Source organism: Sus scrofa, chromosome 9, assembly GCF_000003025.6.
Source record: "Sus scrofa isolate TJ Tabasco breed Duroc chromosome 9, Sscrofa11.1, whole genome shotgun sequence".
Lineage (NCBI taxonomy): Eukaryota > Metazoa > Chordata > Mammalia > Artiodactyla > Suidae > Sus > Sus scrofa.
The window spans coordinates 60,590,101-60,840,400 of NC_010451.4; the positions used below are offsets into that span (position 1 = coordinate 60,590,101).

At 45.1% G+C, this 250,300-nt stretch overlaps 5 protein-coding genes across 13 annotated transcripts; 3 read left to right on the forward strand and 2 right to left on the reverse strand.

Annotated features, from left to right (window-relative positions):
• Positions 39,145-148,879, forward strand: JAM3 (junctional adhesion molecule 3). Of its 2 annotated transcripts, none has more exons than XM_021063173.1 (9): positions 39,145-39,267; positions 112,154-112,219; positions 112,690-112,803; positions 116,071-116,223; positions 116,645-116,847; positions 117,597-117,696; positions 118,708-118,837; positions 118,925-118,979; positions 147,920-148,879. In XM_021063173.1, the coding sequence occupies exons 1-9, from the start codon at positions 39,219-39,221 to the stop codon at positions 147,923-147,925; spliced, it is 876 nt and encodes a 291-aa protein (XP_020918832.1). In that variant the 5' UTR covers positions 39,145-39,218; the 3' UTR covers positions 147,926-148,879. The 2 variants fall into 2 exon arrangements, with proteins under 2 accessions (XP_020918832.1, XP_003130135.2); XM_003130087.4 differs by lacking the exon at positions 147,920-148,879 and adding an exon at positions 119,316-121,684.
• Positions 122,316-195,807, reverse strand: NCAPD3 (non-SMC condensin II complex subunit D3). Of its 3 annotated transcripts, XM_021063172.1 has the most exons (35): positions 195,198-195,336; positions 192,281-192,435; positions 187,281-187,376; positions 186,705-186,867; positions 181,283-181,467; positions 180,543-180,710; positions 180,375-180,436; positions 179,830-179,917; positions 178,030-178,163; positions 176,729-176,801; positions 175,914-176,039; positions 175,519-175,780; positions 174,811-174,867; positions 174,493-174,582; positions 166,552-166,625; positions 165,824-165,958; positions 164,639-164,859; positions 152,202-152,393; positions 151,833-151,930; positions 151,627-151,742; positions 148,306-148,413; positions 146,264-146,378; positions 146,065-146,175; positions 144,618-144,856; positions 143,907-143,986; positions 138,062-138,199; positions 137,854-137,987; positions 137,486-137,685; positions 129,347-129,457; positions 127,703-127,825; positions 126,990-127,147; positions 126,720-126,865; positions 125,835-125,912; positions 123,035-123,242; positions 122,321-122,955 (listed from the first exon to the last, which is right to left on the reverse strand). In XM_021063172.1, the coding sequence occupies exons 4-35, from the start codon at positions 186,817-186,819 to the stop codon at positions 122,850-122,852; spliced, it is 4,251 nt and encodes a 1,416-aa protein (XP_020918831.1). In that variant the 5' UTR covers positions 186,820-186,867; positions 187,281-187,376; positions 192,281-192,435; positions 195,198-195,336; the 3' UTR covers positions 122,321-122,849. The 3 variants fall into 3 exon arrangements, with proteins under 3 accessions (XP_020918830.1, XP_020918831.1, XP_020918829.1); XM_021063171.1 differs by lacking the exon at positions 187,281-187,376 and having other exon boundaries at positions 122,316-122,955; positions 175,528-175,780; positions 195,198-195,807; XM_021063170.1 differs by lacking the exon at positions 187,281-187,376 and having other exon boundaries at positions 195,198-195,339.
• Positions 196,092-212,407, forward strand: VPS26B (vacuolar protein sorting 26 homolog B (S. pombe)). The gene is made up of 6 exons (NM_001137634.1): positions 196,092-196,330; positions 203,619-203,775; positions 205,646-205,810; positions 207,904-208,079; positions 209,822-209,964; positions 210,320-212,407. Exons 1-6 carry the CDS (start codon positions 196,108-196,110, stop codon positions 210,464-210,466), a joined length of 1,011 nt encoding a protein of 336 aa, NP_001131106.1. The 5' UTR covers positions 196,092-196,107; the 3' UTR covers positions 210,467-212,407.
• THYN1 (thymocyte nuclear protein 1) lies at positions 212,825-217,304 on the reverse strand. 2 transcript variants are annotated; one of them, XM_021063175.1, is made up of 7 exons: positions 217,016-217,304; positions 215,409-215,593; positions 214,733-214,801; positions 214,305-214,397; positions 213,681-213,776; positions 213,305-213,455; positions 212,825-213,026 (listed from the first exon to the last, which is right to left on the reverse strand). In XM_021063175.1, the coding sequence occupies exons 1-7, from the start codon at positions 217,056-217,058 to the stop codon at positions 212,980-212,982; spliced, it is 684 nt and encodes a 227-aa protein (XP_020918834.1). In that variant the 5' UTR covers positions 217,059-217,304; the 3' UTR covers positions 212,825-212,979. The 2 variants fall into 2 exon arrangements, with proteins under 2 accessions (XP_020918834.1, XP_020918833.1); XM_021063174.1 differs by having other exon boundaries at positions 216,941-217,261.
• Positions 217,305-238,279, forward strand: ACAD8 (acyl-CoA dehydrogenase family member 8). Of its 5 annotated transcripts, none has more exons than XM_021102135.1 (12): positions 217,361-217,531; positions 218,287-218,415; positions 219,459-219,559; positions 219,983-220,152; positions 220,739-220,848; positions 221,228-221,304; positions 221,612-221,749; positions 225,527-225,662; positions 225,746-225,843; positions 233,921-234,073; positions 234,605-234,707; positions 237,553-238,279. In XM_021102135.1, exons 3-12 carry the CDS (start codon positions 219,527-219,529, stop codon positions 237,603-237,605), a joined length of 1,071 nt encoding a protein of 356 aa, XP_020957794.1. In that variant the 5' UTR covers positions 217,361-217,531; positions 218,287-218,415; positions 219,459-219,526; the 3' UTR covers positions 237,606-238,279.

A 250,300-nucleotide genomic window follows, 5' to 3' on the forward strand; every position in this document is an offset into this window, starting at 1 on the left:
CAGAATGATCAGGTGGTCACGGGATGGGGTCAGGGCAGGAGGGAGCCCATGGACAGCGGGATGAAGACAGCATCTCAGTATGAGCCCTGGCATAGCCCGCCACCCCTGCCCCCGTGGGCGCCCTCAGCTGCCATCCTCACAAGGGCTCTGGGGCACCCAGGTGCTCTGTCTCTGGGAGAAAACTGCAGGCTCTGGAGGTGAAAGAAGTGACATCCCCAGATCTGTCCATTGCACCTCTTGTCAACTACCCCATCTCTGCTTCTGGCAGCCATACAGAATCTCATCCTCATTCTTCTTACCAGTTGAGAAAACATACTTCTCCTTTGGAATGAAGCAAAGTTGAAGAAAGAGTTTCTGCTGTGGTGCAGTGGGTTAAGAATCCAACTGCAGCAGCTCGGGTCACTGTGGAGCCACCTGTTCAAACCCCAGCCCGACAGAGTGGGTTAAAGAATCTGGCAATGTCACAGGTGTGGTATAGGTCGCAGCAGTGGATCAGATTCAGTCCTTGGCCAGGGAACTTCTATATGCCGTGGGTGCAGCCATTAAAAAAAATAAAATAAAAGCTGAAAAAGAGTTAGACCATCTCTCAAGGCATGTGTTTGGCATTGCCCCCAGGCTGAGATGGAGCATCAGGTGAACCTCCGGAGTCCAGCCCCAGCCGCCTGCTGCAGGCTGCTCAACTGCCTTAGAGAGACCACGTGAAAATGGTGTCTTGACTACTCTACACTCAGCCCTTTTGAATGCTCAAATTTTTCAGATTCCTAGTTTCTAAGACTCTGAACACGAAACAGAAGTGGCTTCATCTAGATCTCCTCAGAAACCAACTAGGCACTTTCAAGATACATGTACCTTTGGTACCTTCCTCAAAAGTGGCTGCCAGTAGTAAGACAGCCAATTTCATTCAACATTTATTTTATTGTATTTTTTGTGATTTGTATTTTCGTGTCTCTTGTCGTACTGTTCCATTGTAACCGCAACGCATAATGTAAACTTGGCCCATCACTCAGGTTTCCTTACTTCTCTTTGGAATGAAGGAGAGACACTGAAGACAAGTTACAACTTTCTCTCTCTCTCTCTCCCTTTTTTTTTGGTCTTTTTTAGGGCCGCACCCGTGGCACATGGAGGTTCCCAGGCTAGGGGTCTAATTGGAGCTGTTGCCACCGGCTTACACCAGAGCCACAGCAACATGGGATCTGAGCCGCATCTGCAACCAACACCACAGCTCACAGCAAAGCCGGATCCCCAACCCACTGAGCAAGGCCCGGGATTGAACCCACAACCTCATAATTCCTAGTCAGATTCATTAACCACTGAGCCACGACAGTTACCACTTCCTCTTTAGCGTACTGATCAGCGCCTCCCCCAGGCCCCACATCTGGTCCCCATACTTCCTGTAAACAGGAATGCTCTTCTCTTCCTACAGATGAGGAAACAAACCTAGGGGGGCTGGGAGACCTGCGAGGAGCTACTGAGGCCAAGCTGAGTTCACATCTGGTTCTCCTTAGCTGTACTGCTGGCCAGCCTTGTGCCACAGGGCCGTCCCCCAATTTCCCACTTCTTCTAGCACGGGCACCTCCTGCTCTGACTATCCAGGGCCCCAGACAATGTCCACCCTGGGCTCTGCCCCTACTTCTCAGAAAAGACTCCAACCTCCTCACTTTACTATTAGAAAATTAAAGAAAATATCTTACTGTACAGCACAGGGAACTATATCCAATCTCCTGGGATAGACCGTGATGGAAGGTAGCATAAGAAAGGGGATGTGTATACATGTGTGACTGGGTCACTGCTATAGAGCAGAAAGTGGTGCAACATTGTACATCAACCATACTTTAATAAAATAAATAAATATATTTCAAAAATCTTTGATTCAGGCTCAGAAGCTCATACTAAAATAAATAAATAAATATATTTAAAAATCTTTGATTCAGTCTCAGCAGCTCAGCAGCTGAAGAAACACTGCTTTTTTAAGTGCCTCTGAATCACTCACCTTTTCAAGCAGCCTGCGAGCAGGCAGGTGAGGCAGGGAACAGAGCAGCCATGAGGCAGCTCCCGCTTGAGTCAGTGATGACTCCCAGGGCTGCTCCTCCACAGATTAATCACCTCCTGTGACGGTTCCTGATGGGGCTGCGAGTCACTTGCTGTGTCACCTTCTCTGCCTGACCCTCGCCTCCCCTGCTGTCCGGCTGCCGCCTGTTTGTCAAGATGCTGGTGCTGGCTGCACTTGCCAGCACCCCAGAAAGGAAGCCCAGCAGACAAGTGACTCAAGATTAAGGAACCCCCTCCTCCCCCCCACCATCTGCTCTCAGCTCCATGTGCCTTTGGAGCAAGAAGAGGGGACGTGAAATTGCTCCCCCCGGAGCCCAAGGATGACTGAGCCCTCCGCTGGCAATGGAATGGTACCCTGTTGTGTTTCTCCTCAGGAGTGCCTTGTAGAACTGTCAGGATGTGGTGCAACCTGCTGGCCCAGAGGGTGTTCCAGGGCCCAACAGCTCCCCTTACCTCCCTCTTTAGCTCCCCTTGGACACCTGCCAACTAAGCCTAGGAGGCTGGGCCCCGTGGCCTTCCTGCTGCCTCCGCAGAATTCCCAAGCTTCCTTGATTTGGCTGCTGACCCAGGCACAAGGACCAGAGGCACCATGCCACCTGCCTGTCGCAGGGGACCCCCAGGCTCCCCACCCCAAGCTGCCAGCCAGGTGTGGGTATGGGCACATCACTGGAGTGATGCTCAGTCTACAGAACCTCCCGAGGCTACTTCATTTGACATGCATGGAGCCGAAAGTGACTATTACCCACCATCCTCAAGAAAATAGGCTGTACCAGAATCCCTTCTTATCAGAGACAGGGAGTCCCAGCTCCTTAAGCCCTGCATCTCCCCCAGCCCCGGTGCCATGGCACCAAGCGTGGAGCAGTGGCCCTGCACGTCATGGCCTGTCCTTGGCATGACAACAGTGGAGCACCCCGAAAACTTTCTGGGGTTCCTGAGCACCAGAACTGGCATGGCATGGCTGGATCTGATTCTGACTCTGACTCTGCCTTGTTTGGTGACCAGGGATATTCCCAGCACTTTTCAGATACCCAGCTGCCTTGCTAGCTCCCATCAGTATCCTTGGGCAGGACTTGTCAGGATCTTCATGTGTGGCTGGGAGAGCAGCCGCCAGGCACAGAGCTCTCAGGCTTGGATCAAGCCAGCACCCCGGTCCACAGCCCAAACTAATCCTCCACTTGGCTGCCCCTCGCTTCTCCGATGCCCACAGCATCCACTTGGCAGATGGCTTACTTTTTTGTTGTTTCAATATTCTCATCTCTAAATGGCAGTGGTGGGACTTCCTCTTAGTTGGTGAGGGTTGACAGGATGCTGTGTACAGGGTGTATAAGATATGGAGCTTGGGGCTGGGCACAGCAAGCACAGCTGGTTTGCACAGCTGACCTCAGGGCAGAGCTGCAAGGTGGTGGAGAGCAAGAGGGACAGAACACTTTGAATGGTTAGGAGGAAGACCCCAGCTCCTATTCCCAGAGTCCCTCATGGAAGATGGTAGGTCCCAGGACCCTGTGGGCCCCAGCCTGCTGCACTCATCCCTCCCTCTGTACGAACCTCCCAGGCCTGCTGATCAACCAGTCCCTGAGGTAATTCTGATTCTGAAAGCAAAAGGCTCTATAACTATGGATCTTATCTCCTGGGGACCTTAGTCTTGGAGAGTCAGATAAAAACCCTAAACTTTCTCTAGAAAAATCCGTACACACCAAAGTATACAAATGTATTCTTAGAAGTCCAAGAGTGATCATCTGACCCCAAGTTCACCAGCTGCTTTTCCATATAATCAGGAGGGACCCTCTGAGCATCAAGGCGATGCTTGCCCAGCCTCTTGCTTCCCAGCCTCCCCTCCACAGCTTCCCTGGACACTGTCCCCTCCCCCACGACTGCAGAAGCTGCAGTGGTGGTTGCGATGGCGATAGTGATGGCAGTTGCTAAGGAGCCAGGAGGCCGGGTAGGGGAAGGAGAGTGGGCAGCAGCCCAGCAGGGCAGTCCCCCATGCAGGTCTGAGTGCCTCCGGCCCTGGAAACGGTGTTCCCAGCTGGCTGCCATGGCAACAGCAGGCTTGGGAAACTATTCATCACAGTCTGAACAGATTTCCCCGGCTCTGCTTGCGCTTTCTTCTCCCTAAGTGGCTAATTGTGGTGTGAAAGGGTCTGGTGGGAGTGGGTCAGGGGCACAAGAGGGCAAAGGCTGGTCACTTGCCCTGCAAGGCAGGCTCCCTGGGAGGCTGAGCAGCCGGTGATGGGCCTGAGCCAGCTCCCAAGCAGAGGCCCAGCCCCGGAACACAGAGTGCTCTTCCCTCCTGCAGGGGTCTTGGCCTCCTCCTGCTAGAGAGCACTGGCTCCTTGCCCAAGAAGTCATCCTAGGAGGGAGCACTCCAGGTGAGCCAGCAGCCAGATGAGATTGGTCACTTCTGGCAGGGCCGTTCAGAAGATGCAGGTACTGTGGCAGGTCAGGCTGATGGAAGGGGTCAAAAGAATGGGACTTGATGGCACTAGGTCTGATTTGTTTATTTTATTTTGCCTTTTGTCTTTTTTAGGGCCGCACCCACGGCATATGGAGGTCCCCAGGCTAGGGGTCTAATCAGAGCTACATCTGCTGGCCTACACCACAGCCACTGCAGTGCCCAATCCAAGCCGCGTCTTCGACCTACACCACAGCTCACGGCAACGCCCGGATTGTTAACCCACTGAGTGAGGCCATGGATCAAACCCGCGACCTCATGGTTCCTAGTCAGATTCATTTCCACTGCGCCACGACGGGAACTCCACTAAGTCTGATTTAAATGAGGCTAAGGGACAGATGAGGTCAGAGGTTAGTGAAGCACAGGGTCAAGACCACTGGTTCACTGATCTGGTGGTAAGGCTACATGACATTCATCGAGTGGTGATTAAACAGTGTGCCTCTCAAAACACCATCTTCAAAGCACCCTTCTGAGCAAGCCACCCCCCACTTTTACAGACAAGGGAGCTGAGGTTTAGAGAGGTCAAACCACTTGCCTATGTTGTGCAGTCAAAAAGTAGGAAAGCTGGGATTTGTGTCGGCCTCTGTCTGCCTACAAATCGGTCCTCCTGCAGGATGTCCCTGCAGGAGGCAAAGGGACCAAGGCCACAAGGGCGTGACATTTTCTCATCTCCAGACAAGAGCCAGCCCCTCAAAGCCAGGTCTGGGGTTCAGGACCCTCATAGCCAAAGTGTCCCCACCACTGTGCACTGGCGACCTGTGGCTTTAGACAAGCAGTTCCATTTCTCTTGAACCCCAGGATCTACTGTGCTGATCTATTTGCATCATTGTCTTTATTTATTTATTTTAATTTTATATTATGATTGATATACAGTGTTCTGTCAATTTCTATAGTACAGCAAAGTGACCCAATCATACATATATATACATTCTTTTTTTCACCTTATCTTCCATCATATTCCATCGCAGGTGATTAGATATATAGTTTCCTGTGCTATACAACAGGATCTCCTTGTCATTGTCTCTTTTTTTTTTTTTTGTCTTTTTTATTTTTATTTTTATTTTTTTGTCTTTTTGCCGTTTCTTGGGCCACTCCCGCAGCATATGGAGGTTCCCAGGCTAGGGGTCTAATCAGAGCTGTAGCTGCCAGCCTACGCCAGAGCCACAGCAACGCAGGATCCGAGCCACGTCTGCAACCTACACCACAGCTCACGGCAACACCGGATCATTAACCCACTGAGCGAGAGCAGGGATCAAACCTGCAACCTCATGGTTCCTAGTCGGATTCGTTAAGCACTGCACCACGACGGGAACTCCCTATCATTGTCTTTAAAACACATGTAGGATAGTGGAGGGTGCTGGTCTGTGACCAGAGTTCCAGTGCCTGGCCGTAACCCTGGGAAGCCTTGTAAGAAGAGGACCTCAAATAGAGTCACTGGGCCCTCCTCTGCCAAAACAACCGGGAGCCCCTCAAGAATGTCACCTGGTCTCTGCTCTCAGGAGCTTGGAGGGCAAAGCAAGGTGGCTGGGCCGGCTGGGGTCATGGGAGGAAGGGAACTACTGTGTTCCAGGGATTCCAGTACTTACTATTTAATCTTCACAATAACCCTCTAAGGTTGACAGTATCGCCACATTATGGAGAGAGAATGGGAGCTCATAGAGGTTAATCATTTGACCCAGAGTGACAGGACTTCAGCCCAAGTTTAACTGGCTCCAAGTCTGGTTTCTCTTTTATCCTACTGACCTTTCGTAGGCATTGGCTGCTCCTCCAAAAAGGCTGGGAGCCCACATAGGCTTCTTCCTTGGAGACCATCACCACTTGGCAGACAGCAGACAGGCATCCTTCATCCTCCAGCTATTTTTATTTCTTGTCCCATTCTGCTTACCCTCCTGGCTCCATCCGAGCAGGAGACCAGGGATCACAGCCCATAAGCAGGGACCAGAGCAAGGCTCTTGCCCCACCCCCTCCTCAGACCAGAGCAGCAGACTGGGGTCCTTACCAAGCCTGAGGCAGAGAAGGTGGTCGGGGAAGCCTGGAGCCCAGCCCTCACCTCAGGCTGGTCCTGATAAACATGGTGCCCACCCAAACTTTCCTGCCTACCTCTGCTCCTTGGGAAGCCCTCACATCTGCAGGCTGGGCCAGGACCACGGGGCCTGCACTCCGTTCCATCTGGGGTGGAAGCAGATCAAGCTCAGCCTGTTTCTGGTGTCTCATTCCCTTTGGGGCAGTTTGCAGCCCTAGGAAGAGCTCAAGACTGGGGGTCAGAAGACGTTTGTGCTGTTCCCACTTCAGCCATCAAGAAGCTGGGTGATCTCGAGTGTCTGGGCCTCAGCTTCCTCTCTTAGGGTTGCTAGTCCAGCTACCCACCTGTAACATTCTGCGTTGCTCTCTGATCTCTGCAGCTCCTGGAATCTACTCCTCATCCCTACCTCCCACCCCCACCGGGGAGGCAGGGGCCCCTGCCCTACCCAGACCTGCTTAAACACAAAGCCTTGCAGGGCTGTTGGTGTGATGGTGTCATGATTGCTTTTGAGGCAGGAAGTCGATTTAAATTGTGCCCTAACCAGCACGAAAGCCGGGACGCTCCGGCCTTCCACACAATGGCTTATGTAAAAGAGCGCACCTCTTCTTCCCTTTTATTTTCCTCTCTCTTTGTTCCTGCTCTTTTGCCATCACTCAGTCAAGTAATAACGCATTAAGTGGATACTTCCGCGAGGCTTGGTGCTGATGTGTAATCCAAGACGACAGAACTGCCCAGGAGGAACGTGCAGTTCCCCAAGATACAGCGCAGACGGGAGGAGAACAAAGGATGCCTCAGAGCCTTTTCTGTCTCCCTTACCCACGGTGGCTGCTAATCCCACAGTGAGATCCTGTTTCTGTGCCTGCCTCCTCCCTTCTCATCCAGGCGGGAAAGTAGGCTGCTTTGCGATATCCCTCCGCTCTCCTGCCGGGGCCTCACGTCAGCTCGTGAATGTGTTGACCTAGTTCGTATACGTCTGTCTGCAACCCAAGGCGAGAACTGTGACACGCTGGCCCGCAGGTGACGGGACGCAGATGGAGGTTGTGACGGCAGTGATGCCCCATCCGTGTTCCCTCGCCGCGCCCTCGCCAGGCAGGGGTTGCACATGCGCTTGGTAAACACTAGCTTCCCTAAAGCTGTGTATAACTTACCCAGAGCTGGCACGCCCTCATTTCATCTCCACACCGCGGTGAGACAGGAGTGTTAATGCTCCATCTACAGACAAGATCTGAGCTCAGAGACCTAGGAGTAACCCAAACTCACAGCTGGACCCACCAGGCAGAGCCGCACTTGCTGAGAGTTCTTACAGCACCCGGTGCTCCCATAGGAACTTCCACGGGGAGTCGGAGGAGTGGCTACCTTACCCCGCCTGGGCTCACTGCCCTCCAAAAACTCACGTCACCTGCAGCATCAGGGCAGGTGGCCGGGAGACTCCATGCTCCAGCTCTAGCACCGTCTCCTTATCCTGCAGGAGAGCCAGGCTCTGGATGCAGGGCATCAGCAAAGGAGGGGGCTGATGAAAGGGTGCCCCTCCCCACACGAGGACCACACCGATGGACTCTCTTTGGTGAGAAAGAGTGTTTGAAATATGAGTGGGTTTGTTAGATTTAGGGGGTTTTGGTTTGTTTGTTTTTCTTTTCTGGATAGAAATTTAAAAAGAAAATTAAGAAATTAAGACATTGGCCCAGGAGTCCCATGCAAAACTGAGGAAGTACCTGGGTGTGGAAGAAAAGCCTTGCCAGGGAGACAGATCCTGGCGTCTCGGGGCACCACCGTGCTTAGGGAGCAATGGAGGCTGGCTGCAAGGTCAGGAGAGGGGTATCAGGAAGTCCTGGAGGAGAGGAGGTCTGTCCACTCCACAGCTGCCCAAGGGCCCCACCATGGGTCTCAGAGGTGAGTCCAAGCACCTGCCTGCACTGTGGGTGGGGGTGGAACTCCCACGGGGTGGGGGATGGGGCAGCTCATGAAGGAGGGCAGTGTAGATTGCAGTCAGGAGCTGTCAGGGAGAAATGTAACCCACCAGCCATCCACCCCACGAGGACTTGCTCCAGCCGCCTTGAGGAGACACTGGCTCCTTTGCCACTGAGAGAAGAGGTGGTCAGAGAGGTGAAGGAGCCAGAAAGATGGAAGAGAAACGGGCAGAGGATGGCCAGACCCTGAGGATGGGGTCAAGACAGGCAGGTGCCCTCAAGGTGGGCAGAGAAAAGAGACAAAACTGAGGGAGCGTGTGCCCTCTCACCTCCTGCACTGGTGGGCTGCCCTGGTCTGCCTCTCCTTCCTCCCCTCCCTGTGGGGCCCGCTCAGTGTCTTCCCCCTCCTCTCTTAACTGCCACTTCCCACATCTTTCCGGATCTTTCTGTTCATTCACCTGCCACAGTCCAGGGCTGAAGTCCCAAGCCTGGCTGATTCCAGCTGTTCCTCAGGCACTGGTGGTGATGGGGGAGTGACTCCCACAGAGTCGTAAGGGGATAATAGGGCGGATGTAAAAGGGTCATGAATGACGAAGGGATCAGACATTGGGAGCCTGCGTTTATTTCTAAGACTGAACTCCTCAAGTCCCTCCTAGCGGAGGCTTGGCCCAATGTCTCCTGACCTGGTCGTCCTGGCTGGTACTTACCTCACAGCGCTGGTCCCCAGTGGGAAGAGGAGGCACAGAGAAGTGCTTGGGTGGAAGAGTGGGCGGCTTTACCAACACTCTCCTGGCAGTTGATCCAGACTGAGATCGGAGACAAGGATGTAGAATTAGAGGGTAAGAAGTTTTATTCGCTATTCCTGAAGCAGGTCTAGGCTGCAAGCATGGAGAATAATCTAGGTGGATTTTTCAAGGAGCCACTGAATATGTATGAGAGAGGATCTGAACACGGGGAAGGAAGCAGGATGGATAAAGACAGAGGGGAGGAAGGCCTGGGACTGCAGCACGAATGTGGCTGGGCAGAGTAGGGGAGAAAGGAGGCTCAGGAGGAAGGAAAGGAGAAGGGAATAGAGGCCGAGAGCTGGGCCAGGAGCTGGCAGAGCGGCCAGATGGAGCGGCAGAGACAGAGTGCAGGGCCAGAGGAATGGCAGGCGGCGAGCCTGGCAGCCAAGCCCCGCGGCTTCCGAGGGAAGCAGATGCTTCCAGGGAGCAGCAGCCGGTGGCCCAGCAAGTGGAGGGTCCTTGTTGACTCAGGCCCAGTGCAGCCTCCTTGTCTTTGCAGCGTCAGCAGCCTTAGCCTGGAGGGCGACCCAGGTGCAGGGAGGCAGGTGAGGGGCCACCCTGCCCTGTGGGGCTGTCTTTCCTCTTCTCCGTCCCCAACCAGGCTCGGCCAGCCCCTCATGAGGCCCGGGAAGCCAGAAGCTGCCACTTCTTACACGAGAGGAAGCAGGCTGTGCTGGAGGGGTGAGTGTGAGCTGCAGCAGAGTTTGCAGGTGTGTGCATGGGTGTGCAAGGTGGCAGAGGCCCGGGGTGAGGGGATGGAGCCTAGTCTGATGGGCTGGGGTGGGACTGATCTGCCTGCCTGCCGAGGGGAGCCATCCAGTCTCCTCTCAATACCACCAATTTCCCTTCTGCCCAAACCACCACACTGCCACGGTCCTGCTCAGCAGGAAGGAGCCAGTGTGCCCCCAGGGTTCTGGGTCAGAAGAGCCTTGCCCCTCCACCCCTGCTCCGCCCTGGGCTCCTTCCCTTCTGCTGCTTCTCATGGGTCACTTTCCCACTGCTTCTGCTGGGGACAGAGAGTAGTAACTAATGCCCCCACCCTAAGAAAGCCCTGTGGAGGACAGTGGCTCAGAAGGACCTGGGAGACGGGGTGTCCACCAGACTCAACCCTCATCCAGGTCCAAGGCCCTGCCTATGCTGCCCTCCACTACCCACCTCAACCTCCCTCCCCAAGGGCATCCTGAGCACTGCTGTGACCCAGACATCCCTTGCTGCCCCTTCACCCAAGGTCAAGTGCTCCCACAGCAGTCCCAGAATGGACAAGAGCCAGGTCCTGGGAGGCAAGTGGTGGAGGGAAGACAGTGGTGGCGGGGGGGTGGAGTGGATGCGCCCGAGGGAAAGACAGGTACCAGGGAGCCAGATGGGCCAGGCGGGAACAGAAGTTAAGTGGGAAGAGACGGATAAACAGCAGACACCAAGCAACCAGCCAAGCATATGCTCCACAAGCAGGCGACACGCGCACTCAGTAGGTTGGGGGACGTGGACCCGCGGCAGGGGGACGGTGGGTTTGCTGCAGCTGACTGCTGCCTGGCCGGAGCTGGGGATCCACTTCCTCTGCGTGGAGCTTCAGAACCGCAGGGCAGCCAGGGGCAGGCTGGGGGAGGAGCTCCTGGGCCAGCTGCCCCAGGCTTGGTCTCTGGTGGAAGAACTGAATCCCAGACTTGGACGTCTGAATAGCCAGGTGCTGGCTCTGGGACCCCAAAGCAGAGACCTGCAGAGCTGAGTGGGATTCAGGAGATGTGAAGCAAGCCGGGAAGTCCTGGAGCCCCTGGGTGCCAGCTTCCTACTACTGAAGCCAAAGCCGGTCCAGGCTGGAGCCCTCAGGCGGGTGATGTCATCCCTTTGAGCTCCTGGAGGGAAGGGGTGGAGCCAGGCTGAGGCTATACTGACTCCACAGGCTCCACCCCCAGACCAGCTCAGCTTGAGACCGGTTTCCCAGCTCCAACCAGGCGCTTGCAGAAACTGCAGAGCAGCAGGAGGGGGAAGGGAGGAAGGTCATGCAGATTCATCCCTGCAGAAAGCTTACCTGGGGCCCTCGTCCACCACGTCCACTCCACCTCGGAGAGCCCTGAGCTTCCAAGGCCCTGGCCAGCTGGCAGGCACCCGTTTCCTGGTATCCCAGCCTCAGCCTCCCTCTCCCCACAGCAGGTCCAGAAATGTTCATCTGCTCTGCAAAGTACCAGGTGTCCCAGTGGAATTTCTTCTCTAAATAGCGTTACCTCAGGCTTGTTAGTGCTGAGCTAAAGGAATAAAGGCTCTGAGCCGAATCTGAGACTGTTCTAAGCCCCAAAGCCAGACAGCCCTCTTGCAAAACGGCCCCATCACCTCTCACATGCTCCCTCTGGACAAAAGCCAGCTCAGTGCCAGCTGCTGGCCTCCTTCCATAGTTGGCATTGGCCCCAGCATCCTGCGTGCCTGCCTCCAGGGCTGCCCCAGCCTGTACCAGCCACTGTGGCTTGGAGCACTGAGGACTCCGGGCTGGGCAAAAATCTGGCCTTCCCATGCTCATTTTGGATGCCAAGGTGCTATTGGGGGGTGGCCCCAAGGTAACTGAGCTGAGTGGCACTGCTGCAAGAATAGCCCCAGCCTGGTCTGGGAACTCGCCACACCACAAGGACTCTTGTTCTGGACTCAGCTGCTTGGCATGGCCCCAGGGCCCAGAAGCAGAGAGCCCCGTGGGCCCACGTGCCCAGGCAGATGCTGGGCTCAATGCCAGGCCCTCCTGACCCTTCCTAAGCCCTTGGCTGCGTAGCCAGGATGTATTTGGGAGAAGCAGGAGCGAGGATGAGGGTGAAACAAGCAAGAAGGAGAGGAGTACAATTTTTTTTTGTTGTTGTTGTTGTTGTCTTTTTGCTATTTCTTGGGCCGCTCCTGCGGCATATGGAGGTTCCCCGGCTAGGGGTCGGATCGGAGCTGTAGCTGCCAGCCTGCGCCAGAGCCACAGCAACGCAGGATCCGAGCCGCGTCTGCAACCTATACCACAGCTCACGGCAGCGCCGGAACCTTGACCCACTGAGCAAGGGCAGGGATCGAACCCGCAACCTCATGGTTCCTAGTCGGATTTGTTAACCACTGCGCCACGACGGGAACTCCCGGAGTACAATTTTTGCTTTGGTTCACTGAGCCCTGGACCAGGACCCTGGCAAGACCAGCTCCAGGATCCATTCACACCAGGAGAATGCTGCCCTACCATTGCAGTTCGTCGACTGGACATCATACATGAAAACAAACGCCCTGATAGCCCACAGTATCATGCATGTTACACTTCTGAACCTGCTTTCTTCCATATCAGGTTTGAATCCTGTAGTATTGCCATGATGGAGATAAAGTGGATGGTATTTTAATCCCCTTTATGGAGGAGAAAGCGAGGCCAGACTAGAGCATCTCTTTATCAATAGCCTCACAAGGCGTGTTATGTGTTATGCAGAGATAAATTGCAGAGATAAATGAGCAACTTGTTCTGAGCCACTGAGCAGAGCCAGGTCCCGGCTGCCTTCCCTACAGCCTCCTGTACTCAGCCCCGAGGGAAGAGGTGTGTCCACACAGGGATGCTGCTTGAGGAAGGGCAGGGCAGAGGGGCACGGGGCAGTTTGACAGGTGGATGGTCACCACATGGGCTGGGATGGAGGGGCTCAGGGTGTGTGACGCTCACTGCACCATGTATTCTCAAGGTGAGCTGGGAAAGGCAAGGCATACTTACGTATGTACCGTGTGCCCGCGCACTATAGCAAACCCGGGCTGGAAGAGGCGCCCAGAAGAGAAGGTTGTCTTCTTGCGGATGTGTGATTAGGGTCTGCGTGTGATGGTAAGATGGCAGGTTCTTGCATGTGTCTGTGGGTGTGGCCTGTGTGCCAGGTGTGCACGCATGAACCTGTATGTGGGCACTGGTGAGCAAGTGTGTCAAGGAAACTAGCACACCTGGGCCAGGCACCTTCTGGCTCTCTGGGCTAAGATGCTGAGTCAGGCTCCTCTGTTCATCTCCCCTAGGCCCTCGGGGGGGGGTCCTCCTTCCCAGACAAAAAAGTGAGCAAGCAGCAGCTCCACTCACCCCATGCCCCTGCAGAGGACCAGTCAGTTAGAGCTGGTGACATTTAAATTCTGGCCAGGAGTGCTGAGGAGGCCTGGGAAGAGGGAGGAAAAGGTGGCATGGATTCCCAAGGAGGGACTGGAGTTTGCAGATCTTGTCACTCAGCATCTGGAGGGTCCAGGCCCTCAGTGGGACCAGAGCCCCCAATTTGCGTTGCAGCCATGCTGGGCCAGAAGCATGACTCCAGGAACTGCCCCCTTCCATGTCTGGGGCAGACCAGAGTCGCAGTTCATGGGCCCTAGAGCAGGCGGGCTGCACTTTCCACCTCCCTCCCCTCTCATCAGGTGCCCCAGGCTGGGCATAGGGTCTCCTCCTGCAGGGCACCTGGCTCCCAGGAAGCCATCCACATCACCATGGAGAAGACCGCTCCCCCTCCATCTCCAGGTGTTTGGGCTGCTGATTTGTGAGGCTGTAACCTGTCAGAGCAGGTGAGCTCAGCCTCAGCCTCAGGCCCAGAGCTGGGGTCAGGTCAAATCCTAAGCCCAGCATCAGGTGTGGGAGTATGTGGCCAGGAGCACAGCTAGAGTCTCCTGTCCAGGACTCAGGTCCCAGCATTCCCCCGCCACCCCACGGGCAGAGGCTCTTCCTCCCACCCCACCCCCACCCCCCATCCTCCATCCCCAGGGGAGGACACACCTGTATGGACCATGCATCTGTGCTAGAAGGATCCTCAGCTCATTTCAGTGTCCTGCCCCCTGCCTTCATTCCACAAAGCTGAGATCCCAAAGAAGGGGGGGCTCTGGCCAAGGTCACATCAAAATTATAAGGAGTTAGGATTTTTGCAAAGGGCTTATTTCTGTAGTTCGGTAGAACTTAGGAATACATCAGAAGGCTACACAGTCTGGGCCCAGTGGCCCGCTTCCCCTAACCCACACTGGCAGAAGAGTGTGATTAAAATTCAGCTGCATACCTCTCCCTGTGATGGATCCATCAGCGCAGGCCCAGCAGCTGCCTCCTGCTCTTCAAACAGGGCCTCTAAGCACAAGGTCCTTGTGTCAGCTTCCTGGGCTTGTAAGCCCCTCAAATCGTAAGCAAGCTTTTGAGTGTCTGTGCTCTGGACGTTTTTCTGGAGAGAAGTTCACAGCTTTAATCGATTTACAAAGAGACGCATGACGTGAAAGGTTGAGAATCGTTGCCTGAAAGCATCAGGGATCCAGACTCCAGAGAAATCAGATCTACGCAACCAGTTGCTAAGCGCCTTTGCAGCGTTTGCAGATATGAAACTGCTGGGCTACTGTTCCCTGGGTTTATGAGTGTATATTTTTCAATTTGAAAGAGCTTCTAAGCTCTAGAATGAATAAGTTCCTCTAGGGTAAGTTTCTGGCCCACTTGCTCACTTTCTAAGGGATCCTCAGAGCCTGGGTCAGGGCCTGGGCAGATGAAAATGTGATTAATGTATTGATCTAGACCGTAATTTTCTTCTGTGCCCACTGCCACCTGGTCTGTAAGGATGACGAGAATTACGGTAACATAGAAGCCATGACATGAGAATGGCGAGAATTATTTTATAATTCAATGCTGATTTTTCAGGATCCTTTTCAGCTCCTGTGAAAGACTGATCACCTTGGGGAGATCAAGGCAGTTCACCCAAACCTCAGATCGAGATCATGTGACATGTTTTTGCATGGGACCCTTTGGGGAACTGGCACCTGCAGACAGAAAGGGGGAACTGTGCCCACCTTGTCAGTTCCTGGACCTCAGGAGTCTGAGTTCTCAGCTATAAAGAGAGAAGGGGCGTTCCCATCGTGGCTCAGTGGTTAATGAATCCAACTAGGAACCATGAAGTTGTGGGTTCGATCTTTGGCCTCGCTCAGTGGGTTAAGGATCCGGCGTTGCCATGAGCTGTGGTGTAGGTCACAGACACGGCTAGGATCTGGCATTGCTGTAGCTGTGGTAAAGGCCGGAAGCTACAGCTCTGATTCAACCCCTAGCCTGGGAACCTCCATATGCCACAGGTAAAGCCCTAAAAATACAAAAAGACAAATAAATAAATAAATAAGAATTCTGAATCCTCAGGACACAGGCTGCAACCCCCCCAGGCCTCCTCTGCCCAGGGTCTGACCCTCCTTCCTTACCCCACTTTGCAGCCTCTGCAGCTTAGCTGCTAAGCCCCCTGGGAATTAAGACGCCGGGGTGGGGGAGGGTTAGGATGGGAGGGCAGCTTATGGGGTGCCTTCCAAGGAGGGGAGACAAGGAGCTGGGGTCCCAGGACCCCCCCACCCCGACTGGCCTTCCTCCCCTTCCTCAGGCTGGCCCCTGGGCTGGGCCTACCTTTGGAGAGCCAGGCTTTGTGCAGTGGCTGTACAGCAGCTGCTTCTGTCTGAGGCTAAAAATAGCCTCTTCTCTGCCCATGTCCAGCTCAGGCCAAGCCAGAGCCAAAGGGGACTCGTGGCAGGAGGGGACAGGAGTGGGCAAGACTTGAGTATGGGTGAACGGGCGCAGCCCAGGGGAGGAAGGAGACCTCCTGGGGAGACAGGAGACTTGGGTCCTGTGTGTTGGCTCTGATGCCCCAGAAACTCCCCCTAGAAAGGGATAGGGTTTCTGAGGGGAATAAAGGCATGGAAAGCCACAGCAAGCTGACTTGGTCTGGCATTTACGAGGAATTTTCCAGGTGCCTGCTTTCACTCTTTGAAGCACCACAAACATAAAAGGACCCCATGATGTAGACGGTGATATTATTATTCCCTTTGGCCGTTGAAACAAAGGCCCAGTGACATGAATTCACCAAACCCACAGAGCCCAAAAGTGGGGGCCACAGCTCAAATGCAGAGCCCGCCCCAAGCATGGTGAGGCCCCAGCCGAGTAGGGCACAAAGGGCTGGGGAGGTGGGCACGGTGGCCCTAGCACTACCCCTAAGGGGCTTATCGTAGTCCTGGACACAGGACATGTCCTGAGGCCCATGCTCAGAGCCACCTCCTCAGACTTACTTCAAATTTTAGGTAAATCCTGTCTGGTTGCCCTGTTCATGCTGGCATGTGCCACACCCCCGTTTCCTGGAAAGGCACAGCTAACTCTTGGGGAGAAGCGGCTCCAGAGGCTTAGAGGACAAGGCAGTCATGCTCCTGGGACAAGCGGGAGGGGCCGCTCAGGACCCAGGTTCTTTATGTGCTTGGAATGAAGCAGACTTGGGTTTCACAGATGGAGGTGGAAATGAAGAGATGCAGAGAAGAGAGAGAGTCTGCCAAGGGGAGGGGACGGGGAGAAAAAGAATGATGGAGCAGGGTCCAGTCCTGGCTACTCCCTACCCCAGAGGAGCCTGGAGGAGCTCCAGAGGGCTGGGCTGGTCCTGCTGAGCTAAAGACCGAGGAATCCCTCTTGTCAGCAGGAGGATGGGGCGGGGGAGGGGTCCGTGGTGGCCCAGGAGCGCAGGAAGCTAGTAAACACGCCCAGTCCTGTCTCCACTACGGATGCTTCTGTCGGCCCTGCCTTTTGAAGGCTGTGCAAGCCTGTGCTCCGGCAGAGCTTCTAATGCAATTAACAGAACATACTCATACATCTTGCCTGGCGTCCGGGCTGTCTGACTGCTCCAGCCCTGGAGCCTCTTGAGGAAGCAAGTGTGATCACCCCTTCCTGCCAGGGCCCCATTGCAAGGAGGGCAGGAAGAACAGGGCAGTCAGAAGATGCTGAGTGGGGAGGGGACATGGGGGGCAGCGCTTTGTCTGTGAGGTTCCCCAGAGGCCCAGAGAATAGCCGCCGCCCCCCACCCCCATTGAAGGGTATTTTACATCTGAGGACAGAGTGTGAGACGGGGTCTGCACAAGGGTTCAGGCATAACTTGGAGGCATGACCGTGTGCTTATGTTTTGTAGTGTGTGTGTGTGTGTGTGTGCACACGTGTGCATGTGGGGGGTGTGCACTCAGTCTGAAGAACTGGTGACTCACTGAAAAAGGGAGCTTTCTGATCCAAAGAGCTTATTTTCAGCTATTTTTATCTCTTCTTGTATCTTGGCCCTTTCCCCCCCTTGTCTTTTTCAGAAGTGGAGGAATTTGTGGGCAGTGAAATCTTTGTGTCTGTGTGAGGCGAAGCCTGGGCTGAGAAGGGAACCCCTGGGGGTGCAGAGTCAGTACACACCCCACTCTGGTGCATGCATGTGCAAGAGAAACGGCAAGTACACATGAGCCACAAAAACCCCTAACCGCCACCCTCCACACACACACACTTGCAGAGCTCTGCTGGGGCTGGTGCATAGCCCTGCACTTTCACATTGACCTCTGCCCACAGCCCAGGCTATACCACCTCACACCCACCCAGGTGGGCATACTCACATGTGTCACAGGGACAGTCCTGGGCCCCTGTCTTGGGGAGTGGCCCCAGCCCCTGCACATTCTCTCTTCTCAAGCCCAACCATCCTCACCGAACCCATGGACATCTTATCAGGAAGGCCTTTCTCTGCTCTGTCTGTCAATAGAGAACAGGGATTGGGCTTCTCCTGTGACTCACCCAGACCATCCCACCCACCTACCCACCACCTTTGGCCCTGAGAGCCCCCTCCCCAATCCAGCAGTGTCTGGGCTTGTGGGTCTGGCCACTGCTTAGAGCATCCGGCAGGGGCTGAAAGCTATTTGCCTGCAAGCCCCATTGCATTGGCCCAAAGCAGGAGCTGAGGGGGGAGGTGCTCTCTGACTGCTCTGCCTTGGGACCTATCTCTGCAAAGTATGGCTTCCCATGAAGGTCTTCCAGAATGTCCTTCTCTCTCTCCGCTCCACAGGGAGCAGGGCAGGGGCAGATGGCACTGTTTAGGGACCTAGAATGCCTGCATGTCCCTTGGCCCAGCATCTACAATGGCATGACCATATGTGTGCACCTGTCCTGGTGTCACAGTGCAGACCGTCACAGCCCAGTCAATTGGTGACACCAAGATGTGTCCGAGTCTGCACCACACTGGACAAGGGAGGGGAACTACTCGTTTACTCAGAGAAGAGGGCAGAGGGTCAGCCTGGGTCTGAGTGGTGGGCAGGGACATCAGTCCATGAAGGTGTGGGGTCTGGGAGGGCAGACGGTGCTAGGGGTGACGCTGTGTGGGTGACAGGGAGAAGCAGGCGGCACAGGGGGAGAAGGCGGACCCTGCCAGCAGGTGACCCAGGTTCAAATCCTGCTTTGTCTCTGGTTCTGCAGCCCAGCCTCGAGGAGAAGGGGTTGTGAATCATCTTCCTCTCACCCCACAAGGAAAGCAAAATCTTTGGCTTTCTTGAAAGATCTGAATAGCTTCCAAGTGGGTGCCTTCTAAGCACCCACTTCTATAAAATGGAGAGCAAACAGGGCCACCCCACAGGGATGTTCTGAAGATTAATGCGGGGAAGAGGGAAGCACTCACTTAGCCATATTACTGGCCTGGTCTGTGGGCGAGGACAGTGGTTCTGAATTGATTGTGCCCCAGAGGGCATAATTCAGTGTCTGGGCCCCTTTTTGGGTGGTAAAACCTGGGGCAGTGGGTGATAGAAACCAGGGGTTCTGCTGACATCCTGCAGAGTCAGGACACCCCTGCAATCGAGAGGCCAGTAGCTCAGAGGCTGGGGACCCGGGCAGGGCGCTTGCCTTCCTCCTGAAGACAGTGAGATGATGGCGAGTGGAGGCAGCAAATTGTGACATGACTGCACGTTAGGGGCCCTGCAGACCTGCAGATAAGCTAGGTGCCTCCAGAGGGGCATCAGCAGAACTGGCTGGGGAGGGAGGACTGGGCCGGGTCTGGGGGACGCTGAGGCCTCTGGCTTGTGGGAGTGGTGGGGAAAGACTGTTTAGCTTCCAAGAGCTTGAGCTGAGCTGAAAGCTCCTTCAGCAGCCTGAACATCAGCCATGTCCCCTCCATGCTCCGGCTCCCATTCTTCCTCCAGGACACAGGACCCCCCACAAGAAACACTTCCCCACATCCTTGGGGCCCTGGGAAGGGGGCATTTGATTTCTTCCTCTTCTCCCTCCAGCCCCTTGCATGGATGGAGACAGAGGCCCCTCAGCAGACCAGCTGCAGATGGAAAAGAAAGGCTCTGGGCCCTGATGCCCAGCACCCCAGCACCCTCTGCAGCTTTCCGGGGACTGGCGCTCCGTATCTGCTAGGGACAGAGGGGAGGACGTGGAGCACAGGCAGAGCCTCCTTTAGCCCCAGCTCCCCTGCCCCTTCGCACAGGCTCTGAAGACAAGTTATAGGACACGGGAGAAACCCCAGGCAGCCATCAGCAAGTGGGCGGGTGGAGTCCTGACCTGACACCAGAACAGTTGAAGATGCCACCCCTCCCTCACAGTGACTGCACACCTCCTCGGGAGATCAGAAAGGCACTGAAAGACAGAGGCCCGGTGTGGTACAAGGTGCTCTGGGGAAGGATCAGACTGTTCCTTGGGGCCTAAAGCAGGCTCCTCAGGCTCACAGACTGCTGACTGCCCAGGCTGCTTCTGCCTGCCTGGACCACTGTGTTGAGAAGGATTCTGAAGCAGAGGACTGTGGTTAATTCGTGATGCCTATGGGGAGGGCCAAAGGATGTGACAACATACAGCTACTTCTCTACCTTCCTGCTTAAAAGCAGTGGACAGGGATCATTGGTAAGGGCTCTTCCAGTTTGCAAATTCTCTAACTCTGTGATTTTTGCTGTTAAATTTCGAGGCACTGGCTGGAAGCAAAGTAAGTCAGAGAAGGAAGAGCTGTGTGTGGGTTAGAACCCTCAGGGAAGGCTTTGGGAAGGAGGCGGCACTCCGTGAGGCCTGGCAGGGGGAGTGTTTGCCGCACAGGAGGTGGGAGGACATTTATGGGCAAAAAAATGGGGCTGAGCATGGGCTGTTCCTGGTTCAGGGAGGAGGAGGCCAGCGTCGCTGGAACACGCTGTCTCCGTCTGGGACAAATAAGATGAGACATGTGAGGTCGGTGGTGTGTAAAAAACAGAGCTGACACTTGTTGAGAGCTTGCTCTGTGGTAAGCCACAGAACCAGATGACTCCCCACACGTTGTCTCGTGGGGTCCTCCCGACACGTCCTGGGTGAGCCCCGTCATGGGCCGCCTCTCAAGAAGTGGATGCATGTCACAGATGGGGCAGGCGCGGGATTCAGAAGAGCCGGCTGTTTGGCCAGGCTCAGGGTTGTAATGGGCAGGGGAGGGAGGACCTCTGATCTGCTGCATCTCTCCTCCTTGGGGCAGTGGAGAATCTCTGAGATCCAAAAGGAGGGCAGGGGCAGCTGCATCCCAGGGGCAAGACCTGCCCTTGGAGATGGACCACACCGAAAGATTCTGGCCAGGGGCATACAGCGTGGACACAGCCCACCGTGAGCGCGGAAGGCTGTGGCCTGAGCTCCTAGGTGCTTTGTCCAAGCCCTACATAACCTGTTGGATTAGGTCCCCAAATTGCAGATAAGGCAGGAGGGCCTGAAATTCCAGAAATTGGGGGCTCGCCCAGCTCCACGGCAGCCTGAAATAAGGGCTCACTTCAGAAATCCTGACTCAGCTCTGCCTCCGCCCAGGCCCAGGGCTGTAGCCCTGGGCCCTGCCCACTGTCCCTGTCTGGCCCCTGCTGGTGCGCAAGGGAACTTCTGTCCCCTCTCCCTCTTCTCCTCCTCCTTGTTCCTGCCTTCCCTCCCGGGTCTCCCCAGCTTTTGTTCATAAGGACCCCGAAAGTTCTTTGTACATATCGTGCCTCCAGGCACCCAGGCAGAGGGGAGGCTGATGTTTTCTACTGAGGCACATGTCCCCAGTCACACCTGGACCGTGCAGGCATGTCCTCCATCCTTTCTCTGCCCCCTCCCAGCTCTTTCTCAGCTGGTCCCACTCACTTCAGGGCCCCTCGAGTTCCTTCTTTCTGGCTCCTCCACCTGGCTTCAGGGTGGCCTCTGGCTCCCATAAAACTGCCTTGCAGAGTTCCCATCATGGTGCAGCGGAAACGAATCTGACTAGGAACCATGAGGTTGGGGGTTCGATCCCTGGCCTCACTCAGTGGGTTAAGGATCCGGCATTGCTGTGGGCTGTGGTGTAGGTCACAGATGCAGCTAGGATCTGACGTTGCTGTGGTTCTGGCGTAGGCCGGCAGCAACAGCTCCAATTAGACCTCTAGCCTGGGAACCTCCATATGCCGCGGGTTTGGCCCTAAAAGGACAAAAGAAAAAAAGAAAAAGAAAGAAAAGAAAAAAGAAAGACAAGAAACTGCCTCACCTTGAGGCCAGGAGGTGGCGGGGGCAGGGAGGCAGAGGGGTCATGAAGGGCTGGGGGCTCCCACAAACCACCACATACTCTGACCCACCAGCTAGCTACACTGTGCCCTTCTGCCAAGCTCTCACTCTTTCCTACAATAAGCTCATTGACTAAAAGCCTGATTTTATAACTCACTTTCCAGAACTGTGTCCCTTCCAAGCCACTGGGCCAGAGTGGCCGTCCTCACCATCAGGAAATTCATCCTCATATTCCAGCTTATTGTTACTCCCTCTTGTTCTGGAGACCGGTGGGCCAGATGCTGCAATGGTGTCACCCCAGCAAACACACTTTCTTACTTTCCCATCTTTTCCGAAGCTTCCAGCCACAGTCCCTTCAACCTGAGGCACAAGAAAGAGTACATTCCTTCCAGCAAGTAGCAAAGGACAGCAAAGCCGGGCTTTTCCAGGAGCCTCCGGATGCCTTGCAGAAGCCTATGGAAGGCCCCACAACTCCATGGGCCCTGAGCATTGTTTTCTCTCAGGGCCTGTGTCTCTTATCCCTCAGCCAAGCCAGTCACCAGCTCCCAGCCCTCCCTCCCCCTCCTCCCCCCTCTGTTTGCACAACCACTTGAAGCCTTATCTGGGGCTCTCTGACAGGACTGTGTTGTGACAGGCAAACTGACTCTGGTGTCAGAGACAGGAAACCCAAAGCTGCATCTCCCTCTGCCTGGACAGTTGGAGAGTGAAGCCAGAGGAGACCAGAGACAGGGCAGCCCTGCTAACAGCGGGGGGTCAGGGAGTCGCCCTGCCGTCACCTGCCACAGGGGCTGGGGCAGATGTGGGGAGTCCGAGGGCACTATGGGGGCCCTTTCTTTCTCATCCCTGCCTCCCCCTGCTGCCTGATGCTGGATTAACAGGAAGGAAAGAAAAGTATCTCCATTGGGCTCATGAACATGACCTAAACCCTTTTTCAGGGGGAATAGATGCCAAAGTGCTACTTCCTCAGGGGACACTGTCACCTGGCTGGGCAGGTAGGAGGGGCTGGAGCAGTCAGGTCCTGCTGGGAGGGCAGCCATTCTGACCCATCAGGCCCTGTTGTCTGTAGAGCGGAGGCCCATTACATAAGCTCCAGCTGACTTGGTAGAAGCATGACTAAGAAAACTTTCCAAAGACAGTTGGTGGCCCTCCACCCCCTCGGAGTGGTGAGAACGACCCCCACAGAGAGGGGGGCAGAGACTAGGGCTCCTCGCTCCAGGACTTGACTCATCGCACACACAAACACTCCCCAACACTCTTTCCCAAAACGGTTCCCCTCCCACCCGTCCACCCTCCTACCCGGGCTGGTGACAAAAAGAACACCCCAGAGATCTTGCCAAGTTCTGGGCCAGGCTGAGCCCAAGGAACACGAAATTCCCCACAGAGTGGGAGGCCAGATCCCCACCAAAGCAAACAATATCCATTCAAAGGACAGCTACCTTCGGACCCCACCAATGTCACTGTGTTGTTTCTCACATAGCCAGTGCTACTCACCCTCAAAAAAAAAAAAGCTCATGGTTCTGTAATCAAATATTAATTAATTCGCTTGTAAAGATGTCTTAAAGATCAAACTTAACCCTAACTGCCTGGGTTAAGGTCTTGCCTTGGCCAGTCTGAAATATCCGGAATTCCTCTAGCTGGTCCCTTTTCTCTTCTTCACCCCTCCCAGAGCACTAACCCTGGTTTTCAGGGTTAACCCTTTCTGTTCTGTGCCCCATCCTCATGTGTGTGTCTGCCACTGTGAGCTCTTAACCTACTGAAATGGTCCACAGACACCTCGCCCTGCAACCCAAACAGCAAACCTGGACTTAAAGTCCGTGTCTGGAATTAGGGCTGAGTCGGTGGGTAAGGACTGTGATGGCAAGAGTGGCCACGAGGTGGTGCCCTGAGGCTGGCAGCTGGTCGCCGACACCTGCAGCTCCAGGCGGGCTGGACGACATCCCGAGAGGGCTGCAGTGGGCTTGGCAGCAGGGTCAGAGCGTGAGGAAGACCAGACCAGCGCTGCTCTCTGCTCTTCTCATCTCCTTTGTCAGCCATGGGACCGGGCGGTGGGATCCTGTTCTTCGAACCTCCTCAGGTGAGAACTCAGGTGGGAGGGCTCTTGGCGGGGTTGGAGGGGGGAGCCTGGAGGTGTGGGTGTGTCTCCTTGGGGTTTGCCCATGGGGGAGGGCAGGGTCAAGGGTGATTTTTTCCCTTAGTCTAACAAGCTTCTTGGAAACAAAGCCGGTTCTTGGAGGGAAGCCAAACCCTGGATGTTTGCTGCTGCCGCAGAATCAGACATTTTAGGGGGTTATCATGAGAGAGTTTGGATGCTTCTAAGAAGTGTCCTCTCTGATTTTCATCCAGAACCCAACCTTCACAAAGTCCACACAATCAAACACTTCTCCCACCTCCATTTCTGTAGTTAAATATGCATTTCCACAAATGTCATTTTCCAGACCCCCCCCCCCACACACACACATACAGCTTTCTGCAAAACACACTCAGACCTACACCTGCACACACAGGTCCATCCTCATTCTAGCCCCGCATTCCCCCCAACATGTCACCTCCCCACGCTTCCTCACACTGGCTAAGCATGCAGTCCATGTACATTTATCTCACAGGCATTTCTCCACGTGGAAGGGTAGACACATGCCTGTGTGCTCACCTGTGCACATACGCACAGGTGCACATCCCGAGAGGGCAGACACAGCGTGATGCAGAGGCAACAACAACCCCACACAGGGTGAGGCCTGAGCACCGTTTAACCTTGGCTGGGACCTAGTTTCCACGCTGGCTCTGAACTCCCCTGGGGGGAGGTAGACTTGGAGGAGGAGAACCTGGGACAGTCTGTCCTCAGCTCTGAGGAGAGAGAGATTCAGGCTTGGAATCAGTGTGAGGTCAGGGAGTGTGAGAAGACACGCCCGTCTCCAGGAGCCAGGAAGGGCTGCCTTTTGAGCTTGGCCTTCGCAGGTCAGCCAAGGGACAGGGTGCTTGCTGCAAGAACAGACGTTATAAGTGGGGGGTGCTGCGTGTGTTTAAAAATGGGAGACCTGCAGGAGGAGGGAAGGACCTAATTGCAGAGGTGAAAGGAGCAGTAGAGGACGGTGTGGACCAAGGAGCCTGATGAGGGTGGAAGCTCAGGAGATAGGGCGGGGCAAGCCTGGAGGGGAGGAAAGCTGAGAGGAGCCAGCTAAGGCTGTGGGAATGCGGGGCGGAGCCTACACCAACCGGACGGCGGCTCAGCCATTACTTACAAGCTCAAGCTCCCCTCAATCCTGATTAACGGGAATTAAGTGGCATATGGCTAATCCTCCGCACGCCGTTGGTGCTCCCAGCCCTGCAGAGGGACCGGTGTCCCTCCCGGCGCCCCTCCCCCGCCCCCACTCCCTCTCCACCGCCGGCAGCCGAGCGTCCACACCGATGGGACCGTCTCGCCAGGAGGTGGCCGCTGGACAGAATACTCATCGTTTGCACGTCTGCCTTTAGTTTTTCCTTCTTCCCATTGCATTCGTGTCTGTCCTTTCATGTAGATCATCACAGAGCACCTGTGAGGGACCGGAGACCCTGCGAGTCGCACAAAAGTATTAGGAAAACGAATGCAGAGAATTGGGAAGGTTTAACTCAGGACTGACCTCTCAGCGGCCCACTCTGGGGGTCTTCGCTCTCAGCCCAGCCCGACCCTGGAAGAGGGTAGCTTATTTGCTTCTGGAGGAAGGAAAAGAGGAGGGTGGAGTGGCGGGGGGAAGGAAGAATATAAAAGAACTGGAGAGAGGGGAACTTCCCAGGCAGACAGCCAAGGCAGAGCCAGGATTCCATTAGCCCAGATCCCAGCGCTTTGTGACTGGGGACCCCTGGCCGGACCTGAGATGAGATGATGAGGAATTGTGTGAGGAAATTGCCCTGAGAGGGTGGGGAGCTCGTCATGGAAAAGAGAGAAAGGGAGCATTTTAGGCAAGGTCCCAGCCCAATCCTTAGGGATGCCTGGAGGTAAGGCAAAGGAGCCAGGCTTCGTTCACCTCCCCACCCTGGGACACTGACTTCTGGGGCACTGGGGTGGAGGATAGAGAGTTTTGGGGGCCTCAGGAAGAGTCCTTCAAAGAGGGGTGGCCAGCCACCTGAGGGAGGGGACAGAAGCTTGGAGGACAGAGCCAGCACCCTCTGCTACTCACAGAAATCTCACTAGTTTAAGACCCTCCCCGCTCTCATAAAAGGTCATTAATTCAGATTTATGGAATGTTTCTTCCCTTTAGACGTTCACAGTCCAGAAGAAAGACAGTTACATGAGATACTATGATAGATGCTCTTTCAGAGATGCCTCCAAGAAACTTTGGACACAGAGTAAGGGGTTAATTCTCCCTTAGGTGTGTTGAGGGTGTAAGATGGGGCTAGCTCCCCTGTTAGAGAGCCTTCCCTGGTCCCCATCTCCTGGGAACACCATCCAAATGGCTTAGCCTGGCATCCAAGCCTTTGCCAGATACCCCTTCACCTGCTCTACTGATTTGGAAGTGGTATGCTTCACTTCTTTGCCTTTAAGGGATACCTCTAAATATTAAACTCTATGCTCTAATTTTGAAAGTCTAAACTTTTACTGTCCTCTCCATGCTCTAAACTTCTAACAACCCTAGTTTTTTCTGCTTTGTTTGTTTGGGGTGTTTGTTTGTTTGCTTGTTTGTTTTTTGGCTGCATTGGACAAGTGGAAGTTCCCGGGCCAGGGATGGCACCTGCACCGTGCCACAGCAGTGACCTAAGCCGCTGCAGTGACAATGCCAGATCCTTAACCCACTGCACCACAAGAAAACTCCCCAACTCTAGTTTTTGATGTTATTAGTGTCTAGTATTTTATCTTTTTTAAAAAAAGAAAAAAACTCACCAGATAGGTTATTACTATTATTATCCTCAAATTTTAGAGCCATTGCTTACTTATAGATGCCCATCTGCTCACCAGAGTTTTTGCTTATCTTTGCTTCTTTCATCCCATTGCTTCTTCTTTTTCTTTCTTTCTTTTTTTTTTTTTTTTTTTTTTTTGCCACACCTGCAGCATGCAGAATGTCCCAGACCAGGGATCAAACCCCAGCTACAGTAGTGACAACACTGGATCTTTAACTGCTAGGCCATTAGGGGACAACCCATTCCTTCTTTCTGAATAGTTTTTGTTGCAGAAATTCGGCCTCTGGGATTCCCGTCGTGGCGCAGTGGTTAACGAATCCGACTAGGAATCATGAGGTTTCGGGTTCCATCCCTGGCCTTGCTCAGTGGGTTAAGGATCTGGTGTTGCTGTGAGCTGTGGTGTAGGTCACAGACGCGGCTCGAATCCCACATTCCTGTGGCTCTGGCGTAGGCCGGTGGTTACAGCTGCAATTAGACTCCTAGACTGGGAACCTCCATATGCCACAGTAAGCGGCCCTGGAAAAGGCAAAAAGACCAAAAAAAAAAAAAAAAAGAAAAAGAAAAAGAAAAAGAAAAGAAAAAGAAATGCAGCCTCTGTCCACCGGTGCCAAATAGAAATGCAGAGACAGAGTTTTGGGCAAAGAAGAAAAAAAGTTTTATTGCTTTGCCAGGCAGGCTAATGTGCCCTCCTTTGAAAGAGAATAGGAGCTGATTTTATAGTTCTGGTAGTGGAAAATAGGGCCACAGATAAGGATCAGGGTAGATGCAAGTTTGCATTCTTTTTCAAAGCTGGTGTTTAGCGGCCCCCCAGACCTGTTCTGGTAGTCTTCCTTTTTTCTGGAATGAAAAATGCTTCATCAAGTGGTTAATGTCTTCCACTTGTTGGGGGTTTTAGTTCTGCAGAAGGACTCAGAGATATGCTTCGAGGAGGAACCAGGACCCTGCTCCCAGGCTCTTGACTGCTCTTCTCAGGTCTCTGCATCCCCTCCCTTCTCTGATTAGTACCTGTTTGCACTGCCCCTTGGAATTCTGGGAAGGTCATGGAGCCCGAAGGAGGCCTATTTTCTACAAACAAGAAATGGGGGACACAGAAGGCTTTTTTGCCTAGGAGTCCCACAGGACCCTGCTTGGTTTCATTTTTTTTCCTTTTCTTGTTCTGCTTTCCCTTTAAAGCACCCTTGAGTATTTCTTTCGACACATGAACAGCCAATCTCCTCCCTCATACTTTCTTTCTTTTTTTTTTTTTTTTTTTTTTTTTTTTGTCTTTTTAGGGCCACACCCACGGCATATGGAGGTTCCAAGGCTAGGGGTCGAATTGAAGCTGTAGATGCTGGCCTACACCACAGCCACAGCAACACCATATCCCAGCCACATCTGCAACCTACACCACATCTCAAGGCAACATTGGATCCTTAACCCACTGAGCAACGATGAGAACTCCTCCTCCCTCACACTTTTTGCGCTTACTCTTTTTTTTTTTTTTCTCTTTAGGGCCATACCCATGGCACATGGAAGTTCCCAGACTAGGGGTCAAATTGAAGCTGCAGCTGCTGGCCTATGCCACAGCCACAGCAACATGAGATCCCCAGCCCACTGAGTGAGGCCAGGGATCAAACCTGCATCTTCATGGATACTAGTCGGATTTGTTTCTGCTGTGCCACAACGGGAACTCCTTGCCCTTACTCTTGAGTCCTACTTTAGGGGGATAGGATCCTGGGTGCCTTCTTATCTCCCTCAGCTCTTTGGAGAAATTATTTCCCTTTGTTCCAGCCTCTACAATTACTGCTGTTGCTCCCTGTTACATAGCTTATCTTTTCAATGTAACTCACCTTAGGATTTTTCTTCTAGTTTTGGGTTCTGACACTTCATCATTATGTCTAGGAATGGCCCATATGGCAGGAGGGACTAAACGTAAGAAGCCCTTTCTTTCCTTCTTTCTTTCTTCCTTTCTTTCTTTCTTTCTTTCTTTCTTTCTTTCTTTCTTTCTTTCTTTCTTTCCTTCCTTCCTTCCTTCCTTCCTTCCTTCCTTCCTTCCTTCTTTCCTTCTTGCTTTTTAGGGCCACACCCGAGGCATATGTAGGTTCCCAGGCTACGGGTCATTCGGAGCTATAGCACTGGCCTACGTTACAGCCACAGCGACTCGGGATCTGAGTCGCATTTGAGACCTACACCACAGCTCACGGCAATGCTGGATCATTAACCCACTGAGCAAGGACAGGGATCGAACCTGCATCCTCGTGGACCCTAGTTGGGTTCCTTAGCTGCTGAACCACAAAGGGAACTCCCTCTGTGTACTTTGTAAGGCAACTTATTTTGTTGTCTCCTTTGGATTATTCTATTATCTCAAGATTTGGGGTGCTGATCATGTGTTGCCTCTGCATGAGGCAGGCTGTCTGTTTCCTCCTGGGGCTTGTGGATTATGATTAGCATCTTTATGGGCTTTTTGATCTGTGGGGCCTTTTAGCTCTTAAGACATATCAGGAAGAGTTATGAGTTTGCTAGTTGTCCCCACTGTGATTACAAGTTTTACATTAATTTGGGGGCTTGGGGGCTTCCACACCTGAGAGATGGTGTGAAGTCAACCCCACACCTGGAAATTTGAGTATCTCATAGGAAACTGTTGTTTTTTCTTACCCAGAATCTAGGACAGAAAATGATGGATGGAGAATTTTCCTAGCCCTCTTACCCTGAGGGAGCAGGGATGTCACTTCAAAGTCCTGCTTCAGATGGATCGTGAGACCTGTGCCTTTTCCTGCACAGGCCTCAGTTTATCACTGAGGGGGTGGTAAACTGCTCCCCCAGGTCTGGGGCACCCTCCCTTTCTTGTTTGCATTGCCATGGCTCCAGCTTGCAAACTTACTATTTTGGCTTTAAATCCCTTTCCTGTTTCTGTCACTTGGGGATTTCTTTCTTTATTTCAAGCTCAATATGCATTTTAATTGTTCTGTTATATTTTATTCAGAATCTCCCTGTGTGATGCAGCAGAGCAGTGGGTATCTGCATTTGCTCATTCTATGAGTTACTAGATGCCTAAGGCATAATTATTTTTCCTCCTATCTCTCCCACTGGACTGTGGGCTTCTCGAACAAGGAAACTGTGCCTGCGTTATTCTGGTTCTTTGCTCAGTACCAGCCACAAACAAAACATGTAAGCTTTGCTGGATGGATATTTCAAGGTCGGAAGGTGATTATCAGAGGCTATACAGTTATTTCTACATCTCCAGGAAGAAGATTGCCTCTGGGAAGTCATGGGAAGCAGAAGATATTCTTTTATTCTGAAAAAATCTTTACAGGAGATTCCGTAGCCTATGCCATTATGACACCTATGTTTTCTCAACATTCTAACTTGTTTATCAAGCAAGCTCTGTGTGGCACGCCCTTAGGAGACATGACACAGGCCGGCACTGAGCCCGTGGTCCCCCAGCTGGAGGATGTGCCGTGGAAAGCGTGGCCATCACATGATGCATTTGCCATGATTTCATTCATGGAGAGGACTGTGTTTGTTTGGAAGACAATGTTTACTAGGCTACTTGGAAGAGCAGCTGAGGCTACAGGGAACTTGAGAGGAAGACGCTGCTGAGGCCACCAGCAAGGGTAGCGGTGGAGGCTGAAGGAGGGTGAAAGCCACGTGCTTGTTCCAGCGTTTCCCCGGGATGCCGCAGCACTCCTGAACCTGAATCTAGTAAAGATAGGAATGAAACAATGAAAAATCTGTAATCACAGTGTGATATGTAACTAAACTTTTCCAGAAAATATCTAAAGTTAAAAAAAAAAAAAAGGCAAATGGAGTTCCCGTCATGGCGCGGTGGAAACGAATCTGACTAGGAACCATGAGTTTGCAGGTTCGATCCCTGGCCTTGCTCAGTGGGTTAAGGATTTGGCATTGCCGTGAGCTATGGTGTAGGTCGCAGGTGAAGCTCAATCTGGTGTTGCTATTACTGTGGCGTAGGCTGGCAGCAGCAGCTCCAATTCAACCCCTAGCCTGGGAACCTCCATATGCTGCGGGTGCAGCCCTAAAAAAAAAAAAAAAAGCAAAGATACTGATGTTTTAGGTGGCACGATAAATAAATTTCATTGAATGAATGCTAAACCCAAACCTCCACCACCCCTGCTGCGCCTACAGCATATGGAAGTGCCAGGGCCAGGGATCAAACCTGCACCACAGTAGTGGCCCGAGTAGCTTCAGTGACAATGCTGGATCCTTAGCATGTTGCACCACAAGAGAACTCCTAGAAGACACTTTATTTTCCAAGCAGGCATGAAGCATTTCAAACAGTGAACCCTTACCATAGTTGTAAAGTCATCTCAACACATAGGAAGCACTGATTTCACATGGACCTGCTCTCTGGCCAAGTGCAATAAAACTGAAGGTTGTAATAGTTTCCCAGCCCTAGCCCCAGATAAGGAGAAATTAACAAAGCAGACTTCTAAATGGTGAATGTTGGAATGGAAATCGTAAGGGAAGTGAGAAATGCCTGAAACAAGGTGACAATGAAGACAATATATGCTACAGTTTGTGGGGTGCTGGGGATGCAGTCATTAGAAATGAAGTGCAATCTAAAGGCGTGTAGGAGAAAAGGGAGGTTGCAGGCAGTGTTAAATTCTACAAGTCTGAAAAGCACAGTGTGGCTGAGCGTGTGATAGAGGCCACACAGCGCCCCTCGGAGGGCAGAGGGGGCCCTAGCTGGGCCCTGGCATCAGGAAATTCCACTCTTCTTGGGGGCTGTGGTTTGAGTTCTCCATCTGCTGCAGGATGAGGGTGGCCATCCCAATTGGATCAAGTCTCTGCTGGGCTCTTGAGCATCTCAAGGCTTTGCCTTCACCCCAGAGACCCAAACACCCGCTCCTCCTACCCTTAAGTTTTATGGGAGTAAAACTCTATGAGATTAAAGAGAAAACCTCAGAAATTATCCAGGGTCTTTATCCACTAGCTTTAGAGGCAGGGGATTGAATAATCCCTGGAAAAAAGAGTCTGTGATATAATCCTCAGCAGCAGCAGAGTTCTGGGACATGGAATCAATTTGCAGTATTTCCAGTCCTGAAGCAGGACATCCAGAATGTCTGCGTCGGCAGCCACAAAACTCTCCTTCTTCTATTGCAGCAAAGGAATGAGCAGTTCGAGTAGTCAGCTATGACAAGCGCCTGGGCTGGAGCCCTCAGACAGAATCTTCCCCTGCCCCAAATGCTGAAGTAGGGCTGACGGGCTCCCTGCAGCAGCAGAGGAGGCCCTGGTCTCTGGTGCCTCTAGGAAGTAAACACTCCGGAGTACAATTTGTGTGAAGAGAAAATTACCTCTAATTGGAAGTTGGGATAAAAATACCTCTAGCCTGTAAACACAGCAGTGGGAGCATACCAGAGGCACAGGGACCTGGATGCCCTGAGTCTTCTCACCCTCACAGATGCTCCAGGCCTGGCTCCATGACAGCTCAGATGGTGAGAGTATCCCCAGCCTCCAGCCTCAGAGCAGATTAGGAAAAGTTTCTCACTTGTCCCCAGGCCAGTGGAAATATTCTTGAGGACTAGAGGGAAAACGAAAGAGCTGTTCTGTTTTGCCTTGCAAGCAGGTGTCTTAGCTGCCCTGGACCCCTCTTTGCTGTGCCTGCGGGGGGCATTTGGCCAAGCCCTGCTTCTCCAGTTCCTCTGAGAAGGCACTGAGGCAGATACCCTGATGGATGGGGAGCTAGGACTCACAATTCTTGGGGCCCTCAGCCTGGGAGAAGCAATTCCTGAGTCAGGCTTCTGTCATGGACATGTCAAGCTATGACTGTGCCATGGCTGCCTGTGTGCTGGGGAGTAAAGAGGCTTTGCTGATGCTGACCCCTGGCAGAGGGGAGGGGGTCTTTCATATATGGCATGCATGATATCTTTACTTAACACATATACACACAGTAACACACTCTAGCACATGACACCCAACCTCCTTTGGGTAAAACATAAAAGGCCTATTAAACAGCTTCGTACAGAGGTTTCTCTCTAGGAAGCCACTTTAAGCCAAAACTTTGGTGTTAATGTGACCTTTTTTCAAGTGAACCACTACAGAAGAGAGAAACATGCAAATTCAATCAACTGCAGAACTTCGCTTCTTCTTTTTTGTTTTTTTAATTCTTTTTTTAGGGCCGCACCTGAGGAATATAGAGGTTCCCAGGTTAGGGGTCGAATTGGAGCTGTAACTGCTGGCCTACACCACAGCTCACGGCAATGCCAGACCATTAACCCACTGAGCGAGGCCAGGGATCAAACCCAAGTCCTTGTGGATACTAGTTGGGTTTGTTAACCCCTGAGTCATGACAGGAACTTCAGAACTTTGCTCCTTAATACGGCATAAGCAGGACATCTACTTGTTACCCCTCAAAACTGGGTCTGCTTCTTGGTGGGTGTCCAGCCAGAAGACACAACGAAGCCAAAGATTGGGAAAAGGAAAGATTTATTACTTCTAGCAAGTTAAGGGTCTTTTCTAAAGCAGTGTCTCCCTCAAAAAGCAAAATTGGGGAAGTTTTCAGCTCAATATGCATGCATATTCATGAGGGGGCTTGAGCAGAGAACTCAGCATAGAATTGGGGCAAAGGTGGAGAGAGACCAAGCTTTAGTTGCTGGAAGTCAGGATGGTCAATATTATCTCTTCATCCTCCACCTGGGTGGAGGCCTTAGTTCCCACAGAACTCAGAGACTGTATCAGATTGTTATGAATTTCCCTTGAGGAGGAACTAGGACTGCGTTTTACTGCTGAGCTGTTGTTTTTTGACTGCTTTTTATTTGTTCCCGCATTCCCTCACTTCCCTTAAGAGCATTGATTACTGGAACCTGTTCAGGGGCAAGCATTGTGGCCAAGCTTAGATCACAGAATGGCTTAGACCAGAAAGCCTTCTCTTATGTCTAGAAAGCCATGCCTGGCTCTTCTTCTCCAGGGACCCCCTACCCTATCTGCTTACATTGTGAGAGAGGATGTCTGCTACTTGGCAGATAAAATAACATTGCCTGCTATTCTGGTAAATGATGAACATTGCCCACCAGTAAGCCACTGTAGCTTACCCAACAGGGAACCCTGAGAGGCATTCAGGAGGGAGAAAAATAGGGTACTGGCCCCAGGTAGTTATTGTACAGCATATCAAAGGGGTAATTTCAATGAGGCCAGATTCTTGCATCTTCCCACACATGGAAAAGCACTAAAATCATTAATTTGAGATGTATACTTTTTGTGATTTGCAGTCATCTTTTGATGTTTGACTATGTGTTATTTTTTCGGCAAAAACTCCTTTACATCCTGGCTTCCCCTTACCTCTGTGGTACAGCCCCTCAGAGCTACAGAGAGACCATCTCCTGGGCTATAGTCCTCAGTAAGGTCCCCGAACAAAATGTAACTTTTATTTTATTTATTTATTTATTTTTGCTTTTTAGGGCTGCACAAGGAGCATATGGAGGTTCCCAGGCTAAGGTTGAATCAGAGCTACAGCTGCCGGTCTACACTATAGCCACAGCAATGCCAGAACCAAGCCGCATCTGTGACCTACACTACAGCTCACGGCAATGCTGGATTCTTAACCCACTGAGTTAGGCCAGGGATCAAACCCACAACCTCATGGTTCCTAGTTCTGCTGCGCCACAATAGGAACTCCCATAGCTTGCAACTTTTAGATTGTGCATTTTTTTCCTTGTCTACATATTATTTCCTTATATTTGAGGGAGGTGTCCTCTTATTCAGATAAAATTAAGGTAAGATTTTGTAGAGAAAGAAAAGACGATAGTTGAGATAAAATGTTAGAGCACAGAGTTGGAAACATTGCAAAGAAGGTGAGGCTTGAAGAGAGGGGACATGGAGCCAGAGAATTTTGAATCAGCCCTTGCGGGGATGCTCTAATGGAAGGCTCTGGGCTCAGAGACTTTCCTGCTGGGAGGCTGACTTCGGATAATTGTTCTGGTGTATAAGGCACAGCAAAGGAACAGAAGCACAGTCCTGTTACTTTTTCAGAATTTAGTCACATAAGAGAATAAACACCCTTTGAGGTAAAACTGCCTCTCTGCTTTTAATTCCCTCTCACTCATCTGCAGGCTGGAGTTTCTTTATCAAGACCCTCTAGGAATATTGTACCACTTTGCCCAATCTGAACCAAAATGGTGGAAAGGGAAGGGGCACAGGCAACGAACAGGTATTGAGCACAAATGTGCTCCAAATCTTTATTTCACATGATCTTCCAAATGACCGACTGAGGTGGGGTATTATTATCCCCATTTTTACAGATAAGGAAGCCAAAGCTTAGAAAAGGTATGCAACTTTCCCAAGTTTATAGAAACCAAGAATGTGAATCATTGTCCATCAGACTTTGGAGCCCACATTTCCCCCCTTGTACCTGCTGCTTCCAGCACCTCTCCAGTCTGTTTAGAGGTGAGTTTGTTTTTATTTTATTTTATTTTATTTTTTTTGTCTTTTTGTCTTTTTTTGTTGTTGTTGCTATTTCTTGGGCCGCTCCCGCGGCATATGGAGGTTCCCAGGCTAGGGGTCTAATCGGAGCTGCAGCCACCGGCCTACGCCAGAGCCACAGCAACGCGGGATCCGAGCCGTGTCTGCAACCTACACCACAGCTCAGGCAACGCCAGATCGTTAACCCACTGAGCAAGGGCAGGGACCGAACCCGCAACCTCATGGTTCCTAGTCAGATTCGTTAACCACTGCGCCACGACAGGAACTCCCGTGAGTTTGTTTTTAAAACCAAGTTCTTGTGCTCAATGCACCATGAGTCCAAACAAACCAAAACATCGAAGTTTGGAACAGAGAAGTTTATTGCAGGGCCAGCCAAGGAGAATAGGTGGCTTGTGTTCAAAACCTCCAAACTTCCCAATGGTTTGGGGGGAAAAGTTTGTAAAGGGAAAATTTGGGATGAGGGCTGCAGGGTGTTTGACTTTCTTCCATTTGGTTGGTGGTGATGTAGCAGGGTGATGTCTAGGAATCTTGGGCTCAGCCAGAAATTACCTTCTTCCACCTTAATCTTTGGGGCCTTAGTTCCTGCCAAAGAACACAAAGATATATTGTTATATACATCCTTTATGGAGAAACCAGGACTCTGCCCTATCACTGTACTATTGTTTCTTGACTGCTCCTCCTTTGTTTCTGCATTCTCTCCCTTCCCTAATTAGTAATTGTTTGAATCTGCCCTTTGGAACTCAGGGAAGGTCTAGGAGGCTGAAGCCTTTTTCCTGCTGTGGACAAAGAATGTCGCCTGCCATATCAGTAAACAAAGGATGTTTTGGCCATCAAGCCACCAGCCACTGCAGCCACCCCCAACTGTGCACCCTGAGGGGATTCAGGAAAAATAGGAGAAAAACAGGATACCGGCCCAGATAGTTAAAGTATATATCCAAGGAATGATTTCAGTTAAGCCCTGGCTCTTTCCTCTTCCCATAGGTAGAAAAGCACTCAATGCATTAATTTTAGATGTTTGTTTTTGTTTTAACAGTAAACTCTTGATGTTTCAACTAGACTACTTGTTTTGGTTGCAAAATCTCCTATATATCCTGGCTCCTCCCTTACCTCCTCTGAGTGTTCGAGAGGCTGCCCCCAGGGCTTAGGTCAAATAAAAGTATGCCAAACAAAACATAATTTTCAACATAATTGGGGGGGGTACAGAGTGGCCTTTGTGTCTGGGAGGGCCCCAAGGAATACCCCACTCCCTGTTTGCGACTTGATTTGCACTTTGTGTTGTATTGAAAAGTATTGCAAATACTTCTACTCAAGTTTAGCACAAACATATTTAGTTCTCTGCACTCTTTTAAGACATGTATCTCTCCCTAATAAGCCACACATTGGAAATAAGCCTGGTCAGTTGGCTAATGTAGTGACAGAAGCACAGACTCCACAGACACTCATGGAATGCTTCCAGAGCCCTGACTCCTATCTGCCTAGGGCCAGAAGTCTCCAGAGAAGAGTGAAATCCTAAGGAGGAGCAGGTGACTTGACAGTCAAGTGCATCCTACTAGGTCACTAGTTAGGCTTCATTCCAGGATCCTGTCTCAGCCACTGGTCATGACATGTAGACTGCATCTGTGGAGGAAAAAAAATCAATGTTTTACAATGAAGCACCTGCATTCACTCTAGCAGGAAACTCCGCTCCGTATAAAATATTCACAAAGACTTTCTCTGTAAACTTGTTCTAAGTTTCAAATTATTCCCTAGCAGAGAGGACCATTTAACAGACAGGACCATTTCACAATGCAAACACAGGAATCCAGCAGGAGAAAAGAGGCACTGGTTCTAAAAACTGCTCTGTTCGCAATCAGACGCCACCTCACATTTCCCAGGTCACCAAACTGGCAAATATCCCTGAACATATAATCAGGAGCTAAAATGGATGGCAGAATGAAGAGCAGAGGAAAAAAGTCAGCCTAAGTAGAATCTTACTCTTTTAAATTTCTCTATTGTGTTTAATGGAGGGACAGAGATTACCACTACAAAATAATTTTTACATATTTTGCTTGTGCCTTTGTTACATCGTGAAACTGGACAGAAAGAAGTTTAGGATAGGAAAGACAATGGCATCAAAATAGGTGATTGAGTTATTTTAAAATTTTTATTACATGAAATTTGGGTGAATTAATTAATTCATACTTGGCAAAGGTGGGAGCAGTTATAAAGACTCATAAAGGGGTTCCTGTTGTGGCTCAGCAGGTTAAAAACCGGATATAGTGTCTCTGAGGACATGGATTTGATCCCTGGCCTCATTCAGTGGGTTAAGGGTCTAGCTTTACCACAAGCTATGGTGTAGTTTGCAGGTGTGGCTTGGATCCAGCATTGCTGTGCTGTGGCTTAGGTTGGCAGCTACAGCTCCTATTTGACCCCTGGCCCAGGAACTTCCATATGCCACCAATGTGGCTGTAAAAAAAAAAAAAAAAAAAAAAAGACTTATAAAGATAATATAGAGATGGCAGTTGAAGTATATCCTTAACAACAACTTCAATCTATTTTATGTTTCTTGGCATTCATAATTAAGGACATGTACAAATTACTTATATGTACATATATACACACTGTTCCACTTTGCAAAAACTAAAAATACTAAAAAAAACTGGGGTGACTGTATGAAAAATGAAATCCTTAAGTTAAACATCAAAAAAATATTGGTTGGAGTTCCCTTCGTGGTACAGTGGAAACGAATCTGACTAGGAACCATGATGTTTCAGGTTCAATCCCTGGCCTTGCTCAGTAGGTTAATGATTCGGCCTTGCCATGAGTTGTGGTGTAGACTGCAGATGCGGCTTGGATCTGGCATTGCTGTGGCTATGGTGTAGGCTGGCAGCTGTAGCTCTGATTAGACCCCTAGCCTGGGAACTGCCATATGCTGCGGGTGTGGCCCTAAAAAGCCAAAAAAAAAAAAAAAATCAGTTGTTGGAAACTCTGTCACTTTTACTAATAATATACTCAGAATTCTCTTTTGACTCTGTTTGTCCTGGAGCATTAGGGATATCCTTTCTATATCAGATGTAAAATGAGCTATTTCAGGAATTTCCCACAGTACTAAATGATACTCAAGACCTCCTGCATCCTTAGGTCCAATTTCCTAAATTTCCCTATATTTACTTGTTATTTTAAAATTTATTTATTAATTTTTTCTTTTTTTCTAGCCCCACACCTATAGCATATGGAAGTTAGCAGGCAAGGGATTGAATCAGAGCTGCAGTTGATGGCCTACACCATGGCCACAGCAATGTGGGATCCGAGCCTCTTCTGTGACCTACACCACAGCTCATAGAAACACCTGATCTTTAACCCACTGAACGAGGCCAGGGGTCAAACCTGCATCCTCATGGATACTAGTCGGGCTTGTACCCGCTAAGCCACAATGGCAAATTTCGAATTTTCAGTACATTTAATCCTTCTCTTCACTTTGTGTGTCTGTCCTCACAAGATTCTGCTCCATTTTTCTTCCTTAACCTTACCATTTCCCGATATTCAGAAATCAGAGAAAAGAATCAGCCTGCTTTTCTGCAGAATAAACTATTGGGTAAGCCATCATGCTTTTGATCTAGATCTGAAACTATAGACTATGTTTATTTTAGAAATACCTGGCTTTTATATAATATATAATGCATGCATTGCTTATGTCTTATGTAGATTTTGGCACATTTCCTTCTCATCACATTTAGAATTGGGATCCAAGAAGAGAAGGCAATAGTGCCTCCAAGATAACAGGGCTGAACCCTTATCTGTAAAATTAGGAGCACTTCGGAATTCCCATTGTGCCCCAGTGGTAACAAACTCAACTAGTATCCATGAAGACTTGGGTTTGATCCCTAACCTGCTCAGTGGATTAAGGATCCAGTGTTGCCACAAGCTGTGGTGTAGGTCGCAGACGTGGCTGTGGCTAGCAGTTGCAGTTCCGATTCGACCCCTAGCCTGGGAACTTTCATATGTCATGGGCGCGGCCCTAAAACAAACAAACCCCCAAGGTAGAATTACTTCATTTCCCAATTTATTTATTTATTTTTTTGCCGAGTCCGCAGCACGTGGAAGTTCCCGGGCCAGGAAACGAACCCAAGTCACAGCAGCAACCAGTGCAGTTACAGTGACAAGGTGGAATCCTTAATCCACTGAGTCACACGAGAACTCCTTTATTTCCCAAATTTTAATGGAGTGTTCCTTCCCGGACCTGTAGTGACAGATTCATTTTATACATGTGGAAATTCAACACGCCCTCTCTTGAATACGCTGCTTCACCTTCTTCTACCAAATTCTTTGAAAGAGTCCCCAAGAGCAGGGTCCATAGCATCCTTGCCTCCATAGCAACCACTCTCGGGCTTCTTGCGCACCATGGCGACCGCTCGCCGCCACGGTCGCTATGGTGACCGGGGCGGGCGCTGGGCAGCAGGCAGAGCGCATGCGCGAGTAGCGGGCCCGCGGCCCCTCAGCTGCGCTCGAAATGGCGCTGAGGCAGTGGCCCGCGCTGGTCCTGCTGCTGCTTCTACTGGGTGAGTCCGCGGGCCTCCGCCGGGCGAGGCCGGAGGCTCCTGGGCGGGTAAAGCGGGCTCGGGGGTGCGGGGCTCCGGGGGTCGAGGGTGCAGGGAGGGAGTTCTAGGGGTGTGGGAGGCCGGCCAGGTCGGGGGTCAGGGATGCGGGGGTTCCGGGGTCCCGGCGGGGGAACGGGGTCCCAGGGGTCCGGGTCCCGGGTCGGAGGTTCGGGTCTGGGGTCGAGGTAGGCGGTGCGGGCCGGGAAAGCGGTCCAGAGGTGCGGGGGTCGGGGTTCAGAGCGTCTTGAGGTGCGGGGTCCGGCCCGGGTCCTGTGGCCCCGCAGTTGGTACTCCGTCCCTCTGTGAACAAAGCCGTCCAGTCCCGCGTCCCTGGTCCCCGCCGCTCTTTGTCCCGCCTGTTCTTCAGCCAGCCTTGGAGTGGCACGGGGGTGCCGGGACAGGACATCGGTCTGGCCCTGGGAAGTAGGAGGGCAGGACCACACGCTGGTGATGGTGGGCGCGCGCTGGGCGCTCGAAACTGTTCCCACGTAGTCCTCCCCACAGCATGTGAGTGGGTCTTACCGACTCGCTTCCAGATATAGCACTGACCCCGAAGTCTGTCCCTGCTCCAAGGCTGCCCCCAGGAGCAGGGGACACTCCGACCCTTAGCCACAGCACCCTTAGCATCCTGGGGCATCCTGGGGCATCCCAGTTCTCTGGTCATTTCGTTGTCTGGTGTAGTTGCCACCCTCATCCCATGTTTTCCAGAGTATACACAGTAAAGCCCCAAGTAATTGTTTGGGGGTGGGGTGGGCACACTAAGCAAACAAAGGACCCTGTGTTGGAGGCTCAGTGTTGGGCAGGGGTTGAGTTTGGGATACACACCGGGTGGCCTGAACTGTGAGGATCCTGGCAGAAGCCAGGCAGCAGGGCTCTGATGAGAGCTAAGTTTGGGGAATAGATGTTGTCCATATACTTTGCCTGAAAGTGGTTTCAAAAACGTGTGGTTGGGTGAGATGAATGATCAAAGGCTAGCCAGGGGACAAGGGTGTCAGGAATGTCCCCTCCCAGCTTTGTTGGTCACACTGACACTGTCCTATTCAGGGACTGGAACAACTCGCTATTGTTGGAAAGGTCTGTTCACATGAAAGTTTGCAGTTTTTATTGCAGAAGCATTTGGCAGTTGAGTTAAGGAATTTCACTTGGTGGTTTGTTAGTAAAACTAGCAGATGCTAAGGCCTTCACATCCCCTTCTTACTTTGGTCTTGCAGAGGGGCTACTTTTGCGGCTTTCTTGATGTTAAGGACTGAAATTTACCTGCAGAGCATAGAAGGAGTGATCAACATTTGAAAAATAGCACTAATGACAAAGAACAGAAGTAGTAGGATGTATTAAGATACTCAGAAGGGAAGCAGCTATCACTTTTAGGGAGCTCTTTTCTGTTATTTTGTTTATGCTCCAAATATGCAGTGATACCTTGAAAACCATTCTTCCACAGGGCATCACAGTTGTCTCTTTTATTTTTATGGTTACTCATTTCAGCTGCTGTTATTTTTGAGTGTTCTCATTTTTTAAAAAATTTGGTTCCTGATACAACATGAACATTCTTTATTAGTTACCCTTTGCCAGGCTCTGTTATAAAAATTTAATATGTTTTCATTTAGTTTTGATAACTCTAAAAGATTGTTACTGTCATTTTGCAGACAAAAAAACAGAAGTACGGGGAGATTCAGTAACTTGCTCAGGGCGAGATGCCATGTGTTTCAGATGTGGAAATCTTCAACCATTTGTGTTAATCTATTTCTTTGGTTACTTGTATTATTCTACTTAACAGTGGAGTTCTTGCTATGGATCATTTAAATCAAATAATTATTATTATGGTTGTTTATAAAATATTCTCTTGTTGTTTGGTGACAGGGGCAATTCCTCTTTACAAATGTTATGCCACATGTCTTTTTTGAATGATTATGTGGTAATTACTGTTGGATTTCCAACTCTTTTGATGTCTTAGAAGTGCTTCATTTAGAGTTACAGTTTGTATTCTTGGGATAAGACAATTTGTGTATGAACGGTTAGCAAAATCTGAAAACTGTAATTTCGAAGAATTTTTGAAAAAATTCTAAATTTTCCATTTGCATTTGTTTGAACTTCTGAAACATTTTAAAATGACCTATTCTTTGATGTTGTTTTAAGTCTTGAATTAATTATAGCTGACAGATACAATCATCAGACATCTGTATGTTCAGAAAAACAAGGACCACCTGCCCTAAAGCATGCACTGCTTTGGGTCAGCTGTTCATTCCTGAAGGGCTTGTTGATGGCATTTGTTCCTGAGTGCTTCAGGCTATGGAGACTGAATGGGCAGCTATTAGAGATACTTAAACATAAGTAATTGCAGTGTTACATCCAGCCTAAGTGAATGCACACCCAAGCCCTAAACTCTTTGAAACATGCTCTTAAGGCAGCCTAGCAGAGTAGGCTTAAATCAGTTCTTTTGAAAGAAACCAGGTTTGTATTAAGCCCACTTTCTGAGATGGCCACCATATAATGTGACTGAAGAGGCTGTGGATTTAGTCCAACCTAACCAGCAGCTGTTTGAGATGTGATATTAGCAAATTCCTTCTCCATGAATTCTTTGCATTTTTTCACAAGCACAAGTGGAGTAAAACAAAAGAAAATGTGTGTGAATGAAGTTAGGATGTATGGAGTCTGCTGAATGATACCCTAGTTGTGAAGCTGGATTCTCTTGAAGATGCGTTTATAATTAGGTGGTGAATGTGATGCTGTTAGGGCTGAATGCAGGTTTCAGATCTTCTTGTCTCTGCCCTCTGAAAGCTAACAGTATATGCAAATAGCTGCAGTGAGTATAAAGCCTTCCTGAAAGTTTTGGTAAGCACATTCTTTTACACCTAGTTTAGCAAGGACAGTACACACTCTGGTCCTCTATATGGAGAGCTAAAGCTGTAATTTACTGTCTCTTTCCCACTTGTTATGACACACAGAAAGCTTTCTGAGAATCAGCCTTGTTTCTGATGTCCAGGAATGATGCAGTATTCTGTGCTGGTGTGTTTTCTTTGTTTTTAAGTAGTATCTACTATGTTATATATTATCTTTCCCTTGAGTAGTTATTATGTACAACTGATGTTTCAAAGCTGGTTGTGTAGAAACATCAAACTTTTTAATAGATGAGGACTATACCAACTTTTTTCTTATGCCATCTTTCATTTTCAGAGTATCCGAAGGCTTCTGTGGCTCAGCCTTCTTTCTGCAAACTGTTGTCCAAATCAAGTTCTGCTATGTTCATGCTGTCTGCTTTGCCCACCTAATTTCAGCTGTCAGTGATCCTTCCTACCCCTAAACAGCATAGCTTTTAAAAGTCTGTAGTTCTGTTCTGGAAAACAACCATTTATTGTCTGTAAGATGTCCTTTATGCTAGGGGTGCAGAAATGAAAAAGGCATCCCAGGCCCTAGAAGAGCCAGGATGACGGCATGCTGAGTTATGTTGTGCTCTAGTTGTTGAGTGTAAAATGCATTTTATCTCCTCACTGTTATTAAAGTTCACTGGGAACAGGCTGAATTTATTTTCTTTTGTATCTTTCCAGCTATGACTGTAGTTAGTGTCATCTTTGTCACTTGAAAGTCAGTTTATGTTTCTTAAACACTTCCTACATGTCCGAGCATTTTTTGTGTATCTTAGTTCCAGTGACCCTAGGAACTTTTGGAAATTCTTGGGTTTTACTACAGTTTTTGTGGAAGCAAGAGCATGGTGTTTCTTGTTTTGGTTTATTTTAAACATCTTCTTTCTATCATCTACTCTGTGTGATTATAGAAGGTTAAGAAGAAAAAAAAACTTGGGAGTATGCTTATGAAGTAATTTAAGTGACAGAAGCTGCAGGTATGACCAGTATATCCCATATGATTCCAATTACACAGAATATCTCATCCTTGGAGAAAAAACCTGGAGGACAATGAACCACAGTGTTGATAGGTACTGTTTTTGAGTAGTATGTCTTATGGCTGTTTTCTACTTTTCTCTTTTTTTCTGGCTGATTCTTTTGTCTTTTATCCAAGTTCTCTTTAATAAGTATTTTTTTATGTAATGAAAGAAATTGCATTTTGGGGAGCTTCCAGTATGTAAAATAGTATAATTTAAAATTTGACACTTCTAAGGATTTTCTTTTAAAATGGGAAAACTTAGTTCGCAGTAATAGCATGTGATTGTGGCTTTTTCTAGCTCCCGAATTAATGTCAGCTGCAGGGCCAGCCTTGACGTGCAGTTTGATGGTGCATTCTTTGTGACTCATTTGAGAGATTGGCTGTCAGTGGCTCTAGGGTGGGGGAGCCAGCTGTGGCATCTCAGCAAGGGCTTAGCTGGAAAACTGAAAGAGAGCTGATGAGAAGACCTGCCTCTCCCCCTTTTTGAACAAACAGACAGAATCATTTGGTAGCTGCTTTGCTTTGGTCTGCCCATTCTGCGTCAGCCCGTGTTTACTGGACCCCGCCTGTGTGCCAGCCAGCAGCTCCTGGGGGACCTGTTTTCTTTGTCTTGGGTGATAGGAATATCAGGTTGAATTGACTTCCTTGGGAAACAGACCCTGAAAGATGTTTCCTGAAGCCAGCTGTCAGCTGAAGTTCCCTTATCACTTCTTCCTGCCCACCACGACTTCCTCATTGGACATCTCTCTCTGAGGAAAATGTTTGACGTCTGTAGAATGAAGTACAGCTGTCTGGAGGGTTACAGAGAATGCAGCACATCCTAAGACAACTGCCTTTTCTTCTTTCTTTTTTTCTTTCTCTCTCTCTCTTTCTTATTTGGTGCCATGTTTTTCCTCTAAAGTATCTCTTCTACAGTGCTGGATCTTACTTAGCCAATCTATATCTATTTGGCAGTCTCTGTTTTCATGGCAGTAGAGCTTTCCACGGGCAAAACAGGGAAATCAAGATAAGTGCTTCCCTAGACCAGAAGGAATGCACAGTTTAGATAGTTAACAGAGCAGCAGCACTTTGGGTAAATGCTTCATGTGTTTAGAAGTGAGAGCACTTACTCTGGGCTGGCCTGGTAGAGGAAGCTTTCACAAAGAAACCGGACTTCGGGGATAATTTGATTGACAGAGTGTGGATTTGGAGGAATGGAGGTGTCTGGGGCCTGTAAAGGGGAGGAAATATCCTGAGCAAAGGCAGAGTTGGGAATGCATATGTTGTATTTGGGGACCAATGAATTGGCATAATGATAATTAGTAACAGCTGCCCTTTATTGATAAGCTGTGCCAGGCACTGTGCTGATAGCTTACCTTATGGGGCCCATCTCAGCAGTTGGCTCCTATTTCAGTCTCATTTTGCAGGTTAGTGACCTCGTCCTAGGTCACAGCTGGTAAATTGAGGGACCAGAGAGTCCATGGTAGAGAAACTCCATTGTTAGATTGTAAAATGCTTTCAATGTCAGGTTAAAACATTTGGACCTCGTTGTAAGTTCTAGAAATTCATGTGGCAGTTTTAAGCAAGAAGTGATCTGATCAAGTGATTTTATTTTGTTTTATTTATTTTTTTGCTCTTTTAGGGCTACACCTGCGGCATATGGAGGTTCCCACGCTAGGGGTTGAATTGGAGCTACAGCTGCTGGTCTGCAGCACAGACACAACTCAGAATCTGAGCCACGTCTGTGACCTACACCACAGCTCATGGCAACGCCGGATCTCCGACCCACTAAGTGAGGCCAGGGATTGGACCCACATCCTCATGGAATACTAGTTGGATTTGTTTCCCCTGAACAAGATGGAAACTCCTCCGGTGATTTTAGATATGTTGATTCATTATATTCAAGAAGGGTGTAGAGGGAAGGTCGGTTAGGAAGTTACCAGAATAACTCAAGGTCACTTCCTCTGGGGTAGGTCTCCTGATGTGGAATTCATTTTTGTTTATATCTGAAAATGTATTTATTTTAGTCTTGTTCTTGAAATATAGATTTACTGGCTACATGATTTTAAGTTGATGGTTATTTTGACTTAGAGCCTGGGCTCCATGACACAGATGCTTTCTGGTTTCCATCATCCTGCTGTGAAACCTGCAGGCCTGTCCTCAGCCTGTCTTCTCCAGCTATTTTAAAGATCTCTTTTTTTCTATGGCATTCTGAAGTGTTGTTGGCTTGTCTAGAGTACATTGGTTTTTAATTATTTTACTTGTTAATTTGTTATACCTTGTGTATCTGTGAGTTTATATCTTCTGGAGATTCTCAGGTATTGTCAGTTACTTCTGGAGTGCTAATTAGATCTACTCAGTCTCTTCTTTTCCAAGGCTGTTAACCTTTCTGTCATGATTTCCTTCTTCCTTTGTGCTGTTCTGTGTTATTTATTTAGTTTTGTTTTACAGCTGTTTCTTTTGCCACCCATGTCTAATCTGTTGTTTAACCAATGTGTGCAGTTGGCCACGTTCTCAGCTTGCAGAAGTTCTAGGGATCGAACCCGTGCCACAGTAGTGACAACTCTGGATCCTTAATTGCTAGGCCACCAGGGAACTTTGATTTTTTTTTTTTAAACCCGTTATATTCATTTCCTTTGGCGGGGGGGGGGGGGGGGCCAGGAAACATACCCACGACATATGGAGGTTCCCAGGCTAGGGGTAGAATCAGAGCTGTAGCTGCCAGCCTACACCACAGACACAGCAACGCCAGATCTGAGCCATGTCTGTGACCTGCACCACAGCTCACAGCAATGCGGGATGCTTAACCCACAGAACGAGACCAGGAATCGAATCTGTGTCCTCATGGATACTAGTCAGATTTGTTTCCTCTGAGCCACGACAGAAACTCCCTGTATTCATTTCTAAAAATATACTTGGTTCTTTTTATAATCTGGTTTCTTTTACTTGCTCATTTTTCACTTTTTAATTTTTTTAACCTTTCATACACAGCTGTTTTTTTTAATGGTCACACCTTCATCATATGGAATTTCCTGGGTCAGGGATGGAATTGAGCCATAGCTACAGCAACAGCAGATCCTTTAACTCACTGCGCCAGGCCAGGGATCGAATTTGTGCCTCCCTAGTGACCCAAGCCACTGCAGTCGTATTCTTGACCCACTATGCCACAGCTGGAACCCTGTGGCTTCTTTTCTTTACTGGTAAACTGGTGTCTTGGTGAGCGCCATCTGTGCAGACCAGGGCTGGACCTGGGGATGCTTTGTGGGAGAGTGTGTTTCCCCATCCCCATCTGGGATGGCTTCAGGGTCTCTGGCATTGTTTGAAAATCTCAGGCTCAGCTCTGTCTTCCTGCTGGCCCAAGAGTGCAGTTTCCATAATGACCCTCAGGGTCATACCCCATCCACCTATTAATTTCTGGGTCCTTCACTTGCTGCATTAAAGATCACCTACTTCCTGTGAGCCCAGAGGTTTGTGTAGGATCTCGTTGAAATGCAGAGGCCTTTCAGCGTATCTAACCCACCACCCTGCTAGAAACAGGAACCTCAGCTTTAACCGAGCCTCCTTTAGAATAAATCAAGAGTCAGGTACCTTCCTTTAAAACTTTATATTATGAAGGCAATGCTTTTGTTTTCATTTTTCAAATAGTAAATGAAGTTAAAATATTGGCTATGTTTTTTAGAGCACAAATACCCCCATGGAGGTTCTGCTAGGCTTGGGGAGGGGTTGAATGATTCCTGCTAAGCATCACTGCTTTAAGGATGCGGCTCTGTTACCATACAGACATGTCCAGTTGTACAGCTGTAACCTCTGTCCTTGGCGCAACCATCTATCATTCGAGATATAGCAACTTTAATTTGGAGAATTACCATTGCCACACATTAGACAGGCGCTGGGATGGCAGCCCTCACTCTGTGCGTAACAGGTCAGGGGAGGACATTCAGGGCAAAATGGAAAGGTGGCCTTGAACTTTCCAGCTGAGATTCAGATTCCTACAGGGTGAGGTGCATGGTGCAGGCACCAGCCACCCAGAGGCTCCTGCTCCCTGCCTCTCAGATACTTTTCAGGGTGAAGGAGGGAGTGCCCGTGGGTGTCAGGAATTTCCCAGCTTTGCATGTGATTCATTTGGGGACCTTGGGGAAATAATACTGGGTTTGATCCAAGTCACTTGAAAGTGATTTAAGCAGCAGCCCTCTTCCGCACCCACCAACACAATCCACATTTCTTCCCCTGTTAGATAACTGACTGTATGAGTTCAGATCCAAAGAAGCGGTTTTATGGGAATATGAGATAATTTTTAACTGATGAGTCGAATTAGTTTATTTGTTAATTAAAAGAGCATTTGAAGGTTCTGAAAACTTAGTTTACTTAGTTTTCTTCCTTAAAGTTTGGAAATGTTTTAGAGCTAGGTGAACTTGATTTGAAACCCTCTTGCATTCGAAGAGATTGAGAAAGTTCATTTTTTCCAACTTCAGGTTTTTGTTTTGGTTTTTTAATCTTCTGTGATCTTACTTACTAGATCTAGTGTTTTAAGAGTTCCTGTGTTTATTTATCATGAAGAAAAAAAACAGACCACTATTTGGTTGAGCTGATAATCTGTTATCGTTTGCTATCTAGCATCAGAGATGAAGTTTTCACTCTGACCATGTTTGGTCTAGCTTTTAGGTCCACTGGTGGTAAAGAACCTTAGCCATGAATCTCCAGAGCAGCAGTTCATTGAGAACAAATGTGTGTCTTTAACTGACCAGGTACTGTTTCTTCATTGGTGGAGTAGTTTATGTCATGGATACCACGTGGGAGATGATGGAAGTTATGAGCCCTTTTCTCCAGGTAGTACTTTCATCTACATATGTGGAAATTTTTTTTTTTTTTTTTTTTTTGTCTTTTTGCTATTTCTTGGGCCGCTCCTGAGGCATATGGAAGTTCCCAGGCTAGGGGTTGAATCGGAGCCGTAGCCACCGGCCTACGCCAGAGCCACAGCAACGCGGGATCCGAGCCACATCTGCAACCCACACCACAGCTCAGGCAACGCCGGATCATTAACCCACTGAGCAAGGGCAGGGACCGAACCCTCAACCTCATGGTTCCTAGTCGGATCCGTTAACCACTGCGCCACGACGGGAACTCCCATATGTGGAAAATTTATGTACTGTTTTGAGGGTTTCAGGTTTTAACCCTACCCTGGTTACAACCGGCAGAAGATCATTTATGACCTCAGGTGGCAAGGCCTGCTCTGGGGCCCAGGGTCCCTGTGGGTCACATCCCTAAAATGAATGTCTTCTGAAATAGATGCTTGCTGCAGGTGGAGTTCAGGACTGGTATACAACAGTGCTTTTTTTTGTTTGTTTTTTTGTCCTTTTAGGGCCGCACCCCTGGCATATGGAGGTTCCCAGGCTAGGGATCTAATCGGAGCTGTTGCTGCCGGCTTATGCCAGAGCCACAGCAACGCCAGATTGAAGCCGCGTCTGTGACCTACAACACAGCTCACGGCAACACCGGATTCCTAACCCTCTGAGCGAGGCCAGGGATCAAACCCTCAACCTCATGGTTCCTAGTTGGATTTGCTTCCGCTGCGCCATGATGGAAACTCCAACAGTGCTTTTTTAATTATTCTGTTATTTTTCCTTTCCATTAATTCCATACTAGCTTGACTTTTCTGTTTGACTGTATTACAGAATATGACTGTTAGTATCAAACATCTGGTCGTAATCTCTGTACATTTCCGGTTTAGCTCACTCTCTGGGTAGGTCAGAGGGAAGACTTTGATTTAAATGGAAAGCAGAGTATGCGTGTGGCTTTAGAGATGCGTAATTCTGTGATTTCACAGTGTTTCGTCATGTTAGTACAGCCCCAGGAGGTGTGCAGAGTGAAGCCGCACATGAACAGTCAACACCTGCTGGAGCTTCCTTCCCAGCTGCCGTGTCCCTGTCCCGCTGGGGTCTGTCTGTCTGTCTCTCTCTAACCTAGGCAACAGCAGGGAGAGAAAAGCCCTAGTGACTTGTGACCTTGGATGAGGGATTTGGCCCTCAGAAGAAGCCTAAGCCTGACAAATACCTCCCTGGCATGACACTGTGCAGACACAAAAGTGCCCTCAGGCAGTCCCGAGACTCCTTTCTTAGGAGTCTGTTTCGGGAGGAGTGTTTTTGTGTTTTGTTCTCTCTTCAACTCACAGATTTTGCTTTCTGTGCTGTTCTCGTCAAGTACATTTTCTCCGTGTGGCGTAAATAAAATCTGTTCAAACTTTGGTGCTTCTGTGTGAGCAGCATCTTTTAGCTCACATTTTTGAAGCTGCTTCTTATGAAACGATGAAGAAAACCCTTCAACTGGCGTTTAGAAGCCTCTGCTCTCTTGTGCGGGGGTGGCGAGTGCTTTGGTTGGAAAGTCCTGGGTTGCAAGGGAATGCTGCCCTGCCTTCGAGGGGAGGTCACTGGGTTTGGGCTTTATATGGCACCTTGGTGTCCATAGAGGAGTGGGCTCTAGGGAAACAACTCTTTCCTTTTCTCTTATAAGATTATGGGTATGAGGCAGTTCCTGTTGTGACGCAGCAGAGACTAATCCATGAGGATGCTGGTTTGATCCCTCACCTCACTTAGTGGGTTGGAGATCTGGCATTGCCATGAGCTGCAGTATAATTTGCAGGTGTGGCTTGGATCCCACGTGGCTGTGGCTGTGTGTAGGCCAGCAGCTATAACTCCAGTTCGACCCCTAGGCTGAGAACTTCATATGCCACAAGTGCGGCCCTAAAAACCAAAAAAAAAAAAAAAAAAAAAAAAAAAAAAGAGATTATGGCTATGTAATTACTTGCAATAGAACATGATAGAAGATAATATGAAAAAGAGAATATATATATATGTATGACTGGGTCACTTTGCTGTACAGCATAAATTGACAGAACATTGTAAACTATAATAAAAAAATTAAAAAAAAATAACAAAACCAAACCCCTCAAGATTATGGCTATGTGATAAAGTGGAGATTAATCTGCAGAGTGTATCCATTTCAATTTTATTGAGGAATCACATGACTTGGAGCATGGAGTTCTCGCTATGGTTTAAGAATCTGACTGCCTTGGCTTGAGTCACTGTGGAGGCTTGGGTTTGATCCCCAGCCCCTTGAAGTGGATTAAGGATCCAGCATTGCTGCAGCTGCAGCTTGGATTCAGTGCCTGGCCGGGGAACTTCCATATGCCATGGATGTGGCCATAAAAAAGGAAAAAGATTTGGAGAATGGTCCCTGGCTCTGTAGAAGTGCTTCATCACTGTCTCCTCAATATCCTTGTTTATTGCAGGTTCTGTTTTATTACCATGGTCCTTCCACCCCACCCCCTACCCCCTGCCCCGGGCAGCACACCCTCTTCCTGTTCAGTCCTGCTCCATCCCCAGTACCCAGCTCAATGCCTTCTCTGTAAAGCCTTTTTTAGGTCTCTGGCCTGAAGTGATCTCTTCCTTTCTGAATTCCTGTTTATCAGGAAGAACATAAGCTAGATTGGGCTTTTAGTCTCACCTCCATGAGAAGACTTGTCCAAGTCAATTTCCTTATCTGTAAAGGAGCAGTAAGACATATAACATTGTAAGATTTTTTTGCAAGCCAGTGACCGTATATAATGCGCCTATCAAAGTGGCTAAATAAGTGGTAACAAAATTAACACTAATTAATATAGTAAAATTAAAATTAATCGCATAGTTACATAACTACCTAGTAGAGGGCCTGGCAGAATAATAAGCTTTTAGTATTAGGTTTTAGAGATTTACTATCATTACTAACTGTTGCTGCTGCTAATACTCCTATTACTACTTCGCTACAGTTCATTTGATCTTTAATTATTCAGAGGCAGATTGCAAGCACACATTACCAAGCCGAGGAGTTTGCACTCCTCGGACCCCTCCAAGGCCTGGGGACTTCCTCTCAGTGAAGTGTCCTCAGATTTGCAGACTTTAGAGGCCTTAGCTGTAATCAAGTAAGACCCCCTTCTTCACTCTGCCTTCCCCTCTGTTGCTTTCCTTATGTGGCCTTGTGCCCGCCCAGCATAGGGAGTGGAGTGTCTGTTCCTCTCTGGGTTTGGGAAAGGGGCGGGGCTTCACCAGCCGTGGTAAATGGGGGCTGACATGTATTTCTGTTCAAGCATATTACAACCTGGACAGGTGAGAAACCATGGCCTAACTTATATATTTCTTAATTGTTCTTTTAAAATAATTTCAAGACCTGGCTTCCACTTTGATCTCTGATACTTTCAAGTTTTATGGCTGAAATCCTCTCCTAATATGTCTGAGTCCTCTTCTCTCAGTCTATGGAGAGGAGATAATGCTTGACAGGATTCTTAGCTGGATCAGGTAAGACTGTGTGAAAAGGGTCCTATAAATTGTAAGATGCTCTGCAGATGTAAACATCATCGTTCTTTGCTTTATTCCCTCCAGGTTCTAGAGTTTCCTTAGTCCTCTGGTTCTTGAGGTTACAGTCCTAATTTTGAGCAACTTTTTCATACTAAAGCTTCCCTGATGGTTTATTTCGATGTGATAGCAAGGTTTTTTTTTTTTTGGTCTTTTTGCCTTTTCTAGAGCTGCTCCTGTGGCATATGGAGATTCCCAGGCTAGGGGTCCAATAGAAGCCGTAGCCACCGGCTTACACCAGAGCCACAGCAACATGGGATCCAAGCCACGTCTGCAACCTACACCACAGCTCACGGCAATGCTGGATCCTTAACCCACTGAGCAAGGCCAGGGACCGAACCCGAAACCTCATGGTTCCTAGTTGGATTTGTTAACCACTGTGCCATGAAGGGAACTACATGATAGCAAGTTTTTAAATTTATTTTTTCTGTGTAGGAAAGACATTTCATCTAAACTACAGATTGTTGTCCTGAATTTTTCTTAAGAAAACACAAAAATCTAGTTTTAAGTTTCAAGAGTAAAGAAGAAAAAATTCCCTGACATTCTTGGATTTAAAAAGTGGTTCAGTGATATTTGTAGAAAAGATTGGACCTCTTCTCTTATGCCTGGGGGAAGTTTTTCATGCTTGAACTAGCAAACTTTGAATAATAAAAAGTTTCAGTGGAAATTCCAGCATATCTTTAAGGAGCTGCCAATATAAATCAGTGTTGTTGACATTAAAAATAAGCACCTTAGGAGTTCCTGTTGTGGCGCAGTGGTTAACGAATCCGACTAGGAACCATGAGGTTGAGGGTTCGGTCCCTGCCCTTGCTCAGTGGGTTAACGATCTGGCGTTGCCGTGAGCTGTGGTGTAGGTTGCAGACGCGGCTCGGATCCCGTGTTGCTGTGGCTCTGGCGTAGGCTGGTGGCTACAGCTCCGATTTGACCCCTAGCCTGGGAACCTCCATATGCCGCGGGAGCGGCCCAAAGAAATAGCAAAAAAAAAAAAAAAAAAAAAAAAGCATCTTATTAGATAAATAGCTGTTAAGAATGGATGAGTTCAGGTCGGGAAAATGAGTAATTTTGAGTAATTAGGCCATATGAGTAATTAGACCTCTCTGTCCTCTGGAGTCTCAGTCTTGCTTTTCCCCAACACTGAGCATAGGGAAGTGACAGTGACGGTGGGAGCCTTCAGATGGGGTCAGAGAATGAAGGAAAGCCCCCTAGAACTCGGCAAGTCCCATGTGTCTGTTTAAGCCCAAGGAGTATGTAGTTTTCAAACTACATACCACAAACCATACGTAGGGCATTAAATTCTGGCCTCCCAGCTCTCATGGGTTGCATTCATGGCTGATGCAGTGCGTCCTCAGAGCTTGGAGAGTGAGGAAGTGTTGATTCCTATTGGAACGTTAGAGGCACGTACTGGAGAGCCAAGTCCTGGGGTCCGCCTGGCTCCAGACGTAGCCTGGTAAATACTCAGAAAACTTTCCTCTTCTTGCAAAGGTTGTTGGTGCTGGAGTTCTGCAGAGGGAGGAACTGTCTGACTCCTTGGTACTTGGCTGGTACTGAGCTCTGGATTTATCCTGATTGATACTTGGTCTTTTTGTCCTTTTTTCAGTTTTATACCCAAAGAAGGTGTATTTACCCCTCTCACCTCAACAGATGTGCAGGTTATAGAATTTTAGAGCTGAAAGGTACTGTAAGACAGGGTTCTTGGATCTTGGTGCCATTGACATTTTGGGTGGGTTAATCCTTTGTTAATGGGGGGGGCTCTCCTGTGCATTGGGGGGTGACAACCAGGGTTGACTTCAGACTGTTCTGATGTCCTGGGTGGAGAGTGGTGACCCTCTGCTGTGAGAGATTATTCAAGAAGGGGCAGCTGAAGCTGAGAGAAATTCAGTAACCAGCTTCGGGCCATGTAACTGCCGAGAGGTGGAGTGGAGCTGAACCCCCTTTATTAATACACTCCCAACCCAGTCCCCAGTTCCCTGTTCCCCCTTAAATTCAGAATTTCAGTTCATGTCAAAAGCAGTGGCATGTGTTAAAAATTCTGACACCAATGGAGTTCCTTTCATGGCTCAGTGGTTTACGAACCTGACTAGTATCCATGAAGACACGAGTTCCATCCCAGGCCTTGCTCAGTGTGTTAAGGATCCAGCATTGCTATGAGCTGTGGTGTAGGTTGAAGATGCGCTTGGATCCTACGTTGCTGTGGTTATGGCATAGGCTGGCAGATACAGCTTCTATTAGACCCCTAGCCTGGGAATCTCCATATGCCGTGGGTGTAGCCCTAAAAAGCCAAAAAAAAAAAAAAAATCCTGACACCAAGACAGAAATTAACAAAACCTCTACATTTACCAATGTGTGTTGTCCACCTGCAACTGCCCCACTACCCCAAAGCTCTCACCTGACCCCAAGGTGTCAGGTAAGGATGGTTTGGAAGGCTCAGCCTGCATTCTGAATCCGACAGGGCAGGGCAGGTCGGCTCTGACATGTGGGACTTTGAGAACCAGGGCTTCTGCAGTGAAAGGCTCAGGTGCAGCCCTGGGATCTGGCTTCCATGTGTCAAGTAAACTAGACTTAGGCTGAGCCTTCTTGTTTTTCCCATCCTTATTCCTTTATATGCCTCCCAGTGTTGCAGTTTTCACTAAAGGAAACTGAATGCAAGGCAGCATGGAGTGCATTTGTGTGGTTGTGGAGTCTGTACCCCATGTTTCAGTTTGTTATTACATCCTGGGTTTTCAAGAGAGACATTCTGGCTTGGTGACGTGAAGGGGGAAATAAGACAGGAAAACCAGGTAAGAAAGAGTAAATTGGGAAAATCAGTTGTCGGAACAGAAGCTCAGTGTCAGGTCAAAGATGGTGGAACCATGGTAACCAGGCAAAGCCGTGAATAAGTGCCCCAGGGGCTGTGCTGGGCACCCCTGCATTGCACGTGGCCTTGTCACCACTCTTTTCTCTGGCAGCTGGGTAACAAACCATCTATCTTTTGAAAACTCCGTAGGACCGCAGTGTTGAAAACCTCAAATACTGAGCTTTGAAGTTGCGTTTTTATCTTTTAAAATCTTTGAATTTAGGTACAACTGGGTTGTTATGTAATAAGATTCTGAATATGTATAAATTCACAATACGAAAGAGTTTGTTGTCCCAGACTCAGGGATTTGCAGACCAAGACACCAGAATAAGAGCTGGTAGATTGTTGTGTAATTATCTGCCACAATTATGGATGTTTGTTTTTTACTTATTATTTTTTGAATTATAGTTGATTTACAGTGTTGTGCCAATTTCTGCTGTATAGCAAAGTGACTCAGTTATACATATATACACTGTCTTTTTTTTATATTATTTTCCATCATGATCTCCCTAGGTGATTGGATATAGTCCCCTGTACTATATAATAGGACCTCACTGCTCATCCATTCTAAATGTAATAGTTTGCATCTGCCAGCTCCAAACTCCCCAACCATCCCACTTCCTCTCCCCTCTACCTTGGCAACCACAAGTCTGTTCTCCATGTCTGTGAGTCTGTTCTGTATATAGGTTCACGTGTGCCATATTTTAGATTCCATGTATAAGTGATATCAAATGGTGTCTTTCTCTTTCTGACTTCACATAGTATGAGAATCTCTAGTTGCATTCATGTTTCTGCAGATGGCATTATTGCATTCTTTTTAATGGCAGAGTAGTATTCCAGGAGTATAACTGCCACAGTTATGTTTATCTGCTGTTTCCATTCCTTCCTATGTATATTAAGCTCAGGCATTGATGAGCCAAGATTACAGGTTTCATTCCTTTCACTGGGCACCTGTGTTCTTAGTGGCATTTCCCACTAGAAATGTGGTGACCTAACAGCCAGACACTGGGTTGGCCCAGCCCTGGAAGGCAGTCGAGTTACAGCTTTGGTGGTAGAGTTGTGGGCAAAGAGGAGTTGTCACCTAGGATTAGAGCAGACTGAGTCTGGGTCCTGCAGATAAATTCCTGCAGTGACAAGGGATGCGTGAGGCAAGGGAAGAAGGAGGCCACTCTGGTTCTGCTAGTAGGGACGGGAGTTTCTTTTATTGTGAGAAGAATTTATGGACAGTGTAAATTTGGTCCATTTAGAAAGGACGTGTGAGAAAAATAATTATTCATAATCCTATCAGGATCCTGTTGTGACAGCTTGACACTTTTTTATATTTATTTCCAGTCATTTTTCTTTATGTCTTTAAAGATAATTTGGTTCATGCTCTGAGTGTCATTTTGTATTCTGCTTTTTCCATCCCTTTGCTTACAATTCTTTTTTGGGGTTCCTGCTGTTCTTAGCTTTGTGCCCCCAAGTCTTGACCTTCCTCTGGTTCTCTCCATTGTGGCCTCTGATCACCCTGGTCCTGCTTGCTGGGCTCGCAGCCACCTCTTCATAGCATCCCTCTTTGATGTCCTGTCCTCAGGGAAGCTCCCCACATTCTTCAGATCAGTACTTCTGCAGACCTGTGCCTTTCTGTCTGGCCTTTCTTGTGGGTGTAGAGGAGGGTATTGTTTGCGTACGTGCTGTAGGGCCTGAGAGGAGGGGTGGTCCCTGAACAGGGGCATGGTGGGAGCTCACTGACCTTTGGTGGTGAGTGGCTGAGCCAGAGGCAAGCAGTATCCTTTGCAAGGCACAGCTGAAAAGTACTTGCTTGGTGCTGAGTGTCTCAGAGTCTATAGTGGCTGCTTTCCTCTTGGAGCTGGTGAGTATGTTAAAGTTCCTAACTGTGCTTCTGGAGGCACTGCTATTCTTGACTGAGGCACCTGAGTTCAAGTTCAGCCTTGCCAGGCCCTGGGCGGCCAGTGACGGTGGTGGTGTCACCAGAGGCTTCTTGCTGTTTTGGAACTAGGAGAATGGAGTCAGGACTACCCCTGGTCAGGCACCCACAGTGATGAAACTTATGCCTCAGAGCCCTCAGGTAGCCTCTTGAGGGGAAGGCGGGCAGTGTCCACTTCCTGCCACAGCAGCAGGACTAAGTGGCCCTCGACAGGTTAGGCTGCCATCCCCACTCACAGAAATCACGATCACCAGGCTCTTCACTGGTGCCCCCTCAGCAGAGTCCTGAGATGGTGGAAGTGGGAGAAGATTTTAAGTGGGGAAGCCCTGAATGCAGAAGGTGGGGAGGAGGAAATGGGGGTGGCGGGGCTGCCCAGGTGCCCCCTGGCCCTGCTGGAGACCAGTAGCCCTTGAAGGCTCAGCTCAGGCTTGAGAGGCTGGGGGGCAGCGGATCGTAAGGTCAGGACCTCCCAGAAGCTCAGCTGGCATGTGCGCCCAGGCATGAGGTGGTCATGTGGGGACACCTGGAGTTTGATCTCCAGCCCTGACCTTCTAGCCCCTGCTGCCCAGTCCCTCCTCAGCTTGTGGTCAACTGAGGCCTTGTTTCCTGTGTGATTATTTAGTTCAATCTGCCCAATTTGATGTTAGCATGGAGTTTTTTTTTTTTTTTTTAATTTTTCAAATGATTTTTATTTTTTCCATTATAGTTGGTTTACAGTGTTCTGTCAACTTTCTACTATACTGCAAAGTGACCCAGTCACACATACATTCTCACATTATCCTCCATCATGCTCCATCGTAAGTGACTAGATATAGTTCCTAGTGCTATACAGCAGGATCTCATTGAGCACAGAACTTTTTTAGATAGTCATTTTGTGCCAGTGGGAAAAACAGGAGTTTCTGTGTTCCTATGTGCAAAGGGCTATTTAGAAGATGTCCCAAACAGATATATTTTCTCATTTATTTGGGGACTATTTTGTTACGAAACTGAACTTTTGCAAGTGAAAAGACAAGGTTGGTTTTTTTTTTTTTTTGACAGTGTAAATTGTTATACTTTATTTGAACACAAATACTGCATTCTCAAGTTCTCATCCAGTGAAACTATATGTGATTTATAATTTTTGGCTTACTTTGCAAGAGCTCTCAATCTACAACATTTATGAATTAATGCTTCTGGTATATACTAAAATAGAATTGTTGTATAACATTATTTGACATAGTTATTTCAATTTCATGCAATAGCTATTGTATTTGTGCTTATTACTTGATACTTCCTTTCTTACTTAAACCTGTAAGTAATCATAAAAAAATTTATGCACAACATTGTAAGTCAACTATACTCCAATCAAATTTTTAAAAAATATTTATATAGAGGCTGCACTATTCTCTGATTTATTAAAAAATATGGCAGTGTCATGAATTTATTTTTGCTAGTGATTTTCAAGGCTGAAACAGTAAATACGTCTATGATCTTATCTTTTAAAAGAATTTCATTGAAGTTAGTTGATTTACAATGCGGTGATAATTTCTGCTGTACAACAAAGTGATTCAGTTATACATGCATACGCATTTATTCTCTTTCAGATTCTTTTCCCATGTAGATTATCACAGAATATTGGGTAGAGTTCCCTGTGCTATATAGCAGGTCCCCGTTGGCCAGTTCTTCCATGTACCACAGTGTGCATATGCCAGTCCTAAACTCCCACTCTATCCTCACCCCTGCCACCTGTCCCCTTTCGTAACTATAAATTTGTTTTCAGAGTCCATGAGTCTGTTTCCATTCTGCAAATAAGTTCATCTTTATCTTTTTTTTTTTAGATTCCTCATATAAGTGATATCATACCATGTTTGTCTTTCACTATCTTCACTTAGTATGTTAATCTCTAGGTCCATTCATGTTGCTCCAGATGGCATCATTTCATTCTATTTTATGGCTGAGCAGTGTTATGATTTTTTTTTTTGTCTTTTTGCCTTTTCTTGAGCTGCTCCTGTGGCATATGGAGGTTCTGAGGCTAGGGGTCGAATTGGAGCTGTAGCCACCAGCCTACACCAGAGCCACAGCAACTTGGGATCCAAGCCTCCTCTTCGATCCGTACCACAGCTCACGGCAATGCCAGATCTTTAACCCACTGAGCAAGGCCAGGGATTGAACTCTCAACCTCATGGTTCCTAGTCGGATTCATTAACCACTGCGCCATGACGGGAACTCCTGCGCAGTATTCTGTTGTATCACATCTTTATCCATTCATCTGTCGATGGACATTTAGGCTGCTTCCATGTCTTGGCTATTGTAAACAGTGCTGCAGTGAACATAGGGGTACATGTTTCTTTTTTAACTGTAGTTTCGTCTGGGTATATGCCCAGGAGAGGAATTGCTGGATCATGTGGTAGTTCTATATTTCGTTTTCTGAGGAACCTGTATACTGTTTTCCATAGTGGTAGCACCAATGTGCATTCCCACCAACAGTGTGAGAGGGTTCCCTTTTCTCTGTACCCTCTCCAGCATTTATTGTCTGTAGACTTTTTTTCCCTTCTTTTCTTTTTAGGGCTGCACCTGTGGCGTATGGAGGTTCAGGCTAGGGGTCCAGTCGGAGCTGTAGCCACTGGCCTACGCCAGAGTCACAGCAACATGGGATCCAAGCCGTGTCTGTGACCTACACCACAGTTCATGACAATGCTGGATCCTTAACCCACTGAGCGAGGCCAGGGATTGAACCCGTGTCCTCATGGTTCCTACTCAGATTCATTAACAACTGAGCCACGATGGGAACTCCAACTTTCTTTTCTCCATTGTGTATTTCACCTCCTTTTCATAGATTAGTTGACTATAGGTGCATGGGTTTATTCCTGGGCTTTCTGTCCTGTTCCATTGATCTGTATTTCTGTTTTTGTGCCAGTACCATACTGTTTTGATGATGTAGCTTTGTAGTATTGTCTGAACTCAGGGAGCCTGGTTCCTCCAGTTCCATTTTTCTTTCCCAGGATTGCTTTGGCTATTCAGGGTCTTTTGTTTTCCATACAAATTTAAAAGTTTTTAAATTCTGGTTCTGTGAAAAATGTCTGGTTATTTGATAGGGATTGCATTGAATCTGTAGATTGCCTTGGGTAGTATAGTTATTTCGACAATTGATTCTTCCAATCCAAGAGCATGGTATATCTTTACATTTGTTTTTGTCATCTTTGATTTCTTTCATCAGCATCTTATAGTTTTCAGAGTATAGGTCTTTTTCTCTTTAGGTAGTTCATTCCTGGATATTTTATTCTTTTTGATATGATGGTAAATTGTTTCCCTAATTTTTCTTTCTGATCTTTCATTGTTAGTATATAGAAATGCAGCCAATTTCTATGTATTAATTTTGTATCCTGCAACTTTACCCAATTCATCAATGAGCTCTAACAGTTTTCTGGTAGCATCTTTAGGATTTTGTATGTATAGTATCATGTCATCTCCAAACAGTGATAGTTTTACTTCTTCCTTGCCAATTTGGATTCATTTTATTTCCTTTTCTTCTCTGCTTGCTGTGACTAGGACTTCCAAAACTATGTTGAATAGAAGTGGAAAGAGCAGACATCCTTTTCTTGTTCCTGATCTTAGCAGGAATTCTTTCAGCTTTTCACCTTTGAGAATGATGTTAGCTGTGGGTTTGTCATATATGGCTTTTAATATATTGAGGTAGTTTTCCTCTATGCCCACTTTCTGGAAGGTTTTATCAGAAATGGGTGTTGGATTTTGTCAAAGGCTTTTTCTGAATATATTGAGATGATCATATGGTTTTTATTCTTCAGTTTGTTAATGTGTACTGCACTGATTGATTTGCAGATATTGAAAAATCTTTGCATCCCTGGGATAAATCCCACTTGATCATGGTGTATGATCCTTTTAATGTATTGTTGGATTTGGCTTCTAAGTATTTTGTTGAGGATTTTTGCATCTATATTTGTCAGTGATATTGGCCTGTCATTTTCTTTTTCAGTTGTATATTTGTCTGTTTTTGGTATCAGGGTGATGGTGGAATGAGTTCGGGAGTGTTCGTTCCTCTGCACTTTTTTGGAATAGTTTCAGAAGGATGGGTATTAGCTCTTCTCTAAAGGTTGATAGAATTCACCTATTAAGCCATCTGGTCCTGGACTTTGTTGGAAGTTTTTTTTTTTTTTTTTTTTTTTTCCTTTTTAAGGCCACACTCACTGCATATGAAAATTCCTAGGTTAAGGGTCGAATTGGAGCCTATGCCACAGCAATGACAGATCTGAGTTCAATCTTGTGACCTATTGGCAACAGTGGATCCTTGACCCAACTGAGCAAGGTCAGGGATCAAACCTGCGCCTGGGGTCTTAACCTGCTGAGCCACAGCAGGAACTCCAGTTGGAAGTTTTTAGATCACAGTTTCAATTTCAGTACTTGCGGTTGGTCCATTCATCTTTTCTATTTCTTCTGGTTCAGTCTTGGAAGATTGTACCTTTCTAAGAATTTGTCCATTTTGTCTAGGTTGTGCATTTTATTGGCATACAGTTGCTTGTACTAGTCTCTTATGAGTCTTTGTATTTCTGTGATGTCTGTTGTAACTTTTTCATTTCTAATTTTATTGATTTGAGCCCTCTCCCTTTTTTCTTGATGGGTCTGGCTAAGGGTTTATCCATTTTGTTGCTTTTCAGAGAACCAGCTTTTAGTTTCATTGATCTTTTCAATTGTTTTCTTTGTTTCTATTTCATTTATTTATGCTCTGCCTTTATTTATTTTTTTCTTCTATTCACTTTGCTTTTTTTTGTTCTTTCTCTAGTTGCTTTAAATGTAAGGTTAGATTGATTGTTTGAGATTTTTCTTGTTTCCTGAGATAGGCTTATATTGCTATAAACTTCCCTCTTAGAACTGCTTAGAACCTATGGCATCCTAGAGGGCTTTGGATCTTTGTCTTCGTTGTCATTTGTCTGTAGGTATTTTCATTTCCTCTTTGATTTCTTCAGTGATGCGTTGGTTGTTTAGTAGCATATTGTTTACTCCTTGTGCGTTTGTGTTTTTTGCAGTTTTTTCTTGTCATTCATTTCTAGTCTTATCGAGTTGTGGTTGGAAAAGGTGCTTGATACGATCTCAATTTTCTTAAAGTTACTGAGGCTTCATTTGTTCCCCAAAATGTAATCTGTCCTAGAAGATCTTCCTTGTGTGCTTGAGAAGAATGTGTATTCTGCTGCTTTCAAACAGAATATTCTGTAAATAACTACTAAGTCTAATGTATCATTTAAAACCTATGTTTTCTTGTTAATTTTCTGTCTGGGTGATCTGTCCATTGCTGTAAATGGGGTGTTAAAGTCCTCTGCTATTATTGTGTTATTGTTGATTTCTCCTTTTTTGGCTTCTAGCAGTTGCCTTATATAATGAGGTGCTCATATGTTGGGTGCATATATATCTTCTGTGCATCAGGTACCATCTGGGCACTTTGTATGTGCTTTCTTATTTAATATGTACAGTCTTAAGAGGGAAGTATTGTAATTACCCTCCTTAAGTAGATGAGAAAACAGGTTGAATAAGACCCAAGTCTAGATACCTGGTAAGGTAGGGCAGACAGAATTCAAACTCAGGCATTCTAAAGTGTGAGTTCTTCACTGCTTTACTGTCCTACTTCCTTGTTAAATTCTTATTTAGTTTTAAAATAAATATTTATCACTCAAAAGAGTGAGTGAACCAAGCCTACAGTTAATTTTCTGAAGCCACACAGAGATTCTTATCTTGGGATTAGCTGTGCCCAGTATAAGCGGTGGATGCCTGGTGCTGGGCTTGGCACTGCTCATGATTTAAAGAGATGCTGTCTGCTGTACACACCCAGTGCAGGGTCACTGTGCCATACCATGAGTATTTCTTCTCTTTGTGTAGCCTTCTTCAAACAAAACAGCCAAGAGCAATTTAACAGTGACACTTAGGACAGTGACATGGTTTAATGGTAATGACAAGCTATGTGATGTTATGGTTTGTCATTTGAGCCCAATTTAAAATGTGGATTTCCATCCCAGTTCTCTGCGAATAGGGGCACTGATCCTTAACCTACTGCACCCCAAGAGAACTCTAATCCTGCCTACATAGCTCAATTTAAATTGCTTTCCCAGATGAGGAAGCTGAGGCTCAGTGGTACCCAAAGTAGATGGTAAGTGAGGGAGCTGGCCAGTCCGAATACCAAACATACTGTCAATTGCTACTTTTTGCCGCCTGTCAGTGAAACATTTCTTTCTCAAAAATCATTCAACAAACATTTATGACCCTCTAAGATATGCCAGTTACTGGGCTGGGCCCTGGGATTCGGAAGTGACCAAGATTCAGGCACTTGGGTTGTGTCTCTGATGCACTTGACTGGTATGCTTTCCTGGCAGCCTATCTGGTGATTTAATCAGAGCAGCAGCCTTTGCACTCCCACCCCATACACAGAGGGCAGCATATTAAGCTCCTCCAAGGCTGGACTGTCGCCTAAGGCCTCATATGTGACAGGATTTCTGTCCTCTGCTTTCCCCTTTCTAGTGGGAAGCCGTCATCCCCCTCTTATACTTCATGTGTCAGGCTAGGTGGAACAGCATACCTCTGAGCCACAGTCCCCCCTCTCCCCACTCCTCCTCTGGCCCCCAAGTCCTCCTCTTTGTGGCGTGGGAGTGGGGACTGTGAGAGCCCAGTGCCTGCAAGGGACCAGTGCTTGGCACGTAGATACACTCCTGGGGACCTTGGGGGTGTGCGTGTGTGTGCATGGGAGTGTGACAGCATGCAGCTGGTGTCTCTGTATGAACATGTGTGATTTCAGTCATGCACACATGCGTGTACACACACATGCACAGCATTCTTGTTTAGATTATTACAGTTGTGGTTTGAGTTGGAACCTGCACTTCATTTCTGATCCTGACTACACAGCTCTTTTTTTTTTTTTTTTTTTTTTTTTTTGGCAGCACCCACAACATATGGAAGTTCCTAGGCCAGGGAATGCACCTGTGCCACACCAATGACCCAAGCTGCTACAGTGACAACACCAGATCCTTAACCTATTGCACCCCAAGAGAACTCTAATCCTGCCTACACAGCTCAATTTAAATTGCTTTCCTATAATAAATGTTGTCACATGAAGTGGGTACTTTCCACATCGAGCTCTTTTTCTGTTTTTAGAGATTTCCGTCCTCTTGGTTCTGAAACCGTGTTCATGTGATGAGGAGATGGGGGTGGGAGGAAAGGCTGGACCCGGATCCCTGAGTTGTTCGGGTGGAGAAGCGTGCTGGGTCTGCCTTACGAAGGTAGAAAATGTGATGTGTGGGTATCCTATTAACTTATGGATCTATAGAAGCGAAAAATGAAATCCTTCTCCATTGAGACGTGTTATCTAAAAAGAACAGAGACTCCTGCTTTATTTATCTGGAATGAGAACAACATACTTTTTCCCCAAGCTCCAGTTTGCTTTTTTTTTTTTTTCATTTCATTTTCCATTTATTTATTTATTAAAATTGTATTGGACTATAGTTGATTTACAATGTTGTATTAGTTTCAGTTGTACAGCAAAGTGATTCAGTTATACATACATATGTATCCTTTCTCAGATTCTTTTCTATTATAGGTTAGTACAAAATATTGAGTATAGTTCCCTGTGCTATACAGGAGCTCCTTGTTGATTCTCTATTTTATATACAGTTTGCTTTTAACGTGATTTTTTATCACTTTTGCACTTTCCCATTCTCTGCCTTATTCCTTGACACATTGTAGGGTTTCATTTCAAAGTTCAAAATAGGACCAGAAGCTTAATTTTGGGATGTCTAGGGAAGATTCTTACATGGCATGTGAAAACTTAAGAGGAGCTCCTTCCTTTTTGAAAGGAAAACTTTACTCACTGATGATATCATGCAGAAGGACAGAAATGGAATTGCTTGAATTTTCTCCCCTCCCCCCTCCTCCCCTCTCCTTCTCTTTGTTACCTTTCTGGCTACTCTGTGGCATATGTAAATTCCCAGGCAGGAATCAGAGCCAAGCTGCAGCAACACTGGATCCTTTAATCCTTTAACCTACTGTGCTGGGCCGGAGGTCAAACCTGCATCCCAGAACTGCAGAGGTGAAACTGATCCCACTGAACCACACAGCGGGAACTCCTGAAATTACTTGAATTTTCATGATGTCTCTCTGTAGCTGAGTTCAATGATGGAGTGTGGACTGGGGACAGGCGTGCAGCACAGGCATAGGAAAGGTGTAGTGAGGACAGAGCAGCATCTCCAAGGAAACTTGTAAGTCCTATGTCCTTATGCCCCAGACTTCTCAGGAAGGAAGAGGTTCAGGCTCCTTTGTACCTGTGGCCCGTCTTGGGAGTGAGGGATCCCAGCTTAGAGCTGCTGTATCCTTACTCTGCAAATCACCATGTCACAGGGCCATACCTGTTTTTCAATTTGGGACATTTTAGAAAATAAAGGTATAGTTGACATACAATAAGTGTAAGTATTTAGTGTAGTTTGACAAGTTTGGCCTATACATGAGCTCCTGGAACTTCCAGCACAGGTAGGATTTTGGTCGCATCTGCCACCACTGAGCTTCCCAGTGCCCCTCCCTCCCTGCCCTCCTCCCCCATCCCACCCATCCAGTGGTAGCCCCTGACCACCACTTACTATTTCTGTCACTGCAGGCTGGTTTGGATTTCACAGAACTCTGTGCTTCATCTGGCCTCTCTCAGCATAATTATCCTGAGTCTCATCCATATTGCAACAGCATCAACAATTCACTTCTTTTGATTGGTGAATAGTGGCATTCCATTATATGGAAATAACCACCCTTTGTTTATCTCTTTGCTGTTTATGGGTGTTTTTGTTGTTTCCAGTTTTTAGCTTTTAAATATAAAGTTGCTGTGAATATTTGTGTGCAAGTATTTGCATAAACATCATTCTCCTTGGTAAATATCTGGAAATAGAAAGGCTGAATCAAATGATAGGTACATGTTTAAAGTTTTAAGGAACTGCCCAACTTATTTCCAAAGTAATTGTGCCATTTCACATTCCCACCTGCAGTGGATGAGAAATTGAGTTGTTCCCAGGCTAGGGGTCTAATCGGAGCTGTAGCCACCGGCCTACGCCAGAGCCACAGCAACGCGGGATCTGAGCCGCATCTGCAACCTACACCACAGCTCACAGCAACGCCAGATCGTTAACCCACTGAGCGAGGGCAGGGATTGAACCTGCAACCTCATGGTTCCTAGTCGGATTTGTTAACCACTGCGCCACGACGGGAACTCCAGAAATTGAGTTTTTCACATCCTTGTGAACACTTGACCTAGCCAGTGTTTTTAATTTTAACCATTCTAACAGGCGTGTAGTGTGTCTCATTACTTTTACTTACATTTCACTAATGGCTAATGATGGTGAGCATCTTTTCTTGTGTTTGCCTTTCCATAATGCCTCTGTCTCAGTTACTCTGCTCTGTTGCTTTAGAGTGAAAGCAGCCATAGGTAGTAAGTAGCTGAATGGGTGAAGCTGTGTTCTGGTGAAACTTTATCTACCTAAACAAACAGCAGCAAGGAAAATTCAGGGAGCAGAATGTCTAAGGCCTTTGGATGGAGTTTGCTGACTCCTGACACCGGTGATCCTGTCTGCAAATGAAGACAGATTTACTTCTTTTCCAACCTGGATACATTTTAAAATTCGTTTTCTGCCTCATTGACTGGTTAAACCCTCCAGTACAATGATTGGAAATGGTGAGAGTATACATCCTTGACGTGTTCCATTCCTGTTCCTAGAGGAAAAGCATTCAGTCTTTTCTTTTTTTTTTTTTTTTGCATTCAGTCTTTTATCATGAATTATAATCAATCTTAGCTGTACATTTGTTCCAGATAGAGTTTACCAAGATTAAGAAATTCCTTCTATTCCTGGGAGTGCTCATCGTGGTGCAGGGGAAATGAATCTGATTAGGAGCCATGATGTTGAGGGTTCGATCCCTGGCCTCACTCAGTGGGTTAAAGATACGGCGTTGCCGTGAGCTGTGGTGTAGGTCGAAGATGTGGCTCAGATCTGGCGTTGCTGTGGCCATGGTCCATGGTGTAGGCTGGCAGCTATAGTTCCAATTAGACCCCTAGCCTGAGAACCTCCATATGCCATGGGTGTGGCCCTAAAAACAACAAAAAAAGATTCCCTCTATTCCTAAATTTTGAATTAATTGAAGCAGCTTTTGGTTTATTGATTCTTTTTTTCTTTTTCCTTTTTTTAAGGACCGCATCCAAGGCACATGGAAGTTCCCAGGCTAGGGGTCTAATTGGAGCTATGGCTGCCGGCCTATACCACAGCCATAGCAAAGCAGGATCCAAGCTGTGTCTGCGACCTACAGCACAGCGCACAGCAATGCTGAATCACAGACCCATGTTTCGAGGCCAGGGATCAAACCCGCAACCTCATGGTTACTAGTCCGATTAGTTTCTCCTGTGCCACAACGGGAACTCTGATTCTTTTTTTCTATCTCGGAAAGTTATTTTCTTTTTTTTCTCTTTTAAAAAATTTTCTTGTAGTTGATTTACAATGTTGTATTAATTTCTACTGTAAAGGGATTCAGTTATAGATATTATATTTTCTTTCGTTTTCATATTCTTTTCCATTATGATTTATCACATGATATTAAATATAGTTTTCTGTGCTGTGCATAGGGCCTTATTTTTATCCATTCTATATATAATGGTTTGCATCTGCTAATCCCAAACTGTCAGCCCATCCTGCCACCATCCCATCCCCATCAGTCACAAGTCTGTTCTCTATATTTGTGAGTCTGTTATTTTGTATATAGATTCACTTGTGTCATGTTTTAGATTCCACATATGAGTGATATATGGTATTTGTCTTTCTCTTTCTGACTTACTTTGCTTAGTATGATAATCTATGGGTTCATCCATGCTGCTGCAAATGGCTTTATTTCATCCTTTTTAGTTATATGTATGTATATACCACATCTTCTTTATCCATTCTTCTGTCGATGGACATTTAGGTTGTTTCCATGTCTTGGCTATTGTGAATAGTGCTGCTATGAACATGGGGTGCAGGTATCTTTTAAAATTAAAGTTTTGTCTGGGTATATGCCCAGGAGTGGAATTGCTGGATTGTATGACAACTCTATTTTCAGTTTTTTGAGAAACTTCTATACTGTTTTCTATAGTGGCCATACCAATTTACATTTTCACCAGCAATGTAAGAGGGTTCCCTTTTCTCCATACCCTCTCCAGCATTTATTGTTGGTAGACTTTTTAATGATGGCCATTTTGACTGGCGTGAGTTGGTACCTCATTGTAGTTTTAATTTTCTTTTTTTTTTGCTTTTTTTTTGTCTTTTTCTAGGGCCGCACCCAAGACATATGGAGTTTCCCAGGCTAGGGGTCCAACTGGAGCTGTAGCCGCCGGCCTATACCAGAGCCACAGTAACTCGGGATCCGAGGCGAATCTGTGACCTACATACACCACAGCTCACGGCAACGCCGGATCCTTAACCCACTAAGCAAGGTCAGGGATCGAGCCCGCAACCTTATGGTTCCTAGTCAGATTAGTTAACCTCTGAACCAAGATGGGAACTCCCTTAATTTTCATTTCTCTAGTAATTGGTAATGATGAGCATCTTTAATTTTTTTTTCTTTTTTTTTAGGGTCGCATCTGTGGCATATGGAAGTTCCCAGGCTAGGGGTTGAATCAGAGCTGTAGTTGCTGACCTACACCACAGCCACAGCAATGCCAGATACGAGCTGTGTCTGCAGCCTATACCACAGCTCATGGCAATGCTGGATCCTTGACCCACTGATCGAGACCAGGGATTGAACCCGCATTCTCATGAATACTAATCCGGTTCTTAACCAGCTGAGCCACAATGGGAATGCCAGCGAACATCTTTTCATATGCCTATTGGCCATCTTGTATGTCGTCTTTGGAGAAATGTCTGTTTAGTTCTTCTGCCTGTTTTTTGATTGGGTTATTTGTTTTTCTGTTATTGAATTGTATGAGCTGTTTGTATATTTTGGAAATTAAGCCCTTGTCAGTCACATCCTTTGCAAATATTTTCTCCATTTCTGTTGTCTTTTCATTTTGTCTGTGGTTTCCTTTGCTGTGCAAAAGCGTATAAGCTTGATTAGGTCCCATTTGCTTATTTTTGCCTTTATTTTTATTACTTTGGGAGACTGACCTAAGAAAACATTTGTTGTCTTCTAGAAATTTTATGGTATCTTGTCTTATATTTAAGTTTCTAAGCCATTTTATATGTGTGAATGTTATGAGGATATGCTCTAACTTCATTGATTTAAATGCAGCTGCAAAATTTCCAACACCACTTGCTGAAGAGACAGTCTTTTCCCACTGTATATTCCTGCCTCATTTGTTGCAGATTAATTATCCATAGGTGTGTGGGTAGAAGTTCTGTTCTTTTCCAAAAATTTTTATCAGGAATGGGTGTTACATTTTGTCAAATTATTTTTGGATTTATTGAGAATGTTCATATAGTTTTTCCTTTTTTAGTTTGGTAGTATGAATTATATTAATTGGTTTTCCTATATTTAGCCAAACTTCTATGTTCATGAAATATATTGGTCTGTATTTTCTTTTCTTGTAATGGCTTTGTCTGGTTTTAATATTGCAGTAATGCTGGCCTCATAGAATAAATAAGCTGGGAAATATTTTCTTCTGTTTACATTTCTGTAGGAGTTTATTCAGAATTAGTATTATTTTTCCTTAAAGTGTTTAATAGAATTCATGAGAGAAGCTATATGGGCCTAGAGTTTTTGTTTGTTTTTACTTTTTTGTGGGGAGGTTTTTAACCTATAAATTCTTTTATATTACAAATAGATATAAAGGTATTAATTTCTTTAAGACAGAGTAAAGAAAAGTAAAAGTATGCAAAGTAAAACCGAGTGAAAATTACTTATTTCTTCTTGAGTGAGCTTTGGTGATTTGTTTCGTTCAAGGAATTTATTTTCTCTGAGTCTTCAGATTTATAAACATAAACTTGTTCATAATAGTCTTTTAATATCTGTGCAGTTGTAGTGATGTCACTACTCTCATTTCTGGTGTTACTTTGCGTCTTCTCTGTTTTTCCTGATCAGTCTAGTTATAAGTTTATTAATTTTGTTGATCTTTCCAAAGAACCAGCAATGGGGTTTTATTTGATGTCTCTCTCTTTCTTTTCTTTTCTTTTCTTTTTTTTTTTTTTTTTAGGGACACACCCATGGCATACAGAGGTTCCCAGGCTGGGGGTCACATTGGAGCTGTAGCTGCTGGCCTGTGCCATGGTCACAGCAATGCCAGATCCAAGCCATGTCTGCAACCTACACTACAGCTCACGGCAATGCTAGATCCTTAACCCACTGAGCAAGGCCAGGTATAGAACTTGTGTCCTCATAGATAACTAGTCAAATACATTTCCACTGAGCCACAACGGGATCTCTGATTTTTCTCTGTTCTTTTGTTTTCTGTCTCATGATTACTGCTTTGATGTTTATTATATCTTTTATTCTGTTTACATTGGATGCAATTTGTTCCTCTCTTACTTCTGTCATAATGTAGAAGCTGAGGTAATTGATTTGAGACCTTTCTTTTTTCCTAATATAGGCCTTTAGTGCTATAAATTTCACTTTACTGATTCAGTGGACTGCCACAAATCTAATGTCATGTTTTCATTTTCATTCAGTTCAAAATCCTTTCTAATTTCCCTTTTGATTTCTTCTTTGGTCTGTGTGCTGTTAAAAAGTATATTATTTAGTTTCCAAATATTAGGGATTTTTCAGATACTTTTCTGCAATTGCTTTCTAGTTTAATTTCATCGTGGTTAGAGAAAAGACTTTGTATGACTTTAATCTTTTACAATTTATTGTGATTTATCTTCTTCAATATGGTCTACTGTGGTAAATGTTACATGTGCACTTGAGAAGAATGTGTATTTTACTGTCTTCTGGAGAAATGTTCTATAAATGTCAACAAAGTAAAGTTGACAGTGCTTTTAAAAATAAAAATATTCTATGTCCTTACTGATTTTCTGTCTGCTAGTTCTGTTAATTATTGAGAGAAGTATATTGAAATCTTCCCAACAATAACTGAACTTATGCATCATACATTTTGTAGCTTGTTATTAGGGGCATAATTTTTTAAGATTATTATGTCCTATTAATAAGTCGAAGAATAAAAATCATATGATAATCTCAATAGATGCAGAAAAAGCTTTTGACAAAGTTCAGCATCCATTTATGATAAAAACTTTCATCTCAGGGGGTATAGAGGGAACATACTCCAATATAATAAAGGCCATATTTGACAAGCCCATAACTAACATCATACTCATTGGTGAAAAACCAAAAGCATTTTTCTAAGATCAGAAAGAAGACAAGGGGAGTTCCCGTCGTGGCACAGTGGTTAACGAATCCGACTAGGAAGCATGAGGTTGCGGGTTTGGTCCCTGCCCTTGCTCAGTGGGTTAATGATCTGGCGTTGCCGTGAGCTGTGGTGTAGGTTGCAGACGCGGCTCGGATCCCGTGTTGCTGTGGCTCTGGCGTAGGCCAGTGGCTGCGGCTCCGATTCGACCCCTAGCCTGGGAACCTCCATATGCCGCAGGAGCGGCCCAAAGAAATAGCAAGAAAAGACAAAAAAAAAAAAAAAAAAAGACAAGGATGCCCACTCTTGCCACTTTTATTCAACATGGTATTGGAAGTCCTAGTCATGGCAATCAGACAAGAAAAAGAAATAAAAGGAATCCCAATGGGCAAGGAAGAAGTAAAACTGTCACTGTTTGCAGATGACATATACTATTCATAGAAAATCCTCAAGACACCACCAAAAAACTGCTAGAGCTCATCAATGAAATTAGTAAAGTTGCAGAATACAAAATTAATATACATATGAGAGCCTGCTATATAGTCTGGGGAACTGTATCCAGTCACATGTGATGGAACATGATGGAGGATAGTGTGAGAAAAAGAATGTATATGTATATGCATGTGTGTGTGTATGACTGGGTCACTGCTGTATAGCAGAAATTGATAGAACATTGTAAATCAACTACAATAGAAAAAATTAATATACATAGATCTGTTGCATTTCTATATATTAGCAGTAAGTTATCAGAAAGAGGAATAATTTCATTTACAATTACATCAAAAAAGAATAAAATACCTAGGAAAAAATCCAAGGAGGTAAAAGACCTGTGCTCAGAAAACAAAAAATATGAGATGGGATTAAGATGGTGGACTAGAAGGACTAGAGCTCAACTCTCCTAAAAACAACAGAATCTGCAACTAAATGCTGAGCAGTCTTCAACCAAATGGACCTTCAAAAAGATATCCTACTCCAGAAGACAGAGAGGAGGCCACCTCAAGAGGTAGGAGGGGCAATTATGCTGTATAAGCAACTCCATACCTCCTGGGTGGGAAGCCCCACAGACTGGAAACTAACTGGTTCACAGAGACTCGCCTACAGGAGGGAGAGTTCGGAGCCCCACATCAAACTCCCACGTGTGGGGATCTGGCACTGGGAAAAAGAGCCCCCAGAGAATCTGGCATTGAAGGCCAGTGGGGCTTGTGCACAGGAGCTCCATGGGACTGGGGGAAATGGAGACCCTATTCTTAAAAGGCACACACAGACTTTCAGGTGCACTGGGTCCCAGGGCAAAGCAGTCTCCATAGGAAACTGGGTCAAACCTGACTACAGTTCTTGGAGGACCTCCTGGGGAAACAGGAGTGAATGTGGCTTATTGTGAGGGAAGGACATTGGGGGCAGAGCTCTGGGGAATGTTCAGCAGTGTGCCTTCTCTGGAGGTGGCCATTTTGGGACTATCTGGCCCCACCCACCAGCACTGAGAAGCCCCAGGCCAAACAACAATCCAGGTGGGATCACAGTCACACCCCCTCAATAAACAGGCTGCCTGAAGACCCCCCCAGGCCCACAACCACCTCTAATCCCATCCAGAGACAAACCTCCACCCACCAGAGGGATAGGAATAAGCTCCACCTACCAGTGGGTAGGCATCAGTCCCTCCCATCAGGAAGCCTACACCAAGCCCCCATACCAACTTTAGCCACAAGGGGGGCAGACACCAGAAGTAAGAGAGGCTACAACTCTATTATCTATACAAAGGTCACCACACCAAAAACCTATAAAATGAAAAGACAGAGAACTATAACTCAGATGAGGGGGAAAGGAAAAACCCCAGAAAAACAGCTAAGTGATCAAGAGATTCTCAGCCTCCCGGAAAAAGACTTTAGACTGTTGATGCGGAAGATGATGTAAGACATTGGAAATAAACTGGAGGCAAAGATGGATAACTTACAGGAAACACGAGCAAAGATATACAAGATAGGAAACTTAAACAAGAATAGATGCAAAATACAATAACTGAAATAAAAAATTCACTAGAGGCAGCTAACAGCAGAATACAGGAGGGAGAAGAATGAATAAGCGAGGTGGAGGATGGATTAGTGGAAATTATGGATGCAGAACAGAAAAGAGAAAAAAGATTGAAAACAAATGAAGAGAGTCTCAGAGAACTCTGGGACAACGTGAGACGCACCAACATCTGTATTATAAGGGTGCCGGAAGGAGAAAGAGAAGGGGACAGAAAAAATATTCCAAGAGATAATAGCGGAAAATTTCCTTTACATGGGAAAGGAACCATTCACTCAAATCTAGGAAGCACAGCGAGTACCACAGAAAATAAACCCAAGGAGGAACACCCTGAGACACATATTAATCAAACTGACCAAAATTAAAGATGAAGAGAAAATATTGAAAGCAGCCAGGGAAAAGAAACAAATAATATACAAGGCAACCCCAATACAGTTATCGGCAGATTTTTCAGCAGAAACCCTGCAGGCCAGAAGGGAGTGGCATGACATACTTAATGTGATGAAAGGAAGGAACCTCCAACCAAGATTACTTTACCCAGCAAGGCTCTCATTCAGATTTGAAGGAGAAATCAAAACCTTCATAGATAAGCAAAAGCTGAAAGAATTCAGCAATGCTGAACCAGCTTTACAACAAATACCAAAGGACCTACTCTAGGCAGAATAGAAAAGGCTGCAACAGGAAACAAAAATATCACAAATGATAAGGCTCACCAGTAAAGGTATATATACAGTAAAGATACGAAAGCATCCACACAGAATTATGCCACCAAAATTATAAATCATGAGAAGAGGTGGTTACAAATGCAGGACACTGGAGATGCACTTGCAATTAAGAAACCTATAGCTTAAAACAATCTCATATATATATGTATATAGCTTAAAATCTCATATATATATATATAGCTTAAAACACATATATATAGCAATTTTATATATATATATAAAATAGAATCTTATATCAAAACTTCAGAATACCTGCGAAGTAGGTATTATATATATATAGCTTAAAATCTCATATATATGTATATATAGCTTAAAACAATCTCATATATATATAGAAATTTTATATATGTATATATAAAATAGAATCTTATATCAAAACTTCAGAATACCTGAGAACCAAAGTCTACAATTGATACACCAAGAAGAAAAATCAACTCAAATACAACACTAAAGATAATCATCAAATGACAAGAGGAGAGAACAAGAAAAAAGAGAAACAAAAACAATTCCAAAGCAATTAATAAAATAGCAGTAAGAACATGCATATCAATAATTACCTTAAATGTTAATGGACTAAATGCCCCAACCAAAAGACATAGACTGGCTGAATGGATACAAAAATAAGATCCATATTTATGCTGTCTTCAAGAGACCCACTTCACTTCTAGAGACACATACAAATTGAACGTGAGAGGATGGAAGTAAATATTCCATGCTGGAGTAGCAATACCCATAACAGACAAACAGGAATCAAAAGAAAAGCTGGAGTAGCATTACTCATAACAGACAAAATAGACTTTAAAATGAAGAATATTTTAAGGGACAAGGAAGGTCACTACTTAATGATCAGAGGATCAATCCAAGAAGAAGATATAGCAATTTTAAATATCTATGCACTCAACATGGGTTCACTATAATATATAAGGCAACTGCTAACAACTTTAAAAGGACAAATTGACAATACCACAATCATAGTGGGGGACGATAACATCCCACTTACAGCAATGGACAGATCATCCAGACAGGAAATCAATAAGGAAACACAGGCCCTGAATGATGCATTAGGCCAGATGGACCTAATAGATATTTATAGGACATTCCATCCAAAAGCAACAGAATACACATTTTTCTCAAGTGCACATGGAACATTCTCTAAGATTGACCATATCTTGGGCTACAAATCCAACCTCAGTACTTTAAGAAAGTTGAAATCATATCAAGCATCTTTTCTGACCACAACACTATACAACTGGACATCAAGAACAAGAAAAAAACTGCAAAAAACACAAACATGCGGAGACTAAACAACATGCTACTAAACAACCAAGGGATCACTGAAGAAATCAAAGAGGAAATTAAAAAATACCTAGCAGCAAATGACAACAAAGATACAACACTCCAAAACCTATGGGATGCAGCAAAAGCTGTTCTAAGAGGAAAGTTTCTAGCAATACAAGCCCACCTCAGGAAACAAGAAAAAGCCCAAATAAACAAGCTAACATTACATCTAAAGCAGCTTGAGAGAGAAGAACAGACAAGACCTAAAGTTAGTAGAAGGAAAGAAATCATAAAGATCAGAGCAGAAATCAATGAAATAGAAACAAAGAAAACCATAGAAAAGATCAATGAAACGAAAAGCTGGTTCCTTGAAAATATCGACAAAATTGATAAACCCTTAGCCAGACAGACTTATCAAGCAAAAAAGAGAGAGGACTCAAATCAATAAAATTAGAAATGAAAAAGGAGAAGTAACAACGGATATCACGGAAATACAAAGGATCATAACAGACGACTATATGCAGCTATACACCAATAAAACGGAAAACCTAGAAGAAATGGACAAATTCTTAGAAAAGTACAATCTTCCAAGACTAAACCAAGATGAAATAGAAAAGATGAATGGACCCATCACAAGAACGGAAATTGAAACTGTGATTAAAAAACTTCCAACAAACAAAAGTCCAGGACCAGATGGCTACACAGGCGAATTCTATCAAACATTTAGAAAAGAGCTAACACCTCTCCTTCTGAAACTCTTCCAAAAAATTGCAGAGGAAGGGATACCCCCAACCTCATTCTATGAGGCCACCATCACCCTGATACCAAAACCAGACAAAGATAACACACAAAAAGAAAATGACAGGCCAGTTTCACTGATGAACATAGACACTAAAATCCTCAACAAAATACTAGCAAACCACATCCAACACTACATTACAAGGATTCTACATCATGATCAGGTGGGATATATGCCAGGGATGCAAGGGTTCTTCAATATCCGCAAATCCATCTGTGTGATACACCATATTAACAAACCAAAGAATCAAAACCATATGATCCTCTCAGTAGACACAGAAAAAGCCTTTGACAAAATCCAACACCCATTTCTTATAAAAAACCCTTCAGAAAGTGGGCATAGAGGGAACCTCCCTCAACATGATAAAGGCCATATATGACAAACCCTCAGTGAACGTCATTCTCAATGGTGAAAAGCTGAAAGAATTCCCGCTGAGGTCAGGAACAAGACGAGGATGTCCGCTCTCGCCACTACTGTTCAGCATAGTTCTGGAAGTCCTAGCCACAGCAATCAGAGAAGTCAAAGAGATATAATGAATCCAAATTGGAAAGGAAGAAGTAAAACTATTGCTATTTGCAGATGACATGATAGTATACCTAGAGAATCCTAAAGACTCTACCAGAAAACTGTTAGAGCTTATCCACGAATTTGGCAAAGTTGCAGGATACAAGATTAATACACAGAAATTGATGGCATTTCTATATACTAACAATGAAAAAGAAGAAAAGGAAATTAGGGATGCCATGCCATTTACGATTGCATCCAAAAGAATAAAATACCTAGGAGTAAACCTACCTAAAGAGACAAAAGACCTGTACTCTGAAAACTACAAGCCACTGATGAAAGAAACCAAAGATGACACAAGTAGATGGAAAGACATCCCATGCTCGTGGATTGGAAGAGTTAGTATTATCAAAATGACTATACTACTCAAGGCAATCTACAGATTCAATGCAATCCCTATCAAATTACCAAGGACATTTTTCACAGAACTCAAAAAAAATATTTTAAAGTTTGTTTGGAAGCACAACAGACCCAGAACAGCCAAAGACATCCTGAAAAAGAAAAATGGAGCTGGAGGCATCAGGCTCCCGAACTTCAGACTATACTACAAGCAGCAGTCGTCAAAACTGTATGGTACTGGCACAAAGACAGAAATACAGATCAGTGGAAGAGGATAGAAAGCCCAGAATTAAATCCACGCACCTACAGCCAACTAATCTATGACAAAGGAGGTAAGAATATACAATGGAGAAAAGACGGTCTGTTCAATAAGCAGTGCTGGGAAAACTGGGCAGCCACATGCAAAAGAATGAAATTAGAACCCTCCCTAACACCATACACAAAAATAAACTAAAATGGATTAAAGACCTAGTTATAAGACCAGACACTATAAAACTCTTAGAGGAAAACATAGGCCAAACACTCTCTGACATAAAGGACAGCAACATCTTCTCAGATCCACCTCCTGGAGTAATCACAATAAAAACAAAAATAAACAAATGGGACCTAATGAAACTTCAAAGTTTCTGCACAGCAAAGGAAACCCTAAAGAACACAAAAAGACAACCCACAGAATGGGAGAAAATCTTTGCAAGTGAATCAACTGAGGAGGGATTCATGTCCAAAATTTATAAACACCTTCTGCAGCTCCATACCAAAAAATCAATCAGCCCCATCCAAAAATGGGCAGAAGATCTAAACAGACAGTCCTCCAAAGAAGACATATGGATGGCCAAAAAACACATGAAAAGATGTTCAGCATCACTCATGATTAGAGAAATGCAAATCAAAACCACGATGAGGTACCACCTTACACTAGCCAGAATGGCCATCATCCAAAATTCTACAAACAAGAAGTGCTGGAGAAGGTGTGAAGGAAAAAGAACCCTGCTACACTGTTGGTGGGATTGTAAATTGGTGCAACCACTGTGGAAAGCAGTCTGGAGATTCCTCAGAAAACTAAACATAGAACTACCATTTGATCCAGCAATCCCAGTCCTGGGCGTCGATCCAGAGAAAACCACGACTCGCAAAGACACATGTACTCTGATGTTCACTGCAGCACTCTTTTCAATAGCCAAGACATGGAAACATCCTAAACGTCCATTGACAGAGGAGTGGCTCAAGAAAAGGTGGTACACATACACAATGGAATATTACTTAGACATTAAAAGTAACAAAATACCACTATTTTTAGCAACATGGATGGACCTAGAAATTATCATACTGAGTGAAGTCAGTCAGACAATGAGACACCAACATCAAATTCTTTCACTGACATGTAGAATCTGAAAAAAGGACAGAATGAACTTACAGACTTACAGACTCTGAAAACTTATGTTTTCCCATGGAGACAGTTTTTGGGGTGGGGGCATGTGCTGTGGTTGTGGGATGGAAATCCTATAAAATTGGATTGTGATGATCATTGCACAACTATAAATGTAATAAATTCGTTGAGTAATAAAGAAGATGAAGTAAGGAAAAAAAGCCATAGGAATTCACCAAAACATATTTGTACATACCTTTAAATGTTTCTAGTGCCAGTATCTTAGAAAGCAGCTGATGTTATATTCCAGAAAAATCAGCTTTGTTTCACATAGAAAGTTTCAAAATAGGGATAGCAGACATGAAAACTATATAAAGTTTACACTTGTAGAACCTGTTTGAATTGAAAATACAAGTTTGGAATCCATATTATCTACTAATGTAATTATATCGTTTATAATTCTGGAAAAAAATCATCATATCACAAATGACATCTCTTTTAAAAATGGTTTATATATGTGTGTTCAAATGTGTGTCTCTGAAGTTTTATTACATAATTGTCATAGAAAAAATTTTTTAAAAAATGACACTGATTAAAGAAATTAAAGATGACACAAACAGATGGAAAGATGGTCATGGATTGAAAGAATTAATATTGTTAAAATGACCATATTACCAAAGCAGTCTACAGATTTATTGCAGTCTCTATTAAGATACCAGAGGCATTTTTCATAGAACTAGACGAGTAATCTTAAAATTTGTATGGAAACACAAAGGATCCTGAAGAGCCAAAACAGTCTTGAGAAAGAACAAAACTGGAGATATTTGGGTCCCTGATTTCCAACTATACTACAAAGCTACAGTAATCAAGACCATGCGGTACTGGCACAAAAGTGAAATATTTATTCCATCCTGGCTCCCTGGACATCTTGGATGATATAGATTTTAAAATTTTTCATAGAGTAAACTTCACTCTGTGCTGTACAGTTCTGAAGGGTTTGGCGAATACTTGGTCATGGATTTACCACCTCAGTACCACACCCTAATGTCTATCAGGCAGCCTCTTTGTAGTCAACTTTCCCCCTTACCTCTTTTTTAAAAAAGTTATTGGAGTTCCCATTGTGGCCCAGTGGAAACAAATCTGACTGGTATTAATGAGGATGCAAGTTCAATCCCTGGCCTTGCTCAGTGGGTCAGGGATCCAGCATTGCCATGAGCTGTGCTGTAGGTCGCAGACACAGCTTGAGTCACACTTTGTTATGGTGTCAGCCAGCAGCTTTAGCTCTGATTCGACGCCTAGCCTGGAAACTTCCATGTAGTGCAGGTGTGACCCTAAAAAGCAAAAAATAAAAAATAAAGTCATTTCTTCAGCATGGCATTTGACATGAACTATTGTGCAGGTCAGTTAGGGCTGGCCTTGTTGTTTTGTTAGGTTGAAATCGGCAGCAGAGAAGCAAAGAAGACCATCCATCCCTTTGCTTGCTCTTTGTCCCACAGTGATAAAGTGTCTTTGATATGGCTTCCCAGAGAGGAATTTCCTCTGCAAATGGGAATCTCTGATTTTTCCCGTGCCTGGTGGAGTAGGTGACGACCAGTTATAAAAATCAGAGGTCTCTTGTCAGTGGTAGCTGACCGAAGTTGCCACTGGTGTTGGAGCAGTCTCTTGTGCTGGTTGACAACCTGGCTGATTGCTGGTCTGGCGTCCAGTTTCTCCTGTATCTCCTTTTTACACTTTGGCACTTTTCTCCCTTTTCCTGTGTTCACTTATATGTGTGTTTATTCAGTAAACTTCATGTATTAAGTCCTGACTGCCTATGTCACTAGACTCTAGACTTCACTCTCATGTTGTCTGGTTTCTTTCTGGCTTGTTATAATTAGCTTTAAAATAAAATTATTTTTGAATTCTTTTTTTTTTTTTTTTTAAGGGCCGCACCCATGGCATATGGAGATTCCCAGGCTAGGGGTTGAATTGAAGCTGCAGCTGCTGGCCTATGCCACAGCAATGCTGGATCTGAGCCACGTCTGTGACCTACACCACATCTCACGGCAATGCCGGATCCTTAATCCACTGAGCAAGGCCGGGGATCAAACCCACGGTCCTCATGGATGCTAGTCGGATTCGTTAACTGCTGAGCCACGACAGGAATTCGTAAAATTATTTAATTTTTTAGCATTAGTTGTATTTATTGAGTACATATACACACCCACATATATGTTTTAGTCTGAATTTAAAATATAAGTGCATTGAATAATTTACTCTTTATGAGATAAGAAAGAACATTAAATTGCTTTAAAATGATTTGTTTAGTCTGTTTATGACTCAATGGCTGTTGATAGAAAAAGGTTTTCCAATCTCCATGTTAGAGAAGAAATATAATCTGTTCTTCCAGGTGAAGAAATATATCTGTTCTTCCAGCACCAAACCCAATGTGGATGTCTGAGGACTCCTCCACATCCCACCACCCAGCACCTCAGTCCCCATTGGAATATTTCATAGCATTTTCAGCATACTGACCCTAAAGCCCACTTGTAGCTGGAATTTTTCCCTCCTGTTGGTGGATCCATGGAATAAAAGATGAACAGATACAACACTCAGGAGCCCCTGCCTCCATGGATTTCCTGTGTGTGACTGGTCACTGTTTCAGTACAGGGAACAGTTCGTGGGTAGTAGAGGGCCCTGCAGCAGTTCTGTCCCCTGCACAGATGCGTTCAGAGCCACTGAGCATCCTGAGGACCAAGGATGGTGCTGTCCCTGCAGATGTGGTGCCTGACTGGGTGCATTTTGCCCCTCCTCCGCCTGCCCCCCCTCCTTTTCTGCACCCCCTTCCTCTGCCTGCCCCCCTCTGATCTGCTGACCTCCCTCCTCTGCTGCCCCCTTCTCCTCTGCTGCCCCCATTCTACCCTTCTGTGCCTCTCCCCAACCACTGCTTTGCTCTGCACTTTGATGCTGAAAGGCATGTAGGACCCAGCCTTTCCCTTCTCTCCCATCTTCTCCCTCAGCTTCCTTTAGCACCACAGGGGCTCCTCCTGAGATAACTCTGGGCCTTCTCCTAGACGGTGTGAACCCTCTGCCCAAGACAGAAGGGGTGGGAGGTTCCACCAGAGCATTGGCCCTTCAGACCCTCTGCTAGGTGCCAGCATGATGGAGTTTCATCTGCTGTGACCTGGCCTGGTTTGGTGGACTTGTGGTCAGAAATCCTCGATACTTTGGGTTGGAGGTAGAATTAAGTAGAAACAACAAGACAGTGAACTCATGTCACTGGCGTCTCAGCTGATGTCTTGCTGCTCAGCTGAGCCCTGGAACAGGATGTGAAGTTGCTGGGACTGTTTAGCATTTCACTGTGTGTTCTCCATGGGGCACGTGTGCAGTTTCTTCTAAGCTTTGGATTTTAAATGAGACATGCTGTTGCCAGGTCAAGGTTCTCTAGAGAAACACAACAAATAGGATGTGTGTGTGAATAAAATAGAATGAAATAGAATTTATTTGCTTTATGTTTATAGGGTCTTATACATATAGAGAGATTTATTATAAAAAACTGGCTTGTGTCATTATGGAGGCTGGTGAATTAAAAATCTGCATGGTGGGCTGGCAGCCTGGAGACCCAGGAGGGCTGAGGGTGCTGTCTCTGGAGAAATTTCCTCCTGCCTTTGGAGGCCAGTCTTCTTGATTTATTCATGCCTTTCAAGTGATTGGATGAGCACCCCCCATATTTTGGAGGGCAGTGCGCTTAAAGTCCACAATTTAATGTTAATCGCCTACAAAAACACAAACACAGCCTCCAAGCTGACACTTGAACCATCCCAGCCAGATTTATTTGGAATTCTGTGAGATTTCATTGGGTCTCTTTATACTTTTTTTTTTTTTTTTTTGTCTTTTTTGCCATTTCTTGGGCTGTTCCCACGGCACATAGAGGTTCCCAGGCTAGGGGTCGAATCGGAGCTGTAGCCGCCGGCCTACGCCAGAGCCACAGCAACGCTGGATCTGAGCTGCGTCTGCAACCTCCACCACAGCTCCCGGCAACGCTGAATCCTTAACCCACTGAGCAATGCCAGGGATCGAACCCGCAACCTCATGGTTCCTAGTCGGATCCATTAACCACTGAGCCACGACGGGAACTCCCTCTGTGTAGTTTAGTTTTAAGGGTCTCTTTGGATAGCCATTTAGTTTAGCCAGAGTAACAATGGGCCAGCTTTAACCAGAGCTTCAGCTGCCTGTGTTCTCGTCAGAGCCCGTACTTGATGAGTTTCCTGTGGACTCTTTGCTGTGTGTCTGGAAAATATCACTGACATAGTTTTTCTCCTTGCCCTTAAATTTCTTTAAAAATTGGTTAAGGAACCAGAACATTGTTGAAAAGATGCTGTAATGGGATATTTTCTTCTCTAAGCAAGTACACAGCAGTGGTCTTGAAGAATCCGTGTGCAGTCTTCTCACTCGAAAGCCTGTGCTATGTTTTTATATTTAGCTGGAGCCCCAGGGGACCGGCAAGGCCCGGCCACTCTGTCCTGGTCAGGGCCGGAGGCGCTCTGCTCGGAATGTCAGAGGCTAAATATAACTCTTTAGAGCCATACCCACGCATGCTAGCTCTGAGCGAGCCCCACAATCTGACTTCGAGTGAAAACATTTTCTAAAAGAGCTGCTTTCCTCTCCACTTACAGTAATAAATATAAACCCAAATCAGTTTAATTTTCTGTTGAGAGCTGTCTGCAGTTAAATGATCGGAGCTGTCCTTAAAGGCAGACCCCTACGGAGCCAGCAGGCCTGTTGCGCTGTTCAGATTGGTCTTGTTCCCATAGGAGGAAAAGACAGGGAGTTTCTGCTTTGTGCCTTCATTCTGCCTCAATATGGGTTGAACGGTCAGCGTTGGAATTCTGTTTTTCCTTCGTTCTCACTCTGCATCAGGACATGAGCAGCAGTCTCTTGGGCTCCCAGGAGAGCTGACCAGAACCAGGCAGCCTTTGCCAAATCAGGGACCGTGTGGGCTAGGCCTGCCTCACCTCAACAGCTGCTGTGGTGTAAATGTACCCTTTATTATAATATTTATGATGATGTTCCTTTGCTTGAGGATCTCGAATTACTTTGTAGTCAGTTATTCTTGAGAATAGTAAGGGGACCAGGTGCCATTCTGACGCCCAGCAGCAGGGCTGGGTCTTGGGGAACCGTTCTGGATTTGGGACGGTCTGACATCATGAAGGGCTCAGTAGGGGGGCCAAGCGGAGCTGCATATAAGAATCTTGTGAGAGAGTTCCTGTCATGGCGCAGCGGAATCAAATCCAACTAGGAACCATGAGGTTGCGGGTTCAATCCCAGGCCTTGCCCCCTGGGTTAAGGATCCGGTGTTTCTGTGAGCTGTGGTGTAGGTCACAGATGCAGCTCAGATCTGGCATTGCTGTGGTGTGGGCCGGCAGTCACAGCTCCAATTTGACCTCTAGCCTGGCAACCTCCATATGCCTTGGGTGCGGCCCTAAAAAGACAAAAAAAAAAAAAAAAAAGAGAATCTTGTGAGAAGCTCAAAGAGACACAGACCAAGTCTTTCCAATCCACTGAATTAGAATTTGGGCATGGAGATGGGTTGAGATGTGGCCTTTCTTGGGCTCCCGAGGTTATCACCGCACAGCTTGCCTGGTGTCAAAACCCTAGGCCCCTGGCAGGATTTCTGAAGGGTCTCCTCAAACCCAAGTAGGAGATAGTACTTGTCGCTCACAGTTGCTGAAATTGTTCCAGATGAATATCACACCTGTTAGGGAGGGACAGAAGCCCGTGGGACCCAGCGAGGCCTCCGTTCCTGCCTCCTGTACCTCTGCCCACTCCTCCATGCCCCCTAGCTCAGCTCCTCAGCTTCCTGGAGGGAAGAGGTGCCCATTGGAGGTGCCATCTGCATGCATTCCCGAGGCCTTTCCAAGGCCGCTTCCCCTGTGAACCGGGCTGAGAAAAGGTTTTAGGGGCACAGTGGGGTACGAGTTGGGCTTCTGGGTCCGACTCATGCTTCCTCTGGCTTTAGCTCCTTTTTGTAGCACTTGACACTGTCTCTCTTAGTTCTGAACATGTTTCTTCTTAGGAGAGAGTTTAGGGATGAGAGCAGGGGAGTAGGAACTGGGAGTCAGAATTCCTGACCTCTGGTTTTCATTTTGTGCTCAGAGAGTGTAATCAGCAGGAAAGGTAATCAGCGGGGAATGCAGGTGGCTGCCCCACCACCTCGACGGGGCGCTGGGAGGCTTGCTGTGGGATCAGAAGGTGGTGCGAGCTGAGGCACAGGGTGAAACCCCAGCAGTGCCTGGGCTTTTACACTCCCTCCTGCTGGGCTCACTCTTGGGAAGGGAAGAAGTGGTGTCTGCCTGGTTCTTTTCTCTGCCTTAGATCATTCTGCTGGCTGGGCATCAGTCCTGTTCAGAGAAAAAAAACCCAGCGGTTGAGTTCTCCTTTTAAGCATGGCAGTGGTCGGGCCACAAGCAGAGCCGACCAGCCTTTGGGCTTGCCAGAGTGATTCCTGTGAGCATCCAGGCCTCCCTCGGAGCACCACTGATGGGTGAAATTTGTACCCCACTGGGCATCCCTCCCCAGCACACCCCGGTCTTCTCAGGAAGAGCACCCATTTCCCTTGCAGACCACTGTCCAGAGGAATATGGTCCTTATCATTCTGGAGCATAGTTGCTTAACTGGATGATACTGGAACTTAGAAAGTGACCCTGGGTCCCCTGGCCCCTACTCTGGTCTGCTGTGCTGGGTGCCCCAAGCAAAGGGGTAAAGGCTGATGTCACAGGTGATGCCTCTTGCAGATGAATGCCTCAGGGTGCTCTGGCCCTGCAGGTCCCTTTCCATGCATGACTCTGTCATCTGAGTGCAGGAAGAGACCGAGACCCTCCTGCCCTGGAGGGTCCTGTCCCTACACTTCAGGGCAGCCCCTCCAGGCAGAGCTCCCTCCTTCAGGCCCTTTCTTCATGTTCAGCCTCTGCACAAGCACATGGGGAAGGGGCACTGCTGGGTTGTTCTGAGGACATGTGGTAGAGATGTTCAGGAAGTCTGTGACAGAGCTGAGAGACAGTTCCTCTTGGTCAGGTCTTCCTACAGAGGAAACTTGTGCCAGACACCACTGTTTACAGCATGGGCATATGTTTGGAAGTAAATCTGTCTCCTGTGTCCCTCTTTTGAATCTTGGTGTTCTTTCTTCCTCCCCAAGTACACTGTTGGGCCTCAAGGAGAAGAGTGGGTCATTCCAACTTCTTGCTAGTAATGGGTATGGTTGGCATCACTACATTGGTGGTAACCCCTGGCCCTGATGCATTGTGGAATAGCCTCACTTTTGGACCATCTTAGTGTCATTTTCCATTTGGGAAATAAGTGGCCAGATTGTAGAGGGAGAATGCTCAGAGTTTCCTTGTGGAGCAGCAGGTTAAGGATCTGGTGTTGTCATTGCTGTGGCACACGTTCATTCCCTGGCCTGGGAACTTCTACGTGTTGCAAGTGTCACCAAAAAGTAAAAAAAAAGGAATCTCAAACTTTTTCTCTCATCTCCTGCCACATATCTTGTCACTCGTGCACCACATATAAAACCAACTATGTTAAATTAATTTCTTTCATGGAAAAGAAGTAGCCGTAGACAATAGAGTGAAATACTTGGAGTCCGAGGACACAGCTTGAGGACGAGCATCATCCTTCACTGTGGAATGGGAATCACCACTTGCCCTTGCTATTGTGAAGGGAGACCCAAGGAAGGAGCTGGAATCATCTTCACCTCCATCTCCACCCTTGGACTGTGTCATCTCAGATGGACTTGGTTCAAGAACAAGAAACAATGCCTTCGTAATAAGCCATTTCAAAGCTTGATGCCTCTGGAAATATGAATTACTTTAACATTTGTCAAACAAGTGGGCCCAGTAGAGAAGAGTGACCACTGCTGCTCCTGGAAAAACATTTAGAAGGACACAGAGGAAAACATCAAGATGAGACCTGTGAGGCTGGCCTTCCCACAGCACATGGGCCCTCAGCTCCTCATCTGGCCCTCTCTGCCCTGCCGTCTGGATGGCAGGGTTGGTAGGTTGGGCATGAGGTACCTCTAGGCAGTAAGCATATTGATTCTCACAGCAAGTCACATAGTGGTATTTTTTGCGATAAAATTAAAATCAGACCTTTTGGAAAAGGGAAGGTAGGGCAGGGGAAGAGAGGGAAAGAAAGGGAAAAAAAGATTTACCTCCTGAGTTTTAGCCTTGGCTTAGCACTGAGCTGGTATATTTTTGTAAGTATTATCAGCTTGAGAACACACCAGCTTGAGGTCAGATTTTCCCCTTAATACACTTGGAAATACCATTCTGTGTGGCTTTATAAATCCTTTGTCATCTCTGCCCACTTGTAGACCTGGCCCTCCCAAGGGTGGACCCTAGGTCTACATCTTCAGAATTGATCTGTCCCCTAGCTGGGATTAAACACTATCAAACCAGAAGACCAACAGCTTTTGCCAGCTATGAATTCAAGCATATTTTGATGCTCAGAAATTTAGAATTTCTGGATTTGGCTTAAAGTTGGGAATCATCACTTTGATGTTTTCATTTTTTTCTTTTCCTACTGCCTTTTGTCCTCTCCTTTTCAGTTCCTCTTGCTCCCCTTTTTCCCTTTTCTTTTTCCTGCCTACTTCTCCCTCTCTTAGATGTCTTTAGATTCTCATCTGTATTATTCTAGTCATGGTATTTGGGGTTAGTATATATATATATATTTTGCCTCAGGACTAAAGCCATTAAATTTGAAACTTACTTTTCCTTGGGCCACTAGAAGGACATTGTTCCCTATAAAGCAAATATAATAATAGCAATGATAATAAATGACCCCTTTTCTGAATGTTTATTTATCCTCAGTTACTGGTGGAAGAAGTGTAAACAGTTTCTAATAATATTTTACAGTTGGAAAAAATGAGGGGTACAAAATCACACTGAAAGTCAATAGGCGTATTTAAAATAGGGTGTAGATTTCGTGATAGTAGTTCATAACTTTAGCATATGGAAGCACTTTGAAAATGAAGTTACAAACACAAGACTGAAGGATTACGTCTGTCCTGAATTGGATCACCTAGTTCTTCTGGGTTGAAAACACATTTGTCAGTCCCACCTGAAGCAATGAATTCCTGATGAGTCGTGGAAACCAAATATGCCAATTTCCCAATTTACAGTGAGAGCTGCAGTGTCAGAAGTGACACCAAAGGAGCAAAGACAGTGAGTTGGACAGTCCTGGGCTTGGATGCTGGCTCTCTGGCCAGCTGTGTCCTGCTCTGAAGGCCTCTCTCTCCTATCATGTTGAATTGAAATCATGTGTCTCTTCACCACTTACAGTCAATAGCATTTTCAAAAACTTGTGCATCTCTGGTAGGATGGTTGAGAATTGGAGGTAGAAGGATGAATAAGAATGGTTAAAATAAAAAATAGAAAGAGGGAGTTCCCATTGTGGCTTCGTGGTTAATGAACCTGACTGGTATCTGTGAAGATGCAGGTTCAATCCCTGGCCTCACTCAACGGGTTAAGGATCTGGTATTGCTGTGAGCTGTGGTGTAGGTTGCAGACACAGCTTGGATCCTGCGTTGCTGTGGCTGTGGTGTAGGCTGGCAGGTGTAGCTTTGATTTGAACCCTAGCCTGGGAACTTCCCTATGCTGCGGATGCGGCCCTAAAAAAGCAAAAAAAAAACAAAAAACAAAAAACAAAACAAAAAAGTTGGAAGCTAATGGAATACGTGGAAAGGAAATCAGGAAAACATTATATGAATAACAAAGTATCAACAAAGAGAAATTATAAAAAGTCATCAAAAATTCTGGAGCTGAAAAGTATGGTAACTGAAATGAAAAATTTATTGGAGGGGCTAGACAGCTTATTTGAGCAGGCAAAAAAAAAAAAAAGAATCAGTTAACTAGAGGATAGAAAAATTGAAATTATCAAGTCTGGAAGCAGAAATGAAAAAGAGTGGAGAAATGTAAACAGAGGCTGTATCAGTTTTCCAACAATATCACATACTAAGTGCCTTAACAGAAATTTATTTTCTCACAGTTTTGGTGGTAGGTGTTCAAGATCAAGATATTGGCAGAGCTTCTCCTTGGCTTGCAGATAGCCACTTTTTTTGCTGAGTCTTCACATGGTCTTTCCTCTGCACATACATCATTCTATGTGTCCTAATCTCCTGTTTTTATAAGAACATTAATCAGATTGGATTAGGACCCTTAACCAGCCTAATTTTAACCTATTTCTTCTATAAAGGACCCTATCTCCTCATGTAGTCACCCCTGAGATCCTGGGGGTGAGGGCTTCAACATATGAATTTGAGTGGCAAGGGGACACAATTAAGTCTATAACAGAGCCTAAGGGAATTGTGGGACACTGTCAGCTGACCAAGATATGTTTTATGGGAGTCCCAGGAGGAACATAGGGAAAGAGAGAGAGAGAGGCAGAAAGATTATTTGAGGAAATAATGGCTGAAAACTCCCCCAATTTGATGTATGGCATGAAATCTACAAATACAAGAAGCTGGGTGAACTTTAAGTAGGATTAAACCCAAGGGAACTCACCCTGAGACACATTATAACCAAACTGTCAAAAGCCAAAGACAGAGGGTCTTGAAAACAGCAAGAGAGAAGTGACTCATTACACACAAGGGATCCTCAGCAAGATCTTAGGCTGACTTCTCATCAGAAATGTGGATGCCAGAAGACAGTGGGATGGTATATTTAATGTGTTGAAAGGAAAAAAAAAACAATGTAAACAGAAATTTTTATATTTGCCAACACTGACTTTCAAAAATGAGGGAAAATTAAGACATTTCCAGAAAAAAGCTGAGGGAGTTCATGACCACTAGACCTGCTCCCCAAAAACGTTAAATGGAATCCTTCAAGTTGAAATAAAACAACACTAGACAGAAACTCAAAGCTGTATGAAGATCTAAAGATGTCCAGTAGAGGTAATTAATGGACAAATATAAAAGCAAGTCTTTTATAATTTTGGTTTGTAACTATACTTTTTTTTTTTTTTTTCCTTTTTACGGCTGCATCTGGGACATATGGAAGTTCCTGGGCTAGGGAATTGGAATTGAATTGGAGCTGCAGCTGCTGGCCTTCAGCCTCAGCCGCAGCCACACCAGATCTGAGGGGCTTCTGTTCCCTTTGCTGCAGCTTGTGGCCACACTGGATCCTTAACCCACTGAGCAAGGCCAGGGATTGAACCCGCATCCTCACGGACACTATGTCTTGTTCTTAACCTGATGAGCCACAGTAGGAACTCCTGTAACTGTACTTTATTTTTGTAGAATTTAAAAGACAAATCTGTTATTGATAAAGGCACACAATGTGTAAACGTGTAATTTGGGACTTCAGTGACATAAAAGGGTAGGACGGTAGAGTTTCTGTATACAGTTGAAGTTGGTATCAGTTCACATCCGTTATGGTTTTAGGGTTTATAATAATAATCATGATAACCATAAAGATATCTATAGAGTATACACTAAAGGAAATGAGAAGGGAATTGAAATGTGTCACTACAAAAAAATCAACAAAATACAAAAAAGGAAGTAATGGAGCAAATGGGGACAAAAAGAACAATATGTAGAGAAAACAAGTAGCAAATTAGCAGAAGTAAGTCCTTTATCAGTTAAGTAAATGGATTAAAATCTTCAGTCAAAAGGCAAAGATTGGCAGAATGGATAAAATAATATCCAACTACATGCAATATATAAGACACTCTGGATCTAAACACAAATAGGTTGGGAAAGTAAAAGGGTGGAAAAAGGTATCCTATGCAAATAATAAGCAAAAGAGAGCTGAAATGGCTGGTCGTTATATCAGACGAAATAGACTTTAAGTCAAAAATTGTTATAAGATACTTAAAAGAGACACATGCACCCGCATGTTCATTGCAGCCCTATTCACAATAGCCAGGACATGGAAACAATCCAAATGTCCATCGACAGATGATTGGATTCGGAAGATGTGGTATATATACACAATGGAATACTACTCAGCCATAAAAAAGGATGACATAATGCCATTTGCAGCAACATGGATGGAACTAGAGAATCTCATACTGAGTGAAATGAGCCAGAAAGACAAAGACAAATACCATATGATATCACTTATAACTGGAATCTAATATCCAGCACAAATGAACATCTCCTCAGAAAAGAAAATCATGGACTTGGAGAAGAGACTTGTGGTTGCCTGATGGGAGGGGGAGGGAGTGGGAGGGATCGGGAGCTTGGGCTTATCAGACACAACCTAGAATAGATTTATAAGGAGATCCTGCTGAATAGCATTGAGAACTATGTCTAGATACTCATGTCGCAACAGAAGAAAGGGTGGGGGAAAAAACTGTAACTGCAATGTATACATCTAAGGATGACCTGACCCCCTTGCTGTACAGTGGGAAAATAATAAAAAAAAAAATTGTTATAAGAGACAAGGTGACACTATATATTGATTCACTAAGAAGATACAACAGTTATGAACATATGCATAAAATATCTCAGCCCCATAATATCTGAAGCAAACATTGACAGGATTGAAGGGAAAATTATAGTTTTTACAATAATAATCAGAGATTCTAGTTCCCTACTTTCAGTAATGGGTAGACGAGGTAAAAGGTCCGTAAGGAAATACAGGATTTGAACCACAGTATGGACCAGTTGCACCTAACATGTGCAGAACACTATACCCAAGAGCTGAATACACATTTTCCACAAGGAAATATGAAACATTCTCTAGGATAGATAGTACGTTAGGCCAAAACACAAGTCTTAATTTTCAAAAAAGTTTAAAGCATGTAAATTATCTTTTTTTTTTTTTTTTTTTTTTGTCTTTTTGCTATTTCTTGGGCTGCTCGCGCGGCATATGGAGGTTCCCAGGCTAGGGGTCAAATCGGAGCTGTAGCCACTGGCCTACGCCAGAGCCACAGCAACGTGGGATCCGAGCCACGTCTGCAACCTACACCACAGCTCACGGCAACGCCGGATCGTTAACCCACTGAGCAAGGGTAGGGACCGAACATGCAACCTCATGGTTCCTAGTCAGATTCGTTAACCACTGCGCCACAATGGGAACTCCTAAATTATCTTTTGTAATCACAGTGGAATGAAACTGAAAATAAATAACTACAAAACTTACAAATATGTGGAAAACAAAATACTCTTAACCAATGGGTCAAAGAAGTTACAAAGGAAATTAGAAAATACCTTAAGAAAATGAAAATGAAAACAAAACATACCAAAACCTATAGGATTCAGCAGTAGCACTGCTAGGAATTAAAACACTTAGATTTGAAAAAAGAAAGATCTCAAATCAATAACAATCTTTTTTTAAGTTTTATTGAAGTATATTTGATTTACAGGGTTATGACAGTTTCTGGGGTATAGCAAAGTGATTCAGTCATACATATACACATATCCATTCTCTTTCAGATTCTTTTCCTACATAGAATATCACAGAATATTGGGCAGAGTTTCCTGTGCTATGTAGCAGGTCTCTATTGGCCAGTCATTCCATATACCACAGTGTGCACATGCTGATTCCAAACCCCCAGTCCACCCTCCCAAAAATACCTGTCCCCTTTGGTATCCATAAGTTCCTGTTCAAAGTCTGTGAATCTGTTACTGTTCTGCAAGTAAGTTCATTTGTATCCTTTTTAAAGATTCCACATATAAGTGATATCCTATGATGTTTGTCTTTCACTGTCTGACTAACTTCACATAGTATAATAGTTTTTAGGTCCATCCATGTTGCTGCACATCATACTGTTTCATTCTTTTTTATGGCTGAGTAATATTCCATTGTTTATATGTATCACATCTTTATCAATTCCTCTGTTGATGGACATTTAGGTTGCTTTCATGTCTTGGCTATTGTAAATCGTGCTGCAATGAACATTGGGTGCATGTATCTTTTCAAATTATGGTTTCTCCAGATATATGTCCAGGAGTGGGATTGCTGGATCCTATGATAGTTCTACTTTTAGTTTTTTGAGCAACCTCCATAATGGTTCCATAGTAGTTCTATCAATTTACGTTCTCACCATCAATATGAGAGGGTTCCCTTTTCTCCACACCCTCTCTAGCATTTATTGTTTGTAAACTTTTTGATGATGGCCAAATCAGTAACAATCTTACACCTTATGGAAATGAGTAAATAAGAACAAACTAACCCCAAAACTAGCAGAAGAAAGGAGCTAATAAAAATTAGAGCAGAGGTTAATAAAAAAAAAAAGAGTAGAAAAACAGAAGTCAATGAAAACAAATGTTGCTTCTTTGAAAAGAGTAACAAAATTGACAAACTTTTAATTAAATTGACTATGGAAAAAAGATTTGAATTACTAAAAGCATCAAAGAAAGTGGGGCTGTAAGTACTGGTTTTATAGAAGTAAATAGGATCATAAGAGAATGCTGTGAATAAGTTTATATCAGCAAGTGGGATAACCTAGATGAAGTGGCAAATTCCTAGAAACATAAAATCTAGCAAAATGCAATTATTATGAAGTGGAAAATCTGAATAGACCTACAGTAATTAGAAACAGAAAAGCTTAGATCAGATGGCTTGTCTGATGGATTCTACCAAAAAAAATTTTTTTTTTTTTGCCTTTTTGCCTTTTCTAGGGCCACTTCCTGTGGCATATGGAGGTTCCCAGGCTAGGGGTCAGAGCTGTAGCCGCCAGCCTATGTCAGAGCCACAGCAATGTGGGATCTGAGCCGTGTCTGCAGCCTACACCACAGCTCATGGCAATGTCGGATCCTTAACCCACTGAGCAAGGCCAGGGATCGAACCCACAACCTCATGGTTCCTAGTCGGATTTGTTAACCACTGCCAAATAAACGGGAACTCCTACCAAATATTTTTTTCTTTGCTATTTAGGGCCGTACTTGCTGCACATGGAGATTACTAGGCTAGGGGTCAAATCAGAGCTACAGCTGCTGGCCTATACCACAGCTACAGCAATGCAGGATCCAAGCCATGTCTTCAACCTATACCACAGTTCATGGCAATGCCAGATCCTTATCCCACTGAGCAAGGGCAGGGATAGAACCTGAAATCTCAGGATTATTAGTTACTAGTTACTAGTTACTAGATTTGTCTGCACTGTGCCACAATGGGAATTCTGGCTTCTACCAAATATTTAAAGAATTAATACCAGTCCTCAAACTCTTCCCCAAACCTGAAGACAAGGGAATACTGACTAACTCATTCTGTAATGCCAGCATTACCCTGATACTAAGACCAGATAAAGAACTACAAGAAAGCCATACACTAGGTTCCCTTGTGGCTCAGCAGGTTAAAGTTCTGGTGTTGTCACTGCTGTGGCTCTGGTTGTAGCTGTGGTTCAGGTTTGCTTCCTGGCTTGGGAACTTCTGTATGTCATAGGCATGGGCAAAAAAACAAAATAAACAAAAAACAACTATAGACCAATAGTCCTTGATATTGAGGCAATAATCTTCTAAAACATACTAGCAAACAGAATCCCACACCACACTAAAAGGATTATACACCATAAATGAGTGGGATTTTTTCTCAGAATGCAAGAGTGGTTTAACATGTGAAAATTAAGGTAATATGATAATAACCACAATAGACTAAAGGAAAAGAACTACACCATTATCTCAATTGATGCAGAAAGGGTTTGACAAATTCAACACATTTTCGTAATAAAAACACTCAGTAAACTCGGAGTAGATGAGATCTTCCTCAACATAAAGATATATAAAAACCTCACACTGTCGTAATTAATGGTGAAAGACTGAAAAGTTTTTTTCCCCTAAAATCATGAACAAGAGAAGGATACCTCAGCTCACCAATTTTTTTTTTTTTTTATGGCCACACCTACAGCATATGGAGGTTCCCAGGCTAGAGGTCAAATTGGAGCTACAGTCTCTGGCCTATGCCACAACCACAGTGACACAGGATCTGAGCCATGTCTGTGACTTACACCATGGCAACACTGAATCCTTAACCCACTGAGCAAGGCCAGGGATCAAACCTGCAACCTCATGGTAACTAGTTGGATTTGTTTCCACTGTGCCACAATGGGAACTCCCACTTTTATTCTGTATAATATGGGAATTTCTAGCCAGAGCTGTTAGGCAGCAAAAAGAAATAAGAGGATCCCAATGGGAAAGGATGTAGAAGACCTTAAGCTTACAACAGAAATAAAACAAAAAATCTTGTTAGAGTTAATAACAGGAAAACAGAAAACAAGACCAACATACAAATATCAGTTGCATTTCTACACACTAACAAAGAGCAATTGGAAAAGGAAATTAAGAAAATAATTCCATTTACAATAATCTCAAAATGAATAAAATAGGAGTAAATTTAAAGAGGTAAAATAATTAGTACAGCAAAAATTACAAAACACTGCTGAGAGAAAGTAAAGATGCAAATAAATGGAAGATATCCTGTGTTTATGGATTAGAAAACTTAATGTTAACACTACTAAAAGCCACCTCAGATTTAACACATTTCTCTATCAAAATGCCAATGGTGGTTTTTTCAAAAATAGAAAAATCCTATCCTAAAATTTTATATGGAATCTCAAGGGACCCTGAATAGCTTAAGTCATCTTGAAAAAAAAGAAAAAAAAAAAAAAAAGAACAAAGTTGGAGGACTCATACTTGCTGATTGCAGAACTTACTATGAAGCTACAGTAATCAAAACTGTGGAAGGGAGTTCCCTTTGTGGCTCAGTGTTTAACGAACCCGACTAGGATCCATGAGGACACGGGTTTGATCCCTGGCCTCAGTCAGTGTGTTACAGAACTGGTGTTACCATGAGCTGTGTAATAGGTCACAGACATGGCTCGGATCTGGCATTGCTATGGCTGTGGTGTAGGCCAGCAGCTATAGCTTCAATCTGACCCCTAGCCTGGGAACTTCCATATGGCATGGGTGTGGCCCTAAAAAGCAAAAAAAAAAAAAAAAAAAAAAAAAAAAAAAAAACCAAAAAAACCCAAAACCCCCCCAAAACCTGGGAGTTCCCATTGTGGCTCAGTGGGTTAAGGACCCTCATTCTCTATGGGGATGAGGGTTTGATCCCCAGCTTCACTCAGTGGTTTAAGGATCTGGCATTGCCATGTGCTTAGGGTACATTTTAGATGTGTCTCAGATCCAGTGTTGTTGTGGCTGTGGTGTAGGTCTCAGTTGTGGCTCTCATTTGACCCTCAGCTGGGGAACTGCCAAATGCCACAGGTACAGCCCTAAAAAGAAAAAAAAAAAAAAAACAGAAAAACAAACAAAAGCCAGTGTTGTACTGGCTTGAAGACATATGTATGGATTAATAGAGCAGCACAGAGAGCCCTAAAATAAATTCTTGGTCAAATAACTTTTGACAATAGTGCCAAGGCCATTCAATGGAGAAAGCACAGTTTTTCAACAAATGGTGCTAGAAAAAGTGGATATACACATTCTAAATAATTTAAGTTGGATCCTTGCCTTATAAAAAATTTAAATGGATAAAAGATCTAGACATACGGCCTAAAACTATAAAATTCTTAGAAGAAAACAGAGTGGAAGATCTTTATGGTGTGGATTTGGCAATGATTTCTTGGATGTGACACCAAAAACACAGGCAACAAAAGAGCAGATAGATACATTGGACTTCATCAATATTAAACACTTTTGCATATCAAAGGATATTATCAAAAGGGTGAAAATACAACTTAGTTTGGGAGGGGTATTTTCAAAGCACATATATAACAAGGGATTGACATCCAGTATATATAAAGAATTCCTACAACTCAACAACAGCAATAAAAAACCCACTTTTGAAAAAAAAAAAAAAGGCCTAGAGAGAGACGAGATTAAGATGGCGGAATAGAAGGACTGGAGCTCAACTTCTCTCCTAAAAACAAAAGACTCAACTAAAGACTGAGCACACTTCACCAAAATGGACCAGAAGCCTTAAAAAAGATAACCTACTCCAGAAGAAAAAGAGGAGGCCTCATCAAGAGGTAGGAGGGGTGATTTCACGATATAAACAACCCCATACCTCCTGGGTGGGAAGCTCCACAGACTGGAAACTAACTGGTTCACAGAGACTCACCTACAGGAGTGAGAGTTCTGAGCCACACATCAAACTCTCACGTGTGGGGATCTAGCACAGAGAGAAAGAGCCCCAGAGCATCTGGCATTGAAAGCCAGTAGGGCTTGTGTGCAAGAGCTCCATGGGACTGGGGGAAACAGAGATGCCATTCTTAAAAGGTGCACACAGACTTTCACGTGCACTGAGTCCCAGGGCAAAGCAAAGTCTCCAAGGGAATCTGGGACAAACCTGACTACAGTTCTTGGAGGAGCTCTTAGGAAAACAGGGGTGAATGTGGCTTGTTGTGAGGTAAGGACGTTGAAAGCAAAGCTCTTGGGAATATTCAGCAGCAATGCCTTTCTTTGGAGGTGGCCATTTTGGGAAAATCTGGTCCCACCCGTCAGCCAGCCCCTGAGAAGCCCCAGGGCAAACAACAACCCAGGTGGGATCACAGCCCCACCCCTCAGTAAATAGGCTACCTAAAGACCCCTCAGGCACACAGCTGCCTCTGATCCCATCCAGAGACAAAGCTCCACCCACCAGAGGGATAGGAACCAACTCCACCTACCAGTGGGTAGGCATCAGTCCCTCCCATCAGGAAGCGTACAGCAAGCCGCCCATACTGACTTCAGCCACAGGGGGGCAGACATCAGAAGTAAGAGAGGCTACAACTCTATTATCTATACAAAGGCCACCACACCAGAAACCTATAAAAATGAAAAGACAGAGTACTATAACTCAGATGAGGGAGAAAGAAAAAACCCCAGAAAAACAGCTAAGCCATGAGGAGGTTCTCAGCTTCCAGGAAAAAGACTTTAGACTGTTGATGCTGAAGACGATGCAAGACATTTGAAATAAACTGGAGGCAAAGATGGATAACTTACAGGAAACACTGAGTAAAGAGATACAAGATAGGAAACTTAAACAAGAAGAGATGCAAAATACAATAACTGAAATAAAAAATTTGCTAGAAGCAGCTAACAGCAGAATGCAGGTGGCAGAAGAATGAATAAGCGAGGTGGAGGACAGATTAGTGGAAATTACAGATGCAGAACAGAAAAGAGAAAAAAGATTGAAAACAAATGAAGAGAATCTCAGAGAACTCTGGGACAATGTTAAACACACCAACATCCGTATTATAGGGGTGCCAGAAGGAGAAGAGAGAGAGGAGACAGAAAAAAATATTCCAAGAGATAATAGCCGAAAACTTCCCTAACATGGGGAAGGAATCACTCACTCAAATCCAGGAAGCCCAACGAGTACCATACGAAATAAACCCAAGGAGGAACACCCCGAGACACATACTAATCAAACTGACCAAAATTAAAAACAAAGAGAAAATGTTGAAAGCAGCTAGGGAAAAGAAACAAATAACATACACAGGAACCCCGATAAGGCTATTGGCAGATTTTTCAACAGAAACTCTGCAGGCCAGAAGGGAGTGGCATGACATACTCAATGTGATGAAAGGAAAAAACATCCAACCAAGATTACTCTACCCAGCAAGGCTCTCATTCAGATTTGGAGAAAGCAAAACCTTCACAGATAACCAAAGCTGAGAGAATTCAGCAACACTAAACCAGCCTTATAACAAATACTAAAGGAACTTCTATAGGCAGAAAAGAACAAGAGAAGAAGGAAAGAAAAAAGAGCAGCAAAAACAAATCCAAATTAATTAATAAAATGGCAGTAAGAACATACATATCAATAATTACCTTAAATGTGAATGGACTAAACACCCCAACCAAAAGACATAGACTGGCTGAACGGATACAAAAACAAGACCCATATATATGCTGTCTTCAAGGGACCCACTTCACTTCTAGGGACACACACAAATTGAAAGTGAGAGGATGGAGGAAAATATTCCACGCAAACAGGGATCAAAAGAAAGCTGGAGTAGCAATACTCATATCAGACAAAATAGACTTTAAAATGAAGAATATTTTCAGGGACAAAGAAGGACATTACATAATGATCAAAGGATCAATCCAAGAAGATGTTATAACAATTTTAAATATCTACGCACCCAACACAGGTTCACCACAATATATAAGGCAACTGCTAACAACCTTAAAAGGAGAAATTGACAATAACACAATCATAGTGGGGGACGATAACACCCCACTTACAGCAATGGACAGATCAACCAGACAGAAAATCAATAAGGAAACACAGGCCCTGAATGAAGCATTAAACCAGATGGACTTAATAGATAATTATAGGACATTCCATCCAAAAGCGACAGAATAAACATGCTTCTTAAGTGCACATGGAACATTCTCTAAGATTGACCATATCTTGGGCTACAAATCCAACCTCAGTAACTTTAAGAAAATTGAAGTCATATCAAGCATCTTTTCCGACCACAATGCTATATGACTGGAAACCAACAGCAAGAAAAAAACTGCAAAAAACACAAACAGGTGGAGACTAAACAACATGCTACTAAACAACCAATGGGTCACTGAAGAAATCAAAGATGAAATTAAAAAATACCTAGCAGCAAATGACAACGAAGATACAACACTCCAAAACCTATGGGATGCAGCAAAAGCCGTTCTAAGAGGAAAGTTTCTAGCAATACAAGCCCACCTCAGGAAACAAACAAACAAAAAAAAGCCCAAATAAACAAGCTAACATTACATCTAAAGCAGCTTGAGAGAGAAGAACAGACAAGACCTAAAGTTAGTAGAAGGAAAGAAATCATAAAGATCAGAGCAGAAATCAATGAAATAGAAACAAAGAAAACCATAGAAAAGATCAATGAAACGAAAAGCTGGTTCCTTGAAAAGATCAACAAAATTGATAAACCCCTAGCCAGACTTATCAAGCAAAAAATAGAGAGGACTCAAATCAATAAAATTAGAAATGAAAAAGGAGAAGTAACAACAGACACCACAGAAATACAAAGGATCATAACAGACGACTACATGCAACTATATGCCAATAAAAAGAAACAACCTAGAAGAAATGGACAAATTCTTAGAAAAGTACAATCTTCCAAGACTAAACCAAGATGAAATAGAAAAGATGAATGGACCCATCACAAGAACGGAAATTGAAACTGTGATTAAAAAACTTCCAACAAACAGGAGTTCCCGTCGTGGCGCAGTGGTTAACGAATCCGACTAGGAACCATGAGGTTGCGGGTTCGATCCCTGCCCTTGCTCAGTGGGTTAACGATCCGGTGTTGCCGTGAGCTGTGGTGTAGGTTGCAGACGCGGCTCGGATCCTGCGTTGCTGTGGCTCTGGCGTAGGCCGGTGGCTACAGCTCCGATTCAACCCCTAGCCTGGGAACCTCCATATGCCGCGGGAGCGGCCCAAGAAATAACAACAACAACAAAAGACAAAAGACAAAAAAAAAAAAAACTTCCAACAAACAAAAGTCCAGGACCAGATGGCTACACAGGCAAATTCTATCAAACATTTAGAAAAGAGCTAACACCTCTCCTTCTGAAACTCTTCCAAAAAATTGCAGAGGAAGGGATACCCCCAACCTCATTCTATGAGGCCACCATCACCCTGATACCAAAACCAGACAAAGATAACACACAAAAAGAAAATGACAGGCCAGTTTCACTGATGAACATAGACACTAAAATCCTCAACAAAATACTAGCAAACCACATCCAACACTACATTACAAGGATTCTACATCATGATCAGGTGGGATATATGCCAGGGATGCAAGGGTTCTTCAATATCCGCAAATCCATCTGTGTGATACACCATATTAACAAACCAAAGAATCAAAACCATATGATCCTCTCAGTAGACACAGAAAAAGCCTTTGACAAAATCCAACACCCATTTCTTATAAAAAACCCTTCAGAAAGTGGGCATAGAGGGAACCTCCCTCAACATGATAAAGGCCATATATGACAAACCCTCAGTGAACGTCATTCTCAATGGTGAAAAGCTGAAAGAATTCCCGCTGAGGTCAGGAACAAGACGAGGATGTCCGCTCTCGCCACTACTGTTCAGCATAGTTCTGGAAGTCCTAGCCACAGCAATCAGAGAAGTCAAAGAGATATAATGAATCCAAATTGGAAAGGAAGAAGTAAAACTATTGCTATTTGCAGATGACATGATAGTATACCTAGAGAATCCTAAAGACTCTACCAGAAAACTGTTAGAGCTTATCCACGAATTTGGCAAAGTTGCAGGATACAAGATTAATACACAGAAATTGATGGCATTTCTATATACTAACAATGAAAAAGAAGAAAAGGAAATTAGGGATGCCATGCCATTTACGATTGCATCCAAAAGAATAAAATACCTAGGAGTAAACCTACCTAAAGAGACAAAAGACCTGTACTCTGAAAACTACAAGCCACTGATGAAAGAAACCAAAGATGACACAAGTAGATGGAAAGACATCCCATGCTCGTGGATTGGAAGAGTTAGTATTATCAAAATGACTATACTACTCAAGGCAATCTACAGATTCAATGCAATCCCTATCAAATTACCAAGGACATTTTTCACAGAACTTGAGCAAAATATTTTAAAGTTTGTTTGGAAGCACAACAGACCCAGAATAGCCAAAGACATCCTGAAAAAGAAAAATGGAGCTGGAGGCATCAGGCTCCCGAACTTCAGACTATATTACAAAGCAACAGTCATCAAAACTGTATGGTACTGGCACAAAGACAGAAATACAGATCAGTGGAAGAGGATAGAAAGCCCAGAATTAAATCCACGCACCTACAGCCAACTAATCTATGACAAAGGAGGTAAGAATATACAATGGAGAAAAGACGGTCTGTTCAATAAGCAGTGCTGGGAAAACTGGACAGCCACATGCAAAAGAATGAAATTAGAACCCTCCCTAACACCATACACAAAAATAAACTAAAATGGATTAAAGACGCAGATATAAGACCAGACACTATAAAACTCTTAGAGGAAAACATAGGCCAAACACTCTCTGATATAAATGACAGCAACATCTTCTCAGATCCACCTCCTGGAGTAATCACAATAAAAACAAAAATAAACAAATGGGACCTAATGAAACTTCAAAGTTTCTGCACAGCAAAGGAAACCCTAAAGAACACAAAAAGACAACCCACAGAATGGGGGAAAATCTTTGCAAATGAATCGACTGACAAGGGATTGATCTCCAAAATTTATAAACACCTTCTGCAGCTCCATAGCAAAAAATCAAACAGCCCCATCCAAAAATGGGCAGAACATCTAAACAGACAGTTCTCCAAAGAGGACATATAGATGGCCAAAAAACACATGAAAAGATGTTCAGCATCACTCATGATTAGAGAAATGCAAATCAAAACCACGATGAGGTACCACCTTACACTAGCCAGAATGGCCATCATCCAAATTTCTACAAACAAGAAGTGCTGGAGAGGGTGTGGAGAAAAAGGAACCCTGCTACACTGTTGGTGGGATTGTAAATTGGTGCAACCACTGTGGAAAGCAGTCTGGAGATTCCTCAGAAAACTAAACATAGAACTACCATTTGATCCAGCAGTCCCACTTCTGGGCATCTATCCAGAGAAAACCACGACTCGCAAAGACACATGTACTCTGATGTTCATTGCAGCACTCTTTTCAATAGCCAAGACATGGAAACAACCTAAATGTCCGTCGACAGAGGAGTGGCTCAAGAAAAGGTGGTACATACACAATGGAATATTACTCAGCCATCAAAAGAACGAAATACCAGCATTTTTAGCAACATGGATGGACCTAGAAACTATCATGCTAAGTGAAGTCAGCCATACAATGAGACACCAACATCAAATTCTTTCACTGACATGTGGAATCTGAAAAAAGGACAGAACAACTTCTTTGCAGAACAGATGCTGATTCACAGACATTGAAAAACCTATGGTCGCAGGAGGAGACAGTTTGGGGGGTGGGGGGATATGCTTGGGCTGTGGGATGGAAATCGTGTGAAATCAGATTGTTATGATCATTATACATCTACAGATGTGATAAATTCATTTGAGTAATAAAAAAATGAAAAAAAACCACTTTTTAAAAAAGGCAGAGGATCGAATAAACATTTCTCCAAAGAAGATATACAAATGATTAGTAAACACATGAAAAGATGTGCATTACTAGCCTTTCAGGAAATGCAAATCAAAACCCTAATGACACACCCATTAGGATGGCTATTATTTTTTTTAAGGAAAAGTACAAATGTTGAGGATGTGGAAAAATTAGAACCCTTATGCATTGTTATTGGGATCATAAAATAGTGCAGCCACTGAGGAAAAGTTTGGGGGTTCCTCAGAAGGTTACACATAGAATTGCCATTTGATCCTAAGTATATATACCAAAGGGTTGAATGTAGGGTCTCAAACATATATTTGTACACCCTCTTCACAGCAGCATTATTCACAGTGGCCAAAAGGTAGTAACTACCCAATGTCTGTCAACAGATGATGGATAAACACGACATGGCATATAGTCGGCCCTCTGTGTCTACAGGTTCCATATCCATGGATTTAACCAAACCCAGGTCCAAAATTCCATAAAGTTCCAAAAGGCACAACCTGAGTTTGCCTCGTTCTGGCAAGTATTTACAAAGCATTTATATTGTATTGGGTATTATAAATAACCTCGAGATGACTTAAAACAAGTGAGAGCAGAGTTCTCTTGGGGCATGGCAGTTAAGGATCTGGCGTTATCACTGCAGTGGCTTGAGTTGCTGCTGTGATGCAGGTTTGATCCCTGGCCCAGGAACTCCCATATGCCATGGGCATGGCCAAAAAATAAATAAATAAAGTATGGATATGTGTAGGTTATATGGAAATACTATGTCACTTTCCATGAGGGACTTAAGCCTGCATGGGATTTGGTATTGAGGGGTGTCCTGGCACTGATCCCCTGAAGATACCGACAGACAGTTGTATAGGTACATTGGAATATCATTCAGCCCTAGGAAGGAATGGAATGCTGCCCCATGTTACACGGATATACCTTGGAAATACCACACTGCATGCAATAAGCCGGACAGTAAATGATAAATGCTGTATGATTCCACTTTTGTGAGGTCCCCAGAGTAGGCGCATCTTTCGGCAATGGCATCGAGGTGCTCAGGGGCGGGGTTGCAAGAGGGGAGCTGTTGTCTACTGGGGGCAGAATTTCTATTTGGATGACAAGCTGTGGAGATGGCTAGTGGTGCTGGCTGCACACGCTGTGGAGGCACTCAGTGCCCTGAGCTATACCCATAAAAGTGGCTAAGTGGTATACTTTGTGTGTTTTTTACCAGAATAAAAAGTATTTTTAAGTAGGGATTATGGTGAAAATGTGGGAAAAGTGGAAAACACAGTGAGGCTACGGGGGTGGGGGGCCCCGTGTCTCACATTCAGTTGTCAATCTCTGAGATAAAAGTGCCACCCTTTTGTCACCGACTCTGATTTTCTGTGTTCGTGAACCTTCACTTGGGTAGAAAGAGCAGACTACCCACTGCTGCTGATTTTTAGCCCAAAAGAAAAGCGTCAAACATTATTGTTCAGTGAAAGCACTGTAGAATTATTCCTCAACACATTTCTGTTCTCCCTGTGTATTTTGATCACAGATGCAGTTACACAGTTGATTGTTATAACTGCGTATTCACTGAAGGAATTCAGGAGACTTTACATAACTTTTTTAATGTAAGCTTAAATAGTTGTTAAGCATAAATTTCTGGTATATTGTAAATATCAGCTCTTTGAAACTGTTACTTCACCTTTTATTTTTGGCTGTGCCCTTGGCATGTGGAAATTCCTGAGCTGGGATCTAACCTGAGCCACTACAGTGACAACGGCAGATCGTTAACTGGCTGTACCACAAGAGAATGCCTTACTTCATTCACTTTTTTTGTGCACCCAGTAGCTTCCAAATGTCATACTGATTTCACTGTCATCATTTTAGAAATAGACATGTTCTACAATTTCATGTCGAAACAATTATAGATTCGCAAGACATTGCAAAGTTAGCACAGCATGGTCCAGTGTACTCTGCTATGTATAAAAACATTTGGAAAGAAAACTTTCCTGTGATGAATTTCTGGTCCAGCCCAACTCTAGAAAACGGTTTGTTAGTTTCTTAAAAAAAATTAACCGTGCCATAACATAACAGGAGGGTTTGTGCTCTTGGGTGCTTGTCCCAGAGAAAAGGAAACTTATGTTCGTGCAAAAGATTGCACACAAATGTCACGGCAGTTTTATGCATCACAGCCCCAAACTGGAAACAACCCAGACGCCTTTCCGTGGGTGAGTGGTTAAACAGAGTATGGTGCATCCACGCTGTGGAGTGCTGTTCAGCTGGAGAAAGACACAAACTGTTGTTGGATTGATTAAAAGTCTTTATTCTTTCATTCTTTTTTGCAGCAACATGGATGGACCTAGAGATTATTATACTAAGTGAAGTAAGTCAGAGAAAGACAAACATCATATGAGATCGCTAATATGTGGACTCTAATAAAAATGGTGTAAAAGAATGTGCAAAAAAGAAATGAACTCAAATACTTAGAAACCAAATTTATAGTTGCCAAAGGGGTGACGTGGGAGGGGGCATAAATTAGGGGGTTGTGGTTGACATATACACACTACTTAAAATGTATAGGTAACAAGGCCCTACTGAATAGCACAGGGTAATCTTAATACTATACAATAACCTAAATGGGGAAATAATCTAAAGAGGAATGGACATATGTATATGTATAACTGATTTACTTTGCCACACACCTGAAACAACTTGGTAAGTCAACTAGACTACAGTGAAGTTTATATATAAAAAAGGCTCTATTCTGAATGAAAAAGCCTCAAAAGGCCACCTACTGTGCATTTCCATTTATATAGCATTCTCCAGATGACAGAATTATAGCAATGGGGAACAGATTAGTGGCTGCCCAGGCTGGGGGATGATGAGGGGCTGCATGGGGGGGGCTTTGGTTATAGAAGAGGTCTGTGTCTTGATTGCAGTGGTGATTACATATGAATCTTCACATATGATAAGTAACATCAAACTATACACATGTCAGTTTTTGGTTTTGATACTGTGTTATAATTACGTAGGAGCATTGAGGGAGCTGGGTGAAAGTACACTGATCACATTAAATGAATACATGCTGAAGCATAAAATACTTGGAACTTATACACCTGCTGCCAGAGGGGAGTCTTATGTTTGGCTCAGAGGTTTTGAATAGAAACAGACAACTATACATATCTTGGATTTCTTCCAAGTCCGATATTTGTTTATTTGTCTGTCTGTTGAGGCATTTGGAGGTTCCCAGGCTAGGTGTCAAATCCGAGCTGTAGTTGCCCTTACACCACAGCCACAGCAACATGGGCTCCGAGCCTCTAGTCTGTGACCTACACCACAGCTTATAGCACTGCCAGATCCTTAACCCACTGAGTGAGCCCGGGGATCGAACATGCATCCTCATGGATACTAGTAGGATTCCTTGCTGCTGAGCCACAATGGGAGCTCCCAAGTCCGAGATTTAATAACATATTCCAGGATGAATAAGAGCTCTGAGAACGAACTGAATTCAACCAAATGACTTTTTTGGAAAACTCAGGGAGACCCAATCTAGAATATAAAAAATAGATTTACTCGGCAAACACTTTTGGAGTACCTGCTAAATACCATTCCATGCTAGAACTGAAGGTATAAAGGCAAGTACTTATGATACCTGTTTCTTTGTACTGGAATGTAAGCTCCAAGAGGGTGTATGTAGATTTTTTTTTATTCATGTGTGTTTTATTCATGTACTAATGTTTAGGCCAGTATCTGGCTTATAATAACCACTAAATTGGGAGTTCTTTTGTGGCACAGTAGGCTAAGGATCTGCATTGCCACAAACTTCCACATGCCATGGGCGTGGTCCAAAAAAAAAAAAAAAAGCAGTAAATAAAAAGTTGCTAATGACTGCATTGTCCCAAAGAGCTTGGAGTCTGATAGGCAAGCGGAGGTGGGTATGAAATTAAAGAGGAACAATGACATGTGCTATAAAGGTTTTTCCCTTTTTCTCCTTCATAAAACCCTTTGCTCAGTCTTAAATCACCTCCATGTATTTTGATAGCACCGCAGGCTGGTGTGTTTCAGGAGCTCAGCCCCCAGCACTGGGTAGTATCCAGATGGTCCCTGTGATAACCTCAGGTGTTGGGTTCGAGGTTTTCCATCCTCACAACCCTGTTCTGTCACACAGGTATTTTAAAGTGGGACCCTGGGCTGTTGGGGTGGGTGAGGTAAGGCATGTAACTGTTTCTGATAATGTGAGAAAAAGAATGTATATGTGTGTGTGTGTGTGTGTGTGTGTGTGTGTGTGTGTGAGAGAGAGAGAGAGAGAGACTGGGTCATTTTGCTGTACAGTAGAAAATTGACAGAACACTAAACCAACTGTAAAAAATAAAAATCATTTAAAAAATTATTTAGGAGCAGCAGGACATGCTGAGGGGCCTCGGCCGATCTAGGGACCCGCAGTCGTGAAACATCACTTCACGAGCCCTGCACTTGCCTGTGTGGGCCTGTCTCCTAGGACTGGCACAAGCAGTGGCCGTGGCACCTACCTCAGGTGGCAAGGCAGGAGAGTCAGGCCAGGCCTCTGTGGGGCATGGGGTGCACTTACCTCCCCCCCATAGCATAAGGGGAGAAAAGAGGTGATCCTTTCTGTCATCTGGGGCTGGGTTATGTTAGCTCCTTTTAGGTTGTAAGAAACAAGTTGGCTTAGTTTACCAGAGAGGCTTGCTGTGAGGAGCTAGCCCCTGTGAAAATCTGACCTTTGCAGATGGCAGACTAACCTTAGTGTCCCCGCCTTGTCCTCTGGCTCCCCTGTCGCCAGCTCTGCATCTCAGCACTTAGATGAGTCTGCTGATCTCCTCAGGCCCTACTTCAGCTCTTTCTCCTGTCTGTAAACTCGGGTTTATTTTTATTTCAGTCACCTTAATACTTCTCAAGAGAAAGGCTCAGATTGGATTGTCCTATCATCACCTTGCTGGGTGAAGCTGTCATGACTTACCTCTGAGGCCCCTTTAGATGGCCTTGGGGTAAGAAGCTGATCTCTGGACACGGTCATTTGTGAACCACAGGTTCAGGGGCTCCTCCGCTTAATTAGAGTAATTGCATGGAAGAAGTGTCTATGGTTATTTTCATAGAGGAAACTTTGTGGCCTTGGTAGACACCCAGAGCGTCTCACTCCATTAATGCATCCTGGGATCAGTGGAAAGCACTGCACCTGCCTGGGTGTGTTTCTCCAAAAGACTAGTGCGTGGCTGCAGAACAAAACCAGGTGGGTGCCACTTACTCTTGGTCTGCGACCTTTTGTGGAAGTGACTGTTTTAGAAACTAAGGATAACTCAGGTATATTGTACTTCTGATTTTCATCTCTTACATTGGATTCTTTAAGGCTTCTGAAATAATTAATGAAGTCTTACTAAATAAGACAGAAAGGGTCAAAATATATACTTGGAATATGTGCATGTAGCTAAACCATTAAATAAGATTTAAAAACAAAAGAATGGGTTGTTGTGACCTGTAGCTCAGAGTATAGTCTTCACGTTCTCTTACCCGCTCTAGTAAGCTAAGATCCAGAGACCTTAATAAGGCTTAATGTAGGAGGGCCTTCACTGGGGATGGTTGATTTTAGAGGTCAAGTAGCTGAAGAATGACAGTGTGGTCATTGTACATATATGTGGTCAATGTACCTGCTTGATCTTCTCGCTGAGGAAATTGACTAAGACATTTTGAGACCATGAGAACTGATTTCTAATGTTTAAACACCTGGAGATTCAGGTGCTAGTTTTGAAAGGGATGGCCATGCAAATAGCATATCTTGATTTCCATTAATAGTGTCATTCAGCTCAGCATCATGAAAATCACCATGTTGTTCTTTTTCTTATTTTACCAAAGACTGATGAAAAGCGTTTAGTGGTTGGGAATCTCAGGTTAGATAAATGGCTAATATATCGAGGTGGTCTCTTTAGCTGGTGGGTAACTGTAGCCAGGGTGTCAGTGCCATCCTGTGGAGGAAGGTACCAGGCACCAAGGAAGAATGACAGGAGGTCTTCTGTGGATCTGGGAGATGATGAAAAGATTAACGGTGATTTCTAAGGAAGAGATAATTCTTTTTTTTTTTTTTTTGTCTTTTCACCTTTTCCAGGGCTGCTCCCACGGCATATGGAGGTTCCCAGGCTAGGGGTCTAACCAGACCAAAGCCACAGCAATGTGGGATCCCAGCCGCGTCTGTGACCTACACCACAGCTCACGGCAACGCTGGATCATTAACTCACTGAGCAAGGCTGGGGATTGAACCCGCAACCTCATGGTTCCTAGTCGGATTCGTTAACCACTGAGCCACGACGGGAACTCCAGGAAGAGATAATACTTAAAAAACTAAATTGAAGTACCATTGATTCATAACATTATATAGTTTCATGTATACAAAGTTTGTCTACTTCTGTATACACCACAGAAACTTACCACCAAAAGTTTAGTTTCTATCTGTAACCACACAGTTGACTCCCTTCGCCCATCCCCTCACTCTCTGATAACCATTACTCTCTTCTCTACATGTTATAGTTTGGTTTGGCTTGTTCATTTATTATGTCATTTTGTTTTTTATATTTCACATATAAGTGAAATTATATGGTGTTTATCTTTCTCCATCTAACATTTCACTTAGCATAATATCCTCAAAGTCCATCCATGTTGTTGCAAATGATAAGATTTCATCTTTTTTATGGCTAAATATTCCATTCCACACACACACACAAACCTGCTCCCCATCTCTATCCATTTTTCCATTGATGGGCAATTAGGTTGCTTCCATATATTGGCTACTATAAATAATATTGTAATGAACATAGGGGCACACATATCTATAATAATTAGTGTTTTTGTTTTCTTCAGATAAATCCCCACTACTGGAATATCTCAATCATGTTGTAGTTCTAGTCTTAATTTTTTGAGATCTCCATACTATGTTCCACAGTGGCCGCACTGATTTACATTCTCATCCACAGGAAACAAGGGTTCCCTTTTCTCCACATCTTGCCAACACTTGTTATTTATTTATTTTTTTGCTAATAGCCATTCTGACAGATATGATGTAGTTTTGATTTGCGTATCCCTAAAAATTAGTGATGTTGAACATCTTTTCACATCTGTTGGCCATCTGTATGACTTCTTTGGAAAAATGTTCAGCTCCTTTGCTCATTTTTTAATTGGGTTAATTTATCGTGTTGCTGAGTTGTTTATGTTCTTTATGTATTTTGAGTATCAATGCCTTATCAAATATATGACTTGCAGATATCTTCTATTTGGTAGGTGATATTTCCATTTTGTTAATTGGTTTCTTTGCTGTGCAGAAGCTTTTTAGTTTGACGTGGTCCCATTGTTTATTTCTGCTTTTGTTTCCCTTGCTGAGGAGACATATATAGAAAGATATTGCTAAGATTGATGTCAAAGGCATACCACCTATGTTTTAGAGTTTTATGGTTTCTGGGCTTACATTTAAGTCTTTAATCCATTTGGGGTTGATTTCTGGGTATGATGTAAGATAGTCGTCTAGTTAAATTTTTTTTTTCTTTTGCCTGTGGCTGTCCACTTTTCCCACACCATTAATTGAAGAGATGTTATTTGTTCCTTTGTTATAATTGTTCATATATGTGTGGGTTTTTTCCTGGACTTTTGATTCTGTTCCATTGATCTATGTATCTGTTTTTTTTTTTTGTTTTTTTTTTTTGCTAGTATCATGCTGTTTGGAGTACTACAGCTTTATAATATAGTTTAAAAACAGGGAGTGTGATATCTCTAGGTTTTTTTCTTTTTTCTTAGGATTGTTTGGCTAGTTGGAATCTTTTGTGGTCCCATATAAATTTTAGAATTTTTTTTCTATTTCTGTGAAAAATGCCCTTGGGATGTTGATAGGGATTACCCTAAATCTGTAGGTTGCTTCATGTAATATGAATATTTTAACAATGTTAATTCTTTTAGTCCATGAATACAGAATATCTTTCCACTTTTTGTGTCTTCTTCACTTTCTTTCAACCATGTCTTAGAGTGTTCCCATTGTTGCCCAGTGAACATGAACCTGCCGAATATCCATGAGGAGGCAGGTTCAGTCCCTGGCATCGCTTAGTGGGTTAAGGATCCAGCAAGCTGTGGCGTAGGTCAAGGATGTGGCTTGGATCTGCATTGCTGTGGCTGTGGTGTAGGCTGGCAGGTGTAGCTCCTATTTGACCCCGAGCCTTGGAACTTCCATAAGCCTCACTTTCAGCCCTAAAAAGCAAAAACAAAACAAAAACAAAAATCAACGTCTTATGGTTCTCAGTGTATAGTTCTTTTACCTCCTTGGTTAAATTTATTCTTAGGTATTTTATTCTTTTTGTTCCTATTGTAAATGGGATTGTTTTCTCTTTTTATGGCTGCACCCACAATACATGAAAGTTCTCAGGCCAGGGGTCGAACCTGTACCACAGCAGTAACCTGAGCTGCTGCAGTGATAATACTGGATCCTTAACCCACTGTGCCACAGGGAACTCCTGGGATTGTTTTCTTAATTTCTGTTTCTGCTAGCTCATCATTAACGTTTGGAAATACAACAGATTTCTAGATGTTGATTTTGTAAATTGCATCTTTACTGAATTCATTTGTTACTTCTAATAGTTTTTTGGTGGAGTCTTTAGGATTTTCTTTTTTCCTTTTTTTTTTTTTTTTATTGCCGAACCTGAATATTTGGCAGGATTCACCAGTGAAGCTGTCTGGTCCTGGACTTTTGCTTAGGGGGAGGTTTTATTACTGTTTCAGTCTCCTTACTAGTGATCAGTCTATTTATATTTTCTTTTTTCTTTTTAATTTTATATTAAAGTATAGTTGATTCACAGTGTTCCTTCAATTTCTGCTATGTAGCAAAGTGACCCAGTTATACATACATATATATACACATTCTTTTTTTCATACTGTCTTCCATCATGTTCTAACTTAAGAGATTGGACATAATTCCCTGTGCTGTACTGTAGGACCCCATTACTTAGCCATTTTATGTAGTAGTTTGCATCTATCAACCCCAAACTCCCGTCCATCCCACTCCCTCTTCCTGCCGCCCCCCCCGCCCCGGCAAACACAAGTCTACTCTCCATGTCCGTGATCTGTTTCTGTTTTGCAGATAGGATCATTTGTGCCATATTTTAGATTTTATGTATAAGTGATACCACATGGTAGATGTCTTTCTCTTTTCGACTTACTTAGTATGAGGCTGTCTAGTTGCATCCATCTTGCTGAAAATGGCATTATTTTGTCCTCTTTTATGGCTGAGTAGTATTCCATTGCATGTATGTACCATATCTTCTTAATCTATTCATCCAATGGGCATTTGGGTCATTTCTATATCTTGGCTATTGTGAATAGTGCTGCAATGAATATAGGGGTGCATGTATCTTTTTCAGTGAAAGTTTTGTCTGCATATATGCCTAGGAGTGGAATTGCTGGATCATATGGTAGTTCTATATGTAGTTTTTTGAAGTGTCTCGGTATTGTTCTCCATAGTGGTTGTACCAGTTTACATTCCTACCAACAGTGAAGGGGGGTTCCTTTTTCTTCATATCCTCTCCAGCATTTGTTATTGACTTGTTAATGATGGTCATTCTAACTGGCATGAGGTGGTAACTCATTGTAGTTTTGATTTGGATTTTTCTAATAATTAGTGACGTTGAACATTTTTTCATGTGCCTGCTGGTCATCCGTATGTCTCTGGAGAAATGTCTATTCAGGTCTTCTGTCCATTCTTTAATTGGGTTGTTTGTTTTTTTGCTGTTGAGTTGTATAAGCTGTTTATATATTTTGGAGATTAGGCCCTTGTCAGTTGCATCATTTGCAAAGATTTTCTCCCATTCTGTGGGTTGTCTTTTCATTTTTTTAATGGTTTCCTTTGCTGTGTAAAAGCTTTTGAATTTAATTAGGTCCCATTGGTTTATTTTTGTCTTTGTTGTCATTATTTTATGAGAAGGATCAAACAAAATATTCCTGAGATTTATGTCAAAGAGTAGATTTTCTTTATGATTCAGTCTTAGAAAGTTGTATGATTCTAAGAATTTGTCCATTTCCTCTAGGTGTTCCAGTTTTTTGGTGTATAGCTGTTTGTAATATCCTCTTACAATCCTTTGTAATGAAGTACATTCTTAGAGGAAGAGTTTTGAAAACTCTAGGAGGTTTGTTCTGGGACTAAGAAGAAAAGTGCACTCTGAGAATTCTTCTCTTCCTTGGAGTTCCTTCCAGTGAGGTTCAGACTGAGGGAAGCAATCACCCTGCTGTGTCTAAGCGACTTTGTTTGAAATGTGATATTTTTCTATCCTCTGTGATTAGTGATTGTAGCCTCTGTGAAGGGAAAATCTGACTTTGGTTGTGGGTTCTCTGCTATATTAGAGTTGTATCGTCTCTGATTTTACTTTTCTTTTTTCCTTCAGGCTGCTTGACAGGGGCCGTGAATCTCAAATCCAGCAACCGAAACCCAGTGGTACAGGAATTTGAAAGTAAGTACTAGGGAGGCATTCAGCGAATGGGCACTACTTGGTAGACTTGCAGCCAGTGAGGGACAGAGGCCCACGGATGTTTCATGTCCAAAAGCTGGAGGTGGGGGTGGGGTTTCTTAGCGGACACGGTGCCAGGATAGCACTGCTTCAGTAGCCTCTGGGGAGCTCTGCAGGCTTCCTGTTGGCTAAACTCTGATTCCTGGCCTAGCTTTGCATTTACACAACCAACAACATTCTTATATACAAGAATATATATCAGGGGAAGCATGTACTCTCTTTAGTAAAAGTCTCTGCTAATCATCTTAATTGTTTTTCTGGCTAAAATTAAAGTCTCTTGGAGCCTGGAGCTAGCTAGATTTTTAAACTGCAGGACAGACCTAAATAGATGTAGCTTGCAGGGTCTGAGTATACAAGTTAACCTAACATTGCTCCACAAACACTAAGAGTTCTTTTTTTCCTCTTCTCATTAGGTGTGGAACTCTCTTGTATCATTACGGATTCACAGACAAATGACCCCAGGATTGAATGGAAGAAAATTCAAGATGAACAAACCTCATATGTGTTTTTTGACAACAAAATTCAGGGTATGATCCTGTGGTCCTTTCCTTTGTACAGAAGGCCCAGGCATGCATTTGTGGCCAAGACTTTGCTCTGACTGGACCTGTGTGTGTGGCCAGGATTGGTTTTCTGTCTTGTTTTACTTATGGAAAATTCAAGCTTGCAGTAGTGAGAATGGTGAAGGGAGCCTCCCTGAACGTGTCACCTGGTTCAGTAAATATCACTTTGTCAGTTAGAGTTTTAGCCCACATGCAGCCATCATTTTGAGGTATCAGAGGAAGGTTTTCCTATGCCACTTCCCCATCATGACCCACAACATTATAAGCTAAATGACTTATAATGAACCCTACGGAGCAGCAGGAGGAAAGCAGTGTCCACTGTGCTCCTCCTAGGAAGGCAGTCAGCTGGATGTCAGCACCCTCGCATGACAGGGGCAGCTCAGTGGTCAGGGGATGCTTCCCCAGGAGTGCCATCCAGGCGGAGGTGTCAAGGGAGGTGAGCTGGTCAGGCGGGGGCTGCAGGCAGGGGCTGGGCCAGGAGCACATGCAGAAGAGTGGAAGCAAAGTGAGCTTCTAGGAGGAACCGCAGGCTCAGCTGTGAGCCAGGCGAGGGCAGGAACTGAGGCCCCAGGCGCTTGAAAGCTCTCCCCAGGACACCGAGGTGGTTGCTCTGCAGGGCAGGGCCCAGTTCGGGATTCTTCTGCAGAGGCCAGGAGTGAGGCCAGGGTCATGTGGAGAGAGCTGAGAGGAGCTGAGATGGGGTGGGGCGGTTACTCCCAGGGAGCAGTGTGTGTGAGGGGGTCAGCACAGCTTCAGAGGTGATGGGGCAGAAGGCCACCACAGGCCCTCTGAGAACTGACTGGAGGTTTCAGGGAAGGGAGGGAGGCTTTGTGGAAACAACCGAAGCCCCTGACCTTTCTGCCTCAGCTCCCCCACATCATCAGGGGTCATGGGCTCTTAGAAATAGCTTTGTTTTCCCACAGTGTCCTCCCCGCCTCTCATTTTTTGTAGAGATGGAATTGTTACTCTCTGGCAGCCTCATTGGGCGATTCCTGATGAGCCCTGACCGGGTGGGAATGTGTTTCTGGGAATTAAACACCTTCCTCTTGGAGGGGAAAGGGGAGGGGTCCGTACCATACAAATTAGAGGCCTGGACAAAAGCTTGAAGCTCATGGTCTCCTGCTTTATGCGGATTTGTCTTGACTGTTTCCTCATATGGTGGACATTCTGACCCCGATGACGACCAGATGACAGCCTTCCCCGTAGAAAGCACCTTTGGAAATGTTCGTCCTCTTATCACGAGCCTTTTGCTGTGGTTATTACGTTCTGGTAAATCTTTCCTATACTTGTCACCAGTTGGCAGGTTTAGTAATAATTCAGTCCTCATTTTTGTGTCAATTTTTTTTCGAATTCCTTCCCTATTTGTCACTGCCTGGGATCTTAATCCTTTGAAAAGAGTTACTATGTCTTTTAAGTGTTTTAATTGAGATACAGTAATTCATATTCTGTTTTGAAGTGTGTACTGGGTTAATACATTCAGCAAAGATAATGTGACCACAATGTCAAATTCCAGCACTTCTTCCCCTCCACAAAGAGACCCTGTGTCCACCCCGTTTCTCTGTCTGGCGGCCCCCGAGCTACTTTGTCTCTGGATTTGTCTGTTCCGGATGCTTCCTATAAATGGAATCACACAGGATTTGGTCCTGGCTTCTTTCACTCAGCATATTGTTTTCAAGGTTCATCTGTGCTGTAGCAAGTGTCTGTTCTCTGTTCTTTTTTCTATCAGTGAATCATATTGTTGTAGATATGCCACATTTTATTTTATTTTATTATTTTGTTGTTGTTGTTGTTATTGTTGTTGTTGCTATTTCTTGGGCCGCTCCCCGCGGCATATGGAGGTTCCCAGGCTAGGGGTTGAATCGGAGCTGTAGCCACCGGCCTACGCCAGAGCCACAGCAACGCGGGATCCGAGCCACGTCTGCAACCTACACCACAGCTCACGGCAACGCCGGATCGTTAACCCACTGAGCAAGGGCAGGGACCGAACCCGCAACCTCATGGTTCCTAGTCGGATTCGTTAACCACTGCACCACGACGGGAACTCCAATATGCCACATTTTAAATCCATTTCATCCACTGCTGTATATTTGAGTTGTTTCCACTTTCTGATTGTTACCATGATATTCATAAACATTGTACCAGTTTTTGTGTGAATGCAATTTTGCACTACTTGGGAATAATGGCCAGGAGTACAATTGCTGGGTTGTTTGATGTCACATGGATAATTTTTTAAAGAAACCACCAAACTGTTTCCCACCATGGTGCACAGTTTTATGTTCCCTCAGCAGTGTTTTCTCACGTCCCCCAAACACCTGGGTGATCCATCATTTTGATTCCAGCCATCCTAGGGGCTGTGAAGCGGTAGCTTATTATGGTTTCAATTGGCATTTCCCTGGCAACTAATGATGTTGAGCATCTTATGCTTATTGTGTATTTGCCTATCTTTCTGGAGAAATGTCTATTCAAATCCTTAGTCCATTTTTAATTAGGTTGTCTATTTATTGAGTGGCAAATTCTTTATATACTAGTATATTAGTCCTTCATCAGATATATGATTTGTAAATACTTTCTCCCATTCAGCGGACCATCTTCTCACTTGCTTGTGTTCTTTGAAGTACAAAAGTTTTCATTTTTGTTTTGAATCCACCTGCAGCATGTGGAAGTTCCTGGGCTAGGGTTCGAACCCAAGCTGCAGTGACAACCCTGGATCTCTGATCTGAGCCACATAGGAACTCCTAAAAGTTTTAAATTTGTTATGAAAGTCTATCGAAGGCCAATATAACTTTGTGTTTGGGAGGAAGGGGAGATTTGTTTTGGTGTCATGTCTAAGAAATCACTAAGCCAAGGTCGTGCTTATTTACATCTATGGATTTTCCTAAGGGCTTCACACTTTCAGCTCTTGCAGTAAGGTTTTTGTTGTACATGGTGTGAAGTAGGGGCCCAGCATCATTCTCTTGCACCACTTGTGGGATGCTGGTTGTCTTTTAATGTTGTTTGCTTGACTTTTTTCTCTTTTAATGGTGAATCCTTGCTGGGAATGATGAAAAGGAGATGAGGCCCTAACAACAGAGATGCAAGTACCGAGTCCTGTTACAGTTCAGGGGCTCCCTTGATGCTCAGCATCTACACAGGAACAGACAGGGACACCAGATGGTGGCCCCAGGACCCACCTCCTTCAAGTGGCAAAGGTTTATTTGAAGAGTGCCTTAGTGCCCTTCGTCTTCTCCTCTACAGGAGACCTGACTGGCCGTGCAGAACTACTGGGTAAAACCTCTCTGAAGATCTGGAATGTGACCCGGACAGACTCAGCCCTTTACCGCTGTGAGGTGGTTGCTCGAAACGACCGCAAGGAGATTGACGAGATTGTCATCGAGTTAACTGTGCAAGGTGGGGGCACAGGGGGTCCAGAAGGTCCCGGCCCTCAGCTCAGCCTTCGCTTCATACCTGAGAAAGACCAACTTCTTTTTCTTCTGGAGCCTCATTCCTGAGAGTGTCACACGACTTAGGGCGAGAGGGAGGGCTGTGGAGGGTGGAAGCTGCCTGAGGTGGGTGGAAGGTGAGGAGGGAAGTGGAGCTTCTGCCTCTTTCCTCCATCAGTTGGAGGAGGTGGAGGCGGAGGCATCAGAGACGCTGGGGGGCGGGGGCGGAGTGGTTGCATGTGGCAGTGACCACAAGGGGGCGCGGCGAGCTGGGGGAGCAGGCCTGCCTGGGGATGGGCGTGCTGGACCTTCGCTGGCTTTCTGGGTTTTGGACATTTACTGCGGGACATGTTTGTGATTTTTAACCCCCGTCTGTGCTTCTTCTGCAGTGAAGCCGGTGCCTCCGGCATGCAGGGTGCCGCGGGCTGTGCCGGTGGGCAAGGCCGCCACGCTGTCCTGCCAGGAGGGCGAGGGCTACCCACGGCCGCACTACAGCTGGTACCGCAATGATGTGCCGCTGCCCACGGATTCCAGAGCCAACCCCAGATTCCGAAATTCCTCTTTCCTCTTAAACCCTGAAACAGGCACTCTGGTAAGATCTCTTCGAAGATGTGAGGATGCAGACGTCTCTGCCCTGGCAAGAGCTGTTATCAGGAGACAATAAGCTTTATAAGGCAGAGCTACAAAACCCTCCTTTCTAAACAGAAAAGTTCTAAGGGGGCACAGGCAAGAAGGGGGAGCTGGAGGGCAACAGTGACTGAGGACCAATGTTAGCTGGGTGGCTGGTGCTGTTGTCAGGGACAGAGTCAAGAGACAGGTGGGGACTTGCTGGCTGGCTGCACAATCGTGGTATCATGGAGACAACTTAAAAAGTCCTTCCAGGGAAGTTCCTGTTGTGGCTCAGTGGTAATGAGCCTGATGAGTATCCATGAGGTTGCGGGTTCAATCCCTGGCTTTGCTCAGTGGGTTAAGAATCTGGCATTGCCGTGAGCTGTGGTGTAGGTCGCTTGGATCCTGTGTGGCTGTGGTGTAGGCTGGCAGCTACAGCTCCAATATGACCCTCAGACTTGGGGGAACCTCCATATGGTATTGGTGCAGCCCTAAAAAGACAAAAGACAAAAAAAGTCCTTCCAGGCCACACTGAGATGTTTGAGGACAACCCTGCAGTGGAGAGGAAGAGGGCAGCGGCCTCGGGTGTGCCCACCTGTTCTGTGGGTTGCGGTCTGGGGCAGGGAGCCCCTTTCCTGCCAATCTACCCCAGAGCAAGGCTTGCTGTTTGCAGCGACACTCCCCTGCAGCCCCACGCCAGGTCCTTGCTCAGTTCTCCCGATCCCTGAACAGGTGTTCAACGCTGTCCACAAGGAGGACTCAGGCCAGTACTACTGCATCGCCTCCAACGATGCGGGCTCGGCCCGCTGCGAGGAGCAGGACATGGAAGTGTGTGAGTGTCTCTGCTGAGATTTCCCTACAGGGACAGTTAGGTTTGCAGTAGCCCTTCAGCCCAGACCCCTTGCATGGTTACATGGGTTCCAAGCGAGTCCACCAGGCCCAGTGGGCGGAGCTGGAGGATGGACAAGTGGGTCCTCGCCTCAGAACAGACCTTCCAGAGGGAACATGGTTAATCATGTAACTACTTAAGTTTCATCAACTCCATTTCTTTTGGTAATTGATAGCATTATTCAAACTAAAAGTTGTGTGAGGCCTCCAGAAATGTATCCAGTTTAGCCATTTCGCAGCTGAAACCCAGGCAGGCCTTGGTGCCAATAATCTTACCCTGTCCTGGTGATTCTTCCTCTAGGCTGTTGGTTCTAAAGGGGAGGCTGAGGGCAGGACGGGGGCAGATCCCAGGGTCCACCATCGGCTTTGCCCCAGACCTCCTGACTCTCTCAGGGTGAGCTTGAGAACCAACGTCATGATCAAAATTTCAAGTGAATCTCTAAATACAAATGCACTGACACTGGAGAACATGGTACCAGACAGGGCGTACTCCAAAGCTTCTGAGTTAGATGGCTTTTGTTGACATACCTCCTGCGTAGTTTCTACTGCATCTTTATTTGTGTGAAGGGTGAGCCCAGAGCCAGGGTCACCTGAGGGACAGCTGGTGGCTGTGAAACTGTGTTCCCACCTCATATTCCTTATATTTGTGCTTTGAAGTACCGCTTGACATCACACAGTTCACAGCAAAGGGAAGCCCTTAGAAATGTAGGAAGTTTTTTCTTCCTTAGGACTCTGTCTCCTGGTTCTGTCTTTGTGGTGTAACCATTTCCTCCAGTAATGATGTTCCAGGACGTGTTCAGAAGATTGGCACGCCCTGCAGGCCATGTCCTGCGGCTTAGCAGCTTTGGTGCAGCGAGTGGCTACAGCAGCCCATAGGCAGAGGAGCTTGGGTCACGGGAGAGGAAGGCGAGAGAGGCCAGTGGGTCAGTGTTTTCTCACCCTCCCCCTTCTCCAGATGATCTGAACATCAGCGGGATCATTGGGGGGGTCCTGGTTGTCCTGACCGTGCTGGCCCTGATCACAGCGGGCATCTGCTGTGCGTACAGACGTGGGTACTTCATCAACAATAAGCAGAACGGTGAAAGGTGAGCCCATCCTGGTGAAAGCAGCACAGTTCCAGCTGGCATTTCTGTGCTCCATGGGTACTCACTCATTCTCTCTCTCCTGTTCAGCTACAAGAACCCAGGGAAGCCGGATGGAGTGAACTATATTAGGACGGATGAGGAGGTAAGGAGCAGGGTCAGGTCAGACCTCACCAAGGATACCTAGAAACCACCGTGTCCCCTGAAGGGAAGATGACATTCCCCCAGAGAAGCAAGTGGCTCCATTGGAAAAGGTTTCTGAGCTCTGTCTGGAGCACGAGCTCCCCAGCCCTTCCCTCCGGGATGGGCATGTGGGCATTGAGTCCTTGGGCCTTGGCAGGCACTCCCTTCTAAGAGCCATGACTCTGTCTGAGCTGCTGCCACAAGCGTGCCCTGGGGAAGTGGAATTGGCTCCATTGCCACAGCCTGCTAGGCCCTGTGTGCTTGTGGGCTCCCCTCTAACCTGGCCTTGGCCTTGCAGGGCGACTTCAGACACAAATCCTCCTTCGTGATCTAGACAGCGGCGGGGCCAGGCACACATGCGGACATCTCCCTGGGGACCCTGCCAGGAGCAGCCCCCATGAGGGGGCGCTGGACATGTGCACAAAAGCTGTTTTGGCCAAAGTTGACTGCTACTCCTTTCGTACTTTTTAACAAGCCACATGAATAAAAAGAGTTTTCCTTGGGATGGGCACAGTCACCACGAGTCGAAGAACAGACCAGGTTCCTGAGGCCAACCCCACTGGCATCTGGGTGCCTTCGGGCGGGCACCATGGGCCCTGAGGAGCTGGTGATTTGCCTCTGGCTGTGGTTGGCGGTGAGCCCCATGGCTGGGGCACCACCAGCATCAGTAGCTGAGGGCTTGCAGAGGAGGTCAGAGCTTGAACCTCAGTTGCAATGACTTGGCTTCACCATGACCCCTAGGCCGCTTCCTCCTAAGGCTTTGCCATCACTGTCAAGGTGTCCATCTCGGGGAAATCTTCTTGGGTCAGCATTTTGTAACAGCAGCCCACATCAGGAAGGTAAATCACTTCTTAGCTGCAGGACCCTGCTCACCCAAGGAGGGTCCCAGTATTGAAGGAAAACCTTCATCTTAGGCTAAGTCTGAAATGGTACTGATATAATGTTCTGCTTTTCTATGGGTGTTTATTTTATAAAATTTACATTCTAAATTTTTGCTAAAGATGTATTTTGGTTATTGAAAAGAAAAATTTCTATTTAAACTGTAAATACTAGTTGTCATACGATGTGAAATAACCTATTTTTTTTTTTAAAGTTCCACTTAAGGCAGGAGCCCATGATGCTCCTGTTCAGTTGGAAACACCCTGATTAAGAGTATTTGAATCCAAGAACCTCCTCAAGGGGGCCTATTGGAGCACTTCTTTGCCCACAAGGTTTGGCATTTTGACACAAGAGAACTCATGTCTTCCACACAGCAGACCATGGTTGCTTAGGAGAAACCTTTACAAAGATTCCGATTGAGTATGCCGAGGTCTGTTTGCCTCTCTCCAGAAGAGAGGAGGAGCTCGAGGTTAGCTTGGAGCTGCCACTCCCTTAGGTTGCTCAGACTACCTCTGCCTAAACCCTCAGACACGTGTGTCCAGACGGTGTCAGCTGGTGCCCAGGCTCAGGCCGCTTGTCCTGCTCTGAGTAGTGCTGGCTCCCGATTCCCCAGGCCCTCCCAGCCCATCCATCTGTCACTGACGCCCAATGGTGATCAGCCCTGAGTGTGCAGGGGCTGGAAGGGGGTGTCCTCCATGTGCACCCCAGCCCAGCTTCCCTGGGACAGAGCCTTGTGGCTGCAGCTAGATGGTCATGAAACAGAGCAGCCCCACTGTCTGGCTTTTACATCAATGTACTTACCTGTGCCGTTCAGGAGAGTGTGCAGGGCCAAAGGCAGTTCTGAAGTCAACCTGTCACCTACCTTTATGTTTTTAAAGACCATGAACCCCGCTGCCCTCTTTGCCACGGAGGCAGCATAGGTCCTGTCTCACGAGATGTTCTGTGGTGAAGAACGGCAAGAAGGGCAGCTGGCAATAGCCCAAGGGTGGGCAGAGTGTGCCCAAGTCAGAGGCCGTTTCCACAGTGTGACAAAGGTTCTCCTCTGTCCAGAGGCCTTTGTTCCTTGAGAGTAAACATTCTTAGCCTCAGACAGGCTGCAGCATTAACTCCCCACATGAAGCCCTTGGGAGCAAAGAGCTGCTCAAGATGCCTCTGCCTTCACTGTGTCACAGGATGGTTTTTATGTAGAACAGTCATCTTGGGACTAAACTTTCAGTGTCTTAATTTTTATACTTTTGAGTTTTTTAAATTGAATACTTGAGACTTACGTTGACCTTTGAGTTGTGTGAACTTTACCATGGAGTATTCTGCAGAAGCAGGCAGCCCTCCATAATGCCGGGGTGCCCACCTTCTTCTGTATTTGTCTTGAAAGCGTAGACATGAGACTGTCCCTTCATCCTCAGCTCCCCTTGGTGGAGGGGGTAGTGCCCTTCTGTTCGTGGGGACGACTCTAGCTGCCATATTGATTGTCATAGCGATGGGGTGGTCTGACCTCCCTTCTTGTACCCTAAAACGTCCACCCTGGTGCCACGTGACCTGGCTCTGACAGTAGAGAGAAGCCAACATGGGGTCTTGGAGGTCTCTGCCTGTCACTGTAAAAACGCAGACAGAAAAGGAGCATCGTGTGATCTTAGGATGTAAATGTCACTGGAGACCAGAGGCCACATGAGCTGCTGCACTCTTTGTGTGGCTGCGGTCAGACACAGTGCCACAGACTTGTGCTACTAACACACCTGTAAGTTGGGATTTGTTAAACCTCATTCATAAAAGCTTCTAAAAAAAAAAAAATCACCTTGGCCTTTTGATTTCTGTCTGTCTCGTGTCATGTCAGGCACAGCCCCAGGTTTGAAGAGCTGCACGGAGGTGAGGGTGTTCGCTGAGGGGCAGCCCTGGGACTTTCATGCACATGTATCAGCTCACACACGGGCAGCCAGGGGTCACCTGACTTTCCACCCTCGCATCCATCGCATCATGTACAGAGGACACGCAGACAGCAACCCTGTGCTCTTGCCTCTGTAGAACTGGGATTAAAACATGAACCATCTTGAAGTCCCTGGTAGCCCAGCAGTTAAGGATCTGGCTTTGTCGCTGCAGAAGCTTAGGTCGCTGCTCTGGTGCAGGTTCGATCCCTGGCCTGCAAACTTCTGCGTGCCACGTGCGTGGCCAGAAAACCCCCATGAACCAACTGGCATTCTTTCTGGCCATTTCTGGACAAAAACAAGTGTTTTAAGGTTACCTGATGGTACTGACAGAGGAACCTAGGGCCGCTCCTCCAAGGGAACTGACCAGACAAAAGTCAGCACTGCCACTGCTCTGGTAAGAACGGTTCTTTTTTAAGCAGGAACTATTATATATTCTGTGCAGAGACAATGTCTGCTGGGAGGAGGCAGGCAAAGGCAAGGGCCAGAGGAACTGAACCTTAAAGACAGATAGAAGATTTGGCTTTATTCTTAAGGACTTCATGTCACTTAAATGACTACTGATTTATAAATATGAATACAAAAAATATTACAATCAAGATTTTGACATCAGATATGGGCAACTATGTACACAGGAAACTGAAACCAGATAAGAGAAGCTTGATTATATGAAAGAGCTACAGTATTAAGTTTTGTTCCCTAAGGAGTAGGATCTAGTTTATACCAATGGACCCAATTTTTTTTTTTTTTTTTTTTTTTTGCTGCAACTGTAGCACGTGTAAGCTCTCAGGCCAGGGGTTGAACCCGCGTCACAGCAGGGCCCTGTGAGCCATGTAGAGCTTGTGGACTTCTTTCAATGGAGTAGTTATACTATTAAATGGATAAGGCATTTCTCTAGTATTTTACAATTTTTAACCAGATATTTCATACAATTGAAAAGGTTGGCGAGCTATACAGGTGAACAGCTGGCAGCTGAGAACACATGTGAGCTCTGGTGCTCATAGTGGACGCATCCTGGGTGAGGGACGTGGTGGTCAGTTGGCCGTTTTCAGTGGGGCCTTGCGGCGTGACCTCCTGGGGGCTGCACTGTCCCTGCCTCTGGCGGGAGACGTCACGTTCCACTGCGCAGGCTGTGGGGGCCTGGGGGGAGTGGAAGCGGTCACCCTGGGGTAGGATGGTTAACAAGAACACATCTAGGCAGGGGCTTGGGTGAACTTACGTCATATCGGGCAGTGACAAACACAGGACGTCCCGCTGACCCTGAGCTTCCATGTCCTCTGACAGAGTCTCACATGCACCCAGGCTTCCCAGCTCACAAACACGGCTTGTGGGTCTGTTGGGAAGGGACTTGCCTTTGACTGGAAAGGGTGTCTGGGGTGAGCCTACACAGCTGAGCCCTGTTCCAAATGTGACATTCTGGATGGTCCCTGGATAGAGGGGAGATGACAAGGTTAACAGAGGCCTTCCAGGAAGAAAGGCTGAGCAAGGTCAGGTGTGGGGTTCTGCTGTGGGTCTGCCAGACAGGCCTAAGTCCCCCTGCTGACACCCCCATCCCACCCCCCAGCACTGGCGCTCACAGCCTTCGGCTTCTCACCTGTCACTTGTAGTGCCTGAGGCCTCACCTGCAGCTCATGCCTCCCTCTTGAGCCCCCCTTTCCCTCCCGCGCTCTCCCCATTCTCCCCTCACAGGCCACATCCCCTTCCCACCTGGATGCTCAGCTCAGACTCAAGCTCTGCTGCTACTAGTTGTGTGAGCTACTCTGAAAATCTCGAAGTTTCTTCACCTCTCAAGGGGAAACACACGTACCTCCCTTGGGGAGCTGCCAGGTTTAAATGAGATCATTCATACTATGCCCTTCACACAGTACTTGGTATGAGATAAATGCTGGAGAAACTGAGCCATGACTGTCATTTACTAGCTGGGGTCCCCCCATCACCTAAGGCAAGTGTGTGTCAAGATCTGCTTGTGCTTCTGTGCTCAGAGAGCCTGTCACCCCTCCACCTGGGCTGTACCTGATAGTGGGCTGCTGGTGCTCCTGCACAAGCAGCTGTCACCACACCTGCCAAGACAGCACAGGCTCTATATGTCCCCCAACACTGAGGGCAGGATCTGAGGAGAAACTCCTGGCTGTGCCAGGGTCCACTGGGATCTATAGGTGCTTCTGTGCTGCCACGGGCCTGAGAGCTGCTTGTGCTCCCTTAATAGGCAGTGGCAGAGGGCGTGTCTCCACTGCTGCCATTCATCCCAGGGTTCCCCACTCCTCTCTGGTAGGTCAGAGCCCCCTCCCAACACAGCCTGGCACAGCTCTCAGGCCCCGTGCCTGCTGAGGCTTAGAATCAAGGTAGCAGCGCCTTTGCTGCCCCCTTACAGCCTCAGAGAGATGCTACCTACACCCTGATTTTCCAGTTAAAATCTAGCTCTGAAAAGTCCTCATGTCCACTGGGCAGAACCACTGCATTCAAGCCGAGTGCAGCTGAGAGGTCCACAGAATCTGTTTATAAACCTGAGAGGACAGGATGGGCATTCTTTAGGTAGTAGCCCTCCTTTCTCCAAGAATTATCAGGAGATAGGAGACCTTCAGGCATTTCTTCATGGTCAGAATGAGGGGTGATCCCTAGGAATTTTATATTCAAGAGCCTCGAGAAGTATGTTGACCTGGGGACTCCCATTGTTCCAGTGCAGATCTGAGTGGTAGCAGCAGCAGGCTGCACATGCTGCCAGGATGGGTCAGGGACTCAGGCACAACAAGAAAACAGGAGAAGCCCCCTCTCCGTTCCTGCAGCACCTGGCACCTAACTGCCAGAACAGGAGCACAGGGGCCCCAGGCACAGAGCACACCCCACACTCCTGTTTCAAAGACAGGGATGTTTCATGTATATGACATCACCCTGTTCAACATACAGGAACCCAAAACTACCTCTGCTCTTGATGACAAAAACTCATAATTCAGGACACAAATCGTGTGTGTGTAGGGGTAGAAGTCCTGTTCGTCCGTTGGTCTCCTTTAAAAGGACAACTCGGATGAAATCATCTGTGTATTCTAAGAGCTCACAGGTAATAGAACCACCAGTAAGGAGCGAGAACATGGCAGGTACCCAATAGGTGGGCTGACAGAGCATGACTGCATCTTGGGGAACAGCTCACCTGCTCCTCCTGTTAACACCTGTGAACAGTACTGTGGGGGCCTTGGGGCTGCATCAGGAACCCCAGGTCTGCCACCCACCTGACCCCCTAACTCACCATCACAGGCACAGCCACTGAAGCCCAGGCCCCTGATAAGGTGAAGAGCAGACTGTTACAGACTAAGCAGGATGGGCAGTGAAGGACTGGGCAGTGTGGCGCCAGGGACACCTCATCTAGTCTGAGCATGAAGGGATGATGGCCGGGGGAGGGGCTCCAGCATGAGGACGTGTGGAGAGCAGGGCCACTGCACCCTTGGGAGGACAGCTGGTTGTGGGGTGCAGAGCCAGGAGGCAGGTGGAGGGAGACAGGCTGAGGCCCACAGGACATGCTAGGCAGGGCTGCACACACTATAGACACTCGACAGTCAGAACTTCTCCATATTGGAATAACTGTCTCAAAATAAGTTTTAAGATGTTTTTAGAAAAAATAGAAGGAAAGAACAGGACATTAGAAAAACCTCCTGAAATGAGAGAGAAGACACAGGCTCTCTGCAGGGGGGGGGCAGTGGACCCCTGAACCCATTCAGCAGGCCTGCAATAACAGCCCCATGAGGTGGGAATGGGGTCAACTGAACAACCTGAGGTGTCGGCTGGAGACCTTACCCAGGTCTAAACCTGGCACACAGGATTATGGGAATTTAACCAAGTCACCAGGTATAAAAGCACCTGAAGAGGCCAGCAGTCAGCTGACCACTCAGGAGCATTCAGTCTGACCTGACACCCTGCAACCCCTGCCCCACCCTGTGGAAGTGTTCTCATTAACAGAAGGAGCTTTGCTGTGACCCCTACATACTCAGTAGAGTTGGGAGACCGGCTAGTCCCCACCAACTACTTACGCTCAGGAGTGCTGATCCCCCGTTTAGTTAGTAGGTCAATAGCTCCACTGGACTCCCTCTCCAAGTCCTGCGAGGATGCTAGGATGAAACGAGAGAGTTAACTCCAAAACCTCAGACAGCACCAAAGACAAAACATCTCAATGAGGGGAAAAAAAAATCTTGTAAGATGCACAATAAACTTAAGGTCCCCAATAAAGTGTTCTCCTCATTAGGTAACTCAAGAAAGATACAACTAAATGATAAACATAAGAAACAATGGTCTTTCTTGATTCAAACAAATGGAAATTAACATTTCTGGTCTACTCAGCCAAGAAAACAGAATATCATGAAACCAGTGTTTCTAAGTAGGAAATGGGCTCTCATGAGTCTTGGCCAGAGTGTCCCGTGAAGGGAACTGGAGAGGACAGTTTGATGCCATCAAACGTTCAAAAAAATATTCATGAGAATTAATCATAAAGATCACACATACACAGACGATATGTTCAGGGATGTTATGATTTGTTTCAAAAAACTGAAAAACACCTATACCTCCCAGAATGGGCTGGTGATCAACATGTGATTGGCTGCAAAGGCACTGGGGAAAGCAGATGAAAAGCCTTCCCTGTGTCACTGCAAGCGTGAAATTATGCGCAGGGAAGATTACAAAGCTAGACAATCATGACCACAACTGTATGAATGAAACTACACACACACACATCCCTCACCACTGCAACAGGTTTCCATACCACCCCAGTTTCTAAATCTTCCATCATAAATAGGATCATTTTATTCCCTATGACCCCAAGTCGCCAAGGTCTCTTGTTTAAAGACAATAAAACAGAAACCCTTTGTTGGGGAATGAGAAGAGGGCCCTGGAACTACGCGAGCCACCCCTTATGGACTCACCACCCTCGCTGGGCTCGCCCAGGCTCTTGGGACACACAGTGAAGGGTGGCAGCCCCAAGCTGCGGCTGCGGTGCTGGCTATTCGATTCCACGGCCTTCTTGACGGAATTTAGGATGGCGATGGTGCTTGGTGACATGGACCTGTGGCTGCAGACACCAGTGACAGATGAAGGTGAGACATGCTCTTATCTCCCTTCAGCCTGATCCATGCCAACACGTGGACAACGCTTAGGAGGTGCCTCTGGGGATGTGAAGACCCACCGCTGCATACCTGGCTTTGGGCATCAGCCTCTTCAGTGGCCTGGTGTCCAGGGAAAGAGGTGCAGGTGCATGGGCAGTGCGGGGCCTGGATGTGGACGGCTGGCTAGCCACATTAGCCATGGTGCTTTCTAGGCTGGTGGGAGCTGGTATTTTTTCTGAACTTGAAATCTGTTGCAGATGAGAAATAAAGACCACTTTATCTTCCTTTTCCAAGTTGGGGAAAAAAAGGAATCTTCACACCCTCTGAGCAGGTCCAGAGGACTCCATCTCAAAACCATGTCAGAGCTGGGACAGCTTGTGTCAGCCTCCCGTGGAGCTAGGGAGCTGGGGGTGTGGGGCCATCATTGCAGCCGGTCTGTCCTGTTTCTGGGGGAGCAGCTCAGCCCACGGAGGGACTGCGGGGGAGACTGGTTTTCTTGCCATCAAAGAACAAGTACCCCATTGGGTCCTTGCTGTGAACTTGCACCTCTCCCTCACTGGGACACAGTGATTTTCCAGAGAGGCAGCAGTGATGAAGGGAAGGCTCTCCGTGAGTGACACACAGAACATGGGAACACATGGCTGCCTGAGGGCCTCAGACATAGATTCTGGGAAATGCTGGAGGCAGGCAGCTGAGAGCAGCTTGGAGAGAGGCCGCCTGCCCTGCTGTATGGCCAGCGCCCACCTCCACCCTCCCCGGCCCTGTGTGACCAGCACCTGCCCTGTCCGCGCCACCTGCCTCACCAGTTCCTGCTCCATCTGTTCCTGTTCCTGGTACTGCTTCATGTCGTATTCTAGCTCCGAGGCCAGCTGGGTATCAGAGGCGAAAAACTCCTCTATCTCTGCTCGGTAATCCTGCATCACTTCCTAAAGGAGATGCAGAGCATCCTTTAGTGTTCTCTTGAACAAACAGATGAGCTCTCCAACAACGTGATAAATAACACGAACGCTAAGGCATTTTGCTGCGCACAGATGATTTCCACTACGTCAACCAACCAGTTAACGTAACAATATTTTCCCCAGAAATACCAACTGCATTTGTACTGACCACATGGGCAGGGGCCCTGATATGGGGAGTGAGCTAACAGTTCTGATCTTCTGGAAGTTTCCTGTCTATCTGCCAGTTCACAGGCCGTTTCCCAAGAGCCCAGTGGGAGGAAGGACGTGGGATCCCACAAATCCTAGCCTAAAGCGCTCCAGGAATGGCACGAACTGCTTCAATAGCTGGATGGGGGCAGGGATGAATCTATCTGGGTGGTCTGGTTTGGCTCTGGGTCTCCACTCATTCAAAAGGTCTTATGGTGCTGAGAAGGCAGCCCCTCAGGAATCCCAGTCAGAGATCAGGTTGGGGAGCATTACATGGTGTCCCAGCGGAGCCAGCCACAGGGAGCTGTGTGGCCTGACAGAGGCTAGCAGTCCACACCTGCTCTCTCAGAGGATGCGGCTACAGCCTGGAGCCATATGTGCATCCTCTTCAAGAGCCCACAGAAGGCCTGTTGTCATATCAGAGTGGGAATGCTTTCAGGTCTTAAAAGACGGATGCTAGGACCCAGGCTCTTTGCCATCAGGAAGAAACCATTTTCCCTGATGTGTTTTCTCACAGGAGAAAAGATCTACCATGGCCCCAAGCACCAGGGGAAGAGACCCACCCAATCCTCCAACTTCCCCCATGGGGGCTCCCAGGTAGAGGAGAGAACCGCAAGAACTGCTCTGACAGGGGTCCACATGAAGGCGTGTGACCACCATGCTTGGGATGTGTTCAGAAATGGGGTCTTACTTTCCTTTAGGTCATAGGAGTCTCCCTAGGATCTAAACTCTTTTTATTCCTTTCTGATGGTTACCGGGGCAATAAAAATGTGACTGGAAGTTCCCACTTTCTCCACAGCCAGACTATCTTTCCCACCTTCACTTCTGTAGGGTAGAAAATTAGTTGAAAAGTCATATTCAATGTAATTCTGTCATAGCCCTTTCTGAGAGTATAAACAGAGAAAGGAAAAAAATGCTGCATTTCTTTCGGATTGAAAGATTCTGCAGCAAGGCATGAGGCCTCATTCATGTCTGTGCTGCGTAGACTGGGGTCAGGATGCCTGAAGCCACTTCTCTGGGCAGCATCTCCTGACTAGTAATCCAGAGACAGCCCTGGAGATAAGCGTCCCAAATTAAATGATGTGCATTTCCACTTTATCCCACACAGTGAACTAAGACGAGGGCTCTGTTCAAAGCTGCACCTGAGAAATCTCAAAATGGAACCTAACTGTCAGCAAGGACACAGACTCCACTGCCCCAGAAAGGCAGGACAAGCTTCCAAGGAACCTGTGGTCAATTTGTCTTCTCCTTAGTCAAATGCCAGCCTAGGACACCAACTACAATGTGTGAGGCCATCTTTACCCTGAGGTAGTGCATGAGATCCCGTAGAGCCGGGATCTTATTCTTCTCCAATACGGTCTTCAGGGAGATGATAACTGGAATAATATTTTCTATCAGATTCTTCTTTTGAACCTGTGGTGATACAAAGAAAGGCTGTATAAGATGAACAAAGTTCTGAAAGACAAAGGCTTTCTCTCAGCCTAGTTCTTCTTTCATGGCTGATTTTATACATGATATAAGTTTACTTTCCATTTCTGATGCGATTCTGGGGCTGCTGCCTTGGCCAGGGAGACTAAAAGCATTACCTTAAGATGCTTGGAGCGCTTAGTAAAGCAGGTGCAGACAAGTATTATTCTTATTTCTAAACAAGAAAAAGGAATTAGATATTCAGTTGATCCTTGAACGACCCGGGTTTCAACTACATGGGAAGAACAGGGGGTGTTGGCACCCCACCCCAGATTGTTCAAGGGTCAATGACTTGACAAAAAGCTCCAAATCTCCCCAGGAACCCACCACAAACCCCTGGCTCCACTGGGTCCCTCCAATCCACATGCTCAGCCCTGCTGCCAGAGATGTCTGCAGGAGATGTTTGAGATCCTGCAGGTGGGTGGGTGGGTGATGCAGGGGGCTCAGGCATGGGGATGGTTTGCATCTCTCTTTCCCTCTGTAACTCTGCATACATTAAGAGAGGTGCTGGGTATTTATACAGTGCCTTTGTATTCGTCACCAAGAAAGATCGCTAATTGTGATCTTTGTTTTATCTTATAATTAAAAATAATTCATTATAAGTAGCCCATATATACATGGTTATCATCCTGAATCTGATAATTCTTTTTCTTGCCATTTAAAGTCACTAGTTCCTTACTTGTAAACCACTTTTTTTTTTTTATAATTTTTTTATTTTCCCACTGTACAGCAAGGGGGTCAGGTTATCCTTACATGTATACATTACAATTACATTTTTCCCCCACCCTTTGTTCTGTTGCAACATGAGTATCTAGACAAAGCTCTCAATGCTATTCAGCAGGATCTCCTTGTAAATCTACTCTAAGTGTATCTGTTAAGCCAAAGCTCCCGATCCCTCCCACTCCCTCCCTCTCCAATCAGGCAGCCACAAGTCTGTTTTCCAAGTCCATGACTTTCTTTTCTGTGGAAATGTTCATTTGTGCTGGATATTAGATTTCAGTTATAAGTGATATCATATGGTATTTGTCTTTGTCTTTCTGGCTCATTTCACTCAGGATGAGAGTCTCTAGTTCCATCCATGTTGTTGCAAATGGCATTATGTCATTCTTTTTTATGGCTGAGTAATATTCCATTGTGTGTATATACCACAGCTTCCTAATCCAATCTTCTGTCGATGGACATTTGGGTTGTTTCCATGTCCTGGCTATTGTGAATAGCGCTGCAATGAACATGAGGGTGCATGTGTCTCTTTTAAGTAGAGTTTTGTCCGGATAGATGCCCAAGAGTGGGATTGCAGGGTCATATGGAAGTTCTGTGTATAGATTTCTAAGGTATCTCCAAACTGTTCTCCATAGTGTCTGCACCAGTTTACATTACCACCAACAGTGCAGGAGGGTTCCCTTTTCTCCACAGCCCCTCCAGCACTTGTTATTTGTGGATTTATTAATGATGGCCATTCTGACTGGTGTGAGGTGGTATCTCATGGTAGTTTTGATTTGCATTTCTCTTATAATCAGCGATGTTGAGCATTTTCTCATGTGTTTGCTGACCATCTGTATATTTTCCTTGGAGAAATGTCTATTCAGGTCTTTTGCCCATTTTTCCATTGATTGATTGGCTTTTTTGCTGTTGGGTTGTATAAGTTGCTTATATATTCTAGAGATTAAGCCCTTGTCGGTTGCATTCTGTAAGTTGTCTTTTTGTTTTCTTTTTGGTTTCCTTTGCTGTGCAAAAGCTTTTCAGTTTGATGAGGTCCCATGGGTTTATTTTTGCTCTAATTTCTATTGCTTTGAGAGACTGACCTGAGAAAATATTCATGATGTTGATGTCAGAGAGTGTTTTGCCTATGTTTTCTTCTAGGAGTTTGATGGTGTCCTGTCGTATATTTAAGTCTTTCAGCCATTTGGAGTTTATTTTTGTCCATGGTGTGAGGGTGTGTTCTAGTTTCATTGCTTTGCATGCAGCTGTCCAGGTTTCCCAGCAATGCTTGCTGACTAGACTTTCTTTTTCCCATTTTATGTTCTTGCCTCCCTTGTCAAAGATTAATTGACCATAGGTGTCAGGGTTTATTTCCGGATTCTCTATTCTGTTCCGTTGGTCCGTCTATCTGTTTTGATACCAGTACCACACTGTTTTCATGACTGTGGCTTTGTAGTATTTCTTGAAGTCTGGGAGAGTTATGCCTCCTGCTTGGATTTTGTTTCTCAGGATTGCTTTGGCGATTCTGGGTCTTTGTTGTTCCATATAAATGTTTGGATTGTTTGTATTAGTTCTGTGAAAAATGTCCTGGGTAATTTGATAGGGATTGCTTTGAATCTGTAGATTGCTTTGGGCAGTATGGCCATTTTTACAATATTGATTTTCCCAATCCAGGAACATGGAATATCTTTCCATTTCTTACATCTTCTTTGATTTCTTTGATTATAGTTTTATAGTTCTCGGTATATAGGTCCTTTACCTCCTTGGTCAGGTGTATTCCGAGGTATTTGATTTTGTGAGGTACAATTTTAAAAGGTATCGTATTTTTGTATTCCTTTTCTAGTATTTCATTGCTGGTATAAAGAAATGCAACTGACTTCTGAATGTTAATCTTATATCCTGCTACTTTGCTGAATTTATTAATCAGTTCAAGTAGTTTTGGGGTTGAGTCCTTAGGGTTTTCTATGTATAGTATCATGTCGTCTGCATACAGTGACAGTTTTATCTCTTCTCTTCCTATTTGGATGCCTTTTATTTCTTTTGTTTGTCTAATTGCTGTGGCTAGGACTTCCAAAACTATGTTGAAGAGCAGTGGTGAGAGTGGGCATCCCTGTCTTGTTCCAGATTTGAGTGAGAAGGCTTTCAGTTTTTCCCCATTGAGTATTATATTTGCTGTGGGTTTATCATAAATGGCTTTGATTATATTCAGGAATGTTCCCTCTATACCCACTTTGGTGAGGGTCTTGATCATGAATGGATGTTGGACTTTGTCAAATGCTTTTTCTGCATCTATTGAGAAGATCATATGATTTTTGACTTTTTTTTTGTTAATGTGGTGTATGATGCTGATTGATTTGCATATGTTGAACCATCCTTGTGAACCTGGGATGAACCCTAACTGGTCATGGTATATAATTTTTTTGATATGTTGTTGGATTTGGTTGGCTAAGATTTTGTTGAGAATTTTTGCATCTATACTCATCAATGATATTGGGCGATAGTTTTCTTTTTTGGTGGTATCTCTGTCTGGTTTTGGAATGAGGGTGATGGTGGCATCATAGAATGTCTTTGGGAGTATTCCTTCTTCAACCTTTTGAAAGAGTTTAAGGAGGATGGGCACCAATTCCTCTTTATATGTTTGATAAAATTCACCTGTGAAGCCATCTGGTCCTGGACTTTTATTTGTAGGGAGTGATTTTATGACCTCTTCAATTTCATTTCTAGTGATCAGTCTGTTCAGTTGGTCTGTTTCTTCTTAATTCAGTTTTGACAGGCTGTAAGATTCTAGAAAATTGTCCATTTCTTCCAGATTGTCAAACTTGTTGCCGTATAGTTGTTCATAGTATTCTCTTATGGTTTTTTGTATTTCTGTTGTATCCGTTGTGATTTCTCCTTTTTCATTTATAATTTTGGTTTTTTGGGTTCTTTCTCTCTTCTTTTTAGTGAGTCTGGCCAGGGGTTTGTCAATTTTGTTCACCTTTTCAAAGAACCAGCTCTTGGTTTTATTAATTTTCTCTATTGTTTTTTGAATCTCTATTTTATTGATTTCTTCTTTGATCTTTATAATTTCCTTCCTTCTGCTGACTTTAGGACTTTTTTGTTCTTCTTTTTCTAATTCATTTAGGTGCAGGGTTAAGTTGTCCATTTGGGATCTTTCTTCTTTTTTGAGAAAGGCCTGGATTGCTATAAATTTCCCTCTGAGCACTGCTTTCGCAGCATCCCATAGATTTTGAGAGGTTGTGTCTTCATTATCATTTGTTTCAAGGTAGTTTTTAATTTCCTTCTTGATTTCCTCATTGACCCATTGGTTTCTTAGTAGCATGTTGTTTAGTCTCCATGTAGTAGGTTTCTTCTCTTTGCTTTTCCCATGGTTGATTTCTAATTTCATGGCATTGTGGTCAGAGAAGATACTTGAGATAATTTCTATGCTCCTAAATTTATTGAGATTAGCTTTGTGTCCCAATATGTGGTCGATTCTTGAAAATATTCCATGAGCATTTGAGAAGAATGTGTATTCTGCTTTTTTTGGACGTAGTGTCCTGAGGGTATCAATTAAGTCTAACTTTTCTATTGTTTCCTTTAGGATCTCTGTTGCTTTATTGGTTTTCTGTCTAGAGGATCTGTCCATTGATGTGAGGGGGGTATTAAGGTCTCCTACTATGATTGTATTCTCATCAATATCCCCCTTTATGTCTGTTAATATTTGATGTATGTATCTGGGTGCTCCTATATTTGGGGCATATATGTTGACGACAGTAACATCCTCTCCTTGGATGGATCCCTTAATCATTAAGTAGTGTCCTTCTCTGTCTTTCTTTATGTCTTTTGTTTTAAAGTCTATTTTGTCTGATATGACCGTTGCGACTCCTGCTTTTCTGTCATGTCTATTGGCGTGAAATATTTTTCCCCACCCTTTCACTTTCAATCTATATGTATCTTTTGTCCTAAGGTGAGTTTCTTGTAGGCAGCATATTGAAGGTTTTTGCCTTTTTATCCACTCAGCCACTCTGTGTCTTTTGATTGGGGCATTCAGTCCATTGACATTTAAGGTGATAATTGATAGACGATTATTTATTGCCATTTGAACCTCGTGTTCCAGTTGATTCTATGGTTCTCCATTCTTCCTTTCTTTTTTTTTTTTTTGGTTGGATGGCCTCCTGTTATTATCTGTTTGAGTGTATTTTTTTTTCATTTTTTGCAAATGCAATATTTGGTTTTGGCTTGTGGTTGCCCTGTTTTTTAAGTATGCTAACCCCTTCCCATAATTGTGTGTTTTAGCCTGATGGTCCTGTAAGTTCAAACACTTCATTACTATATTAAAATTAAGAAGAGAAACATACAAACAAACAAAAAGGGTTATTTATTTCCTAACATCCCTTGCCCACATTTTATGGTTTTGATGACTCTTCTTTATTTTTTTTTTAATTTTATTTTGTTTGAAGCATGTTCATGATTAAATCTGTATGCTGGCTTATTTGAGTGACTGCTCTCTGATTGCGGTTTCCTCAGTCCTAGTTCTTCCTCTTTTTCTTTTCTTTTCTTTTTTCTTCCCTTTCCTTCCTTTCTTTTTGGTTTAGAGAAGCCCTTTCAATATTTCCTTTAACCTGGGTTTTGTGTTGCTGTATTCTTTAAGTTTTTATTTGTTGGAAAAAATTTTTATTTCCCCTTCTATTTTAAATGATATTCTTGCTGGATAGAGTATTCTAGGTTGCATATTTTTTCCTTTTAGCACTTTAAATATCTCTTGCCATTCCCTCCTGGCCTGTAGTGTTTCTGTAGAGAAATCAGCTGATATTCTTATGGGGGTTCCCTTGTAGGTAACATTCTGTTTTTCTCTTGCTGCCTTTAGGATCCTCTCTTTATCACTAACTTTTGCCATTTTTATTATGATGTGTCTTGGTGTGGGTCTATTTGGGTTCAGTTTGTTTGGGGCCCTCTGTGCTTCTTGTATCTTGAACCCAGTATCCTTTAGATTTGGGAAGCTTCCATCGATAATTTCTTCAAATATATTTTTCATTTCCTTATCTTTTTCTACTCCTTCTGGAATTCCTATTATGTGTAGATTGGCCCGCTTTATATTATCCCATAGGTCTCTTATATTGCTTTACAGTTTTTTGATTTGGTTTTCTGTCTGCTGACCCGATTGGGTGATTTCCATTATTCTATCTTCCATATCACTGATTCGTTCTCCTGCATTATTCATTCTGGTTTTTACTGCCCTTAGTTCAGTTTGCATCTCTGCAAATGAATGTTCTAGTTTTTCTTGGCTCCTCCTTATATTTTCTAGTTCCTTTCTGAGGGTATCTACATTACTGTTCATATCTTAATTCCTTCAGTATTTTCACTATTTCTCTTTTGAACTCCAGGTCTGTCAGACTGCAGAGATCTGTTTCATTGTTGACTGTTTTAGGTGAGTTCTCCTGTTGGTTTGACTGGGGGTGGTTTCTCAGCTTCTTCATCTTGCTTGTTGTTTTCTTGCTCCTGAGGGAGTTGTACTCTCCGTTATCGGGCAGTGTTTGCCTTGTCACTGCCGTGGAATATTTCCTGAGGGCTGGCGTTGTTGGTCAATCTTTTTTGAGGCAGTGTGGCTTTTCTGGAGTGTTGATGGGGCTAACAGTGTTTCTTTGAAGCAAAGGAGGACTTCCTGAGGGCAGACAGGACTGGTAGGTCCACACCACGATGGTAGCAGATTTCACTTGGTCATGCAGAGCTTGCTCTGGTGTTTAAACCACTATTTCTAAGACGTCTTATCAGATTTCTTGAAACAGGAGGGCAAAGACTAAAGAAGTAAACAATTTACAAGCAGAGGCTAAGTATAGGGATAGCCTTCAAGAGTGGCTTAAATGCAGTCAGTCCACAAATATTACCCAACACCTTCTCTGTACCAAACATAAGGCTAACTTCCAGGGCTAGAGAAATGAGGGCAAGATTTCTTGCCTTCAAGTTACTTCTAGGCCAGGCTGTGTGTCATGATGTGTGGCCATCAGGTGGCAAGTGGCAAGGTGTTAAGGGACTTTGCCTGGGTGGGAAGAAGACCTCAGGTGAGGTTTCTTTTTTTTGTTTGTTTGTTTTTTTGCTATTTCTTTGGGCCGCTTCTGCGGCACATGGAGATTCCCAGGCTAGGGGTCAAATCGGAGCTGTAGCCGCTGGCCTACACCACAGCCACAGCAACACAGGATCCGAGGCACGTCTGCAACCTACACCACAGCTCATGGCAACGTCAGATCGTTAACCCACTGAGCAAGGGCAGGGACCGAACCCGCAACCTCATGGTTCCTAGTCGGATTTGTTAACCACTGCGCCACGACGGGAACTCCAGGTGAGGTTTCTTGAAATGATGACACTTAGCATGTGCCGGTGTTAGATGGCAGTAAGCGAGGACAGGGTGGGACAGGGCACTACAACAGAAGTTGGGTACGCAGAGGCACAAAGCAGGACAGGCCATCTCTGTCGGCGGCCCGGAGTCTCTTGGACTGGAGGGGAGGGCACATGCACATGAGAGTTCTGTGTGCCTTGAGGAAGAATCAGGATTTTATCTAAGAGGTGACAGGAAGCCACCAACCCACGTATTAAAGATAGCATTAGTGAGGTATAACTTACAGATCATAAAATTTACCCATGTTAAGTGAACAGAGTTTTGGCAAAAGTCTGGCCAAAGGAACCAACACTACAGTCGAGATCATCATCACTCACAATCCATGACTCAGAAGTTCCCTGCTGCCCCTAGTCTGTTTTAAGCAGGGAAATACAATGATCAAATCCACACTTAAGAAAGATGCTCTGGTAGCAAGGCAGTGCACAGCCAGGAACAGAAAGAAAGGAGAGAGGGAAACGGCACAGGTTATTTAAGTCAGTTTGGAGCCAGTGGGAACATGAGAGAGATGTGTGAGATGAAGGGACAGGACCTGGGGACACACTGGCTGTGTGGGCTTGGTACGGGAATCTGGGGCCGTGGGGACTATAGCAACTGAACAGTCGTTTGAAACCGAAACCCCATCCTCCCATTCACTGGCCAAGCAAAGTTGAGCCCAGCCGGCCAGACTCCCGGCTTCCCTGAGAACTTGGTGATAAAGGTGCCTTTCTCCACAACAGAGACCATGGGAGCTTCGAAGAGAGATGCGGAGAAGGAAGGAGAGAGGAGTGGCTCATCCAGGCTGGCAGGCAAACAGGTCCCCCACCGGGGTGGGTGTTCAGGCCACTGTAAGGAGGACCCCAGGACTCAGGCGAGAGGGTGCCTGGAGGGCGGGTGGCCCAGTCAGAGAGCAGCACACTCACCTGGGAGATGAGCTTCTTCTGTGCCTCCTGCAGGACCACATTTGCCAGGGCCAGGTCCTCCTCTTCCACGGGCAGGTCCTTATCCACTTTATTCCTCATTGCCAGAAGCTTGATCTCCTTTGAGCTGAGCACCTCAAATGTGTCTGAGAGCAGCTCACTGGCTTCCATGTCCAGGGGCAGGATGCCATCGGCAAAGCAAGCTGGAGGAAGCAGAGATGGGCTTCTGAGAATTGCTGCCTGAGGGGAACGCACAGCCAGCTGAGGGCCAAGGACAGAGGGGCCCTCTTTGCTGCAGAGTGGCTGGGCCATGAGACAGGCAGCAGTTTGCTTGCTCACCTAGTTCATCCCTACACTCCAACCAGTCCTACCCAGTGTGCTGAGGCAGATTTTGGAGGTGATGTTGAACCGCTGCTCATCTGTGAAGTGTTCCAGGAGGAAACTGTAGATTTTCATCCGTTTCTCCTTATTTGTCTTCCCCTTCAGCGAAAATAGCCGCTTTTCTCTAGGGCAGAATTGGACCATCTCACCACAGCACTGTACCTGAGCCACCTTCCCAGCACCCCCTGCAGCACTGACCTCTCCGACTGGGGAAATCTGTTGTACTTTTCATGCTTCTCGTAGCTGTTGAAGTGGAAGATGCACTCATTGAAGTGCTGGAAAAACATGGCAGGGTTCCTCTTCAGCAGCAGTTGAGCCAGGCAGAACTTCCCAGTGCTGTGGAGAAGGGGACAAGGTGGGGAGTGTGTGCTACCGCCTCAAGGTTGTACCAAGAATCTATAACAGAGGGGGCTGTGGATAGGCTAGGCAACAAAGCCCACCCAGGAGACAGCTGCACTTCCATCCTGCTTGGCTCCTTGCCTGTCCTGCCCTGTGAACCCAGCTTTCACCAGCTCTCCTTGCAAAACTGTAACAGCGGGCTATCATTCATTGACATCTCACACATGAGACCCCCCTAGCTCCCAATAACCCAACTGCTTCTTCAGGTGGACCCCCTGCCACGACCAATTGGAAATGAACCTCAGCCTCTGGCTCCAACTTGAACTCTGAACTTCTTCAAGGACAGGATTAAGTACCAAGTGGGTTAGTTTGGGTCAGCAGGACAAGTACTCTCCATAGGCGGCGACCACTCAAACCCAGGCTGCCGAGGGACACAGAGGGCCCAGTGAAAATGGTCCCCAAAGCAGACACTGGGACAGAGGCCGGAGGCTCACTGGGCCCAAGGAGATCCCCCTTTGCCATTAGGGCAGGTGAGGGAAGGCCCAGGCCTGGCTTCTGCTCAGGGGTCAACCCAAGCTGGTGGGGGCTGGCTCTGATCCAGTCACACCATCCAGAGCAATCTTTTCATTTCATTTTGAGTTCGATTCAGTTTCCACCCAACAGGGGTCCTGTTGCTCTCACAGTGAGGGGAGCAGCAACAAGGGCAATCTGAGTGCTTTGCTCTTGGCCTTGGGCCGTGCCGGGACCCCCAGAGAGCTCCCTTCCCTGACGCTCTCCTTGGGCTAAGGATGAATCAGTCTGTCTACAGCACACACGCATCACAGTCAGAGAAGGTAGTTCAGAAACCTCGATGGAGAAGTAACCTGCTGTGGGAGCAACAAGGATGGCTCACCGGGCACAACTGCGACATATCTAGAACTCTGTCCAACAGAGGGAGCTCTGTGAGGAGGAGGAGGAGGAGGAGGAGAAGGAGGAGGAGGAGGAGCACTCTCAGGACCACCTACACACCTGTTCAGTAACAGGGCTGGAGGCAGAGTGCGACCCATCAGAGGATCTCCCCTGACAGGTCACTCTGCTAACCCAGCAGTGCAGAGAATGGGGAAAATCATTAAGTAAACAGAAACACCCTCAAGAAACAAGCTGGCTTCACCCCTTAGGTATCTGATTACAGTTACCCACACAGTGCAGCAGTTCTCGCCACTGCCCTGTCTTCCCAGACTTGAGGTCATTCCTATGAAAATGTACAGTCAGGCAGAATCCAGCCACCCTTCTGCAAGGACACAGGCTGCTTTGGACTTCAACTCAATGTCAAATGCTCATCGACTCACTTTAGGTCAAGAACATGTACACCATGGGTAAGCCCCTGGTGAGTAACTAGCTTAACCAACCCACAAATAAACCTCACAGTAACATAATTACATGAAGGATTCAGAGGCCAGGGCTGAAAGCAGGTCCTGTTCAGCATTAGAAGAATGGGCGCATGGTCAGTGGTGAAATCCAGCACTACTCCTGCCGCTGCATTTACTGGGACTCACAGAGCCAGATTCAGCCTTGGCCAGATTAAGACTCACAGATCCTACTAACTTGACAAACCAGGTAAGATTTTTGTTTTTGTTTGTCAGATAAATAGTTCAAAGAAACCAGCATCCTAAGTAATGCCCTAGGCACCCTTTCACCTCGCCTCATCCCAAAGGACAATTTACAGGGACCACACACAGCATCAAGTCACGGACACTGTGAAGATTTCACACAGCATGAACTGTACCATACATAGAACACAAGGCAGGTTGGCTAAACCTGAGTAATACTGAGAACACAAATCTAGATTTCAATCAGCCCGACAAGACCACGAGGGAAGAGCAGTCAGGTTATTTCCCTTTTTAGATTTAGCAGGAAACATAAAAAACCTACTTCTTTTGGATGTCTTCCTGAGCAAATGTTACCTGAAGCAGGTATCTGCTCAGTGAGGGCCACTGTTGACGGACTCATGGTCTTGGTCTGGCCATTCTCAGAGTAAGGCAGGGGCTCAGACCCATCCACACCAGCATCTATTTCCTGCACCCAGACCTTGGCTACAACCCCAAACCCACAGCCCCTCTCTCTCCAGCCCTCACTGCTGTCACGACGCTGGTTTCTCCTCCCCTGGGCTTCTGTCCCGGGGTCCCTTTCCTGCCTGCAATCTTCCCATCCTGTGCTCTGCAGTCCTGGTTCCCACTCCATCCCTCCTCTTTGTAAAGGACTGGGCTGTCCTCCAAGGACCTGTTTCCCTTACAGCCCTCTGGGGGAGGGAGCAGGGAGGAAGGGGAGCTGTTCCTCTCAAATCCCACAGTCAGGGTATGAGGACCACACTCTCCCTGATACTTTCACCCATTCATTCACCAAATGTCCACTGAGTGCCTCCTTGGTTTAAAGTTCTCTTTCATGCTAGGGATACAGCAGGAAACAAAGCAAAATCCCCACCTCCCAGGAAGCCTGTATTTTAGTAGGTGGACAGATACTATAGAAACCATACAGAACACGTTGCCAAAAGTGGTCTGAAGAAAAAGGCTTGAGGAAGAGTGTGGGGGGTGGGGGTTTACTGGCTGCTGGGGAGAAGACATGTCCTCCACCCAGCTCATGTGAGGCTCATCCTCTTCTTCTGACTCTCCTGCCATGTGTCTGTCTTGCCCTTGACTGCTTGATAAATGCTTCCTGGTTTTCTCCATTCCAAACCTGACATCACCATTATGGTGATATGGTCTGAATGTTTGTGTGCCCCCAAATTTCCATGTTGCAAACCTAGCCCCCAGAGGGTGGTATTAGGAGGTGGGCCTCTGGGAAATGACTGGGTTACAAGGGCAGAACTCTCACAGATGGGGTGAGCATCTTATAAATGGAGCCCCAGAGTCCCTTCTTCCCCTCCGCCATGTGAGGACATGGTGAGATGCCAGCTCCCTGGAGGAGGCCCTCATCTCACACACCCTGCCTTTAAGCAGGGAGGAAGGAGTTTCTGTTGTTTATAAGCTACCCAGTCTGTGGTACTGGTTCCAACAGCTCAAATGGACCAAGACAATCCCCCAGAGCACCTTTAGTGTCCACACAGTCTTCTCTTAGCTCAACTTTGTCAATTCCAGGGACCTCCCCCGCCACTGTGGTGCCAACTTCTGAGGGCAGACAACCGCCAGCTGACTTATTCAGCTTTCTGACTCCTTCATCCCCCCACTTGTCTTGCACGGAGACCTCTAGACCCTCAGTTCCTCCTTTTTCTCCCAAACCAAGCTGTCTCTGAAGTACTTCCTTTTCTATCTCAATGGTCCATCATAGTTGTCACCATCTTGCCCTGAGCTCCTCTGGCCCCTGCCTTCCTGCACATCTGCAGCATCTGCCTGGCTACCCTGAACAGCCCACCTGTCACCCAGCTAGCACCCTGACTGCTGTACTACACAGACACCACCTAGTGGGCAGAAGGAGAAACAGGTCATATATCATTTGGTAGTCCCCCAATTGGGAGTTTATACATTAATTGTCACAAGGAGTGCCCGCTGTGCCACAGCAGGATCAACAGTATCTCTGCAGTGGCAGGGAGGTGGGTTCCATGCCCAGCCCAGTGCAGTGGGTTAAAGATCTGGCATTGCCATAGCTATGGCATAGGCTGCAACTCTGGCTGATTTGATCCCTAGCCATATGCCATGGGGCAGCCACATGCATACAAAAAGGTCATGCAATTTTTGCTCATGCCAGAATCATCAGGAGATCCACTTGGACCAAAAATACACTTAAAGGGCTCTGCCACTATAGTCTCTCTGGAAGATCTGTCTTAGCAGAGACATGCAGAAAAATTAATAAAAGCAAGCAGGCAGGCCTGCCCTTTGGCCTAAAAATAGGTGAACATATGAATTTAAATTAGTTTTTCAAAGCTTTTTAAATCATGCTCCACATTTTTACCATGGTTCGAATAAACCCAGAATGTAGGGATAAAAACAGAAAGATTTAAGGGGGAAGGGAGAAAATGCTACAAGAGGCACTGATCATCTCACTATGGTGGATGCATCTGTCTGTCCCTCAATTTCCTTCTGGTTCATGCTCTCACCCCCTGCGTAAGATCCTGTGTATACTTTACATCCTGATGACGGCTCCTGCACACGTGTAGGAGCTGACACATATGGGGAAAACACACACATGCAAATGAGATATCCACCCTCCCCTCCTATGCATGTCACCTCCATGCCCCAGCACTGGTGCTCCTGCCTGCTCCAGGCTCCACATTGCACATGGGCCCAGGGCCATCCTAGGGCAGAGGTGGAAGGTGAGAGGGCACTGCACAACTACCAAGTTGCTTTACCAATTATACGAAGGAAAGGAAAACACAGTAGAGGTCTGCTCTGACTCCAGATGTGCTAATTAAAATATCAACCTCTACCTTCTGGTTTATTAGGTAAAACATTCCTCCTTGGAAAACTATACCCAAAGGAAACCAAAGAGAATTTTTTCCATGGAACTCAGAGTAAACCACTGGTGACCATATCTGGAACCAGAGGGACCCAGTATACACTGGTTATAGCTAGAGAGTCTATAAAGACCTCTTTCCAACTGGGGAAACTTCTGCCATGTATTCAACATTCTATTTTCCAACAGCAGACTTGCTTTAAAAAGAATTACTCATACATGGGGAGTTCCTGTCATGGCTCAGTGGTTAGGAAACTCGACTGGCATCCATGGGGATGTGGGTTCCATCCCTGGCCTTGCTCAGGGGGCTGATGATCCAATATTGCCATGAGCTGTGGTGTAGGTCACAGACGCGGCTCGGATTGGACCCCTAGCTTGGGAACCTCCATATGTCATGGGTGCAGCCCTAAAAAGACCAAAATAAAAAAAAATAATAATAAATAAAAAATTAAAAAAAAAAGAATTACTCATACAACACAACTGAGGTTAGCAGATTCTGTGAGATTATTTCTCAACTCCTTAAAAATAAACATTTTAAGAAAATGACAGGAGATGAATTAACAAGGGGGAAAGCAACCCCCTTGCCTTCCAATTCTCAGGAAACAGCCATTTCCAAGGAACTTTGTAAACCGTACACTCTTATTTCACACAAAGCGATCCTGTCTTAATTCCGAGTTCTTCTTGCAGTTTCTGCACTTGGAGGGAAGTCTGAACTCCTGCTAACACTGGCTGGCTTCTGCTCTGACAGGTGACCAAAGGCAAACACTGCTCTTCATTGCTCCGTGTGAAGGAGCAGAAGTGTCGACAAATGTGGTCAGTGGCAGGTTAGTCAATGGTTGACCTGGGCGAGGGCTTTTTTTTCCTTTTTCTTTGTCTTTTTAGGGCTGCACCTGCAGCATATGGAGGTTCCCAGGCTAGGGGTCTAATCGGAGCTGAAGCTGACAGCCTATGCCACAGCCACAGCAACATGGGATCTGAGCCACGTCTGCGACCTACACCACAGCTCATGGTAACGCCAGATCTTTAACCCACTGAGCAAGGCCAAGGATCGAACCTACGTCCTCATCAATGCTAGTTGGGTTCATTAACCGCTGAGCCATCACAGGAACTACCAGGCTTTTTTCTTTTTAAACTTACAAGCAAACTAAAGCTTTATTATATAGCTTAGTATTTTAAAAATCACTAAATCGTACATAAACAACTCGCTTTTAAAGAAAAGAGATCTTTGCCAGAAATTAGGCCAATTGCTGGGCTGTCTGGCATAAGGGAAAAGGCTTACCTGGCAATAGCCAAGTCTGGGTCTACCAGTGTGCTGACAAACCGGAAGAACAGGGGGCCCTTCCACTTCACGAAGTCCTCCTGCATGAGAGAAGGCATCATGGGGGCTTCAACATGCAGCCCCTCTGTTTCCAGGGCCATCTGCACTCACCCCACCCACCCCAAGAGCACAGGGCTGTGGGAGAAAAGGACTCAGAGCTCCTGCCCTGCAGGAAGAGGGTCAGAGGCACCCTTGTGATGTGCACACCATAGGAGACAGTGAGGGCCCAGAACAGACACAAATCACTTAAATACCTTCTGATCAAATAGTATTTCCCCTCATGTGGACACATCTCCCAGGCTCTCAGAGCATGTCTTTGGGGATGCCGGGGCAAGGGTAAGGGTCCTCACTGTACAAATGATGATGTTCCATCTGGGAACACGGACCCTTCAAAGAATGGGAACTAGACCTACTTGTCTATGTAAACTTTTCTCTATGTGCTGAGTATTTGTAAAAATACCATTTCACCCTGCAAGACTGGGTCTCTGAACAAACACCCAAAAGGAATATTAGGAAGTAAGAATCTACTTAAAAGTCTGTTCAGAACACTGGAAGAGTGGTATCTGAAAGTGCAGTTGAGGCTCCTGTGACTCTACTACACAGCCACCTTCGGCGCTGCCCAGGTACCCCTGGGCCAGGAGCAGGCCGGTGGGGGCAAGACCACCTGCGCACCTGCAGCAGGTCAGTGAGCAAGAGCAGCGTCTGCCTGCGGATGAACGGCTCTGAGTCCTTCAGACACGCAGAGATGTTGGGGATGTACTTGTCCACCATGGCCGTGTACCGCTTGCAGAGATCACACATGGTGATGACGACGTTGTTGCGGACGGCCATGTCGCTGCACACCTCCAGCTCACGCACCAGGGCTGGGATGCTCCTCTTGGCGAGATCCTCATGCTGTAAGCACAGCTTTCCTGCCACCAAGAGAGGGATACCCTGATTCTTTATTCTATGCCTTCTCTCCAGCTGTAACCTGCTTTGGATATTATTTCATCAAAGTCAAAACATCGACAATCACAAAAAATCAAAGGCAGACATAACTCAAACAAAACAGTAAGAAGTTCAAAATACCACCTGCCCAACCCAGGGTGTCCTGAGATGGACACTCTGAGATGTTCCTTTACTGCAGTAAAGTCACCAGCGCTTGAGTTTTGGAGCTAATTACCTGGAAAATGACCGATAAAACCCATGATACATTTTACATCTCTCTCTTTTTTTTTTTAACGGTTGCACCTGCAGCATATGGAAGTTTCGAGCTAGGGGTCAAATTGGAGCTATAGCTGGGGCCTACTCCACAGCCACAGCAATGGCAGATCTTTAACCCACTGAGCGAGGCCAGAGATCAAACCTGCATTCTCATGGACACTATGTTGGGTTCTTAACCTGCTGAGCCACAATGGGCAACTCCACATTTTACTTTAGATTATACTTATAGTTGATAGAAGCTAAGAAATTGAAGAATGAACTTGAAATGTGAGTGAGTCAAATACACAATCATGTCATTTATCACACCTTTTTTTCTTTTATTGCCTGGGGAATGTTTTCCTCTTATTTACAATTCTTAGATTTTTGAAAAAAAAAATTACTACAAAAAGATTTGTAACTCATACCAAGAATAAAATATAGTCACAAGAAATTGAAGGAGTTTCCTGGTGGCTCAGCAAGTTAAGGATCAGGCATTGTCTGCTGTGGATCAGGTTGCAGCTGTGGTATGGGTTTGATCCCTGACCCTAGAATTTCTGCATGTTGTGGGCACAGCCTCCCCCCCAAAAAAATCAAAATTCAAATTATTGCATAGATGTCAGTCTTCTCAAGATAAACAACCATATGAATTCATGGAAAGCATCAGACTATCTCTTTATAAAGTGACCTGCAAATTTATTTCTTCATTCCTAGAACTCAGTGCAGTACCTGGCATACAGATCTTCATGAATAGGCCTCAGGGTGTTATTGCAAGTATAAAAAAAGTCACAGGAACAGGTTTAAAGGTAATAAATAGAGAGTGTACTGCAGATCTGGGTGCTTCTATAGTTGCCTCCTGAGCTCAGGGGCTTTTTAAATCACTGGCTTATTTAAGACAAAACCACATGTGGAGGTGGCTGCCCCAGGTCTCCTTACTCACCCAAGGCAATGACGGCATGTGCTCTGATCACGGAGGGCATGATGGAGCTGTGGATCCCTGGGAGGGGTTGGGAGGCTGTGGCCTCACTGCCGCCTGGATCTGAGGCTGGCACTGTAGGAGGGAAGGAGGTTTACTGCTCTACTCCGGGGGCTAACCCAGCCTGCAGGCAGCAGGTGCAAAGGGTAGGCAGGTGCCTTACAGTGGTCCGTGCTGGGAGAAGCAGCCAGGATGGACTGGATCAGCAGGAAGGCTCTCTTGTCCACTCTAGCTGGACAGAGCTGGGCTACGTCTCCTAAGGTGAAAATGTACTTCACCTGCAGAGAGAATTGGTTCTGCAGTAAGAATAAGGCAAGAGAAAAATGAACTCTAGCAAGATTAAGGCCATGTCAGTGAAGTACTTGTACCTTTTTTTGTCCCATATTAAATGACTGTTTCCCCCCATAAAAATACAAGGCCATTGTAAAAATTCATCCAAAATCAGGGTGATATACAGTTTTATCATCTATGTCTAGATACTCCTTCCAGTCAAAGGGGTGCTGCTCACAACTGCACCGCAATAAAGTGAATCACAGTGTTTTCAGGTAAGTGGGGACACAGAACAGCCACTAACTGCAGATACCGTCCTTGATTTTGTTTGACTTTCTTTTCTAAGTCACAGTCATAGTTCCAGGGCTTCACTTTGCTCTTCTCACATACTCACCAATCACATGAGGGTGAAGTCTGTGATTCTTTAGTATCAGCATCCTTTCATGTTGATATGTAAGATAAATAGGTTCAATGACTACATAAGCATGCTAAACCTCACACTGACCTAACCCTCTCCTGACCTAACACCACTGCCCCTGGAGAGCTGAGCAGGCTGGGAGGGCACATGATCTGTGGCAGCTCCGAAACCCACTTTCAGGTCATTGTCCTGATGAGCTCAATAGTTAGACTCCCACCAAAACTGAGGAGAACCTGCCTCCTCAATCCACCACTACCATGTTCTCATCAAGGATATCCAGTTTAATGGGTAATACTGTCTTCTTTAATTTTGAAAACGCAAGGGTGATGCTCAACAAACAGTAAAATGTTAAAAATAAGGCTTTTTAGAGTAAGAAAGCTAATAATAATAAGGATATGTGTGTTTAAAAAGACCTGAACATAATGTATATTAGTGGATTCAAGGAGTATTTGAATTCTATTTAAATAAGAGTGAAGGAAACAACATATACAGAGCAAACTTTTCCACATATATTTTGACCAAAGAGTAGGTTTTTGGCAACATATTTAACCATTGGGAGAAAAAATCTTATCAGGGAAAACGCCCTAGTCCTAAGAAGTGTTTAGATTGGGGAGGGAATCTCAGATAAGTTAGGAGATCAAGACCCTCCAGAGAAACCTTGGTTTGGGGTTTCTCCATCACGCTCCACATGATGGCCTCTGATCTAAAACATCAGGGTTTCTGTCGATTAGAAGATGCCTTATACAAAGCATCTTCTCCAACGAATCTAAACATGGCCACTGATCCCCAGGTGTGAGCACAAGGGGCACAGCAGGAACTGAACACAGAAGGGAAGTTCGCTCATAATTTCAAATAGAGGAGGAAAATGGCCATTTTGGGCTAAATGATGGCTTGGCCTGAAGGGCATAAAAAGAAGGTTACTGTTGCCCTTACTGGATGGTGTCAGATGCTACAATCAGAATCACCATGTATAGCTGAGTCAGTCCCTGGAATCAGAAAATGGGTCCCGTGGTTACTGGCTCAAAAGTGTCTCTTCCTGATACAATTTCTAAAGCAGGGTGTATGTCACACAATCACACTTCTTACAGGTTAGCAGTTTCTTCAGTTTTCAAATATCTCATTTTGTTTCAGACCTGACCTTGGAACTGTACTCTGATATTCAAGCAGCCTGGTGGGCACATTAGACAATTTTTAAAAACATCAAACAACCAGCCAAAAGAACACTTTGCTACTTTCTCACCTTGTTTTCTCTGAGCTCACGACTCACATTATTTTCCCTGGTGGATCAGGTATCTCACATGATCAACTAGGGGAAGGATTGCCATCCTTGCCCCCCAGATAAGTATGTTGAGAAAAATGAATAAGTTCACCAATAAAAACTCCATCTAAAAGAGTAAGCCGCAGGCTAAGAAAATCCTTCACTTGTCGACAGTGCTGGAAATGCACATCACACAGCCATCTACAGCCCCAGCCGACACGAGGAGGAGAGGAGGACGCTAAGAGCATCAGCTACTCACCACCAGGTCTTCATTCATCCTCCTGGTCCCATCCTCCTTCAGAAGTACGTCGGAGAGGCAGTGCACGCAGGTGGAAAGGATGTCCCCACACACCTGTGCCAGTAATTTCTGTGGCAAGTCAAAGGTCATGTCTGAGGGGTGCCATACATCCATCAGACTCCCCAGGACATACAACTTGCTCGAAGAAACTCTATGACCTTCAAATGTGTAAAGTACAAGCTATGAGGAACCCCAGCCCTCCTTGTGTTTGCATCTTCGCTCCTTTAAGAATCTGGCAGTGAGAACTGGCTGAGTGGATTCACGAAGAACATTCATGTATGCTCTCTGTAATACACTACATACAGTCATGTCTGTCTTTCTACATTTGCCCTGTAAGAGGGAAAGGCATATATTTAAGAAGAATTAGTGATAATTGATAAGACATCTGTAATAACAGTGCTCCTCCAATTAGAGAGGAAAACACTGCAATTCTTCTGGCATGTGTAAGTGGTGAATTAACTACTATAATAAATGGTATATTTTAAAAAGACATGGGGGAAAAAAAGGTTGTTATCCTCCTGAAATGTATTCACTACAGACAAGTTTTCAGAGTCTTTTTTTCATTAAAATAACCTCATGGCGTCCTATCTCTGGGGACCTCAGTCACACCCTAGAGCCCAGATGTCACGTCCCCAGGGAAGCTGTCCCTAAACGCCCAAAGTGAGCCCAGCAGCTCTGGCCCAGGTGTTTTAGGAATTAGGCGAAGATGGTGCAGTTACCAAAAGGACTGTCTGAGCTGTTGTCCCAGGTCCTGCCTAGAAGCTCCACCGTAAGATGGTTTTCGACGTTTGCCAAACTGCTGGCAAACCGTCACCAAGATTCTGAAGTCTGTCATCTGATGTCAGGCCCAAGACGTGTCAAGATTAAACAGCTACTGCACTTAAGACATTAACAGGTTGCACACCCTGGGCTGTACAACCCAAGCCAAGGGAGCCTTGGAAATGCCTGTGCTCTAGCCTCACAGTGAGTCCTCATGCACAGCACTCTGCTGCTAGTAAGAAGGACTTTCAGAGTCTGGGAGAGAGCCATCAAGGTCGTCCAACTGCAGCACCCTCACCACCCAGGACTACTGCCATGCCTCCGGCAGCTCTGTTAATACCTCTACTGACCAGAGACTTGTGCAGAGGAAAGTCTGTCCACTCATGGCAGACCTCAGTACAACTTTTGTTCAGTTGGCCAAAACTTGTCTCCTAGGGTTTCTACCCACTCCAAATCAGTCCTCTGTGATGCCAAACAATCCCAGTCCTCTGTCATGCAGAGGTCCTTCCCTCATGTATGCATTTGCCTGGCAGCTGCCTCCATGAGGGTTCCTTTTCCCACTCACATGCCAGGCCCCTCAGCCGCTGCCTGCTCAGCCTGTTTTTGTCACCCTCACTGCCTTTCTCCTATGAGACAGCGGTCCCATCCACATTTGTGTGAAGGGCTGTCACTGAGGCAGAGCACACGGCCTTAGACTTAACCATACAGAGAACAGAACCACCACCTCTGCTGCAGACACCATCTCCACTAACAGTCTGCACTTGTGGCCATTTCTTCAATGACAGCCACAACACACCATCAGCTCACACCACGCTCGAGGAGCAGAACCACCCTGAGACTGAGTCTTCTCACACATGCTGCCATCGAGCTACACCTTGATGGTATCCTCTCTGGGTAATCTGTTTTCTCTATAAGATACAGGATGCTCATTTATGGAGAAGAGGAACAGAGAAGTCTGTATGGGGAAACTGGATTTAAATTGTCCTGAGATTCTGGGAAGTTTCAGGGCCTTTGTCATCTGGATTTAAATTGTCCTGAGATTCTGGGAAGTTTCAGGGCCTTTGTCCACTGTCCACCCACCCAAAGGAGGTGGTGCTGGCAGAACTAAAACCCTGCCCTTTCTCTAACAAAGCAGTAAGTTCCTCTCTCCTCTGGGTCTCAGTTTCCAAGCCTGATGAAAACTCTGCCTTCACCACAGACTCTAGCAATGACACAACTTACTGTTCTAAGAACTGTGGCCAATGGCAGGCAGACAGTGAGTCCTTAGGGCCCAGGCTCCCCCCACTGCAGGCTCTCCTCCAGCCAAGCTGGGAACCAGCACTGGGAAGGGAATCGGGGACCCAGCTGCAGGCCTGACTCTGCGTTTACCAGAGATACACCTCTGGTTGCCTGTGGGATGGTACCCTTACAATCTGCCACATAAATCCCTCACTGTTTCCTACAGAATGCTTTCCCCATTATCAGCTTTTTGTCTTATTTTAACCTGTGCTCTACTGTTCACATATGTGCCCTACTAGGTAATGTTTCTTATTTCAAACTTTTTTGTATACTTTCTTGGAGCAGAGATAAACAGAAAAAGAAATCAAAGCAAGCATCCCTTTAACCAAAAAGGGGCAAAAGGTTTACCCTAAGAAAGCATTAGACAAGGAAAGAGCCAGGCATTTTCATTACTTAAAGTAAATTTCAACCAGTTGTAAGTCCTAAGCAAAAAAGTTACAATATATTGTCTTATTTTATCTGTTACTACAAATAGAACTTATACAAGAAAAGGAAGCACAAGAAGATAGCAGGTAGCTCAGATGAAGCATTGTTTTTATTTTGGGAAATTTAAATATACTCCAGCAATTATTTAATTTTTGCCTTCTAAAACTATCAATAACCCTAGCCCTAAAATTTTCCATTGTGATCAGTACTGTCTAGGAGTATACTTCATGATAAAAAGAGAATGCATGGTAATAACTATCCTTCGAGACACTGAAATGGACAGCTTTTGGGAAGTCAAAGTGACCCTCTGTCTCACATAAAAGAATGGCTTAGGGTTGCATCCATAGGGAACATCAGTAGGAGGCTCTGGGAACCCTGGGTACAGGGACATGAAACAACAGGACAGGGCTTCCTGGATGATGATTTATTGGAAGGAAATTGTCTTATACTTTCATGGAGTGAGGATGGGCATGTGGGATGAAGACCTACTAAGCTATCATAAGCACTGAGACTATGATTAGAGAAGAGAGCCTTGCAGATTTGCTCAAGGAAACAGGCGCCTATCAGGCACGCTTCCAGGAAACACTGAAACCCAGAACCAAGGAGGTGGCCTCCTAAGGCAGCCACATGTCTTCAGCAGCCAAGATCATCTTGGTGAATGTCACCTGCTTATCATACACACTGCCTTAGGGAACTAGCTACTGGAACACCCACCCTCCCAGGTTCTCTGCAGAGAACACACCTCTAGCTTCAAGGCAGAGTATCACATCTATGTGCAGAAGAAGGACAGACCCCCACCCCAGGAGATCCTGAGTATACCTGCTCCTCCACTGGCGTCTCTGCAGATGCTCTACAGAGATGCTGCAAAGTGTCCACAGCTGGCTTGATCAGCTTTGGTGACCACTGGAATCCACTTAGCTTTTGCTCGACAACATCTGAAAAGAGTCAATTCCCTTGAAGTTTACCTCTTAAAAATACTCATAAAGGGAGATGCAAAGCCTTTTCACAATTCTCCAGATACTCACTGGTCACCTTGTCCCGGGTGCTCTTCGGAAGATGCTTTGCAATATGCCCAATAACACACAGGATGTGCCCTAAAGTGTCTGCATTGGGGTTTGGCTGCCTGGGGAAAAGGCAGAAGAAAGATCAGTACAGAACCAAAGTAAACACTGCTGTAAGCAAAGTACTTTTCTTCTGGATCATTAGCACTGGAGGAAGTACTGGAGCAAGGTTTAGGAGTCAAGTTGGGGAGCACTGAGTCACTTAATGTACTTAGACAACAAAAGCTGAAAAGTGATTCTTTCATGTTTGCTTTATGCCCAGAATTAAAGATCTGTGTACACAAATAGCTATAAACAGCTCACACCCTCTCTCATAATGACAAGCATGCAGACCTGCTCATTTGCTCCCAGGACTTCATGATCTTGGTGTGGTCCAGGGTGGGTGCAGAGCAAACAACTTTGGAGAGCAGCATCCAGGCTGGTGCACAGTGCTCCTTGCCAGTGTGGGACAGCACGTTGTTCACAAAAGTGGAGGAGAACTTCTCTTTCTTGGACCAGCCTTGAAAAGCCTTATTTAAATAGCGGCTAAAAAAAAAAAAAGAGAGAGAAAGAGATGGGAAAGTAGAATTGTAACTAAATACACAACAGTTCGGATCTGCCCCTCAGTGTAGGGTGTCATCTTCTCCTCCAGGATTCCTCTGGCACATAAATCTTACAGAGGTTCCTGGCTAGTGGCCCATCTGATAGCAAACAAGGTATCTTTCTAAGTATTATTACACTGAGTAAGGTATATTTACGCCCCCCCCCAATAAAGTAGTTATTATTATAGGAAAGAACAAAAATAAGAGGCAAAGCCTTTTAATTTGAGACCCTTCTCATGCTCACTCCCACCAAAATTTCTATTCAAACATATGGGATAGGTTACCAATAACGGGTATATGTGGAGTTTAAAGGGTTTTATTGACAAAAACAGTGGACACTATCCTTTTTTAAATGGAAAGACTGGAGAGAAATGACATCCCAATATTTAAGTATGGTGATATTAAACGAGCTAAACTTTGCTAGGACCTGCTGATACCATTCAGAAATACATATTTCAAACTTTTCTAAAACAAAATGCTTTTGATGTAGTAAAGTGTTTGTGCTATGTCTTGCTATTTTTAAACCATTTATTTTACTTTTTCCCATAGCACTGAATGATAAGACTCATGAGATAAATGCAATATTATATATTTAAGTGAGAAGAAAAATACACTCCTACCCCAAATATTTTTATTCAACTACTAGAACACACACACACAGATTAGCAAGACTTTTTCATTAAAAGAAAAAAGAAAAAGACTTCTCAAAGCATGCAGAAGACAACTATAAGGAAATAAACACATCTACACATGATAAGCATATGCATATAAATGGTTTTATTAATAAATTAGCTTTTGGTTAAAAATCTATCCATGTATGTCAAGAGTTTCACTGCAAATGACTAACAATTTACATCTGACTGCTGTCCAAAAACAAGTAATCAACAATTTTTAATAACTTACCAACAAGATTCACACAGAGTATTAAGTGATATTTACTACAGGAAGCCAGCGATATAGGAAAAAACATCTTCTGAACTTCCAGGTTTTTTTGTTTGTTTGTTTTTGCTTTTACCTGCCACATGCGGAGGTTCCCAGGTTAGGGGTCTAATCAGAGCTGTAGCCACCAGCCAATGCCACAGCAATGGAGGACCAGAGCCAAGACTGAGACCTACATCATAGCTCATAGCAACGCTGGATCCTTAATCCACTGAGTGAGGCCAGGGATTGAACCCTCAACCTCATGGTTCCTAGTTGGATTTGTTTCTGCTGTGCCATGATGGGAACTCCTGAACTTCCAGTTTTGAAATCTCAAATTTGGCTCCTCTCTGACCACTCACACCCTCCACATTGGCTGAGCAGCCCTGAAACCTCTCAACTGGACCGTCAATCAGCTCCATTGCTGGTCACAAGCAGAGGATGCCCCATCAGGTCAGAACGTGATTCAGCCAACACCACCTGGTTTTCCTGGAAAACACTGCTCACCTCTCTCCTAGCATCAAACCAGGGCACCCCTTCAGTGCCCATTTCAGGGACCCCTGCTGGACCAAACTGACCTCTTTCTCTCTTATACCCTAGTCTACTTGTTTGACCCCTTTCACTAAATCCTTTCCTTCTAATCACGCTAGCTGCGGATTTTGAAAGATCTGTTCTTTGTCCTCTTCTCTCATCTACAAACTAACTCTGGTGATAACGTACTTCGTCACTAGAAGCATTGCAAGCACACATTTAAAATGGGACTCCATCCCCTGACCTGACCTATCTCCGCTTTCTATACGTCCTCCAACAGCAACCCCCTCCACCAGCCCTTTTAGTCAGAATTCCTGAAGCCGCCAGGCCTCTAAGTCTTTGTGCTCCCATTTCCTGCCTGGAGACCCTCACCAGAGGGCTGCCTGGCTAATCTCAACTCTTCCCACCACCCCCCCGGGGATGACTTAGGTCCTGACACATCAATAGCAAACCACCCTAAGCTTAAAAAAAAAAAAAAAAAGAAGAAGAAAAAAGGTTAAAAAAGAACCCCCAAAACCCAAACCACCCCATCCACTCCCTCCTTGCTGCCAAAATTCCTCTCCCACTGGCCTCTGTGGGCACCTGAGAGGAGGAAGAACAGGACGTCCTTAGCTCCTTAGCCCTCAAAGCCCATCCTCCTCCTTCCCAGCTCCCCCACCTCCAGACAGCTCCTCCTCAGCCCGCTGCCCTCCCCTGGATCTGGCCCTCCTCGTCTTCAACTCAAGTCATTCAACAATGGCCTGTGTCCTCAGACTCTAGTCATAAGCACAGCGAATCTGTGATACCTCCAGGGGCTCCAGCAGCAAACACTGCTCGTGAGCCTGTGGCCCTGCACCAGCTGTGTCTCCATGATCCTACCCTCTTGTTAACTTCCAAGGTTCAAACTCAAAAGTCATCTGTTCTGTACAGTCTCTCATCCTGAAGATTCTTGGTATTCTAGTTACTTCCTGTTTGTTAAAAAACTAATCACAAGATTTTGTTTATGTTTACAGAGCTCTATTCTACTAGCCCTTACTGTCCTTGACAATCTTTTTGAAAGTTGATTTTCTTCTTCAGGGGCTCTCCTACTTTTTCTGTGCAGAGCCCTTTTAAACTCTTAAAAATTACCGACCACCTCAAAGAGCTTTTGTTCATGTGGTTTATGCCTCTCAATATTGCCATACTAGAAGTTAAAAACAAAGAATTTAAAAATATTTATCTATTAATTTGTCTAAAAATAACAAGGCAATCCCATGTGAACATAAACAATGCACTGCTTTACCAAAACACCCCCATATTTTTCTCAAAACAAAATAAAGCTGGTGAGAAGAACGACACTACTTTATACTTTTGCAAATCTCTTTGCGGCCTGGCTTAAACAGAAGACATGTGCATTCCTATATCTGCTTCTGCATTAATTTTGCTTCAATATCACCATGTGGCTTCTGGAAACTCTAGCACTGTGACAGAGTGAAAGTGACAACGGCACATGACACCTAAATATTATGATAAAGACTGCCAACTAAAAATTGCAGCTTGCCGTCTGCTTCCACAAGGATGAAGTCACTAGCCACAGCAGCCCCTGACCTTCAACACACCCTGAAAGGAGTTCAGGGCTGAGACCAGGAATGAGGCTCTCTGTGCTCTGGGAAAACTGGCCATCGGATATTTTCAGACTCTATAAGCCTAATTTATTTTCTCATACCTAGAAAAGCACTAAAATCATTAATGGAGACGTCTGCTCCTCAGGACTAGCAGCAAGCCTCTGCCAGAACATGTGCTTGACTGCACGAACTCACTTCACAAAATCACACTTATACTGATCTCCTCATCCACTTCTTGGAGCAGGTCCTCAGAGCTGCTAAGAGGCTGTCTCCTGGGCTATAGCCCTCAGTAAGCCCCTAGTAAAACACACATAGCTCTTCCATTGTGTATGTGTTTTGTCAACAAGACAGCCAGGAGCTCATGAATTCATCACACTCTGAGAAGTGCTGCCCTGAATTCTACCTTCTCTTTCTTAGCTTTGGCAAATACATCGTTTTCTAAACTGTGGTAAATATACATATAACATCTTTTTTAACCATTTTAAAGTACAGAGATCAGTGGCATTAAGCACAGTCACACTGCTGTGTTAGCATCCACCTCCAGAATTTTTCATCACCCCACACTGAGACTCTGTACCCCTTAGGCGGTACCTCACCATCATCCCTGGGAAGCACGTTCTACTTTCTAATTCCCAGAATCTGACTATTCGAGGGACCTCTCATAAGTGGAACCGTGCAACATTTGTCCTTTTGTGTCTGGCTTATCTCACTTACCACATTTTCAAGGTTCATCCATGCTGTAAGCACCTGTCAAAATTTTATTACTTAAGGCTGAGTATACCATTTCCCTGTGTGTGGAGACTACATCTTATTTATCTATTCACCAGTGCACAGACACCTCCTGGCTGTTGTGGATCATGCTGCTGTGAACATGTGCTGGGCAAACACTGAGCATCACCTCACAGAGAAGAGAAAGGCTGAAAGTTCTAGTGCTAACATTATGTACTCTTTTTGGACTTTTCTCTCCCTGTTCTGTTGCTCCCTTTTATTTCTGGAGCTCTCTCCTCCTACTTTGTAAAGTACATCCTTTCATATCTTGCTCTTTTTCAGAAACTCTATCCCTTTCAGTCATCCTCAATATTTTCTATGTATTGGTTCCCTTTCCTTCTGATTTCAAACATGTGTGCATGTTTTCTTCTCTTAAAATGAAAACAGAGCCAATGAAGGAAACTATGATGCAACTTAACTGCAGGTAAGTTAAAGACTAACTAGGGAAAAGAAAAAAAAAGCAAACTTAAGGAGATTATATGGGAAAATATCTACATAATCCTGAGGTAGGAAAAGATTTCTTTAAAAATGCATTAACCGCAAGTTCCCTCATGGCTCAGCGGTAACGAATCTCACTAGTATCTGTGAGGACTTAGGTTCTATCCCTGGCCTTGTTTAGTGGTTTAAGGATCTGGTGTTGCTGTGAGCTGTGGTATAGGTCACAGGTGTGGCTCAGATCCCACACTGCTGTGGCTGCAGCATAGCCAGTAGCTGTAGCTCCGATTTGACCCCTAGCCTGGCAACTTCCATATTCCACATGTACGGCCCTAAAAAAACAAAAACAAACAACCACTGACAAGCTGAACTCATCAAAAGACACCATGAAGACAGTAAAGAGGCAAATCTTGGGGTGGGAGAGATATTTGCAATACATACAGCAACACTTATACACAGAATATATAATGAACACTTACAGATGAATAAGAAAAAGAGTGACGACTTAAAAAAAAAATGGCAAGAGCCCTGAGCCAGTAGTTCACAATGTGATATCTAAATGTGAATCCATCTGTGAAAAGAAGCTCAATCACTTTAGTCAACATGACAATGCAAATTAAAACCACCACAGGAGTTCCCTGGTGGCCTTAGAGGTTAAGGACCTGGCATTGTCACTGTTGTGGCGCTAGTTTGATCCCTGGCCCAGGAACTTCTATATACCATGGCTGTGGCCAAAAAAAATTTTTTTTTGGTCTTTTTAGGGCCACACCCATAGCATATGGAAGTTCCTGGGCCAGTGGTCAAATTGGAGCTGTAGCTGCTCACCTATACCATTGACACAGCAACCTGGGATCCGAGCCATGTCTGCAACCTACATCACAGACCATGGCAACACCGGATCCTTAACCCACTGAGCAAAGCCAAGGACTGAACATGCATCCTCATGGATACTAGTTGGATTCATTACTGCTGAGCCACAGCGGGAACTCCCCAACTTTTTTCCCCCCAAAGTGCCGCATGTGTGGCATTTGGAAGTTCCCAGGCTAGAGGTCAAATCAGAGCTGCAGCCATGTCCAATGCCAAAGCAACTCAGGATCGAAGCTGCATCTACGACGTATACCACAGCTCATGGCAATGCCGGATACTTAACCCACTGGGCAATGTTAGGGATCGAACCCTCACCCTCATGGAACACACATGCCCTACTGTTGTTGCTGTTAAAGGCGCTGGGTACTGCTCCCACCTCCCTGAAGTTCACTGTCACTGCCCAAGGCCCTGCAACCAGGAAAAGCCTGCACCACCGCCCTGTGGGTCCTTGCCAATGCCAGGGCCTGGCAACCAGGCACTGGCTACAGGCCCTGCCCATTGTCCCCACCTTTCTGGAAGCATGTGCAGGCTGTATACCTGCACACCCCCTTGTCAATGGGATAATGGCCTGCACACACTGTGGAAAGAGAGAGCAAGCATCCAAACCAAAAGCAGCCTTCACACCCCACCCACCCAAAATAGTTAAGTCCTCATAAGCTACTCAGGGACACTTCTGCATATATATATATATATATATATATATATATATATAGCCCTCCAAGACTACAGTAAATAACTGTTTTCCCTAAACTCACAGAATAAGGAAAATATAAGCAAAATGAAAAAGCACAGGAACCATAACTAGTTAAAAGAACAGGAGAGTTCCTTTGAAGGAGCAAACAATGAAACAGACCTCTGCAATTTAACAAGATACTGAGTTCAAAAAGGAGGTAATGAAAATACTGAAGGAATTAAGGACAGATATCAAGAGTAATGCAGATTATTTTAAGAAGGAACTAGAAACTATAACCAGGTGCCAAGAAAAATTTGAAAATTCATTTGCGGGGAAGAAAGCTGAGTTAAAGGCATTGAACAGCAGAATGAATAAAGCAGAGGAATGAATAACTGCCTTGGAAGACAGAATAATGGAAATCACCCAATTAGGACAGCAGACAGAAAACCAAACTGGGAAAAAAAAAAAAAAAAAGAAAAAAGAAAGCAACATAAGACATCTATGAGATAATATATGCCAATATGTGCCATAATATGTGCCAATCTACAAATAGGGATTTCAGAAGGAGAAGAATAAGGGATAAAAATATATTTGAAGAAATCATGGCAGAAAAATTTTCCAAATCTAAAGGAAACAGATATCCAGAAATAGGAAGCAAAAAAGGCCCCAAACAAGGTGAAAAAAAACAGACCCTAACCAAGACATATTATAATAAAAATGGCAAAAGTTAAAAGAGAGGATTCTAAAGGCAGCAAGAAAAAAACAGAGTTAATTATAAGGGATCCCCCTCAATAAGGCTATCAGCTGATTTCTCTATAGAAACGCTACAGGCCAGAAGAGAGTGGCAAGATAATATTCAAAGTTCTAAAAGGGAAAAATATGCAACCTAGAATACTCTACCCAGCAAGATCATCATTTAAAACAGAAGGAGAAATAAAGAATTTTTCAGACAAACAAAAGCTGAAATACAGCAATACTAAACCATTTTAAAAGAAATATTGAAAGATTTCCTCTAAACAGGAAAGAAGTAAGATAAAGAATGGAAGAAATTGCAATTTGAAAGTAATCACTTAAATAAGCCAGTCTACAGATCAAAACAAACAAACAAAAAAACTATTTGTGAAGGTGATAAACAAGGAACATCAAAAGGATAAACATGAAGGTGTAAAAAAGGACATCAAAATCACAAAATGTAGGGAAGGAGAATAAGAAAATCCAGAGTTTTTTAAGAATGTGTTTGCGCCTCTATGACCATCAGTCTAAAGGAAGTAGATATGGAAGGTGTTAAATACTGGAAATAAAGGGCAACCACAACTCAAAAAATAATACATTCACAAAACCAAGAAGAGGACACAAGCATAAAATAAAAGGAAATCAATCCAACTAAAGGAAAAAAAAAGGGACATAGAATCAACTGGAAAACAAAGATCAAAATGGCAATAAATAGATATTTATCAATTATTACCTTAAATGTCAATGGACTGAATTCAATCAAAAGACAGAGTGGCAGAATGAATTAAAAAAAAAAAAAGAAGAGCCTATGATATGCTGCCTACAAGAGATTCACCTTAGAGCAAAGGACATACCCAGATCCAAAGTGAGAAAATGGAAAAATATTTCATGTGAATGGAAATGAAAGGAAAGTGGGAGTCACAATACTCAAATAAAATATACTTTAAAACAAAAGCCATAAGGATAAAGGGGGGAACTATTTAATGATAAAAGGATCAATTCGAGAAGAGGATATTACATTAATCAATATATATGCCCCTAATGTAAGAGCTCCCAAATACATAAAACAAATACTAACAGACAAAAAGGAGAAATTGATGGGAAGACAACACTAGTAGGGACTTTAACAGAATCCCTAGAAGGAAAATCAATAAGGCATCAGAGATCCTAAATGACACAGAACAATTAGACCTAATTGATATTTTGAACAATTATTTTTGGACACTACATCCAAAAAAACCCAGAATATACATTCAAGTGCACCTGGAACATTCTCTAGGATTGACCACATACTGGGGCACAAAATTAACCTCAACAAAGAGTAAAGAAATTATTTCAACCATCTTCTCTGACCACAATGGGATGAAACAAGAAATTAACCACATGGAAAGAAATGAGAAAAAAACTGACTACATGGAAACTAAACAACATGCTACTAACAAACCAATGGGTCAATAAGAAAAATCAAAAAGCAAATTAAAAAATACCTTGAGACAAACAACAATAAAAACACAAGCATACAAAAATCTATAGGATGCCAAGAAAGCAGTTCTTAGAGGGGAAGTTCATATACAAGCCTTTCTCCCCCCAAAACAAGAAAAAATCCCAAATCAACACTCTAACCTACCACCTAAAAAGAATTAGAAAAAGAATAAACAAAAATTAAAGTCAGAAGAAGGAAATCTTGGAGAGATTAAAAGAATAGAAAAAAAATCAATAAAACCAAGAGCTGGTTCTTTGAAAGAGTAAACAAAATTGACAAACATCTGGCCAGACTTATTGAGAGAAGAATCCAAAACAACAAAACAAAATGAAAAAGGGGGAATCTCAATGGATATTGTAGCAATACAAAAAACCATAAGACAATACTATAAACAATTATGTGAAAACAAATTTGACAATCTAGAAAAAAAGCATAACTTTCTAGAGACATAAAGTCCACCAAAATTGAATCAAGAATACACAGATAATTTGAACAGGCTGATCACAAAAATGAAACTGAAGATGTAATAAGGAACACTCCCAAAAGCATTCTATGAAGTCACCATCACCTTAATACCAAAACCAGACAAAGATACTACCAAAAAAATAAAATTATAGCCCAATATCTTTGATGAATATAGATGAAAAATTCTCAACAAAATTTTAGCCAACTGAATCCAACAACACATAAAAAAAGATCATACACCATAAGCAAGTAGGAGTCACCTCAAGTTCAAGATATACAAATCAAAGCAATATACCACATTAACAAAAGAAAAGTTGAAAACCACATGACCATCTCAACAGAATAAGAGAAAGCATTTGACAAAATTCAACATCCATTCATGATTTAAAAAAAGATCTTATCAAAATGGCTACAGAAGGAACAAAGAACATATCTCAACATAATATAAAAGCCATTTATGACAAACCCACAGGCAATATAATACTCAACAGAGAAAAGCTGCAAGCCTTCCTGTTTAAATCTGGAACAAGACAAGGATGCCCACTCTCACCACTTCTATTCAACATAGTATTGGAAGTCCTAGCCACAGCAATCAGACAAAAATAGAAAAGGTATCCAAATTGGAAGAGAAGAGGTAAAATTGTTACCACATGTAGATGACATGGTACTAAATATAGAAAACCCTAAGGACTCCACACAAAAAGTTCTCAATCTGATCAATGAATTCAGCAAAGTAGCAGGATACAAGATTAACATTCAGAAATTGGTTACATTTCTGTATACTATCAATGAAATATTAGAAAAGAGGAGTTCCTGTTCTGGCTCAGTGGGTTAAGGACCTGGCATTGACATTAAGCTGTGGTGTAGGTCGCAGAGGCAGCTGGGATACAGTGTTGCCATGGCTATGGCAAAGGCCACAGCTACAGCTCCAATTCGACCCCTGGCCCAGGAATTTCCATACAATGCATATGGGGCCATAAAAAGAAAAAAGGAAAAGAATACATGCATTTAAAAAAAAAAAAAAAAACAACTCTTAAATTCTGGCGTTCCTGTTATGGCACAGCAGAAACAAATCCAACTACGAACGATGAGGTTGCGGGTTTGATCCCTGGCCTCGCTCAGTGGGTTAAAGATCCAGTGTTGCCGTGAGCTGTGGTATAGATTGCAGATGAGGCTCGGATCTGGTGTGGCTGTGGCTGGCAGCAACAGCCCCGATTAGACCCCCAGCCTGGGAACCTCCATATGCCACAAGGGTGGCCCTAAAAGAATAAAAGACAAAAAAAAAAAAAAAAAAAAAAAAAAAAAAAAAGAAAAAAAGAAAAGAAAAAGAAAAAAATCACACCCCCAAAAATTAAATACCCAGGAATAAACCTGACCAAGGAAGTGAAAGACTTATATGCTGAGAACTATAAAACAGTAATCAAAGAAATTAAAGAGGATTCAAATAAATGTAAAGATATCACATGCTCCCAGATTGGAAGAATTAAGTTTGTTAATTCTTGGTTAAAGTGGCCACACTACCCAAAGCAATCTACAGATGGAATGAGATTGCTATCATATTACCCATGACATTTTTCACAGAACTAGAACAAACAATCCAAAAAGTTATATGGAACTATAAAACACCCAGAATTGTCAAAGCAATCCTTTGGAACAAAAACTAAGCAGGATGCATAATAACTCTCCCAGACTTCAGACAATATTGCAAAGCTAAAGTCATTAAGACTTGGTACTGGTACAAAAATGAACATATGGATCAGTGGAATAGAATAGCCCAAGAATAAACCCAGGAACCTATGGTCAATTAATCTTCAACAAAGGAGGTAAAAATATAAAATGGGAAAAAGTCTCTTCAAGCAAGTGGTGTTGGCAAAACTGGACAGCTGCATGTAAATCAATGAAACTAGAACACACCCTCACGCAATGCACAAAAATAAACTCAAAATGGCTTAAAGACTTAAGACAAGCACCATAATCTCCTAGAAAAGAACCTAGGCAAAACATTCTCTGACATAAACAATTTAATCAACAAGACCTTAACCTCTAAAATATACAAACAGCTCACAGAAGTCAACAAAAAAACCCAATTGGAAAAAGGACGGAAGACCTAAATAGATATTCTCCAAAGGAGACACATGGATGGCCAGTAGGCACATGAAAAAATGCTCAACATCACTAATTATTAGAGAAATGCACATTAAAACTACAATGAGGTCCCACATTACACCACTCAGAATGGCCATCATTAATAACGAAATCTTACTGAATAGCACAGGGATGGACCATGTCTCTTGGGATGGACCATGATGGAAGGTAACATAACACAGTCATATATATACATATACATATGCACAGGAATTTATAATAAATATATATATGACTGGGTCACTTTGCTGTATAGCAGAAATTGGCATGATACTTTAATAAAAATATTAAAACACAAAAAATTTTAAAAATAAAACCCCATAAAATACCAGTGTTTATCCACCAAAATGGATAAAACAACCAACACCAAAATGCTGGCCAAGATATAGAGCTACTGGAAAAAAAACTGGGAAAAATGCTGGGAGGAAGTGTAACTTGGTATTCAGCACTCTAGAAAACTGTCTAGCAGTAACTATTAAAGGTAAATAAAAGCATGTTCAACAGAACTGTTCCTAGGTATATAACCAATAAAAATATATACCAAAAGATTCACATAGGAATATTCATAACAGCATTATACCTAATAACAAAAAGCTGGAAAAGACCTATTACCTACAACAGTAAACTGGATAAATAAATTGTGGCTTATTCATATATGTTATACACACACACAGGCAGCAATGGAAGTGAATGCTGCACACAATAACTTGAATGAATCTTGTACTCCTTTGAGTGGAAGGAGTCAGAAACACAAAGAATACATATTCACATAATTCCATTTACATGAAGAGTGGAGAAAACTCACATAAGGTGGTAAAATCAGTGGTTCCCCTTAAGAAGGGAAGGAGAATGACTGGAAGGAAGAGTGAAGGTCTCTCCCAGGCTGAGCAACCTTTAACAGCAAAAGGGACCTTAAGAGATTGTGTAGTCTAAACAGCTCTTCTTACAAATGAGAAAACAAAGACCTAGAGAGATGTACTGATTTGCCAGGGCCACAGACCATATACTGAATCTACTATTATCTACTGCTACCTATGATGGCACTAAATATATTAGTCTTTCCGTTGGTGATGATTCCTCCATAACTACATGTAAACAAGGAGGGAGGTGTTTCTTGTATGATGAAGGAAAAAAAAAAAAAAAAGGAAAGGACAAGGCAGTTACGGTAGCACTAACAAAAACCATCTGTAAGATCACTGCTGTGGAAATTCAGATTGATCAGTGCAAGTGCTCACTGTGCAGTGACTGCCCAACAAATGTTATCAAATGGAAAAAAATGCTGCAGGGTGATTAAGTCAACTAATCCAATAAAATGTCAAAAAAGTCTAACTTGTCAGAAACAGAAAGATGATTTAGGATATCAATCTGAAACTGGAAGACACTTAGAGAAAAGCAAAGGAAAGCTTCACAAAACCTGTCACCACAAAAACGCTAAAAGATACAAATGAACTAGGTCAGGAAAAAAGACCAAGATTGAGTCTTCATACACTCAACAATTTGAAGAGCTGATTTTCCAAGACCAACACAATTCTATAATAAATTCTATAATAAAAGTCCCCCCATAAGGACAATGAGTTACAGGAACATACCCTAGCTCCTGGCTCTCTGTGCTCAGCAGTGACAGTAGCGCCCAGGTGAGCACCTGGCTGTCGTCCTCATGATGGAACTGACTGTGATGCTGGATGTTCTGCAGCAGAAGCTGGTCCAGACACTCCAGGGCCTTGTCCTGCACAGTACGCTCAGAGTCCATCACAGCCGGGATGACCCCCCACAGCCAGGCCTTCTGTATCTGGACACACCTAGGCTGGGCCTAAGGAGTCAAAAGTTACAAAGTCATAAAGATGTCTAAGCCACCAGAAGTCTGAACACAAATTAGGGAATCTGTGATCAATGTTTTAGGATGTACAAGTGTTGCACACATGATTACAAATAAAACAGAAAGTAGAGAATAAAGATCAACATGGCAAATATATATATATGAAGGTCAAGTTCAAGTTATTGTAAATCAAGTCCATATTGACATTTTAGACTTATAAAGTGATTATCTTATTTGTAATGAATTAGCACTTTTTCATAATTCAAGATCAAGAGCAAATTTATTCCAAGGAGTAATTAGAATAGATGCTGACAAGAGAAAATCTACACATGCATTACTTAATGCCTTCTGTTGTGAAATAAAGGAAAAAAAAAACATTTTTTTTTGGGGGGGAGGGTCATCTTTGGCTGCTCCGAGGCATGTGGAGCTCCTGGGCCAGGGATCAGATGCAGCCCAAGCCACAGCTATGGCAGCGCTGGATCCCTAACCCACTGTGCTGGGCTGGGGATGGAACCTGCATCCCAGTGGCTCCTAAGACACCACTGATCCTGCTGCACAATGGGAGCTCCAAGTGAAAAACATTTTTAAAAATTCTTCCAGAACTAATTATTCAGCAGAATTAAATTAAACATAGGATTAATGGAGCTGCTCTTTTGGCATTATTACCTATACAGGTTTTAATGGACAAAAATTAACCTAGGCCTTTGGCTTAACCAAATTTAAAAATTTTGTAAATTCATTCAAATTAAATGTGAGATTAAAGCCGAAGTCAAGAGAACACTGTTTTCTAGCAGAGGGAGTTGAAAGACTCCTTCCTCTTACACTGTAGAGTTCTACAGTGGACTTGGGAGAGTTTCTAACAGGTGCTTAATATTTAGTGACAGGTCATCATTAAGCTGGATTATTATTATTTGTAAGGTAGGATACCAGCATCAGACACACAGTGGCTGTGTCTCACCACAAGAAGCTCAGTGAGAGACTGCAAGGCCTGTTTCCGGACAGATAAGGCGATGTCCCGACAGTGGTCCTGCAGGATGGACAGCTCTTCTTTCAAACCAGAGACATCACAGTGTTTCAGAACGCTCACTAAGACCTAAAAGGTACATATTCCACATGAAGGGATGACTTGGGTATCATGTAAATACAAAATGACAAACTGTAGACAAAAACACTTCCATTTGTGATTCTTATCATTTCTGAGGTCACAGATCCACCCCTCTTCCCAGGAACCTCCCACCTTTCAGAATCTAAAGAAAGTTAAGCCCTCTCTCTAGAGAAAATTTAGAATACATTTTGTATAAACAAGTACTTAGAAACAATCCTCGGGGGTTTCATGAACACTATCATAATCCATCTAAGGTTCCAGGTTAAGCATCCTTACTCTGAAGAAAGAAATCAAGGATTTAAAATTGTGATTCCTAAAATGCCAGCAACCCAGTAGGAAAGCTTAAGAGCAAATGATCCTTCAGTTCCTACATAATTTATATTTAATAGGAACAAGGTGAACTAACATTGAGTGAAAAGTAATGAATATGGCTGGAGGCTACTTAAAATATTTTCCTGTACTTTCAACTTGTTAATGCTTAAAAAGAGTACACACAAAAAAGCTAATGCTTAAAAAGAGTACATACAAAAAGTCAATGTTTAAAAAGAGTACACAAAAAGGATGTCCAGAAAACCTCACACCTGGAGTGCAGACTTCCTGACATTGGCCTTCTCATCCCCCATCCTGCTCTTCAGCATTGTCATGAGACACATCTCTGTTGAAGAAATACCAAAGAGTCACTATAGCCTGAGAAACACCACATGGCATCTCACCACACAATCCCATCTTACTAGTTCATATTAAATCCCAGGAAATCAGCATGAAACGACATAGGAGAGGAAAATTCAAATAATTATCTATTCACAATAATACAAGAGGCAGAGTAGTAGTATTTTAAAAGAGCATAAATTCTGGAAAATTTTTAGTCCTCCCCCCCCCCCCGGTATGCCTGTGGCATGCAGAAGTTTCCAGGACAGGGGTCAAACCCAAACCACAGCATTGACCTGAACTAAAGTAGTGACAATGCTAGATCCTTATTTAACCCGCTGAGCCACAATAGAAATCCGAAAACACAGTTTTAAATCCAGATTAGGTCTGACATTTTGAACGAATTATTTAATCTTCTATTTTGCTTACTATAAATGAGAATATCTGAACTATCATGTTTTTAAAGACTACATAAGATAATACATAACCCTAGCTTTAAAACCTTTCAATCAACATTTCCTTGACATTATTAGAAGTTACTGAAGACTCCTATGAGCTTTTTTAATGTGGATTCTATCTTTTAATATGAATTAGAATTTTAAAATGAGAATTGTAAAAAGATTTAATAATATTTTAGGAGTTCCCAGTGTGGCTCAGCAGTAACAAACCCAACTAGTATCCATTAGGACACAGGTTTGATCTCTGGCCCCACTCAGTGGATTGAGGATCCCGTGTTGCTGTGAGCTGTGCTATGGGTCATAGATGCAGCTTGGGTCCAGCATTGCTATGGCTGTGGCATAGGCCAGCAGCTGCAGTTCCAGTTTGACCCCTAGCCTGGGAACGTCTATATGCTGTGGGGACAGCCCTAAAAAGACCAAAAAAAAAAAAATTAAAACATCAAGGCATATAACTTATAAACGGAGTATTTTTTAAATTGAAACACAACGACTTTCCAAAATTTTAATAATGTAGTAAAAAGAATGGCACTGATTAACTGAATAACATTTTTGCAAATTCTTTAATGTCTGGCTTAATAAAAGACAGCTGGATCCTCATCTATGCTTGTATCTGCTTTTGCTGGGACCTGTGCAAAACTCCAAATTATACTTGTGAGAAAATCAGAGGACAGGAGGTAAATGATGTCTTGATATTACTATGAAAACTGTACTGGGGGTCCCTATCGTGGAGCAGTGGTTAATGAATCCGACTAGGAACCATGAGGTTGTGGGTTTGATCCCTGGCCTTCCTCAGTGGGTTAAGGATCTGGTGTTGCCATGAGCTGTGGTGTAGGTCACAGACGCGGCTTGGATCCCTCGTTGCTGTGGCTCTGGCGTAGGCCATTGGCTACAGCTCTGATTAGAACCCTAGCCTGGCAACTTCCATATGCTGTGGGAGTGGCCATAGAAAAGGCAAAAAGACAAAAAACAAACAAAAGACAAACAAACAAAAAAACTGTATTAACTTCAAGAACCTGCTGAAGGAAGCTTAGGGACCCCAAACAGCACTTCACAACAGCCGAAGTACACAAGAACATTAAAAAATGAAACAGAACATGAGAAAACAATAGAGAAAAATTAATGAAATCAAAGTAGGTTTGTTGAAAAAGAGCAAAAAAATTTACATTTTGCTAGACCAAAAAAATAGGAGAAGATTCAAATTGCTAAAATCAGGAATGAACAAGGGAACATTACTGCCTACTTTACAGACAGAAAAAGATTAGGAACACTATGAACCATTTTATCTTAACAGATTAAGGAATCTAGATGAAATTTCTACAAAGATACAAACCAGGGAAACTGACCTCACAAAACAGACTAAATACACAATAACAAGTAAAGGGATTGAACTAGTAACCAAAACACTTTGACACAGGCACAAAAGGCCAAGACCAGAAGGCTTTAACATAGAGGTCTACCAAATGCTTCTTTCTTTTGTCTTTCTTTTTGCAGCAGCACCTGCTGCATATGGAAGTTCCCGGGCTTGGGGTCCAATTCGAGCTGCAACTGCTGGCCTATACCACAGCAGCACTGGATCCAAACCTCATCTTCGACCAAAGCCACAGTGATTGGTCAGGCCAGGGATTGAATCCACATCCTCACAGAGACAACGTTGGGTCCTTAACCCACTGAGCCGCAACAGGAACTCCAAGTCTACCAAATATTAACAAAAACACCAATGAAAAAAAAATGAATACTAATGCTTCATCAACTCTTTCAAATAACAGAATCTCTTCTATTTCACTTTCCATCTCCCTCTGAGAAACCAGTATTATCCTGAGTGCAAAACCAGACAAAACTTTATCTCAAGAAGAAAACAGACCAAAATACCTTGTGAATAGAGACATAAAATCCTCAGCAAAATATTAGTAAATTAAATCTAGCAAAATATGAAAAGGATTATACACCATGCTTTGGATTTATCCCAGGACATGGGAAAAATCACTCATTGTGATATGCCATTGTCAAGCAAAGGTCAATGGCCACATGATCATATCCACAGACACAGAAAAAACAGCTGCAAAATCCTATACCCTTTTACGATAAAAATACTCAACAAACTCAGAATAGAAGGAAACTTCCTCACACTGATAATGAACATCCTAAAAAAATCTCACAGCTGACATCACATGCAACGGTGAAAGACAAAAGCTTTTCCTTTAAGAACATAAGACAAGCAAGGCTGCTCTCCTACTTCTTTTCAACACCACTAGAGGACCTAGCCAGGAAAAACAGGCAAGAAAAAGAAAGGCATTCAGATTGGAAAAAACAAAACTCTATTCACAAACAACATGATCTGATATGCAGAAAATCTGAAGGAATCACATACACACAAAAATTTTTAAAGCTAGTAGCAAATTTATCAACGTCACAAGATACAAGCTCAATCATCAAAAATCAGTTGTAGGAATTCCCACTGTGGCATAGTGGGTTAAGAATCCGACTGAAGGCGTTCCCATTGTGGCTCAGTGGTTAACAAAATCCGACTAGGAACCATGAGGTTGCGGTTCGATCCCTGGCCTTGCTCAGCGGGTTAAGGATCCGGCATTGCTGTGAGCTGTGGTGTAGGTTGCAGACGTGGCTCAGATCCCGAGTTGCTGTGGCTGTGGCATAGGCTGGTGGCTACAGCTCCGATTGGACCCTTAGCCTGGGAACCTCCATATGCCGCGGGAGCAGCCCAGGAAATAGCAGAAAGACTGAAAAAAAAAAATAAAAATAAAAATAAAGAATCCGACTGTAGTGGCTTGGGTCACTGTGGAGGTGCAGGTTTGATTATCAGCCCAGCACAGTGAGTTAAAGAATACAGCTTTGCCATAGCTGTGGCTTGGATTCAATTCCTGGCCTGGAAACTTCCACATGCGGAAGGTGTGGGGAAAAAAAAAAAAAAAAATCAGTTGTAAAAACTAGCAATGATCAATTCAAAAATAAAATTAGGAAAGCAATTTCAGGAGTTCCTGTTGTGGCTCAGTCGGTTAAGAATCTGACTAGTGGAGTGCCCAACCATGGCTCAGTGGTTAATGAACCCGACTAGTATCCAATGAGGACTCAGGTTTGATCCCTGGCCTTGCTCAGTGGGTTAAGTAAGGATCCAGCGTTGCCATGAGCTGTGGTGTAGGTCGAAGACGCAGCTTGGATCCCATGCTGCTGTGGCTATGACGTGTTGTAGGCCAGCAAATAGCTCCCACTGGACCCCTAGTCTGGTAATCTCCACATGCTGCAAGTGCAGCCCTAAAGAGACCAAAGACAAAAAAACACACACAAATCTGACTAGTATCCATGAAGATGCAGGTTCGATCCCTGGCCTCACTCAGTGGGTTAAGGATCCAACGTTGCCACGAGTTGTGGCCCATGTTGCAGACGAGGCTCTGATTCAATCCATAGCCCGGGAACTTCTGTATACTGCAGGTGTGGCCTTAAAAAGAAGAAAAAAAGCAATGTCAGGAGTTCTTTTGTGGTGCAGTATGCTAAGCATCCAGCCTTATAACTTGTAACAGCTCAGGTTGCTGCTGTGGCTTGAGTTAGATCCCTGGCCCAGGAACTTCCACGTGCAATGGGTATAACCAAAAAAAAGGGGGGGGGAGAAGAAAGCAATTTCAGAAATTCTCCTGTGGTGCAGCAGGTTAAAGATGGTATTGCCACAGCTGTGGCACAAGGCACAACTGCAGGGTGGGTTTGAGCTGTGGCCCAGGAACTCCCACATGCCATGCAGCTAAAAAAGAAAAAGAAATTTCATCTATAATCACATCAAAAAGAATAAAATACTTAGGAATTAGTTTAAAGAGCAACAGTTATATGGTGAAAACTAAAAAACTTAAGGGAGACCTAAATAGAGAAAGGCACCATTTGTTCATGGACTGGAAAACTTAACAATTCTAAGATGGCAATACTGCCCATACTGACTAACAGATCAATCCCTATCAAAATCCAAGCTGGCTTTTTTGCAGAAACTGTTAGCCGAACCTAAAATCTATATAGAAATACAGGGGACACAGAATAGCCAAAACCATCTTGAAAAGTAAGCACAAGGATGCAGAGCCCACACTCTCCAATCTCAAAATTACCATAAAGCAATAGGAATCAATGCAGGGTGGTATCAGCACAATAACAATAATGGAACAGAAATAGAGGACAGAAAGAAGCTCACGTGGTGATGGTCAACTGAGTCTTGACAAGAGTGCCAAGAGCATTCAGAGTCGAAGAATCAGCCCTTTAAACAAAGGTGCTCTGTCAACTTGATATTCACAAGTGTACCACACACCATATACAAAAATTAACTCAAAACAAAGACCAGGAGTTCCTGCTGTGGTGCAGCTGAAACGAATCTGATTAGGAACCATGAGGTTGAGAGTTCGATCCCTGGCCTCGCTCAGTGGATTAAAGATCCAGCATTGCCTTGAGCTGTGGTATAGGTGGCAGACACGGTTCGGATCCTGCGCTGCTGTGACACAGGACAGCAGCTGTAGCTCTGATTCGACCCCTAGCCTGGGAACCTCCATATGCTGTGGGTGCGGCCCTTAAAAGAAAAACAAACAAACAAACAAACAAACAAACAAAAAAAAGACCAAAAAAGCTAAAACTATACAATACTTAGAAGAAAATGGAGGAGTAAATCTTTATGACCTGATTAGGGAATGGTTTCTTTTTTTTTTTTTTTTTTTGTCTTTTTTTTTGCTATTTCTTGGGCTGCTCCCGCGGCATATGGAGGTTCCCAGGCTAGGGGTTGAATCGGAGCTGTAGCCACCGGCCTACGCCAGAGCCACAGCAACGCGGGATCCGAGCCGCGTCTGCAACCTACACCACAGCTCACGGCAACGCCGGATCGTTAACCTACTGAGCAAGGGCAGGGACCGAACCCGCAACCTCATGGTTCCTAGTCGGATTCGTTAACCACTGCGCCACGACGGGAACTCCGGGAATGGTTTCTTAGCTATAATACCAAAAGCAAAAGCTAATAAAAGAGTGGACAGTTGGACTTCAAAATCAAAACATTTTATGTTTCAAAGAATACCATCAAGAAAGTGAAAAGGTAACTCACAGAATGAGCAGAAGATACATGCAAATCATATAATTTGATAAAGAACTTGGATGCAGAATATATAAAGAACTATTTCACCTCCAGAATAAGGAAATAAACAATGGACATTTGGGTTATTTCCAGTTTTGGCTCCTATGAATTATGCACTATGAATATTCTTGTACAAGTTTTGTGTACAATATGGTTTCATTCCTTGTGGGTGCAAGGAGTGAACTGCTAGATCATGTGGTATCTCCATGTCAAACATTTTGAAGAACTGCCAGACTGAACACATGAAATCTGGTCCATTCACACAACGGCCTAGGTTCAGCCATAAAAAAGGAATAGAGAACTGATACATGTTATAACACAGATGAACCCTGAAAATGTGTGTTAGATGAAGGAAGCTATCCACAAAAGGTCATATATTGTAGGACTCCACTTAAGTGGAGTGTCCAGAATAGGTGACCACAAAGACAGAGGTGGGGGGGGTGGACAGGGAGAATGAGGAGCAACTATTCATGGGCATGGGGTTTTTTAGCTAATGAAAATGTTCTGGAAGTTGATTATGGAATTTTATGAATACACTAAAAAACACTCAATTCACTACACTTTAAATTGGAGAATTTCATAAAATTGTGGATGATAACTCAAAAAAAAACAAAAAAAAACCCCACCACTAAATGTACTTGTTAGCACAGTGCCTGGCATGAAGTAACTATACACACTTTTGTATATATAATTTATGCCAATATAAGTCATTTTAGTTTATCAAAAATGAGATTGGAAGAGGGGCTCTTTATAATTTGGAAACATCATTAAATCAGTATAGCGTGATGGCATTCAGAAGCATCTGTGCGACAGTAAATCTGTAACTTGTTGAGATTGGAGTTAATGCAAACATTCAACATTTTTCCAGATTAAATTTCTTTACCCATTTTAGGAAATCTGTTTATAGGTATTGAGTTATTGCTCTGAATTTGAGCAATAGATGCTAATATCTAGCCATTTAAACATTATCATTTAGGCTACAATGGTCACCCATTATCCTCCTGGCATTTTACATGGGCCTCGGCACTTGTCGCACAACACTACGATTTTACAGACATACATTTGCCTTTCCCACTGCTCCTTAAGAGATGGAACCATGTCTTATTAGGGTCCCTACCTGCAATGCCCAGCACAGATTAGGAGGTACCACACACACATTTAGAGAATAAACTAATAAATTTCAATATATAATTTACCCCCTACACACATTTTTTTCTCTTTATCTTTTAAAGCCACTTCAATAAACATTAAGTCTATGGACCTGTTCACAGCCCTCTGTGAAAGACAGGAAAGGTATTAGCATCATAAGGGACAATCAGGAGGGGACACCTGCTGACTCCTATGTCTTGGGTCATGCAGCTATTTTGGAAGAGGGTTGACATGAGAATTCAGGCTGCCTCTCATTTCTAATATATTTTTTCCACTGCATTATGCTATGTCATAGTATAGATGAAAGAGGAACCCAGAAAACGGAAAGTGACTTTCACAAGACCATACAGCTCCACAGAAGCAGAATGTGAGAGCAGCTCCAGGCCTACCCACTACCTAGCCCAGGTTTGTCTCTTCCCTCCTGAATCATACAGACATTCACCATCCCAGATTATTCTGGGTTCAAGAAGTCACTGAAAGAGAACAGGCATTACTTGTGTTAAGAATCCTGTGCTGGATTCCACAGGAGAAAGGACCCCAGAACCACTCCACCTGATACATACGACCCATTAAAAAATGGCTCATACTGTTGGTAAAGAGAAAATTTAATCTAAATTCTGAACCGTCTTTTTCAGTGGAAGCTTGAACCCATGGTTCCCTACTATGTGTTCAAAATGGACTCTGGGATAGTTTAATCAGAGCCAAGATGCCATATGGAAAAAGTAATAAGGAATGAAAACCAGAAACAACAGTGGGTACTATAGTATTATTGTTCATCTTTTCCCCTATTCTGTGATGACTTTTCTCGAAACACAAATTTAATCTCTACTGCCCCTTCCCTAGTAACTGGTCCTTTCTGGTCAGCAAGCCAAGTTTGGAACAACCAACTTCAGTAAAGAGATAAAATATTTGCTGACATTCTCTTTGGAGTGCAGTGCATGACAAGTTAAATAAATGTAGCTTATTCTTTATTACGTACAGTGTAGTGCAAGGACATCAATTAAGGACATAAAATAGAAATAACTCCACTTTTAAGAGGAAAAAAAAGATTGTCCAATTCTTAAGGGTGAATTAGAAAAAAATTCCAAGGTTTGGGGCCCTACTTACAGCTGTCTAAAATCCAATAGTTATCACTCATCTGCGAGAGATAAAATCGGACTTACCGCTAGATCCAGCTGTTTCACCACTGTTGTCTATATTAATCACCTCTGAGCTTCCAGAAGGGTTAAGCGTCTTCTTCTGATAGGAAAAAGCTTAAAAATAATATATCTTAAAAAGGCTCAGTCAGTAGAAACTTGTTATACTTTTTAGTAACAGAAGCATGGTATATCACACATTTATTACATCATTATTCAAATGAATTTCAATTTCTTTGATGAAGAAAAAACATGCAGTATTAAAACAGGCAATATGGAGATAGAAAAAAACATTTAAATAAAAAGATATTAAATATCTGACAATATATCAACTCATTTCAATACCTGATGAATTTTTCAGTGAGGTGTCACGGTTGCTCTCTATTCCTGAAATAGTAGGACCTAAAAAGTAAGCAGAGGGAGAAAAAAGTCATGGTATCAAAATCCATACAAAAATATTTACAGAGAAATCAAAATCAAGATAATTAGGCCTGGAGTTCCCATTGTGGCTCACTGGGTTAAGGACCTGACATCATCTCCAGGAGGATGTGGGTTTGACCCCGGCCTCACTCAGTGGTTAAAGGATCCAGCATTGCCACAAGGTGCAGTGCAGGTTGCAGATGTGGCTCGGATCCACTGTTGCCATGGCTATGGCATACACCTCAGCTACAGCTCTGATTCAACCCCAAGTCCAAGAACTTCCATATGCCACAGGTGTGGCCATAAAAGAAAAATAAAAACAAAAACAAAAGATAATTAGGTCTGAAGACAGATTTTAAATGCTGAAAATTATTCACGTTCTCTTGGGTAGGCATGAAACTGGTTATTAGGCCTGATACAGCCAATAACCAAGGATGCAAAGTAATAGGTAATAGTGACAGTGGCCAACATTCTCAGTCCAAAGATATCAATATGTGAAATGCTTAAAAAGGCTTGCCTAAAAAGTCATTCGATAGTAAAACATACTGAAAGGGCCCCACGGGTCTTCACCTACCGTCCCGTATCTATTACTTCTAGACCAGCAGGGGTCAAGCTCTGTCTCACCGTGCTCACCATACTCACTATCAATCAGAAGCCCCAGGACGCTCTCTGATGTAGCTGTGGAAGAGAACTCCAGGCAATGTGCAAAACTGGACAGAGCCTTGCTGCGGACAGCCGGTGCCTTGTCCACACACCGGGCGAACAGGATCTCTTGCACCAAGAACTTATGCTTCAGGAACTTCTGATGCTCTGGGGGCAGAGTGCCTTCCACCTCTCGTTCAGGCAGCTCCAGAAGGGCCAAAGCAACATCAAGGGTGAATACTCGGCGTGAGGTCTGGTAAAGCAAAACCACACGCATCTCCATCAGAGATGAAGAAACAAAGCATCCCCGTGTCTTCAGATCGGACTCTCACTAGAAGGTCACTAGAAGGTCAGGAGCCAAGATTTTGTGCAGATGTAGCGCCTACCTTGGGATTACGTGAACATCCGTAAAACCAGGCAATGAAAGAAGCATATTCCGCACAAGGAAGCTTGTTGAGCAGCTGGACCAGGGACTGAGCTGCATAGGTCCGATACTCTGATTTATCAACTACCTGAAATACAGACACTAAGAAGCTGAGCAGCCAGTACCCCCAGCACAGGATGACTGAAACACACGGAGAAGCACAGGGTGGTGAGTGGCAGGGGCACCTGGCTCCACGATAGATGTTGAATGTGGACACGTTATAAAAACAACTGACAAATTCTATGTCTCAGACCCCTTTGAAAACTAGCCTCAGCAATACAAATTGAGCACCTAATTCCAAAGAGATTATGGACCCCCTGGTTCCAAAGAGTTCCAGTGAAGAATTAGCTGTCCAAACTATTATACAAATTTAAGAGAGAATCATAGAAATTTGAACACTGACTGAATATTGGGTGATCTTAAGGAATTATTGTGAATTTCTTAGTGTGTTAATATTTTGTGGTTACATTTTTAATGAATTCTTATCCTTTATAGAGTGACACATGAAATATTTATGTCTGAAACGATATGATGAATTTTGCTTCACCAGTGTACAAATGTGCTGAGGGAGTCATACCTTATATAAAACCACAGAAAATGGTGTTCATCACTCTATTTCTTTATACATTTGAAATTTTCCAAAATAAAAACTTCTTCTCCCCCATCAAAGAATAGTATCTACGGGGAACATCTAGTGAATATACTAAATAAAACTAGTATATTCCCAAGAACACACATATACAGGTATTTATATACTCTTATGAAAGCAAACAGTACCTTGACACAGATGTGCTGGAGTAAGATACGAAGGACTGGGAATATACCTTCTTTTAGTTCATCCACAAGTGAACTTTAAAAAAAAGAAACACAGCCACTGGTTACAAATATATCTATAATTACAACAAGATAGCAATGTTCCTTGAATCTGTTCTCAAAAATAGAGAAACTTCTACACTTTAGAAATCCAAACTACAAAAAAGAATCTATCCCCCCGCCCCCTACATTGCCAGCAGTGTTTTAGTACATGAAGAATAGAGACAAAAAGTCACAGTAGAACCCCAGTCACCATGCCCCAGGAGGCCAGTCCGTCTGCTAGCTGTGCAAGGGGAGAGCCAGTCTGGGAGGGGCAAGGTTGCAGTCCTCCAGCCATCTCTGGACTATTACACAGGTCATGTTAAGGCTGAAATATAACCCTTTGGGGTAAATGATAGACTGAGACACAGTACCACCTTGTGGAAGCTCAGTGAAATGCATTTCTAACAGTACGTCCAAACTTTGATCCCAAAGAAACTATTATAACGCCCAGGTTTGACCCATTTTTAATGTTAAGTTTACCTGTACCATCATAGAAACATTAATGCAATTTGTGACAGTGTGAGCTCATGAGGAGCTAAAAGTCAACATTTCTACTTAAAACATCCTAGTTATCTTATGTTAAAAACAAAACAAAACAAAACATTGGCTCAAGGATCAGATGGCAGCCTGTACCTCGATTTCAGCATTCACACCTCACACCTCCAGTGACATCACGTACTGTGCCTCCTCCAGCCCCCCACACACTCTCACACGCACTTTACCATTCCTTCCCACCACTCCCACGTTGCTGCTGAATAGCCAGTAACAGAGGGGAGGAAAAGCCAATGACATTGCAAACGTGTCTTCCCTGATAAAGCTGAGACACGGGACCTTCTAGGTAGAGCTAAGTGATTCCTGAGGAAAGAATTTGTCTATCATTATCACTAAGGAAGTTAAAGAAGAAAAAAAAAAAAAGTAGCAAGAAACAAAAGGGAAGAGACTCAGGAGAGAGAAAGAGAAAAAGAAAAGGAGGGGCAGACTTGAAGTGGTCAATACTGAGGCCACTCTCAGGACTCAGAGCTGATCTCTGGGGCGGGCACATGAACTGCAGATTCCTCATCTGGCCAACAATACCCAAGGCTGCATGAAGCAGGTGAGCTGCCAAGTGCTTTATTTTGAACCCCAACCAGCCCAGACATCTGGTGTCAGAAATGTGGGTTAGGACAGGGCTCAGAGGACTGAGGGAGAGTGAGACAGAGAAAGGTCCCAGATATGCGCTTCACCTGATAAACTGGACTGCCAGGTTTCTACCATTGATGACTGTAGGAGTGATGGTGAGGGGTGCGTGATGGGAGCCTTCACCCACTTCCAACATTAATATCAAATAGAGCATTTGATGGAAGACACATCTGATGACCTAGAAGAGAAAAAGAAAATTCAATTTAAGACATGGAAGAGAATCCCAGGTCTCAGAGATGGTGACACAGACAGAACCATTTCAAGTGTCTCAAGCTCAATGATGTTGACACGGGTTTTAGCTGAACTCCAAGGATGTGCTACCTGGACAATGACCAGGTACCAATGTGTGCGAGATGTAGACTGTGTGAGACGTTGCCTTCAGGTAACAATAGGGATTCCAGGCAGCATCTCTGCCTGCCCCTCAAACTCCAGCCCAGGAATTAGGTTCCACAGAGAATTAGTTGTAACTTATAAAGGGCAAAGAATGCTACGAATACTCCTTGGAGAAAGGGAGAAGATGAGGATTCTACACCTATATTTCACTTGAGGCTTACGAAATAACTTCTGATATACTATCCTGCATAATTTACCCAACTAGTTAACTCATCTATCCAGCAAAGAAAACATTTACTGGAAACCAAACATGTGGCAGGCATTATTGGATCCGACCATGCTTACTCTGAAACCTCTCAAGTCTATGAAGCAAGGCATTTCCATTTTATACACAATAGCATTATTATCTCCACTTTATACATAATAAAAGACTCCCAAGGTAAGCTGTTCTAAGTCAGTCATTAAAGGTCAGGCTACAACCAATATCTCCCAACACCAGGCCAACACTTTCACAATGAAAACACTATATCCTTAGAGACCTGGCAGCCTGAAAGGCCTCGTCTTCTAAAATGTTCAAAAGGGCACCGGAATTAAAAGCTTTACTGTGAATGCTATCACATTCGCATTTCAAACACAGAGAAGTGACAAGATATAATGACTAAAAACAGGGGATGTTTTCTAGACAGCAGGGATTGTGCTGAGGCAGTCTTCCCTGTAGGCCTCCTAACAAATCCACAAGGAAGGGAAGCCTTCTGTCCTCTTTGTCCAGATGAGAAAAGTGAGGCCTCAGGTGGAAGAACTCTCACAAGGACACAGCCAGTGAGCCGTGGGGCCCAAGCCTGGACAGGGATGTACAGAGTCAAGTGCCCAGGATCATCTTCTCCACACGTCACTGCCCCTGGAGTATCACAGCCACCAGAGGCCCAGGACCTTGGTCTGTCACTTTTTTTGGGGGGGTGGGGGGCAAACTCCTGCTTCATTACCAAGATCCAGGTTTAGTAACACGTCAGCACTTGACAAGCCCTAACTGCAGTGTCTAGAGCTATGGGGCCCTCTAAGCTCATAGGGCAAAGCCATACATGGATGCTCACTGGGAGCCTGCCTGTAGGATTGGGCACTGAAACACAAACCCAAACAGAAGTATGGGCAGCCAGGAAATGTGAGAGCTCTGTGACTGTCTACTTGCCCCCTCAGAAAAGTTTGGTGATGCTGCTGTAAAAGCCATGCTCTGTTCAGGGGCTTATCTGCTCCTCCACCCTGTTCACACTGGAACCACTCCCTGCGCCTTCAGCCAACGAGAACTTCCTGTGGTCACCATGCACTATGATACAGGTCTGGAATGAACCACAGGCAACAAGTAACAGTGATGCTTCCATTATATAAACGTCCTCAGGTCAGGAGAATGACCAGTAAGTTAACATGGTATCACATCAACTGCTTCCAGCATTCTCCATCATATGACTGCATGCTTTCAATTCAGCCAGTACCTTGTTGGGCCCTGCCTCCTTTACCTTATCTCCTTCTCCATGAAATGGGGAGCACATCAAGTACAATCCATGATAGGCCAGCTCTGGTATGTACTTCGCTTGGTTAGGGTTTCTAAAGAAAAAAGGCAGTAGTTAATGGATATGGTTTCACTTGGAATACTTCCTAACCCTATAAGCCATATTTAAATGAATAAGTACAGAGTTCCCGTCGTGGCGCAGTGGTTAACGAATCTGACTAGGAACCATGAGGTTGCAGGTTCGGTCCCTGCCCTTGCTCAGTGGGTTAACGATCTGGCATTGCCATGAGCTGTGGTGTAGGTTGCAGACGCGGCTCAGATCCTGCGTTGCTTTGGCTCTGGCGTAGGCTGGTGGCTACAGCTCCGATTAGACCCCTAGCCTGGGAACCTCCATATGCCGTGGGAGCAGCCCAAGAAATAGCAAAAAGACAAAAGAAAAAAAAAATAAAAAATAAATGAATAAGTTCTACCTGTGTGCCATTTACACTTCTGCTGGAACAAAACTTACTGTACCATATTTAAATCTTATCATTAGAAGATTTAATGGCTCACCTGGCTTGTGTAACGTGAAATTCGCGAGGAACTGGTTCAAGATTAGTTAATGCAACAAACACCTGGAAAACAGGTACCAAGAAAACGCCTGGTTTTTCCCACTCTTCAAGTATCAGCCATGGCCTACACCCTTTGACCTTGCCCACGGTTCTTGGAATTCTCACCTACCTCTATACAATTCTGTACACATTGTGGCTTTTCTTTCAGGGAGAACCTGGGTAGAAGCCTTAAAAAGTTCTTCAAAAGGTCAAAGATGGCATTTCGAATTTGACAAAGGTCCCAAGCAGAAAAAAAAATACTCTCTTCATCCTCTTGTTCTTCAATAATTTCATCCATCTAGATTATGAAGAAATGTACAACTGACTATGCAGTACTGCCTATTACTCTGTCCCATGGTTTTCCATTTCCCCAAATAAAGGCCAGTGAAACTCCAGGTCCCTTACTGCTCTAGGTCTCCACTGTAACAATGGTCAGTCACTGGACTAGACAAAAGCCACAAGTTTCTAGTTCCATATTTTCCTGTCAGTGAAAATTCTTATGATTCTGACATCAGTAAACTTCTACTGCCCTTCTGTCACACAAGAATTTGGAATTAACACTATTCTATTATGTAGGATGTAAGTCCTCAGGATACTTCGACCACTGCCTCTAATGTTGGTAAGATAATGTGGCAAACACATCTGTTAGCCTGTGGTGAGACATACCTGGGAATGAGGCTGGGGGGAGGTGATGGGGATGTTGGGGAGGTAGCAAGGGCTAAGAAATACATGAGGCAACCCAAAGTCCTACCAGATGTTAGGGCTTTGGATATCATGACCCCTGGAGCCTGAACATAATGTGAAGTTAATTCGTAAATAAGTCAGTCACATGTTGGTACAGATATGCTTCGCTACTCCTCTCCTTCTTACCTCCAAAGACTCCTTCCTGAGCGGCCTTCCTCTCTTCTTATTCCCCCTTGGATTGGCCTGAGAGTTCTTCGGTTGTTCTTTCTTTCTTTTCTGGCTCAAGCTGGATTCCTGAGGCCAGCTCTTCTTTAGAATCTGAACACATTTGTCAAACATCACTGGGTGGAATACTTGATTGGCCACACTGCCTATTTATTTGTAACGAATAAAGAGGAAGCAAGGGTAGATTTAATCACCTTGAAATAGGTCTCTTAACAACAATGAAAAATTAAAAAGCAAAAACAGGCTTTTCCTTAACTGTGAATAACAATGAACCTTTAGCAAAAGAGTTCTATTCAACTTGAGCCCTAAGCAGTGAGCAATAGGGCTCATCATAAATAATGAGATTTCCTTATCTGGCCATAAGGGAGTAACTTGTTTTATACTTTTCCTTCCTGCTATAACTATACGACTGGACGAAAATTTGTAAAATAACCATTTTAAGACATAGCTCAAGAGAGCCTAGCTACTTAATCCCTGAGAAAAGGCACTGGATTCCAGCAAGCTAAATTGACCCATTTGTGTTTGGAGGTAGTGTCCAGACAATAGCAGAACAGTGAACCCAAACACATTCTGATGGTCTTACTAAGCTGGAATACAGGGGTCATAGAGTCAGGGAAGTGGGGTAGCTGGAATTTTGAAGCAGAGCACTGGAAACGAGGAAGCCATGTGGAGAAAGCACTGCAAAAGTCTGCACGAGTCTGACCTTTAGCTATGACATTTGGGGTGAAATCCACGATGGCAGACAAAGAAAATTGTCAAGGACGTGGGAAATAGACTGTTTTCAGAATGCACACAACCCTGGCCAGCCAGAGTGACCTGGAACATTCACTAGAAACTCAAGAGAAATACACTTAACAGCAGGGCCAAACCAGTTCCAGAGTAAAGGCTTACCTCTGCTCCAACAAGGCTTTCAAACAAGCCTCCAAAGGACCAAGTTAATCTACCAACAGCTGCCTATCAAAACATACTTCAACAGTATTTAAAGAAAAAAACAAAGTCAAGACACGCAACAACCTCACATTCAAAATGTACAGCATCCAATAAAAATGTACTGGGCATCCAGAGAGAGGAAAACATGCCTCAAGGTGAGAAGAGAATCGTCATTAGAAACAATCCAAGAAATGCCAGAGAGAATGGAGCAAGCAGGGAAGAACTTTATGGTAGACAGCTTAAACAAAGAGAAAAGAAAATGTTTAAAGAATCAAATGCAACTTGTTGATCTGAAAACAAAAACTTCACCAGATGAGCTCAATAGTGGATAAGATGCTACAGAAACAAAGGCACATAAACTTTAGGAAACAGCAGAAGCACAGAAACAAAATAATTAATAAAGGCTCAGGGACCTGTGGGAGAACATCGAGAAACCTAACATACAAGTAATTGGAATTCCCCTCCCCCCAAAAAAGAGAAGAAAACATCTGAAGGAACAATAACTGTAAAATTTCCAAATTTGTTAAAAGCTATAAATTCATAGGCCTGAGAAGCTCAAGGAAACAAACCATGACAAACACAAAGGAAATCACACCTAAGGATAGATAATCTGATTAAATTAAATAGAGAAAATCTTCAAAGTAGTCAAACCAAAAGAAAAAAAAAACCCACAAAATATACAGAGGAACAATGGTAAGTCATGCAGACTTCTCTCAGAAATGAGCTAAATCAGAAAAACAATGAAATAACACCCTAAACGCAATGAAAGAAAAAAACCTCCTAGAATTCTATATTTAGCAAAAACATTCTTACAGGTGAAATAAAGATACTTTCATGGAATCAAAGTCCTAGAGCATAGATGGTCAACAGACGTGCAGCACAAGAAGAATTGAAGAAAGTTCTTCAGGCCAAAAAAGAAAATTATATGAGATGAAATCTTTTAAACAGAGAAGATTTTTATTTTCTAAAAAAACATTTAAGTGATAATTTCAAGAAAAAAATGTGAAGAATACATTGTGTACTTTATGACATGTAGAAATTAAATGTTTAACTGCAACAGCACAAAGAGAGGAGAAAGGAAAGCATGCTGTCTTAAGGTTTTATATTATAAGTTAGTAGTGGGAGTTCCCACTGTGGGGCAGGAGAAACAAACCTGACTAGTATCCATGAAGATGTGGATTGGATCCCTGGCCTCACTCAGTGGGTTAAGGATCTGGCGTTTCTGTGAGCTGTGGTGTAGGTCGTAGACACAGCTCAGATCTGACATTGCTGTGGCTGTGGTATAGGCCAGCAGCTATGGCTTTGATTCGACCCCTAGCCTGGGAACCTCCATATGCTGTGGGTGTGGCCCCCAAAAGACCAAAAAGCAAACAAAAAAATTGATGGAATTTGAAGGAGAAATGCACGAATTAGCAATTATACCTGAACAACCCCAGCAACCAACTTGGCTTTCACAGAACAGAGATTCCCCCAAAGGCAGAATACATATTCTGTTCAAGTGCAAATACAAGACTCACAAAATCAGACTTTGCACGGGGCCATTAAAAAAAAAACAAAAACAAAAAAAACCTCAGTAATTTTAAAGTATTGTAATCAACAAAGTATGTGTTCTGATCTCAACATAAAATAGCAAGCAATGACAAGATTTCAGGAAAGTGCTCAAATATTTGGAAATTAAAATACACTTCAGAGGTATAAGAAGAAATCACAAGAAAAATCAGAAAACTGCTTTAGCCTGAATAATAATGAACAGATCATCAAAATCTGTGGGGATATGGAGTTTCCATCGTGGCTCAGTGGTTAACAAACCCGACTAGTATCCATGAGGACACAGGTTCAATCCCTGGCCTCGCTAAGTGGGTTAAGGATCTGGCATTGCCATGAGCTGTGATGTAGGTCACAGAGACATGGCTCAGTTCCCCTGCATTGCTGCGGCTCTAGTGTAGGCTGGCACCTACAGCTCCGATTCAACTCCTAGCCTGGGAACCTCCATATGCTGCTGGTTTAGCCCTAAAAGACAAAAAGACAAAAAAAAAAAAAAAAAAAAAAATCTGTGGGGATGCAGATAAAGCAGAACATAGAGGAAAATTTATACACTATATATGTTCTTTGCATGTGAGAACAAAGATCTAAGCATTTACCAAAAGAAGTTACAAAAGAAGTTAGAATAAGAACAGACAAAACCCTAAATAAGGCAATAAAAAAGACCAAAAATCACTGAAACAGAAAATGGACGCACAATAGAGTATAATCAATCACAGCAAAAGTGAGTTCTTTAAAATGACTAAGTCATCAACAAACTCTAATAAAGAGGGAAAAAATGCAAATTACCAACATCAGGTATGAAAGAGGACCTATCACTACAGATTCTATAAACAAAAAATTTCCTTCAACCAAAACTCCAGGTCCAGACAGCTTCTCTAGCAAATTCTGACGAACATTTAAGAAGAAAAATAACCAATTCTTCACAAACTTCCAAGATACAGAAGAGGCAAGAAATCTACCCAACTCATTCTCAAGAGACTAGTACTGCCCTGAAATCCAAACCAGACAAACGCATCAAAAAAAAAAAAAAAAAAATCCCTTATTAATATAGATGCAAAAATCTTTCAGATTATACTATACTACTAGAATGAAGAAAAAAAACCAATGATCACCACATAGATGAAGAAAAGCAACAACAAAATCTAATAACCATTCACAGTAAATACCCAAAAAACTAGGATCAAGGCCATCCTCAAAACACCCTCTGCAGGCATCAAACTTAACGGCCAAAGACTCAAAGCTTTCCTCCTGAGATCCAGGAGAAGACAAGATGTTCACCTCCCCACTTGTACTCAACAGTGGACTGGAGGTCCCAACCAAAGCGACTAGGCAAGAAAAAGAAACAAAAGGCACCCAGACTGGAAAGGAAGAAGGAAAGTTATGTCTATTCACAGATGACATAATCTTATATACAGAAAAATCCTACTGGAACCAGAAAATGAATTCAGTAAAGTAGAGGATACAAAATCAACAATCAAAAACCATAGCCAAGACACGGAAACAACTTAAATGCCCATCGACAGAGAAATGGATAAAGAAGATGAAGTACATGTATACAATGGAATATTACTCAGCCATAAAAAAGAATGAAATAATGCCATTTGCAGCAATATGGATGGACCTAGAGACTAACATATTAAATGAAGTCAGAAAGAGAAAAACAAATAACATATGATATCGTTCATGTGTGGAATCTAAAATATGACAGAAGGAGTTCCTGTTGTGGCTCAGCAGGTTAAGAACCTAACTAGTAGTCATGGGGATACGAGTTGATCTCTGGCCTTGCTCAGCGTAAGGATCCAGTGTTACCACGAGCTGTGGCATAGGTCACAGATGCAGCTTGGATCCCATGTGGCTGTGGCATAGGCCGGGAGCTGCAACTCTGACTCAACTCCTAGCCTGGGAACTTCCATATGCTGCAGGTGTGGCCCTTTAAAAAAAAAAGCAAAAAATAAATAAAATAAGACACAAATGGGAGGTCCCACTGTGAGACAGTGGGTTAAGAATCCCAACTGCAACAGTTTGGTCACCATGAAGGTGCAGGTTTGATCCCCAGCCCAGTGCAACAGGTTAAAGGATCCAGTGCTGTCACAGCTGCAGCAGAGGTCACATTCAAGGCTCAGATTCAACCCCTGGCCTGGGAACTTCCATATACCACAGGTGTGGCCTTAAAAAAATAAACTAGGACACAAATGAACCTATCTAAGAACCAGAAACAGATTCACAGATACAGGGAATAGACTTGTGGTTGTGGTAGAAGGTGTAGAAGAGGGAGGATTGGGAGTTTGGGGTTAGCAGATGTAAACTAATATGTATAGAATGGAGTGCCCTCTCCTTCCTCTGCACCCTACCCCCACTGCCCTAGGGACTCTGTCAGGGCTCCCACCTAAATGTGCTGCCCATGAAGGAAGTGGGGCAGCGTCGCAGACAGACTCCTCCCCTGTGCTTCCTTTGTCAACATTATTAGCTATCTTCACACCTTCTGGGTGAGAACTGTCCCACCTACTGTCCACACCCATATGGGGCAGACAACAGTGGACAACCCCCTTACCCCCTGGCACTTTTCTCAGCCTGGACAGGGAGTCAGAAGGCAGGGCAACATCAGAATGGTACACTGGGTAGGGTGAGTAGGAGTGGGGCTCCTGGAGCTCAGAAACATCCCCTTCCAGCCTTACCCCTCTTGGACTGTTTGTTTTAGGTTACAGACCCAGCATAATAATAGCAGAAAACACATTTACAAAAAAACAGGAGACATTTGTAACATGCCCTGTTGTATCACAGATTCACTGTCATCAAGCCTTAAAACAACTCCATTTCAGCAGTGAGGAAACAAAAGTGTAAGAGTTCAAGACAATGTAGACAAATTAAAAATTAAGAAGCCTGTCCTATCATACCAAAACACACATACCTGGTACTTCCAGCAGCAGAAAATAAAGCGCAGCAGCATGAAGGCCAAATTTCCGCTGCTTCACATTGACATTTTTCTTATGGACTTTCTGAACAAAGTGATAGAACACAGCCATCAGCGCCTTGTGGGAAATGTTGTTCTCTGCAAAGAAGGTCCAAATGCTCTGGAGGAGAGGTAAACGATAAGAGCCAATAATGAGAGAAATGGAAAATGTATTACCTGATTTTTCTAAGTACTTAGCGTTTTATAAAAAAGAAGGAATAAACCATCTGGCTCCTAATTATAAATGTTTGCCATCTTGAAGTGAGCTAAAACAGAAAATTAGAAATATACTGTTCAAAATTACAAAGATAAGCAATTACAGAAGGAACTTTAATTAAAGTTTCAAAAAATTTTTGGGTAAGTCTGAAGCATACAGGTTTCTGAAATTACTATACCTAAAAGCTACACTAAGACTTTGGGGCCATTCTTTATTAGTGATGACTCAGACAAGTTACCCCTCCATCTATGTTAAATGTACCCAAATTCATTTATCACTCAAACTACTAACTGAAATTAGAAATTAGAGCAACTTACTCAAATCTATGGGCAATGGGAGCTGAAAAGGAAAGGCGTGAAAGTTTCTCCCTCAATGGATTTCAGAAGCAGCCCAGGTACACAAGAAAATAAACCCTAGAGCATAAACCACAATTTTATTAATTATTATTTATTTATTTTTGCCATGGAATGCAAATGAGCTTAATATGGGATCTCAGTTCCCAGACCAGAGTTTTCACCCCAGGCCCACAGCAGTGAAAGTGCCAAATCCTAACCACTAGACCACCAGGGAACTCCCAAAATTTCATTACCTTTGTCACAATTCCATGCTTTCTCTTATTAAAGATGTGAAAAGTAAATAGGTTACTTCTCTAACCAAACATAACAGGAACTAAATATGGTATATTCTGGGCTACCTTAAAAAAGCATAAGCCCACAATAGTTCAAAAAAATCAGACCTTGTACATCCTGCTTCCCTGAAAAGAAAGACAGGGAAAACCCTCCTCTCTGATTCACCATGAAACTTCCAGAATAAATGTTATATCCTCATTCCCAACACCACTTCAGCTCCACTCCACTCACCTCCAACTGTGACCCCGGAGAACCCAGTCACCTCTGCAGCATTTCACACCTGATAAAGGCTAAGCTCACAAAACTCCATTAACTCTACCTCAAAAAATGTCCCTAGTTTTCAGCCCTCCTTCCCAATTTCCACAACCATAACCCGAGACCATGCTATAACACTCATTAAAAAAAAAACAAAAAACAAAACAAAACAAAAAAAACAGATGTGCAAAATACAGGTGCCTGTTGAACAACATGGGGTGGAGCTGAAGGTCCTTGTGTAACTTATGGTCTGCTCCCTGCATATAAACCTCCTCCACATCCATGTTTCTTCATGTGAGTTCTTCACAGACTCAATCAACTGGGGTCATGCTATCCTGCAGCTACTACTGAAAAAAGTCTACACCTAAGTGGACTCATGAAGTTTAAATATGTTGTTCAAGGCATAACATACTCAGGGAGCTCAGTGTGTGTACAGTGCTTCCCACTTCAGTCCCTCTTCGGTCAAAAACACTTGCCTCAAACGGATCTCTTCATGTTCCTTTGTCGACGGCTCATTAGAAGCTCTTCCTCTGAGAGCTGGATGTGAAGACTGAGCAAGTTAACAGGCGTACACTACTTAGATCTGAGTCTTGCAAACAACGAAGACCCTGTAACACTCTAGAACCCCACAGCGCACCCTGCTTACAGCTCAGTTCCATGTACCCTTGCCCTGCCCCCATCCCATCAGTCTCACTGCAGGTCCCCACTACAGTGACCCTTCCGTGGGATGCCCTAGGACCCTTGTTACTGCAGTCAACATTCTCCCCATTTGTGTTCTCCCAGCTAGCTACTTTCTTTCTGGGACCTTTCCAATCTCACCAGGCTCCTTTTCTCATGCTTCTGTGAGATGGCATCGAACATGTCCTAGAGCAGTTTTTACAAAACAGACTCCGGTGGCCCAGTGCTTCTCCACACCTGCAGACATGGTTGCTGGACATGCGCATAAACGAGTTTTGGTTTTTGGCCAGTGTAAAGCGAGTGAGTGCTCCAAAAGCCAGTGCTCAATTCTCCCCTCCCCCCCCCAGGTGTAGGTTACCACCATATTATCTTCCAAGGTACTTCATGTGCTACTCAGTGTTAAGCTTATGAATGGTTCACTGGATGATTTAAGCTTTGAACGGCTATGTGAAAGTTTTAACTGAAACATTTTTTTGTTAATTTAAAATTTTCATAGACACTTATTAATTAAAAAAAGTCAAAAACCACATGTTCATCTCAACAGATGCAGAAAAAGCATGTGACAAAGTCCAACATCCATTCATGATAAAAACTCTTACCAAAGTGGGTATAGAAGAAACATACCTTAGCATAATAAAAACCATTTATGACTAACCCACAGCAAATATAATACTCAATGGAGAAAAGCTGAAAGCCTTCCCACTAAAATCTGGAATAAGACAAGGATGCCCACTCTCACCCTCTTATTCAACATAGTACTGGAAGTCCTAGCCACAGCAATCAGACAAACAAAAGAAATAAAAGGTATCCAAATTTGAAAAGAGGTAAAACTGTCACTGTATGCAGATGACATGATACTATATATAAAAAACCCTAAGGAGACAACCTAAAAACTACTAGAACTGATCAACAAATTCAGCAAAGTAGCAGAATATAGGATTAACATTCAGAAATCAGTCACATTTCTGTATACTAACAGTAAAATATTAGAAAAGAAATACAAAAATACCTTTTAAAATTGCACCCCAAAAAATCAAATAACTGGGAATAAACCTGATCAAGGAGAACTATAAAACATTCATCAAGGAAATTAAAGAGGATTCAAAGAAATGGAAAAATATTCCATGCTCCTGGGTTGGAAAAGTTAATATTGTAAAAATGGCCATACTACTCAAAGCAATCTACAGATTCAATGCAATCCCTATCAAATTACCCATGACATTTTCCACAGAACTAGAACAAACCATCCAAAAATTTATATGGAACTACAAAAGACCCAGTATTGCCAAAGCAATCCTGAGGAACAAAAACCAAGCAGAAGGCATCACTCTCCCAGACTTTAGACAATATTATAAAGCCACAGTCACCAAGACAGTGTGGTACTGATACCAAGACAGACAGACGGACAAATGGAACAGAATAGAGAACTCAGAAATAAACCCAGACACCTACCAGTCAATTAATTTTTGACAAAGGAGGCAAGAACATAAAATGGGAAAAAGACAGTATTTTCAGAAAGTACTGCTGGGAAAACTGGACAGCTGCATATAAATCAATGAAACTGGAACACACTCTCACACCATGGACAAAAATAAACTCAAAATGGCTTAAAGACTTAAACATAAGACAAGACACCATCAAACTCCTAAAAGAGAACATAGGCAAAACATTCTCTGATATCAACCTTACAGGTCAGTCTCCCAAGGCAAGAGAAATAAAAGCAAAAATAAACCAATGGGACCTAGTGAAACTGACAAGCTTTTGCACAGCAAGGGAAACCATTAAAAAAAAAGAAAAAAAAGAAAAAAAAAAAGACAACTTTCAGAATGGGAGAAAATAGTGTCAAACGATGCGACTGACAAGGGCTTAATCTCTAAAATATACAAACAACTTATACAGCTCAGCAGCAAAAAAGCCAACAACCCAATTGAAAAATGGGCAAAATACCTGAATAGACATTTCTCCAAAGAAGATATACAGATGGCCAACAAGCACTTGAAAAAATGCTCAACATCACTGATTATTAGAGAAACACAAATCAAAACTACTATGAGGTACCACCTCACACCAGTCAGAATAGCCATCACTAGTAAGTCCACAAATAACAAATGTTGGAGAGGGTGGGGAGAAAAGGGAACCCTCCTGCACAGTTGGTGGGAATGTAAATTGGTACAATCACTATGGAAAACAGTATGGAGGTACCTTAGAAAACTATATATAGAACTACCATATGACCCAGCAATCCCACTCTTGGGCATATATCCAGACAAAACTTTCCCTGAAAAAGACACATGCACCCACACGTTCACTGCAGCACTATTCATGATAGGCAAGACATGGAAACAACCTAAATATCCACTGACAGATGAGTGGATTAAAAAGATGTGGTACATATTATACACAATGGACTACTACTCAGCCATAAAAAAAGAACAAAATAATGCCATTTGCAGCAACATGAATGGAACTAGAGACTCTCATACTAATGAAGTCAGAAAGAGAAAGACAAATACCATATGATATCACTTATATGTGGAATCTAATATATGGCACAAAGGAACCTTTCTACAGAAAAGAAAACCATGGACATGGAGAACAGACTGGTGGTTGCCGAGGGGGAGGGGGAGGGAGTGGGATGGACTGGGAATTTGGGGTTAATAGATGCAAACTATTGCCTTTGAGATCCTGCTGTATAGCACTGGGAACTATATCTAGTCACTTATGATGGAGCATGATAATGTGAGAAAAAGGAATGTATATGTGTGACTGGGTTACTTTGCTGTACAGTAGAAAATTGACAGAACACTGGAAACCAGCTATAATGGAAAAAAATAAAAATCATTAATAAAAAATAAAAATAAGTAAAATGTTCAGAGATGCTAATATCTAAGTATTCTTTGTTCTGCTTTCTGGCCCTTTAGTTTTTGAAAAGCAGTTAATGATCTAAATAGCAATAGGTACACTAGGTAGAACTCAATATTTAAAGGAACCCTTTTTCCATTTGTAATTCAGCTAATCACCTCTCAGCTTAATATCCAATTTTCTTAAAGTTAAGACGTGCCTGAATTGTTATTGCATTGTCCTTGGCTGTCTTAGTTGTTTTTCCTCCTTGCTTTGGACTTTATTCTTTTTTAATTTGCTGTTATAAAAGGTGGTCATGGGACAGAATCAGATTAATACCTTGAACCATTGGGAGGAACGCTATGAGGATATCCCAATAAATGAACCACATTATTTATGCCACTGTTATTGTACTCCTTATAAACTATACACTAAAAAGATTAAGATTTAGATAATGACTTTTATCCTCCACTTTTATTTATCTATTTTTGCCATGGCATGCAATGGCTTGATGTGGGATTTCAATTCCCAGACCAGGATCTAAACCTGAGCTGCAATGTTTTAACCACTAGACCACCAGGGAACTCACCCTCTTCCACTTCTAACCACTAAATGGCTAGTTTGATTTTTAAATTTATCTTTTTTTTTTTTTTTTTTTTTTTTTTTAAATGGCTGCACTTGCAGTATATGAAAGTTCCCAGACTAGGGTCTGAATTGGATTTGCAGATGCCAGCCTATGCCACAGCCATGTAAGATCTGAACCACATCTGTTACCTACACCACAGCTCACCACAATGCCAGATCTTTAACCCACTGAGCAAGGCCAGGGAATCGAACCTCCCACTTCACGCATACTAGTGCGGTTTGGGAACTAGCCACAATGGGAACTCTGTTTCCTTCTTCTTTTTCTTTACCTCTGTAGCTCCATGCTCTTCAGTAGCAAAAGAGAAAAGACTATCATAGAGGTCTGTGAATGCCCTCAGTCCGGACTCTTCAATCTCCGCTTCTATGCCTGGGTCCAGAGGCTCAGTCTCCGTGAATTCCACTTCCCAAACTGCATCCACCCATTCTAGCGGGAAATGAAATTAAGTTAATAAATGTCCTATAACAAGAACACCTATGAGCTTTAGACTCTAGGTACACCCAAAAAGAGAAAAATTTACTAGACACAACTCACAATTAACTGTATCATACAATTGAAGCAAATTTAGAGAGAAGCAGAAAAGGTTAAGAAAATCTTTTATTAGTCATTAACTGACAGCTGGCTATTAGGTTGGTCATCCTCTAAAAATATCAAGAAGAAAAGCACTCTTTAGATGTAACAGTTTGGGGATGATTCATCCTTCCCAAATGTTCAATCTGGAGAAGAGAAGGTGAGTAAAAGGTTGCCTTAGCTGTCCCTTTGTGAAAGTCTTATAACCAAGTTAATAAACCTAAAAGAAGTGCAGCACAAAGCGACACCTGAGGTCAATGACTGTTTACATTGCTCTAATTATTCATTCACCCTTTCTTAATTGTTCTAACAAATACAATCATCCTCCTAAAAAAAGTTCCTTCATCTTCCCCTGCCTTTTTCTCTCATACATGCTTTTTTTTTTTTTTTTTTAAACGGCTGCACCTATGGCATATAGACGTTCCCAGGCTAGGGGATGAATCAGAGCTGCAGCTGAGAGCCTATGCCACAGCCATATCAGATCCTTAACCCACTGGTCGAGGCCAGGGATTGAAACCGAATCCTCACAGACACTATGTCAGGTTCTTAACCTGCTAAGCCACAACAGGAACTCCCTTTAGCATTTATTTTATATGCTTTTTTTCTTTTATTTTTACAGCTGCACCTGTGGCCTATGGAAGTTCCCAGGCTAGGAACTGAATCAGAGTGCAGCTGCAGGCCTATGCTTCATCCACAGCAACGTCAGATCCAAGTCATATCTGTGAACTTTGCCACAGTTGCAGCAACATCACATCCTTAACTCACTGAGAGAGGCCAGGAATTGAACTGAATCCTCATGGACACTATGTCATGTTCTTAACCAGCTGAGCCACAATGGGAACTCCTATATGCATACTTGTAAACGCACACCCATATTTCTTGAGCTCATTTCTGAGGTCAAGAACTATCAAGTCCTGCTGAGAAAAGAATAGATCTGGAGTTAGGAAATCAATATATTCAACAAATGGCCCTATTATCACGTCTAGAATGGAAGGGTGTTAAAACAGTAGTAGAAAGGCGCAACAGTAGAGAAATAGATAGAGAATATTACTGGGGGAGAAGGAGGAACAGAGGTGGGAAGGATGACAATCCTTCAGTTGCACCCAAATGTAGGGGTTGCCAGGGAAAGAAATGTAGAAGAGTGCATTCCAGAGGGAGAGGGCCCATAACAAGACACAAAGGGTAAGAAAGTATCTGTTTAGAAACCAACTAAATAGTGACAGCACTGAGCTCACCTGTGAAGGGTGAGGTATCAGCATGTATTCAGCAGTTAGTGTAACAGAGCAGGACCCCATGGAGCCTTCCCAGTCACACACACCCCTACCCTCCCTGTGCTCCATCTGCCTTTTGTCTGTAGAAAAATATTAGTCAAAGAATAAATTTAATGAGAAAAGTGAGAAAATGCACACAGAAAGGAAAACAGTAAGCAAGATAAAATAACAATAGTTTAGCCATTCAACAAAGTCAAGGACCTTCAGGCTATCAAGGGCTATAGATAATATTCTGAGCCATGTCCTTAGAGCTATTTTGCAGATGTTGAAACCACGACAGGTGGAAGAAGTTAATTCAATGCTACCCATAAGCACACAGATCCCAAACCAGTTGGAAGGCTAATGATGCTGATGTTTCATTACCACACAACCAACCAATTAGAAGAACATTTACCAGCTGATCACATCTCACCCCCTTACCTCACCTTGTGTTTAAAACCATTCCCCTGAAACTTCAGGGGAGCTCCGGTCTCTTAAGCACTAGGTACTTGGATTCCTTGCTTGGCCCTGCAATAAACGCTACACTTTCCTTCACACAACCCCGTGTCAGCAGATTGGCTTTACTGTGCTCAGGGCAGGGGACCCAAGTTTGGTTCGGTAACAGAAGATGCAACAGTTAGCAGGTTACAAAGTTAATCTTCACAAATGCCCTGGGAAATAAATATCTGAACCCCCATTTGACACATAAACAACCCAGGTTTAGCAGGGTTAACCAGTTGGCCCGCGATGCACGGATGCTAAGTGGTGGACAAAGACACGGACCTCAAGTCTGACTCCAGAGCTCTTGCTCCGGGAAAGGATAACTGCAGGGCTGGGTGAAGGCTCTGAGTGCAAACAGAAGATGTGGTCATTACTTAGGAAGCCAAGTGGAACCACTGAAGGTTCAGACTTGGTGGGTCATGCCTGCGTTTTCAAAGTGGTCCTGGAAAGTGTACGGGGCCGGAAGTGCCAACACCCGAAAGAGGCAAGGTGCGCCCCAAGTGCATAGGCCGGCCAGATGGGGGGGGGGGGCTTGGGCTGGACAGCAGCCCCAGGGGCAGCGCGGTCAAGGTCTGCGACGAGACGCCGCTGCCACCAGCGGTTGGGGGCGGGGGGAACCCACGGTCCTTCAGTGACGAGGGAGGGGCTCCCGGGGACGCCAGCCGCACCCCTGCACTCCAGTCCAGGAGGTCACTCCGGCCCACCAAACCGACGCGCTGCCTAAAACCTCGGGACCTGAGAGGCTGTACGCGCAGAACTGGAGGCCAGGCCAAGAAGGGAGCTCCCAGAGGAGCGCCCACGCTGCTGACCCGGGCGAGCCCTCCACAGCACCCTCCACAGCCCCCCAGGCTCCCATCGTCTCCTCACCCGGACTGAGGTCCAGCGTGTTCCAGGGCTGTAGGCTGCTCTCCAGGCCCTGCCGCGCCGCCATGACTGCCGCTCGCCTGAACTTTCAAAGCTCTCTCTGGCGCGCGCGCCCAGATATCCCCGGCGGGCTAAGGAGAACAGAACTCTTATGCACCAATCACGGCGCCCGGTCGGCTCTGTCCGTCAGCCAATCAGCAGGGTCTTCTGCTGCATGCGCAAAGCGAGAGCAGGACCAGGACGGCTGACCCAGCCGAGTCTTGAGGGTGGTGTCGAAAAGCGAGCTAAATCTAACGCTCTCCTTCTCGCTCGCTTTCCCCAAATAGGGAACACCCAGAAGCGAATCTAAGGCAGGGTACTTCCTGTTGTAATTGTCACGCTTGCTCTGACAAGCGGCATTTCGCGTGCGTGTCAAAAGGCCGCGTTTACCTGTCAGACCGCAGTCGAACATCTACACATTCGAGTATGGGTCGCGGCCTACCGTTTACCTAACTAAATAAAAGAAAAGCAGAAAAAATCATTCAGAAAGGACCTCTTTACTTTTGAATTTTACGGGACGTCTGGCCGGAGCTCTGGAAGGAAGCCGGGGTCGCCATGTCAACTACGGGAAAGCCGGGAGAGGGGGTGCGCATGCGCAGTGCGCGCTCCGCTGGAGGCGCGCCGGCCTGACCGGGGAGGCGGAGGCGTGCGCATGCGCGCGGTGAGTCCGGCGCCTCCCGCTGAGAGGCTGTAGCAGCGGGCGCTGCTCCTGGGCCCGACTGCTGGCTGGCTGGTCGGCCCCTCTCGCACCGGCGGGCGGGTGCCTCGCGCCCGCTTTGCGCTGTCCCCGGAACCGCGCCGGCCCGGCAAGTGCGGGCGTCGGCGCCAAGTCCAGCCCTTCGGCCTTCCCAGGCCCGGCCGGCCCGGCGGGGACATGAGCTTCTTCGGTTTCGGGCAGAGCGTGGAGGTGGACATCCTGCTGAACGATGCGGACAGCAGGAAGCGGGCCGAGCACAAGACGGAGGATGGGAAGAAGGACAAGTACTTCCTCTTCTACGATGGGGAGACGGTGTCCGGGAAGGTGAGCCTGGCGCTCAAAAACCCCAACAAGCGGCTGGAGCACCAGGGTATCAAGGTCGAGTTCATTGGGCAGATCGGTGAGTGCGGGGTCCGCCCCGCCCCGAGTCCTTCTCCCCCAGACCTGCCCCTCAACCCAGATCCCACCCCGACCCTGACCCTGAGCCCTGACCCTCGACCCCCTAACCCCTCCTTTGACCCCCCCACTCGACCCCCGTGCCCCACTCCTCTATAAACCCTGGCCTCTGACGCGATCCCCCGCTTCTTAACCCTTCCCCTTAACCCCTGCCCCCATTACTTCAACTCCCTATTTCTCCAATCCCCCGCCCTCCCGCGATCCTGGTTGCCCACCAGAGAGGTCTCAGCCGCTGTTCCTACTGGGCCTTCAGTGCTGCTGGGCCCGCCCGCAGGTCGTGGCCACTTCACCGAGTCCTGAGGCCGACCACCCTTTTCTAGTACCTGTGTCCCACACTGAGCTCCTCGTTGGCCTTCTGTCCACCCATCCCGTTTTCCTAAGACCTCTTGATTAGAACAGTCTTCAGCAGACTCCTCTTCTTAAACACAAAGAAATGATGCTCTTAAGACCTAAATTAAGGGGTCAGAATTTTTCAAGGCTCTGTCTTCGAACATAATTATTAGCAATTACAACTAGACAATAAAAGGCAGTAGGAATACCTAGTATTCTGGGCCAAATCGACCCACACCTTTGGGCCTCAGCTTTCTCACCTGTAAGGCAAGGATACTACAGAATCACGTGTCTAGGGACCAGGCTTTGTGCACAGTGTGGAATGTTTGTGTCCTGTACTTAAGGGGCTCTACCAGGTGACCTGAGAGCATTGGAGCGAAGCTGTGAGTAACTTCCCCAAGGTTGTGGTTGTGTGGTTTTTCTCCTTCGTTGCTTTCCTGACTCTGCATGAAGTGGGTGGCACTTCGGTGAGATTCTGAGGTCTGGCTGGGCTGGTGATATACAGGGTGGTCCCACTACTCTATGAGGGTAACAGTGTTGACATCATTGTGTTCCAGACACCTTCCTTCTTGTTTCACTCAAAATTTACCTTCTTGTAAACCATAGTCTCTTCATTTTGGTTCTTTCTTTTTTCCTTTTTCCCTTTTCTTTCTCTGCTTCCTGGGAAGAGTTCCGCAGCTTGAGAATAAAGTGATTTATGTAATTAACCTTCTTATGATGGATTTCCTTTTCCTCCTGATGAAAATGCATGTGTCCTACCTGTGCGTTTCTTAGAAAAGCCTGCTGTATGATTGAGGGTCAAGCAGAGGGTTACTTAAATTACACAGGCTCCATTTATAACCTTTTTGAGGGTCTTGTGAGGACTGGAGGTCGTCGACATCCATGAAGTGCACAGCTGGCACGCTTCGCAAGTACTCGTGAAAGGGAGTTAGGATGATCACTGTCATTTTCCCTTGCCCTGTTTAGCTGGACCCATCAAGAAGTTTCCAGGGGCTGGCCCTTTAAAACGCCAGCCTGATTACGCTGTCAACTGTCCACAGGAATGTTCACACCGGGCCAGCCCCCCCCACCCCCACCTCCATCTCTCTTCCCCATGTTTTTTCCCAGAAGACGTGCTCCCCCAAGTGGAAACCTCTGGAAGGGTCTCCACAGAGTCCTTGCAAGGACAGCTGTGTGGTGATCCAGTGCATGGGTCCTCTGCATATCCCAATTTTCACAGGAGCTCAGACCTTGTTCAGAAAAACTCCTCTCTCATCTCAGTTTTGGGAGTAGGCAGGAAAGGGGTCCCATTTGTCTCCTGGCCCTTCTCACACAATAACTTGCTCTGGCCACCTTATCTCTTCTTTTCACTTCAATGTCTTCTTAAAGTGTTTTTTTTTTTTTTTTTTAATTTTTTTTTTAATTTTTTTTTAAATTTTTTTCTTTTTGACTGCCCTGTGGCATATGGACAGGGATCAGATCTGAACCACAGTTGCAACCTGCACCACAGCTGTGGCAATGCCAGACTGTGCTGGGCCTGGGATCAATCCTGCATCCTGGTGCTACAAAGACACTGCGTGTCCTGTTCCGCCACAGCAAGAACTTCTTCGGTGTCTTAGACTCTGACAACTCCTCTGAGTTCCACACCTGCTTTCCAACTGCCTGCTAGACCCTCCCCGATACCTCGCAGGTCCCTCAAAGACCATCCAAACCAAAAACCCCTTTCTCTTCCTGCTCTAGCCCCAGCCCTGCTGCTTCTCCCATGTTCCCCATTTTGGCATGCCACCTGAGTCCATCCAGCCTCAGAAACCCGGAGTCATCTAGACCCTTCACCCTCCTCCAAGGCAGCAACCTGGCTCAGTGTTGGTCCTCTACAACAGCTCTCTGGGGCATCTGGAATCTGTGCTTCCTCTCTGTTCTCAGCCTTTGATGTTTTTGTGTGTAGCAGCCTTCGAACTGGCTTTCCTGCCTTGTTTTCCCTTTGAGCTCATCTTTTGTAAGTGAGTTTTCTAAAAGCTGCTGCCAGCCCCCTCCTTATAGTTCTTTTGGTTGACTCCCTATTGATTAAGGGGAGAAGTTATTCAGCTCTTTCCTGAGCTGCTTCTACCTTTCTTTCTCCAGCCAAGTCTCTCCCTAACCCTTCAGCCTACCATGTATACTTTCCTCTTTCCTTAAAATATCACATTCTTTCTAGAGTCTTGGCATCTTCACTTTGTGTGTGAGCATCCTTCTGCGAGGAATGGCCTTCCATCCAAGCTCTTACTTTGTTCTTCCAGCCCAGCAGGTATGACATCCATCAGAAAGCCTTCTCTGACCTTCCTAGGCTGACTGGAGTATTTTTTCTGCTGTTCTTCCTGAGGCCTCACTGGTGCCGCTTTGCAAGTGGGATCGGACAAGCTTGCGTCTTTGTGATTTTTTTCTTTTTTTTTTTTGCCAGGGGGAGGGGTGGTTAACTTGCATATCTCCCTCTCTAAATTCTGAGCCCTTGAAAGCCAGAGGCTGCCTCAGTCCTGGTGGCTGACCTCTGGTCCCAGTGGCTGCACAGAATAGCTGCCAGGAAGTGTTTGCTGATTGGATACAGTGGTCGGATCTGAGAATTTATAGAAGCTGCTCTCTGAGTTTATTATTTCATCTAGATAAAGCTAGATAAACTGGAAAGAAGGGAGAGTGCAGATTTGCTTTGGGGGTTTCTGTTGAGAGGCGGGGCATTGGTGGGCTGTTGGGGCCCCTGCTCTAAGCCACTGTGATCAGAGACAGCTCTTGCGGCACCTCCACAGAGGGGAGCATTGGGCCTGTATGTCCTCCGCTTGCTCTTATGTTTTCCTTTCATCGCTCTTTCTTATGCCCTGTTGAGGGTGATTTCTCCCTGAATATAAGAAATAAGAGTTGTCAGGCCTGTGGCTCCTTCAGTTCTGCACCACCTGCTCAGATGTTGCCATTGGAATGTTGCCCCTGATTTATTCACATGTGTTCTTTTTCTGCTATCCTCCTCAAGTTTTTGAGCTGTGTTGGAATTCTTCCTGCATCTACTGTATGCTTCCCAAGGACCTGTTCTGTGTTCCAACAACATCAGTGAATGTGTTGTGAGGACATCCCCTGTGTCTCTCTGTGGCCCATGTTTCTAGAAGAACACAGTATGGCATATAAGGGGTATTGGGGGAAGTTCTGTAATTGTTTGAAGACAGAGAGATTGTTTTAGCTGGAGTTGTTAGGGGAGCACTTATGGAGAGTAGAAGGCAGAGTTGGGCTACCTCCGATGTTAATGGGTTCAAGAACCCAAAGGTGATTAGAAAGTCACACTTGCAGAGGAGGGTGGATATGTAAACCCCTCACTCCAAAGCCAAAGAATAACTTCTGAAATTTTTTTTTTTTTAAGTTTTAAAAAATAATGCCACTAGGCGTATCTAAATCCATCAACCCCAGTCAAGACTATGCCTGAAGACTCCAGAGGCTTTTCTGTATTTTAATTCATTAAGCCACCAATGCTAAGTGAGAGGCACTCTGTGATTAGATGCATTGATTCTCACTGAATAATAAGTTGCTGCAGGGCTTGGAGCAGAGCAGCGGCCAGCTGGGTGTGGGCAGCCCAGAGACGTTACTGCTCCTGCAGATCTACCAGGCCCAGGAGGTCCGAGTGGACCTGCAGTGCTCCTGTGGCAAGCAGGAGTCTTGGCCAGGTTGCTGGTCAGCAAACTGCAGCTGGAAAAATTGGGATGAAGAGCAGGCTCTTTGAAAGAGGCTTTTTGCTCTGGTTGGCTTAGGTTTCTTCCAAGACCAGTGTGAAGCCTGGCCCAGCAGTGGGTCTTAGGGCGTCTTTCTCGGGATGATCCCATGATGCAAAGCTGGCTCAGTTTCCTTCCAAAGTAGCAAATTCACTCCATAACTGTTGGTGGTAAGTTGCACTGTGAAAACATTCTGACTCCAGAAGTCATTTCCTCTTGTTGACCTGAGACAGGGAAGTAACCTTAACAAAGAACCTGCCAGTTCCTCCTTCTTGCTTACAACACTGGTCCCTGAGGGCTTTGGAGGTTGGGGAGAACTAGGGAGAACTTGTGGCAACATCTTTAGAGTAGAAAAAGGCAGTTTACCATCTCTTTAGGGCTTAAACCTGCTGCTAGAACAGGCTTGGATTTTAGGTTTTAATTTATGCAAGAGGAAACCAAACTTTCTGGCAAATAGTAAAGTACGGCTGCTGTTTCTGCCCCTTTGCCCCACAATGTTTGCAAAAGCAGTGCAAATGGCTTTTAAATTATCAATTAAAAAGCCTTGTCAGGCCCCACTCAAATAGCACACTGGCAACTCTTCCGTGACGTCACACGTGGGAGAACGTGCTGCCAGGCTGGAAGGCCTTCTCCTGCCAGGGCTCCCCTGCTGGTGAGAACAGGCAGCTCAGTGTTCTGTGAAGGCTCTGAATCCTTCTCTGCTTTGTTTCTCAGGTTGTCTTTGGGTGGCCCATCATTCTCTTTCCATCTTTCTCTTGACTCTGGGATTTCCCACTTAAAGTTCACAGACACTGGGGCTTTGCTCTGCCTGTTTCTGTCACCTGAGATGAGGGCCAGAATCCAGTGCTTGGGAACTGAGGCACCAGGTTCCCCAGTTAAGGAGTCAATTCCCATCAACAGAGGCCCCTGTAACAGTGGATCAGCAAGAAAAGTGGAGGGCCCTTGTCACGGGCGGGCCAGTGGCTCTATTCTGTCTGGTCACTGCTCTTCCTTACCTTGATGGGGGTCCAGTTGTGGAGTTTCAAAAACAAATGATGGTTGTTCACTTTTACCCACCCTGAACCGCAGTCCCCCTTTTGGCAGGTTTATGGATTATTATCACTCATGCTCTAAAGGGCTGCCTGTGGCTGATTCCACTTGCCACTTGGAAGAGAAGGTGGATAGTTTGTAATATAAGGTGGGTCCAAGTGTAGCTACCTAGGAAATCAGCAACAAACTGTGAAAGCAGAAAACAACAGGGATTCATACAAAAGTGGCAGCCCTAGCTCAGGATTAGCCACGCTATTGCTCTCTTCGTGAGTTGGATAGGTCTTAGGACAGAGCCCACTCTGTTCAATGATGCCTCACTGTCTGGGAGAGAACAGGGTCCGTGGACTGGGCATCAAGGCCAGCTGCCAGGGCAGCAAGACTGAAGGCACCCCTGAAACCATTTTCTCCCTCCAGTCATCCCCCACAGGGTTGGATATGGCATTGGCTCTGGGGAGCCAAGAGATCGGGTTTCTCGGGCCCAAGAAGACTCTGATCCTGGGAGGGCTTGGACCTTTGCTGTCTGGGGTCTGTCCTATAGCCCCTGACGCTCAGCTCTCCCCAAGAGAGATGACCTGCTGTGCTCTAGAGATGTGGGCCAGACCTAGCGGGCAGTTGTCCCAAACACTCCTCCCTGTGGACTTGTCTCTGTCCCCAAGCAGCCAACAGCAGAAGCGGGAGAGCACACTGCCTGCTATGTCTTTCCTGCTGGCCTGTCCTGCTGCAGGGCTAGAGTCCAGAAATGCCTGAGGGTGATGCCTTGACTGACATGGCCACATAGAGTCACAGCTGGGAATTAGGCACTAGGAAGCTGACAACATGGGCCTTATCTCTAAAGACATGTCTGGAGCAAGAGTTAATACTTAAGTAGCAGAGTATAAACAGGCATGAAATAATCTAGAACAAGTGGGTGGTGTGACTCCTAATAAAGAAATAGCAGAACTGTTTCCAGAGGAGGATGGATGTAGAGGGGTGCTTCTCAGACTGTGGTTCCTGGACGAACAGGAGGCATCTCCAGAAGTTTGTTAGAAATGTCATTCTCAGGCCCCACCCCAGACCCCCGGAATCCAAAACTGCTGGGGTGGGGCCCAGCAGTCTGTGCTTTAGCACAGCCTCCTGGAGATTCTGACGTGCAGTTTGAGGACCCCTGCCTTAGATGCGGGATAACATGGGATAACATTACAGCCATTCGTCAGCTCGGTCATGTGGAATCCTCTCTGAGGGGTAGAAAAAAACCACTAGCAGCTAGTACTTTTGGGGTATTTGCCACCTGTTAGGTACTAGTCTGAGTCCTTTGTCTGCTTTCCTTCCTCCTATGCTCACAAAACCTTCTGAGTGGTTGTTAACCTCCAATAGCCCAGATCCTAGAATTAGACGCAGTGCAGTGGGAAATCTCATCCTAGCTCTGCAGCCAACCTGTGACTCTAGGCCTGTCACTGACCACGCTGTGCCTCAGTTTCCTCACCTGTTCAGTGGGTGATAGGGCCATCCTAGCTATTGCACAGGTTGTCAAGAGGACAGTAAGACTACGCAACTATGAATATGCTTTCCAAAGCTAGAAATGTTTTTTTTTTCTTTGTTTGTTTTTGTCTTTTTGCCATTTCTTGGGCCGCTTCCGTGGCATATGGAGGTTCCCAGGCTAGGGATTGAATCGGAACTGTAGCCGCTGGCCTACACCAGAGCCACAGCATCTCAGGATCCGAACCACTTCTGCAGCCTACACCACAGCTCATGGCAGTGCCGGATCCTTAACCCACTGAACAAGACCAGGGATCGAGCCCGCAACCTCATGGTTCCTAGTCGGATTCGTTAACCACTGAGCCACGACGGGAACTCCCAGAAATGTTTTTAGATGTGTTGAGAGAGATGTGGTATTTCAGTAGTGGGCCCCCTGGTATATCCCCCACGGGTGCTGCCTGGTGTCCTGGAGCGTGTTGGCTTCTGACTGTGTCACAGGGTCTCTAGGTCAAGCGCAGTGTTTTGGTGGGGGAGGGAGGGAGCCCAGTGGCCTGGGTGCTGGTGGGGACAGGAAGAGAGGGAGTCATGAACCAGACTAGAGGCTTTGTCTAGGGGGAGGTCCTGCACAAGAGGGGTTCCTGCAGCTGGGATCCCCCTTGCCAGGCCCCCCATAGCTTGGGGTCAGGTCGAGGAGGCCGGCGTTCACTCTCCCCACAGAACTCTACTATGACCGTGGGAACCACCATGAGTTTGTGTCCCTGGTGAAGGACTTGGCCCGGCCTGGAGAGATCACCCAGTCGCAGGCCTTCGACTTTGAGTTCACCCATGTGGAGAAGCCATATGAGTCCTACACCGGGCAGAATGTGAAGCTGCGGTAAGTGGTACCAAAGCTGCCCTACGTGGACGTGAACCTACTGAGGCTCTATGTGGAAGCCTCGAAGGAGTGCTGAGGTGCTGTGGTCCTGCTGTGTTGCTTGAGAAGTGGGTCATAGATTCAGACTAATTCTAGACCTGTCCTCTCAGTCTTTTGGGATGATGAGAGAATAAAATGTAACAGTGTGACAGGTTTTAAAAAACTAACACACATCTTTCTAGCACATGGGATTGTTTTTCTTTTCTTTTTTTTCTTTTTTTTTTTTGGTCTTTTTAGGGCTGCACTTGCACCATATGGAAGTTACCAGGCTAGGGGTCGAATCGGAGCTATAGCTGCTGGCCTACACCAGAGCCACAGCAACATGGGATCTGAGCTGAATCTGCAACCTACACCACAATTCACAGTAACTCCAGGTCCTTAACCCACTGACTGAAGCCAGGGATAGAACCTGCATCCTCATGGATACTAGTCTCAGGTTTGTTAATTCTGAGTCATGACAGGAACTCCAGAATTGTTTTTCTTGTTCCCATCCTGGAAACTCTGAAGGTAGGGACTGATTCCAGGGCCTCTGGACACCTAGCTCCAGGTCTCAGCCCTGTCCTGTGAGGTCAGCAGATCAGCTCATACTTATCACCAGAGGCCAGTGTGTGGGACCGTGGGAGGTGAGGCAGTCTGAAGAGGGACTGCAGCTCTTCTTTTTCAGCCTTTGCAGAGAGGTCTAAATGCTGACATTGCCCCCACTTCGACAGCAGCATGAAGCAGAGCAGGCCGAGGGTTGCAGATCTTGATGTGAGGCCTTCGCCTTTTCAACCTGTTATGAAGCCCTGCCTCCATGGGGAGGGGGCTGAGCACCTGAGCAGTTAGGTGATGCTGGAGCCACAGCTGCTACGAGGGAGGGTCCCGCATGAAGGAGAGGGCAGCTGAGGAGCAGTCCCTGCAGCACAAAGGAGGGCAGCACTCGCCATCCAACCATAGTGGGCTTGTCCAGACTGCTAGAGGGCCGCCTCTTTCCTTGCTGGGTGTCAGCACAGAATTAGGTTCAGGGGACGGAGTGCTGGGGAGGCTGAAGCACTGGCCAGCAGTCAGGAATGGCTCCCCCCCAGCAGGGCTATGTCTCTATGACCCTGGGCTCAGCCAGAGACCATCGTTGTCTGGCCCAGGGCTCTCTCATTCTCATCTCTGCCACTTTACTTCTCAGGCTCTCATGTCCTGAATGCCCTCCTACTCCCACAGCACTGGATCCCACGTCTGATGAGCACTTCCACATGTCCTCATTTTTCTGTTGATTTGCCAGTCTGCCCCAGGGTGCTGTGAGTATCCCGTGAGCCTCCGTCTTAGCCACCCTATGTCTGGCAAGAAACACTTGCAGGATGAACCACTGACCTACTTTCTCTGTGACCTGTTCCTCTTTTTTAATTGGAAGGACTTGAAAAATGCTGTAGACCAAATATTGTCCAATAAATGGCAGGCAAACATGAAAGTATAAGACCCCTGTGCACAAAGAGCCAGGAGTTAGTTGAAGAAATAAAAGCTGTATCCAGTGTGCGGCAGGTGGTGGTAAGTGCCACCGAGGACGCAAGAGTAGCTTGCTGTTAGGATGCAGAGAGCAGCTCACCTCCAGCTCAGAGCGCAGGCTCAAGGAGGGTTTGGGGAAGGCTCTGTGATCTCTCTGGAGTCGTAATTGCAGGATTTGGTGGCTAAGTGTGTTTTTCTGGGAGGAGGGTGCACAGAGCTGAACTCTCAAAGGAATGCAGAAGCCCAGAGACTGATGGCTGTAAGGGGCACTCTCAAGTCAGTGCACTGGGTGAGGAAACCAAGGTGGTGTCCAGAGGCTGGGCATATCCTCTCACCACACATACATCTCCTCTAGGTATTTCCTTCGTGCCACCATCAGCCGCCGCCTCAACGATGTTGTCAAGGAGATGGACATCGTGGTCCACACGCTGAGCACGTACCCAGAGCTGAACTCGTCCATCAAGATGGAGGTCGGGATCGAGGACTGTCTGCACATTGAGTTTGAGTACAACAAATCCAAGTGAGTGTCTGGGCCCTGCCTTGCTGCTCCACGCTGACCCACGGAGTAACCCAGTGAATGTGTGCACAGGCTGGCCAAAGTAACACGGACCAGGAAGGAGAGCTGCTTTTTGCTTCAGCTGAAGTGTATTAAGAGGGCAGACTTAAGTTAGACAGCCCACGATGTCTTTCAAAGTCAAGCAAAACTAACTGTAAAGTATTTGTCCTGGATTCTAGGTACTTAATTCCTTCTACTGATGAGAATAATCTCAGAATTCCATCCTTTATCATCTGTGTCCTGTTTACAAGTGTCTTTAGAAATCAAAGTGAGGAGACCAAACTCCTGCTTAGTTCACTGCCTCCTCCAACTAAAATGAGTTGTAATAAATAAGATCCGATGCCTTTTTACAAAGGTCTTTAAGTGATTTTATTTTAACTGGCCATCTGTGTTTTAAACTGTGCTTACTGTTAGAATGTCAGAATACTTAATTACTTGTAAATCACAGAACTCACTGACAGTTCCAAACTACAAGTGTCTTTCTTTTCAATATAATACATTACTGAAAATGTTTAAAAATCAAATATGCAAAAGCAAACATAAACTTAAACTTAAACTCTGTTAGAGTTTAAGTGTATTCAGTTAACAGAGAGCTAAAACAAATCACAGAGCTCTAAGGAGGGTTCTCCCTGTGGGGAGGCTCTCACGTCAGGCCGGCCAGCACCCAGAGGCTCAGTGGAATGGCTCTCCTGGGAAGGGCTGGGAACAGTCCCAGAACAGGGCTGCAGGAAAGCTATGTGCCTCTCTTGCCTCTGGCCTGGAGCCTAATGTGAGGGCCCTGCTTGGCCGAGGCCACCTGTGAGACAGGTGGGCGAACTGGGAGCAGTCTTGGGGTCGCTGGGCCTTCCCAGGGTGGAGTCCCCAGAGTACCTGCCCACCAGCACCGCAGTTGCCTGGTGGGGGGTGCCACCTCACAGGAGCTCAAGCAGCCTCTAGCGCTCAATGTGTTCAAGACCAATCTGAGCGTGTAACAGGCACATCAGAGACTGGACAGGCTGGACTTGGCACTGCCCTAGAGGAGCAGGTGCACTGTAGGTACCCAGGCCATATAAGCTTAGGACAGCATCCTGTCTTGCCACTAAGTACTTGGGCTCAGGTTAGCAGGTACTGACCTGGGGTTTCTCATCCAAGAGATGAGGGGTTTGAGGCAGGTTAGTGGAAAGATGCAGTGAAGGAGGAGCAGGGCCTGGGCTTGGGGCCCCCCCAGAGCAGCTCCTTTGTGTTTCTTAAGCATAAGATTTCAGTTAGATTAAAGGGGCATTTGATTTATAAACATTCAAACACCCTGAAAGTCAGTGCTTTAAGCATTCCTTCTAAGATGCCATGAGTGACCCAAGTTGTGCTTTTCTAGGTGTCCATGTTTTCCCTGGTGTGCTGGAGGCACAAAGGTGGCAGGAAGTGGTGGGAGAACACAGGCCAGGGAATTGGGAACCCAGGTTCCCACCCTGCATCTGCCCCCCCGCCCCAGATCCTGCTTATGTCGTCTGTCTGGTCCAACTCTCTTTCCTCCCCTGTGCTACAGGAGGCTGAGTTCACCCCTGCCCCAAGCTTCAGGGTGAAGGTTTGCTCTCCACCAGCCACACTGGGTACTGAACAGCTCTACTGCTGACTGGCCCCAAGGGAGATGCCAGAAGGCTCAGCAGATGTGACACCCATGACCCCCTCAGCAAGGGGCAGAGCTGGGAATAAATGGACAGAGCACCTTCTGCAGCTCCACCATCTGAGACCCAGCTCCTGGAAGGCGCGAGAGTGGGACCTGTCCCTGCACCTGTGGGCCAAGCTACTCACACTAGGCTATCTAGAAACACAAATGCGTGTGCGGAAGATTTGGAAAAGTTGAGGCACTGGGGAGATGGTGACAGGACACACAAGGAAAACGTGCTTTTAAGTTGCGTGTAGAACCGTGGGGGGAAGTTAATGCAGGTCAGAGTGCAGTATGTTGGGAACTTGGGCCAGTGTGGCAGGGACACCCCTCACCCACCGTGTGGGGGCTGTGCCCTCTCCTGAAATCAGAGGGCTGTTGTGTGCAGAGGGTCATGTTTGGCTCCTCTTCACAGGTACCACTTGAAAGACGTCATTGTGGGGAAGATCTACTTCCTGCTGGTGAGGATCAAAATCAAGCACATGGAGATCGACATTATCAAGAGGGAGACGACGGGCACGGGCCCCAATGTGTACCACGAGAACGACACCATTGCCAAGTACGAGATCATGGATGGCGCACCTGTCAGAGGTGAGCCCCTACCCCGAGGCCAGCCTAAAATGTTGGAGGGGCTTTGGAGATTATTATCCTGTCCCCATCAGATGGCCTCTTAGCCTGTCGTTCCCTCATCTCCATGCACTGTGGGTCCCAAGAAGGAGGAAAGGGGGGCTGGGTATGTGGAATCCAAGCCCCTTCCAACCTTTGACCAACAAGAAACCCATCTGGTCCTTGTGGATAGACAAGCTTGTACTGCAGATTGAATCTCAGGAGTTATTTATGCCTGTTAAAAAACAAAAACAATAAGGCTCGAAAAGTGGCAGTTTAGTAGATACGGTTTCAACATTCTATTACTTTTTTCCTATTGGCATTTTTTTCTTTGCTGCTAAGGGGCAAGAGATTAAAGCAGAATGGTCATTTTTGTTACTTAGTTCCATCTCAGGTAAAATGATTCATTCTTGGAGTTCACTGAGTATAGACCCTCTTGCCGACAGAAGGCTCTGGGGACCGACTGGAGCTGGCATGACCTCTGGGATAAGTGGAGCTGAGAGTTGGGTTCCATGGGAATGGATGTGATCATGGGGAGTAGTGATTGTGTTCATTCTCCTGTGGTTCTGCAGCAGCTGCAGCTGAAGGGTTTTCATCTAGAAGGGCTTGGTGTTGCCGGGGAGTCATTCAGTTTATTCCCAGTCTGCTCCACATGGAGCCAGGTCCTCTGGGCAGGGCTGAGCCATCTTGACTGCTCATTCCATTGATTCCCCAGCTATGCAGGTGGGGCCAGGGTCTTCCCCCCTGTATCACTAACCAAGCAGAGCAGCACAGAAGAGCTCGCAGCGAGAAAGGGTTCTTGTTTGGCTTTAGGCTGCACTGTAGGTTTGGACTTTCTCAGAATTATTGCCCTAATTGTGATTGGCTTATATTAGGAGAGGCACAGTGTTAGAGTTGGAAGGGATCTAAAATGTTATGTAGTCTGATTTCACAATTTTCCGGCAGTTCACAGAAAGCACCAGACTTAAAGAGTCATACATCTGGTTGGTGGAGAACTGGGGCCAGAGCGAGGCTTTTCTGTTTTCTGGACTACCACACCTTGCCACCCCATCTTAGAAGGGAGGCATATTTTCATGGGGGAGAGTGGCTGTGATAAATAGGATGGAAGGTGTTGTGATGAGTTAACCAGGCTCTTTTTAAAACCCAACAGCTAGGAGTTCCCGTCATGGCTCAGTGGTTAATGAATCTGACTAGCATCCATGAGGATGCAGGTTCGATCCCTGGTCTTGATCAGTGGGTTAAGGATCTGGCATTGCCATGAGCTGTGGTGTAGGTCACAGGTGAGGCTCGGATCCTACATTGCTGTGGCTGTAGCCTAGGCCAGCAGCTGCAGCTCTGATTTGACCCCTAGCCTGGGAACCTCCATATGCTGCAGGTGTGGCCCTAAAAAGCAAAAAACAAAACCAAAACCCAAGAGCTAGCACATGAAATGAGTTAGAGATGCATAACTAAGGACTCCTGTGCTGTTCTTCCCGCTACTGCCTACCAGTCTCTGTTTTGTCTCAGCTGAGAGACATTCACAAGATGTGGCAGCATGGGAGCAGAATGGCCTAATCACGTTTCTGTTTCAGCCAATCAGTGGGCAGCAGCAGGCCACTTTTCCAGAAGCAAAAGCATTGGCCTGGGTGTCCCTGCCACACTTGGTGGTGGTGAGGATCCCCAACCCTGGGGTGTACGGTGGAGATGTTGCTCTGCCCCTCACTCTGATTCCTGCCTGGCCCTTGCAGGGGAGTCCATCCCTATCCGGCTCTTCCTGGCCGGCTATGAGCTCACCCCCACCATGCGGGACATCAACAAGAAGTTCTCCGTGCGATATTACCTCAACCTGGTGCTGATCGATGAGGAGGAACGGCGCTACTTCAAACAGCAGGTGAGTGTGCCCTCCCCCATTCCTGCAAAGACCAGGCTCCAGGTTCTGTTTCCCACAGGATAAGCAGACAGAATGGGGTGGGGGTTGCTGGTTAGTCCCTGTGCCACTTGGTTTACCCAGAGCCCCAAAGCAAGGATGAAGGTTCCCTTTCTGTGGCACAACCCCTGCAGCCACTCTGCCCTTCCAGCCACACTGTAAGCAGGAGCCCTGGGGCCTGAAGGTCTGGGCAGCTGCTGTCTTTGCTGAGAGATAAGCAGAGGGGCGTTTGCCTCTGATTCCCCTGTAGAAGATGGAACCTCAGGGACCCTCCCTGATTCTCCCTCATGGAGCTGTGTTGCCCCTTCCCGTCCTGCAGGAGGTGGTGCTGTGGCGGAAGGGTGACATCGTTCGGAAGAGCATGTCCCACCAGGCGGCTATCGCCTCGCAGCGCTTTGAGGGCACAACCTCTCTGGGAGAGGCGCGGACCCCGGGCCAGCTGTCTGATGGCAACAGCAGACAGTAGGCCCAGGGCCAGGGAGCTGCTGGGCTTCCACCTCGGCTCCAGGCCACCAGACGCCAGCGGCCGGGGCGTGGGAGGCTCAGCTTACCCACTACTTGCAACCAGAAAACAAATCATGTTTTGATGTAAATCCTTTTTTCTGAAGAACCCAAGGGGTGTGGGTGGGGAAGCAATGTCTCTGGGACCCTGTGGCTGTTGTGAGCACAGGGGGGAGGCAGCGACCCAGGAGAGCCCTCTGCCCAGGCCTGCCGTGTGGGGCTGCCTGCAACTGCAGGGTGCAGAGAGCGGGCCCCTGGGCACCGCTCCCTGTGCCTCCTGGTTCAGGACATAAACAGGTCCCTGGGACGTGCAGCTGCCAGCAGGGCCCTGGGTGGTCACGTCCTACAGTCCCCTCTACTGTCCCTGAGCTAGTAGCAGAGGGGGTCGGGCCTGCCACCCGCCAAATTGGCAGCGGGGGCTCAAGACCAGGAAGCTACCTCCTGGGGAGTCTCGGATGTGGTGCTTTGAAGCTTCCACAAGCCACCCCCTTTCTGGCCTTTCCCTCACCTTTGGGACCAGCTCCCACCCTTCTCCACCTCCTATGGACTCTTGTCAATAAGGAGGCTGTGGAAAGGCCCTTAGCTGATCGTCTCTGGGCTCAGAGACACTGGGGGTCTGTGTCACGTGTAGATGGCATCAGGGTGGGACATGGGAGCCAGAGCCAGGTGCTGGGTGGGGAAGCAAAGTAGCAGTGCATGACGTGGCCAGCCCTGTGGGCGGGAGGTTTCAGGGCCCCAACAAGCCTGCTCTGGGTGCGTCTTCCTGGAGAAGAGGTCCAGGGAGGGCCCGCTCTCTGCCTTTCCCTGAGTGGACCCTCTTCACTCCTTGTTCTCCATCTCATTCCGGAAACTGAGGCCTGGTCTCAGACACCTGGAGGCTTTGCTCTTACCACACTCCCCACCTGCAGCTGCGGGGAGAGAGGAAGCCTCCGCAGACCTGGCAGCTTCAGAGTAACTGCCTGCTGGGGCACTGTCCTCCCCACCAGCTGACTGACCAGAGGCTAGGCCGCCACTGTTTCATTTATGTGGAGGCTCTCGTCACACAAGAGGGGTCTCCCACAGTCACCCTGTGCTCAGGCCTGTTCTGTTAAGGGTGTGGACATCCTTCCTGCCTCCTGTTGACCTCTCTTCCCATTGAGAAAGACCAAGCAGAGCCCCCTGGCCAGCGAGTACCATGGTTGCGTCTGAGTTCTGCCGTGGGGAAGCGGAGGAGCTGGCTTCTGCTCATCGTTCAATTAGTGTGGAAAACACGGGCCCCTCTTTTCCTCAGAATCTGCAGCAGGGGGCCTCTGACTGGGCAGGGTTCATGAGACTGGAAGGAAGGATAGTTGGTATGACCCTTGAGGTTGCCTGGAGGCAGCAGAGCCAAGAAGGGAAGGTGTTTTCCCCCAGGCCAAACCCCAAGTTCAGGTGCAGGACATCCCTATGGGAACAGGACAACCTGTGCAGCTGCCCCTGGATAAGCAGCAGGGCTGGGATGAGTGTGGGAGAGGCAGCTTCTGTGTTCCTTGCGGTGTGAGATTAGGCTCTGGCACCCTCCCACAGTAGCTGGTAGCTGAACTAGAAAGTGCCCATTGATTCCTCTGCCTCCCAGCTGACAATACAGATTCACTTCTCAACTTTCCCAAAACCTTAAACCTGTCCTCTGAGGGAACTAGAGAGAATCTGGTCCTCACAGGAGCCAGGCCTTCTGCTCTTACCCTGCCCCGATCCTCTGCTTCTCTGCACCCGTCCCTGGGAGGGCATAGGTCCTGAACCAAGCTGTGCAGCCTGGACTTACAGCTGCGCCGTTTACAAGTTTCTCAACGTGTCGTCTTGTCAGTGGCTGTGTTTAAACAAAAATCTCTGTCTCCACCGTCTCTCTGATTAAAGCCAGCCCCTGGGCTCCAAGGCATCATGCCCATGATCCACCAGGCTCTGTGGTCTCTTTTTACCCTGCCCTGCTGACACATGGGGAGACACCCCACCTTGACTCACAATACCTGCCCCCTCATGTCTGTGGCCCCTGGCAAACAATAAAACCTGTTTTATTAACACCTTTTTTAGACAAGCAGGTGACTGAGAAAGGAATTCCAGTTTTTTTCCTATCTGGCAACTTGTCCTTAAACTGCTGGTTTAAACCCCTGTGGGGCCAGATACTTCAGGGGCAGGCTGGAGCAGAAAGACATGTGTTTCTGTGGGTGTTGCCAGACTAAGCGTTGCACCTGGTACCTGCTGCTGTGAAGGACAATGGCAGGGCACCCCGCACCTCACCAAAGGGACTGAAAAATAGGCAGGGGGACATCTACTACCCCAAGGTTGATTTAAAAGAAACACTTCTGACTTTGATATATTCATGTTTTATTCAAAGTACTCAAACCCCACCTCAGCATACAACCCCGGGTGAACATAACAAGCACGCTCCCCACGCCTGCTTGTCTTGTGGCAGCTGGACATCTCTAGAGCAGCGTCTTGCCTATTCTAGCAGCAGCATCTCAGTTAACTTGGTTCCTTTTCCTCCAGGCTCAAAATAAAGTCAAACTCCTCTGCAGAAGAGGGCAAGAAGGGGAAGGACAGGTCTGCATCTTCTGAACAGGGCAGCCATGACAGGCACTTCCCAAGGTGAGAGGCAGGTGGGCATTCATGCCTAGGGGGTGTCTGGCCACATGCCTGCCGAGCACAGCTGTCCTAGACAACTCAGGCAGAGCTCCTTCCTTAGCTCTTGGGAGTTACAGACAAGAACTGTGCCTGGGTTTTATCAGTTAGTACCTGTGAATTCACAGTCATTCTGGCACACGGTTAAAAAGGAAAGGGCTGGTCTTACCTCGGGTCAGGGGTTGGACAGAGAGTCTCTGGCGAGTGAAGAGAACCATGTTTTTTAAGGGACCACCAGTGGCTCTATGAGCTTGGTGATGGGTTTTGAGCTCAGCCAGGGGAATGAAACGCTTCATCATCCGAACAAACTGTACGTCCACCTACATGACAGCACATGGGGTTGGGACAGAAACACATCCAGCTAAGACTGCCTGCCGTTGTAGCTGCTTGCAAGCTGCCAGTTTGTCTTTCTCTCCAAAGGCAGGGTAACCCCATCAAGGTGAGAGCTGGGCTCTGTGTCCTGACCCAAAAACACCCCAGACCTTCTTCCTCCCCCTCTGTCCATTCTTTCCCTCTCATGAGATAGGAGGAACAGCAGTTTTTACCATGGACCATTTCGGGTTGTCTTCTTTGCTGGATGGATCATAATGGGGACTGTTCTTCTCAAACTGTGTGTGGTCTGGGTAAGCCTCCTTCACAATCTGAAATCAAAGCCAAGCCTCCAGTCATTTGCCTGTAGAGTCAGCTCCACAGCCAGTCTTTAGTCCAACTTTCCTTTCTTACCCTGCATATTCTCACCCCAACTGTCTTGCTATAGAGCCAACAAGGGCTCAAATATCTGGAAATAAGACATAGTCTAAGGCAAGCATAGGAAATCAACCTTATCTTGACAAAAATCTTAAAAGTATGTTCTAAAGCGAAATAAATATTAAAGGTTATTATTAGTGTCACGATTTCTCCACCTGCAGCTAACTGTATCTTGGTAACACCTGGCCTAAAGAGCTACCATTAGGCCTCTTTTTGGCTGAGACACCAAGGTGAAGAAATGGAGAGAAGTGTGTGCCAGTGGGGCCTGAAATGAAGGCCTGCCTTGTCACATATTCCTGTGATAGCAGGGATAGGGAGGAGGGGTACTTCTTTCTGTTCCCTATCTAAGCTGTTTCCCTGTATCTACATGAGTAAGTCTTCCTGAAAGAGGAGGACTTTAGACCAAAGCCTGTATGACCCACCTTCATAAGCCCTGCGATGCCTGGCTTTCTGCAGTTGCTATGGTAGAAGAAGGCGTCTTCCTCCAGCTTCATGGCTCTGAGGAAGTTCCGGGCCTATTCCAGGGGAGAAGAAGCAAGAACTTATCCTCCCCACCAGCTGGAAAACACTAGCCCCAGAAAGCGAGTCTGCTTTTATTAGATTTCCCTTTGTGCAACTTCCCCCCAACTCAATTCTTGCCTTTTATCCAGACTTGTATCAAGACACTGACTAGAACACAGACCATTTGAAAACTGCATGCAGTCAGAGAAATGAAAGTATCTGTTAAATACTTTCAGGTTTGGGTTCTGGGAAAAACAGCCCTGGCCAAGAGATTCTGCTGCTGAAAAAGTCCTAAGAAGGAAGCAGGCTTTTATCCCCTGAGCCTCGAGGTCCTCTCTTACCCTCTTACCTGGTAGTTGCGGACACCATCCCAGCATGTTGTCTGCTTGGGCTGTGCTTTGAGATCCTCAATGCTGAACTAGGCAGGAGGGCATAAAGTCACTCATTAAACAATCCTGAACCAACTGGCAAGAATGTGTGGAAGCAAACAGTTCCTTCCCCTACACTGAGGGTGCTGCCAGCCAGAATGAGTAGAGGAGTCTCAAAAGGATGAGTTTCCTGGGAAGTACTCCCCAGAGCCATTTACACTGGGCAAACAGAAGTGTTACCTTTTTATCCTTGCTAATTCAGAGAATTAGTTGAATAGGTAATCCAGATGATAAAGTAATATGGTTATTTGTATTTCACTTATTAAAGTATTGTGTATCTCTTCTGTAGTATCTCTAATTATATTTTCTCCAGTCTACTCTGAAGGTTGATTTACAGTCACTTCCTGTATACCAGTTGTTGGTGGGGAGATACCTAGGAGCACAGCAGGCAGAGTTGCAACAGCAACCACCTGGCTCTCTAGAGAAAAACTCTGCCAACCCCTGACCTAAATAGAGGATTCACAAAAGAGATAGTTAATGGCAATGTATCCTGCTGATTCTGTCATTTATTACCTTTCCCTACCCTTTAAAGACAAGAAGTGGGTGGCAGGACACTGCCATGTCCCCCATGCACTTTGGAGACAGGTGTGACCTTACCTTCACGTCTACACCTTTCTCCAGTCGGCTTTCTGGCTCTGACTTCATCAGCCAGTATCTGTTGAGATTCTTCCCACAGTCTTCAGAGGCTTCTGAAGTCTCCTGGAGGCCGGAGTTCTCCACTTTAGCAGATGCCTCACACTCGTTCTTTGTTTTAGTCCGTTTTCCTTCTGGCCCCTTCTTGTCTGCAACAGGAGAAGCAGAAAGCACAGAACTGTCTTGATTGCTGAGAGAAAAAGTTCTATTGCAAGAAAAGCTCATGCTTTGGTATGAGAGCTGGATTCAAATCTCACATCTGACGGTTACTTAACAGTGGCAGCTTAATTGCTGAACTTGTTCCTCATCTATAAAAATGGAACCAGAACACCTACCTTATAGGACATCTGCATTATCCATTCAATAGGATAATGCCTCACATGACATATATTAAGTAGTCATTGGATGTTTTCTTTCCCTCACCCTCTTCTGTTCTCTCTAACAAGGAAACTGAGCACCTACTCCGCAGACTTGCTCTGACCATTAAATAAGGTTAATACGAACAATGAGCTTTAGACAATGCCTGGTGTTATAATAATTGCTCAATAAATATTAGCTATCATGTCATCTCAGACTTCTTGCTCAGTGTGCTCTGTGGCCCGCCTCCTTTCTACTTTTTGAAGGTGCCAAGAGAAGCTGGATAAAACAGCTCACTTAGGACTTTACAAGCATGGCAGGACTGGACTGTGTCCTACAGAATTAGAGAATGTGCCTGGAGCAGAGTAGGCATTCAGTAATTAAATTGTTAAATTCTCACTGGATGATAGACCCTATGCAATGTGTTACTGTAACTGTAACTCAGTTAATCTATGCAATCTATGAGATGTTCTAGTCACCTGGAAAATGTGTCCCAGATTACACATCCAATAGAATGTGTAATCTGTAATTATGCAATAGTATGTAATCTGAATGTGTGATGTATAATTACACATCCTGCCACTATGGCCTATCTGAATCCACTTAAAGACCATTCTACCAAGTCTGAACTAAGTCCAAGCTCCTAGGTAAGTCTCCATGAGGCATGTATAATACTGAGCCTTCCTACTTTCCTGGTGGTCCTCTTGGACTTAACCATGCTGTAAGTAACAAAAAGTGTTGTGATCAAACCGGGACACTTGCCATTTCAAAAGAAGTATAGTCTTATCTCTAATTGCTTTGCTCCTGCTCCCCTTCCACCCAGAATGCCCTTCTTCCCTGTGAATATAAAAATGACACCTCGCTTTCCTACCCATTATTTTTGGCTGGACTCAAAGCCCCTCCCTTCTCAAGGCATCCCCTGATTCCTCCCTGCTTTCGCAGTCCCGGGAATCCTTTCACTCCCTCGTTTGCATTGCCCCTGAAAAGGCGCTGTATAAGCACGTGGCAGCCTGTATCCCAGTGGCTTTCTGTGCTTACCAAACATTTACTGCTCAAATGAAGAGGAAGCAGGAAACGCCCTGGGTAAAGCTCGGTAGGGAGGATGGAGAGTTGGGACGTTAAACAGCAAAACCACCCACCAAGGGCTTTCCCCATACGCAGGGGTGAGTGAGCGGCACGAAGCGACCGCCTTTCCGCAGCAGGGTCCGGCTCACCTGGCCCAGCGGCACCCGCCAGCCTCTTCCGAGCTCGCGCCATGGCGTCCCGAGGGCTCCCGCGCAGGGCGGGGCGTTTCCTACGTCTGCATCGCCACTGCGCAGAGCGCGCCGCTAAGCGCTCCTGGTCCTCACTCTCTTAATCACCGCCCTTTACCCGCGTGAGGCTCTAGCCCTCACACCTGCGACTCCAGCCCACCTCCCCGCTCGCCGCGAGCCCGGACTTCCAGTTTAGTCACTTGATCGCGGAGGCCCCAGGGGTGTCTGGGAGTTGTAGTCCCGGCTTCTCGCTCTGAGGCGTGAGGCCGCACGCAGGGTCAGACTTGCACCTCGGCTCCCACCGTGCTTTGCGGCCCAGCTCTTGATTGTCAGACTTCTGGCGGAGCCAAGTGGAGCAGGGAGCGGTTATGCTGCGGGGCTGCTGCCATCGTGTCTGGACACGTCTTTGCGACCTGCGCCGCGGTCTCTGGGCCCCCGCCAAGAACGGCCGGCGTAGCGTGGTCTCCTGCATTGATCGTAAGACTCGCCCGGGGGTCAAGGGTCCGTCCACCTGGCCCGCCCTGGCTGCCCTCGGTCCCCGCGTCAGTCCATTAGAGCGCCCTAGTCGTCTCCCCGTCCCGGACTCGGCGCGGCCGGGGGGAGCGGGGTTTTTCTTACTCAGCCGCCTTGGGGTGAGCGGGACGGGGGACACTTGGCGGCTCCCCAGGTCTTCGTGGTCAATGCTGGCTCGTAATTGTTCATATTGTCCACAACGTGCTTTATGTTGTCAACCTGTTGACAAGTCTCACAGGGCTGCTTGTTTGTCCAGTAACGAAGGGGTTTTACATTGTTAAACATCCTGCTTTAAGGGAAGAATTGGTTTCGCCGAAGAAACCAAGAAACCCGTGCTTTGTTTTCTGTTTGTTTGTTTTTTTTTTCATAACCGGGCATAAAGATAGTAAGAACATGAAGAGTCCAGTGCTGGTTGTGACTGATGAACAGCTCTGGTAATACAGGATTTGCTCACGTGTATACATTTTATAACAGCACCAACAGCTTTCACTAATTAATTCCCTCAGGAAAATGACTCGTTGAAAATGAGAAACCAAAAGAAGACATTACCTGAATGTCTTCTGGCACCAGCCAGATAATTTGGATGTAAGGAGTGGTGGAGACCTGGTCTGACTAGGGGATACCCAGCCATTTTGTGACTCTGTCAAGCACCTAATGACATTTTTCTTTTGGAATTAAAAAAAATTTTTAAATAAGTGACACTTTTTTTTTTTAAACAGCAGAGTAGCCTACAACTCCCTTAGCTCAACATCGAGATCTGTAAAGTATGCTACATGTAGGACAGTTTTCTTCTCAATGTCCTAAAACACCTCTATAGGCGGTCACCCTGTCCTAGCACTTAGAATTTGGTAAGCAAGCTCTTTTTTTTTTTTTTTTTTTTTTTTTTGGTCTTTTTGTCTTTTCTAGGGCTGCACTCACAGCATATGGAGGTTCCCAGGCTAGGGGTCTAATCAGAGCTGTTGCTGCTGGCCTACGCCAGAGCCACAGCAATGCCAGATCCAAGCCGCATCTGTGACCCACATCACAGCCCACAGCAACGCCGGATCCTTAACCTGCTGAGCAGGGCCAGGGATGGAACCTGAAACCTCATGGTTCCTAGTCAGATTCATTAACTACTGAGCCACAACAGGAACTCCTTGTTGAGTATTTCTAGTAGTTAGTGGTGGAACGTCAACCAATGAGGTGCTTCTTTCACTTTTTTAAAAGAAAATTTTTTTTAGTAAACTGAAACTCCTTTCAGTTTATTGTTCTACATATTAGAATATCAAATTAATGGAAGTGATCAGCAAATATTTCTCATTGTTCCAATGCATATTTTAATGTGAAAAGTAATTCTTGAGTTATGATTTTTATTATATTTTATTATGTATCATTTCCTCCTTTTACAGATGAGGAAACTTATGCAGTGTCTAGTGTAGCCCCTCATTTTACAGTGGGGCTGAGAGGGGAGCCTGAGTTCCTAGAAGCTGTATAATTAATAGTTTCAGAACCAGAGCCTTAACACCTGGCTCCTTCCATACAATTTGTTGCCGCTTCCCAGGCATTCCTTGAGCATCATGATTCTCAAATAGAACTGTTGACTCTCTAGTTAGGTTTATCCTTAATTTGGGAGGTAAGCCAGAGTATACATATCTTCCTTTCCTGATTGATCTTTTTTTTTTTCAGGGCCACACCTGCAGCACATGGAGGTTCCCAGGCTAGGGGTCAAATTGGAGCTGTAGCTGTCAGCCTACACACCACAGCCCCAGCAACAGCAATGTGGGATACAAGCTGAGTGTTCGACCTACACCACAGCTCATGTCAATGCCAGATCCTTAACCCACCATCCATACAGGCTTTATGGTGCTCCTTGCTTGCAGAACGTTTCACTGACCCCTGTCCTTGCCCATAGCATCCACGGGACTAAATGAAGAGCAGAAAGAATTTCAGAGAGTGGCCTTCAGCTTTGCTGCCCAGGAGATGATGCCAAACATGGCAGAGTGGGACCAGAAGGTATGGGTTTCCTTTGTGATGGATGTTCCCACAGATGTGCAGAGACCCTTATTTTCATCTCCTTATGAGCCAGGTTGTTCGGTATTTATTCTCCACTTAACAACCCTTAGTGGCCTGATTCCTTTTCTGAAAGGCATCCTCCTCATCTTGTAGATAGCATTTTTTTTTAATTGTACAAAGATTTGGACATTCTTAAAACCAAAGCAATTCTATTGATGATAAAAAGAAACTTTAACACCAGAAAACCAGCTCTTGCAGGATGCTCTCTAACTGGTACCACTGTGCAGATGACAAAAGGCATCATGAGCTAAGAGAGTCTGCACCCTCTCCCTAATGTAGGCTTCTTTATCTTTTCCTGTGCCCTCTAAAGAGTAGCCCAGTCATGAATGACCCTTACAATGACCCTGCTCTCTTTGTATGCAGGAGCTGTTCCCAGTGGATATGATGCGGAAGGCGGCCAGACTGGGCTTTGGGGGGGTTTATGTGCGAACGGATGTAGGAGGGTCTGGATTGTCACGGCTCGATACATCTGTGATCTTTGAAGCCTTGGCCACAGGCTGCACCAGCACCACAGCCTATATGAGCATCCACAAGTGAGTGGCCAGGCTCAGGAAGCACAAAGCGGTGCTCCTGGGGGTTGACTGAGAATTCTTATCTAAACAGGGGAAAGATTTCTCTTTTTAGGTTGACTGCTCTTTGAACAATCAGACTGTTAAAAGTTCACAGTAGGGCTGTGGCTCCCTGCTGAACTTGAATCTGTCATCTTGTACAGTGCTTAGGGAATGCTGGCCTTCTCCAAAATTCCAGATTGACCTGGTCTCAAGCAGACTTCTCCAGTAGAGTGGTCAGCACCTGTTCCCTTTTCCCCAAGACAGAAATGAAACCTTCAGTAATTTGGGGAAGTACATATGACTCCTTAATTTTTAGGGGGCTCAGTTAACTTAACTAAAAATAGCATGAATGACATCCAGGTGAGAAATACCTTGGTCCTGGGTTCCTCTAGGACTATTAATCCAGCCCTTGGTTATAAAGATTAATCTTCTCAGTTGTGACTTTTCCTTTTCCCACTCTCTTCTGCCTCACTCTGCTTGTTCTCTTTCACCATCCCCTCCATGCTCAAATTTCTTTCTCTCTTCTGTCTTTATCTCTGTCAATGTGTCTTCTTGGTGTACCTGTCAGCATGTGTGTCTGGATAATCGATGCCTTTGGAAACGAGGAGCAGAGGCACAGGTTTTGCCCACCACTCTGTACCATGGAGAAGTTTGCTTCCTACTGTCTTACTGAACCAGGTGAGTTTGTCAAGTTGAGCACAGGCCAAAGCGGGAGGGGTTACTCAAGGGCAGTCACTGAGATGCCTTCTTAATCCATTGGCACATGTAACAATGGTTGGCCTAGAAGTTTGGTCTTGATTTCTGTGACCAGATGTCAAAAGACTAAAAGGTGCCTAGGGCAGAGGTTTCCTCTAGGAGGCTGTTGGTGTGTTGGGAGACAGAAAATGGTCTCATTGCCCTGTACAGAAGTTCAGACAGCTTCTTGGCCACCTGGATTTTAAAGCATCCAGCTCTGAGGTGTTTGTTACAAGGGAAGTTTTCTTAGGAAGGGGAGCCTTGCTGGGGCTCCCTTAACTCCCCCATACCCACCCCTGCTTCCCTTCGGTTCCTGCCTTAGGGAGTGGGAGTGATGCTGCCTCCCTCTTGACCTCTGCTGAGCGGCAAGGAGATCACTACATCCTCAATGGCTCCAAGGTACAAGCATGCTGTCCTTAGTGCTCCCGGGACAGCTTGGAGGCTGTTCCTCTCCATGTAACACAGCCTGAACCCCACGTCTGGCGTGAACCATCCCCGGGTTTACCTGTGGGGAAGAGAGCCTCAGACCCGCTTCCCTTAGTTTACCTCTGTTTCTCTCCTCATCTGAGTCAAGTTAGTTTCATTCATTTTGTCTTTCCTATTTATAGTCTCAGTGCAGGTTCTTTTTAACCCTCGTTGGTTTCTCTGTGCCACCATACCTCTTAATGTCCCCTTGCCAGTTCTTTTCCCCTCTCCGACCCCTCAGGCCTTCATCAGTGGCGGCGGCGAAGCAGACATCTATGTAGTCATGTGCCGAACTGGAGGACCTGGCCATAAAGGCATCTCATGTGTAGTTGTTGAAAAGGGGACTCCTGGCCTCAGCTTTGGAAAGAAGGAGAAAAAGGTGAGTGCTGTTGGACAGGAAGGCAGCCTCTTCCTTTGACAGACCAACCTCTGCTCCATTTCTGGAAATGGATTCCATGCTGGCTCCCTAGCCCTGGAGGCTATTGCTTCAACGAGGGTTTCGACAGCAGTGTATAAAATAGCATAGGGCTCAGTTAAAGAGCACTGGGCTGCAGGTGAAAGGGCAGCATTTGCTAGTGTGGTCCATCTGTGGGAGGGATTCCTTTGTCTCTGCTGCCACCACTTTTGGACTGTATTTTTTTTCTACTGTCTTATTTTTGATTCCCTCTTATTACCCCAGGAGGAAATGCTTACAAAGGACTGAAGTCTCAGGAATGGAAAGCATATGGGCCCCTTTTCTTCTTTAAATAAAAATGCAGTAAAACTCGGAGGTAATTGTGGGACTTGCAGTAAAATAAGATGGAGTGTTTCTATAGGTTTCGAGAAGGCATTTCTGTAATGAAGCAGTCCCATAGCCAGGCCGTGAACAGTGGAGCTGTGATTGTATAATTGTAGGTGGTGATAAGGGTGAGGTTCACTCAGATGGGCCAGGCTAGAGGGCAGCCCTCCACCTCCAGCAGGTACTTGTAGGTTAGGGCTTTTGGAGAGAAGTCAGTAATGAGATCACCCAGATAGACTTCTGCTGTCATAGCTCCCTGGATTTCCATACGACCTTCCGGAGCCTTTGTAACTGCTAAGAGTGAAGAGAGTTGGAGTTCCCGTTGTGACTCAGCAGCTTAAGAACCCAACATAGTGTCCCTGAGGATACAGGTTCTATCCCTGGCCTGGCTCAGTGGGTTAAGGATCTGGTGTTGCTGCAAGCTGCATCTGTAGGTCGCAGATGCGGCTTGGATCTGTTGTTGCTATGGCTGTGGCATAGGCTGGCCCCTGAAGCTCCGATTCAGCCCCTAGCCTGGGACCTTCTATGTGCCGCAGGTATGGCTGTAAAAAGAAAAAAGAGAGAGAGAATCACTGCCCCTTCTCTCTCTCAGCAGAGCGGGACCTGCTAGACACTGACTATGTACAGAGCCTCATGCTCCATCCTGGGGGATACCAGAGTCACCATAGCCTTGTCATAAGACATACACGTTTATAAAATATAAGCTGTGTACACGTGGTGTGTAAGTTATATAGTTATAAGATTTCTTTTTTTTTTTTTTTTTTTTTTTTTTTTGCTTTTTAGGGCTGCACCTGCAGCATATGGAGGTTCCCAGGCTAGGAGTCTAATCAGAGCTACAGCTGCCAGTCTATACCACAGCCACAGCAACACCAGATCTGAGCCACATCTGTGACCTACACTACAGCTCACAGCAATGCCAGATCCTTAACCCACAGAGTGAGGCCAGGGATAAAGCCCACAACCTCATGGTTCCTAGTCAGGTTTGTTTCTGCTGCACCACAACGGGAACTCCTGTAGTTATAAGATTTCTTAAACCCAGGAGTGTCTGTTTCGGATTATAAGAAGACTGACATGGGAGTCTGATACACAGTTTTATAGGACCAAGTTATACTGATTCAGGTGTTTGTGCTTATAAAGATAGCGATGATTGTTTCAGCACACATCAGGGTTTTTTTCTAGTATCTGTTGACAGCATAGCAAAATAAGTGTAGGCCCTGGAGAAAAATCACAAATAAATTCCATAAGCAAAAAGTGTCTCTTTTCTTTCCTTCACTTCCTGTCTCTCTCCTCTTACTTTTAAGCATATATCTTTTTTTGCTTACTTGTTTTCTTTTTAATTATTAGTTTTGCTTTATATGTGTTTTATTAATGTAAGAGAAATTTGGAAGGTCAGATTTGATGAATGAAGATTCAAGAGCTAGCAAGTACCCACTGTGCCAAGTAATGGGACAGAATAGCGAAGCAGACAGATGTGCCTGGCCCCTGCAGCACTGACTTTGAGCAGCAGGGACAGATGGCAGACACAGGGATAAAGAGGGTACCTGTCATTAGTGCTTAGTGCAGGGAGAAAGGAAGAGAGGATGGGGCGAGGTGAGTGAGAAGAGCATCTTGGGATAGAGACAAACTGATTGCAGAGAATTTATCTTACATGAGGTTTTTGAGACAAAATCTTCAGCAGCTGCAAGTCACTGTGAGGAGGTTCTGGGCAGAGATGACTGGTCAAAGGGCCTGAGGTGAGAACAAAATGAGCCTGTTTTGAGAAGCCAGAATCTAGGTGTGGCCAATGGTCCTGAACAAAAGGAAGGGTTTGGGCAGGAGTTGGAGAAGCAGGTGGGGCCTTGCAGGGCAGGGATCACCACGAGCCCCAGCGTTGATTTGGCTGCAGTGATGGCCTGAACAGTTGGCTGTGCTCTCCTTTTCCAGCCCCATGGCCATCTTTGCTCTAAGCACATACTTTGACTACTGTGCTGACCACATCCTTGTAGCTGAGACCTTTAAACAACCAGCTTTGTGTTGACTTTGGGAGAGTAGTGAGGCAATGCTTTATCCTGGATTTAAGTGTGTAGGAGAGAAGACAGGCTTGGCAGGGGAGGGGAGGAGAAGGTGGATGTTTTCATAGGAGAGGGTTGAGGTAGTGGTGGTTTGTACTTGGTTCTCTTACAGTTAGGTGGTGTTGAGGTCTGCACTAGCTGCACCACTCCAGGTGTGTATCTTCTGGATGGGCTAAGTTCACAGTCAGACCACACAGGCCAGTGTTGGAAGATTCCAGACTTGGGAAGGAGACCATGGGGGCCTTGAAGTTAGTGAGGTCAGTGCTGGCTCAGCTGATGGAAGGGCCTCAGGGGGCATTACTGAGGCTCAACTTTGAGGGAAGTGGGGGGTGGGGAGTCCTCCCTGGGAGGGAGCAGAATAAGCAAAGTCCAGGTTTATAATCCTAGCTGCACAACCAGTTTGCAGACTGGTTTAAGTGGAGTAGAGGACACAGGGCTGGTGGGGGTGGGGGGGCTGACGGATAGAAGAGAAGGCCTGAGTCAGTGTTGGAGGAAAGACCTTAAATAAAAGGCTGGTGTGGAGTGCTTGTTCCCACCATAGGAGCTGCAGAGCCTTCATAGGGACTCGGAGTCGGTGCTCAGCTGCAGGGCCCTGGGGCTTTGTCTGGTCTTTGGAACCTGCCTCACCAGCCTCAGAGCCATCTGAAGCCTGGGGTCCCTGGAAGAGGGGATGAAGGGGGTTTGTATGGGAGATGACACATGAAGGGAGCCACTGCCAGAGCACAGAGGTGTCCCATGACCTGTCAAGCCTCATGGCCAGGACTGTGCTTAGGTGTTCAGAGTTGCCTCTGGGCTCCTTACTCTGAGTAAACCAACTCTGGGAAAAGCAGAAACCAAGAAACACCTCATGTGCAGTGTTTGCCAGTTTTTGGTATAATGTCACTGGCAGCCAGGCTGGGAGAGAATATGTGGAACTGGTTGTCACCAGATGGTGCCTGCCCCTGGCTCAAGGCCAACATGGGGGATGTCACGGCAACAACTTACAAGAACACTGAGCTTTTAAAAGAGCGAGGGTGGCTGTTGCTAATAATTATCCTTGTGCTGTCCTGTAAAAGGACAGATACTCCAAGTAATCCTTATATTGCCAGTGGTTTCTTATAAAAGAATGTACTCACTGAGGCACCAAAAAGAGGACAGTTCTGCCCTAGTCCTGAAGAAAGTTTTGAGCAAAGTTTGGGGATAGGCTAGTCCTATAGAGTGAACTTTAGGAAGGTCTCAAGCGACGAAGTCCCAGGATAGTAGAGCTTCTGCATCCCAGGCCGTGGTCAACAGGAGCTGCCCTGAACGGGGACCTTTGGGCAGCCATCTAGCCCCTGATGTTTGCCAGGTGGGGTGGAACTCACAGCCAACCAGAGCGGTGATCTTTGAAGACTGTGCTGTCCCCGTGGCCAACAGAATCGGGGACGAGGGCCAGGGATTTCTCATTGCCCTGAGAGGACTGAACGGAGGGAGGATCAATGTCGGTGAGGACCCAAGGCTGGGGGCAGGGGGCAGGGGTGCAACCCTGTCCCTGGCTCACAGGAGATGTCGGTACCCTCCTTCCTAGCGTCCTGCTCCCTGGGTGCTGCCCATGCTTCAATCATCCTCACTCGAGACCACCTCAAGGTCCGGAAGCAGTTTGGAGAGCCCCTGGCCAATAACCAGGTAACTTCCCACATGTCCCTGCATGGCTCTGTCTCTAGAACATTCCCTAGGACTGGAGGGCCCTGATGTGTCTTGTGAGTTTTGCCTCCATCTCAGCCAGAGCTTGTGCTCTATTTCTCTTAACAATTTTAAAAATAACTTTTATTTATAGTCGTAGATTCATGATATATTACCTGGCAAGAAAAGCACATTTTAGAAGAGTATGCTTACATTTTTGTTGTTTTGTTTTTTTTTACAAAATACATAAATATATGTAAATATTAATAAAACATTTTCAGAGATACCTCTGAAAATGCAAATGTAATCATTTCAGGAGGGTTAAATTAGAATGATTTCTCTTTTTTTTCTGTTGCTTGTTTGTGTTCCAGTTTTTCTTCTTTTTCTTCACTGAAGTAACATTGATTTATAACATTACATGAGCTTTGTATGTACATTATAATTTGACTTCTGTATACACTACAGTGAGCTCACCACCAAAAGTCTGATTTCCACCCATCACCATCCAGTTGACCTCTTTATCCACTTCACCCTTCCCCACCCTTTTCCCCTCTGGTAACTACCAATCTGTTCCCTCTGTCTATATGGTTTTTGTTTTGTTCTGCGTGTTTATTTATTTTGTGTTTTTTAGATTCTACATATAATAAGAGGTACATATAAGTGAAACGATATTTGTCTTTGACATTTCACTTAACATAATACTCTCTGGGTCCATCCATATTGTAACAAACAGCAAGGCTGCATTCTTTTTTATGGCTGAGTATATTCCATTGTATAAATATAGCACACTTTTTTGTCCATTTATCTGTTGATGGGCACTTAGGTTGCTTCTGTGTCTTGGCTATTGTAAATAACGCTGCAGTGAAGGGGTGCATATATCTTTTTGAATTAGTGTTTTTATATTCTTTGGAAAAATACCCAGGGGTGAAACAGCTGGATCATATGGTAGTTCTATTCTTAACCTTTTGAGGAATCTACATGGTGTTATCCATAGTGGCTTCACCAATTAACATTCCCACCAATAGTGCATGAGAGTTCCCTTATCCCACATCCTCAAAAACACTTGTTATTTCTGATCATTCTAACAGGTGTGAGGTGACATCTCATTTTGGTTTTGATTTCCAGTCCCATGATAATTAGTGATATTGACTACCTTTTCATTTGTCTGTTGGACATCTATATGACTTCTTTGGGCAAATGTCTATTTAGCTTCTTTGCCCATTTTTTAATTGGATTATTTGATTTTGTTGTTGTCGTTGAGTTGTTTATATTCTTTATATACTTTGGGTGTTAACTCTATTGGATATAGGATTTGCACATATCTTCTATTTTGTAGGTTGTCTGTTCATTTCATTGATAGTTTTCTTTGCTGTGCAGACAATTCTTAGTTTGTGGTCCCATTTGTTTATTTTTGCTTTTGTTTCCCTTGCTTGACCAATCCAAAAAAAATACCACGAAGACTGATATCAAAGGCACACTGCTTTTGTTTTCTTTTATAAGTTTTTTAGTTTCAGGTCTTACATTCAAGTCTTTCATCCATTTTAAGTTGATTTTTGTGTGTGGTGTAAGATAGGGGTCCAGTCTCATTCTTTTGCATGGGTCCTCCAGGTGTGCTAACACCATTAATTGAGGTGACTGTATTTTTCTGTTGTCTCTTGTTTGCCCCTTTGTCATAAATTAATTGTCCATATGTGTGGGGTTTTTTCTGGGCTCTCAATTCTGTTCCATTGATCTATGTGTCTGTTTTTCTGCCAATACTGTGCTGTTTTGATTACTGAGGCTTTGTAGTATAATTTGAAATCAGGGAATATGATACTTCCAGCTTCATTATTTTTTTGCAGGATTGGTTGTTTATGGTCTTTGGTGGTTCCATACAGATTTTAGGATTTTTGTTGTTGTCCTATTTCTGTGAAAAATATTATTGGGTTTTTGGTAGGGATTGCACAGAGGCTGTAGGTTTCTTTAGGTAAGATGGACACTTTACCAGTGTTAATTTTTCCACTCCATGAGCATAAAATATCTTTCCATTTCTTTGTGTTATTTTTAGTTTCTTTCAACAATGTCTTATTTTTCAGTGTACAGGTCTTTTTCCTCCTTGATTAAATTTCTTCATGGGTATTTTATTCATCATTTTGTTATGATCGTAAATGGGATAGTTTTTTTGTTTGGTTTTTTTGTTTTTTGTTTTTTGTTTTTTTTGTCTTTTTAGGGCCACACCCATGGCGTATGAAGGTTCCCAGGCTAGGGGTTGAATCGGAGCTGTTGCTGCTGGCCTACACCACAGCCACTGCAACATGGAATCCAAACCGTGTCTGCAGCCTACACCACAGCTCACAGCAATGCTGGATTCTTAACCCAGTGAGCAAGGACAAGAATCGAATCTTCGTCCTCATGGGTACTAGTCAGATTCATTTCTACTGAGCCATGATGGGAACTCTGGGATTGCTTTCTTAATTTCTCATCCTGCTGGCTCATTTTACTGTGAGACATACAACAGATTTTTGTGTATTGATTTTGTACCCTGCATCTTTATAACATTTGTTTATTATTTCTAATAGTTTTTTGGTGGAGTCTTTAGGGGTGCTTTGAGTATAAACTCATGTCAACCACAAATAGTGACAGTTGTACTCCTTCCTTTCCAATTTGGATTCCTTGTATTTCTTTTTCTTGCCTAATTGCTCTGGCAAGGACTTCCAATACTATGTTGAATAGGAGTGGGGAGAGTGGGCATCCTTGTCTTTTTCCTGATTTTAGAAGAAATGTTTTTGATTTTTCACTGTTGATTTTGATGTTAGCTGTAGGTTTGTCATTTATGGTCCTCATTATGTTGAGTTTTCTTCTATACCTGTTTTATTAAGAGTTTTTTTTTTTAATCATAGGTGGATTGTTGAATCTTGTGAGGTACCTTTTCTGTATCTATTGAGATGATTGTATGACTTTTATCCTTCATTTTTAAAATGTGCTGTATTACCTTGATTGAGTTGCAGATGTTGAACTGTCCTTCCATCCTTGGAATAAATCCAACATGATTATGATATATGATCCTCAATATTTTGTTGAGATTTTTGCATCCATATTCATCAGAGGTACTGGCCTGTAATTTCTCCTTTTTGCATTGTTCTTGACTGGTGCTGTTATCAGAGTAATGTTCGCCTTGAAAAATGAGTTAGGAAGCTTTTCTTCTTCTTCAGTTTTTCGGAATAGTTTGAGAAGGATCAGTGTTAAATTTTCTTTGAATGTTTGGTAGAATTCACCAGTGAAGCTATCTGGACCTGGATTCTTGTTTTTTGGGATATTTTTAATTACTGTTTTAGTCTCCTCACTAGTGATTGGTCTATTTAGATTTTCTGTTTCTCCATGATTCAATCTTTGACAGTTGTGTGATTCTGACAACTCATCTGTTTCTTCTAGGTTTTGTTGGTGTATAGCTGTTCATAGTAGTTTCTTATAATCTTTTGTATTTCTATGATATCTGTTGTAACTTCTTCATTTCTGATTTTATATGAGGCTTTTTTTTCCTTAGCCTAGTAAAAGTTTTGCCAATTTTGTCTATCTTTTCAAAGAACCAGCTCTTCATCATTGATCTTTCTATTGTCTTTTTAGTCTGTATTTCATTTATTTGTGCTGTGATTTTTTTTCTTTTCTTTTCTTTTTCTTTTTTTTTTTTTTTTTTAGGGCCACACCCATGGCATATGGAAGTTCCCAGGCTAGCTGCCAGCCTACACCACAGCCACAGCAACGTGGTATCTGAGCTGTGTCTGCAGGCTACACCACAGCTCACAGCAAGGCTGGATCCTCAACCCACTGAGCAAGGCCAGGGATCGAACCCACATCCTCATGGATACTAGCCAGATTTATTACCACTGAACCACGAAGGGAACTCCTATGCTCTGATTTTTATTATTTTCCTCCTCCTGCTGACTTTGGGCCTCATTTGTCCTTTTTGTAGTTCCTTTAGGTGTTAATATTAGAGTGTTCATTGAGTATTTTCTTATTTTTCGGGGTAGGCCTGTAGTGCTATTAACTTTCCTCTTAGAATCCTTTTGCTGCATCCCATAGATTTGGGTATGTTGTATTTTCATTTGTCTTCAGGTAATTTTTGATTTCTCTTTTATTTGTTCACCCAATAGTTGTTCAGTAGTATGTTTGTAATTTTTGCAGCTTTCATCTTGTAGTTGATTTCCTACTTTCATATCAGTGTTGTCAGAAAAGATGCATAATGATTTCCATCTTCTTAAATTTATTGAGAGTTGTTTTGTGTCCCAATATATGGTCTGTCCTTGAGAAAGTTTCATGGGCACTTGAGAAGAATGTCTATTCTGCTGCTTTGTGGTGGAATGTTCTCTATATATCTAGTATGTCCATCTGGTCTAATGTTTCTTTTAAGAGTCATGTTGCTTGTTGACTTTCTCTCTGGATGATCTATCTGTTGATGTAAGTGGGTTGTTAAAGTCCCCAGCTGTATTGTGTTGCTGTCAATTTCTCCTGTAGGTCTGTTAAGAGTTGTTTTTTATATTTTGTTGCTCCTATGTTAGGAGCATGTACATTAATAACAATTATGTCTTCCTGATGAATTGTCTCCTTTATCATCCTATCCTACTATCTTTGTCTTTTCTTGCCTTTTTGGCTTGAAGTCTCTTTTGTCTGACATGAGTGTGGTGACACCTACTTTCTTTTGGCTGCTGTTTTCTTGCAGCATTAGCTTCTGTCCTTTCTCTTCGAGCCTATATTTGTAGAGCTGAGATAAGTCTCCTGGAGGTAGCATACACTTGGGTCTTTTTTTTTTTTTTTAAGGCTGCACTCATTGTATTGGGTGTTTCTGGGCCAGGGATTGAATCTGAGCCATAGCTGTGACCCTGCAGCAATGCTGAATCCTTTAACCCTCAGCATCAAGCTGGGCATCGAATCTGCACCTCCACAGTGACCCAAGCTGCTGCAGATTCTTAACCCGTTGCACCACAGTGGGAACTCCATGTCTTGTTTTTTAATCCATCTAGCTACTCTGTTGAATTATGAGGTCAGTCCATTTACATTTAGGGTGATTACTGATAGATGAGGTCTTAGTACCACCATTTAATCTCTTGTGTTCTGGTTACTTTGTGTCGCCATTGCTTCTTTTTTCCTGTGTGTCTGTCTGCCTTCTTGGTTTTCTGTGATGTTTTTCTCAGTTTACTTTACTCTTTTTTTGTTTCATGATGACCATGAAGTTTGTATAAAATATCTCAAGGGAGTTCCTGTCATGGCTCAGTGGTTATCGAACCTGCCTAGCATCTCTGAGGATGCAGGTTCCATCCCTGTCCTCACTCAGTGGGCTAAGGATCCGGTGTTGCCATGAGCTGTGGTGTAGGTTACAGATGCGGCTCGGATCCCACATTGCTGTGGCTGTGGCATAGGCCAGCAGCTACAGCTCCAATTCAACCCCTGGTCTGGGAACTTCCATGTGCTGCAAGTGTGGTCCTAAAAAGACAAAACGACCAAAAAAAAAAAAAAAAAAAGTCTCAAGGATAACATAGTCCTTTTTCTGCTGATAGCGTCCTATCTTCATTTGCCTGTAGAGCTCCATCCTTTTCTTCTTCCCCTTTTACAATTGGTTATCTCAAATTATCCCTCGTGATGTTGTGAGTTTGCTCCCAAATTGAAGGTACTAGTTATTTTAATGATTTTTTCCCTTTAAACATTACGCTATATAATTGCTTGACAACCTATCCTGATACAGAGTTGCAATTTCCTGACTTTATCTATTCATCGTCTTACTCAAAGTTTGTGCACTTTATTTAGTCTTTTTGTTTCAGGTAAAAGTGCACCTTTTCACATTTCTTGTGAGACCGGTCTGGTGGTGACAAAATCCCTTGGCTTTTGTTTGGCAGACTTTATTTCTTCTTCCTCTCTGAAGGATAACTTTGTTGGATAGATACTCTCAGCTGATAGTTTTAATCTTTCAGTATTTTGTGTCTATCAGTCTACTCTCTCCTGGCCTGTAGATTTCCTGCTGAGAAATCTGCTCATAGCCTAATGAGATCGCTTTGTAGGTTACTGTCTTTTTTTATGGATGCCTTTAAAATTCTTTCTTTGTCACTGACTTTGAACAGTTTTAATATTATGTGTCTTAGAGAAAGTCATTTTGCATTGAGCTAATAACTAGGTGTTCTCTGGGCTTCATGAGATTGTATATCCAGTTCCTTACCTGACTTGGGGAAATTTCCCTGCTATTGTTTTTTTCTTTCTTTTTTTTTTTTTTTTTTTGTCTTTTTGTCTTTTTAGGGCCACACCCAGGGCATATGGAGGCTCCCAGGCTAGGGGTCCAATTGGAGCCATAGCCGCCGGCCTGTGCCAGAGCCACAGCAATGCCAGATCTGAGCTGCATCTGCAGTCTACACCACAGCCCACGGCAACACCAGATCCCCTATTATTTCTTTAAACAAGCTCTGTGCTCCCTTCTCCCTCCCTTCTCCTGCTGGGACCCCCACTGTCCTTGTGTTGCCTTCCTAATGGAGTGGGATGGCTCTCGGAGGATTTCTTTTTTTTTTAAGTCTTAGCTCTCTCTCCCCTTCCACCTGAATCATTTATAGATTCCATCTTTGAGCTTGTTGATTCTCTCTCCCGTGTGGTCTGCTTTATTCTCATAGCTTTCTAATGCATTCTCTATCTCATTTACTGAGTTCTTCAGCTCCAGAGTTTTGATTTGGTTCTTTCTTTCTTTTTTTTTTTTTTTTTTGTCTTTTTGCTATTTCTTGGGCCGCTCCCGTGGCAAATGGAGGTTCCCAGGCTAGGGGTCTAATCGGAGCTATAGCTGCCGGCCCACGCCAGAGCCACAGCAACGCAGGATCCGAGCCGCGTCTGCAACCTGCACCGCAGCTCATGGCAACACCAGATCGTTAACCCACTGAGCAAGGGCAGGGACCAAACCCGCAACCTCATGGTTCCTAGTCGGATTCGTTAACCACTGCGCCATGACAGGAATTCCTGATTTGGTTCTTTCTTAGAGTTTCAGTCTCTTTGGTAAACTGTGCCTTCTGTTCATTAACTTTATTACTGAGCTCACTGAACTGCCTTCTGAGTTTTCTTGTACTCACTGAGTTTCTCCATGATGGCTCTTTTGAATTTTCCATCATTTAGAGCCCAGTATCCCATGGCTTTATGTTTATTTCTTAGAGAATTATCATCTTCTTTCTGTGATACCATGTGTTCCCATGGTTCTTCTTGGTGCCGGGTGAGTTGCTTCTCTGCCTGCTCACTTGTAGTGGACAGTCCTTTCCTAGGTAGATTCTAACCATACAACAGACTGGTGACTTGAGGCTTTTCTCTTGCTGTCCAATAGGTGGTGCTGTAGTGCAGGTTTTTGGCTTCTTTCAAGGAGCTGTGTGGCATCTGGCACAGTCCACCCTGCACTGCCCCAGGTCGCCCATGGGCTTATTGTTGCTTCCTATTCCCGGGATTCTGGCTGTCACTGGTCTCTCCACCAGGGACACCAGGAAGGCGGGCACTGCCATGTCCAGGGTTACCTGGGTTTACGGGCACCACCACTGCAGCAAGCCGGGTTGGAGCCAGGGGTCAGAGGCACCTGGGCTCTTAGGTGTGTGGGAACTGCTGTTGCCTGGAGGCCAGTTGTGTGGGCTGCCTCTGCTGCTGCTGCTGGGTCTCGGGACTGTGGGCTCAACTGCTGGGGCAGGAGGGGGCGTGGCGCAGGATCTCGGGCACAGCCTCTGCTGCTCCCCTGGTTCTGCCTCCTCTGTTTTCTAGCCCATCCAGCCCACTCGTGAGATATACAGATGGGTAGAGCTCTCCGTATCCTGGTTTGTTGGGCAGGGCACCTTTGTTGAGCTGTGGAAGTTTTACTGGTTGTAGATGGAAAGAGAGACAGAAGGAGCCCCTCATACTTTCACGATGCTGGCATCGCCTCACTGACCTCCTTGAGGAGGTAATGATACTGAAGTGCAGGAAAGTGGCATGGATTTAGGACTCATGAGCCGTGTGTTTTCTCTGTGAAGCTGGGGCCTTTTAGAGGAGGTGCGTCCTTAGGGGCCCTGTGAGGTGCTCAGCCTGCCTGCCCTATCTGGTGTTCTTCCCCTTCTTGCTGAAGTACCTGCAGTTCAAACTGGCTGATATGGCGACCAAGCTGGTAGCCTCAAGGCTGATGATCCGCAGTGCGGCCGTGGCTCTGCAGGAGGAGCGGGAGGATGCAGTGGCCCTGTGCTCCATGGCCAAGCTCTTTGCTACGGATGAATGCTTTGAGGTAAGTGCTCATGCTCTCTTTGTCCTGGATGACAAAGGATGTTGAGGGCCATCCGTCAGCTCCTGGAACACTGTAAGAATATGGGTTACTCAGGAGAGGCCTGCACAGGTCCTGCTGTAGCCAGCCCTTTATGCGCTCCATGCATTGCACATTTGGTTGTGTGCTGGGGAAGATGCCTGTGCGTATTGCTCAAACATAGCTCTGGGCCAAGTCTAAAATGTCAGGGGCAGAGCCAGTTCCACAGTGAGGCTGCATTTGCCACGTCACAGAATCCCAGTCCGGTGCATGGGCAGCTTCTCCCTGCAGACGGTAAGCAAGACGGCAGAGGTCTCTGAGTCCCATGGGGTTGGACTTTCCTTGTCGTCTCTGAGCACACAGAATCCGGAGCCTGTTTGGCTGGGCTGGTTGCCTGCTGGCTAGTCTTCTTCGCATTGGTTTATAGCAGGCTCCATATTGGAGGCTGGGGTGGAGAGAGGGCCTCAGGTCCAGTGCCTCCAGAGTCAGAGATGTCTGGTCCCTGTTTCTCTGTAGATCTGCAATCAGGCTCTGCAGATGCACGGGGGCTATGGCTACCTAAAGGACTACGCAGTCCAGCAGTATGTACGGGACTCCAGGGTCCACCAGATCCTTGAAGGTAAACTTGGCCAGAGGCTCTCCCTTTTGGAGCGGTCACCCCAGCTCCACTTCTGCCCTTTCCCATTGTCAATTTTAGAGATGGCTCAAAATGAGATGGAAACTTTTTTTTTGTCTTTTGTCTTTTTAGGGCCACACCAACAGCATATGGAGATTCCCAGTCTGGGGGTTGAATTGGAGCTGTAGCTGTCGGCCTATGCCAGAGCCACAGCAACGTGGGCTCCGAGCTGCACCTGCGACCTACACCACAGCTCATGGCAACACTGGATCCTTAACCCACTGAGCAAGGCCAGGGATCAAACCCGCGTCCTCATGGATACTAGTCAGGTTTGTTAACTACTGAGCCACGATGGGAACTCTGAGATGAAAGCATTTTGAAAATTGCAGCAATGACTGACTGTTCTTACTTTGGAAAACACTTGGTCATCAAGAACCCCAGAACTTCTGCCTGGAAATTTATATGGCAGATGCAAGCCAGTTTGATCACTAGCAGCCTCTATAAAGTGATCATCAGCTAGATGGTCTAAAAGATATCCATCAGTATTCTAATGGATTTTTCAGTAAATAAAATGTCTTAACATGGGCATCGTCTTGCTAATCCCAGGCCATGGGAGGGAGCCATGTGAGCTACAGGAATAGGGATCTGCACAGCCTTCTTCATTCCTCTCCACAGGGTTTGCAGGTCTTGAAATTACATGACTCTTGTTCAGCCAGTAGGTAGCTGAGGCTGTTATACTGTAGCAAAGACAGATGGGGCACAGGCTTGTCAGAATGACTTTCAGTGAGGAATGTGGGGATGGAGGAAATGCCTCTGAGCATGGGCCTCCCTACCTCTTCGAAAGCATCTTCTCAAACCTGACCATTGTCAGGACCACCAGGAGGGTTTGTGAGCATAGAGCTCCTGACTCCATGGTCATAGGTGGGCCTAGGAATCTGCATCTCTGATAAGTGTTGTGAGGTTGCTGCTTCCTCCCTGGGAGCCAGACTCTGAGCTCCATGTCCAAATCTCAGGCTTCTAAATATCAGTGTCTGCTTGCTTGCTTTCTTTTCTTTTCGGGGCCACACCAGCAGCATGTGAAGTTCCCAGGCTAGGAGTTGAATCAGAGTTACAGCTGCCGGCCTCGTCACAGCCATAGCAACATGAGGTCCCAACCACGTCTGCAACCTACACCACAGCTCACAGCAACAGCAGATCCTTAACCCACTGAGAGAGGCCAGGGATGGTACCGAGATCCTCATGGATACTAGTTAGATTTGTTTCGCTGTGCCACAGCAGGAACTCCCTTTCTGCTGCGCATCTCCCTAAGGCATGTTTATAAGCCTGCAGTTGCTGGTGCACAGGTTAAGCTCCCTGTGGCCACACTCCTCCTGTTACTCAAGCCATGGTGGTTACTTTCCAGCTTTGGAAACTTCTTACTTCTGACTCTGCCTTTTAACCCTATTAGAGGAGTTCTTGTTGTGGCTCAGCAGTTAATGAACCTGACTAGTATCCATGAGGATGCAGGGGCTTGGGACCTCCATATGCTGCGGGTGTGGCCCTAAAAGACATAGATAACCTTGTTAGAATAATGGGGAAAGCCAGATATGCTTATTTCAGGCCACATCATCCTCCACATTTAGAAAAATGTGGTCGCTAGTCTTTGTCACTTGTTTTATCCTGGATTTTGTTACTGGATAAGTATGAAATTTCAGATTTGATTTCATTTGAGATCTGTAATTACTCATTCCTCCTGGAGATTAATTCTTTCTTCGTTAAAGGCCACTGTAAAAGGAAGCAAGCAACCGACCCCAACCCCTTCTTTCAGGGAAAATATTTTTGTTTGTTCTTTTAAAATTCAGTTTTCTAGAGTTCCCGTTGTGGCACAGCGGAAATGAATCTGACTAGGAACCATGAGGTTGCAGGTTTGATCCCTGGCCTCACTCAGTGGGTTAAGGATCCAGGGTTGCCATGAGCTGTGGCATAGGTCACAGATATGGCTCGGATCTGGCGTTGCTGTGGCTCTGGCGTAGGCTGGTGGCAACAGCTCTGATTAGACCCCTTGCCTGGGAACCTCCATGTGCTGTGGGTGCAGCCCTCAAAAGACCAAAAAAAAATTAAGTTTTCTAATTACCAAAGACGTTGGTATATTTATTGTTGAAAACTTATAAAATATAGGAAAAGTTAAAAACTCATTCATATTTGACATCAGAATTAATATTTTGGGCTCCTTTTATATTTAAGTCCAAAAATATCTTCTTTTGGACTTTTTCTGTGCTTTTGTAGATACGTTTTTTAAAAATAGAATTATACAACATATACTATTGTATGTTCTGCTGTTTTATTTTTGGGTTTTTTTTTGTGTGTGTGTGTTTGCATAACAGAAGCATATTGACCATCAGGAGACATTTATTTTTTATTTTTTTAATTAAAAAAAATTTTTTTTTTTTTTTTGTTCTTTTCTAGGGCCACACCCTTGGCATGTGGAGGTTCCCAGGCTAGGGGTAGAATTGGAGCTGTAGCCACCTGCCTATGCCAGAGCCACAGCAACTCAGGATCCAAGTCATGTCTGTGACCTACACTACAGCTCACGGCAACGCCAGATCCTTAAACCTCTGAGCAAGCCCAGGAATTGAACCCACATCCTCATGGTTCCTGGTCGGATTCCTTAACCACTGAGCCACAACGGGAACTCCAGGAGGCATTTTTTTTTTTAAGTAAATTTTCCCCACTTCCTGACATCTGTATTTTGGAAAGGAGTCAGTGATAGCCCCATTCCTTGCACTGTGCTTTGCATCCTGGTTGGAACTTCTCCAGCTCAGGCCAGCTGATCCTGAGTGCCCCACCCCCACCCCCACCCCTCCCACAGGCAGCAACGAGGTGATGCGGATGCTGATCTCAAAAAGCCTGCTTCAGGAATAGTGCCCACCCTGAGGCCCTCGTGGGTCAGGGCTGAGTGGCTCCACATGGATGGTGCTGTGACAAGTGAGTCATGGACTTCCCCAAAGGGCTGAGCTTTTCTAGAGGACCCTTCACAGCAGTCATCTGGAAAGCAGGAAGAGCTCCCTTGGTTGGAAATAGCACAAGACGACATACTGCCTTGTTTTCCTGATGCAGAAGGATGACCTTTTGAACTCTGACCACCACAGCCTTTTCCCTGGATCCGCCAAGTCTCGATTTGTCTGCATTTTGCTGGTTCACCAGGTCCCTCTTCTGGGAGTCTGGGTACTTCCGTTGAATATTTTTCCTAATTGTAAAGCAAAGGTGTGGGAAACGAGAAATGAAGAGAAAATGTCTCCCTGTCTTTTTCTGTCCTTTGTGCCTCAACCAAAGATGCTAGAGGTTTCTGTGGGCTGCACTTCCTCTGCAGGAACTCCTCTCAGTGTAAATCGCAATGAAATCAATGTTTGGGAACTCTTCTCCTGAGCTGTGAGTTAGGGTGTATCTGCACTTCTAGACTAACTGAATATCAAGGGCTGAGATTATTTGGAACTGTAATATTTGCAGCTTTAGAAGCACATGGTCTAGGAATGTTTCTCAGAGTTTCTCTAATACTTCCTGATAAATGCTTTGAGTATATATTTTTTTTCTCTATCTGAATTTTTGTTCTGCATTTTTGCTTTTCGTTTTAATTTTTTTTTTTTTTTTTTTTTTTTTTTTGCTTTTTTGCTTTTTAGAGCTGCACCAGTGGCATGTGGAGGTTCCCAGGCTAGGGGTCTAATCGGAGCTACAGCTGCCAGCCTATGCCACGAGCCATAGCAACGCAGGATCCGAGCCACGTCTTCGACCTATACCACAGCTCACGGCAGTGGCGGATCCTTGACCTGACTGAGCGAGGTCGGGGATCGAACCCACAACCTCACGTTCCTAGTGGGATTCGTTTCTGCTGCGCCACAACAGGAACTCCCTTTTTAAATGTTTTTAATCATGACATTGATAAATAAAATCTGCCCCTCTCTGTACCTGCAGGTCTGTTAAATTCAGGTTTTATCTTTCTAAACCTTCACAACTATTTTTTCTTTAATTTTATTACATTTAATTAAACATTTGACTAGATCTTGGGAGTTCTCCTGCGACTCAGCAGGTTTAAGATCCGACGTTGTCATGTTGTGGCTCTGGTCACTGCTGTTATGAAGGTTCGATCCCTGGCCTGGGAACTTCCACAGGCCACAGGTGCTGCCAAAAAAAACCCCCAAAACACTAACTAGATTTTAGAGTAATACACATCTCTCCTTGACCAAACTGGCTTTTAAAAAATAGGCCTCTTAACTTACTGATAGCTTCGTAAACTAAGTACTATTTATGATTTATGAAAGCAGATTTAAAGTAATACTCAAAGATGTAGACTTTTTGGGAGTTCCCATCACGGCTCCACAGAAACGAATCTGACTAGCATCCATGAAGACGCAGGTTCGATCCCTGGCCTTGCTCAGTGGGTTAAGGATCCAGCATTGCCATGAGTTGTGGTGTAGGTGACAGATGTGGCCTGAATACTGCGTTGCTGTGGCTGTGGCCTAGGCTAGTGGCTAAAGCTCTGATTTGACCCCTAGCCTGGGAGCCTCCATATGCCGCAGGCATGGCCCTAAAAAGACACACACAAAAAAGATGTAGACTTTTTGGAGAACCGACTCATCTTACAAACAGTAGGCCTTCTCCAAAGCGCTTTCCTGTAAACTATGTCCTGATCTTCACGGGGGAGCCTTGCATGAATAGACACCCACGCCATGTTGGTTGTGCTGATTGGTTGAAAGCAAATTGAGTGACAGCCCTGCGGAAAACCAGTGCTGCTGCTGGATGAGCCCAGGCTCTGGAGGCCAACTCTTCTGCCGTCTGACTGCCAGCTCTGCCACCAACCGTGGCTTAAAGCAAAACTGCTTAAACCTCTGTTTCCTCTTGTAAATTGGAGAGAACAAGGGCTCCTCTCTCCTGGGACAGTTGATGACCAAGGGGAAGAGCTCAGGACAGAGTAAAGTGAGTGCTTTCAAATAGCAGTATCATTAACCTCGTTTGACAGAGGAGCAGCGAGAACTATGGGGAGGCCAAGTGGCATGGTGGCAGGCACATCTCTTTGAAGAACATTTAAAGTGTTTGAATGATGACCACCAGAAGGTGCTGATTACTAACTGATTACTATTCCTAGTCAGCCTCTTCCAGATCAGTGGCAAGATTACATTTTCTTTTTTCTTTTTTTTTCTGTCTTTTTAGGGCCACACCCATGGCATATGGAGGTTCTCAGGTTAGGGGTTGAATCAGAGCTGCAGCTGTGGGCCTGTGCTACAGCCACAGCAACGCCATATCCAAGCTGCGTCTGTGACCTACACTGTAGCTCACGGCAATGCCAGATCCTTAACCCACTGAGCGAGGCCAGGGATTGAACCTGTGTCATCACGGATGCTAGTCAGATTTGTTTCTGCTGAGCCATGACAGGAACTCCAAGATTGCATTTTCCTTTTGCCAACATGACAGAAAGCACATGAGTCACTAAGGTCTCTCCCAGGATCTTGGAAGGGCCCAGAAGCTCAGTTTCATCAGCTCCACGGTGAAGTTCCTGTAGTCCACGCTCTGCTTTATCTGAACATTTCTGTATGTTCTCCCAAAGTTTGTCATCTTTGGCACTTGGAAAGGCCTGTCATTCCTGGGAATTATGACCGGCCAAACACCACAGGAATGAATGCTCTCCATGGACAGGGTTGATCACCACAGGGGCATCAAAGTGTGTGTTCCCACATCAATTCCCAGTTAGTACCTCCCATTGGGAGGGGACAGGGGGGTCCAGTGAGGCCAGGGGAGATGCAAGACTCAGCCAAAGATCTGATCCCAGCTGCCTGGTGACCTGTGGCAAGGAGCAGGTGAGCAGGGGAAGAGGGGAGCCAGGGTAATCTCCACCTGACCTGGGTGCGTCCAGCCTCATTTACCTGTGAGCATGATGCTCTCTGTGCTCTGGTCCTTTCGCTTGTCTCCTGGCTGCTTGTCTCATCCCCTGGGTCCGGTGGGAGTTCCAGAAGATTTCCCCCTTTAACCCCACAGAACAGGAGGAAGGAACTCTCTCTGCTCGACCTAGCAGACAAGCAGGGCATCTGGAGCCCTGGGCTATGGTCGTGTGGGGCCTGGGCCCTGTTCTCCCTCCTCAGCCTCACATTACGACACTGTTAATGTTATCACCATCAGTTTTCTCAAGTTTTGGTAAAGAACTACATACACAACATATATGTAAGCAGTACTCCGGGACTGTCCACTGGTTACCTTCTTCACCCCTCACCTGGGTTAGGCCCTGAGCCGCTCACACCAGTCTGGTCTTTTGACAGAAAATCTGGGAGTATCACTGCTTTCCATTTTGTCTATAAATCATTCCATGGGTTTAATGGGCTGTAAATTCTCCCCTAGGCTTTAAGGTCATCAGAGTCAGAAATATACCCGATTCATCTCTCCCTCCTCGGTGCCTTCCTGGTGCACAGCGGGAACTCAGTGTTTTTGAATGAATAGAGAAAGACCTGGAGTTCCCATTGTGGCTCAGTGGAAATGAATCTGACTAGTATCCATGAGGTTGCAGATTGGATCCCCGGCCATGCTCAGTGGATTAAGGATCTGGCATTGTCACGAGCTGTGATGTATGTTGTAGATGCACCTCAGATCCCGCATTGTTGTGGCTGTGGTGTGGGCTGGTGGCTACAGCTCCAGTTCAACCCCTAGCCTGGGAACCTCCATATGCCACCAGTGCAGCCCTAAAAAGGCAAAAAAAAGACCAGAAAAAAGCCACCATCGCCTGTGTGATACTAATTGTAGCTGCCAGCCAGTCCCATACAGGGATAGGCAAGACCCAGCACCCGAAGTCAGTGACATAAGAATTTGGATGGGCCTCCAGGGAAGCAAGGTGAGCTCAGAGGGCATGTCCAGGCCGTCCCTGCATAGAGCATCTCGGAAACAATGCGGACACAGAGGTGGAAGCCAGAATTAGGCTGGGGGAGGGGTTGTAGGGGGGCTTGTGGGGAGAGAACAGGTCTACATCATGACTGTGATGGTGGCCCCGAGGCCGCAGATGTGCACACACAAGGAGCCAGTGCTGGGCCTCCACACACACTCACTTTACAGCTTCCTGTGAAACTACTTACGTGAAAGTAAAACATTTTTGAAGTCAACTGGCTGTCGAGACCACATCAGGAGCCCATTCCTCGGTGTCAAGAAGCCCTGGTGTGGCTTCCACTCCCTGTGCTGTGGTTTGGAGCCTGCGTAGGTTCAAGCTTGGGTGGCCAAGGATATGGAGCCTGAGAACAGGGTGTGGTGGGCTAGGGGTTCAGGTCCTTGCCAACAGGTCCAGGAGCCCCTGTGGCTCCGTAATTTTCTCGGGGGAGAGCAAGGCCCTTCAGGTCCCAAGGCTCTCCCTCCATGCCGCCCACCCAAGAAGTGTTCAACTGTGCAGGTCTCATTGCCAAGGACTTGGATTTTATTCTGTGATGATGGAGAGCATGGATGGATTTTAAGATGGCGAGGCCCTTAAAAGATTTGCTTTTCAGGAAGTGTGCAGGGACATTCCGAAGTTGGACAGCCCTTTTGACAGTTGCCACCAGCCAGCAGGGCGATGACGGGAAGGTAACCAGTGGACATTCCTGGAGTGCTGCTTACATATATGTGTAAGCAGGGCAATAACGGGGCCTACTTGCAGTAGGGGCAGGGGAGGTGCTGGCCAGCCTTAAATGGAGACCCCTGGGTGGGTGATGAGGGAGCTGAGGAGGATGGCCAGGCTGGGGGCAGTGAAAAAACAGCAGAGGAAAGGCAGGTCTGGGGATGGAGATAAACTACATTGTACAGGCTGATGTGATGGCCACCGGCCATATCCACATGTAGGAGAGGCAGGTGGACATGGGGCATGGCTCTCAGAGAGAGGCCGGCTATAGCACACAGTCTGACTGCTTAGTGCTGGTCACAGGGCTCCTGGCTCTCACCTCCACAAAACTTTTATCACCTGTGGTGATTCCCAAAGTTGTTTGGTATTCTAGGATCCAGAAACCTGTTCTCTGCATGCTTTTCACAGACTTGCCCCATTCATTGTTGCTTTGCTGGTCTACACATGAGTGGGAGGACTTTCTATGTAGATAAGCCCTCTGATAATTTTTGAGCCGTGTGTTTAATATGCTGCAACCAGAGTTCAAAGTGCTGGAGGCACACTGTGTTCAGACCTGTGCTGTTATACAGAGAACAAACAGAAGCAAGGCCAGGTCCCAGGGAAGTCACAAATTGACTTTTAGAAAAAAACCATCTCAGTTGGCTTGGTCCCAATATAACCATACACTGGGTGGAGTCAAGACCACCTCACAGTTCTGGAGATGAAGTCTACCATCAGAGTGCTGCCATTCGGTGTCTGGTTTGCAGACAGACACCGTCTGTCTTCGGTGTCTGGCTGCCTTCTTGCTGTATCCTCACATGATGGACACAGGTCATCTCCTGTCTCTTCATAAGGATACTAATCTCACTCATGAGGGCTCCACCCTCACGACCTAATTACCCCCCAGTTACCATCTCCAAATACCATCACATTGAGGGTTAGGGCTTGAACACAGGAGTTTTAGGGGGATTCAAACATCTAGGCTACAGCAAAGCACAGTCTTTTCCTTTGAATATATTCCCATCATTCTGTCATTGTAATGTAATTCAGTGTCTTGACCCATCACTTTCATAGGATCGTATTCATCTGTGTTCTCCCATGGTCTTAAAACTTGGAGTCTGGGGTTAATAGACGCAAACTATTGCATTTGGAGTGGATAAGCAATGAGAACCTGCTGTATAGCACAGGGAATTATATCCATTCACTTGTAATGGAAAATGATGGAGGATAATGTGAGAAAAAGAATATGTGACTAGGTCGCTTTGCTGTACAGTAGAAATTGGCAGAACACTAAATCAACAATAATGGGAAAAATAAAAATGATAAAAAAACAAAGACCACTCAGTAATATAAAGGAATGAACTACTGATAGATGCATGGATGAATCTCAAAACAGTAACCAGTTACCTACTGAGAATGGCAGGGGGATGGAGGGTGTAGACAAGGACCACGAAGAGGCACAAAGAATCATCTGCTGACAATGGCACTGTTCACTCTTTTTTTTAATTTTTTAAAAATTAAAAAAAATTTTTAATTGTAATCGATTTTTATTTCCCCAATACATTTTTTTCCTACTGTATAGCATGGTGACCCAGTTACACATACATGTATACATTCTTTTTTTCTTTTTTAACTCTTGATTACGATTATGCTTTCATAGGTGAATGTGTATGGCAAAACTAATCAAATTATATACTTTAAATATATGTGTAGTTCATTGTAGGTCAATTATACCTAAATAAAGCTATTTTGAAAAAAAAAAAACTTCATGGCACTGGTATTTAAGGAGTGGGAAGCAAGGACAGTACTGATAAATGTTTTAATTGATAATATATAATAAAAATATTTTATACTGAAAAAAAACTTTTAAAGACTTCAGCTGAGGTAAAAAATGGTACCAAGAGTTGAGGGGGGGGGGGGAGTTCATGGCATACAGTTCATGGCAACAGAACTAAATTACAAGGAAAAAAATTCCCAAAGAAATTAGGAGGCTTACTTAAAGTCACCCTGTGGGCAGACTAAAAGCCCATATTAGTAAGTCAGGGAGTTCTCACTATGGCAGAGTGGATCAGGAATTCAGCTGCAGCAGTTCAGGTCACTGCAGAGGTGCAGGTTCAATCCCCAGCCAGCACAGTGGGTTAAAAGAGCCAGGGTAGGTCACAGCTGTGGCTCGAAGTCAATCCCTGGCCCAGGAACTTCCATATGCCAATTAAAAAAAAGAAAGAAAGAAAAGAAAATCAGTTTGCTGATACCAGTGCTGGAGGCTTTCCTTGTCATTCATTTACTTACTTTAAAAAAAAAAAAAATTTGGAGTTCCCGTTGTGCCTCAGTAGTTAACAAACCCGACTAAGAATCATGAGGTTGTGGATTCAATATCCCCGGCCTTGCTCAGTGAGTTAACGATCTGGCATTGCTGTGAGCTGTGGTGTAGGTAGCGGATGAGGCTCAGATCCCGAGTTGCTGTGGCTGTGGCATAGGCTTGGCACCTACAGCTCCGATTAAACCCCTAGCCTGGAACCTCCATATGCCGAGGGTGTGGCCCTAGGAAAGACAAAAAAAAAAAAAAAAAAAAAAAATTTAATGGCCACACTCATGGCGTATGGAAATTTCCAGACCAGGGATCAAATCCAAGCCACAGCTGTGGCAACGCCAGATCCTTAAGCCACTTCACCACAGCAGGAACTCCGTGACTTTCTTATTTTAAAGACAATTTTTTTTCTTTCTTTTAATCCACCCAAATCATTTCTAAAGTCAGCTGTTTTCAAAGCTTTATTTACAGCAGATACATTAGTGAGCCTTGACCACATCCTGTAATTATATAGTAATTGGGTTTACTATTTGTCAAAATCTGTCACTGGAGTTTAATCAGTTTTTAATGTCAGATTGTCCAATGTCAGCACCGTGCTGAAGTCTGGATGGAGAAAGTAGAAGCATCGCCTCTTGCTGCTATTTTCTTTTTTCAGATTTCGTGGTTGGAGTTAAGGATGGCCCAAGAGAATGCTGAGAACATCAGACTCCACCCTGTTACAGAGTCCCCAGGACTTCCATGTCCCTTTGTTCCTCCTGTGGTCCCCCCTGAACTCTGTCCCAATGTCTTGCCCATTTCTGATCATTGGCTTTATCTTCCTCGCTGGATATCACCCCCATTCTTTGGAATTGAGTCCAAGTCCAGATGCACTTGTTTATGCTCAAATTTATCCTCACCCTGTTCCTCACTTCTGTATCCTATTCCTCAGAAGAGCTCCCTGGACCCCATGCCAGGTAGGAACTGACTGCACACCCAGAGAAACACCTGCCGTTTATCTTGTGCATGCACATGCATGCGTTTGTGGCACATCTGGCTGATTGGCGAGCACCATGCCAGGCACCTTGTGTTGGCTGTCAGAGGGCCTGCCACTTCTTCAGTAGGGACAGTGGCTGTAGGAGGTTCCCCGGGGGTGGGGGAGTTTGGTCACAGCCGTGTGCAAGTTCCTCACTGATCTGCTAAATATTTCGTACTTTATAGTTGAAAGTATTCACTCCTCTTTTCCAACCTGACCTGGGTTTCTGATCTTCCTCTAAACGCAAATTATGCGTCCTAAACTAGAACGACCACCTTCACTGTAGACTCTGCCCTGCTTGACTGGGAGATGTCCTTCCTTGAGGAGAGTCGGTGTACACGAGAAACCTCAGGCTTCCCTTTGTGGAATATTGAAGACATAGCTTTGGGCAAAAAGAAAGTAGTCCTGCCTCTCTCTCACCATCAGTTTTTTTTTGTTGTTGTTGTTGTTGTTGTTTTGTTGTTTTTTTTTTTTTTCAGTCCTATGCCTTTTATGGGTTTCCCTGGACTCTTCTCTTACAATAAACCAAAACAACTTCCTCTTAGCTATAGATGTTATGATGGTCATGATTCAACTGTGTCATATTTAGTCTCCAGATCCATCATTTCCTTATACCATTGGTCATAACTATGTATATACCCATCTTCTGAGGCACCTAAGCATATTACTGACACCTTCCCTGAGTGAAATGAGCATGCACGATATCCCCTAGGGCAAAATATCAGTATGAGAATCTTGTGGCAAAGCTGCATGTACTTGCCATCTCCATCTCACTGAAGCATGTCTGCTTCTGTAGCCTAAAGGAAGATGGGTCATTTCACAATGATCAAAGTTTATTTTTCCAAATGATTGCTTATTTCAAGTCATTAAAGTTAGCCCCAGCCCCTCCCTGCCCTCCAAACTGTACCTGTACTCCAGACACTCCACACTTTCGTCATATCCATCATTGATGTTGCTGTTTCCCTTGATTCAGGAGGATTCACCTTCCTCAGGTGGCCCCCTAAATCCTACATTCACTCAACAAACACTTCCAGAGAGCCTATCATAAAATTCTGTGTTCACTCAACAAACCCTTCCTGAGAACCTGTCATAAAATAAATGTTTTTGTAAGGAAAAAAAGACAAGAATTTATATATAGAATCTTACTGACCGAACAATTACTTCATTTTCTTAGGATGGGGAAGTTGGTTGGGAATATTTTCTGTCACATACAAACTGCTGTTCTGAAAGACAAACGCTTGGGTTTTCAACTAAAACTAACAGTTGCTGACTTGCACAGTGACCTGGCAGGGTAAGGCCACAGACTCCCATGGAGAACCTTCCCAAAGCTGAGATGTCCCTCCCCATCCTGCCCGGGGTTCCTGCCCTTTCTGAATGGCAGTTGACATCCTAGCCAGAGAAAGCTCCCAGCCTGCAAGCTCTCAAAATCCCTTTCTCTGCCTTGGAACAGGAACCCCGTTCCCTCAAAGGTTAGCATATCAACCTCAGAGATAACTGGGTCCATTCCGTCTAAAAATGGATGCAAGGTGTTTTAAGGCTTTGTGGCTTCTCTGTGACAAATCAGATTCACCTGTCTTTTCCAGTTCCACCAGCTCTTCAGTGGGCCCCTTGATGCTACATCTAAGCCTGAGGTCAGCCACGTCTGTATAGAAAGCTCTAGGTAGGAGACCCCACGTGCTCCTGGGCCTGAGATTTCACCTTAAGGGGTGGGAGGGGAGTAGATGCTGTTCCCTGGCACACGCACCTGTGGGCGGGATTGCTGGGGCATGGGAGCTGAGACTTCCTTGGTCTGGTGGCCACTTTTATGTCCCAGAACATTTCCCTGAGTAGCCACTGTTCTTCACATCAATGTTCCTAGAACAGAGAACTAACCCACAGTGTTAAAACTGCCTCTGGGAAATTGTTGCCCTTTTTAAAAAATAAGTTTTATCAAAGTTACATATGTAACCCAAAAGAGTGCTTGAAATATAGAGGGTTCTCAATATATATTCATTAACTTAATGAATAAATTGAAGTTAAATCATAGCATTGTCCAGAGAGGAAAACCCTCTAATTTTTTTCAGGCTCCAGAAGAGAACTTTTGAACAATAATTAAATACCTTGTGCTTAAGTGAGATGGTCTAATGAAGACTTGATTAATTTGATCAAAGGATTCTAAAATTTCTCTGGATTAAGGCATGAATAATCAGGAAGCTTCCTTCAATAAAATGACCAAGACAGGGACTTGAGCTATGTATGTAATGTGCATTTGCCATGTTGCTTAAGAATATCAAATCGAGAGTTCCCTTCATGGCTCAGTGGTTAACGAACCCGACTAGAATCCATGAGGATGCAGGTTCGATCCCTGTCCTCACTCAGTTGGTTAAGGATCCAGCATTGCCGTGAGCGGTGGTGTAGGTTGCAGATGCAGCTCAGATCTGGTGTTGTTGTGGCTGTGGAGTAGGACAGCAGCTGTAGCTCCAATTCGACCCCTAGCCTGGGAACCTCCACGTGCCTCGAGTACAGCCCTAAAAAGAAAAAAAAAAAATTGAATCAATGGAAAGCATAAAACTCTTAATATGTGTTAAGCATAGATAAATTAATCACTTGGTGGATGATGTGGGTAGGTCACAAGTGTGTGATCACATGAACTAAATATTGATGACACTGAGAGTAAGTTGCTCCTTAGCTTCTATACATCGTATACCCCACTCTAGTCCCAATCCTGTACAGAGGCCTGACTGTCCATGATACGGTAAATGTGTATAGCCACAGGAGGCCCTCAATATTCATGAAGTCTGATTCCCTTGCCTACTGGTAATACTCATTGTCCACAGGGTCCTCGACTGAAGCAAAACAGATAAGGCCTGTGGCTTTTCAGGAGACCAGCTACTGTTACTTCTCCCGTGGGGAAAGTGAGGCACCTTCCTTCTGATGGGGCCTCCTGCAACCTCCAACCACATCATTAGCAGGACTCAGGCAGTGTCCTTCTGTCTGCTAGCACTCTATCCTAAGTGTTTTTACCTGCTCCATCTCTCTTTTGTTTCTCACTCTGTGTTTTAAATTTATTTGTTAAACCGTGTGATTTGAGTTAATTTGGTCTCTAAGTCTTTCTGTTCCTGGACCTTTGGAATAATTTGCTGGTAGTGTACTTAGAGGCCAACATTGCAACAAAGTAATTTCCCATACGAAATGCATTGAAATATTAAAGTATATGCTACATAGCACAGAGGTTAATAGCACAGGCTTTGGGGATCTGTCCCCCGAGACTGAATCCTGGATTTCCCATTAACTGCTGCATCACCTTGGGCAAGTTACCTAGACTCACTCTCCCTCGGTTCCTAAATCTGTGAGACATGGATAAAAAGAGTTCTACCTCATAATGGTGTGAGGATGCTAAGTGAGTTCACAGGTAGTGAGTTTAGAACAGTGTCTGGCATAGTGTAAGTTCTCTTTGCAGACTGGATCTGGTCAGACAGATCCAGTGGAATAAAAGGAATAAAATTACAGAATACAGAGCAGACACAAGTATATGATAATTTATTATATGATAAAGATCTTTTCAAATTAATGAGGAAAGAATTACATTTGAGAGTAATCTGCTAGCTATTTGGGGAAAAAATGAAAAGTTCATCCATATTTCAAGCATATTAAAATAAATTCCCCCCCCCCTTTTTTTGTGGCTATGCCCATGGCATGTGGAAATTCCCAGGCCAGGGACTGAACACTCACACCACAGCAGCAACCCAAGCCAGATCCTTAACCTGCTGCACCACAAGAGAACTCCCTTTAAATAAATTCTGGATGAACCAAAGATTTAAGTGAAAAAACAAATTGCAGAAACATTAGAAGAAAACATAGGCACCAGGGAGTAATGTACAGACTTACTGACATAATAACATGTTTAGATCATAAATGACAGGTCTGTAATAAGGTCTACAATCACTATTAAGTAAGTAAATAATATATTCATACAAGCAGCAATACATGTTTTTCAGGAACATATACAACAAAGGATACACAGCCATCCTTTCAGTATGGGGTGGGAAAGGATTGATTCTAGAACCTCCTAAGATATCAAATCCACAGAAGCTCAAGTTCCCTGCAGTCAGCCCCCATCTCCCCAGATACAGAACTTGCAGATACCAAGGGCCAATTGCACAAAAAACACACTTGAATGATTGGCCATGGAAAGTGGAAGATAATTAAAGTGGGGAATAGGGATGCTGAAAATTAATAAAATTCAAAGGAAAATACAAATTATAAATAATAAATATAAAATATTTAAATATAGCTGATATTTTAGGTTACTTTTTAAAGATTTTTTTAACTTTCAGCACTTTCAAAATAATTTGAAATTCTGCTGTTCAATGTCTGTTTGCTGATGTAAAGAATATCACCCTTCATTTATGTCATGCCTAGATCCAGAAATACACAAATATAAGACTAATGTGAACTGTCTGGCATTCTAAAATGCTCCTCACCTGCCATGTGCAGTGGCTGTAAGCATCACACGGAACTGAGAGTGGATGTGAAGAGAAGAAATGTGCTCAGCACTGCTGAAGTGGCAACTTCATGAGGTTTTGTGGTTACCTTCCACAGGTGGGAGCTTGTACCCTTCTTCCACAATTCATGCACTTCTGCATGTTGAGCCGCCAAGCTTGGCAAGAGCCCACCTACAGCTTTTAGGGCAAGCAGATACAGCCATCTTTTGCTTT

Bases quoted from the DNA above. Each gene is read 5' to 3' on its own strand.
- JAM3 (XM_003130087.4), top strand. From the start codon at position 39,219: ATGGCGCTGAGGCAGTGGCCCGCGCTGGTCCTGCTGCTGCTTCTACTG. The intron at 116,848-117,596 runs GTAAGATCTCTT...ATCCCTGAACAG, and splicing joins ACCCTGAAACAGGCACTCTG to GTGTTCAACGCTGTCCACAA. The intron at 118,980-119,315 runs GTAAGGAGCAGG...TTGGCCTTGCAG, and splicing joins ATATTAGGACGGATGAGGAG to GGCGACTTCAGACACAAATC.
- NCAPD3 (XM_021063170.1), bottom strand. From the start codon at position 195,261: ATGGCGGCGCGGCAGGGCCTGGAGAGCAGCCTACAGCCCTGGAACACG. The intron at 166,626-174,492 runs GTAAGTCCGATT...TTTCTTCAACAG, and splicing joins TGAAACAGCTGGATCTAGCG to AGATGTGTCTCATGACAATG. The intron at 146,176-146,263 runs GTAAGGCACCTG...TCCCTCCTACAG, and splicing joins TTCTCCCAGCACGGACCACT to TGCCAGCCTCAGATCCAGGC.
- VPS26B (NM_001137634.1), top strand. From the start codon at position 196,108: ATGAGCTTCTTCGGTTTCGGGCAGAGCGTGGAGGTGGACATCCTGCTG. The intron at 196,331-203,618 runs GTGAGTGCGGGG...CTCTCCCCACAG, and splicing joins CGAGTTCATTGGGCAGATCG to AACTCTACTATGACCGTGGG. The intron at 208,080-209,821 runs GTGAGCCCCTAC...TGGCCCTTGCAG, and splicing joins GGATGGCGCACCTGTCAGAG to GGGAGTCCATCCCTATCCGG.
- THYN1 (XM_021063174.1), bottom strand. From the start codon at position 217,058: ATGGCGCGAGCTCGGAAGAGGCTGGCGGGTGCCGCTGGGCCAGGTGAG. The intron at 213,456-213,680 runs GTAAAAACTGCT...GCTGTCATGTAG, and splicing joins ACAACCCGAAATGGTCCATG to GTGGACGTACAGTTTGTTCG. The intron at 213,027-213,304 runs GTAAGACCAGCC...CCTCTTCTGCAG, and splicing joins TGTCCAACCCCTGACCCGAG to AGGAGTTTGACTTTATTTTG.
- ACAD8 (XM_021102133.1), top strand. From the start codon at position 217,423: ATGCTGCGGGGCTGCTGCCATCGTGTCTGGACACGTCTTTGCGACCTG. The intron at 219,560-219,982 runs GTATGGGTTTCC...CTTTGTATGCAG, and splicing joins TGGCAGAGTGGGACCAGAAG to GAGCTGTTCCCAGTGGATAT. The intron at 234,074-234,604 runs GTAAGTGCTCAT...GTTTCTCTGTAG, and splicing joins CTACGGATGAATGCTTTGAG to ATCTGCAATCAGGCTCTGCA.